Here is a 288,358-nt window from a genome sequence, read left to right as displayed (position 1 = left end):
TGCTGGACGAGAGAGTTCCAGATTGGAGAGGAGCAGGAACGTACAGGTTGAACTTCTCTAATCAGCACAAGAGGACAAGCTTTGGCAAGAGGGCATCTTTCCAGGGATCATTAAGACCAACTCTGCTAGTGCCTGGCTAGCAAGTGTCCTGGACATTGTGGTTTGGTTACTTTTACTTTAGCTGCCCATGTGTCACAAGTGCTGTGACCAGCTTGCTTGCTGACTTCTATCAAAAGATTTGTCAACCTTCTTTCCACTGACCATCACATTGCCTGGCGTTTAAAACCCCCTTGAGGTGCGTGTTGTACACTACAGACTTCAGACTAGCAAGTCACAGCTTAAAACCAGTTACTTTACGAGTAAGGAACCAGTTCACTTTTATTTTTGGCTTCTTCCCACGGGAATTTGGAGTTTAAAATTGTTACTACACTGTCCACAGGGAAGGTTATTTTGCCATCCCCTTTCAATATGGAAATTATTTTTTTCTTTGGACTTTAAGGTGGTGTGGCAAGGTCACAGAATCACAGGGCTGGAAGGGACCTCAGGAGGTCATCTAGTCCAGCCCCCTGCTTCAAGCAGGATCAACCCCTACTAAGTCATCCCAGCCAGGACCTTGTCCAGCCGGGACTTAAAAACCTCAAGGGATGGAAAATCCACCACCTCTCTAGGCAACGCATTCCAATGCTTCACCACCCACCTGGTAAAGAAGTTTTTCCTAATATCTAATCTACACCTCTCCCTCTTCAACTTTTGACCATTACTCCTTGTTCTGCCATCAGACACCACTGAGAACAATTTCTCACCCTCCTCTTTAGAGCTCCCCTGTCAATCTCATTCCTGAGCCTCAGGTCCTCTGTTCAGTCCACTGGCCCCACCATGTGAACCCCATTGCCCTTGCTTGGGGCAGGGGACAGTCTGGGGGTTTAACCCAGTTCCCCCCCACTTGTTCCAGGTTCCAGGCCAGGGACCCTGGATGGCCGTTACCAGTGTGGACCGACTCCCTTCACCCTTGCCCCTGCAGCTCCTCTCCCTGGGCCACTTCCCTCCGACAATTCCCCCTGGTACCGCCTTCCGCTAGCGGTAGCCATGGCAGCAAGTCCCCTCGTTTGTTTGGTTCCTCCAGCTGACCAGTTCCTCACAGTCTCTGGTGGAGCTTCAGCCCCCACCCCCCGGATTTAGGCAGTCCAGCCCCCTGGGTTGCTGAGGCTCCTCTCCTCTTTTGTGGTCTCTGGAGTTCCTCTCAGTCTCCTTCCCTCTCCTCACTCACCTCCCAACTCGCCTTAACCATCCTCCCCTTGCCCTGTGTGGAGAAGGGTTTATAAAGGTAGCCCTGAGTGGGGGGGATCAGTGGCCCTAATTGGTTTAGGGCAGCCAGCTCCTCAACTGCTCCCACTTTCATTGTCAATTCACCTTCTGCTCTGTTTTTACTCCGGCCTCTCCCCTCCTGGCCCCACCCTGCCACAGTGGGCAGGAGCATCATGAATGTGGCTGGTGAGTCTGGGCACTGATTGGGTCTATCTCAGGGTGGGGCAATCATTTTGGATGGGTGGGGCACTCCAAGATTTTGTTAAGTGGTCTGAGAAGGCATCTGGATGGAGGAGGGAAACCCACCAATAGGAGCTGAGAGAGTTCTCTGGTAGCAGATGCAACATGAGAACAGCTCAGTGGTTTGAGCATTGGCCTGTTAAACCCAGAAATAGGACCTCAGCCCTTGAGGGGGCCATTTAGGGATCTGCTACAGCCAAAAAAAAAAAAGGTGGGGATGGTGCTTGGTCCTGCCAAGAGAGCAGGGGACTGGACTCCATGGCCTTCTGAGGTCCCCTCCAGTTCTATGAGATGTGTACCTCCATTTATTATTATTAACCTCTCCCCACTCCACAGCTGTAGAGGTGGGCTGGGTAAAAAGGTTGGGTGGGCCAAACACAGCCAATGGGCTGTATCTTGCTCACCCCAGTCTATGTGGTCCCACCTCCATTTTCTCAAGCAGAACATTACTCAGGCCTATTACTTTGCTGTCCCTGACCCAGATGTCCCCTGCTCTGCTTTCATCTGGGCTGTCAGGGTTCAGGTCCCCTTCCGTCTCTTAGTCCTCCCACAGGAAAACACTTTTCACTTCAAGAATCAGTGTGTTCTGGGACGAGGGCTGTCCCTTATTAAGATCAGAGCAAAGCCCTGACCTAGTCAGCTTCTAGGCACTTGTATGAACTTGGGATGTTGGCCCAGAGGTTGTAGAGAGGATGAGGTCAGACAGGAGAAGGCTGAAGGACACCTTGTGAAGCAGGTGGCTGAACTTTGCAGAATGTATGATGTTAAATGTGCAGAAAGAACAAAGCACAAACATCCTTTTGAAAGCATTTCTTAGACAGCCCTGGTTTTATCGCTATCACACACCTCCGGAAAATGGAATCAGCTTGACTGCAGAACCAGTGGTCATGGAGGTGGAGAGGAAGAAGAAAATATAGGGTTAGAAAATGGATTTCTTTGCATTTATGCTGTCATCTTGAATCCTGTCACACAAATCCTGAAAGCTTGTCGAGCATGTAAATGAACTAGATGGGGTTTTACTTATGGAAGCTCATGACCTAATAAATTTGTTAGGCTTTGCTACAGGACTGCTTGTTAGTTAGGGTATGTCTACACAGCAGCCCTATCCCAAAATTAACTCTTCTGGAATAGCTATTCCAAAGTAGCTTATTTTGAAATAACACTGCTACATACAAAAATGCATTTGAAAATAGTACTGAGCCGTTTTGAAATACAGTGTCTACACACACAGAGCCTAATACAAAATAAAGCCCTTGGATGCACTGTGGCTGATTTCAGAATAGGCTCTGTTCTGTGTCTTAACAGCTCCTACTTCAAAATAGCTATTTTGAAATGGACGTTATTTCTCATGAAATGAGATGTGTCTACACATGCCCCCTCCTTCTTCCTAAAACCAAATAGGAAGAAGGGGCTTTTGAAGTCAGGGGGGTCCTTTCAAAAGGCACCTATCTACATGGGTGGCATGTGTTCTAAAAGCAGCGCTTTCAAATTGCACATGGCCAGTATTATGCTAATAAGGTGCCGCATATTCATGTCGGTGCCTCATTAGCATTCACCAAACTGCCTCATTAACATGCCCTCTCCGAAATGTGGGGGCAAGTGTAGACACAGCCATTACGTTTATCTGTTTCAAAATAAGTCAACCGCTCTTTCAAATTTATTTTGAAATAGTGGGTGTGTCGTGTAGACGCTCGTAGAGTTATTTCAAAATAGACCCTGTAGGGTGGATGACAGTTCAAGGAAAGTAATGCTTTGAGTGCTTTAAACACATTATTAGCGGCTAATGATTTCTACTTTAGGTTGATGTGGCAATTAAATGATTGGCTCTTTCAAATATCATATCAAGAGTTTTGCTTCTCTTCTCCATACGCTCAACATAAATTTGGTTCAGAGCTTGAGTATTGCAGTGAGGGCATTAATGATGTGCAAAATGGCTCATGGTAGAATTGTAAATTACTGAAGAATTGTATTGATTACATGAAAATAATTGTTGTTGTTGAAAATGAGCAATGGTAGCTTTCTCCATGACCTATCCCAAGGTAGGTCATTTAATCTGCTGAAGTTAATTGCTATTTGAAGTCTTATTGATTTGAGAATCTAAACTTCAAATGGCAAAGAAATCATCTATTTGAAAAGGACCTTCAAATGCTGTGAATGGCCCTTAGTCTAATTTATTTGTAAAACACTTTAACACAAGAGTGGAAAATGTAAAATATGTAACAGCAAGGATAATTAATTAGTAGAACATTTTAGCAACAAGTGTGCTAAATTCATTGTTGTCTGGAACCTCTAAATCAAGATGGGGTGTGTTTTCAAACAGATGCTGTAGATCAACTGGAAATTACCATGTTTGATGGAGGAATCAGGAAGTAAAGTCTACAGTGTGTATTGTGCAGTAGGACTGACCAGCTGAACACAATGGTCTCAGCTATACTTTACTGTGAACCTGACTATAACAAAGGGGGGACTCTAACATGAAGCTGATGAGGGCCAAATACCTCTCTGCTTATACAGCACAACGTACCTGATACCATCCCACAGAGCAGGGCTGGAGCAGCTCAGTAAACAGATGCGGGGGAACTATGGTATTAATCTCAATGGAATAGGTGAGACAAGAGAGATGGCAACATTAAATAGTATTAAACAAGGTTCACAGTTTTCCATACAGAGGACTCAGTGCGCTTATTGCCATGGCAAGCATTATGAACAATGCAAGGGGGAAAAAGATAAAGCATTTAAAGAATAAAGCATGAATTCATTTAAAAACATCCCTTTCCCCCTTCCCCTCTAGCTGGACAAAGGTTATCAGAGAATCCTAGGGCTAGAAGACATATCAAGAGGTCAGCAAGTCCAGCCCCTTGCCCAAAGCAGAATCAGCCCAGGACTTTGTTAAGCTAGGACTTAAAAACCTCTAGTAGTAGTAGGCATCCTTCAGTCTACATAGACTATGGATCGCACCCTTCGTAGTTCCATTTGGGATCATCATTTGCAGTATCGACTGTGACTGTGAAAGCCCACACGAGAGTGACAGTCCTTGCTGTGTCTGTAGTGGGTGTCTGGCAGGTCCTTACTGTGTTTTCTGTGGACTCGCTTCTCCTCTGCTAGCTGTCTGATCCTCCTCTCACCCTTCTGAAGGCCCTTGTGTAGTTCCTGCCTCCATCTGCTGAGATCGTCTGCCAGCTCCTCTCAGCTGTCCGGGTCGATGTGTACCTCCCTGAGGTCCGTCTTGCAAACATCTTTGTAGCGCAACTGGGGGTGTCCGGGAGGTCTTTTGCCAGAGGCTAGCTCGCCATACAGGATGTCTTTTGGGATCCTTCCATCATTCATCCTGTGGACGTGGCCAAGCCAGCAGAGCCACCACTGCCTGAGGAGGGTGTGCATGGTTGGGATTCCAGCTTGCTCAAGGACAGCAGTGTTGGGCACTCTGTCCTTCCATGATAGTCCAATGATGTGCCTCAGGCAGCGCAAGTGGAAGACGTTCGAGCCTCTTTTCCTGGCAGGTGTGCAGGGTCCAAGACTCGCTGCTGTAAAGGAGGGTGCTGAGGATGTAGGCTCTGTAGACTTGCATTTTGGTGTGGGTGTGCAACTTGATGTTATTCCACACTCTCTTTCTGAGTCTGGACAGAGTTGTGGCTGCTTTTCCGATCCTCCTATTTAGCTCAGTCTCCAATGACAGGGTGTCAGGGATGGTGGACCCGAGGTAAACGAACTCGTGGACAACGTCGAACGTATAGTTGTCAGTACTGATTGATGGAGGTTCAGCAACATCCTGAGCAAGTACATTTGTCTTCTTTAGGCTGATGGAAAGCCCGAAGTCCTTGTATGGTTTGGAGAACTGATCCAGCAGTTTCTGAAGCTGGTCTTCTGTGTGTGACACTACAGCAGTGTCATCTGCGAACAGCGTATCTCTGATGAGGACTTCCAGTACCTTAGATTTAGCTTTTAGCCTTGCAAGATTAAACAGTTTCCCATCAGATCTTGTGTGCAAAAAGATTCTCTCTGTTCAAGATCCAAAGGTGTCCTTCAGGAGGAGCGCGAAGAAGATCCCGAACAATGTCGGCCCAAGGACGCATCCTTGTTTGACGCCGCTCCTGATGCTGAAAGCATCCGATAATGTGCTGTCATATTGGATGGTTCCTCTCATGTCTTTGTGGAAAGACTGGATCATCTTGGGTAACCGTGGCGGACAGCCTATCTTGTGGAGCAGTTTGAACAGTCCATCCCTGCTGACCAAGTCGAAGGCCTTGGTTAGGTCGATGAAGGCTATGTAGAGTGGCTTCCTCTGCTCCCTGCATTTCACCTGCAGCTGCCTCAGAGAGAATCATAGAATCATAGAAGAGTAGGACTGGAAGGGACCTTGAGAGGCCATCGAGTCCAGCCCCCTGCCTTCATGGCAGGACCAAGCACTTTCTAGACCATCCCTGAAAGCCATCTATCTAACCTCTTCTTAAATATCTCCAGTGATGGAGATTCTACCACCTCCCTTGGCAATTCGTTCCAGTGTTTGATCACCCTGACAGTTAGGAATTCTTTCCTAATGTCCAACCTGAACCTCCCCTGCTGCAATTTAAGTCCATTGCCTCTGGTTCTATCCTCAGAGGCAAGGAAGAACAAGTTCCCTTCCTCTGCCTTATGACACCCTTTTAGATACCTGAAGACTGCTATCATGTCCCCCCTCAATCTTCTCTTTTCCAAACTAAACAAGCCCAATTCTTTCAGCCTTTCTTCATAGATCATGTTCTCTAGACCTTTGATCATTCTCGTTGCTCTCCTCTGGACTCTCTCCAATTTCTCCACATCCTTCCTGAACTGCGGTGCCCAGAACTGGACACAATACTCCAGCTGAGGCCTAACCAGCGCAGAGTAGAGCAGAAGAATGACTTCTCGTGTCTTGTTCACAACACACCTGTTAATGCATCCTAGAATCATGTTTGCTTTTTTTGCAACAGCATCACACTGTTGACTCATATTTAGCTTGTGGTCCACTATAACCCCTAGATCTCTTTCTGCTGTACTCATTCCTAGGCAGTCCTTTCCCATTCTGTATGTGTGACACTGATTGTTCCTTCCTAAGTGGAGCACTTTCCATTTGTCCTTATTAAACTTCATCCTGTTTGCCTCAGCCCATTTCTCCAGTTTATCCAGATCCTTTTGAATTATGACCCTATCCTCCAAAGAAGTTGCAACCCCTCCCAGCTTGGTATCATCTACAAACTTAAAAAGTATACTTTCTATGTCAATATCTAAATCATTAATGAAGATATTGAACAGAACCGGTCCTAAAACAGACCCCTGTGGAACCCCACTAGTTGTACTTTTCCAGCAGGATTGAAAACCATTAATAACTACTCTCGGGGTACAGTTAGCCAGCCAGTTGTTCACCCACCTTATAGTAGCCCCATCTAAGTTGTATTTGCTTAGTTTATTGATAAGTATATTATGTGAGACCGTGTCAAATGCTTTACTGAAGTCTAGGTATACTACATCCACCGCTTCTCCCTTATCCACAAGGCTCGTTATTCTATCAAAGAAAGCTATTAGATTGGTTTGACATGATCTGCTTTTAACAAAACCATGCTGGCTGTTCCCTAGCACCTTACCACCTTCCAAATGCTTGCAGATAATTTCTTTAATTACCTGCTCCATTATCTTTCCTGGCACAGAAGTTAAGCTGACTGGCCTGTAGTTTCCTGGGTTATTCTTGTTCCCCTTTTTATAAATGGGTACTATATTTGCCCTTTTCCAGTCTTCTGGAATCTCTCCCTTCTCCCACAATTTACCAAAAATGATTGCTAAAGGCTCAGATACCTCTTCTATCAGCTCCTTGAGGATTCTAGGATGCATTTCATCAGGCCCTGGTGATTTGCAGACATCTAAGTTTTCTCAGTAAATTTTAATTTGTTCTTTTCTTATTTCAACTTCTAAACCTACCCCTTTTTCACTAGCATTCTCTATGTCAGGCATTCCTTCAGATTTCTCAGTGAAGACCGAAACAAAGAAATCATTAAACATCTCTGCCATTTCCAAATTCCCTGTTCCTGTTTCTCCCTCCTCACTGACCAATGGCCCTACCCTCTCCTTGGTCTTCCTCTTGTTACCAATGTATTTGTAAAAAGACTTTTTGTTTCCCTTTATGCTTGTAGCTAGTTTAAGCTCATTTTGTGCCTTAGCCTTTCTAATCTTGCTCCTGCATGCTCGTGTTGTTTGCCTATATTCGTCCTTTGTAATTTGTTCCATTTCTTATATGATTCCTTTTTTTATTTTGAGATCATGAAAGATCCCTTGGTTAAGCCAAGGCAGTCTTTTGCCATGTTTCCTATCTTACCTACGCAGCGGGATAGCTTGCTTTTAGGCCCTTAATAATGTCCCTTTGAAAAACTGCCAACTCTCCTCAGCCGTTTTTCCCCTCAGTTTAGCTTCCCATGGGACCTTACCTACCAGCTGTCTGAGTTTACCAAAATCTGCCTTCCTGAAATCCATTATCTCTATTATACTGTTTTCCCTTCTACCCTTCCTTAGAATTGTGAACTCTATGATTTCATGATCACTTTCACCCAAGCATCCTTCCACTTTCAAATTCTCAATAATTTCCTCCCTATTTGTTAAAATTAAATCTACAACAACTTCCCCCCGGTACCTTTTTCAACCTTTTGGAAGAAAAAGTTGTCTGCAATGCAATCCAAGAATTTATTGGACAGTCTGTCCCCTGTTGTATTAGTTTCCCAACATATACCTGGATAGTTGAAGTCCCCCATCACCACCAAATTCTGGGCCCTGGATGATTTTGTTAGCTGTTTCAAGAAAGCCTCATCCACCTCTTCCACCTGGCTAGGGGGCCTGTAGTAGACTCCTAGTAGGACCTCATCTGTGTTTTTTACTCCTCTGAGTCTAACCCAGAGACTTTTAACCCGTCCATCTCCTACGTCCATCTCCACCTCTGTCCAAGTGTGTACATTTTTAATATACAAGGCAACACCTCCTCCCTTCTTTCCCTCTCTGTCCTTCCTAAGCAGGCTGTACCCTTCGATACCAACGTTCCAATCATGAGTATTATCCCACCAAGTTTCTGTGATGCCAACGATATCATAGTTGTATTCATTTATTAGTACTTCCAATTCTTCTTGTTTATTTCCCACACTTCTTGCATTTGTATATAGGCATCTCAGACATTGATTTGGTCTTGCCTCCCAGTTTTGCCCTGGCCCTCTTTTTACTCTCCCAGTGTAGCCCATACTCTCTCCCATTTCAAGTTCATCTCCCAGGTATCCATGCTCTCCACTTACCTGCAGGCTTTGCTCCCCTGCCCCCGTCGAACCTAGAAGACCATGTCAATCGTAGATCTCTCTATGCGGAATCCACACTGTGCTTCAGGATACACCCTCTCAACAATCTTCTGGGGTCTGCCGAGGATGACGCGAGCGAACAGTTTACCAGTTATGCTTAGGAGGGAGATTCCACGGTAGTTGTTGCAGTCGTTTCTGTCTCCTTTGTTCTTATACAAGGTTACAATGTTAGCATCGCGCATATCCTGTGGAACCTCTCCCTCTCTCCAGCACAGCCACAGTAGCTCATGCAGGGGTTCCAGGAGGGTGTCTGTGGCACACTTGATTACCTCTGGTGGTATACCATCCTCACCTGGGGCCTTTCCTACTGCAATGCTGTCAATGGCTTTCCTCAGTTCGTCCACAGTTGGTTCCTGATCCAGTTCGTCCTTTACTGGTAGGATCTCGATGGCATTGAGGGCAGTATCAACCACAACTTTCTCGCGTGAGTACAGCTCGGAGTAGTGCTCGACCCAGAGCTCCATCTGTTCGGCTTTGTCAGTGATAACTTCATGAGATGTGGATTTCAGAGGTGCCATCTTGTTCTGGGTGGGTCCTAATGCCTTCTTGATGCCCTCGTACATTCCCCTGAGATTACCAGAGTCAGCACTGGACTGGATGCTGCTGCATAGCTCGAGCTGGTAGTTGTTGGCACAGCGCCTGGCTGTCTGCTGTACTGTTTTCTGGCTGCTCTGAGTGCTTGCAGGGTATTCTGGCTTGGCGAGCATTTGTACTCCAGGAGTGCAGCGTGCTTCTTTTCAATGGCTGGAATCATCTCATCGGAGTTAGCTTCGAACCAGTCATTCGTGTTTCTAGCTCTTCTTCCAAACACCGACAAGGCCGTGCTGTAAATTGTATCCCTCAGATGCTGCCATTGGGATGTCACATCGGCACCCCCAGGGCTGCTGCGCAGATTCTCCTCCCGGGTCTCTCTGAACTTTTTGGCTCTCTCTGAGTTTGCTGTCTTTCTGGCATCAGTGTGGGGCCTTCCAGTTGGTTTAGAGTGGTACAGCTTCTTGGGTCTCACCTTGAGTTTGGAGCAAACTAGCAAGTGATCTGTATCGCAGTCGGCACTATGATAACTGTGTGTCAGAAGGACGTTTTTGAGGTTATCATGTCTAATGATGACCACGTCTTGTTGATGCCAGTGTTTCGAGCATGGGTATCTCCATGACACTCTGTGCTGTGGCTTGGTTTGGAAAAATGTGTTTGTGATGCACATATTGTGGTACGTGCAAAGTTCAAGAAGACGCTGTCCGTTTTCATTCATTTTTCCCACACCGAAGTGACCTAAGCAGGAAGGCCATGAGTCATGATCAGCTCCAACTCTTGCATTGAAGTCACCCAAAATGTACAGTTGTTCGCGAGCAGGTATTTGTGCTATGGCAGCACTAAGCATGTCATAGAACTCGTCTTTTACTTCTGGTGTGGCATACAGGGTTGGAGCATAAGCACTGATCAGGTGGACAGGACCGGCGCAAGTTTCAAGTATGACCTGAAGGAGTCTTCTGATCCACCCATGACTAATTCCACCATTCACAGAAGGGTGTTGGGCTCTCTGGGTTCTTCTTGGGCTTTACCCTACCAGAAAAAGGTGTAGTCCTTTTCCTTTAGAGATCCCAAATCTGCGAGTCATGTCTCTTGCAGTGCCTCAATGTCAACTTGGAGCTTCTTCAGTTCCTCATTGATTTTTTTTAAACCTCTAGATATGCACATTCCACCACCTTTCTAGATAATGTCTTCCAATGCTTCACCACCCTCTTAGTGAAAGAGTTTTCGCGTATATCGCACCTAGACTCACCCCACTGTAACTTGAGACCATTGCTCCTTGTTCAACCATCCATCACAACTGAAAACAGATTCTCTCCATGTGCTTTAGAGCCCCCTTTCAGGAAGTTGAAGGTTGCTATCAAATCACCGCTCAGTCTTCTCTTCTGTAAACTAAGTAAGCCCAAATCCCTCAGCTTCTCCTTGTAGCTCATGTGCTCCAGCCCCTTAATCCTTTGGTTGCCCTCTGCTTGGCCCTCTCTGATGCCTCCATACCCTTTCCATACTGAGGGGCCAAGAACTGGATGCAATACTACAGATGTGGCCTCACCAGTGCTGAGTAGAGGGGAGTAATAACTTCTCTAGAGCCGCGTCTACACGTGCCGGCTACTTCGAAGTAGCGGCGCCAACTTCAAAATAGCACCTGCCATGTCTACACGTGGCGAGCACTATTTCGAAGTTGACATCAGCGTAAGGTGGCGAGACATTGAAGTTGCTATCCTCATGAGGAGATGGGAATAGCGCCCTACTTCGAAGTTGAACGTCGAAGTAGAGCACGTGTAGCCGGTCCGCGTCCCGCAACATCGAAATAGCCGGGTCCGCCATGGTGGCCATCAGCTGAGGGGTTGAGAGATGCTCTCTCCAGCCCCTGAGCTCTATGGTCGCCGCGTGCAGTGGCCCCTTAAAGCTCCCCGCCCCCTCCCTTCCTGTTCAGGGAGCTGAGAGAGAGTACAGGCGGCAGCACAGCCACGCGGCCAGCCTGCACGCCTCCCTGCAGCCCAGAGACACCCCCCCCGCTGCGATGGCTGCCCGCCAGCCCCCCAAGCACCCCCACGGCACACCCCCCCCCCAAGAGGAGCCAGGGATCCCAGGCTGGCAGCCAGCTGGGGAAGAGGCAGTGGGGCCCCTCCTGGATGGAGGCCGAGATCTGGGACCTGCTGGGGCTCTGGAGCGAGGAGGAGGTACTCCAGGTAATGGGGAGCAAGAGGCGGAATGTGAATGCGTTCGCTCAGCTGGCCGAGGGCCTGGCCACCCGGGGTCACGTCAGGAGTAAGGTCAAGAAGCTGCGGCAGGGTTACGCCCAGGCCCGGGATGCGGCCAGCTGATCTGGGGCTGCCCCTGCCACTTGCCCCTTTTACAGGGAGCTCAGGGAAATCCTGGGCCCCTGGCACACCTCCTCCTCACCGGCCACTCTTGACACGTCAGCCGATGAGCCCCAGCAGGCCCCGGAGGTGGAGTCCGCCCCGGAGGCAAGCCCCGCACCCCAGGGCCCCCCCCAGGAGCCCACCCCTGGGATGCCAGGGGAGAAGGAGGAGGGGGAATCCTCCTCCAGTGATGGAGAGCTGCAGATCATTGTGGCTTCCCTGAGCTCCAGCAGGGCGTCCGCCCACAGGGTGTCCCCCGACCGTGGGAGCGGACCGTCAGGTATGTACCCCCCCAGTTCACACCCCCGGGGTTGAGGGGCGGGACAAGAGACATGACCAGGGCCCTCCACATTCCCAGATGACCATGGCCCCAAGGACAGCAGTGGCATGTCCCTTAGAAGAGTGCATCAGCCCCTGCTCCCCCAGCATGACAGTGCCATGCTCCATCCCTGGGGATGGGGTAGTGGAACCTAGGGTCCCCTGGGGGGAGGGGGTGGGGGACCCATCATCAGCAGCAGCATCTCCCGGGGATGGGGATGGGGATGGGGAACCACCAGCAGAGGGGTGGGGGGGACAAGGGCCACGGCTCGGGGCCCACACTATCAGCTGTCTCCACTCTTCTTCCCCCCCGTGTTCTGCAGCTGCACCATCGGAAGCCCCAGAGAGCGCCGGCGAGGTGTCAGTGGTCCCAGAGAGCCCACCAGGGCCATCACTGCAGGCCAGCCCCTCGGCAGAGCACCGACCAGCTCCAGGGTGGGGCCGACGGCGGACCCAGCACCACCACTGGATGGCGTCAAACCCCCAGCTGCTGCCAATCCTCCGGCAGCGGCTGGAGGTCTTTGAGCAGCACTTGCTTGTGGATGAGCGGTGCCTCCAACTGCAGGAGTGGGCGCTGGCCTGGTTCCAGGAGGCACGGGGGGCCTTTATGTGCACTTTTGAGCGCATCGTGGACTACCTGGCCCCCCATGCCGCGCTGGCCGCCACTCTGCCTGCCCTGCCTGCTCCACCCACTGCTCCACCCGCCATCCCAGCACCGTCCGCCACCGAGGGTCCTTCCGCTGAGGGGGACCTGGGGCCTGCTGACACCCGCCGGCCGTATCTGCCGGTTCGCCCGGCCCCCAGCCAGCCTCGGCCAGTGCTGAGGACGAGGCGAGGGTCGCACCTGAACCCCCAGCGCTGGACAATAGGGGGTGTGGGGCCCAGGACATGGCGCCCCCCTCCCCCTTTGTACATATCCCCTTTATGTTGTATATAGTTTGCATTAGACCCCTGTTATTTTATGACACCTGCCCCCCCATGTAAATAGTTCTCCCCTTCCTTGTGTTCCACTGTTTGTTTATCATATAATAATATATAATATATTTGTAATAATAATATAATAAGAGAATTCACCATTTTGTGGTTTCACGAACAACAGGTCTATTTTTATTTGCAAGAAAAGTGGGAGGGTGTGCTCTTGGGGGCTCTGTGGTGTGGGCGTAGGGGCAGGGAGTGTTGTGGAGGATGCGGGGGGTGCAGTGGGGGACCTGCCAGCGTTCACCCCACGGCCTGGTCAAAATGGGCCCTCAGGGCCTCCTGGACCCAGATCCCCTCGGGGTTCACCTGGCGACTGGGGGCAGCGGGTGGCTGCACGTCAGCCCTGCCAGCCTCCACAGCCCAGCCCTGAAAGAATGCCTCCCCCTTGCTCTTGACCAGGTTGTGGAGTGCGCTGCATGCGCCCACCATCTGGGGGATGTTGGTGGGGCCCACGTCAAGGCGGGTGAGGAGGCACCTCCAGCGCCCTTTGAGGTGGCCAAATGTGCACTCAGCCACCTGACGCGCGTGGTTCAGGTGCATGTTGAAGCGCTCCTGGCTGGCTGTGAGATGGCCTGTGTAAGGGTGCATGAGCCAGGGCCGGAGGGGGTACACCGCGTCTGCGACGATGCAGAGGGGCATGGTGGTGTCCCCCACAGGGATCTCTCACTGGGGGATGTAGGTCCCCGCCTCCAGCCGGCGGCACAGGCCTGAATTCCTGAATATCCGGGCGTCGTGGGTGCTGCCAGGCCAGCCAACATAAGTGTCCAGGAAGCTGCCCCAGCTGTCCACCAAGGCCTGGAGGACCACCGAATGGTAGCCCTTCCTGTTCAGGAAGCGTCCTCCGCTGTGCTCCGGAGCTCAGATGGGGATATGGGTCCCATCCAGAGCCCTGAAGCAATTTGGGAAGCCCAGGGTGGCAAACCCCACGATGGCGGTATCCGGGTCCCCAAGCCGCACGAGCCTGTGGAGGAGCAGGGCGTTGATGGCGTGGACGACCTGCAGGGGAAGGACATGGGAGAGCACCAATGAGGGGTGTGCAGGGTGTGTGTGGCCCTCCACCCCCCAGGCTCCCCTCCCCTCCCAGGGCTGCCCTCCACCCCCAGGGCTGCCTCCCCCTCCCCATGGGTCCTCTTACCTCCATGAGGACAGCCCTGACGGTGGCCTTGCCGATGCCAAACTGCTGCCCCATGGATCGGTAGCTGTCTGGAGTGGCCAGATTCCAGACAGCGATGCCGACCCATTTCTCCACGCTGAGGGCACGCCGCATGAAGGTGTCCTGGTGCCTGAGTGCGGGGGTGAGCCACTGGCACAGCTCCAGAAATGTCTGCCGGCTCATACGAAAGTTCTGGAGCCAGCGGTCATCATCCCACTCGCCAAGCACCAGCCGCTCCCACCAGTCAGTGCTGGTGGGGTAGCTCCACAGCCAGCAGCGTGTGTGGCTGGGGGGGTGGCGCGGAGGGCAGCAGGGTCTGGGGTTGCTTCCTCCTCCCCTGGGGGCAGCTCCTCTTCTGTGACTAAAAGGTGATCAGCTGCCTCCTGCATGGCATTGAGGAGGGTAAGCACTGCTCCTGCCGGGGCGGCTGGGTGGACCTCTGGCTGCTGCTGCTGCTGCTGCTGCTGCTGCTGCTGCTGGGGGTCCATAACTGCTTCACTGAGGTGTGCGTGCTTGTGGCTCTGCCGACCGCGTGCTGTCCAGGCTGAGTGTGTCTGGGAGGGGCCCTTTAAGGGAGCGGCTAGCTGTTGCCCCGGAAGTGCTTGTCCGCCCTGTGACCCTGTCTGCAGCTGTTCCTGGCACCCTTATTTCGATGTGGGCCGCTTTGACGTGTAGATGCTCCCCTGCAGCACCTACTTCGATGTGGTGCTGCCCAAAGTCGACGTTGAACATTGATGGCACCAGCCCTGGAGGACGTGTAGACGTTATTCATAAGCTATTTTGATGTAGCATACACGTGTAGATGAAGCTTAGATGTGCTGGAAATGCTCGTCCCAATGCACCCCAATATGCTATTAGCCTTCTTTGTTGCAAGAGCACAGATTTTAGAAGGAAACCCCTTCTTGGACAGTCTTAGCTAATAATAACGGACATTTTGGGGGACAAGGGTGCAAAAGAAAGCAGTAGCTAAGATGGGCTAGAATCCTAGTTATTGCTTTTGCTGCTAAATTAAGTCAGTTTCCTGGAAGGCAAAATGAAACATATGCAGAAGAGCAAAAGACAGAACATGCAGCTTTTATCTTTGGTGTTGACTTTCTTTCACTGCAACCTCATTGCTGCAGAAACACAGGCACAGCAGACGATCTGACCGGTAACTCGGCAACCTTGTCCCAGCATTGGGTTGGGATTCTCATTACTGTGATCAGAAATACAGCTAAGAAGCAGTGTTGCACAATATTCACTTATGGCTGGCTGAGCCAAACTCTTGTTAGATAGCAGAAAAAAAGGAGAGATTAGGTACGAGAAGAGAAGGACAGAAGAGGACATGTTGCAGGAGAGATGGGGAAAAGAAAGTCTCATGTTCTAGGTGGAGCTGGACTCAATGGAGGTGGTAACAGCATCATCATGTTCCCGCTCCCTGGGACAGTTTACTCAGGATGATGAAAGCACAATGGTGGTGTTATGGATCCCAGAAGATGGTCAATCAGCTGCATTTCCATCCATCCTCTGAGGGTCTCTTTTTAAAGATGCCCAATAGGAACAAGTCTCTCTTTTCCTGATTTAGTCCAATCCAGCCTAATTTCAAGCACACTAGTGTTGGTTTACTGATTTTAAGGGGTGTTTTAATAGCAGTCTTCAACTTTCTGAAGGGGAGCTCTAAAGAGGATGGAGAGAAATTGTTCTCAGTGGTGTCAGAACAAGAAGCAATGGTCTGAAGTTGAAGAGGGAGAGGTGTAGGTTGGATATTAGGAGGAGCTACTTCACCAGGAGAGTGATGAAGCACTGGAATGTGTTGCCTAGCGAGGTGGTGGATTCTCTATCCTTAGAGGTTTTTAAGTCCCGGCTTGACCAGGTCCTGGCTGGGATGACTTAGTGGGGGTTGATCCTGCTTGAAGCAGGGGGCTGGACTAGATGACTTCCTGAGGTCCCTTCCAGCCCTAGCGTTCTATGGTTCTGTGATTGCTACTCCACCCACGCATAGCTCTGTGAAGAAGGGATGCTGCACATAGTGCTGGTAACCAAATTGTGGCTGCTGCCAGCCTGGCTGCACTGGGGGAGGGGAACCATGTGTCCTCTGACCTCAGTCGCACTCAGACTGTGTCGAGAATTTAGCCTCAAGGGCTCAGACAAATCACAGGGCAGAGGTCAGTAGCGGGTGAGAGTCCATATGGTTTATTAAGGCAGTTCCCTCCCCTTTGGGCCGGAGTTACTCACAATGGTCTCAGGAGGCCCCACAAGCCACAGGCAGGTAGCATGGAAAGCTACAATAGTCCTCTGCAAGAAAGCAAAGAAACGGTCACATGGGAAAAACCAGAGAGCAGCCCTGTGCCAGGCTCACCTTTCCCCGGCCAGGTTTCGCACTCAGCAGTCTTGGGAGAGACTGTCCTGGCCTCTTCCACCAGGAGCAAAAGGCAGGATTGGCTTCCTGCCTGGGTAGCCCCCTCCCTTTTTATCCAACCCCACACCAAATGCAGCTGTAGTGGGGCAGCGCTGAGTTAACCACTGCCGGCCAATGTGCCAGTGATGTCTGGTTTGTACACTTCATCATGTAGCCTGTGGAATGTGTTCCCCACAGTACAAATGCTCAGACATGGTAAAAGGCTGAGCATGCCAGTTCTAAGTCACAACACAAACTACCCACTAGCGCATGGGGATTCGTGCAAAAATATGTGAACACTTTCCCTATTTAGTGGTTCATGTAAAGTGGGCTTCTCCCTCCTCACAGAGTCACAAGGAACCCTCCCAAACAAACACCCTGTAACGTGACACTCAGCCAGCTTCTCCTCCAAGGCCTGTGGACTGCAAGTTTCACACCTTTCAAGACTTTTTGGGAGACAGAGACCATTGTTTTGGTCTGTGTTTGGACAGGCCCTCACAAAATGGGGTTTTGGTCCCCACCTGGGCTTTCTGGGTGCTACCCGAGCACAAATACATACAGTGGGCACACACTGGCCCACATTCCTGTGAAACTCAGCTCAGGTTTTCATTCGCCTTTTCACAAGGGCCAAGGTTTGAGTTGGTCACAAGAGGTGTCACCTGCACTGGGATGGGGATTTTGTTGCAAACATTTGATAAAAGATTGCAGATAGGACAGGCTGCATATGAAACGCAATTTTCCCAATGTGCTTTATGACTACTGATGGATTAAGCAGGCAGGTCTTTCCTGAAGTCACAGGAATAAATTTATAACACAAGCATGTAATAGTGAAGAGCTTTCCTTAACTCTTCATTGCCCAAAATTGCTTTTAAGTATTCCTTTAAAAGGGAATTATTTGGGTTTTGCATGCACTACACAGAGATGGGCAGGGACTTACATATGTGGCCAGAATGGGCTTCTGAAAGTAGAACGAGCAAATCCACCAGTATAAATAAGTAAGCTAGTCTGTCTGCTTGGTTTATAATTTGGCACCTTTGGGCTGCGTCTACACGTGCACGCTACTTCGAAGTAGCGGCAGTAACTTCGAAATAGCGCCCGTCACGTCTACGCCTGTTGGGCGCTATTTCGAAGTTGAAATCGACGTTAGGCGGCGAGACGTCGAAGTCGCTAACCCCATGAGCGGATGGGAATAGCGCCCTACTTCGACGTTCAACATCGAAGTAGGGACGTGTAGACGATCCGCGTCCCGCAACATCGAAATAGCGGGGTCCTCCATGGCGGCCATCAGCTGGGGGGTTTCGAGATACTCTCTCTCCAGCCCTTGCGGGGCTCTGTGGTCACCGTGGGCAGCAGCCCTTAGCCCAGGGCTTCTGGCTGCTGCTGCTGCAGCTGGGGGTCCGTGCTGCATATACAGGGTCTGCAACTAGTTGTTGGCTCTGTGTATCTTGCACTGTTTAATGAAAGTGTGTCTGGGAGTGGCCCTTTAAGGGAGCGACTTGCTGTTGAGTCCGCCCCTTGACCCTGTCTGCAGCTGTGCCTGGCTCCCTTATTTCGATGTGTGCTACTTTGGCGTGTAGACGTTCCCTCGCTGTGCCTATTTCGATGTTGGGCTGAGCAACGTCGAAGTTGAACATCGACGTTGCCAGCCCTGGAGGACGTGTAGACGTTATTCATCGAAATAGACTATTTCGATGTCGCAACATCGAAATAAGCTATTTCGAAGTTGGGTGCACGTGTAGACGTAGCCTTGGAGTCCTGGTGTAGTGCCCCAGAATCATGAGCTGGAATTTCCCTTGCTCACTCACATCAGCTTTCATTAGGCTTGGCGGAGAATGGAAGAGTAGAAAGAACTACAGAGTCCCAGGAGACAAGATAACAGCAAAGAGGAAAGTGTTTTACTTACATGTGATATAAATGAATAAGAAGAAGAGGTCTGACCAAATGAGTCAAATAGGATAAACAGCTGTTGACATCAGGCAGCAGATAACCTGCTGGCCAGAATCGGGGGCAGGAGGAAGGAATTGTTGTCTTTTACAAAGAAAGTTTAAATAAGACAGTTACTTTGTGGAAGACAAGACTCAACATACACGTCAGCTAATGTTCATAGGAAACAATCTTCTCCATTCATTGGTGTTGGTGCCTGAGTACCAGCCACCTGTTTCACTGGCCCTGCCCCACTGCTAAGTCAGCACAGCCTTCTCCATAGCTGCCAAACCTTGTCTGAGCTCTAGTTATTTAGATAACACAGGCTGCACCGGTGGAAGTGGGAGTGGTGTACGTTGCTATGATCATGGGCCTGGAGCACCCACGCACTAAGACTGGTCCTGCCTCACTATATGGTCTTGGAGGCACAAGGGGCAGGGGGTAAAAGACTTGCCCATTTCACCCATCTGTAGGACACGGGATAACAAACACTGACTCTACCCATCTCCAGGACTAGCTAGGCAACACTTGAGATGAGCTCTGAAGCTATCAGGTACACAATACTATTACCAAGTTAGTCCACTTTGAACTACACTGCAATGGCTAGTAGCCTTGGCTTTGTGGGAATCCAGTTCATTTACTGAGGGTGGACACATCTTCAAACACCTTTGAGGAGCAATCGTCATTGGGCAGGATTCTCTACTCAGTGTCCTTTGATTTTGAATCTGTAACCCTCACTCCTGTCCTCATTTTCTCATTAGTTGTCCCACAGATTTGCTTGAGCCAGGGATCTCCTTCCCATAGGCTGGGGAAGGGCCTTCAGCTGTGGGCAGGCTTGCACATATTCATCTCCTGGACCTCAGCTGGGGTAGAGTACAAGCGTCAGGCTCTTGCCTCACTACGGCCTCTACGTTGGGGCCTGTGGGCAGGAAGGAGTTTGGCCAGAGGAGTGGAAAGGAGCAGGGAAGGGGACACTGCAAACAACTGGGAGCACCAGTAATACCACAGATTGGCACATGGTACAGTGTGCGGCTGTTCTAAGGGTGCAACACTTTTCATTTCCCCAGTGGCCTAGGGAACTGGAAGCAGCAGGTAAAGAACATGTCTCTGCCTATAACTCAGGTTGCACTGATGAAAACCCCTGTTGAGGACGGTCCCACGAGAATGGCTGTGGTCACACCATAAATTTTATAATGGAGTATTGAGACGACCATAGTGTCAAGACGTTGCATTACTCTAAGCGCTGTACAAACACTTGCAGACCCAAAGCGTTGCAATCCAAGGCCCAGGTTGAGATTGGACCCTACAAACCTGCACAAAGGAGGAGGAAGTAAGACATCTCCCAGCAAGCAGGGCCACTCCCAATAACCTGAAGAGGGCACGGACTGTTCCTGCTGTATAATGGGGGCAGGGAGGAGTAGGTAGGAAGTGGGGCCTGGCCCCTTTCCTTGTTTAGCTCCAGGCAGTAAAGTAGGGCTGGTAGACTGGGAGAGGAGCAGCAGCCCACCATCTTAAGGGTGGGAGCAGATTGCTCACCCTGGGCACGGAGTTGCCCTGAAGAGGTTGTGCCTGCTTGGGACATAGTGACTCTTCTGCTTCTCCTGGGACAGCTGGGCTTCACACAGCACTGGGTCTGAACCCCCAGGCTAGCTCCAGGTCCTTGCAGGGCAGATGCGCTGGAGCACTGCACGTAGATGAACCTGCAGCGGGACGGCTCAAGTAGCAGATTGAAAGGATTACGCAGGTAGCTCTCTGTCTGAACATAAATGGAGACTGCTTATTAATACATTGTCCTTGATCATCAGCTTCCGGCTCACACGTCGGTTGCAATAATGCAGTTAAATATACTGATGAAGCTTCTAATCAAGAGCGTAATCAGAATGCTCTCAAAATAGAGCAACTTCGGGTAAGAAGGTAACAGGAGAACTTTTTATAGTTTAATCAAACTATAGCAATCTTTAAATTTAATGAAAGCTAGTCTCTGTAAATGAGCTTAGCAGACAAAGTCACATTGCTTTCCTAGTAAACAGATGCTAAAAAAGAAGTTGCCAGTATACACCTTTTTGGATGTAGCAGTAAAAAGAGCCAACAGACTCAGGACACTTTTGCTGTCACAATAAACCAAAACAAATAAATACATTTAAAAAAAATAAAGAAAAAATTACCAGACTGCTGGTGTCAGTGCTGCCTCAGCTTCTGACTTAGCAGCACCACGTGCTTATTTCCCAGAGATGAGAACTTTTTACTTCTAACTTAGTATCCAAAGGAATTTGTAAAACACGAAGTGGTGTTAACGTCAAATAAGAATAACAGAAAAGCACCAATAACTGTTCCTTCCACGCACTGATCACTTATTCCACTGGATTGTTTGTTCCTGATCAACAGCGAACAAGTTTTACTCAGTGCAGCAAGAGATCTCTGAGTATTTTGTTGAGTAGTGACAGAGAGATAGCTGTGTTAGTCTGTATTCTATTGAAAAAAAAAGCAGTCGTGTGGCACTTTAACAAAATAATTTCTTAGGTGATGAGCTTTCGTGGGACAGATACAATTGCGTGTTCTCTGATCCTACTGACAGAGGCCAAAAACTACAAGGTCTCTACGAAACATTCATAAACCTGAATTACCCACCAGGAGAAGTAAAAACACAAATTGATAGGGCCAGACAAATACCCAGAACCAACTAGTCAAAAATAGGCCCAAAAAAAGTCAATAACAGAACTCCACTTGTTATTGCATAAAGCCCCCCAACTCAAACCACTTCAATGCATCATTAAAGACCTACAGCCTGTCCTAAATCATGATGCCACACTCCAGAAGGCCCTAGGTGGCAGGCCTGTTGTTTCCTATAGACAATCACTCAACCTTATGAGGATTTTCACTAGCAACCACAGGCTATACCAGAATAATACTAATACAGGAACTTTTCCTTGCAACAAACCCCACTGCCAACTTTGTCCACATATCTGTTCTGGAGATACCATCACTGGACCGAACCATGTTAACTACAGAATCATGGGCACATTCTCCTGTTCCTCAACTAACACCATAAAGCCATCATGAGCCAACAGGGCCCACACACCATGTATATAGGACGGACTGCAAACACTCTTCACCAAAGAATGAATGGCCATAGAACAGACATAAAAAAACTCAAAATACACAAACCGGTCAGCCAGCACTTTAATGGAGTGGACCACTCTGTTAAAAATCTGAGAGGCTGTGTTCTACTGAAAAGGGACTTTAACAACCATCTATGGAGGGAATACTCAGAACTCCCATTCATATTTGAATTGGACACATTAGCATGTGGTTTGAACAGGGACAGCAATTACCTGAGCCATTATAAAGACTCTTTCACATACTTTGATGTTTTATCTATCTCTTAACTTCTGCACCCTACACCCCCCACACAGCCGTCTCTCTGCTCTTCTGATTTGATAACAATTTGTCTAATTTGTCAACCTGGATAACAATTTTTAGACCTCTGTGCTTAATATATTGAATCTGTTCTGATAAGGCTATGATCTGAAGAAGTGGGTCTGTCCCATGAAAGCTCATCACCTAATAAATTATTTTGTTAGTCTTTAAAGTGCTAAATGTTTTGTTGTTATAAGCAAAAAAAAAGCCAAATTAAATAATAGCAATGAAGGGTCCTGTGGCACCTTATAGACTAACAGAAAAGTTTTGAGCATGAGCTTTCGTGAGCACAGACTCACTTCATCAGATGCTGGTCTTGGAAATCTGCAGGGCCAGGTAAAAATAAGCCAGAGCAAGGCTGGGGATAACAAGGTTAGCTCAGTCAGGAAGGGTGAGGCTTACTACCAGCATTAAATAATAAAAGTAATAAAAGTAATAAAATTAAATAATGACACATTTCAAGAGCTTGGAAGGAAGGAATTCCCAGAACAAAGGGCATCATTGGAAAGCCAGCATGTAGGACCTCTATTTATAGTGAGTGGCTGTTGGGGAAGGCCTGAAACAGGAAATCTCCACCCCAATGTCTCTATGAAGTGTTGTGTGCCATGTCTGTGAGAAGAAAGCAGGTGGATGAAGAGCAGTTGGTATAACCTTCATCTACAAAAGTCGGAGACATTATGTTAGGGAAAGGAAAGCACGTCAAGGAGCTTCCTAACACAGTCACGGTCATCAAGGGTGCATCAGGGCTTTATGCTGCTTCTGAACCAACAGATCTAATTTCAGCTGGACCAGAGATGGCAGCTGTCCCTCTCAAGTGAGACACTTCCCCTGGCAACCCAGGCTTTCAGCCCCTCCAGATTCAGGTACACTCATCCCTCGTTAAACGAGTACTTTATTTACAAGTACTTGCTTAAACGAGGGACACATATACATTCCCTAGTTCACTCAGCAAGTGAACTCCCCCCATTAATATGAGCCTAAGCCCCTCCCTGCAGCTCCAACCCCCAGTAGTCTGACCCCCTCTGCTGCCAGCCCCTCAGCCCCAACCCACTGCAACCAGACCCCCCCGCCCCACTGGCCCCACAGCCCCATACCGCGGCAGTGTAACTGGCCCATGGCCTCACAGACAGACCCCCACTGTCAGCCCCATGGCCCTGTACCAGGGCAGCATAACCGGCCCTGCAGACAGATCTCCCCTGCTGGCACCTTGGCCCCACAGCCTGACCCCACCCCCACTGGCCCCATGGTCCCAAACTGCAGCACCCAGACCCCTTTGCCGGCCACACAGCCAGACCCCACCCCCAACCACCTGTACCCCCCCTTTGGCCCCGCAGCCTGAACCCCCCACCAGAATTTAATCCTCCCTTCTGCTCATGGCCTCAAACTACCCCCAGCCTTTAACTCTCCCCAACCCAAGGTTAACTTACCCTTCAAAAGCAGTGCCACCTGCTGGCACTCCTTCCCGGAGTTAGGAGCCCCGAGGAACCAGTTAGAGACTTTTACATGTATTTTAATAGGATTTAGTGTCCCTCGTACGGGTTTTTGCCTATGAGCAGAAACCTGGGAACCAATGGTGCTCGTATAGCGAGGGTTGAGTGTATTGCATCCCCTCCTGCCCAGGCTAGAAGGCAAACATACTATAAGTCAGCAAAGAACAGCTTCCCTCTCAGCTTAGGAAGGTCACCATGAATTTGTCACACATTGCTCAATGCACATCTCTCTCTTCTCATTCCTCTCCAGAAGCAATTCAGAGCTCCAGCCCTAATCTAGCCAGGCAAGAACAGGCACATGCAGTGCCATGACAGGCACTATCTTAATCTCCGTGACCCACCAAGACAGCCACTCCTCAAAAGAACATGGAATACGGACACGGAGAATATGGTTGGGTTGCTGGACTCCCAGCTATGGAAGCTCAGGTTGAGCCCTTGCATGGACACATTCAGAATGAGTTGCAAAAGGCATCTTGTGCTACAAGCCTTTCCTCCAAGAACATCGTCCTTCCCACATTCAGTATGTGGGTGCAGGGATAGGAAGTCTGGTTTGGGAGACAGAAATCTCTCCCTCCTGATGGAGAATAGAGGGATGCCTGAAAGCATCCACTTAAATGAATGGAGGCATTTAGTAGAAATTGAGCATTCTTCTTGACATTTATCAAGGGTTCTGTCTGTTTATGTGCCCCTGACTGAACGCTGATTGATTTTACTGAGATGAGCATGGGAATAGGATCCAGAGCCTTTCGTCTCTCCAGCAACGGTACAATTGCAAGTCAGTAATTACCAGAAACTGTCTTCTGATGGCTGTTCAGCTGCCTGTGTGAAATAAGTGCCCACTGGACAGGGTCACCTCCTGCTGTACCTGCTCAGAGAATAAGCGAAAAAATCACAGCCTTTGGGACAGTCAGACTGGGACTGTTTCATCAGCACCAAAATTCATTATTGAGAGTTAAACTGAAATGACAAGTAACTGCAGAATACCCAACAGCGTGATAAGTTATAGGGCCTCCCATGAGTGCAGAGCTGGGGTCAGCAACCTTCTCGAGGCGGAGTGCCAAAATGTGACTTTTTGACCTCCATGTACAGTCCGAGAGCCAGTGATATTTTTTGAAAGTCACTAACAGTCCTACTTCCAACAGCTTCACTAATAAAGAAATTAGGATGCTGAGCTTTACCCTTTAGCTGGTGGTCAATAGCATTAGCTGGTCTTTTCTTCATCCATAGGTGGCCTGGCTTTGAACAAGCTCCCGGCTGCATGGAGGATGAGGGGTGGGGCTGAGCTCCTGCCTCATGTGCCACTCTTGGCCCCCCTGCCAGGGGTTGTTGTAAGGAAGAGTTTCAGAGGGGCATCCCAGGCATACCCCTTTCCCTCTCTTGACAGCCCTTTTTCCCCAGCAGAGGGGAGAATGGGGTAAACCTATCCTCAGCAGGCTCACCATTAACAGGAATCCTCCAGTGGTGTGGAGTTCAGGGCCCAACGACTCTGACCTTGTGGTTTGAGCGCATCTGCCACACTAGAGGATAGCAGCCTGGGTTGCTTAGTATGAGATTTCCCCATTAACTGCAATGAAGCCCTTCTCATCGACTCCTTATGACTAAGGTCACATTTCTGTGATGGGTTCCATGTCTTCTGGGGGCCTCCGTGACTGCTTCTGGGACAATGCCGGAGCAGTGGAGTGGAATCGGCTGAAACAGCAGCTGAGGAGGGGGTCAGTCAGTCAGAAGCTAGAGCAGCCTCAGGGCTGGAGAAGCTGCAAGCCTCAGCAACACTACTGGGCTGCTCCCGTCCTCTGCTTTGGAGCTGCCTGCAGGAGCCTCCTGACTGCCATGCTGGGTAGAGGAGGAAGAAGTGAGGGGCACTGACAGCAGAGTGTCCTATCCCCCCAACCTCTGTATCACCATCTCCACAGGGAACGGGGGCATAACAGGTCTTGGGATGGAGAGAACTTGCTGGTAGCTGCTCCTTTGTCTGAATGTGCTCAGTATACTTAAAGGGGTAATGCCAATCTCTGTCACTCACATGCTGTGTGTCTGACACTCACACAAATACATATTGTCTTTCACACTCATCTTCTGATCCCGCACCTAACTGTGTTGTTGCCACTACTTTTACTGTGTTATCTTAGCTTTTAGCTGGTCTCTGCATTTCATAATTTGTATTTCTCTCTTATGCTTAATTTTAATTCTTTAAGTAGTGAGTATTGAAATGCCAACCCTGGAGCAATTATCTCAAAGGTACTTTTCTAAAATAGATATAAAATCTTGTTTTTTTGGTTTCATAGAATCCTAGAATCCCAGGGCTGGAAGGGACCTCAGGAAGTCATAGAGTCCAGCTCCCTGCCTAAAGCAGGATCAGCCCCCAACTAAATCATCCCAGCCAGGAGTATGTCAAGCTGGGACTTAAAAACTCTAGGGATGGAGAATCCACCATCTCTAGGCAACGCGTTCCAGTGCTTCACCACCCTCCCGGTAAAACAGCTTTTCCTGATATCCAACCTACTTTTCTTGTGTAACTTCAGAGCATTGCTCCTTGTTCTGCTGTCTGTCACCACCGAGAAGAGTCTCTATCCTCTTTAGAGCTGCCCTTCAGGAAGCTGAAGACTGCTATCAAATTACCTGTCACTCTTCTCTTTTCCAAACTAAATAAGCCCAAATCCCTCAGCTTCTCCTCATAGGTCCTGTGCTCCAGCCCTTTAATCATTTTTGTTGCCCTCCGCTGGGCCCGCTCCAGTGCAGCCAAGTCCTTTTGATACTGGTGGGTGCACATCTGCACATTACCTCAATAATTGTGCATACCACAAAATTCCCTCTATTTTTTTTTCATCCCCAAGCAGAACCCTGGGCCGGGCTCTCCTGGAGGCTCCTGCATCAAAATCAGGAGCTCAACCTTCAACTGTCCAGCAGTGCAGCAGGGCTAGCGGGACATTACCTGGCTCTGAAAGCATCTGGCAAGTCCTTGTGGTCCCTGTGGGAGGGGGACATCCACACACTGCCCTTGCCTGCAAGCTCCTTTTTTCCGGAATGGGGAGCCATGGCCAATACTTCAAGTTTATCAAAGGAAAACGTAACAAACTAACATGTTCTGAGATGAGAGCCTGAAGTTATAAGCTTAAATCCAGATTTAGGGCCTTAACCAAACATCCTGATTTCCAGCAATGCTGAATGCTCAGAGCTGTCATTTAGTCATCTGGACTTGCAGAGGCTTGAAACCTCTGAAAAAGCGATGACTTTTGTTGCCCAACTTTCAGGACCTAAGTACAAAAATGGTTACTTGCATGCAATAGCTGTGTTGGTTTATTGGTGTTCCCAAACGAATGCATTGAAGAATTGGGTGAGACAGCTCTTGGCTGGATCATTGAGCTCAAACAGTCTGGCTGGGTGGCTCCTTCCTCTCCACACAGCCTCTGGCTGGCCTGGTACCCAGGGAAAGCTCAAGAGCCTACAGCCCAAAGCACTGCCCAGGAGGAGCTGAGTCCTGCATGCGCCAAAGCCCCACACCACACTAACATGGGGAAACGTCTCTGCCCGTCAGCTAAACTCTGCAGTGGTCAGGAGGAAGCTACTTCCAGCCTGTTTGTGTCCCAACCCTGCAGGCTCTGCAGCAACCCACCACACACAAGGACATAGGATCCTCTTCAGAGGATGACTGCCCTAAGCCCTGCCCCCTCTGCATGCAGGGCTGCTCTGTCCCCAGGCACCTTCCCTGATGAGCCATCTCTCCAGCCAGGCTTGCCGAAGTCCATGCATGCAGATTCTCTAAGCCCTTGAGCACAAGGCATCCTTAGGGCTTAACCCTTTCCCTCTTCTTCTTTAGCCAGGGGCAGGGGGTGAATAGGTTATGTCAGTAGCCAGCAGCATCCTGGAGTTGTTAGATGCCCTTCAACACCGTGCGGGCTGGAAGGGACAAGCTGCTTCCAGGTACAGGAGTGTGGACATTGGAGGCAGGAGGGAAGAGACGACCTCTCCAATACAGGGCCCAGGTCATCCCTGTCCTTCACCTCCACCCTGCAGTGAAAAAGAGCCAGCCAGCCAGCCAGCCACGCACCCCTCCTTCCTTTCTGCACAGTGTGGAAAGGCTGCTGATGGCCATGTTCTTGTGTGAACCCTGGCGGAAATCGGGGGAAGGGGCTCTGTGACCCTGTCTACCCCTCTCATGTTGTCTTTAGAAGATGCAGCACCAGGTGCCAGGAGAAGCAGGTCCATCCCTTGGCCCCAGGGGGCTGAAGAGCACTACCCCACCCCCATGTGAAGGAGGTGTATAGGAGTCATTTCTCCTCCCACCACACCTTAACGGTAAGAAGATAAATACAAATACCCCAGCTACCCAGTGTTTCTTTTTAAGAGGGGCTCAGTCAACTCAACGTTAATATAAACATTTGTACTGCATGCTTCTGGCTGACTGCTGGCGAACACGCTTGAATATGAATACCAGGCGTCCCCCGTATCCAGGACAGGGATATATGGTCACCCTAGTCCTGCTAGAAATACTACCTAGATGAGGCAAAAGAGGTCACCGATCTGAGAGAAAACCGAGAAAATTGACATAATGATTTGGAGATTCTGTCTTTTTTCTAAGCCACAATCCCATTCCGAGCACATCCCATTTTTCTGGCACAATCCAAACCCTTAAATTATGAGTTAAGTTAAGCTATAAGGTTAGGGTTGGTCCTGCTTTCAGCAAGGGGCTGGACTCGATGACCTCCTAAGGTCCATTCCAGCCCTAGAATTCTGTGGTTCTATGAAGCTGTATATTGAATTGGAGGTTCTAGTTCTTACCATTTAGAAGGCGTTTTTGATCAGACGAACTATCTAAAGTATACAGTACGTTTCTCTGATTGCTCAGTAGATATAACTGTATCAGCAGAGAAAAAGCTAATCTTTCATAGAGGAACACTGTATCTGGATACCCGTATTTTCATCTGGACACATCTTGTCTTTGTCTTTAAAGTTAGTCGTTATAGATTCACAGAAAAATGACAATAATCCAAAGCATGCACAAGCAGATGTAGGTTTCTGCAATGAATGTCTTAGGGTCAGTTCACTGTTAACTGGATAAAGATCTTCAGCATTATCATCAAGCCTTTCTTAGCATTTCTAGTTGGTTACAGTGTCAGTTGGTTAGAAGGTGTCCCAGTTTCAAGGGAAGTGAACCTTGGCGCATACCATAAAGGGCATTACCAAACTGCAACTAATTGTGCAGTGGTGCTCCTAAAGATGAAATGGCCTTCAGGGGGCCAGGGTTGTGATCCCTCCAGAACATGTAATTTATTTGGATGGTCTATTTTCCTTAAACAAATGCAGTTGTTCCTACTGGTCCAGACATCAGCTGGTGTAAACTGGCATAGCTGCTCTAGGGCCAATGGAGCAGCACAGCTTTACAGAAATGTGTTCTCTGTTTGTAGAGATGAGCCAACCTCCTCAAAGCATGTGTGACCAGCTGCACAGCTTTTCCAACTGGGTGTGTTAAAATACACAAGAAGTTACAGCCCCACCGCAAGTTTGGAGCCAGTTCTTGGCCTGAGTTCCACAGGCCTAGAACATCTGTGGAGCAAAGAAGCCAAAGGATGGTACCACTCACCTGAGTAGGGGTCCTCTTTGGTTAAGAAGGAGTCTCTGCTCATTAGAGGGAAGGGAGCCAGAGAAAAGGAGCATCTGTACTGGACTGAAGAGCCTCCAGTGATGGAATGACTCCTCGATTATGTGGATTTAGAGCGAGCTCCAGAGAGCCGACCAGACAAATCCACTGACACCATCTGCCAGGACAAGATGGCACACCCACCTCTGCCGCTGTTCCTGCCCACTCTCCTGCTGCCCCCCCACTCTGCCCAGTTTCCTCCCCACCCCCCACACAAGCAATACCCATACCCCCACCCCTGGCTCCCTGACCCCGCTCCAGGCCCTGCACCCCGAGTCAGCTGGCGATTCAGTCTACCACAAACAAGTACTAGAGCTGCTGAACTGTATGAAGTATTGAGGAGGTCAGGGATGACCTAACGCTTAATGTGATTTCTTTTAGCGGCGGAATGTGCACCTATGAGGTGAGCCTGAGGCTGATCTAGTGTGTGTCAGCCAGGGTGCCTGCACTAAGCACTGAACACTGAGGGCCAACAGTTGGGGCCAAACATTCACATTTAACCAGGCGTGTGAAGCTCTGTCTGCACTACAGACTTTTGCCTGGGAAACAGCCAGTTTCCTGGCAAAACTCAAGCCACGTCCACACTGCAAGCACACTCTTCTGCCACAGAATTGAAAGAGCAGAGTGTTTTCTGATGGCAGCACCCCGCTTGCTACGTGGGAGAAGGCCTCTTCCGAGAGAGACCTCTCAGAAAAAGGCATGTGTAGACGTGGGGGATATGCTGTCTTCTGTCTACAGAAGAGGCCTCCAGGAAAAAACACAGGTGCCGTAGTGGGCACTCTGTCCACACAAAGCACAGCTCTATGCTTCCTGTCTCCTGACCTCTCTTAAACTGCAGGAAACCTGGACAAGCCTCATGGCAGGGAGCCAGCCTGGGGAGGAGCACCTGGCCATGTGGCTCTCCCTGCTCCTGCAAGCCAGACCTATGGCTGAGCAACAGGCCTCTCCCAAGATCCCCCTGGCCCTCACAGGAAGCAGCCCCAGGGGTCCCAGGAACCAGCCATGGGGACCAAGAGATGGTCACTCTCCTGGTCCAGGGCTGAGATTCAGTCCCTCCTCGAGCTGTGGGGCAAGGCGGAGATGCTACAGGACCCCCACATCAAGAGCTGCAACACGGAGCTCTACGGGCACTTGGCTGATTCTCCGGAGGAGTGCGGACACTCACCCCGGACCGTGGAGCAAGTCTACAGCAAGGTCAAGGAGCTCGGCCAGACCTATGTCTGGGCATTAGAGCATGGTCCCCACTGAGGGGAAGGACACCTCACCTGCCCCTGTGACCAGGAGCTGCAGCAAATCCTGGGGGGGTGGGAGGAAACATCACCCCCACCCCGCATGGCAGACACTGGTCTTGAGACCCCCATGGTTGCCTGTCTGGGAGAGGAAGAGGGGGACCAGGACCAGGGGCAGCAGGAGGAGACATAGGCAGGGGAGGATGCAGGCACCATCACCCTGAACCTGGAGCCAGTCCAAGCCATGCAGGACTTCTTCCAGGCCTTGTCCAATGCAGAGGAGGGATCGTCAGGGGAGGATGCCATTTGGCACACACACACGGGAGTGGGGGAGGGGAAGGTAGGCATGGAGGGGGTGGGGTGTGAGCATCACTCAGCTGGCTCAGGTGTCACTTGGCTGGCTCGGGCTGTATGCCTAAGTTGCACTCACAATGGCTGTGCCATCTGCCAGTCTGGTATTGGCTCATTGTGAATGTAACCCTTCCACCAGGGGGAGTCAGCAGCATTGAGGGTCCTTTCTACTGATCCAACACAGGACTGGTTTGAGTTCCCAAACCAGTAACCTGGGAAATTCACACACCGCCTCTGGGCACCTCTGAGAACTGCCACACTCACCTGCACAAAAGCAGTGAATAAAAGGGAGAGGCGGAATGGCAGTGATTGGGGAAAACACCACAAACAGGATACCAGTATAAATATAAACTGGGAGTAAATTCACACCCCAAGGAGGCTGGGCAGCAACTTTTTCTCTCAGGTTCTCAAGTGCAGCAATCAAAGTGTTCTGTGAAACCCGGCTCTGCACCCCACTCCCAGCTGCTGCCCTTGGTGAGGGCAGACCCAGGGCTTAGAGGTGCATCTGAAGAGTTCACCTCCCACCCTGGGTGGGAAGAGGTAAGAAGGTATCTCTCGCACCCTGCCGGCCACTTCTCTTCACTATTGCTCTGCTGGCCACTCACTAGATGCCCCCACCCCTCAGTCTTTTAGGCCGTGGCTACACTGTAGCCATAACTCAAAATATCTTACACAATTTGTGCAATGCAAACTGTGTAAGTTACCTAAGCAGGGGAGACAGTTCAGTGGTTTCAGCATTGACCTGCTGACCCCAGAGCAATGAGCTCAATCATTGAGGGGGCCATTTAGGGGCCTGGGGCAAATAAATTAAACAGGAAAAACTTTAGGGATGGTGCTTGGCCCTGACAAGAGGAAGAGCACTGGACTTGATGACCTCATGAGGTCCCTTCCAGCTCTATGAGATGTGTATCTCCATGCATTTATAGATGTCAGGGATGGTGCTTGGCCTTACCAAGAGTGCAGGGGACTGGATTAGACGACCTCCCAAGGTCCCTTCCAGTTTTAGATGTTTACCTCAAATTACATTTTCAGGGGGAGGGTTGGCTCAGCGCTTTGAGCATTAGCCTGCCAAACCCAGCATTGTGAGCTCAGTCCTTAAGGAGGCCATTTAGGGATTGGGGCAAATATTATTTTTTTTATTTAACTTATTTCAAACTTGGCACCATCTACACAGCACCAAAGTTCAAAATAAGTGGCTATTTTGAAGTTTCTGCTACCCCTCATACAGTGAGGGGCACCAGAATATAACAACCACAGTATAGCCTTAGCGGTTTTAGTTCAGCAGCACAATCCTGCCAAAAATGAGGTCAGCTCCAGTGAAGCGAAAATAAAGTCCACTCCTAATAAAGCCTATTTAGCTCTATTCGTAGATGAGAGGGGAGAAGCAGGTTGAACCAGACTGGCAGCAGACCCTTGAGGGCAGGCAGCTAGCCAGAGAAAGTCCTGCCCTCATTCTGAGGGATTCTGACCTCCCCACGTGAGGGCTGCACAACAGAACCCTACCAGTCAGGACAGTCGCTCAGAAAGAAGTACAGCTCCTCTGGCTGAAGAACACCCAGCAGCAGTGGAAGTGTGTGTTTGAACTCTGCAGACCTTGGGGGAGTAGCCCTCCCGCATTCTTGTTTGCCCTATCAAAAGGGCCCTGAGGCTGTTGCAGAACACGGCACAAGATCCACAAGGAGGGACTGCGCCTTGAGTTGAGCTGCAGCAGACTGTTTGGGCCACAGGGACCAGGCACCAACGCAGAGAATCAGCAGTAGGAAGCAGGCAAGGGAGCCATAGGGTTGCCAGATTTCTAATTTAAGAAAACTGAACGCTTTTGCCCAGCTACCAGTCAACCTGCAGAACTCCTTGCCAGAGGAGGCTGTGAAGGCTAGGACTGTAAGAGAGTTCAAAGAAGAGCTGGATAAATTCATAGAGGTTAGGTCCATAAAAAGCTATTAGCCGGGGGAGGAACGGTGTCTCTGACCTCTGGCTGTCAGAGGCTGGAGATGGATGACAGGAGACAAGTCACTTGATCATTGTCTTCAGTCCACCCCCTCTGGGGCACCTGGCACTGGCCACTGTCAGCAGAGGGGATGCTGAGCTAGATGGACCTTTGGTCTGACTCAGTAATGGTCATTCTTACTTTCTTGTGTACCACCCTGCCCCTTCTATGGATCTCCACTGCCCCTGCACTCCATCCCCCACTCCCTCCATTGCTTACTCTCCCCCATCCTCTTTCCCATGCTCATTTTCACTGCCAGGCCCAAACTGGCCTATTTATCGTTTCGACAGATGTATTCTGCTCAGTTCAGGTTTATTTATTACAGGACACTGAAGCAGGCAGCAAAATTGTCCAAACAGGTGATTTAAAAATGCAATTTCGGAAAGGTTTTCACGGTTCTTTTCCTCCCCTCTTCCCATTTTTGTAACCAACTCCCAGGTTTTATTCACTGAAGTCATTGTAATTTTATGTGCAGAATTAGGACCGCATAAGAGCCACAGCTGTGATGAGTCTACTAACAACCTACTCCTGAGGCCCCAGTTCAAATCCATAGCACACAGCCTCACAAATGCACACCTGTCCAGATGCCATCATGAATACAGCTGTAGAAACAAACTCCGTCACCTACATGCAAATACACCTGGGTAAGTACATGTGTACGCACCTCGCATGCACTAACATCATATTTATATTTTTATTATTAATATTTATATTGTAGTACATTATTTATATCTATATTATTATTTCTAATACACTAACACCTATTTAATATCTGTCGCCTGGTACCCAACATTCTGGTGTATCCCTGGGGTGGTGTGGGATAAAATGGAACATTGGATAAGTGGGTGTTGGACTATCACTCCCCGACTCTGGCAGCAGCCCCCCTGCCAGCCCGCCCTGGGGAGCCAGCTCCACAGCAGCCAGCAGCACGTCCTGGGCAGCCAGCCCAGGGAGCTATGCCCAGGCAGTGGGCAGCCAGCAGCCAGCCCTGGGGTGCTGGTAGCTTTTCCCCTGGCCCGCTCCCCCACCCCAGATTATGCGACATTTTGGGTTATCGGGCCCACTTGTGTCGGATAATTGGGGTTTACTGCATTGCAATAGCTGGTTAGTGCATAGAGAACCCAACTAAGAAAAAGGGCCCCGGGTGAAAGGTGCTGGCCGAAAAAAAAGAGCTTATAATGTAGCTAGACAAAGATGGGGAGAAAAGGAGGCTACACTGGGTTTCCTCTGGTCAGTAGCCAACAACATTCACTTCAAGAAATCCATTGCTTTTCGTGGTCCATGCGCCTTTAAAACCTTGTCATGAAACAAACAGCCGTTTAGTGTACACCAATTCCTTGCGCAAGCCAGCAGAACGAAGAACAATCAGAGCGAGGCAGCCAATTTAATTCACACAGATACCTGCACCTGCAGCATTCAGCGCCCCTCTCTGCAGAAAGAATATATGAGACATATCTTAAATGCATTAGAGGCAAGTGTGTGCATGCACTTTTGCACACTTTTACACGCTTTCCCAGGGGCTGCTGAAATCACCCAGCTGTAAAGGGAGGTGGGTGGGCTGGGGAGGGAAAGATGGGGGGCAAGGAGGAGCAGGGAGGATGGGGAGGGAAGGAAGTTAAAGACCAGTGCAGCCTGGGGAGTGTGCAGGGGTCAGGAAGGCGAGAGGAGGGAGTTGGCAATGTTAGGTGGGGTGACTGAGGGTGCAGGCGGGGGGGGGCAGAAAGGAGGATGAGGATGTGGGAGGCACAGGGCTATGTGGAAACAGTGAAAGTGCAGCTGCTGTGGGGTGGCAGCTCTGAGAGGTGGAATGGCGGAACACTACAAGTAGTACAAGGCTGGGATGGTTTGGTGCAGGGGGGCAGGACAGAATGAGACAGGGAGTGAGGCAGTGGGGGCAAGGATGGGATGCAGCAAGGGGGCTGGAGACAGATTTATCCCCATGCCCAGCCCTTGGAGGGGGAGGTGCTCACACCTCAGACTCCTGAGGGCTGCTGCTGAGACATCAGAATGATTGTGGTTCTTCAACAGCTCACACCACAGCTCAAACCCAGCTGCTTGAGAAGAGCCAAGAAGCGGCAAGAGAGATGTGTGCCATGTAACTCCTCAACAGCTACCTGCTGAACAGTCGTGATGTAGCCTATAAGGCTATGTTAGCCTATCTTATGTATCTTATTCCTATAGCCTAAGCCTGTATTATATATTATCTGCTGCTTCCTTCCTCCTTTCACTCTTTTATTCCATTTTAGCAGTAATTCAAGAGGCCTACAGGGGTCATCTCTCTCTTGGAAGTCACTCAATAACAAGTAGGACTTCTTCATGTCACCCTCCTATTAAGGGGTCATAGTCTGTAAGACGTTAACTTGAGCTAGGTAGGTGTGGGCATCTTGGCCAGTTCCCAACAGAGTTCATCTGCATTCCCAGACTTTAGTATAGCTAAGTAACAGCATTTTAAATCTTATGTGGTGCTGAGATGTTATGGCCCTGTCAGATCAACCATGTTATTTATTGGAAAGTGAAGGCCAAGGTCTCCAAGGGCTGCTACATGGTATCTTTCCCATTTGTGTCCATTTTTGGAGATATACCTATGTCATAGAACTGGAAGGGACCTTCAGAAGTCATTGAGTCCCATCCCCTGTCTTTACAGCTGGACCTAGCACAATCCCTTGCAAAATTTTTTGTGACCTATTTGCCCCAGATCCCTAAATGGCCACCTCAAGGATTGTGCTCATAACCCTAGGTTTGGCAGGGCAACACTCAAATGACTGAGCTATCTTAAAGATTGCAGATTATTAATGAGGCTGCAGTGTGATAGCTCATGTACATTCAAGGCGGGCTGTTAGTTTCATTCCCCAATTAAGCATGTGTACCTTCAAAATCTTAGGGTGCAGAAGTCTAGTGTTGACTTTGAAAGTTGGGCTGAAGTGACATTGGGAAACTTATAACGTTCCATGGCCAATGGTTCTGTTCACTTCTGGAAGCCTAGCTTAGTCCTTTTTTCAGTTCTCATAGAATCATAGAATCATAGAACAATAGAGCTGGAAGAGACCTAAAAAAAGCCATTGAGTCCAGCCCCCTGCTCTAAGCAGGACCAAACCCATCAGATCAGCCCCTCCAGGGCTTTGTCAAGGTGAGACTTAAACACCTCCAGGGATGGAGACTCTGCTACTTCCATGGGTAGACCATTCCAATGCTTCACCACCCTCCTGGTGAAAAAGTTGTTCCTAATGTTCAACCTGGACCTTTCCAACCACAACGTGAGACCATTGTTCCGTGTTCTGCCATCCGTGAACACTGTCAACAGCCTCTCTCTAGCCTCTATGCAGCCTCCCTTCAGTAAGTTGAAGGCTGTTATCAAGTTCCCCCTCAGTCTTCTCTTCTGCAGACTAAACAGTCCCAATTCCCTCAACCTTTCTTCATAAATCACATGCTCCAGCCCCCTAATTATTTTGGTCACCCTCCGCTGGACCCTCTCCAGTGTATCCACATCCTTCCTATAATTGGGGGCCCAGGATTGGACACAATTCCTCTGCTCTAATACTGTCTCATGTCTCGCTGCCTTAAGAGTGAGGCTGGTCCTTCAACTCCTCCAGTCCATCAGGAGGGAGTGTGAGTACAGTGGTAGCCTAGGTATATTTATATTTATGGAATTAATCAAAGTGAATAAATCCACATGTTACCACTCCAGATATTTAATTATAAACTCCATTATTAAATGTAATAAATTCTGTGCTACTATTACGTTGTGTGCCGTGCTCATGCAATTACTGCAGGCTCTGAGAACTCCCCTCCCCGCAGATAAGAGCTCATAGCTGTTGTCCGGGGTGGAGGGTGAACCTAGAGACTCTTAGGTCAGATTGGCAAACAGTTACCCGAAGTAATAGTCCGACCCAAATTCTAGTGCCCCAGTTCACAGTGAATTGCACTGCTTCTTTCCTTGCCTTATCCCACCAATGGGAGATGTGGCTGTGGGCGTGATAGCACATGGACCTGGCTGGCTGCCCCTAAAGCTTAATGGGTTGACCTGCTGGCTGCAGCACTACCAGCCAGACATTCAACAGCCCAGTCAGTGGTTTTGACCAGAGCTGCCAAGATCCCTTTCTGACCAGGTGTTCTGGTACAGAATGGGACACTTGGTCACCCTAGCACAGCAAAGTGAGATACTACCCCAGCTGACCCTTGCAGTGGTTGCTTCATGCAAAGCCCCGGACTGGGACCCAGTGGAGAAGGAAGGTCTGTATCCTTCTACCAGGATTCCTTAAGGCCTGAAGCTCCTCTGACAGGGAATCAAGGGCCTAGAAGTCAGGTGGGCCAGCCACTAGGCTGCCAGACCCAGCCCTCGAGCACCCGATTGCACAAGGTCACAGAGAGTTGGAGTTCGGTGTCTTAACCTCAAGGCTGGGGTGGGGATTTTTGCTATCTACAGCTCTAGTATTTTGCCACTAGCTTACAAAGGGAGACATCTGAATTGGAATTTGTTTGCATGTTTGACATATTTAACCTGGGGCTCAACAGAGATCTCAATTGTCTTACGCATGACAAGGACAATTTCCCCACCTTTTATATTCACAGGAATGGCACTCATCCCACTTAATTTACTTTTTTCAGAGCTTCTGTTAATGATAGGGGACTGTCTCCCCATTCTTTTCTTTTCTTTTCTTTTCTTTATTCTCCCCCCTCCCTGTTTTTATATACACACTGTTTTCTCACGTTTGCTCCAAAATCTGATGAAGTGGGTCTTACCCATGAAACTCATTACCTAATAAATAATATTGTTAACCTTTATGGTGCTACAGGGCCACTTGTTTGTTTTTTGTGATGCTCTGTTTATTTTAAAGTATTGGCTTGCATTATAATTTCATGTCAGAGATATATATGCATCCATACTTTCTTCAGGGCTCTCTTGTCTGTCTCCTGTAGCACATTCTTCTTATTGCACAGAATTATGTCCTGCCAGCATCAGGGATTATTTTTATATTCAACACTCTCTATATACCAGTGTCAGCTGACCCAATGTTCCATTTGCATAATTCATTTCCCTTACTTATGCATCTCGGAAAATGGATATGGAATGTCTTACCTTTGATGAATCACTAACATCTGCTTTGTCTCCTTTTGACCTTCTACAAGACCAGCTGATGACCTCTGGGACGTGGATTTCAAGTCTAAACATAACTACTGAAAAACAAGGCACAATTTGCTTTTAAGGGAAGAAACAGTTCTGCAATATTGTACGTATTCAAAAACACTGCCCACAGTCAGACACATCTAGTTTTCATAAAGTCCCAAAATAATCCATGTCAGACTCGGAACTTACATTTACGTAAAGAAGCTTAATGAACCAGGAAGACTGCAATGCCCATAAACAAATGCCACATATTGCTCTCAGCTCTTTCTTGGGCAAGTCAGCAACCGCTGTGGTAAAGGGGTTCAAAAATAAATAGCACCACATATTTACTGCAGTTGGAACATTCCAGAATGCCATCAACTTGTCAGTCTGCATGTTGAGTCAATGTGCAACATAGGCAAGAGAAACCCAGGATAGCATTGGAGCTTTTACAGTTGTTTTACAGTTGTTACAGTTTTTACAGTTGTTTATAAGTATTAATGAAAAGATGGCCTCTTTATGATTGCAAATCAGGCTCTTTATTCAGAGCAGCAGCATAATTACCATTTCATGTGAAACTTGTAAGGAATAATACATATTTATTTACATCTCACAAAGATAAAATATCTTAGTCAGTGGTGACAAAACAATTCAGATTAAAGATTTTCAGGGCCCTGTTCCAAGAGTGAATTTAAACATGATGAGATTGGGTGTGTGTTTGCGAGGAGGGGAGAGGGGTGGTTTCCATCAAAAATTGGTGAAGTTAAATGATGCAATGGATGGTTGACCCTTATGCTATTCTACAGTGCACTCTTTGGGCAATGCACTAATACAGAATATCCAGGGCAAATTCTGAGGGTCTTCCTCCATTGTTAATCATTATATAGTCAGAGAAATGACCTGAAATGTGGTTTATAAAATTAAGCAATGAAAGAGGACAGGTCCTCGGTTACCTGATTCAAGGCATGTTCCGGTGAGAGATGGCCAACAGGCTTTGAATTAAGCCCCAAATGCAGTAGTATAGCTTACGATACATTTCCTAGTGCATGTTGAATAGAAACAGAGAGTAAGCCATGCTAGTCTATACACTATCAAAACAAAAAGCAGTCAAGTAGCACTTTAAAGACTAGCAAAATAATTTATTAGGTGAGCTTTCGTGGGACAGACCATCTTCTTCAGACCATAGCCAGACCAGAACAGACTCAATATTTAAGGCACAGAGAACCAAAAACAATAATTAAGGAGGACAAATCAGAAAAAAAATCAAGGTGAGCAAATCAGAGAATAGAGGGGTGGGGGAGGAAGGTCAAGAATTAGATTAAGCCAAGTATGCAGACGAGCCCCTGTAGTGACTCAGAAAGTTCACATCCCGGTTCAAACAACGTGTTAATGTGCCAAATTTGAATATAAAAGCCAGCTCAGCTGCTTCTCTTTGAAGAGCAGTGCGAAAGTTTTTATCAGTAACACACATAGCTTTAGGTAGTTAACAGAATGCCCCATTCCATTAAAATGTTGACTAACTGGTTTGTGCATCTGGAGTGATTTGATGTCTGTTTTGTGTCCGTTGACCCTTTGTCTAAGGGAGTTAGAAGTCTGCCCAATATACAAAGCATCTGGGCATTGTTGGTACATGATGGCATATATGATGTTAGTAGAGGAGCATGAGAAAGTGCCCGTGATTCTGTGAGTAACCTGGTTAGGTCCAGTGATGGTATTTCCAGAGAAGATATGTGGACAAAGCTGGCAGCGGGCTTTGTTGCAGGAAAAGGTTCCAGGACTGGTATTCCTGGGGTATAGACTGTGGCTGTTTGTGAGGATCCTCCCAACCTGACCATCTAGACACTTTTCCATCCATCTTACAGTCCATGTATCCAGCCATACTTCCTTAACCTGAGAGCAAGAATACGGTGGGAGACTGTACCAAAAGCCTTGCTATATTGGTACCATATATGAGAAATTAGTCACTGCACTAAAAAGTTATTGCGCTGCATTTCAGTAGTGTTTTGTGCAGGGATTAAAGAAAAGGGGGATGGGATGGCAGAGCACTGCTACTCCTTCTCTCTAAGAAGAGCTCCCTTCTCTGTTGCTTGAGGCAGCATTCCCTGCAAGTAAGCTTCCTTCTTGGCTTGTGCGATGCAAGCTCAAATCTACTTTCCTACAAGCTATCTGCATATGGTCCTGCAGTGAAAGCCCACCTGCATGGAGTTCCACCAGTGTTCACAGGACTCAATATATGTGCAGGGTCCAGTAGCATGGCTCCAAGTTGGAGTCAGCACTTATAGGCCGCATCTACATGTGCTGGCTACTTCGAAGTAGCGGCGCCAACTTCGACATAGCGCCCATCATGGCTACACGTGTTGGGCACTATTTCGAAGTTAACATTGACGTAAGGCGGTGAGACGTCGAAGTCGCTATCCCCATCAGGAGATGGGAATAGCGCCCTACTTTGACGTTCAACGTCGAAGTAGGGAACGTGTAGTCGTTGCGCGTCCCGCAACATCGAAATAGCGGGGTCCGCCATGGCGGCCATCAGCTAAGGGGTTGAGAGACGCTCTGCCCAGCCCCTGAGCTCGATGGTCACCATGTGCAGCGGCCCCTTAAAGCTCCCCACCCCCTGGCTTCCTGTGCAGGAAGCTGAGAGAGCGTGCAGGCAGCAGCATTGCCACGCGGCCAGCCTGCATGCTCTTCTGCAGCCAGAAAAACCCTCCAGAGCTGCGATGGCCACCCCCCAGCCCCCTAAGCACCCCCAGGGCACCCCCCCTCAAAGGGGAGCCAGGGCTCACAGGCTGGCAGCCAGGCGGGGAAGCGGCAGCGGGACCACTCCTAGACGGAGGCCGAGCTGCAGGACCTGCTGGGGCTCTGGAGCGAGGAGGAGGTGCTCCAGGTAATGGGGAGCAAGAGGCGGAACGCGGATGCGTTTGCTCGGCTGGCCGAGGGCCTGGCTGCCCGGGGTCACCCTGCCCACACTCCGGATCATGTCCGCAGTAAAGTGAAGGAGCTGCGGCAGGGTTACACCCGGGCCCGGGATGCGGCCGGCCAATCTGGGGCCGCCCCCGTCACTTGCCCCTTTTACAGGGAGCTCAGGGCCATCCCGGGCCCCCGGCACATCTCCTCCCCTCCGGCCACTCTTGATACCTCGGCCAATGAGCCCCAGCAGGCCCCGGAGGCGGAGTCCGCCCCGGAGGCAAGCCCCGCATCCCAGGGGCCCCCCCAGGAGCCCACCCCCGGGGCACCGGCAGAGGGGGAGTCCTCCTCCAGCAACTCCAGCCTCCGGATCGCCATCCCATCTCGGAGCTCCAGCCTGGCGTCCACCCACCGGGTGTCCCCCAACTGTGGGAGTGGACCATCAGGTATGTACCCCTCCGGTGCAAACCCCCGGGGTTGAAGGGCGGGGGTAATAGATATGACCAGGGCCTTCCACATGCCCAGATGACCATGGCCCCAGGGACAGCAGTGGCATGTCCCTCAGAAAAGTGCATCAGACCCTGCCCCCCAGCATGACAGTGCCATGCCCCATCCCCAGGGCTGGGGGGAGCGGAACCTCTAGGGTCCCCCGGGAGGAGCGGGTGGGACACCCATCAGCAGCAGCAGCAGCATCTCCTGGGGATGGGGATGGGGAACCAGCAGCAGAGGGGTGGGGGGACAAGGGCCACGGCTCGGGGCCCACACTAGCGGCTGTCTCCACTCTTCTTCCCCCACCTTGTGTTCCGCAGCTGCACCATCGGAAGGACCGGAGAGTGCCAGCGAGGTGTCAGTGCTCCCGGACAGCCCACCGGGGCCATCACTCCAGGCCAGCCCCTCGGTGGAGGACCGACCAGCCCCACGGCGGGGACGACAGTGGACCCAGCACCACCAGCCGACAGCGACGGACTCCCAGCTGCTGGCCATCCATCGTCGGCAGCTAGAGATCGCCAAGCAGCTCCTGCGGGTGGAGGAGTGGCGCCTCCAACTTCAGAAGCAGGTGCTGGCCTGACGCCAGGAGGCATGGGGGGCCTTTATGCAGACATTCGACCATGTCGTGGACTACCTGGCCCCCCATGCCGCGCCGGCTGCCGCTCTGCCCACCCTGCCTGCTCCACCCACTGCTCCACCCACTGCACCACCCATTGCGCCATCCGCTGTTGCACCGCCACCCGCCACCGAGGGCCCTTCCGCTGAGGGGGATCTGGGGCCAGCTGACACTCGCCAGCCATATCTACCGATCTGCCCGGCCCCCAGCCAGCCCCAGCCAGGGCTGGGGCTGAGGCATGGGTCGCGACCGCCCACCCCCAGCACTGGACATTAGGGGGTGTGGGGCCCAGGACGTGGCCCCCTCCCTCCCCCTTTGTGTGTATTCCCCTCAGTTTAATGTTCTTTTGTAAATAGTTTTTATATAAGACCCCTGTTGTTATGGTGATCCCTGCCCCCCCATGTACATAGTTCTCCCCTTCCTTGTCTTCCCCTTTCATCTTATCTTATTTATCATACATATATATAATTTTGATTTTGCCTGTAAATAGTTAGTCATGATAATAATAATAGGAGTTCAACACATATTTGATTTGACGAACAACTGTCTGCTTTTATTTACAAGAAAAGTCGGGGGGTGTTCTTGGGTGCTCTGTGGTGTGGGCGTAGGGGCAGGGAGTGTTGTGGAGGATGGGGGGGTGCAGTGGGGGGCCTGCCAGCGTTCACCCCACGGCCTCATCGAACTGGGCCCGCAGGGCCTCCCGGACCCGGGTCCCTTTGGAGTCCACCTGGTGACTGGGGGCAGCGGGTGGCTGCACATCGGCCCTGCCGGCCTCCACAGCCCAGCCCTGAAAAAAGGCCTCCCCCTTCCTCTCAACGAGGTTGTGGAAGGCGCTGCACACGCCCACAATCTGGGGGATGTTGGTGGGGCCTGCATCAAGGCGGGTGAGGAGACACCTCCAGCGCCCTTTGAGGCAGCCAAATGTGCGCTCCACCACCTAGCGCGCGTGGTTCAGGCGCAGGTTGAAGTGCTCCTGGCTGGCTGACAGGTGGCCCGTGTACGGGTGCATGAGCCAGGGCCAGAGGGGGTATGCCGCATCTGTGATGATGCAGAGGGGCATGGTGGTGTAGGTCTCTGCCTCCAGCTGGCAGCACAGGCCCGAGTTCTAGAATACCCGGGCATCGTGGGTGCTGCCAAGCCAGCCAACATAAATGTCCAAGAAACAGCCCCAGATGTCCACCAAGGCCTGGAGGACCATCGAATGGTAGCCCTTCTTGTTTAAGTAGCATCCTCCACTGTGTTCCAGGGCGCGGATGGGGATGTGGGTCCCATCCAGAGCCCCGAAGCAACTGGGGAAGCCCAGGGTGGCAAAGCCCGCGATGGCGGCATCCGGGTCCCCAAGCCTCATGAGCCTGTGGAGGAGCAGGGCATTGATGGCGCGGATGACCTGCAGGGGAAGCACATGGGAGAGCACCAATGAGGGGTGTGCAGGGTGTGTGTGGCCCTCCCCTGCCAGGGCCCCCCTCCCCTCTGCTCCCCTGCCAGGGCTCCCCTCCCCTGCCAGGGCTGCCTCCCCCTCCCCCCGTGGGTCCTCTTACCTCCATGAGGACAGCCCCGACGGTGGCCTTGCCGACGCCAAACTGCTGGCCCACAGATCGGTAGCTGTCTGGAGTGGCCAGCTTCCAGACAGCGATGCTGACCCGTTTCTCCACACTGAGGGCACGCCGCATGAAGGTGTCCTGGTGCCTCAGTGCGGGGGTGAGCCACTGGCAGAGATCCAGAAATGTCTGCCGGCTCATGCAAAAGTTCTGGAGCCAGCGGTCGTCGTCCCACTCTCCGAGCACCAGCCGCTCCCACCAGTCGATGCTGGTGGGGTAGCTCCACAGCCGGCGGCATATGAGGCGGGGTGGGGGGGCTGGGTGCTGCAGGGTTGGGGGTTGCTTCCTCCTCCCCTGCAGGCAGCTCCTCCTCTGTGGCAAGGATGTGCTCAGCTGCCTCCTGCATGGCATCGAGCAGGGCGAGCACTGCTCCTACAGGGGCGGCTGGGTGGACCTCTGGCTGCTGCTGCTGCTGCTGCTGCTGCTGCTGGGGGTCCATGACTGCGTCGCTCGAGGTGTGCGTGCCTATGGCTCTGCAGACCGTGTGCTGTGCAGGCTGAGTGTGTCTGGGAGGGGCCCTTTAAGGGAGCGGCTAGCTGTTGCCCCGGAAGTGCTAGTCCGCCCTGTGACCCTGTCTGCAGCTGTTCCTGGCACCCTTATTTCGATGTGTGCTACTTTGGCATGTAGACGTTCCCTCGCAGCGCCTATTTTGATGTGGTGCTCCCAACGTCGATGTTGAACGTCGACGGCACCAGCCCTGGAGGACGTGTAGACGTTATTCATCAAAATAGCCTACGTCGATGTCGCTACATCGAAATAAGCTATTTCGATGTAGCATCCCCGTGTAGATGTAGCCATAAAGTGCTTAGGTATCATTTTGGGTAAAACCCTATAAATATGATGCATTTATTTTCTATTCCCTTTGAAATACCCGGTTTCTAGGCACCACAGTTAGTTATGTTGCTACATTTAGCCAGTATTCATTGAAACTGGTATCACCATTCTTGGTCCTAGACTACACAAGGGATGACATTTTTGGGATCTTTTTTTTTTTTCCCTTTTGATTCTGACTGTTGGTCAGCCTGGGTTTTAGAACAGGTAAGAAATGCTAGGCATCCCTCCAGCACAACAGCAAGCATTTCCTGGGCTGTGCTGATCATCTCACTATCCTGAGTAAAGAGGCATTTGTGAATATATTTAAGGCTCTCCCGTGCGATAATATGACAGTGGCCTCAAAATTAATGATGAGACCTAGTGGTCCATAACTAAGATGGGTATTAGCTACATTCTGATATAGGCCTTACTCACCGTCATAGACAGCAGGAAGAATTTAAGATCACAGGAGTGTTTCTGCTTTGGAAAAATATTGCATTTTATTCTCCCCTGTCCTTACCCAAGATCCTCTGCTTGGTGTTTTGTTTGCTTCTATCTTATGGAGAAAGTACCAGCGTTCCTTTCTGCAGAAATGCTCCTAAAATTCTTTGTTTGAAGGAAATGACAGTATCAGCTTGAAATGAAAAGTTGCAGAAGCAGTTCCTACCAAAGCTCAGCTGCTCTCAATGCCCGACAAGAACACACCTTTTGTGTGTTCATTCTTTAGCATTTTTACTGGGTTTTGTAACTTTACAAGAAAGGGTTTTTTTTTTTGTTTTTTGGGGTTTATTTATGAGCATGTCACACTGCTCATGCTGAAAATGTCTCTTTAGCAAGGCCATATCAAACTGATCTTGAGGCCCCAATGAGTTACTGGTGAACAATGATGGATTTCTTTACTCCACATGCTGTCAAAAAGCAAATCTGAAGGTACTGCATGCCTGCAGTTTGGAATACGAGAAAGCTTGATGGTCACCCCTCACCCACGAGTCATTTGTTCAGTGACAGAGCCAAGGATTTTCTGCTGGACTGTGCTGCCACCTACTGCCAAGGAAAACACGCCTTTGGACAATACGATCCATAATAATACACCGAGCTGCAGTCACACCTAGTAGGCTCCTAGGCATTGTCAGTGGCTGGGCATCTCCGGAGGCTCCAGTGCCTAGCTCCACCCCCATCCCCCACACACTCTAGGGTCCTGCCCCTCACACAGGTTGGAGCTCTGGGGGTCCCCGCAGCCCAGTGCCAGCCAAGAGCTATAGGGTATCCCTGTCACTCAACTCCAGCATCACAACTGTGCACTGCCCCATCTAGACCCTCCAATGCTGAGAGCTACTCCTGTGCCTCCTCCCCCAGCTGCACTCACTGGCCCTGCTGGGAGGTGACTGTATCTGCCAGACTGAGAGAGCCAGCAGCATGGCTGGGGCTGGTCAAGGGCCACTCTGGCCCTCCAAGAGTGGCATGATCAGACTGGAGAAAGAGTCTGGCCTGGTCAGGACCCAGACACCAGTTCCCCCCGGATTCCTTATACGTTGAACTCATGAGCTCTTCTGCTTCACCTTCCCTCCCGGCAAGAGACTCCAGCCGTGCGGTGTGGGGCCATTTCCCCCTCAGCCAGCCCCACCCTCTGCCAGGACCCGGGAGCAGCAGGCTGAATTTTTAGGCTCTGCTAGAACACCAGTGCCGCTAAATGGAGTAGGCCCACATCCAACTGGGACTCCACACACATTTGTCAGTCCCACAGACATGTGTTGAAGATCAGGAATACTTAGCGCTGGAGCTGACTTCAGAGTGACGTTTAAGTAGCAGTGGTGGAGAAAATGCAGCTGCCTGTGTCAGGCTTTCGGCTGGGTTCAACTAACCATGAGGTGCCCCTGTTGCTCCCCAGCAACAGTGCTGAAAGGATACCAGTCTGGAGAAGTGTCAGTGGCTGTGTCGCATGAGAACAGGTGACCACTGGTGCTGCCCATCCTACCCTGCCTGGCATGGAGAGACATTTCCCTTCTGCCAGGAGCTCTCTTAGTTTTTGTATGACACAAAATCCCCATGAGGTGAAGGGAGCAGAGTCGTCCTCTGCATAAAGCATGTGCCTGGATGTGGCAGGAAGAAAGGCCCAGGGAAGCAGCAAGCTCCCTCTTGGCTATGAGAGGTCCTACTGAGTTGACATCACTGCTGGCTGTCTCCCAGCTGACCTGGCTACAAAGTGGGTCTCTGTGTTGCTCATTCAGACTCCATGGCGGCCATAAGAACAACAAAGGTGTCTAGGCTCTTAATGGTGCTCTATAGCAGACTGAGCCATTGACCTCTCTGCTGGGCCTGAGAAAGCTTCCCAGCCAGCTCATGACTTCGAGACATCCTGTCCATTAGAACAGGCTGTTGCTGCAGCTAACGCCAGAAGTACTGGAACTCAGGGTACTGCGGCACCCTGGGCTGGAAATGTTTTCCATCATATCATGTACAGAGGTGACAGTTTGGGTCAGTGGCTCTCAGTGCCTACATTGTACATATTGTTCTAATTCCTTAGTTAGCCCTGGAGATGCCACCTACAGCAGAGAGGGGGCAGAGCATTCTGAAGGACCGAAAGCCCTCAGAGTTGTGCTGTGGGGGGCACGCCAGGGTTGTTAGAGAGGGTGCAGTTGCCTCGGTGGCAGCAGGTGAAATAGCCACTGGACGGCTGTTTCTTGGGTTGGGTCCCTTCAGACAGGGACTGAGATAGAGGAAACAGACACAGGTGAGCTGATAACCACTGCCAACAAAGTTCCTGCCATCCCAACCCCCATCTCACCAAACAAAACAAAACCTTTCCGGGCAGTGGTGGGCAACCTACAGCTCACAGGCTGCATGTGGCCCCGCAGAAGTCAATGTGTGGCCCACAAGGCATTGTTCACCATTACCTGCACAGAGAGTTGCCAGATTCTGCTGGTTTCCATACACATAGGCTTTCCCCCCCTCTACTAGTGTGACTAAAGGGACACACACGTAAATGCATGCAGTGAAATGCATGCTGATTGGATACAACATTGACTTTGAGAGACATGTGCTCTCTGTGCATCCAATCAAAGCACTGCTATGGCACATGCGGCACACCATGTAAATTCCAGGTACGAGAATGCAGTTAGCAGAAGGCTGTCTATTTTTACGACAATCTTGCGTCCCACTGAGACACAGGGAGGCCACTCGTGCAGCCCACTCACTAGCCCAGCTTGCCCGTCGCAGGTTCAGAGTGAGCCTCTCCACTTTACTGGTGGTGGAGAGATTGGTGTGGGCAGGGAGCTGATGGTCACTGACTTCCTAGAGAATGAATTCATTCTCCAGCTCCTCTGCGAAAATGCTAAGAGCTCAGTTCTTAAGCCCCAGGATCCTTGACCGATTTAACAGGCAGCATGATGAAAGCCCACTGGCCTCGTTTATTTCTCTATCTCAATAATGGCTTTTAAATGAGCTAATGGGAAGTGTTGCTAGAAACATTCATTGCAGTGTATAGGGAATTCCTGCTTTGATTGGTCAATTGTCTGCTAGACCTCACAGTAGGTAAAATCACCATTGTTCTAGTCTGGCTACCAGTTATGTGGTATTGCTTAATACATTTGCTACCAGCTAAGTTACAGTCTTGCTCGAACATCTGTTTTTCAAAACTGTTAATGCTCGGAAGTCTTTGCTGCCTAGGATCGATAATTCCCAATACAAATAGAACCTATTTTAGCACTTGGCTGCTGTACACCCAATCAGTTTGCCAAAAGTATTAACTCTCTAGGGCTGCAAAATCATTCCACTAATTGGACTAGTTTAACTTTTATACTACATTGTGTGAGAGACAAAATTATTACCCACTGCATTATGTGTGATCTCCATTTTCTTAAGTCACCAGTCACCACTCCCTTGTAAAGCAATTAAAGGAACATGCAACTTTAGCGCCCCCCCCAAAAAAAAACCAAAACAAATCACAACACACAAGAAAACCAAAAATCTAGTTTACAAAATACCTCCTAGATTGCATGCTGATCTGGTGATATTTCTATGCTAAATTGCAGGGGAAACTTCATAAGCAAACTTGCAGTCCACGAAAGCATTGACAAAGAGCTCTGGGTAAGCTGAAAACTTAGCTGGTATCCCAGTAGAAGATACTATTCACCCACCTTGTCTCTCTGCCGAAAGCACTGGCATTCTGGCCAATTCTAGGTTGCTCAACAGGCCTGCCTCCGTGAGAAGGCCCTTCAAACTGAAGTGGGCCAGTGTGACAAAAAGCTTATTCACATGCTTCACTTTAAACTTATGAGTACAGTCATACCCCGAGATACACCCATTTGGGCTACGAGAATTCAAGTTTATGAGCAGCTTGATTAAGGACCACTACTTCAGCTTACGAGGCATTTACTCGAGTTTATGAGTACCTCAGTGGGATGCGGACACCCTGCAGCTGCAGAAAGTCAGCCCATCCTGGCCCTGGCCCTGCTGCTCGCTCCTTGGGCAGCTTGGGTGCTGCCTCCGCCCACCCTGCACAGCTGTGCCTCGGACGCCACTTGCCGCCTGGTGGCGGTTTCCCAGAATCCCCAGCCCAGCCTTTACCTGGGGCTGGTCTGGTCTCCACCTTGGCGCTGCAGCAGCCAGTGGCCACTCCCAGGAGCTCCTGGGAGAAGTGGCTGCTGGGTGCACAGTCCATCCTGGTCCCACCCCTGCTGCTTGCTCCCCGGGTGGCCAGGGGGCCGCCACCACCTGCTCTGTGCAGCTGTGCCCTCTGCCAGGTAAGTGTAAGCGGGTGTAAATTTTGGGGCTCAGGAACACATAAAGTGTTTTCCTATTGAAATTAATGGTAATTACATTTTCGACTTACAAGAATTTGCCCTAAGAGGCGTTTTTCAGCAACGAATTACCCTTTTAAAGCAGGGGAAGACAGTAGTCTTACTGAGCCTAATGAAGCTACGCAATTGCTGGCCATTTATAAGTCTTTGCAGGATCGGGTCCCTTGCAGTGGAAAAGCTGTTCTTAGCTATTTGCCACCTCCCCCACTGCCCCACACACACACACGCACACACACACACGCACACGCGCGCACACGCACACATTGAACCAAGTCACCACTAACCCCTTGCATTCTCTACCCCATTTATGAAGATGTTCCATTGGTACCCTGGAACAGACGCATGGCAGGCCACATACGCAATGCAAAAATAGTGAAGGAACGTAATAGGGTAGGCACTGTTACCGAAAATTCGGTCCGCCTAGCTGAGAGCCAATAACAACTAGACAGGGATAAGGAAGTTTTCTTTATTTCTGCAGAAAGAAAGGAGAGCCAAGTACCTTGGTACAAAGACTCTGCCTGGATACAGAGCTGCAGGTCTCTTTATACAAACATTGAGATAAAGTACAGCCAAGCTACCATCTCATTGGCGTTTACTGCAAGTGCTCATAACAACATTTCTCTACACAAGCAAAAGCAAGCACAGGAAAAAACTGGTTAAGGGCTAGTTTCAGCTGCTTCTGTGAGTACTGGAGAGGGTGTAGTTCAGAAGTTTAAGGTGCTGTGTACATGACTTGCCCGCTCTTATACAACGGCTGCTATTTGGAGATAGCTGCAAGCTGCCCAGACCGACCTTTTCTGTGACAGCACCCACCTCTCATGAGGCACACCCTTCTGGTTGGGTGTGCCTGGGTTTTAAGTTCTGATGACCCCTTTCTTGGGCAGTTTTTCCAGCAACTCAGGCCTCTGGCTGAGTCACAGAAGTGATCCGCACACTGACCCTTGCTGTGGTAGACAGTCCATCAGGGCCCACCTCAGAACCAAGCTGGTGTTGTCCCTCTAGTTCTCCTGGACTCAGTCTGGCCCTGATATGGGGCCATATCCCCACAGCTTCCTTTCTAGAAACACTTCTCCCCAGCTGTCCCCGGAGCCAGTCAGTAGCTCCCTCAATCCTCCCCCGCCGCCCCAGTTCCTGCCAGCAAACTGTATTTGGTCCCGTTGCCTTTCCAGCTAGGCACACAGTCCTTTGTTCTCTAGCACCAAGCAACAACTAACTGGTACTTGCTTCTGCAGGTTCTTTTGCATGGTCTTCCTGACCCCTGATTGGCTGCTTCCTCACAACCAGTTTAGGTTACTTGGAAGATATCTCTACTTTCCTGTGGTGGGCATGATAGGCCCCTGAGGCTTCCAGCAAAGTGCCTTGGGCCTAATCTGCCCCATCCCAGGGAGGCACAGATTAAACCGAAGAATGGGAGAAAACATAGAATTCAGCCTTTGAGAGTATCTCTGGGTGGAGACACTCTCTTCCCCAGCAGGTCCTCACATCTCCATATGTTGTTTCCATGATGTGGAGGGAGAGGCCCAGGAGGACCATTTATTTCTCCAGCAATTTGTAGCAGGCCTGCTCTTCCACCAGCATTTTCACTTCTTTCCCTCCTTCCCCACTGCCTTCCCAAGGATCTCAGCCTCTTTCCAGTCTTATGCAGGATCTTCCCTTACCTTAGCCTCACCGCTGTTGGCATTCTGTCCCAATCACCATCTCTCCTCTTTCCTTCTCCAAACAGGCTGGTGGCTGCTGCTCAATAGATCTCGGCAGCTGGTGGCTGTCTCTGGATGCAGAGACAGGGATGCGGCTGTGAGCAGAATAAATTCCTGGAGGACTGGGGAGGAAGAAAGGTGGCAGCCACAAGAGCAGCTAGAAGCCAGGAAGCGATACAAGAAGAACCCTGCCTCAAAACAAGTTAGTATTTCCATGGGAGCCAGGCTAGAAACAATGGGATCAGACAGGGATGGTTGGGTTATTGTAATGGAAAGACTTTTTAAAACACCCAGTTCAACACCGGTCACTACTTGCTGTATTTCTCTCAGCTCAGACGACGACCACAGTCCAATCTTCTTCCTTTATCTTCACTGGTCTCTTTCCTCTTTCAGGTTTTCGTGCATTAGCCCAATGTTGAGATGTTTGCGAATTTTACAAGGGGATATTTAAAGTCACTCAACAAAACTGAACCTGCAGGAAAACAACTAAACTTACAAGAGAATTCATGGGCAGTTTTCAAATGTCCATTTCTTCAAACCTAATGTTTGGGCTGTCTTTAAGCAGACTGAGCCCCCATTGAAAAGAATGATGTCATTCCTAGAAGGCACACTAAAAAGACCGTACATGATCTTTGTGATGCTCTGCAGCGATGGACTGACAACAATTCCGGAAGACAGCCTTGATCACATTGGTTCGCAGATGGAGAGAAGTAAGCCCTGAAGCAACCATGTTGATTCCTGCCACATTCAAATAAGCAGCAGAAGACAGTATTTTCCAAATGGGCAAGACACTAGATCATGCAAGTAATATAAGGCCAATGATTTGCTCTGCTTTCGTCACTAATCAGTGTCACTGAGCACAGTGCCCACCGAGTCACGTGGCAGGACACATACAAATTCCAATCTAGATGTATGTGAGACAACAGAATGAAACATGGACACTGTCTTCCATTCTTCTCGGTCTGGCTTTGCACGTGTGCCTGTGTAGGACTCAGGGAATGCCCGAGTGATGCCTGGGTTCGTGATCACAGCAGGACTGTGTTCTGCACGAACGGCCTGAACCCAAGTGGGTACTGCCCCGGGGGTTTGTCTGTGTGAATACGTGTAGCTTGCTCTTTTGAGCGTGCCATGCCATGAGCTCTGCCTGCCTTGATGACTATTCACCCTTTGGGAAAGATGGGAAGGGCAAGTCATCCGTGAACAGTATCAAAGAACAGTGGGTGGTGTTATTAAAATAATGTTGGATTGACCAGGGCTTTTCACTGAACGACTGTGATTTACATACCACTTAGAAAAAGCTGCTAAATATGCTGCACAGGCAAGAGCTTGGAGGAGCTGAATAGAGCCATGAGATGGGGTTGATCCTGCTTGAAGCAGGGGGCTGGACTAGATGACCTCCTGAGCTCCCTTCCAGCCCTATGATTCTATGATTAACTACATTGACTTAATATAACTTAACATGACATATAAGGAGAAGCTGAAAGGTTTGGGTTTATTTAGTCTACTGAAGAGAAGAGCGAGGGGGAATTTGATAGAAGGCTTCAACTATCTGAAGGGGGATTGCAAAGAGGGTGGAGAGAGGCAGTTCTCAGTGGTGACAAGTGACAAAATGAGGAGCAATGGACTCAAGCTGCAATGGGAGAGGTCTCGGTTGGATATTAGGAAAAACTATTTCACTAGGAGGGTGGCGAAACACTGGAATGCGTTACCTAGGGAGGTGGTGAAATCTACATAAAAACATAGAATTCTAAGGCTGGAAGGGACCTCAGCAAGTCATCTTGTCCATCCCCCTGCCTAAAGCAGGATCAACCCTAACTAAATCATCCCAGCCAGGACTTTGTCAAGATAGGACTTAAAACCTTGAGGAATGGAGAGTCCACCACCTCTCTAGGTAATGTATTCCAGTGCTTCACCACACTTCTAAGTGAAATAGCTTTTTTTTCTAATATTCAGCTTACACATTCCCCTCTGTAACTTGAGACCATTGCTCCTTGTTCAGCCATCCATCACTACTGAGAACATCCTCTGTCCATCCTCTTTAGAGCCCCCCTTCAGGAAGCTGAAGGCTGCTATCAAATCACCCCTCACTCTGCTCTTCTGCAAATTAAATATGCCCAAATCCCTCAGCCTCTCTTCATAGGTCATATGCTCCAGCCCTCTAGTTGCCCTGCACTGGACCCTCTCCAATGCATCCACGTCCTTTCTATGCTGGGATGGGGTGTGGGTTGGGCAGAACTGTATGCAATACCCTAGATGTGGCCTCACTATTGCTGAATAGTAACTTCTCTAGGTCTGCTGGAAATGCTTCTCCTAATGCACCCCAATATGTGATCAACCTTCTTGGCTACAACGGAACACTGTTGACTCATATTCAGCTTCTTCTACACTGTAATCCCTAGGTCCTTTTGTGCCACACTGTTATTAGCCTGTTGGTCATCAGCCTGTACCAGTGCATGGGATTTACCCAGTTTGGACCTCATCAGATTTCTTTTGGCCCAATCCTCCAGTTTATCCAGGTCACTCTGGCCCTTATCCCTACCCTCCAACTTATCCACCTGTCCCCCTAGCTTAGCATCATCTGCACCTTTGCTGCGGGTGCAATCCATTTCCTTATCCAGGACATTAATAAAGATGTTGGACAACACCAGTCACAGAATCTATCCCTGGGCACTCCGCTTGAAAGTGACCACCAGCCAGACATTGAGCCATTGGTCACTACCTGTTGGGCCTGAGCATCTTGCCAGCTTTCTACCCACCTTACAGTTCATGTATGCAATCCAAACTTCCTGGCAAGACTTTTGTGATAGACTGTATCAAAAGCTTTGCTAAAGTCAAGGTATATCACATCCATTGACTCCCCCACCCCCCCCGACCCCGGCCCCATGGCCACAGAGCCTGTTACCTCACCACAGAAGCTAATCAGAGTGGTCAGGCATGACTTGCCCTTGGTGAATTCATGTTGACTATTCCTGAGCACTTTCTCCTTTTCCAAGTGCTTCAAAATGGATTCTTTGAGTCTCCCTTCCATGATTTTTCTGGGGACTGAGGGAACACTGATCGGTCTATAGTTTCCTGGAATGTCGTTCTTTTCCTTTTTAAAGACAAGCATTACATGTGCCTTTTTCCAGTCATCCAGGACCTCTTCCACTCTCCAGAAGTTTTCAAAGATAATGGCCAAAGGCTCCACAATCACATTTACCCACTCCCTCAGTACCCTTGGATAAATTAAATCCAGACCCATGGCTTTGTGTATGTTTAGTTTTTCTAAATAGTTCTTAACTTGTTCTTTCTTTGCTGAGGGTTGCCCACCTCCTTCCCATACTGCAGCATCTGTCACCAAGTTATCTTCCTCTTCTGCAAGAGCCCCATACTCTCCCTGATCATCCTCTTATTGGTAATATGCCTGCAGAAAGCTGTATTACTGTAACCCTTCTGCAGAAAGGAGTCAGCAGCAACCAGTACCAGGTTCAACAGCTAGGAGGTTCCTTTTCATCCATCTCACACAGAACCGGCTTGAGCCCCCACCCAGTAGCCTGGGAAATTCACACACCCCAGGGTGCCTCAGAAAGGCAATGCTTCCCCACTCGCAAGCACAGATTCTGAGTGCTCTGGGCCTAACCACAACATCTCGATATCCACCAAAGTGGGTTCTCACAGAATAGCTATACACCCATGTCTAGCTCTACCTGTGAACAATAGGTGTGAGTTTACCCTTGCATTCCTCCTTCAAAAAAGGAATGCAAGTGTTGTATAAATATGCATATTTGGCACCTCATCTGTATATTCTAATTTCAAAAGAGCTTTTTTCAAAAGAAGGAAGCCTGTCTAGATGCTGCTCTTTCAAAAGTAAACCCACTTTTGAAAGGATCCATCTTCCCTTTATTTAATGGGAAGAAGGATTCTTTCAAAGATGGGGTTTACTTTTGAAAGAGCAGCATCTACACGGGCTTTCTTCTTTTGAAATTAGAATATGCAAATGAGATGCTAAATATGTAAATTTGCACCTAATTTGCATGCCTCTTTCAAAAGAGGAGTGCAAGTGTAGAGGCACCCTAGGTGGAGAACTAGTCGAACCACTTTTACAGCTGTATTGTCCAAAGGCTTGCAGCCAACTCATTCAACCACTATACTTCCCCACTCTCACCTTCACAATGCTTGCGGGGGGACCCCTCTGCAATTCATATCTTACACAGTAATGATGACTGCCCTGTACCCCCACAAAACTTCAAGCATTGCTGAGATTCCACAATTCTTATACTGGGTGTTAGCATAAATTGTCATTTTACAACAATGTAAAATTCCCTTGTTTCCTTGCTACCCATCAGGCTTTGTTTGCAAGGTATTACATATGCACACCTTTGCAGTTTCATGCAAATGATCTCTAACAGACACGTTCCTCCCAGCCTTCAGCAGCATTGCGCTTCTGCCGGCACATTCCTTACATTACCTTGCACATTCCTAGCTAGCTGCAGTTCCAATTGTGCTTTCACCTTCCTGATTATTCCCCTGCGCTCATGAGCAAATTCCTCCTTCATTATCCTTCCAAGCTTCCACTTCTTACGTGCATCCTTTTTGAGTTAAAGTTCACCAACTATTTCCCTGTTAAGAGAAGTTGGTTGCCTACCATGTTTGCTTTTCTTACTGCACTTTGGGATGGTTTGTTCCTGTGCTTTCAACAAATCTGCTTGAAAATACTGTCAGTTCTCCTGAATGTCTTTCCCCTTCGATATTAACTTCCCAAGGAATCCTGCCCATCAGTTCTCTGAGGGAGTCAAAGTCTGTTCTTCTGAAGTACAGGGTGTGTATTTTAACGCTCACTCACCTTCCTTTTGTCAGGATCCTGAAACCTGTCATTTCACTGCAGCCCAGGTCCATCCCTAGATGTTTTTAAGTTTCAGCTTGACCAACCCCTGGCAGGGATGGGGTTGGTCCTGCTTTGAGCAAGGGGTTGGATCTGATGCCCCCTGAGGTCTCTTCCAGCTCTATGATCCTGTGATGTCCATTGGCACCTCGTCGAGGAAGGCAGACCTTGCGATACTGTGACAAACCCATGAACTCGTACAATCTTCTGTTGCCACTAGGGGATCCCACCAGGAATCATCCCAGTCAAAAAGCACAGGCCCCATCCCTTGAGTAGAAGCAGACTTCCCATCAGCTGTAACAAGTACAGGTCCTCCCACAGGCAATTATTCCAGTTAGGTTTTTTTAGCAGAAGACACACACAGCCTGTGCATTATGCATGATAATATCATGATGCACAAATCTCCTGTGTGAAAATGTACGAGATTTTTGGCTTCTGCTAATAGTCGAGGGCAAACAAGGTTAAGTCCTCTCTTTCACAGATTGGACAAACCTCATGACAATAGTGGTGTCAACTCAGCAAACAGGGCAGAGACGGAGCATGGAAAGAACACAATAACAGTACTGACACAGTATTATTGCCTGCCAAGGAAGTGGCAATGGGAGGCCACACAGTGGATGGGTGATTTTGTCATAGGAGTTTAAAGTGAGGTCAAAAGATGGCCACAGTCCGTAGGCAGTATGGGCTCTAACTTTTCCTGTCCCAAGTGGAATGAATTTTATTATGTGCATCTACAGGGAAGTGATGTGCACATAAACATTCATGTGTAGAGAGTGGCGCCAAATGGTTCTGAGTGTGGGAGAGGGTTCAGGCCTGGTGCAGAGGGCTGGGCTGTAGGGGTGTGAGGGGTTCTGGCTGGGGCTGAGGGGCTCAGGCCTGGAGCAGTGGGTTGGGGTGCAACAGCTCTAGGGTGAGGTGTTTGGGTGCAGGAGGGAGCTGGGGCCAAAGGATTTGGAATATTGGAGTGGGCTGCAAGTTGGGGCAGAGGGTTGGGGTGCAGGAAGGGTGAGGGCTCTGGGGTGAGTCTAGGGATGTGGGGGTAGGGATGCAAGGGGGATGGTGCCAGGTTTGGAGAGTGGCTCAGTTGGGGAACAGGAGAGGATACAGCCTCTGGGCTGGGGGTTGGGGTGCAAGAGGTGGTATATAGGCTCTAGATTTAGTGTGTGGGTTTTGGGGCACTGTGTTATACCCCAGACACGGCCAATAGGTCCGGAAGCACGTAGAGCCTTGTGATTCCCCTCACCTGGGGGTCAGACCAGCTACGCTGGCCACTCTCCACTGGCCCCAGCACAGAGCTGCCCTGGCTGGAGAAGGACCCACTCTACTGGCTGGGGCCACCACAGCAGCTTTGGGGTTGGGAAGAGGCGTCTCTCCCCCCTGCAGCCCTGAGCTCCTGAACAAGGGAATCTGCACGGCCAGGCAGCATAGCAGTAAGAAGGCCATAGAGTAATAAGTTAAAACAACTGGGCAAACTGAAACAAAATCCTGAGGAAGGAAATCATTAGGCATCAGCCTCTTTCTTTACATGTGGAGTCCAGCTGGTGGTCCTTTTACCTGGAGTCCCTAGTTTATAATGGTTTATGTTCTCGACCTCATGAGGAAAGAGGCTACAAGGGGCTGACTGCTTTGGGAACAAAAGCCTTTCCAGGGCTAACTCCCACACAACAGCACAGGCCACAGGCTTAGGAAGGCCAAAGAACTGGCTTAGCATCCATTCCTCACAATGATCCCCAGACAAACCCTTTCAGGGTTAACGGAACTGTAGCCAACATTGTTTCATCTTTATGTTCATGCCTTTTTACGCTTCCATTCTCCAGCCAGGCCTAGGAGCATATGTGTCCACAAGCCACCAGAATGGGTGTTCCCACTGATGCAGCAGGACCTGGAGGGCTCTGCTGAACACAACCAGAAAGTCCACATAGGTCTTTACCCAAACCAACCCAACCTTCTCACTCTCACCAGTGGCAGAGTGTATGTGCACAAAGTATATCCACCGCTGAGAAAGCAGAACTTTTAATCAGCATGACATGCAAAATTTTCAGCTTGTGCTAAGTTACCATCTCCATAGGAATGTGGGACAGTGACACAGGAAATGTTCTTGGGCTACAGGTAGTGTTATTTGGAGCGGAAAGGACACTCAAATGGATAAGGCACAGAACTCAGGAGACCTGCACTAAACCACAGGTTTTCTGATTGAGCTTGGGCAGGTCACTCAACCCAAACAGGGATGCCTCACCGACATGTTGTGAGCCTAAAACTGCAGCAGTGACTATGATTCTGAGAGCCACATAAATACTTTGTGTGAGACATCGATATAAATCAAGGACACCAGATACAGTTTTCCCCTTTTCTTTTAATTAAAAATAAATGAGTGAGGAGACAAAACTTCGTGCCATTTGAATACCAAGTTTTTTGTGTGTGTGTGTGTGTGTGTGTGTGTAACAGTACATAAACCTTGGTGGTTGTTCAGTTCCTGGGTTTTATTTTTTTTTCCATAATACTGCAAATACCTCAAAAAAGAGCAATAATATTTCTACTGCATATCAAAAAAGTCATCGTGGTGACATAATTGCTTTTTTTTTTACCTTCATCTTTTGTTTTTTTCAAAACAGTCACGTGTACTAGTAGGAAATTTGCCCCCCCCCCAAAAAAAACACAAAACAAAAACAGAACCCAACCCCTGCCCCCAAATCTTTAAAAAAACAACATCAGTAAAGTGTTAAATGGATCAGGTATTACAGGCACACATTTACAAAGACTTCATATTAGTAATGCTGCATAATGCTTGAGACCATGCCGAAACGTATGTATGTGTATAAAGCCATTGGTGGAAAGGTTCATAGCAGCAGAGCAGGAAGCATGTTCCATAGTACCTGTAAAGATATTTGGATGCATGTGATTGTTCAAAGTGGGTAAACGAGCTAGACTTCACGACTCTCTTTGTCCCCAGAAGTGAAATGGGCTTTCATTTAAATGGTTGGTGTGGTGGCTATCCTACGCATTGGCACATTTCAACTGTCCATGAGCAGCCTGACTCCCGTGAAAAGTTCCATTGAAGTGAAGGCTTCTCGTGACATGTGTATGGACTCATCACACAAGTAAGGGCTTGCAGAGTCCATGTACTTGGGTTTCCAGCCTTTTACCACTAGGGTAGAGAGTAAACAGGCTCATCTGGGGAGACTAGACAAAAAAAAGCCTTTCTCAGCAAGGTGAACCAAGGTAGTGGTGTTTGGAATATTGACAATGGGAAAGAGAGGAAACTAGTGGTCTGATCTTGGAACTGTTAATGGGAAACCTCTATGGCACAATCATTCCACCAGTAACTGAAATCCGCTGAAGCCAGTCAGAGGTGGTTCAAGCAACTGACAGAACAGTCAGGCTCTTGAATTCAAAACTCAGTTCCTACACCTTTTGTAGCTTTAGGCAAGTCCTATCACCCTGTCTCAACTTCTCCATATGCAAAATATGTCCTTTATAACTTGTCTTGCAGAGCTGGAGTGCGGGTACGGAATCAGCTGCTCCAGTCCTTTTCTAATGTCTATACTAGACATGAAAGTCGACTGCAGATACGCAATTTTAGCTATGCCAATTGCATAACTAAAATCGACAAATCTACGCTCAGCTAACTTGTCTGTCTTAACAGGGGAAGGTCGATGGGAGAAACTCCCATCGACCTTCCTTATTCCTCACCTCCCACAAGGAACACAGGGGTCAACTTTGACCACTGAGAGCTTGATTTTGTATATGCACAAAATCAAACCCCAGAAGATCAACCCTGAGCAGTAGTGTAGATTAAGCCTATAAAAATTCCCATTTTAACTTCGTTGGGTGTTTGCCTCCTTTACTGGTGGCAGAATGCCTGCTTGGCTCAGTAATGTTTCAAAAATTCTTTGAAATTTAAACAAGCAATCTAAGTGCTATCTATTGTCATTATTTCATTCTGGATTTCATTTGAGAGAAGATATCTATAAAATAAATTCCATCTCTCCTTAGAACCCCTCCAGATCAGAAAGCCTCCTAGAGACTGCTTTTCTGATTTACAAGCAAAGACAAACACATTTCAACTCAGGGAAAGGGAAAGCACAACAGTATGCAGGGCATTGTAGATAACAAGGAATAGCTACAGATGCCCCAGGAAGTAGCATAAGCGAAATCAGACACCACTCACTTCAAAACAACAGAATTCAGAGGTCTTAAAAAATAGTTTCCGGAGATCTCCATAAGAACAAGCATTCTCAGGTGGGCTCTTGCCATCACATTTCTATCTCTGGATTTTACAAGAAGCACAGGCGAGACACCGAGGAGATGCTACTTCCTTTAGGCTCCAGGAAGAGTTCTCACCCTGCAAGTTGCACTTTACCAAGTACAAAGCCTCAGCCTGGAGCCTGGACTCAGACAGAAGGCCTGAAAGGTTCAGGCTCAGAGTTTGATTCAAGACACAAGTCTCTTAGAGGTAATGGGAAACACTCCAATTGAGTTCAGCCCGCATTCAGAGAGGCTGAGATGGAGCTGTGTTACTAGTCCCCCCAAACTCCCGCCAATATAAACAAAAGGACATTGTGACCCTCTTTATATACATACATTAGTAGCTGAAATGGTCCAAAATACTTCCAGATTAGGACAAATATATTTATACAACACCATGCCTTCCAAAAAATCCAAATAGAAAAGATTTACAGCACATTGGACAGGTCCTTCTAAAATCTATAAAACATTTACTGAAATCACCATATTACAAGTAATCACTAACATACAACACTAAACTAGTGCTTTTTTCTTGTATAGATTCATTACTTACAATAATAATTAAAAATCATTTAAAACAAGTATACAATGTTCATTTTAAAATTAACAGGTTAATAAATTTTGTGCAAAACAAGCAGCCTCTATAATTAGGTGAAGTATTCATTCATTTATTTATTTATTCATTTACGTATTTATACAAAAAATAAAACAAGAAGATAGGTCTCTCAGAAATGCGTCTCTTTTTCCGTGATGGCAGCAATGTTGCCATCCCCTTTCAGTTTGGTATCACAATCATTTACTGTCGCAGTGTATGCCCCTGCTCCCAGCTTCCCTCTCATTTTCAGATCTGGGCACGGGGTGACCAGCTTTCGGAATTTCTGAAACATTGGAGAAAATGGGAAACATTATCTTTCTGTCGTTCACAAGCACACACTCACAGCCAGAATCATCCTCACTTCCTCAGTGCAGTCTCAGAGGGGGGTCGTGTTAGTCCATATCTTCTAAAAAGCAAGCAGTCCTGTAGCACACTGAAGACTAACAGTTTCATTTATTAAATAATGAGCTTTTGTGGGTAAGACCCAATTCATCATATTCACCAGGGAGCAGGGAACCAGCACCAGGGATTATCCCCAGGCTGGGCTCTGTGTGAGTGAGCAGGGAACCCACACCAGGGAACATCAGGGGATGGGGCATAATCCTCCAACCAGTGACAGCCACGCCTGATTTTGCCCCCAGACTGCAAACAAGTGAACATACCATTGTGATGAATCTGTGGACCACTGCACCAGGGAGAATACTCCTTTCTTGTCTGAACTGTACTTAGTTACCGGGAGAGAACTGACACCCACCTCTGCCCACATGAACCTCATTCCAAAAACATGTCTCACCTCTAGAACGTTCCCCTCTGTCTTCCACAGCTTAATGCAGATCCACAAAGGAATACAGAGCATGGATGAAAGGGCCATCATCCAGCCTATCGCATAGCCCCAGTCTGGGTACGTATACACGTTGTTGTATTTCAAAGGCTTATATTTCACCAGGAAAAAGATGAAGATTCCCTGAAATAATGTGAGAGACACATTTGAAGATTCACTGTCTGTGGAACAGACAAAAAATAAAATCACTGCACAGGCAGGTCACTTTCCCCCGGGAATCTGAAATCGGGTAAAGCTTTGAAGTCAGAGAGAGAGCAAAAGAGAGAGACCAAAATTCTTTTTATGTTCATCTCAAATAATTTACATCTCAATTCCCTCCACAGAAGTGAGCCACGTTTCAAATTTAAATCCTATTTAACTTTCACTTAAGCATAACACTTGTACTTGGACGGCACAGAGCAACTGCACAGCAGTGATTAAGTTTTGGGTCTGGCAAGCGAGAAATGAGAAATGTACAAAATGGTTTCAGGTCTGTCAAAAAAAGAGGACAACATTACTGGTCTTGGGACAATCTCTACCTTTGAACCCCCAGTTTTGCATGTGAGCTCATCTGCTCAGATTTGTGTGCACAAATCTCAAATGTCCCACTGAGGAATTTGCACTGAGAAATCATATTAAAGAATGAAACCCAGCAAAAACGAGCACTTAGAGCTTTTCAGATACAGATCCCTTTGGAAAGGCTCTGTCTAAATGGGCGCTTTTCATTGCTAACACTTCTGTTGCTCAGGGTGAGAAAAAAAAGCCCTCTCCCAGAACAACAAAAGTTTTACCCACAAAAGCAACAGTGTGGACAGTGCTTCGGCAACGAGAGCCAAGTGGAAAAAGGCAACTGCTGGAGAGAAAGGAAGTCCTTGTCATGAGTAGAAGTATCAAAGAGTACAGATAGTAAATAGGTAAACAGCTAAAGTTTTGGGTGCTCTGAAATTTTGGAGTGCTATCCAGAAGAAATTCAAATAGGTTGACATGTGCTGGGCAGACCTGAGGTACAGTAATGGACCAGTGGATGGAAGGTGGTGAACCTCAGCTCTCCAGCGCAGGTTGAAGCTCTCTAATCCAGAACTTTCTCATCTGGCAACATCTGTAATCCAGCATGATTTTAGTTAGCTGGATGACCACTTCTCATGGGTCTGATCAAGTTTCCCATGGGCCCATCAAGTTTGTTTACAGCCACCAGTCCTGGCTCTCGGTGTTCTGGGCTATTATTTAACTGTAATTTACCACTAAATGTTTTCTAAGAGCCCTGCAAGCAGTGGAAGCATTGGTAATGTGCTAGAAAATATTGACCTCCTGTGGCCTAGCAAATTCTCTGGTCTGGCAATGGTCAGGTCCCAAGGATATCAGATGAGAGAGGTTCAACCTTTGCTTTTTTAACTGTAAGGGAAGCATGAAAACTATGCACACAGGGCAAATGAAGGTGACATTAATTCTTACCAACTTTACTGTAAGTTTCTTCAACTTCAATATATGGCCAATACCATGGTGATTATTTCTCTGTTTCTGTAATTCATTAGCCTCAAACATCTGTAAAAAAAAAATCTGTGGAAAACCTCTGTATTCCAGAGCAAGTTTTCAGATAAATACTTACAGCACAAATGCCAGGAGTCAGGACCGTCCAACACCATTTAATTAATGACAGTGGTCTGTACCCGATCATATCTTCAATGTTATCGTAAAAGCGATTGCTGCCTGTGCAAGGAAAAAAAAACCAGCCACAAGTGAATACAGAATGTATTTGTGAGTGGTTGTAAAGACTAGGATTGCTTAACCTGGAAATGAAGAGTTAGAAGGGATGTGTCTGTGATGAGGCCTTTGCCAGGGTGGATATGTACTTCCTGAATACCAGCACACCAAAGCAAGAAAGGAGCTGAAGTGCCAGGGATATGCATCTGCCCACTGGGAAGTAGGGACCAAATGCTAATGGTTTCTGGTCAGTATCAGTCTGAACAGGGGTCAGTTAAGGCATAGATGCTGCAGACTCATGCCTAAGACCCCTGATCCTGGAGTCATGTGACATTAGCATCTTTGCTTTAATTTTCCAAGAGTAAGTTTTTAGCTCATCACCATAAAGAAAAGCTTTAAAAGGTGGTTTGGGAATAACCAAGGCAGCTGGGCCTGCCTGAGTCTGCAGGCGGCAAAACCCATGAACTGACACTCCTACTGACACTTTTCCTCCTCTGACCAGGGAGAAAAGGGAACCTGTGCAACCACACCTGGAACCCTGGAGGGAAAGAAAACCCTGCCCCTCTTCCTGCCTCGGAGGGGAGCCATTCCCTTCTGGCACCGGGAGACAGAGCCATCATATGTCATGGTGTGACAAAAGCCCCATATCACTTTGAATCAGGTTCCCAAACTAAGGCTAGGAATAAGTGCATGACCTCCAGAAACGCACAATAACGGAGCAGTCTCCAGTAACTCACCATAAACCCAGCCTATGCAGATGCATTCAAATATAGCCACAAAAAGAAGGCACATGCCACTGGCCGCATAGGAGTCGAAGAGCTGGAAAACGTACATGCCGCCCTGAGGGCAAAAGACAGAAAAGGGAAACCAATCTAGATGGCAGAGGTCCAATGGAAATATTGCACAGCACAAATACCATTTTAATTGCACGGTCATTCTTGTTCAGTAACAAGGGATGATCATTTGTCAGTGATTTGTTATTTTGAAAGCTCTTTTCCCTTACTCCCTTTGCCTGTTAAATATTGCACATATGCTATAAGAAAGTAAATGTCTTGTTGGTGGGGGGAGAGGGGAACGGAAGCCGGAATAAGGCCCATGAGAAAAGCATGTGGTGTTCTAGCTGCTCAGAGGAAAAAGGAACACATTTGATCCTTTTCTGAAATGTTCTTCCAATTCCACCTTCCTTTCAACTTTGCCATTACTGCAGAAAGGGATCTAGGGGTCATAGTGGACCACAAGTTGAGTATGAGTCAACAGTGCAATGCTGTTGAAAAAAAAGCAAACAGGATTCTCGGATGCATTAACAGGAGTGTTGTGAGCAAGACACGAGAAGTCATTCTTCTGCTCTACTCAACTGGAGTATTGTGTCCAGTTCTGGGCCCTGCATTTTAGGAAAGATGTGGAGAAATTGGGAAGGGTCCAGAGAAGAGAATCTAAAATGATTAAAGGTCTACAAGATATGACCTAGAAGAGAAAATTACAAGAATTGGGTTTGTTTAGCCTGGAAAAGGGAAGGCTGAGGAGGGACATGATAGCAGCTTTCAAGTACCTAAAAGGGTGTTACAAGGAGGAGGGAGAAAAAATATTTTCCTTAACCTTAGATGACAGGACAAGAAACAATGGTCTTAAATTGCAGCAAGGAGGGTTTAGATTGGTCATCAGAAAAAATCTTAATTACTGGTTAATTACTGGAATAAATTGCCTAGGGTGGTTGTAGAATCTCCATCATTGGGGGTACTTAAGAACAGGTTAGATAAATGTCTCACGGGGTGATACAGATGGTGCTTGGTCCTGCCGTCACGGCAGGGACCTGGACTTGATGACCTCTTGAGGTTCCTTCCAGTTCTAGCATTCTATGATTTTATGATTACAGTACCAAGATTTAAATGACTGAAAATGCTTCTGACATTGGAAGCCCTGCACGTAAATATGAAGATGTGTTCAAATGCCTGTTACACTAGTATGAAAAAAGCAGTAGCCAAATGCTGAGAAAACTCGCAGAATAAAAAGTTATGACTAGAATCACTCTGACGGAACATGGTCTCAGAAAGTCAGGTGCACCATGTACACAGTGTTTGCATTTAGCTCAAAGGCTTTGAGATGCTTTGCTGACTTACGTCTTTCATTGTGTAGCAAAGACAAATTAATTATCGATGGCTTCCTGGGATGCTTTTCTTTAAGTTCTTTCCCTGTCATATGAAAATCTGCTTTTCTAATAGTTTTAAAACAGAACTCACCTAAATCATGTGGACGTTCCAGAAATAGAGCATGATCATGGGCAAACAGGATCTGAGTCTATGAAGCACAAGCCAACAGAAGTCAGGGGTTTTTTTCGGCTTTATGGCAGGTTAGCCAGATTTAATTTGCACCAGGACTTGCCAGGCCTGAGCCTCAGCAATTCATAGCCCCAACACATCAGTTGCCACATCGGTTATGAAAGTAAAAAATTGCTTGAGCACTGGCACCTCTTTCATTACAAATTAAACATTGCATGCAAGCCATGCAAAACACTTTACATGCTCCTCTCTGATTAGCTAAAGGATGTGATATAACTGGCACAAAGCAGCAAAAGTCAGTAGCCTGCCTGTAATCTCTGAAATGCTCACTTTGTGGCCTGTGATCTCTGAGCTATTCTTCCTCGTCCCCTCAGAATGAAGGCTCTTTTGGTTTTTTGTAACTCCCTCTCCTCTAGCACTTCTGGGAGAATATTCTTGGGGACCAATATTTTTGCTGAAAAATAAATTTTCGAGTCTCTGGAACTGTTTGTGAATTTGGGCTGAATTCAACTAAGTGGGGATATTTCATTTTGACCACTCTCAAATGCTTTGCTGTTACTTTTGGTTTTGAAAGAGCATTTTACTTTGAAATATTCCAATTCAATATACGCACCTAGGAAAGACACCCAAACATGACTAACCCGAAACAAAACACTCAAAAAGAAAATTGCTTTTTACCTATCACAGAGATTCCATCCCTTAAAAATGACATTTGGGTCACTTCCACAAAAAAGTGAATCTATTTGCATTTGAAACAGTTTGTTTTCTGGTTTGATTCCTTTGGTTAAACTGGAGTGTTGGCCTTTTAAACCCAGCATTGAGAGTTTGGTCCCTGGCAGGGCCTTTCAAGGGTCTGGGGCACATTAGATTAAAAAAATCTGTCAGGAATGGTGATAGGTCCTGCTGTGAGCGCCAGGGACTGGACCTGATGACTTCTCAAGGTCTCTTCCAGTTCTGTGAGATATGTATAATGTATTAACTTTTTCATTCAGCGCTACTTGCCATCTTACAAGGCATTGTCAGCCGCCAAAGTTGTTCAGAGAGTGGACTATCTCTCTAATTCCCCGGCCTACTGCACAAGAGGAGAAGGCAAACTATCCATTCTAATTAATAAGCATTACAAAAGATGTCATATCCATGTAAACCAGGATAAGTAAGCAGAACTTCACTCATAAGTTTATTTAGTTGTTATGCAGGAAGGAGAAATGAAGACTTACAGAAAAGCAAGATGCCAGTATGAGAGAATCCTGGAATCTCTCCTTCTCTGTTTAAGTTTTGAATAGTATTTCAGTGCCTCAAAAAAAAATGTGCATCTTATTCTCGTAGTTGTCGTAGGCCTTAGAACACATGAAAATCACATAAATAAACTGGTGCAAGTGAAAACCCTGGCGTTGAGAAGACAGAAAATTCTAGTGCAAGCCCAAGAATCACTTCCTCTAGGAAACAAATTGCACCTAAGGATTCCAGATGTAAAAAATCTTCCAAAACTTACAAAGTTTCTTGGCCACTTTAACTGTCCAGTTGCCTGCAGTAGCTCAGAAGCCCATCAGTTAAGAAGCAGCCCACAAACCCAAATGGGTTGTGAGTTTTACACTTAGATTTCACCAGTTGAATAGTACATGTGAACTCCTAAAGCTCTGTAACAGCCTTATCAAGGAGTCACAGATAATTCCCTTGGTCTATCTTGCCACTAAGGCAGCCCTGCTTCTGTGACAGCTGGTCCTTTACACCGAATACTACAATAACATCCACATTACTCCTAGTCCCAAAGTTCTGGTTACTTATCCAGGTCAACTTAACCACCAATTTACACCAAAGTCAATGCCTGTAGCCAGTCCTTGTGCCAGGGCAGGCCGGGGGCTAGCCTAGAAGGGGAAAGAAGCAACACTAAACGAGCAGAGATGTCCTGGCTAATCAGCATAGGGTTTCTTCAGGGCAGTGATGAGCAGCTGACCTGTGGAAGCAGAAGAGAAGGAGCTGCTATAAACTGACTAGGGTCAGCTGAGCTCGCTTGAGGCTGCCACAGGACTGTCTAAAAAGCCTCCCCTGCTGGGAGAAGGGGAGGAGAGAGGAAGAGGAAGTTGAAGGGAGGTGAGGTGAGAATAGAAGATGACAATGGATAAGGTGAGAGTTAGAAAGCTGAGGAAAAGAATGCCAGCATTGCTAGAGAGAGCAGAGGAGGTGAAGAGCTCCCAGAAGGAGAGCTTGAGCTCCCTTCCCCACTGCCTCCCCCCACCTCCTGCCCTGTGACCATACTTATGTTGCTTAAGTGTGTGAAAAATCCACCTCTCAGTGATGGTGGTACAGCAACTTAACCCCCAGTGTGGACACTGCTATGTTACGGGAAGGCTTTTCCCATTTTGATATAGCTACTGCCTCTCACAGAGGTGGATTTATTATGCTAATGAGAGAAGCTGCAAAGACCTATATGTTGAAAGAACAGTTAATAAAATCTTCCTGGAATAACTCAGGCAAAACCCATTTGATTACCGTGGGAGTGTGAAGTAACAGGTGGTGGCAGGGTTCCCACGGTGAGTTTTTCCTTTCCTGTGACTTGCCACCTTCTTGGAAACCCTCCTGGATGACATATTTCACCCCAGCCAGAGAAAAATGGACAAAATGCTCCATGGAACTTAGCACCCAGGGCCAGCTGGGCCAGGAGACTTTGCAAGGCCAGCTTCTGCTGATGATTTTCTCCCCCAAGCAGCTTAGGTTTCTCTGCCACATAGCTATGAAGTGGGAGCAGTGCATTATGTCGCAGTGGGACCATGTGCAGAAGCCACCTTCTTGGCTGGGCCTGATACTCTGCTGGGTCTTCTCCTCAAAGACAGGTTTTCCTGTAAAATCCCTACTATCAGGGCACCAAGGGGAGAGAGAAAAACGTAACGAACCACTGTGGAAAAGGCTCCTGCCTGGAGCTAGAGAAAGGGCTGAGAGAAACATCCTGTTTCTTCAAGTAGAGGTTTGAAACAGCAGAGTTAGAGAGGCAGTTAATTCTCCGACCGGATGCGCCTGCTGGCACTTCACTGTGAAACTCAACAGAGAACTTTCCAGAAAAAGTGAGGAGCCTCCATACTTGGAAGATGATTGAAAATAATCCAGTTTTAATTGATCACAGAACATCTGCTGCCCATATGAGAAAGAGTGTAATGAAAGGGTGTCATTCAAGCATCTGCAAGCGGTTTTTGTTTTTTTTAAGTGTCTTAGGTTGTTAAGCATTTAATTTCAAGGGGAGTTGAATGCCTGATTGTCCTTCATGCCTTTGAAAATGTTTGGTTGCACCTCCTATCTTAGAATCATGGAAATCATAGAATCACCTCACACCACAGAATGGAAAAAGCACCCCGCAACACCAAATGCCACATTAGCAGAGACAGGTAGGCAACGGGATCCTTGGAAACACTGATGGTAGATTATACAAACAGGTCCACAGATGCAGGAAATCCATGGACCTGGAAAAAGGACAGCTTTCCTGCCTCTCGCCAGAAGCTCACATCTCACCTAATGAACTATATTTCACTTTTCTGGCTAATTAACTAGTGTAAGTAACCCCAGAGGCACTGAGACCACTGACAAGGCGGAGTGAAGTCTCTGGTCTACAGCCTTGGCTTTAGCCCCTATGGTCATGGGTTCATTCTCTCCTGCCAATGACCTGGGTGTGTTGGCCTTACACTAGTACCACTGAAACTAAGTCTATGCTAGAGAGTTTTGTCTATAAAACCTCAGTTTTTAGCGTTAACGCTAAAAATGTGTTCTGTCATGTTACTGTTGACAGAACTCAACACTTCTGCTGACAGCCTTTGGCCTCTCCCCCATGAGGCAGAATGCCTATCTCAGCAGAATCTGTCAATGAAAAGGCTGTGTGGATGCTTGCGGGGGGTGGGGTGGGACATCTGTCAACAGACACAGCTTCTGGGTCACCATGCACCCCATCCTCTATGCTCCCAGTTGGCCATTCTGCAAGAGAGCAGCTGGGCAGTCCAGCCACACTCTGTTGACAGAGCGATCGGTTTTTGTGCATGGCCCCGATCTATTGACAGAAGTTTTGTCGGCACATATCTTCAACAGTAACTTTGGTCAAGAGATTGCTGTAGTGTAGAAATAGTCTGATGCAATTCTGCCTTCTGTGTCCGTAGCCAGCAAGACTGAAACCATAGCATTAGGGAAGTTAATGTCCTCATTCATCTTTGGCTTTGGAGCCTTATAATGATGTCTCAGATGCCTACACTATTAACACATTTACTGGAACTTTATGCACAGAAACATTCATTAATGTGCTTGTTCGGTCACATGGACCTAGTTGTCATATTTGATGTTCTGTTCAGGGAAATGGACAGCCGATAGGATATAAACCCTGCAAGACAACATTCTGATATTCTGCTAAACTAAGGCATTGTTAGATCATATAATCAAGGCACTCACTACTTTTCTTACAATTCAAGTAGCATCGGTACAGACCTGTGTGGACACAAAATGTTTATGCTGCAGGGCTCTAGTGAAAATGAACAAGACCAGCAGGGCTATAGCCAATGACAGGCCAGGAACTTGCAGAAGCCAGAGCCCAGCCCAGTTCCTTCAAGAAGACTGTACCATCTCCAACCCTGCTCACGGGGGTGCGCACCAGGCTCGCCAGCGGCTGTCCCAGGTCACACTAGAGTGTGGAAATGGCTCGTGTGCTCTCAGACTGGAGTTGCACCCTGCTGTGTGGAAGGGATGCAGACAGCCCCCAACAAATCCACAAATACAAATTTTGTGTCCATGCGGGGCTCTAAACACTGATCTGAGCAATATCATTCGATAAAAGACATGGGCTCCAGTATACTGGATTTGTGGGACTGCCATAGTGTATGGCATGGTTTTGTGGCATAAAGATCTTCCAAAACAGAAGAAACGCAGCAAAAATTGTTACTTGCCAGTGATGTGCTAATTCATAGGTCCAAAGCACCGTGAAGACATTCATCAATCAGCTCATACAGATTTTCAAATAAATCTGTTTTTAATCTTTAAAAATATCTGTTGTTAACAGATTTCCTGGGCCATATAAAATAGGCAGCAGAAAACCAAGGGAAAATATTCCTTCCACATTCCACTGTCATTTCTCTTTTTGCCCTGTGCAGTTTATCTCCGATTTCTGTCTGCCCGTGTATCCAATTCCTCATCTATCATTGCTGTAGTTTGGCTTGGCGAGCACATGCGAGGAGGGGTGGGAAGGAATATTTTGAAATTCCTTGGTCAGAAGCAACAAAGAAAATCTCCATCAATGAATTCAGGCCACTGCAACGGCCCCTGTAAATTGGACAGTTGCTTGGCAGGTTAGCTCCCGAGGCTGTGAGGAGGGCTGGTCTGCTCCAAGTCTCAGCATACGCAAAATGAGAGTGAAATTCATGCTTGGGCAGTGAAATTAACATTAATGCCCAAACCTCCCATTTCAAGGGGGCTTAGGCTTTGTGCTTGCTCCCTGCCCAGAGGTGAAAGGATTAGCTGGAGGGGACGCTCAGAGAGGCTGCTGTTCTGCCTGAGAATGCAGCACAACAGCACCACATGCTGCTTCCTACCCCACACTACAGCAAAACTTCCCAAGAGCTGTAAGAGGCTTGCAGCTACCTGTCTGCTCCTTCTGCTGCTCGGTGACTGATGGCCTCTCTCCTGGGGTTTGCAAAATTCCAAATCGTATAATACATTAACCAACCCCCTACTGAGTATGCATGATGACTCCTGGGGAGCTACGGATTTAATGTTCTTGGCTGCCTTGCATGGTGATAGTGTACTAGGAATTTTCATTGCATTTGTAGTCAATTACAAATACAGATAAGAGAGGCCACATTGTAAGAGATGTGATCACATAATGGTTTTACAGCTGAGCTTTATGATTAATGCTGACTGACGTTCAAGTTCATTGGTTGAAAGTTTGCCAGAGGAGCCAGATTCAGAGAGTCATTTCTAGTCTGAGTGGGGGTAAATGTTATATTTTCCTTGGTGTGTTGAGCATCATGAACTTCCCAGAGGTAGGATGAGTGCTTATGAATATACCCACTTTGGGCACCCCAGAGGGCAACCACAGCAACAGAGCTACTAACTGGGGACAGGGAAGGGCACGTCTACCCTTTCGTTGTGGAAGGCCGATGCACCCAGGTCACAGCAGGAGGGATTGAACCTGTCACTTTAGGAGCTAAAGCCCTGAGCTCTATCACATGAGCTAAAGGCCAGCTGGCTGGTAGCCAAGGCTGTAGAGCAGAGACTTCACTCTCCCTTCTCAGTGGTCCCAGTGCCTCTGGGGTTACAGTTGGAAGAGTGATTGCAGCTCACAGAGGCTCACCCACTCTAGCTATAAGCTAGCTAGCAGACCCAAAAATAGCTGGGGAAACCTGGAGACACAGACTGTGGTGTGGGTCAGCAATGCAAATACGTACCCAGGGCTGCATGTTGAAGCTGGTACCATTGTGTCCTTACTGCTGTCAGTTGCCATGCTGGCTAGAGCACAGCTCACATTTATATACCTATATGAGCTACCATCACCCCTTAGATTGCAATGTAGACCCACCCTGAAAGCAAATTAAACTTTCCTCCAGTTCAAACATAACTTTCCTTCCTAGAACACCTCTGTTCTGTGTTTGCCACATCAGTGGATGCCTACATAGCCGGATTAAACACACTAGACAAATAGAAACAAATATACACAGAAAGGGAGGTACCAGTCAACATCCTTTAGAGATGGCTAAGAACACTGGACCCGAAGCCTACTGAACTCAGTGGGAAAGCTCCCATTGAATTCATTAGGCTTTGGAGCAGGCACAGTCTGAAGAACACATGACTATTGTTCCTGTGTGTGGTTATTATTTCTGTGCTTTGGTTGGGCCATAAGCATGCCAAAATAATACACTGAAAGGACCAATGGACACACACAATGCTCACCTATATGCCGAACTAGAGGCTCCCAAATGTACAAAAGCTGCAGCTTACCCTCCCAGTCACCACACCAGTCTCCTCTTCATCTTTGTTGGAGAGTGAAGAGCAAGAAATGGGCACTCCCCCTAGCCACAGCCGTGCATTGCATCTCACCCTTCGGCCTGGGCATTGCTTGGTACTATTTCTGCAAGTGGTCTACAACAGCACTGAAGACCTAGTGGCATAGATCCTGAAATGGGTCAGCAATGCCAATGTGCTCAGATGGGGCCTCCTTCTTGGGCAGGAAGATGATTAGGGAGGACACGAATGCTCAGCCTGATGACGTACGGGTTAAAAGACAGTGAGACTTTCCTTGGAGAAGAAACGGCTGTCAGAGACTGTGAATCAAAGTAGGTTTCTTCAGAAAAACAAGCATTTGTTTCCCCCAATACTTATTTATTGCTGTTATCTTGACCAGCCAGAGCGAAGATCTGTATCACTGATATTGTGACACCTAAGAAAACAATGTGCTTTAGTTCTTTGTTGGATTGGACCTTCATTCCCTTGACACCAATTCATCAACTGAGGTGAAAATGAAAGCTGCCACCTATTTCCTTTCTAGTTTTTCTTAAGTTTTTCATTGTTATATTCATCACTGCTCTTACTCCCAAACAGGTGACAAGATTTTCTTGGCTGCTAGTATCAAAGACACTCATATGAAATTGGGTCAGCCCACAGTCATCAGGGAGAAATCACAGTCACTGCGGATGGATGAGAAGTGTTGAATAGATGGCTTTCCAATGACTACGCATCACTGATTAAACTAGTCATTGAGTTCAGGGTGCAGGTACAGAACTGAACAAAAGTTAAGAATAGTCTCAAATGGTTTGAACTCAATTGAGCAACATTATTGTGAAGCAATTTTTGTTCATGCCAAGCACTCATTCCTGGAATCTCTTACTGTTAAAAATAGCTAATTTGTTTCCTTGACTGTACCTTTGAAATGAAACAAAGGGCATCTTACCTCTGTTAACATTATTAGGCCAATGAAGTAGGACACAACAGAAAGAGCAAGAATCAAGAGTTCCCTTCTGTATCCTCTTCTGAAAATCTTTGGGTACATATCCACCACTGCTGTCACAAGGCTTTCAACACACACAAACTGGAACAAATGACAATAAGTCCAAATAAGACACGTCTCTTCTACCTTAGGAAAGTGGATTTGCTTTTTGGGGAAAAAAAAAAAAAAAGAAAAAAAACCCTTCAAGTTCCCTTCTCTAGTCTCATCAGAGACTGAAAAATCCAAATTGAGACGATCAAAATTTCATAGTCAGAAAGTCCAAATCTACGGATTTCTACTCCAAAGCAAAATTTCAGAACGCAACAAGCACTATGGTCATCTCCAAGGAAATTCATTTTGGAGTAGAGTGCCAGCACCATATTTGTCTTTAAAAAGGGCTTACGTGGGACTTCAAATGATGCCCCGAATCTGAGATAAGTGGACAAGAAGAACTGCATGCTCAGTGCTCTGTGGCATTGACACTTTAAAGAATAATAAGCAGCCCTGTCATCGTGTGTTATCTATTGTCAGTAACCTGCTGAAGTAGGTAAGTATGTTTCCTTCCATTTTACACATAAAATAAACCAGTGTGGTTAGGTGTCGTAGTACACACCACAAATGTGTCACTGAAAGAGCTGACAGCAGAACACAAGAGTTCCAAATTTTTAGTCCCTTTTGCATTCTGCATTCTCTTGGAAAAGTGTAGATCTTATAAAACATTAAGGTTAATAATCTGAAGTGCAGTACAAAACAAAATACCACACAGCTTTTCTGTACAGTGTACACATACTTATTTCCTGAAATGGTTCACGCATACAGATTACTTAGTTCCTCTGAGACACTCGTTACCATACCCTATCTCTGGATAAGCAACTCTTGTGTACTTTTTCTGCTATTATACAGACTTCAGCAATGGCATGTTCTGTAACTTTGCTGCTTGTCTAAATGCACTTTTCTTGTTGTGTCTGGAAACATGGAGGTGTGTCATGAGCACTTCCACTGTCAATATTTTCTTCTCAGTCAGTTACCAAAATTGCTTACATGTTGTTTTTTTAAAAAATGGGGAAGTGGACACAGACCATTGGGCTGCCATTGTTTTACAAGAAGTGGACTTGAACAGGATTCTAAATTTTAACTGAATTATTGTTGTTGACAATTAACTTTAACATTAACATTGCTGACAATTATCTGCAATATTGTATAGACTTACAATTTTTATCAAATAGGAAACTTGAAAGAGATGCTTTAAACAGGGCCAAATCCTTATGAGGCACAAAGTGGCACAGCTCCAGTTGTCTTAAAACAAGTTGTGTCGTTGTGCAAATGCTGAGAATTTGGTCCTGTATTTCTTTTAAGTATGTCTGGCTGATACCTACACAAAAAGCAGTCAAGCAGCACTTTAAAGACTAGCAAAATGGTTTATTAGGTGAGCTTTCGTGGGACAGACCCACTTCTTCAGACCATAGCCAGACCAGAACAGACTCAATATTTCTTAAATATTGAGTCTGTTCTGGTCTGGCTATGGTCTGAAGAAGTGGGTCTGTCCCACGAAAGCTCACCTAATAAACCATTTTGCTAGTCTTTAAAGTGCTGCTTGACTGCTTTTTGTTTTGATAGTGTATAGACTAGCATGGCTTCCTCTTTGTTACGATGGCTCATACCTGACTATCTAGTCCAAGGAATATGAGCATCATGAAAAACAAGGCTGCCCATAGTGGAGAAAGAGGCATCATGGTGACAGCTTTTGGGTAGGCAATGAAGGCAAGTCCTGGTCCTGCAAGGGAAGCAAAGAAATGAAATTGCTTATACTTAGACATTCCTTGAGCAATAAGTCAGATGTGAAGAGCTAAATAAAAGAGACAGTATGCTAGAGCTCACTGAAAACGGTGCTGCTGTAACTGCTGTATGTTAGGGGAAGTGATCTGCCTTACACCAGGTACACTTTAATTCCCTTGGCATGCCAGCTCAGCTGTACCCGATGACTCATTACCAGGACAAAACCTAGGCTCCCCTATTCTCTGCCAACATATGCAGGACACAGTTCTATGGAGATAGGCCTGCTGCTTATGACAGCCCAGGTCACAGTTTGGTTGGGTGACCAAAAGCAATTCTGTGAAAACCGTGTTGAGCATTAAAGGAACAATTTGTCTGAAATGGCACAGTGCGGTACTGCTGCAAGTGTTAAGAACAGCGCGTTGGAAGTAACTGACAGCACACAGCATGCACACCTTCTATTGGTCACACAAAACCTATGAACGGTGCTAGGTAGTCTTGAGTGCCACCTGGTGGTACTTTATGTATTAAGTTAACTATGTTCCTCATAAGCCGTGTCTACACGTGCACGCTACTTCGAAGTAGCGGCACTAACTTCGAAATAGCGCCTGTCACGGCTACACGTGTTGGGCGCTATTTCGATGTTAACATCGACGTTAGGCAGCGAGACGTCGAAGTCGCTAACCCCATGAGGGGATGGGAATAGCGCCCTACTTCGAAGTTGAACATCGAAGTAGGGCACGTGTAGCCAATCCGCGTCCCGCAACATCGAAATAGCGGGGTCCGCCATGGCGGCCAACAGCTGAGGGGTTGAGAGACGCTCTCTCTCCAGCCCCTGCAGGGCTCTATGGTCACCGTGGGCAGCAGCCCTTAGCCCAGGGCTTCTGGCTGCTGCTGCTGCAGCTGGGGATCCATGCTGCATGCACAGGGTCTGCAACCAGTTGTCGGCTCTGTGGATCTTGTGTTGTTTAGTGCAAGTGTGTCTGGGAGGGGCCCTTTAAGGGAGCAGCTTGCTGTTGAGTCCGCCCTGTGACCCTGTCTGCAGCTGTGCCTGGCACCCTTATTTCGATGTGTGCTACTTTGGCGTGTAGACGTTCCCTTGCAGCACCTATTTCGATGTGGTGCTGCGCAACATCAATGTTGAACATCGACGTTGCCAGCCCTGGAGGACGTGTAGACATTATTCATCGAAATAGCCTATTTCGATGTCGCTACATCGAAATAAGCTCCTTCGATGTAGGCTTCACGTGTAGGCGTAGCCATACAGACATCTCTTTTGTAGAATACGTTGGAGTAGTGATGGCCCCTTCTCCACCCTAACTGAAAGTCCACCTGCCCTCTCCTTCAGGCTCTTTTTTCACCAAATCTGGACATTTGCCTCCTGCTCAGTCTCTCTTTTGTCCTCATCCTTCTGCTAGTGCAGTCTCTTGCCTCCTTAAACTCTTCACCCATTCACTCACGCCCCATTAAAGCACAGACACAAAGCTAGCAGAGCATTCACTGCATTCCTGCACTGAGAGAAGAAATAGTGTGGCATTTTACAAGCCCCTGTGATTTCCTGTGGCACCTTTATGAAGCTAGCCTTTCATTATACAGTTTAGTCATTCTAAACTCGCCATCCTTGGTGGAAAATAACATACATTTGCCATAGCAGTATTCGTGAATTTTACTAGCTTTATAAATTTCATGTTATGCTTAACCCAGTTCCTTAAACTGATTTTCAGTCCCTTTCTCCTTTTGAACAACCCAGCATTAGACCACTCCTTCTCCTTGGGAGACCCAACATACATATATAGGTGCTAAGATATGATTAGAGAGTGTATGACTTTCCAGACTTAAAACAAGAACTGCTACCTGCCATTCTGAGTTGGGATTCCTCCTACAAGTGAAGTCCAAGCCAAAGTCACCAACTTTCTACTCTCACAAAACCACTGATTCACAGAATCATAGGGCTGGAAGGGAGCTCAGGAGGTCATCTAGTCCAGCCCCCTGCTTCAAGCAGGATCAACCCCCACTAAGTCATCCCAGCCAGGACCTTGTCCAGCCGGGACTTAAAAACTTCGAGGGATGGAGAATCCACCACCCCTCTAGGCAACGCATTCCAGTGCTTCACCACCTGCCTGGTGAAGTAGTTTTTCCTAACATCTAACCTACACCTCCCTGTCTTCAACTTCAGACCATTACTCCTTGTTCTGCCATCTGACACCACTGAGAACAGTTTCTCACCCTCCTCTTTAGAGCTCCCCTTCAGGAAGTTGAAGGCTGCTATTAAATCACCTCTAAGTCTTCTCTTCAGTAAACTAAACAAGCCCAAATCCCTCAGCCTATCCTCATAGGTCTTGTGCTCCAGACCCTTAATCATTTTTGTTGCTCTCCGCTGAACCTGCTCCAGCAAATCCACATCCTTTTCATACTGGGGGGCCCAAAACTGTACACAATATTCAAGATGTGGCCTCACCAGTGGTGAATAGAAGGGAAACACCAATCATACACCATTGCCCTGCCCTTGCCCTTCCTTGCCCCTCCTCTGAGATTCCTCCCTTTCCCCCTCCCTTCTCCAACTCTGCTCGTTCCCACCCCATCCCCCATCGCTCTTGTTCCCCACCTTCACTCACTTGCTCATTTCAACCAGGCTGGCTTGGGCAGTCGGGGTGAGGCCTGTGGCTGGGGGTGCAGGCTGTGGAGTGCAGCCAGAAAGGAAGAATCATGGGTTTGGGAAGGGGCTCGGGGATGAGGCCAGGGGTTAGAATCTGAGGGGGGGGTGAGAGCTCTGTATGGGGATGCAAGTTGTGGGGCAAGGACAGCGATGAGGGGTGGGAGGGGCCTTGTGCTGGGAGGTGGGGCCAAGGGATTTGCAGTATGGGGGGGCGGGGTTGGTCTGAGGCATGGGGTTGGGGTTTGACAAGCAGCATCGGCTCTGGGTTGAGAGTGCAGGTTCTGGGGTGGGGCCAGAAACGAGTGGCTCAGGGTGCAGCAGCAGGCTTTGGGTTGGGGCTGGAGCTAGGGATGTGGGGTTTGTAGAGCAGGAAGGGGCTGGGGTCAAGGGATTCAGAGGGAAGGAGGGAGATCATGGCTGGTGGGGAGAGAGGGAAGCTCAGGGTTCAAGCTTCATGTGGCATTTACCTCAAGCAGCTCCCAAAGCAGTGCTATGTCCCTGCTCTAGCTCCCATGCACAGGAGCAGCCAGGCAGCTCTGTGTACAGCAGTCTGGCCCACTGGCACAGCCCCTGCAGCTCCCTTTGGCTGTGGTTCCCAACAAGTGACAGCCACAGAGCAGGCCTCAGGTCAGTATGAGGAGCCCCCTGGCTGCCCCTAGGCATTGAAGCTGGCAGGGTGACAGGCCCTGGCTTCTCAGAGCCACACAAAGCCACAGCAGGTAGGAAACCTGCTTTAGGCTTCCTGCGTTACTGACCAGACTTTTTATGGCTCGTTTGGCAGTACTGACCAGACCCACCAGGGTCCCATTCAAGTTGAAAAGCTGCCCACTCTAGGCCAGGCAATGACTCCTTGTGAAGTGTAGAGAGAGAATCATTCAGTAATCTCAATGATCTCATGGACTCAGAATGGTAAACAAAGACACTCTTCTCTGGCATAGGAGTCTACCATATCCCCCAACTGCATATTGCTGGGTGGATGATCATGGCAGCATTAAGAGATACTATCAGGTGTAGGAAATATGGAGCCAGATCCTCAGCAAGTCTACAGCACAAAATCTCAGAGGGCGGGAATGGACTTCAAGTGATCATCTTATCCATCCCTTCATGGTGAGGCAGGACCAAGGAAACGAGATCATCCCTGACAGACGTTTATCTCAGCTGTTCTTGAAAAGCTCCAAAGACACAAGCTGCCTTAGAAGGCTCTTCCAACCCTTCACTATCCTTGTAGTTAGAAATTGGTTCTTAATATCTAATGTAAAATTCCTGCACTGCAGATTAAGCCCATTACCTCTTGTCCTACCTTCAGTGGACTTGGAGAACAATTGATCCCTGTTCTCTTTGTAATACCCCTCAGTACATTTGAAGACAGTTACAGGGTCCCAAATCAGTCATCTTTACTCAAGACTAAGCACGTCCCATTTTTAAATCTCTCCTCAGAGGTCAGGTTTCCTACATTTTTATCCTTTTTTAACTCTCTTCTGGACTCTCTCCAATTTGTCATCTTCCCAGAAGCCCTGACTGAACACAGTGAACCAGCTGAGGCTTCACCTTTGTGGAACTACATCTGACTTACATCACTCCTGCTAATGCACTCCAAAATTATTTTAATCTGTTTAGCAGCTTCATTACATTGTCGTTTCAATGCAATGCAATTGCTAATAGGTAATACTGCGCAGCCAGTTAATCCCCATCTTGCTGCAGTGAATTTTATATTTTCTTCCTAAGACTAGTACTTTCCACTTTATTGAATTTAAACTTATTGATTTCAGGCCACTTCTCCAGTTTTTCAAGGGTGGTTTTGAATTCTAATCCTGCCCTTCAAAGGGGTTGCAATCCCTTCAAATTTTTAAAGCATATGCTCAATTGCATTATGTGATGGGGTTCAGGGGTCCCCCTGCACTGCACCCCGTCCGCTGGCAGGAGAGACTCTCACTCAGCAGGTACAACAGCAGGTTTATTAGGCAACAGATGTCCAGTTTCTCACAGAAGCAACAGCATAGCAGCCAGAGACAGTCCTTCCAACCTGTCCTGGGGAGAAGACCCCGAGGGGTGCCCCTCTGGGGTGTAGCTTTCCCCCTCCTCAGGCTGGCTGCCTTCCAGCTCTCCCTTTTCCTAGCCTCTAACTGCCGCCCCTGATTCAAAACCCCAGCTCAGCTCCTCCCTGCTCTTTGTTCAGGCAGAGGTGTCACCTGCCAGTTGTAGCCCCAGGGTCATCCTTAGCCACTGGGAGCTGCTGCTTGCCTCAGACATCCAGCCTGACTCACACAGGCACTCCCCGAACTCCATCACACATTAGCCCTGTCATCCATGAAGATGTTGAACACTACCCAGACCCAGGACAGACCCACGTGGGACTGCAATAGATATGTGCCCCCAATGATAACTTCTCTTTGAATATGGTCTATCAAAAAGTGGTGTAGCCACTGTATAGTAATTTTCTCTATGGCACATTTCTCTACTTTGCTTCTGAGAACTTCATGGTATCAATGAATTGGCTCAGCAGGACTTCAGTGATCCTGCAAAGATTTGCATCAGTTGAAGATCTGGCTTGTTGCTTTTTTGATAATGAAAAACACTGGCCTTTTTATCAAAAGAAGCAAACCAGTTCAGTGTGTTTTGGTTAAGAAATCTGAATGAGGCTTTCAAGGAAAGTTTGTGGAGAATGACCTTATCTACATAGCTCAGGCTGGGTGAGACACAAGTAGATAAGATGTTTGGCTAGAGTGGCTTGTAGAGATAATGCACTAGGGAGTCCCCATGCAAAGGAAGCCTTGGCTGCCCAGCTATAGCAGCTTTGCGGCAGGAGGATCTGGCCTCTTCCTGTAGTTTGCTGCTTTCATTTAATTTTTATTCACAAAGAGATACGGGACCCCCAAAGTATTAAACTGATACTAGGGCATGTTTTCTAGCAGTCATTCGAATCAGCACCATAGCTGTTACATGGCAGCATCCTTCTAAACCGTATACAAGACAGCTTGGATAAATGTCAACCTACCTAATGACCAGAGAGGGAGAGAGTTCCCAAACTTTATAAACGCTGATAATCATGTACATTTATAGTCACAACAAATCTTCTTAGGAAACTTACCTGATTCTGCAACTTCTGCTATGGGCACTCCTTGTTCATAAGCCATGAAACCAAGGACTGAAAAGATGGCAAACCCAGCAACAAAGCTTGTGCCACTGTTCAAACAGCAGAGCATAATGCAGTCCCTGGAAAACAAGCCCCAAAATGCTTCATTTTATGTTCATCAGCTGGGTTTCTTGAACAGACTTTACAAAACAAACCTAACTCAAAACTCCAGAGACACACATCACTGAGCATTAACCGTGCAAACAGGTGTGCTTGTAAATAATCTTATATCCAAGAATAGTCACACCAATACATTTTCACATGTTTATATCTCTCAGCAGAATCATGGCTTCCAATTCTTACTGGAATTGGAGCCGGTCAAATATGAAGCCTGTTTTTGCTACCTCTTTATTTTCTGTTTCCTTGATTTTCAGTAGAACTTAGAAAGGTGTGGAAGAAATGAACAACTTAAACGGTTTAGATGACAATTCACTTTATAAGCTGTGATATTTATATGATGCCAGAGGATCCCATGGCACTTTATAAATTATATATGCATAGCAGTCATTCACCACCAAAATGAAGATGTACTGAGGAGAAAATAACAGTCATAATAAACATAAAACATAGCAAAAGTCTCTGGAGCAAAGCTGTAGTGTTACAACATGTGCTGTGAGATTTCAGTACTGTAGACATGACATTACGAAATATTTCTTCATATACGGCAAGAAGTTATCTGTTCCTGTCAAATGACTGTTTGGTTTGGACTTTCTCAAAATGATGCTTGTGGCCAGGTCCCCAGTAGGTCAGCAGTAGCTCTATGCCAGTTTGCACCCACTGAGGATCTGCCCTCCAGTCTGTTTCAGAATCAAATCTATTTCTTAGATGTCCTCATCAAATGAATCACCACTGAGGCTCTTCATGGCAGCCTCTGAGAAGTCTAAAGATGGAATGAGCCTTGAGACTGAGCTCTTCTTCTAGACCCTCCATGTCAAAGTTGAGGTCAGTTAATGAGTTAGTGTCAAAAAGTGTTGCAACAGTAAACTGGGTTTAACACAGAAAAAAATCCTTTAGAAAGTATGTTTTATTTGCAGAGGCCACATCTACACTAGACATTAGAGTTGAATGTAGATACACAATTTGGGCTCCAGAAACTGCATGACTAGAATTGACTTTTCTACAATTGACTTACTTGGCCATCCTCTGGAGACCTTCCCACCGAATTCCCTTAGTTCTTGCGATAACGAGGAGCACCAGGTCAACTGCTGACCCCAGATAGTTCAATTTTTTGTGTCCCTAGTAGGTGTGCAAAATCAACCCCTTGAAGATCAATTCTGACCAGATTGATCTTCCACATATAGAAGACACATCCTGAGAGCGAGCACAGAATATAGTTTTTAGAACTGCTTCCAGTGCTACTCTCCTGTCAGGTTCATTCATACACTGTAATTTACGATTTAAATCCTTCACGGTTCTGTTGTTGTTGATAATTATGTTCATTTTCACCATATCATCATCCATTGTCTATTAGTATTAGAAAGGCCCTGATGTTCTCATGCCAGATCTCTTCAACAATTGCACATTAGGAGGCACCAGTGAGATTCCATTTTAGATGCTGCTATATGGAGGTAAGATACTGTTACATTATCTCTCTTTAATACTGTGGTCTGAGAAAACTATTGCATTAACTGGTTAATTAACAAGAATATTTCATGACTGGGGGACTAGTGTAAGGCACTCAGATCAGAAATGAGACATGTCCCGACTGGTGTTTGAAAAGTGACTGTTTCATCAGAATATTGGAACAGGTTATATAATACAGGCACCGAGAGACACTGAACAAAGCTGGGGCACAAAGTGCCTCCAACCTGGGGCTTCAGCAGGAGAATTAGTTCCTCCAGCTCTGGGCGCATGTGTGGCAGGAGCACGGAATGTGCCCACTGCCAATTGTCCAGTTTTCATTCCTGCACATGCCCCAAATGGTGTGCGTGGGAGAGGAAGACAGGAGAGAGCTGTCTGAACAGCACCACCTACATAATGACTTCAAAGAATTTCACAATAATTTTCAAATCAAGTGTTTGTATTTTTTGTTTTTTTTCATTTTCTACTCATCTACAGGCTAATTTATACAGACTCCGGAATATATTTTCACTTTGGGCTCCTTTTTATGTTATTTTTTTTTTATTTACACCAGTTTGTGTGTAACAAACCTTAATGTTAAACTCAGGCAAGTGTCCTTGCTCAAGACAGCATGAACATAAGTTCCATGTAAGTTCTTTTCCTTTCTTTCTTTCTTTCTTTCTTTCTTTCAACACCATATACTGGGCATAGTCACCTTAAGGCTACATTACACAGCAAAGTTATTTTGGAATAACAGCCATTATTTGAAACAACTTTGTGAGCATCTACACTATGTACGTGCTATTTTGAAATAAATTCAAAATAATGGGCATGTTATTTCAAATTTGGCAAATTTAATTGCAGGTGGAATAATACCTATTTTGAAATCAACTACTTTAAAATAGGTGCTGTTAAGATATGGAATAGTGCTATTTTGAAATAAGCCATAATGGCGTCCAATGACACTGTTTGAAAATAGCAACGAAGGGTCCTGTGGCACCTTATAGACTAACAGAAAAGTTTTGAGCATGAGCTTTCGTGAGCACAGACTCACTTCATCAGATGCTGGTCCTTGGAAAGGACCCTTCGTTGCTGCTACAGATCCAGACTAACACAGCTATCCCTCCGATGTTTGAAAATAGGCACTACATGTCCAGACATGTTATTTTGAAATAGCTCAGTGCTGTTTCGAAATGCATTCTTGTGGGCTATGCCTAAACCACGGCAATCTTTTGAAATAAGTTCTTCCTGGACTTCTCTTCCAGAAACAACTTCTTTCAAAAGAATGCAGCCACACACTGATCCACTTTTCAATAGAGAGTGTCCACATAGCCTCCACTCTTTCAAAAGAACGAGACAGGGATCAAAAACTCCGGCACCATGAGGACCGCTCTTTTAAAAAAGGGCCCCCCAGGGTGTCTACACATTTTTTTGACTGAAAGAATCTTTTGGAACAAGACACTCTTCCTTATTTGGGAAACGATGAGGGCTGCTAGAAAAAGTGCTGCATTCTTTTGATTTCAGATTGAAAGAGCTCATTTTGTGTAGATGCTTCGCAGATTCTTTCAGAAAAGGCCCATTTTTTGGAAAGAACTTGCTAGTGTAGATGCAGCCATTTGTAGCTGTGTTATTTTGAAATAAGGAATTTCCAAATAGCTATTCTGGAATGGCTTATTTTGAAGTAACACTGCTGTGTAGATGTAGCCTAAGAGGAATGAATGTATCACAAATCCATAAAACTTTATTACTTACTGGTCCCCTTTTTTTGGTTACACCATATACTGAGCTTAGCACATAAAAAAAATGAATATACCACAAATACATAGTATGTCATTTCTTCTTACTACTATCTGGAGTAAAAGGGCAGGATCTGGGCTCCTCGCATTCACCCACATCCTACACCCCAGTCAAACCAATGGAATTTTGCACAAGACGAAACCCTTGGGCACTGATTCAGGAAAGCACTCAATCATGTGCTTAGGACCCACTCAAGTCAACAGCAAAACTTCCACTGATTTCTATAGTGAATACAGGTGATCTATTAAGCCATTTTTTTGTGCTTTACAACACAACTATCCAGTACAACAGCACCCAAAGAGTAAAGCAAGCCTTGTTTTTACAGGACATTTTTTAAAAAAGCAGATAAACATATAATATATTTCAGTATGACTTTTACCAGTACTTTACAACAGAATTACACCAGTGATACTGCATGTTCCAATACCTTGGTGAGGTGACTGAGACTGTGCATGAGAGTCACACAATTCTGATCTCCATGCACATGACTTGGAAAACAGACCCTGCCATAGACTAAGGCCTGGATTCTACAAACAGGTATGCATTTGCCTAGTTATATCCATGAGAGTATTTCCACTGATGCTGACTACATGTATGAATGAAGCTAAGCACATAGGTGCCTTCAGGGTTGAGGCCTACATTAAAAGCAAATGTGAGAAGAAGTACGTGTTACCTGTAGCAGTTGTTATTGTAGTTGTTGTAACTCCCCAGGGCTGTCAAGCATCCCAGGCAGATAGCATAAGAGAAAAATATCTGCGTGCCAGCATCCACCCAGACCTGAAGGCACAAACCAGAGGTGTTATTTGAGAGAGAGAGGGAATCATCATTGTTCATGCTTGCAATGAATTTATTTGTTCACAGGCAACTACAAGAGACAGCTATAATGCTCTTACAAACTTTGTTCAATTAGAAAAAAGCGTGCACGTGATTCTGCTTTTATACCAACTGGTGCAAATCAGGAATAACTGAAATCAAATGGGCTTCACAAGTGTTCTACCATATAAGTGAAAGGATACTCTGATTTTGTGGGGCAGACCCTCAGCAAGTATAAATCAGCATTGCTTCATTAAAGTCAAAGGAGGTGACACCTTACCCCAGCTGTCCCCTGTCCTCCTTTCAGTGGGACAGTTAGGGACTTTTTTTAGAAATGTTGGAAATTAATTAATTACATAGCCAAAAGATTAGTCACAGATTCATGCAAATTGAACAATGAATCGGGGGGAAAAGCCAGCAACTATTATTATATATATTTGGATTGAAGTTGCACCTGGAAACCCATCATGCATCAGGACCCCACTTTGCTGGGTGTGTTACAATTACACAACAGAGAGACAGCCCCAGAGGGCTCTCAGTCTAAGGAGCTTGAAATGGCTTGCTTGGCAATTTAGAAATTAGCAGACACATAGGGCAATGGGCTAAGGGTCTGGAGAGCTGTGTTTATCCCTGAGGCTATGTCTACACAACAGAGCCATTTTGAAACAGCTATTTCAAAATATCTGATTTTGAAATAACACGGCTATATACAAAATGTACTTGGAAACAGCATTTCTGGACACATAGCACTGTTTCAAAATAGTTCCATTATATGCTGTTATGGCTTATTTTGAAATAGCGCTATGGTATGTCTTAACAGCATCTATTTCGAATAGCATGTGCGTAGTGTAGATGATAACAATGCTATTTCAAAATAACAGCTGTTATTTCTAAATAACTCTATATTGTAGACATAGCCTGAATCTGCTACTGGCTTGTTATGTTACTTTGGCAAATCACGTGACCTGGGCAGTTGTATGCTTCAATTTCTCCATTTGTGCTTGAGATCTCTGAATGAATAAAGAGTGCTATATTAAGAGGCAAGTATTATTAATATATTTCAAAAATCCTTTCTATAAATGAGTGTGGCATATACAAAATATCTTAGAGTTATGATATCAAGCTGCCAGCTGCACTGGTTAGAGATAACTCATTTGCAACTTAGCCTTTCATGATTAATGTTACATCCCAAATACATGCAAGTCATTGCCAATGACTCACAAGACAACCTTAACTCTGACCCCAAGAGATAACCATTTCTTTCAAACAATCTCAACATACAAACAACACATTTTTAAAAAAATTATTAATACATACAGCCTTTCATGGTTTATAAACTTATTTGATTGTATATATACCCATTACTTAATACCTGATTATAATAATTTATTTATTACTTGGGCATTTTAAGATTTATCATGTTATCCATTCCTTGCTTCTCAGTGCTTGGGTTTTTTAAGTGATGTAAACGGGTGGAAATATTTAGCCTTAATGGATTCTTGAAATTATTTTTACTTTTTGCATATGGAACTTCCTTTTGTTTGTTTTTCCATTTCTTCACGTAACTAACTCCCTAACGACAGCCACCCAGCTCATGGGACAGAATGCTCAGGTCAAACACATGCAACAACAGACCTGTCAGCATTGCGGATTGTGGATGTGGGGTTTTCCCTTAATCTTTCTCTAGAAGAATGAAGTAAAAAGACAATTCAGTTTAAACTTATGTACAGATCTTGCTGGGCACAATCTTTTCACCTTCGAGACAGCAAATGGTTCAGGTATTAATTATATGCATAAATCATTCATCTTCAAGGCCAGCAATCATGCCAAAGGAATAATTAAGACTTGCAAACCAGCAAACAAAATCAGCACCAGTGGATGGTATTCCAGCCTTAGAGAAGAAGTTACATATCGAGGGTCGAAACTGCAGCCCTACCACAAGCCCCACATCTGGGGCAGTGGCATTTAATCTCTACCAATATGAGCAGGACTTGCTCTGGTGACCTACAAATAAAAGCCTCCCTATAATGGGACAGTTCCTTAACACAGCACACATCTAGATGGAGTTACAAGGTAACTTTAATGATTGGAATATTGGTATAGGAAGGCACAGCTTACTCTGGAAGGATGGGCAGGGTCAACAGGGAGGAGGCATTGCCTTATATATTAAAAATGTGCACACCTGGACTGAGATGGAGACAGATGCAGGAGACAGATGCATTGAGAGTCTCTGGGTTATGTTAAAAGTGGTAAAAAAAAAAAGGGTGATGTCGTGCTAGGGGTCTACTACAAACCACTTACCCAGATAGAAGAGGTGAATGAGGCTTTTTCTAAGCAACAAACAAAATCATCCAAAGTGCAGGATTTGGTGGTGGTAGGGAACTTCAACTATCCTGACATATGTTGGGAAACTAACACAACAAGGGACAGACCATCCAGAAAGTTCCTGGACTGCATTGATGACATTTTTTTTTATTCAAGGACGTAGAAAAAGCTACTGGGGTGAAGCAGTTCTGGATTTGATTTTAACAAATAAGGAAGAACTGGCTGAGAATTTGAAAGTGGAAGGCAGCTTGGGAGAAAGTGACCATGAAATCACAGAGTTCATGATTCTAAGAAATGGTGAAAGGGAGAACAGCAAAACAGAGACTATAGATCGCAGGAAAGCAGATTCTGGTAAACTCACAGAGCTGGTAGGTAAGGTCTCATGGGAAGCAAGAGTGTGAGCAAAAACAATTGAAAAGAGTTTGCAGTTTTTCAAAGGGACATTATTAAGGGCCCAAAAGCAAGCCATACTATGCATAGCAAAGATGGAAAGTATGGTAAAAGACTGTCATGGCTTAGCCAGGAAATATTGCATGATCTCAAAATCAAAAAGGAGTTATGCAAAAAGCGGAAATTAGGAGAAATTACAAAGGATGAATATAAGTAAACAATACATGTATGCAGGGGCAAGATTAGGATGAAAAAGGCACAAAATGAGCTCAAACTAGCTAGAAACATAAAGGGTAGCAAGACATTCTATAAATATATTAGAAGCAAGCAGAAGACCAAGGGCAGGGTAGGTGCACTACTCAGTGAGGAGGGAGAAACAACATCGGGAATCTTGGAAACGGCAGAGGTGCTTAATGACTTCTTTGTTTTGGTCTTCACCAAGAAGTCTGACGCAGAAATGCCTGATATGATGAATGCTAACGAAAAGGGGATAGGTTTAGAAGAAAAATAAAAAAAGAACAAGTTACAAATTATTTTAAAAAATTAGATGTCTTCAAGTTACCAGGGCCTGATGAAATGCATCCTAGAATACTCAAGAAGCTGATACAGGAGGTATCGGAAACTTTAGCTATCATCTTTGGAAAGTCCTGGGAGTCACGAGAGATTCCAGAAGACTGGAAAAGGGCAAATATCATGCCCACTTATAATAAGGGAAAAAAGAACAACCCAGGAAACTACAAACCAGCAGGTTTAACTTCTGTGCCATGAAAGATAATGAAGCAAGTAATTAAGGAATTCATCTGCAAACATCTGGAAGAAAATAAGGTAATAGGTAAAAGCCAGCATGAATTTGTGAAGAACAAATCATGCCAGCCCAATCTGAAATCTTTCTTTGACAGGATAACAAGTCTTGTGGATAAGGGAGAAGCAGTGGATGTAGTATACCTAGACTTTACTAAGGCATTTGATACAGTATTGCATGATCTTCTTATCAATAAATTAGGCAAATAAAATTTAGATGGGGTTACTATAAGGTGGGTGCATAACTGGCTGAATAACCATTCTTACAGAGTAATTATTGATGTTTTGCATTCGTGCTGGAAGGGCATAACAAATGGGGTTCTGCAGGGGTGTGTTCTGGGAGTGGTTCTGTTCAATATCTTCATCAACAATTTAGATATTGGCATAGAGAGTATACTTATTGAGTTTGCAGATGATATCACACTGGGGCTACGTCTACACGTGAAGCCAACATCGAAATAGCTTATTTCGATGTAGCAACATCAAAATAGGCTATTTCGATGAGCAACGTCTACACGTCCTCCAGGGCTGGCAACGTCGACGTTCAACTTCGACGTTGCGCGGCACCACATCGAAATAGGCGCTGCGAGGGAACGTCTACACGCCAAAGTAGCACACATCGAAATAAGGGTGCCAGGCACAGCTGCAGACAGGGTCACAGGGAGGACTCAACAGCAAGCCGCTTCCTTAAAGGGCCCCTCCCAGACACAGTTGCACTAAACAACACAAGATCCACAGAGCCGACAACTGGTTGCAGACCCTGTGCCTGCGGCATGGATCCCCAGCTGCCACAGCAGCAGCCAGAAGCCCTGGGCTAAGGGCTGCTGCCCACGGTGACCATAGAGCCCCGCAGGGGCTGGAGAGAGAGCATCTCTCAACCCCTCAGCTGATGGCCGCCATGGCGGACCCCGCTATTTCGAAGTTGCGGGACGCGCAACGACTACACGGTCCCTACTTCGACGTTGAATGTCGAAGTAGGGTGCTATTCCTATCCCCTCATGGGGTTAGCGACTTCGACGTCTCGCCGCCTAACGTCGAAGTTAACTTCGAAATAGCGCCCGGCACGTGTAGCCGTGACGGGCGCTATTTCGAAGTTAGTGCTGCTACTTCGAAGTAGCGTGCACATGTAGACACGGCCCAGGAGGGGTAGTAACTGCTTTGGAGGTTAGGGTCAGAATTCAAAGTGATCTGGACAAACTAGAGAAGTGGTCTGAGGTAAACAGAATGAGGTTTAATAAGGACAAATGCAAAACACTCCACTTAGAGAGGAATAATCAGCTTCACACATACAAAATGAGAAGCAACTGTCTAGGAAGGAGTACTGGTGTGGAAAAAAATTTAGGGGTCATAGTTGACCACAAGCTAAATATGAGTCAACAGTGTAGTGCTGTTGCCAAAAAAAAAAAAAAAAAAAAAAGCAAATATGATTCTGGTATGCATTAAGAGGAGTGTTGAGAGCAAGACATGAGAAGTCATTCTTCCACTCTACTCAGAGCTCATTAGGCCTCAACTGGAGTACTGTGTCCAGATGTAGGCATCACATTCCAAGAAAGATGTGGAGAAATTGGAGAAGGTCCAGAGAAGAGCAACAAGAATGTTTAAAGAATATGAGCTATGAGGGAAGTCTGAAAGAACTGGGCTTGTTTAGTTTAGAAAAGAGAAGACTTAGAGGGGGCATGATGGCTGGTTTCAATTACCTAAAAGACGGTTATGAGGAGGAGGGAGAAAAATTGTTCTCCTTGGCCAAACATAAACCACAGCAAGGGAGTTTTATTTCAGACAATTATAAAAATTTCCTAACTGTCAGGGTGGTTAAACGTTGGGATAAATTACCTAGGGAGATTGTGGAATCTCCATCACTGGATCTATTTAAGAGCAGGTTAGATAGACATCTATCAGAGATGGTCTAGATAGTGCTTTGTCCTGCCGTGAGGGCAAGGGACTGGACTCAATGACCTCTCGAGGTCCCTTCCAGTCCAATGTTCTATGGTGCTATGATTAACGTGTTACCTATTCTGGGCTGTGCATATATACTGGGCCGGCTCCCGTAAATTTTTAACCCTTCCAGGTGGCAAAATGGCATCCTGAGATCAGGGCACATGGGAAGTCCTGGTGATTTATTGGTTGCGGTGGAACATTCTAAGCCTTGTTATTTTGATTCTACATCAGCAGGGGATCTGTCTGGGGCAGTCCTATGTCTAGAATTTGTCAGCAGAGCTAGGCAAAGGAGCCACACCTTCAGACTTGGGCTCCTGTTTCCAACTCACTGAGTTCTCCTGCACCCTTGGGAGTAAGTCCTCTAGATGACTTCTGTGAAGGCTCTTAAACATAAAATTTAAGGGATTTGCACAGAAGCAAATTGACTAAAAATACAAGAATGAAAATGTTGGCTGTGTTGTTTCAAGGCCAAGAAAGGATTTAAATTATGGTCAAAGTTTTCATTTATGGACCAAGACAATCACAGTAACGGAGCTAGCACTAGTATAAGCAGACTAAAGCATTTCCTTAGGACTCTGAGCAACTCAAGGGAGCCCTGAGCAATTTTTTCGTTTGTCATGTGGGGGAGGAGGCCAAAAATATTCCTGTTCAGAGACCCCAATGGGCTAGCACTGCCTTTGATATATATATATATATATATATATATATATATATATATATATATATATATATATACACACACACACATACACACACACTGGACATGTTTATATATATAAACACTGGACATGTTTATTTGGCATGTGAGTGAGGAAGGTTTGGGTTTCTGCAGTTGTTGGAAGAGTTTCTGCTTAGGAACTGCATTAGAGTCACATTTGATTTGCATCAGGAATTTAAATGGCTTCATTGCTGTCATACTGTATAAGATACAGCTGATTACACCTCAACATTTCACCCCTTGATATGGAAAAAAATGCACAGGGAAAGTCTTGTGACAGACAGCGATTTAATGAGAGTGGAAGATCCCAGAAAGCTGAAAGTAACATAGGTCAACTGAAAAAGAATGATTTTCCCAAGTCTAAACCAAACCCAGGAAGCTGGATCAGTACAAAGGGAATCTGACCATCTTCAGTTCCCCGGTTTTAGCAGCTGCACAATATTGCTTAGTAAGGGGAAAATATAGCAAAGGGCCAACTTTTGCTGAGGGCTAATGCCAACACCACAATGGCCTAACTGCTCCTGAGGACCTCTAGCCCTGATGGGGAAGAGGGACAAATATAGGGTGCCCATATTTCCAGATGCTGAATGTGGGACACCTGGTTAAATTACTTGCATTCAAACAAGTTCCAAGGCAATCAACCAGAACTACGCAATGTAAACATTCAAATTAATATAAAGTTCACTAATTTCCCATTAAAAAGAAACACGGCATAGCTGGAGTCATATTTACCTCATCTTCAAGGTTTTAGGGTTCAAACAGGGAGGTATGAAACATATCCCCCTTCCTCCCCACCCAACCACCCACCCAACACATTAGAAATGACACGTACACCACAAGGGGAGAGGTGAGGTGACACACATGCTCCCCTACACTGGGGGGTCGACAGACTTGCGGGACAAAGTAGGAGGGGCCTGGCTGTGTGCTCCTGCCCTCCTGCAGGGGGCCTGACCTTGGGCAGAGGAGTAGGGCTGGCGGCAGCCAGCCCTCAGCATGATCTGGAGCATGCCATGGCAGCCCCCACATTCCCACCCCTCAAAGCTGCCCAGAGCACATTGCTCAGTGCTCCAAGGTCTGGGTCACCTGCTGCTGCCACCACCACTGTCAGCTAGGGGATCTTGGCCCTTCAATGTGCCAGGCCCCAGAGCAACTGCCCCCCATTTGGCCCCCCCATCGGTGTGCCTACCCGTACGCTGCTCGCGCACAGAGGTAGAAGAGGATTGACCAACACAACCCTCCCTGTCTGGTGCTCTCCACTCTCCAGGCCTGTCTGGGCCACCAGGATGGACCCACCTCTCCAGGTACCGGGCACCACATCTTCCTGAGGGAACATGTTGGGGGGGCACACATGTCACATGACCCCTTTCCCCAATTTCTGCCAGTGTTCACACCAGAATGTCGCCAGCTGCTACCTTTCACGTGTTGTGTCGAGGAAAGGAATGGGGGCACCACTCAGGAGAGATTCAAATGTCACCCAGTCGATTAGCAGAGTGCCCGCCCTGAGGTGCTGCCTTGGTGCATATAAAAAAATTCTGCACATGGATGGAAAAGATTAGAAGTGACACTGGAGGGGGGGAGTGATCAGGAGGAGGGGATGACCTGGCCCAAAGCCCCACAGAACTCATCTCATCTCCCTTTCCCCACCACGTGTCCAGATACCGCTTGTCCCATCCTACCTGCATTGTCTTGAAAGGCACCTAACACCTCCAGGCTGCTGCTGGCCACTGACACAACCTAGTCACCTTCTGTCCATCAGCTACAAATGAGCAGGAAAGGATTAAGACCAAAGAAAGCCTTGTGCACCAGAACCTAGTGAGTGTCTGCAGGAGCTCAGAAAACTGGGCAGTGAGGTGGCTCACCGGGGAGGGTGCCTAGGGGATAGCACAGCCCCACACTCTCTGGGACGAGACCCATAGCGAGGAGCAGGAGCATGGGAAGAGGATGCTAAGCCTCTGCTAATGAGGTGGAGGTGTAGCCTGTGTGTCTGGGGATGTGAACAGGCTGAAATTGCTTCTTCCTTCACACCCCAGAGCTTAGCTGAAGGGCAGAGAGGCTTCCACGTGACAGTGGTGTGTGAGGCTTTGGCACATGCAGAGCTCGGCTTCTGGCCAGAGCACTGGGACAGCCAGCCTCGGGCCTTCTGGGGTGCCAACCAGAGGGAGGAGCCTGCCAAGCAGGCTGTTGGTTAGCTGGGTGCTCCCACCAGGGATGGGTTCTCTGCACAGCACAGGCAGTGGGACAGGCCCTGCAGAGTGGGTACGTGGAGGAGCAGAGGGGCTGGAGGCCACAGGAGCAACACAGAGAGAGGACAGTCAGACGGGATCACATCAAGGGCTAATAGGTGGTCAGTAGACCTGACTCATAACTGCCTGGCACATGCCCACATTCACTAATCACAGAGTCTCACAGGATGTGGCAGGCAGCCAGTGCTGGACAGAAGTGAAGGTGGGGACGAGGCCATGCTGACAGAAAGTAAGGCGCAGTTTGCCCATTTTTAACAATAAGTAAGGATACCTGCAGGAGGGCTTAAATGCAGGACTGTCCCTTTAAAAAATGGACACCTGGTCATCCCTTGGCCTCAGAATATGAAGTTAGGACCACAGAGCTGCTTGGGAGGTGGGTTAGGGAAAACATCCCTCTTGAAGTCAAGTAAGGGCTCCAGGCCTGGTTAGAATACACAGCGCTGGGAGACGACATGCCCAGGTCATGACCTGGTCCTGGCTGGTTACAGTCCTGTGCAGTGACTTCAGACTTGTTTTCTAAAACAGCACAATATAGACAGAGACAGCTGACACTACATCACAATACTGGGGAACACTTTAAATGGAGTATCTGTGTACTCGGTCAAAAGCTTGACCTAAATTCTACTGCCTGGCACCTTGGCTTTTGCAATCCTTCAGTGTAACAGACTGCAAATCCTGTAACAGCTGCAGGTTTGTTTGTTTGTTTGTTTTTAATAGCTTTCATTGACTTAAATCTTAAATTGAATAACCTAATCAATGCAGTTTTCGTTCACTTACACAATTTGGTATTACATTCAATTTGGTTTATGCTGGGCGTAAGTGTATTCCATATGCAGCAGAATAGGGCATTGAAAATGCATAACTGATTTACAGAAGTTGCCAGTTTTCCTACACTACCTTAGCTCTAACCCTATACACCGGCATGTGATGCATTCTGCAGATGAGACAAGAAGAGCCCATGTGTTAACTGTAGAAAGCTTAACTATGGAGCCATTAACAATGATTTTGTAATAAGGTACTTAGTCTTAGCATATGCACAAACTCAAACCCATTTCTAGTTAAACACATAACTGACATGATATGATACAATAGTCCAGATACTGGAAGTCATTGATTATCCATCTTATTGGAGAACGAGTAATTTTATACTTGTAATTTTATATAAACTAGACATTATTCTTTTCATTTTAAAGTACACTCACCCTTTCACTAAAAATGATGAATCATAAAAAAAAAGTATAAGAAAGAAAAGTTCAGGGTGAAGAAACAAGCAGGCCCAGATTACTGGAATAGTAAAGGTGAGTGATACCGCATATTATGAAGGGGGTGTAAAGATTCTGCTGGAGTACAGCTGGCTCAGTCCCACGCACCTTGAAAGTTTTAGCTTTCATATTTAGCTCACTCATACAACAGGGGGAGGGATTGGAAAGACGTGAAAAATCCCCTTCCATTTTAGAATTGTGTGTGATTGCAAGCTCTAGAATTATTAAGTCATCTTCTAAAAGCTGAGTGCTTTGCGGTAATAAGCATGGAGTTTGCAGTCGAGTTCCTGGGCTTTCTCAGGACCTACTGTAACCCTGCCAATCCACACTGGTATCAAAAGTATAGTATGTGATATAAACAAAGGGGAGATAGATTATGTCTACACTGCAGCATACCGTCAATTTAAGGCAGTTAGCTTGATTTTACAATGTCACCATCTTCACTGCAAATACCATTAGGTTGATTTTAAGGAGTGCTAAGGTCGACATTACATCAACCATCCAAGTTTGTGTAATGCTAAGTTTGAATTTAAAAGGTCAAAATAATACCAGTGTGGAAACAACTTTTCTTTAAATCAATTTTATTGGCCTCTAGAGGTGTCCCACATGTATCTCCCAATGTCCCACATTTGTCCGTTCTGGACACTTTCATCTCTGCCGCTCTCCAGTTGGGTAGGAAGTAGGTAACAGGAAGTCCAGGAATTTGAATTCATTTTCTTTCTGACTGTCGTGGATAGCACACCTCAGGAGTGCACTTCAGGAGCCATCCGTCACATGTAGGCATCACTTCCATTGCACCTCTAGCCATGTAATCTAGCCATCTGGCCATCATAACTACTTTGAGATTTTCTGATGTAAGTTCTCAATGTTGCAAGAGAGCTCCAGCAGTGACACATAATGAAATCGTGGATTTCATTTCTGTTTAGGGAAAGCAGTCAGTGCTGGGTGGACTTTGAGTTTGCAAGCAAAATGCAGCCATTTATGAAAGATATTGGCTATGTCTACACTAGCCCAAAACTTCGAAATGGCCATGCAAATGGCCATTTTGTAGTTTACTAATTAAGCACTGAAATACATATTCAGGGCCTCATTAGAATGCCAGCAACCGCGGCACTTTGAAATTGATGTGGCTCGCAGACGCACGGCTCATCCAGACAGGGCTCCCTTTCGAAAAGACCCTGGCAACTTCGAAATCTCTTTATTCTTAACAGCAGATAGGAATAAGAGAATTTTGAAGTTACCAGGTTTCTTTTAAAACGGAGCCCCATCTGAACAAGCTGCATGGCTGCGAGCCGCATCAATTTCGAAGTGCTGCGGCTGCCGGCATTCTAATGAGGTGCTGAATATGTATTTCAATGCTTCATCAGTAAACTTCAAAATGGCCATTTGCATGGCCATTTCGAAGTTTTGGGCTACTGTAGACATGACCATTGTGGGGCATGATTGCAAAAGGCTACTCCTGGGACACTCAGCAATGCCAAATGAAAATGAAGGAGCTCCAGCAGAGCTATCAGAAAGTCCAAGAAGCCAATGGGAGACCTGGATCATCTCCCAAGATGTGCCAGTACTAGGAAGAGTGGACGCCATTCTTGGGTGGACCCAACCACAGCCCCAGTCTTAACTTGGATTCTTCAGGAAGCCGAACTGAGGACTCCAGTTGGAGCCAAAAGGAACTGAGCAGAGAGGAGGAGCAGGAGGTGGAGGCCAATGAAGAGGAGGACAGTGACAGTCATCACTAGTGGCTCAATGAAGGTGATCATGCCAGCCCAGAGATCTTCACCCTTGACCTCAAGCCAGTCCCCTCATCATTGACACCTGAACCTCCAGGGTCCAGCTTTTCTGGTGAGTGTTTTCTTAGAATGCTACAAGTGGGTTATGGCTGGGTTTAGGTATAGGTTTGCTTCTGTGGAGCACATTTTTAAACTGCTACAAGAAGGTTGTGGGTCAGGTGTAGTGGATCTATGCCCCTGAGGAACTTCTCCTTAATATTTCTGGGGATGGAGTGCTTATCTTTTTTGGAGATCTCTATGAAGGTCTCAGCCAGGTAGTCTTTTATTTTTCACATGAGGTTTTTGGGGAGGCCTGACTTATTGTGGCTTCCACAACAGCACACCTTGCCATGTCACCCAACCATTAAGTAATCTGGTATCATGGTGCCCCATAGCATTTTGGCAAATCTTCCAGACCTGTGCTCACACAGTATGAGCATATTTTCTTTTTCACTCTCTAGTATTCTAGGGAGGCTGATGTGTCTTTTGGCATCCTGAAGAAACATGGGAATTTTGATTAGATTTTTTCACATTGCTCCCTGGCCATAGATATTTCCCATGACTGGCCTGCTGCATCACATGGCTGGCAGGCTCTCTGTCTCCCTGCTGTGCACAGCTAGCAGGCTCTCCTGGCATTATCCCCTCCCACCACATTGCCAGCTTGATGAGGTCTTACCAAGAAAGACTTCTTCCACACTCTGCAGTTTAGCAGGAGCACCCCCATCCAGCCTGCCACGAAGCTAGTGGAATCAAATCCTCCCACCACCACCATGCAGCTGCTGGACTCTTCTAGCCCTGCCCCTGGACACTGGCATGTCCAGAATGGGCTTTTCTTGCTTTAACTGGCTTTTCCTCTGCACAGAATTCATAAGGAACCACCCTCACACAGCCTGCCATGTGTCCAAGAGAACTGAACCCTTCCCCCAGGCACCAAGTGATTTACAAGGCTTTAGTTCCAACCTTCCCCCTCCCTTGCCACCCTTAAGCCAGCAAGTTCTTACTATGTCCATAATGAAATGATCTGAATAAGTAATACCTTCTGTTCTGAACACATTGATTCATTGCCATCCTTAAGAAGCCAGAAGTGGCATTGGAAAACAAAAGTTGCAGTGATTGTCAAATGGAGACCAATTCATTCTATGGGTAAGTCCTTTGTATCTAAATTTTGAGCTTCACTTTTTTCAGCAGGCAGCTTCAATTCAGGAGACAAGGTTCCCATGATGAGGAGAAGGAAAAGATCAAAACAGGACCTCATCCCGCAGCAGCTGGAGAAGGGCTGACAGCAGAGCCACTGTTAACCAAAAATTGACAGAGCAGTGGTGGCAGAGCATCCTGCAGTCTTGTGAAAGCATGATCCAGTACAGGAAAGAAGACTCAGAAGAGCTCTTGAAGGCTGTGAGAGAGCAAACTGAGATCCTGCATTCTATACCCTAGATGCAGAAGGATGCCCAATGCAAGACTCATTATGCAGACTACACACTCTGCTGCCTGGGCTCCCCTGGATATAGCGTGACCCCACCACCTGCCGTTGTGGTCCCTGAACACAGAGGCAGGGCAAGGACAGTCTCCCGCTCCACCCACTTGACTTCTGTTCACTGCAAAATGCTCTTCCATCATTCTTGACACCTCTTCTTTTTCCTTCACCTTAATCCTCCTGCCCCCAAATAAAAATATTCTTTTTGTGAAAACCACAATCTCACATGGGGTGGGGTGCACACATCATTGTGGAGGTGGGTTAACCCTAACTATCAAAATAGTTTAATGCAGCAGAATCATGTGGCTGACTGCTCATTCATACAGCTATTTTTCAAAACCTCCCTGATTGCCATTGCCGCTGCATATGTTTTGGTGAATGCCCTTGTATCAAGCTTTGCATAAGCCTTGCTCATGGCTTCTGTCTCTGCAACCCAGGCTGGCATGAAATTCTGCCCTCTTGATTCACAAATATTATGGAGAATACAGCATGATGCAACCACAGTGGAGACAATGGTTTCGGAAAGGTCCAAATGGGTCAAAAGGCACCTAAATCTGGCTTTTAAACAGCCAAAGAAACATTCCACCCCCATTCTGCACTTCCTCAGTCTGTAGCTGAAGCATTCCCAGCTGCGGTTGAGGGAGCCTTCATGAGGCAAGGGAGCTGAGGATAAGCAGGGCTGCCCAATTTAACTATGGGCATCTGCATGCTGTCAATCTTGATTTTACGGTCTGGGAAGAAAGACTCATCCAAGAGCTTTTTGTACAGACCTGAACTTCTAAATATGTGTGCGTCATGCATCTTTCCTGACCTCCCATCTTCATGTTGGTGAAATGACCTTTGTGATCCACCAACACCTGCAACACAATGGAGAAGTACTCCTTTCAGTGTATGCATTCTGATGCCAGGCCATGATGGGGATGTGCTTTCTATCTAGTGCCCCACCAGAGTTAGGAAACCCCACGGCAGCAAAGCCATCCAATATGAGCAGGACATTTCCCATGTTCATGGTCTTCTGCATGAGACAGTGACAGATTGCATTGACTACCTGCATCACCTTGGAGATATGGAAATATATATACACACACACATATCCCATAGAGCTGGAAGGGACCTCGAGAGGTCATCCAGTCCAGTTCCCTGCCCTCTCAGCAAGACCAAGCAACCTCCCTTACAGATTTTTTTAAAATCTATTTGCTTCAGACACCTACATGGCCTTCTCAAAGACTGAAATCACAACCCTGGGTTTACAAGGCCAATGCGCAAACCATTGAGCTGTCCCTCCCACTCCCACTGTAGATCTGCTTACTCTAAACTGATCTGCCACTGTCCAGTAGCTGTTGGGTGTTGCAAACTTCCACTGAGCAATTGCCACTCACTTGTGAACTGTCAAAGCAGGTCTCATTCTGGTATTGCTGCACTTCAGGGCAAGGGACAGCAAATCATAAAGTTCCATGAAAGTGGTGTTGCACATGAAGAAGTTCTGCACCCAATGCTGGTCATCCCAGACCACCAAAATAATGTGATCCCACCAGTATGGGCTGGTTTCATGTCTCCAGAAATGGTGCTCCACTGTAAGCAATGCATCTGGGGTAGCCAGCAGCTCTAAATTCCTGGTCTCCAGTTCTTCAGGGTAATTAATGAATGCATCCTCTTCCTCCTGATCCCCCTCATCCTCCCACTGTTTTTGTCTAAATAAATACTCCACAACACTTCTTGAAGTGGCTATAATGCACTGTGCAACAGCTAGAAGCAACTAAGGATTCATGTTAGTGCCATGCAGCAGTGTGAGCCAGGGGGTGGCTTTGGAAAATGCTGGAAAAAGTGGCACAAATTCTCTTGAGGCAGCCATTTATATTCCAGCAGGGGTGGGGGTGGGTGCTTTGCCTTCTGGGATTATATTATCAGACACCCACAAGCACTTACAGCACATTTTTTCCCATAAGCTACTGGCACAAAAACCCAGAGTGCAACCGGGGAAAAAGCACTGTGGGATAGGCACCCACAATGCATTTCTCATGCAGTTAACATAGGTAAGGCAATGGAGAAACAGTAAGTTGACTTTCTGAACATTCGTGGACACTCATCTTTGACTTTATAAAATCTAGCATTAAGAATAGACTTTATTAAATTATACTTTATTTCATAGTGTAGACATAGCTGTAGAGTGAGTAAGCAGCAAGCATGGGAGGCAGTAATAATCTGATCTGAACAAGTGGATTAGTGGTTGTCAAGCCTTTCAGTAACACAGAACACTTCAACAAGACAAACAATTCCAAGGCACACACCCTTTTTTCAGCTGAATCGATTGCTCATAAGCATCATGTTCACTTACATTTACTATGGTTATAGACTTTGCAACACAGCAGTGCATACAAGCTAAACAAGGATCAAATGCATTAATGTTTCACATCCACCACAGAACACACCGCCTTAGACAGCTAGTGCAGGTGCATTTTCAAAATATTCTCAATGCCATGCACAGGATGTTGGGTAAATGAGTAACCACTGAAAGCAGCTCCCTTCCCCATCAGCCCGTTGGAGCTAGGACACGGCTTTTAAACCACGTCCCAGCAGGCTCCTGCCCTCACTCCCACAGCAAGGAGTGGGGGAAAGCTCCTCGCCAGCTCCTTTGAGCCAGGAAGCAGCATTTCAGCTCCCTCTCAGAATGAATGGAGTCCTGCAGGGTCGGCATTTGTCCTCACGGTGGCTCTGCAAAGAGCCACTGCAGGGGGGCGACTGATGAACCCTGCAACAGATTGGGCTCAGGCAGCCTTTCAGAGGAGCATCTGACAGAGACGGAGAAGATACTGTGGTATTTTGGGCTACTTTTCAAGGTGTATTTTAACACACATTTATACATGCATAAACATACACGCACTGTAGGCAGGTCGGCTCTACGCTCAGTGGATGGAAACCCTGAGTACTTCCTTGGGAAGTGAGCTTTTGTTGAAGCCTGTGCTTCTGTGGCTTCACTGTTCTGGGTGCCCAACATAGCCAGATTAACATGTCTACATACCAACTTTTTGTGGTCAGAAACTGCCTTCTGTCGACAAAACACTGAGTGAGGTCACACTTCAGGGTGACTTTTATTGGGAGAAACGCCCATGTTTGGTGACAAAAACTTACACTCTTACAAGAAACTTTTTTCATTTCCCCTCCTTTTATTGTCAACAAAGAGCCAGTGTGAACAACTGCTGTTCATTTTGTCAACAGAACTGGCCTCCTCCAGTTTCCCACAATGCCTGCCCTAATGACTTTGCTCAGTGTTTTGTTCTCTGCTGCCCTGCAGACATGCACCTGTCTCCTTTCAAAGCTCTGTAAAATATCTGAGAGCTGAGTGATTTGCTCCCTTTGGGTTTGTGTGTATATATATATACATATACATACATATGTATATATATATATAAAGAAAAAAAAAACCTTTTTTCTGGGAAAAAAAACCCCAAAGCTTTCGTACAGACAAGCAGGATAATTTGAGCTACAAGGGCCTTTCCCTTTAAATAATTACTCTAGCTCTGTGAACAACTTTTGCTGCCCCCTCCCCGCCGCACTTCAAGGTTGAAAATTACTGTTTGTGAATGAAGCACAGGTATTGTCGACTTTATTGGCTACCAGGAAGGCTTCCCATCATGCTCAGGTAGGTAGTCACTCTAGTCAGTGCCAACAGCGCTTCTGTCTTTTTTCCCAGTGACCCAAAATTGTCCAGCACTTCCTGCAACCCCTGGGGATTTTAAAAGGCATTTCCCCAAGTAGTCAGTGCTGTAAGCTTTGCTGCTTTTTTTCCCAGGAGAGCAAAACCGTCCTCCTTCCCCCACCCCCAGATGCTCTGCAAACTTCAAAAGCCATTCACAGCCGTGTGGCTCCCTTGCACCACATCTGCCGGCTTTTTCTGCCCTCATGTCTTCTGCAGCTGTCTTCCAAGAGTGGCTATTGCTCCAAAAGGGCTCCTGGTTGAAGTCATGCCGACCTGTTTGATATCCTGAGGTGAGGAATCAGGGTTTTCTTCCCCAGCTACATGGGAAATGGAGGAACAGGGACACCTATGAACTGATTTCATGTTCCCTGTGAGAAAAAGGTTATGGCAGAGATACAGACCAGTGTAGGGCTAAGATAAAGGAACTTCACCAGCCATACCACAGGGATTAGGAAGCAAATAAGTGCTCTGGGGCTGTCACCCATACATGCCAGTATCATGAGCAGCTAGATTCAATACTGGGGGCGCAGTCCACAGGAGAAGCAAAGAGGCCTGTGGATACCTGTACTGGGGAGTCACAGCACAGCTCAGATCAGGAGAGGCAGCAGGCTTTGGATGAGCAGCGTGAATGGACTCCGGGCTCCCAGCCTGAAGTGGGTAGTCAGGGACTCTTCAGCAACCAAGATGAAAGCCACACATGGCCAAGCCTTGAAGTGCAGCAGGAGATCAAACCACAGAGCAGAGAGGCAGCACACACTTCAGGTACAATCCCCTTTGTGCAAGTGTTGCTGGAGGAGGGGGATGGCTGGTGATGGTGGGGTGCTGTTGACAGGGGCTTCTGGTAGCTGGCTAAAAAAGATGGTAGTGGAGGCAGGCAGTGTCCCAGAAGTGCATTAACGCTGTCTCATATTCTGTATGATGAATGGGAACTGCAAAGGAAAGCCTGAACTTACCTGGAGAGCTAGGAAAGAGTTAAGCTAACCTGCTTCTGAAAGAGGGAGTTGCGGGGTGGAGTGTGGAAGTGGCAAAGAGCCAATAGGAGGTAGGGAAAAATTCAAACCTGAAACTGAATCAGCAGCATCCTTCCTTTGATAAAGAAAAGAAGGGGAAGAAATGAGCTCTCCCAGAACAGATCCCCTGGGCTCCTCAGAAAGCGTGAGTAGGGAAAAGTTTATGTAGTCATGTAAAGTTTATCATTTTCATTGCTTGGGGGGTTGGAAATTATGTCTGAGCCACTTATTTGTTCTTGTTGTTTTCTCCTGTAATCAAGAATCTGCCCCAGGGAAAACACCTGTGATTTGCTTTAATTCGTGGGGGTTTTTATAGTCATTTACAATGCTTGCAAAGACAGTCACGTTTTAATGGTAAAAGTGCTTTTTCTTTGTTAAGAAGTACTGATTGATCCTTTGTGTCCTATGGGGACTCAAAGCTATGTGCCCAGCTGTAGACATATTATCAGAGAGCTTGTGGCTCCCTGCATGGTTTTGTTGGGTGCTCCTCTTTTGTTTTGTTTTTCTATTATTATTATTTCCAACTCTGGGAAAAAGAGTTTGGGGATTTGTCCTCAGGAAAGCGATTCTAAGTGATTTCTTGCTTGGAAAGGGGATTTTGTATACTTGGTGGTGGCAGCAACTGATTGATTTCAGGAAAAAAAAACTGAAATCAAGAAGACTTTCTGTTTCTGGGAATTGCAGAAGCAGGGTCTGGCAGATTTTAGTTGGCTCGCCGGCCTCCATTAACTGCACTCAAAGTGCCAGGCCGGGGAATCAGCTGTGACACCATGTAACCATGCTCTGAGATATTTTCCAAAGATCTTCTGAGGTACTTTTCAATTTTCTCCCTAAGAATATAGGTTGGATACTAGGAAAATCTATTTCACTAGGAAGTGGTGAAGCCCTGGAATGGGTTGCCTAGAGCAGTGGTGAAATATCCATCCTGAAAGGTTTTTAAGTCCCAGCTTGACAAAGCCCTGGCTGGGATGATTTAGTTAGGGTTGATCATTGTTTGGGCAGGGGGCTGGACGCGATGACCTCCTGAGGTCGCATCCAGCCCTAGGTGTCTATGAGTCTATGATATAGCTTCATGAGCCATAGCAGCAAGGGGTAGACTGGGCCTCTGATGATAGCTATTGGCATTTCAATGTCCCTGTCACTGCATAGGTGCACCCCATCTCATGAGGACAAGGGCACATGGGTGGGTGTGGATGCTACTTGCATTGCTATTGCTCCATAGGTAACTTGAATCAGTCCATCATTCTGAGACAAAATGACCTAAAGGCCACCATCAGTAGCACAGCCCTTGGGTTCAGGGCAGCACAGCCTAATGGCTAAAGTTCAAGGGATTGGGGGCAGCAGCCCTGAAAGGGGGAACCAGGACCACCCTACTCCACCAGACTCTGTCAATAGGGAAACTGATCCACCACTTATTCAGCAGGAAATCCAACTGCAACACACTGAGCTCACTTGGGTGAAAGATACCACTCGCACACCCCTCCCTGAGCACTTCCTACCATTTGAGTCACTGAGGTGATTCGCACCGGTTCAGGGTTCTCAGGTTCTGCTGCACCAGGCTCCCCATGTAGCTCCACTACCTCTGGAAGCTTGATGCAATCTCCCCATTTCTGACTCCTGCTGTCTGGGTCTCTGGAACGCCTGGAGCAGGTCCCTCTCCTCCAACATCTAGCCCAGGCTGAGCGGAGCTGCCTCCCTTTATACTGCCCCAGCAGATAGAGGGTGCCCCATCTGGCTGGAGAAGCCAGACTTCCTCTTCCCACAGGGTTTTAACCCTTTCTGTCCCAGTGCAGAGTATGCACACTCTGTCACAGTCCCCAGTGGTAATTTTATGATCTGAGAAGAACGTTCCATCTTGCCTCTTTCCGGAGACACACGAGTTCCTAAAGAGGCACTTCTCACGCACCTTTCCTGATTATCCCACATCACTGTGGGTAAAACAGCTCCTGTGGACCACCCGTGCCTGCAACACAGTGGAGAAGTAATCCTTGTGGTTTATGTACTCTTTGGAAAGGTGCTCGGGTGCCAAGATAGGGATATGCATCCTATCTATCACCTCCACACAGTTAGGGAACCCCATTGAAGTAAAGTCATCCACTATCTCCTGCACGTTTCCCAGAGTCGCTATTCTTCCTAGCAGAAGGGTATTGATTGACCTGGCTACTTGGATCACAGCAGCCTGCAGGGTAGATGTATCCACTCCAAACTGATCCCCAGCTGAACAGTAGAAGCCTGGCATTGCAAGCTTCCACAGGGCTATCACCATTCACTTCTCAACTGTCAGAGCAGGTCTCATTCTGGCATTGCTGTGCCTCAGGGTGGGGGGAAATAATTCAGAGTTCCATGAAAGAAAAGTTTTGTAGCCACTGGTCTTTGTTTCATAGCTGCATAACTGTCTGGTCCCACTAAACTGTGCTTCTCTCATGGAACCAGAATCGGCATTCCACGGCATCAACAGGCTCCACTACTGCCAATGGCTCTGCTTAATGTGCTCCTACATGTCTGTGTTTGTGGTCTCCTTACATCCTTCCTTGCCCTAGTGGCTCCTGGCTAGCCTCTGTAGAAACTTCTCCATGTAGGAACCAATGACACAGCAAAGAACGACCTTGAACAGATCACTGCCGATTTGGTAACTCTGGGAAAGGAGAGCAAAGAATATGGAGCACAAACAATGTTCTAGTCCATCCTCCCTGTTGAAGGAAGGAGTTCAGGTAGGGATCATCAAATCATGGAAGTAAATGCGTGGTTGTACAGGTGGTGTCAGAGAGAGGGATTTCGTTTCTTCAACCACAGAATTCTGTTTTGAGAACAAGGATTGCTAGGAAGTGACAGGATCTACCTAACAAAGAGAGGAAAGAGCATCTTTGCAGGTAGGCTTGCAAACCTAGTAATGAGGGTTTGAAACTAGGTTTGTCGAGGGATGGTGACACAAACCCTGAGGTAAGGGGGGAATGAAAAAGGTACAACAAAGGAGGACCACCCGTTTGAAAGGAAAAAGTAGGCCAAGCAGCTTATTATTTAAGGTGCTTGTATACAAATACAAGAAGCATGGGGGAAAAAAAAACCCAGGAAGAATTAGAGGCCCTGGCACAGTCAAAAAAGTATGTGGTGACTTTGGTATCGGAGACTTGGTGGGATGACTCATACAAATAGAGCACTGTCATGAAAGGGTATCAACAGTTCAGGAAGGACAGGAAGGGGAAAGAAAGAGGAGGAGTTGCCATTTATGTGAGAGACCAGTATGGTTGCTCAGAGCTCCAGTATATGGAGGGAGAAAAGCCTGTTGAGTGTCTTTGGGTTAAACTTAGAAGCAGAAGTAACAGAGGCGATGTTGTGTTTGATGTCTGCTACAGGCCACCAGACCAGGTAGATGAAGTAGACAAGGATTTCTTCAGACATCTACGAGAAGCTTCCAAATTATAGGCCTTGGTTCTCGTGGGAGGCTTTAATAACCCAGACATTTGTTGAGAGACCAATACAGCAGCACACAGACAATCCAGGAAGTTTTTGGAGAATCCTGGGGATAATGTCCTGGTACAAGTGATGAAAGAATTGACCAAGGGCCATGTGCAGCTTAACCTGCTGCTCACAAACAGGGAAGAAATAGTAGGAGAAATAAAAGTGGGTGGCCGCCTGGGCTGAAGCAACCAAGAATTGGTAGATGTCAGGATGCTGAAAAAAGGAAGAAGGTGAGCAGTAAAATAGAGACCCTTGATTTCAGAAGAGCAGACTTCGACTCCCTGAGAGAACTGAAGGGCAGGATCCCCTGGGAAACTAATATGAAGGGGAAAGGAGTTCAGGAGTACTGGCAGTACTTTAAAGAGGTCTTATTAAAGGCACAGGAACAAACCATCCTGATGTGAAGTAAGAAAAGCAAATATGGTAGGCAACCAGCTTGGCTTACAAGGGAAATCCTTGGTCAGCATACACTCAGAAACTTTAAGAGGAAACTTGGACAGATGACTCAGAAGAAATATTAATATAAGATTGGAGAATGCCAGGGGGTAATGAGGAAACTGAAAGCACAATTGGAATTGCAGTAAGCAAGGAATCTGAAGGACAAGAAGAAGGGTTTCTACAGGCATGTTAACAATAAGAGGGTGTGGGGCTGTTAATGGCCGAGGGAGGCAACTTGGTGACAGATGATGTGGGGAAAGCTGAAGTACTCAATGCATTTTTGCCTCAGTCTTCACAAACAAAGTCAGCTCCCCAAGTATGGCACTCGGCAATGTACTATGGGAAGGAGTTGGGCAGCCCTCAGTGAGGAAAGAAGAGCTTAAGAGCTATTTAGAAAAGCTAGACATACTCACATCCACGCGTCTGGATTTAAGGCATCCAAGCATACTGAAGGAACTGGCAGATGTCATTGCAGAGCCTTTGGATATTGTATTTGAAAACTCATGGAGACTGGAAGAAGTCCTGGATGATTGGAAAAAGGCAAATGTAGTGCCCATCTTTAACAAAGGAAAGGAGAATCCAGGGAACTATAGACTGGTCAGCCTTACCTCAATACCTGGAAAAATCACTTGAATCATAGAAGAGTAGGACTGGAAGGGACCTCGAGAGGCCATCGAGTCTAGCCCCCTGCCCTCATGGCAGGACCAAGCACTTCCTAGACCATCCCTGAAAGCCATCTATCTAACCTCTTCTTAAATATCTCCAGTGATGGAGATTCTACCACCTCCCTTGGCAATTCGTTCCAGTGTTTGATCACCCTGACAGTTAGGAACTTTTTCCTAATGTCCAACCTGAACCTCCCCTGCTGCAATTTAAGTCCATTGCCTCTGGTTCTATCCTCAGAGGCAAGGAAGAACAAGTTCCCTCCCTCTGCCTTATGACACCCTTTTAGATACCTGAAAACTGCTATCATGTCGCTCCTCAATCTTCTCTTTTCCAAACTAAACAAGCCCAATTCTTTCAGCCTTTCTTCATAGGTCATGTTCTCTAGACCTTTGATCATTCTCGTTGCTCTCCTCTGGACTCTCTCCAATTTCTCCACATCCTTCCTGAACTGCGGTGCCCAGAACTGGACACAATACTCCAGCTGAGGCCTAACCAGCGCAGAGTAGAGCAGAAGAATGACTTCTCGTGTCTTGTTCACAACACACCTGTTAATGCATCCTAGAATCATGTTTGCTTTTTTTGCAACAGCATCACACTGTTGACTCATATTTAGCTTGTGGTCCACTATAACCCCTAGATCCCTTTCTGCTGTACTCATTCCTAGGCAGTCCTTTCCCATTCTGTATGTGTGACACTGATTGTTCCTTCCTAAGTGGAGCACTTTCCATTTGTCCTTATTAAACTTCATCCTGTTTACCTCAGCCCATTTCTCCAGTTTATCCAGATCCGTTTGAATTATGACCCTATCCTCCAAAGAAGTTGCAACCCCTCCCAGCTTGGTACCATTTGCAAACTTAAAAAGTGTACTTTCTATGTCAATATCTGAATCAGTAGTGAAGATATTGAACAGAACCGGTCCTAAGACAGACCCCTGCGGAACCCCACTAGTTATACTTTTCCAGCAGGATTGAAAACCATTAATAACTACTCTCTGGGTACGGTTATCCAGCCAGTTGTTCACCCACCTTATAGTAGCCCCATCTGTGATGGGGTTTTGGGGTTTCCCAAGCTCTGCACTCTGTCCGCAGGCAGGAGAGTCTCTTACTTAGCAGGAAAACAGCAGGTTTATTAGCCGACAGGACACAGCATTGTACAGAGGAGTTAGTACAGCAGGCAGAGACAGCCAGTCCGATTCATGTTGGGGAGAGGAGGCCCCGAGGGGCCCCCAGAGCGGGGCCTTGCCCCCTTCTTTGTCTTTCTCTCTTTCCCAGCCCAGACTAACTGCTTCCAACTCCCAGTTCCAATTCAAAACCCTCAGGCTCCACCTCCTCCTCTGTTTGCAGTACAAAGGTGTTACCTGGTCGTCAGGGTTACCCTCAGCAGGAGCCCCACACCCTCTGTGAGCCACACACACACACACACAGGTATCCCCCACTCCATCACACCATCTAAGTTGTATTTGCATAGTTTATTGATAAGTATATTATGTGAGACCGTGTCATGTGCTTTACTGAAGTCTAGGTATACCACATCCACTGCTTCTCCCTTATCCACAAGACTCGTTATTCTATCAAAGAAAGCTATTAGATTGGTTTGACATGATCTGTTTTTAACAAAGCCATGCTGGCTGTTCCCTATCACCTTACCACCTTCCAAATGCTTGCAGATGATTTCTTTAATTACCTGCTCCATTATCTTTCCTGGCACAGAAGTTAAGCTGACTGGCCTGTAGTTTCCCAGGTTATTCTTGTTCCCCTTTTTATAAATGGGTACTATATTTGCCCTTTTCCAGTCTTCTGGAATCTCTCCCTTCTCCCATGATTTTCCAAAAATGATTACTAAAGGCTCAGATACCTCTTCTATCAGCTCCTTGAGGATTCTAGGATGCATTTCATGAGGCCCTGGTGATTTGCAGACATCTAATTTTTCTAAGTAAATTTTAATTTGTTCTTTTCTTATTTCAACTTCTAAACCTACCCCTTTTTCACTAGCATTCTCTATGTCAGGCATTCATTCAGCTTTCTCAGTGGAGACCGAAACAAAGAAATCATTAAACATCTCTGCCATTTCCAAATTCCCTGTTACTGTTTCTCCCTCCTCACTGACCAATGGCCCTACCCTCTCCTTGGTCCTCCTCTTGTTACCAATGTATTTGTAAAAAGCCTTCTTGTTTCCCTTTATGCTTGTAGCTAGTTTGAGCTCATTTTGTGCCTTAGCCTTTCGAATCTTGCTCCTGCATGCTCGTGTTGTTTGCCTATATTCATCCTTTGTAATTTGTCCTAGTTTCCATTTCTTATACGATTCCTTTTTTATTTTGAGATCATGCAAGATTGATCAAGAATAGTCAACATGAATTCATCAGGAGCACGTCGTGCCTGACGAATCTAATTAGCTTCTACGATGGCTCTGTGGACACAGGGAATTCAATGGATGTGATATATCTTGACTTTAGCAAAGCTATTGATACAGTCTCCCACAACATTCTTGCTCATTAGTTAAGGAAGTATGGACTCGATACATGGACTATAAGATGCACAGAAAGCTTGTTTGATAGATAGGCCCAATGGGTAGTGGTCAATGGCACAATGTCTGGTTGGCGGTCAGTTTCAAGTGGAGTGCCCCAAGGATCAGTTCTAGGGCCAGTATTGTTCAACATCTTTATTAATGACCTGGATGAGGGCATGGATTGCACCCTCAACAAATTGCAGATTACACTAATATAGTGGGTCAGGCAGATACATTAGAGGGTAGGGATAGGATCCAGAGTGACCGAGAGAAATTGGAGGATTGGGCCAAAAGAAATTTGATGAGGTTCAACAAGGGCAAGTGCAGAGTCCTGTACTAGGGATGGAAGAATCCCAAGCACTGTTACAGGCTGGGGACTGACTGGTTAATTAGCAATGGACCAGAAAGAACCTGGGGATTACTGTGGATGAGAGGCTGGATATGAGTCAACAGTGTGCCCTTGTAGCCAAGAAGGCTAATGTCATATTGGGATGCATTAGGAGAAGCATTTCCGGAAGATCTAGAGAAGTTATTATTCCCCTCCACTCAACACTGGTGATGCCACATCTGGAGTACTGCATACAGTTCTGGGCCCCCCAGTATAGAAAGGATGTGCATGCATTGGAGTGGGTTCAGCAGAGGGCAATTTAGGGGCAGGAGTACATGACCTAAAAGGAGAGGCTGAGAGACTTGGGCTTATTTAGTTTGCAGAAGAGAAGAGTGAGGGGTGATTTGATAGCAGCCTTCAACTTCATGAAGGGGGCTCTAAAGAGGATGGAGAGAAACTGTTCTCAGTGGTAACAGATGGCAGAACAAGGAGCAGTGATCTGAAGTTACAGTGGGAGAGGTGGTGGAATCTCCATCCCTAAAGGTTTATAAGTCCCAGATTGACATAGTCATGGCTGGGATGATTTAGTTGGGGTTGAGCCTGCTTTATACAGGGGGCTGGACTAGATGACCTCCTGAGGTCCCTTCCATCCCTAGGATTCTATGATTCAAAATGGGAGAGGTGTTTACAATGATTGTCATAGCAATTTACAGCAGAGCAGGGTTCATGTTTGCCATGTTCTGGCATCTGCTTGGATAACCAGGGGGAAAAGTGCACCAGAAGCTTGTTTGCCATTGTTTTCAGCAGGCAGGGAGGAAATAAGCGCATTATGGGGAGCTGACTCCACACACCCAGAACCACACACTCCAATATTCTGGCCCCATCAAGTAATAGGTGCATAATCCAGGGCCTGAAGGGGTGGGAAGAATTAAGGGATGGCTACCCATAGTGCATCATTATTCATGTAAAGGCAGCCACACTATTGGGGATGTACGCCCTCCACCTCATGTCCCCAGTAAGAACAGGAAAGTTTGTTTTTGTAATTTCATGAACTACAAGGCTGAATTCACGAGAAGTCCTGTGGCACCTCATAGAGTAACTGATCATTTGGAGCATAAACTTTCATTGTCAAAGACCCACTTCGTCAGATGCAGGATGCTCAAAGTTTGTCTTTGCCCATGAAAACTTATGCTCCAAATGATCGGTTAGTCTATAAGGTGCCACATGACTTCTCATTGATTTTATGGCTACAGACTGAGACAGCTACCCCTCTGATAAAGGTTAAATTTAGTAAATTTAGTTTCTGCCTACATTGCCGAAGTAATGAAATGATCAGCTTCAAACACCCTTCCACCCGCCATGTTTCCAAATATATATCAACTCTTTTAATCCCCACGCCAAAACAATGAATAGCTTTTAAAAACAAACATGCTGTCTTGTTACCTTTTTAACTTGCCAGGTGGAATCATTACATTGGAAAATAAAGTGAGACAAAATATGAACTGTGTATTGTGGAAAAACGACAGGACAAGTGCTGAGTTTTGGATACAAGACTGAGTTTACTTCCTAAGTTTACTACCCAGAAGATTTTAACAACACAGCTTCTGTAAGCAGAACCTTCATTAGAGAGCAAAACAGAACGTAAATGGCCAGGCATAAAATGGCTGAATTAAGCTCTTTCTTTTTCCCCCTTTTAACGGGAGTGATTCTCAAAAGATTAAAAGTAGGTTAGGAGAATAATAAAACAGCTATGTTTCTAGTGTCTACCTGACAACAGCTTTTGTAGAAGTGAATAATTACATGAAAATTACTTCCTTTCCACCTCTCTTTGGGATTTCTCTGGGTTGCTAGGCAGTCACTCTCCTAACTTCTGCTAATGTTACTTGCAGACGCTGATGAATACAGTATATTCATTCTGAGAAAGCGGAGCTGAGTGGGAGAAAGACCCAAATATGCAAGGTTTTGTTTATTCATTGCTGCCTTCAGAGGCCAATGCTATAGTTCAGATTACTTTACACATATTTAAATGCTAATTTGCCCAGGCATGATTGGTGGCAAAGTACCTCCCCTTAAATGAGCAGACTCTTTTTTGGTATAGAAGTCTTAGTGATAGTATGTTTTTATGGTGCCAACTAGTGTTGAAAGTCAGCTGCTGAAGCTCAGAACACCAACATTCTTGCTAGAATTAACAGAAAAGACTCTTTTATTTACTCTGATTGCCTCTCATGACCATAGCCCTAATGCACCTGGAGACATTACCACACGTCATGAACTATATCAGGACACAAAGTCTCAGTCGGCCCTGGCATAATTCCAAAGCTGCCCCCATCAAAATGATGTCCTATTAGGCTGCCTGTAAACACAGGGCGAACGTGGGTTCATGGAGCAACTTCATTTGAAAATATAACCTCAAATCACCTTCCTTATTGTGATACTCATTGGGATCAACAAAGTGAGAGAAATTTCAATTTGAACAGACAATGTGGCTTTTTCAAGGGGTTGTAAACCAAGTGTGAATTCGCTGATTTGATGAGTGCTGGCGCTGCAGACTTTGAAATCTAGGTCTTTGGCCTCCAAGCTCTGCTTGCTGGTTTCAGTGATGGAAGTTCATTTTCTTAGATTATGGACCTGCTAATTGACATCTGCCAATTATAGTGATCTCATAAGGGCACAAGAGGAGCGGACAGAAAACCTCTCGGCTCTGAATTCTATATGCAAATCAAGCAAACCCTGAGCACAAGATTCAAAGTCAGCAGACCTGGCATCCCCAGGTAAATGATCCACCAATGAGCTGAAGGTTTAGGGCATCCTCCACTTGTAGCCCGTGATTTTAGTTTATTGTTTCTATATGGTGTGGTTATGATTTACTAAAATATTATGATATAGAAAATCATTATGTGCTAAATAGAGTTAAATTGTAGGATTACAGAAGTATAAGACTGATCATTGTATAGAAGGAATAATCTTGTATAAGGTATCTAAGGCTACATCTATACTACCTCAGAAGATCAATCTGCTTAGGGACCATCTTCTGGGGTTCAATTTCGTGTGTCTAGTATGGATGTGTGAAATCGACCTCTCAGGGATCACAGTCAAACCCTGTACTCCTTGCGAGATGCAAGAAGCAAGGGAGGTCAATGGGAGAAACTCCCCCATCAACCTTGCCCAGTAATGATGACCAAGTTAGCCGAGTGCAGATATATCAATTTTAGCTACGCAAATGCCGTAGAGAGAACTGCATAACTGTGGTAGACCTGCTTTGCCTAGTGTAGACACAGCCTAAGTAAGAAGGATTGAAATACAAAGCCTGAAGGGTCAGCTCTGAATGATTTTAGCTTGGCTATTTTAGGCCTTGGAACTACAAAATGAGGTAAAACTGTAAAAAAAAAACTAGCTGCAAGATTAATTTTAAATCAAAAAAATGCTGTGAAGTTTCATCTGTTTCCAACATGCACTTAACCCCTGGCTGCAGGTTGTGCAACAATGTTAATGAGAACAAAGACAGCCTACACAACCTACAAAATTGGGGTTCCTTAAATTTCTAGGGCTACGACTACATGAGCGAGTTCTGCTGACAAAACCCTGGTTTTGTCAACAAAACTGGTGGAACACACAGTATGTTGGCAAAAGTCAGCACTTCCACGGACAAAGTTCCAAATTTCCCGGAGAGGAAGACTACCTTTTGTTGACAGGTTGTGTCAACAAAAAAGCTGTGTGGATGCCCTGGTGGCCTTCTCTCGACAGACAGGGTGTCCAGGACAATGGACAGCTCTGTCTACTGTGCTTGCAGGTGCCATTTTGTCAAGAGAGCAGACGGGCAGGCTGCTCACTCTGGCTACGTCTACACGTGAAGCCAACATCGAAATAGCTTATTTCGACGTAGCAACATCGAAATAGGCTATTTCGATGAATAACGTCTACACGTCCTCCAGCGCTGGCAACGTCGATGTTCAACTTTGACGTTGCGCGGCACCACATCGAAATAGGCGCTGCGAGGGTACGTCTACACGCCAAAGTAGCACACATCGAAATAAGGGTGCCAGGCACAGCTGCAGACAGGGTCACAGGGCGGACTCAACAGCAAGCCGCTCCCTTAAAGGGCCCCTCCCAGACACAGTTGCACTAAACAACACAAGATACACAGAGCCGACAACTGGTTGCAGACCCTGTGCCTGCAGCATGGATCCCCAGCTGCCGCAGAAGCAGCCAGAAGCCCTGGGCTAAGGGCTGCTGCACACGGTGACCATAGAGCCCCGCAGTGGCTGGAGAGAGAGCATCTCTCAACCCCCCAGCTGATGGCCGCCATGGAGGACCCGGCAATTTCGACGTTGCGGGACGCGGATCGTCTACACAGTCCCTACTTCGACGTTGAACGTCGAAGTAGGGCGCTATTCCGATCCCCTCATGAGGTTAGCGACTTCGACGTCTCGCCGCCTAACGTCGAAGTTAACTTCGAAATAGCGCCCGACGCGTGTAGCCGCGACGGGCGCTATTTCGAAGTTAGTGCCGCTACTTCGAAGTAGCGTGCACGTGTAGACACAGCTTCTGTCAACAGAACGGAGGACTCTTCCAATTGGTTTTTATGTTGACACTCTGTTCACAGAAGTTATGTCAGGAAATCTCTTCTGATAGTGACTTCTGTCGACAAATTGCCGTAGTGTAAACATAGCCACAGGAAACAAGAATGAAAAGAAGAAGGTTGACCCTTTTATGAGCATGGACAGAATGTAGGCATAGACAGAAACACAATATAAAAGACAGTGCCCAGAGAAGGAAAAGTGAGCTGCCTGTGGGAAATTCCAGCAGTAATCATCCCTATACTGATGATCAGTCCAAGAGAGACCCCTTTGACCATAACACTGGTGTTAAGGGTGTGAGCATAATTAACTGTATTTGCAGTTTGGGTGTAGGTCTGTACAGAATTTCTCTAGGCTTCAGTAATCATAACTTCAATTGTACCTTTATAAAACAGACCAGACCTTCTACCTGTGAATGTCTGTGTCATCACTACCCTTGGCCTTTTTGGCTGCGTCTACACGTGCACGCTACTTCGAAGTAGCAGCACCAACTTCGAAATAGCGCCCGTCATGTCTACACGCGTCGGGCGCTATTTCGAAGTTAACTTCGACGTTAGGCGGCGAGACGTCGAAGTCGCTAACCTCATGAGGAGATAGGAATAGCGCCCTACTTCGACGTTCAACGTCGAAGTAGGGACCGTGTAGACGATCTGCGTCCCGCAACGTCGAAATTGCTGGGTCCTCCATGGCGGCCATCAGCTGGGGGGTTGAGAGATGCTCTCTCTCCAGCCCCTGCGGGGCTCTATGGTCACCGTGGGCAGCAGCCCTTAGCCCAGGGCTTCTGGCTGCTTCTGCGGCAGCTGGGGATCTATGCTGCAGGCACAGGGTCTGCAACCAGTTGTCAGCTCTGTGGATCTTGTGTTGTTTAGTGCAACTGTGTCTGGGAGGGGCCCTTTAAGGCTGCGTCTACACGTGCACGCTACTTCGAAGTAGCGGCACCAACTTCGAAATAGCGCCCGTCATGTCTACACGCGTCGGGCGCTATTTCGAAGTTAACTTCGACGTTAGGCGGCGAGACGTCGAAGTCGCTAACCTCATGAGGAGATAGGAATAGCGCCCTACTTCGACGTAGGGACCGTGTAGACGATCCGCGTCCCGCAACGTCGAAATTGCTGGGTCCTCCATGGCGGCCATCAGCTGGGGGGTTGAGAGATGCTCTCTCTCCAGCCCCTGCGGGGCTCTATGGTCACCGTGGGCAGCAGCCCTTAGCCCAGGGCTTCTGGCTGCTTCTGCGGCAGCTGGGGATCTATGCTGCAGGCACAGGGTCGGCAACCAGTTGTCAGCTCTGTGGATCTTGTGTTGTTTAGTGCAACTGTGTCTGGGAGGGGCCCTTTAAAGCTGCGTCTACACGTGCACGCTACTTCGAAGTAGCGGCACTAACTTCGAAATAGCGCCCGTCACGTCTACACGCGTCGGGCGCTATTTCGAAGTTGAAATCGACGTTAGGCGGCGAGACGTCGAAGTCGCTAACCCCATGAGGGGATGGGAATAGCGCCCTACTTCGACGTTCAACATCGAAGTAGGGGACGCGTAGACGATCCGCGTCCCGCAACATCGAAATAGCGGGGTCCTCCATGGCGGCCATCAGCTGGGGGGTTGAGAGATACTCTCTCTCCAGCCCTTGCGGGGCTCTGTGGTCACCGTGGGCAGCAGCCCTTAGCCCAGGGCTTCTGGCTGCTGCTGCTGCAGCTGGGGGTCCGTGCTGCGTATACAGGGTCTGCAACTAGTTGTTGGCTCTGTGTATCTTGCACTGTTTAATGAAAGTGTGTCTGGGAGGGGCCCTTTAAGGGAGCGACTTGCTGTTGAGTCCGCCCCGTGACCCTGTCTGCAGCTGTGCCTGGCTCCCTTATTTCGATGTGTGCTACTTTGGCGTGTAGACGTTCCCTCACTGTGCCTATTTCGATGTTGGGCTGAGCAACGTCGAAGTTGAACATCGACGTTGCCAGCCCTGGAGGACGTGTAGACGTTATTCATCGAAATAGACTATTTCGATGTCGCAACATCGAAATAAGCTATTTCGAAGTTGGGTGCACGTGTAGACGTAGCCTAAGGGAGCAGCTGGCTGTTGAGTCCGCCCTGTGACCCTGTCTGCAGCTGTGCCTGGCATCCCTATTTCGATGTGTGCTACTTTGACGTGTAGACGTTCCCTCGCTGCGCCTATTTCGATGTTGGGCTGAGCAACGTCGAAGTTGAACATCGACGTTGCCGGCCCTGGAGGACGTGTAGACGTTATTCATCGAAATAGACTATTTCGATGTCGCAACATCGAAATAAGCTATTTCGAAGTTGGGTGCACGTGTAGACGTAGCCTAAGGGAGCAGCTGGCTGTTGAGTCCGCCCTGTGACCCTGTCTGCAGCTGTGCCTGGCATCCCTATTTCGATGTGTGCTACTTTGACGTGTAGACGTTCCCTCGCTGCGCCTATTTCGATGTTGGGCTGAGCAACGTCGAAGTTGAACATCGACGTTGCCGGCCCTGGAGGACGTGCAGACGTTATTCATCGAAATAGACTATTTCGATGTCGCAACATCGAAATAAGCTATTTCGATGTTGGCTGCACGTGTAGACGTAGCCTTTGTGTCCTGAGAGGCTGTAAACCTAAAGCAAGTAGCAGAGATGACCCGCAGTCTGTTATTCTTGAAACTGTAGCAGCCAAACCTGTTCCCATGGTGCTGTTATGCCACATAACAAAATTCACTTTAAATCAAAGACTATCTGGTCCTGCAGGTAACAGAACTATTAAAGTATTTTGCAACAGATCGTGCTGCTGCCAGTTTCATAATTTCTGTGTTATCATCTTGTGCTGCTGTCTCTAGACAGGACAACTCCAATCTCTCTTCATCTTCCTAATTTCTTAAACTGGTGATGGGCAAGCTGGTTGTTTAAGAAACTTTCTCCTGAAAACACTTTCACCTATGCTTTGAAGCATTTAACATTCAAACATTTGTACAAATGCAGGGAAGTTTGTGTATCTATTCCCAATCTCCCTCCCACAGCAGGAAAGCTGAAAAGACCACAGAGTGGGGGATCCATCTGAAGGTCCATTCACTCACTCCTACTATGGAATCTAGCACCTCTGGAAGCCTAGCTGTTGGGGTGCAATTGCTGCCCAATCCTAACAACATAAGACACAGTGCACCATGTGATGACAGATCCATCTCTGTAGGCAATAATAATTCAGTACCAGAAGGTTTAATACAGAAGCAATTACATGTACTGGGCCCTTTTGTTGCAAGTTGAGCCCCCCACTCCACCAACAATAAGTAGTACATGCTCTTATGAACCAAGCCTAAGTAGGTTATTGCATAGCTTGGGGATTCCTGCATCCTCCTGGGAAACAAATGGGTCTGACCAGCGTCATTGGTCTGGTCCAGTATAGCAGACCTTTTATTCCTTTAGCAACTTCTTGGGGTTCCACAGTAGTGTGCTGTAGTGTGTTCTTGTAGAATCCCCATGGAGGGAGCCACTAGAAAGTGGAAGGGTATCATAAACTGCTGGGTGCTTATCTAGACCTTTGGCTGCCCTTCCATCAAAATGTAACATATCCAAGAACTTGATTCCATGACTCTGCCTATGCTTGGAACTAGGGCTGCAATTTCATAGAATTCTAGGGCTGGAAGAGACTTCATGAGGTCATCAAGTCCAACTCCCTGTTCAAAGCAGGACCAATCCCAACTAAATCATCCCCATCGGGGCACTGCCAAGCCAGGTCTTAAAAACCTCTAAGGATGGAAATTCCACCACCTCCATAAGTAATCCATTCCAGTGCTTCAGCGCTCTCCTAGTGAAATAGTTTTTCCTCATATCCAACCTAGACCCACCCATTGCAGCCTGAGACCATTGCTCCTTGTTCTGGCATCTGTCACCACTGAAAGCAGCCTCTCTCCATCCTCTTTGTAATCCCTGTCCCTCTTCCTCCTCCCCCCATAGCTGAGGGCTGCTATCAATTTCAGCTTGCACCAACACACTCACTCTTGCTCCATCCAGCTAATGCCCTAAACAGTAGTGTAGCTGGACAGCATGAGTAGCAGTGAGTGGTAGCATGGACCAGCCATGCCAGGTACAAGCCCCCCTGAACTCTTCAGATACACAATATGAAAGGGTACCCCAGCTACCCTACTCTAACCTCCTACCTCACAGAGTCAGCACACATATGTCCACACCAAGTAGGAATTACACCCCCAGCTTCAAGTCACTACACCAGCTTTTCAACTTCCTTGCCATTGTATGATTTCAAACATCTCCCAGGGAAAACACCCTTCTCAGCAATGGTAAACAGAGCTCCACGCAAGGCTTCATAGTCACACATGTTATTTCTAGCCAATGGTCATATAATTGGCTAGCATGCATGTGCAGGTAAGTTGTCTCATATACAATGTGGATGCAGATTTTCCCAGAAAATACATGTTTTAAAATCAGTGTGGGACCTCACCCTGCATTGTTTGATTTTACTTTTTCTGGGCATGAGCTCACTAGATGGGAGCCATGGCTGACCACGTGGTCTCTGGGGGAACTTCTAAATCACATTATTTACTTTCACAGAAATATTTAAGCCCTTAAATTAAATGGACTGAAAATGCAAGATTCATTACATGGATGTTACAGAACTTAAAAATGTGCATCACGATGGAGTGAAACAAATACATATTTCTTATATTTGGAAAGAAACATTCTAGAATTTCAGTAAATGAGAATCATTGTTAGAAGAGAGAGTGCTGTTAAAGGGGACATGTATCATTCATTCCAAACCTCTGTGCAGTATCTGGCCTTTACTGCACATCAGTTCTTCTCACTGTATCCTCCGAAGCTTGGTAGCTTTATTCAGTTCAGAGCACTAGATTGCTTCCTCTGAGTAAAGATGAGACTAGTTTAGCTCCACATTTGTTTGCAGCAAGGATCCAACCAATTTGCTATGACAAGAAAATGACCTTCATGGGATGGCTTCTAACTGCCTGAAGATACCTTAAAGAAATGCTCCAAGAAAGACAAAGCCTTAACTCATTCAGTTGTGGCTTTCTATGATTTATGTGTTTCTTGATGTCACCAAATGCACTTTTTGGGCTGACAAAGGTTAAGTGGACTGAAGGATACATGGCATTGAAACCCAGCTGTGTCCTAGGCTTTTCCACTTTCCATCTTCAAAGCAGAGCTACTGGACAGATAGCAATGGTGCCTGCAGCCAGCCCTCCTTTGCCTCCCTCTGCCCGAGTGCTTTCAGCTGATTAACAATTGTCCAGCTTACTCCCATTTTGAGAACAGCCAAGCTTCTGGATCCATCTCTTAGCACACCCACCTGGCCTGAGATGTTGATGCACTTCAGTGCCACAATATACTGGAGTTTTTTCCTTGTACAATCAAAGAACTTAACACCTCTGACACGCCTGGTTAGCAGATATTGAACCCTTTAGGATCCGAACGTGTTGTGAAGGCACAACAAAGATTGCAGCTGACATTTTTCCTCCTCCTCTCCATTTCAAGTGTGTCTTCAGTGTCCTTCAGTTGTTGTTTTTATGTCAGTCTTTAACTTTTAGATTATAGGCTTTTGTGCAAAGAGCGGATAACATGATTTCTTGTAAGCAACGGGCATTCATTTTAGAGAGCCATCCTTAACATGGATTTGTTGGGTGGTATTGTTCCTCCGTGGAAACAAGCCCATAGCCCCAGTGTTCTTTTAGCAGAGGAGACAGTTATCAGGAAGTATGCTGGAAAGCTGGTCTTTAATGGGAGTTAGGCCTGGCCTCACTGATTAGCTACCTCCAGCCTGAGATGGATTTCTGTGATTACACTCAGTGGGAAGGAAGACTGGCTCCTGTGCTTGGCTCTGGAGCAAGGAGACAAACACAAGAGGAAAGTTCTCTAGCTCCTGAAGACCATCACTAGGTTTCCATGTGGAACTTAAGTTGAACTGTTTTGTGTTTGAAGAATACACTGCACTTGAAAACCATTCTTGGTGTGGCACGAGTCCTCCCAGGCCTGAGGATACAGGGCTGGCAGGCCAACAAACACTATTTAAATTAAAATACTACAGAGTCTGCAACCTCAGACAGCTGTGACACAAGGTTTAGTTTGCAGAATGGTAATTTCTTATCTTTGGGTCTAAACTGGACAACTTCAGGATTTGTACTTATTGATCTGGAAATGTACATTTAATATGAAACTACTTCTCCATTCCTGTGTATACTGTGAGGCCTTTGACTTACACTCAGTGTCTCTGATTTACCACCCAGGCTAAATATTATAGTTCTTTGGCCATGGGTAAACTACCCCATTCTGTCAAAAGGGGCATGTAAATGCAGCCATTCAAAAATGCAAATGAGGTACTGATATGACTAAATAAAATGTGAAATGGAAGTAGGCAGACATAGGAAAACAGATTATACTTATTCAAGTTACTAGATTATTACAAAAGTACTTGCACTGGAAACCTATTTCTACGAATCACACGAACTGAATCAGATAACTAACAATGTCATATGCAATAGGTTTTCAGAAAAAGTTACTTTTTGGCAAATAATTTTCAAAAACAAATTATTTGCTCTTTCTGAAAATTATACTAATTATATAATATTTGTTCCTTGTTACACCCAACAAGGAAAAACCAAAGTATTGTGCAATTGATCAGGAAAAGGATGTCTGCACTAGACTACAAAACCTGAGAACGTGGATGGGAGGGGGGTCTCATGACTGAATGTAATTTTATACCCCTGAAACCCAAACCCAGTGAGGCCAAGTCAGCAAACCCAGAGCAGATGTGGCTGAGCTGTGGGTCTTTTATCCTGGACAAGACAATATTCAAGCTAAACTATTTTCATGTAGTCAGACACGAATTATCAGGGCAGCATTATGACGGTCACTAAACAGGCCCTACCCCATTTGTAATGCTTAAATAATACACACTTAGGTTGACTAGAAATGCTGCACACTATTTTAACTTTTTGTTTCATAGTTAGGATCACTTAGGTTCCTAAATCCCTATGACTTTCAATATGTCCTGAAGATCAGATTTGCAGATGTCTTTAGATGTTGCTCCACTCAGGATCACATCACCTAGCTGACATAGGAGGCAAACCTAACTCTCATTGTTAAGTGACTTAGGCCCTTAGAAACTTAAGATACACTGATAGTGGATTCCTATGTGCCTAAGTCACTTTTGAAAATGGATGTTAGGTGTGACACAGTTACATATCTTTAAACACCTGGGACGGAGTGCCTAAATCACTTTTGAAAAGGGGACTGTAGTTCCTAAATCCACGCAGACTCTTGAAAATTCTACCCAAGTCACCTCCAAAATCCTTCATGTACTATATCAGTTACAATGTGAAAGCTCTTCTGCGTGTCTCCTGTTCTAATTGAAGGCAGAACCATGAAGCCTTCACAAGAATAAAACCTAACTCACGTGACTTGTTCCACAAAAGTAACTAGTGTTAGTTGGGAGCCCTTGTGCAAGAAAGGCTTACTGGGAGTAAAGAATTGCAGGATAAGGCCTAAAGATGTAACACCTATTTTAAAGAAATCTTAGCCAAAAGATTATCATGGACGAAGTAAGCAATTAAGGACCCAATCCGAAGTCAATGGACAGTCTCTCATTGATTTCAACAGGCTTTGGACCACGCTGGCTGAAAGGCAAGCTTTTAAAATATCATTTTAAATTTTATTGTAAGTAATGCAGCATTTTTCAGGAGTGGTCAAAAACAGGACCATCCAGTTCCACCAAGTTTGGGGCTATTATCTGATGAACTACAATCAAAATGAAATTCAAGCCCATTGGATGAATGGAAGTTTTGTCTCCGTCTTTAGTAGGGCTTGATCACACCTGAGCAGTTTTTATAGGGTTAGAATGTTTGAAAGGAGAATGCAATTAAGAACCTTTGCTCACATCCCACCCTCCTGCCACCAAACCAATATCTGTTTGTGAACCCAAGAGGTATTTAATGATAACCTCAACATTTTTTCATCCTTGTAGTACAAGGATGCAAAATCAGCACTAGAATTCTTTTGGGGCTAGTTTCTCAGTTGCAACATGACTCAGCACTGAGGACAACTGGACTTTGGGCAATCCAGGGCTCAGATTGGTGTGCAGAAATTTTTTGAAAGGGGAAATACATACACTAATGTGGTACTTGGTAAATTCTGTGGTGGACTATAACATAATGCAAATAAATTCATCAGAGAAGCAATCATTTTTGAATCAGAGCTCGTCCGATGAATCTTTGCATCCCATCCAAACAGTAGTATCAGTCTGTCCTTGATAGGTTTATTTTCCAAATTCCAGTTCCAAACAGTGAGCAAAAATCAGAACAGGCCATACTGATGCTCACCCAGTTTTACTGCATCCTGTCTCATTTCTGAATCCAGTACACAATCTTTTTTTCTAATCTAAAATCTTCTGAATAGATCACTTCTTCGGACAGACTTCTTCGGATCACGCTTCAAACTTGCGCCGGTCCTGTCCACCTGATCAGCGCTTATGCCCCAACCCTGTACGCCACACCAGAAGCAAAAGACAAGTTCTACGACGTGCTTAGTGCTGCTGTAGCGCAAATACCTGCTCGTGAACAACAGTACATCTTGAGTGACTTCAATGCAAGAGTTGGAGCTGATTGGGCCTCATGGCCTTCCTGCTTAGGACACTTCGGTGTGGGAAAAATGAATGACAATGGACAGCGTCTCCTTGAACTGTGCACGTACCACAATCTGTGCATCACAAACACATTCTTCCGAACAAAGCCACAGCACAGAGTGTCGTGGAGACACCCACGCTCGAAGCACTGGCATCAACTAGATGTGGTCATCACTAGGCGTAATAACCTCAAAAACATCCTTCTGACACGCAGCTATCATAGTGCTGACTGTGATACAGATCACTCGCTAGTTTGCTCCAAGCTCAAGCTGAGACCCAAGAAGCTGTACCGCTCTAAACCTGCTGGAAGGCCCCGCATTGACGCCAGAAAGACCGCAAACTCGGAGAAAGCTGAAAAGTTCAGAAGAGACCCTCCAGGAAAATCTGCGCAGCAGCCCTTGGGATGTCGATGCGACATCCAAATGGCAACATCTGAGGGATACAGTTTACAATACGGCCTTGTCGGTGTTTGGAAGAAGAGCTAGAAACACGAACGACTGGTTCGAAGCTAACTCTGATGAGATGATTCCAGTCACTGAAAAGAAGCGTGCTGCACTCCTGGAGTACAAACGCTCACCGAGCCAGAGTACCCAGCAAGCACTTAGAGAGGCCAGAAGAACAGTACAGCAGACAGCCAGGCGCTGTGCCAACAACCACTGGCTCCAGCTATGCAGCAGCATTCAGACCTGTGCCGACTTTGGTAATCTCAGAGGAATGTACGAGGGTATGAAGAAGGTATTAGGACCCACCCAGAACAAGATGCACCTCTGAAATCCAAATCTGGTGAAATCATCGCTGACAAAGCCAAACAGATGGAGCACTGGGTTGAGCACTACTCCAAGTTGTACTCACGCGAGAATGTTGTGGTTGACGCAGCCCTCAATGCCGTCGAGCTCCTACCAGTAATGGACGAACTGGACCAAGAGCCGACTGTGGATGAACTGAAGACAGCCATCAACAGCATTGCAGCTGGAAAGGCCCCTGGTCAGGATGGTATACCACCAGAGGTAATCAAATGTGCCACGGACACACTCCTGGAACCCCTGCATGAGCTACTGTGCCTGTGCTGGAAAGAGGGTGAGGTTCCACAGGATGTGCGTGACGCTAACATTGTAACGTTGTATAAGAACAAAGGAGACAGAAGCGACTGCAACAACTACCGTGGAATCTCCCTCCTAAGCATCACTGGTAAACTGTTCACTCGCGTCATCCTTGGCAGACTCCAGAAGATTGCTGAGAGGGTGTACCCCGAATCGGAGTGCGGATTCCGCGCAGAGAGGTCTACTGTTGATATGGTCTTCTCTCTAAGGCAGCTGCAGGAGAAGTGCAGGGAGCAGAGAAAGCCACTCTACATAGCCTTCATTGACTTGACCAAGGCTCTTGACTTGGTCAGCAGGGATGGTCTGTTCAAACTGCTCCACAAGATAGGCTGTCCTCCACAGTTACTGAAGATGATCCAGTCGTTCCACGAAAACATGACAGGAACCATCCAATATGACGGCGCATTATTGGATGCTTTCAGAATCAGGAGCGGTGTCAAACAAGGATGCGTGCTTGCTCCGACATTGTTCGGGATCTTCTTCGCACTCCTCCTGAAGCATGCCTTTGGATCTTCAACAGAGGGCATCTTGCTGCACACAAGATCTGATGGGAAACTGTTTAACCTTGCAAGGCTGAAAGCTAAGTCTAAGGTGCGAGAAGTCCTTACCAGAGACATGCTGTTCGCAGGCGATGCTGCTGTAGTGTCTCACACAGAAGACCAGCTTCAAAAACTGCTGGATTGTTTCTCCAAAGCGTGCAAGGACTTTGGGCTTACCATCAGCCTAAAGAAGACAAATGTACTCGGTCAGGATGTTGCTGAATCCCCATCAATCAGCATTGACAACTATATGTTAGAGGTTGTCCATGAGTTTGTTTACCTCGGGTCCACCATCACTGACACCCTGTCGTTGGACACTGAGCTAAATAGGAGGATCGGAAAAGCGGCCACAGCTCTGTCCAGACTCAGCAAGAGAGTGTGGAATAACAACAAGCTGTACACTCACACCAAAATGCAAGTCTACAGAGCCTGCATCCTCAGCACCCTCCTTTATGGCAGCGAGACTTGGACCCTGTATGCCCACCAGGAAAAGAGTCTGAACGTCTTCCACTTGCGCTGCCTCAGGCGCATCCTTGGAATATCATGGAAGGACAGAGTGACCAACACTGCCGTCCTCGAGCAAGCTGGAATCCCAACCATGCACACCCTCCTCAGGCAGCGTCGACTCCGCTGGCTTGGCCACGTCCACAGGATGAACGATGGAAGGATTCCAAAAGACATCCTGTATGGTGAGCTAGCCTCTGGCAAAAGACCTCCCGGACGCTCCCAGTTGTGTTACAAAGATGTCTGCAAGAGAGACCTCAGAGAGGTAGACATCGAGCTGGACAACTGGGAAGATCTAGCAGATGACTGCAGCAGATGGAGGCAGGGGTTACACAAGGGCCTTCAGAAGGGCGAGTTGAAGATCAGACAGCTAGCAGAGGAGAAGCGAGCGCACAGAAAGCACAATAAGGACTTGCCAGACACCCACTACATCTGCAAGAGATGCAGCAAGGACTGTCACTCTCGTGTGGGTCTTTATAGTCACAATAGACGCTGTAAATGAAGTCCTCAATTGAAACTTTAAAGGGCGCGATCCATAGTTTATGCAGACTGAAGGATGCCTACTAGTAATCACCTGGCAGGAGGTGTTCCACACTCAAAAGTAGCACATGAGCTGGGATAATCCTAACAAATGTAACACCCTGTAACGGAAAAAGACAGAAGCTCAGATTCTGATCTCATCGACTGTGTGAATCTGGAGAAACTCTGCTGAAGCCAGAGTTAACTGCACCTTCTCATACAATAATCTGTCCAGTAATCAGAAGTGGCTCTGACCCACAAAAACTCATTACCTACGAAAGTGTTAGTCTTCAAGGGCTGCGTCTACACGTGCACGCTACTTCGAAGTAGCGGCACCAACTTCGAAATAGCGCCCGTCATGTCTACACGCGTCGGGCGCTATTTCGAAGTTAACTTCGACGTTAGGCGGCGAGACGTCGAAGTCGCTAACCTCATGAGGAGATAGGAATAGCGCCCTACTTCGACGTTCAACGTCGAAGTAGGGACCGTGTAGACGATCCGCGTCCCGCAACGTCGAAATTGCTGGGTCCTCCATGGCGGCCATCAGCTGGGGGGTTGAGAGATGCTCTCTCTCCAGCCCCTGCGGGGCTCTATGGTCACCGTGGGCAGCAGCCCTTAGCCCAGGGCTTCTGGCTGCTTCTGCGGCAGCTGGGGATCTATGCTGCAGGCACAGGGTCTGCAACCAGTTGTCAGCTCTGTGGATCTTGTGTTGTTTAGTGCAACTGTGTCTGGGAGGGGCCCTTTAAGGGAGCGGCTGGCTGTTGAGTCCGCCCTGTGACCCTGTCTGCAGCTGTGCCTGGCATCCCTATTTCGATGTGTGCTACTTTGACGTGTAGACGTTCCCTCGCTGCGCCTATTTCGATGTTGGGCTGAGCAACGTCGAAGTTGAACATCGACGTTGCCGGCCCTGGAGGACGTGTAGACGTTATTCATCGAAATAGACTATTTCGATGTTGGCTGCACGTGTAGACGTAGCCAAGGTGTTACAGGACTTCTTGTTACTTCTCATCATTGTAACTGACACTAGAATCTGGCCTAGACAGTCTGATCGTAATTCGTAGAATCATAGAATAATAGAATCCTAGGGCTGGAAGAGACCTCGAAAGGTTATCGAGTCTTACCCTCTGCCCAAAGCAGGATCAACCCTAACTAAATCATCCCAGCCAGGACTTTGTCAAGACAGGGCTTAAAAATTTCTAGGGATGGAGATGCCACCTCCACCCTTGGTAACTGATTCCAGTGCTTCATCACCCGCCTAGTGAAATAGCTTCTACAAATATAAAACTTAGACCTCCAGCACTGTAACTTGAGACCATTGCTCCTTGTTCTGCCATTCGTCACTAATAAGAACAGCCTCTCTCCATTGTCTTTCAAACTACACCCGCTTTCAGGAAGCTGAAGGCTGCTATCAAATCACCCCTCACTCTTCTCTTCTGCAAACCAAATAAGACCAAGCCCTTCAGCCTGTCTTCTTAGGTCATGTGCTTCAGTCCCCTAATAATTTTGATTGCCCTCCACTGGACCTGCTCCAAAGCATCTGCATCCTTTCTATACTGGGGGGCCCAAAACTGGATGCAATACTCCAGATGTGGCCTCACCAGTGCTGAATAAAGGGGAACAATAACAAGGATCAGAAGGCTGCTCTTGGCTGCTTATGGAGAAATCCTATGGTTTTTGATGGAAGAATATTTCCCTTAAGAGGACTATGAATGCCAATGAAGACATGGAAGCACTCCCCTTCCCTCTACATGTGCAAATAGTTTGGTTTTCCTAAGACATAAAGTTCAGCTGATAGGAATAAGGGGATTTCGATGTTTGCAGGGTCCATTCGAAAAGGACCCCCGTGTAGAAGAGGTGCACATGAACGAAACATGGCACTTTCGAAGTGCCGCAGCCAGAGGCATGCTAATGAGGCACTGAATATGCATTTCAGTGCCTCATTGGTATTCTTCAATTTGGCCATTGGTATGGCCATTTCGAAGTTTTTCGTAAGTGTAGACGTAGCCAGTGTTCTATAAGCAATGGGTGGGGATACTATGTAATCTTTTTAGATTATTGGCTTATTGCGCTTATCTCATCTTGCTGCTAGGACCTATCCAGGCTTGGGTGACACCCATGCCAGATTTTCCCCCAACCCATCAATAATCTACTTAATCAATAGTAACCTATTGTCTGACGGTGATCACGAAGCCTAATATGTGAAGTGACACCCACCAGCACTGTGTGTAATAAACTCTCCTGTTTGCTTCATATACGGTGTCCAGACTTTGTTCCAACACCCATGGCTGCAGTTTGTAGTCACATGGCCTTCCTTTCCAAGAGGTCCGCTGATCAGGTGGGGAGTGAGGGCAAAGGGGGCAGAGCCACATACAGTGAGTGGTATAATAACCTCTCTACTCCTACATGAGAGACCCCTCTTCATGTTTTCCAGGTCTTTCAGCCCCAGCATCACCCTGGGAGCTCAGAGGAGCCATTACTACCCTCAAATCTTTTTGAGTCTGTTCTGGTCTGGCTATGGTCTGAAGAAGCGGGTCTGTCCCATGAAAGCTCATCACCTAATAAATTATCTTGTTAGTCTTTAAAGTGCTACCTGACTGCTTTTTCGTTTCAAATCTTTTTCAGTGTCGCTGCTTCCCAGGACAGAGGCCACCACCCTGTTTGTTCCTAGATAAGTACATTTACATTTAGCCATTGTCATGCAGTGCTCCTTCCTCTATTCACTGTGCCGCATTGCCTATCACATTTCAGTGTTCTCGCACTCACAGTATCCAGATAGCTTCTTTCCACCAGGTGTAGCTTCAATCTTTAATCCCCAGCAATATAGCCCATCCTACAAACATGTCAGAGGAGCCTCCCACGGAACTTTCTCTACCACACCAGCTCACTCTGAGCTCCCTGCTCACTTTCCTATTCCTGTCAATTACATATCTTCCCTCATTGAGCTGATTATTATTATTTCCTTACCTCACTACCCCAATCATTTCCCCCCAGTGTCCAGAATACAACTGTAAGAGGATAATTGCCTCCAATTAAGCTTGTAATTTTCTGTTACGTAAGTAGCTAAGTGACCAGGGTGCTGCTGCTACTACTGTGTCACAGTCATATTAAATTGCAGGCTCTTCACTTACAACTGCTTCACCAAGTAGTCTAGATCACACTGATTCAGTGACCTATACACTTCATTATTTATCCCATAGTTTTTCGGTCATCTGCAAATGATCAGGGATGAGCTTAGGTTTTCTTGCAGATCAGTGTTAAAGATAGTAAATAGCTGATTGCCTAGAAGTGATCCCTATAGGACCCCACTGGAAACAGTCCTATTTGATGACAATTCCCCATTTACAGTTACATTTTGAGACCTATCAGTTAGCCAGATTTTAATCCATTGAATGTGGGCTATGTTCATTATATATCATTCTAGTTCTTTAATTAAAATACCATGGTATACCAAGTCAAATGCCTTACAGAAATCTAAATAGTCTATCTATGTCAATACTTTTACCCTCATTACCAACCTTGTACAGGTTGAACCTCCTGGGTCCTGCACCCTCAGGACCTGACCAGTCCTGAGTGAGGGAATCTGCCAGACATGGGGAGGTCAATTCCTGACCCTCTGCTGATGGACTCTGGCTCTCTTGCATCCATCAGTAGACTGGGCTTGGTTTCCCTCTGGGATCTGTGCCCTGGCCTAGCTCCACTGTGGGATGTGGCCTCTGGTCTGGCTCTGCTGCCAGCCCAGCTAGGTTCTCTGGCACCTGAGGTTTCTGCCCCAGGATTCTGGCTCCAACCAGGCTCCACTGCTCGTCCGATTCTGGCCACTGGGCTCCATGCTCTGGGATCCTGCCCCCAGCTGTGCTCTGATGCCAGTACTGGCCCCAGCAACCAGGCTCTGCACTTGCAGCTTGGCTCCACTACCCCAGCTGGATTCTGCTGCTGGCCCAAGGCACCAGGCTCTGTGCCCCGGCTGGGCTATGCTTCTGGATCCAGCCCTGGGCACTGGGCTCTGCGACACTAGCCAGACTCTGATGCCAGCCTCAGCTGCCAGGTTCTGAGCCTCTGTGTTGAATCTCCAGTCAGGATTGTCTATTGTCCTTGGATGGTTGGAGAACTCTATGCCACTAAGCTCAGTGTTCCCATAGCTTAGGTCAAGCTGCCATCCACACACCCCAATGTCTCCATTCCCTTGGACCTGGTGAATCTTGAGAGGCATCTTATACCATTTGCAGGCTGAGGACCTAGTATCCATTTGAAACCACCAAATGTATGGAACTCCTCGTTTCTCTTCTTTCTGGTGACTACAGTCTTTCTATTCTCATCTGTCCCCAGTTTTGTAGAATGCCATCATAACCTCTGGCAAGGGAGGGTGCAGGAGAAGGCTGGGGATTCACAGTCCAAGGCTTGGTGGGCAGGGAGTGCAGGAGCCAATCAGGGTTGGGAGAACTGGGAGCGGGGGGGTCCAAGAATGGACTGTCTCTGGAAGACCATGTCTACATTAGCTCCAAACTTTGACATGGCCATGCAAATGGCCATTTCAAAGTTTATTAATGAAGCTCTGAAATACATATTCAGTGCCTCATTAGCATGCGGGCAGCCGCGGCGCTTCGAAATTGACGCGGCTCGCCACCACACGGCTCGTCCCGATGGGGCTCCTTTTCAAAAGGACCCTGCCTACTTCAAAGTCCCCTTATTCTCATCTGCTCATAGGAATAAGGGGACTTTGAAGTAGCCAGGGTCCTTTCGAAAAGGAGCCCCGTCTGGACAAGCCGCGCGGTGGCGAGCCGTGTCAATTTTGAAGCGCCGCGGCCGCCTGCATGCTAATGAGGCACTGAATATGTATTTCAGTGCTTCATTAGTAAACTTCGAAATGGCCATTTGCATGGCTATTTCGAAGTTTGGGGCTAGTGTAGACATGGCCGAAGAGCTGAGTGGGAGGGAGGTCCAGAAGAGCACAAGGGCTGGGATGGCGGGGGTGGAGCAGGGAAGCGTGATGGGTGTGGGGGCTGGCCATGATAGGAGCCGGGCAGCTGCTTACTTAATACTGTGCTCCCCACCGCTCCTAGGTACCACTCTCCACTGAGCCCATTGGCTGAAATCTGGACAATGGAAGCAGCAGGGAAAACCACTCTAGCAGCCTCTGATGTGTTCTGTCAGGTGGACGGAGAGGAATCCGGGGCACATGGTGCTCTGCTTCTTCCCCCTGCATGCCAGAACCAGCTCATGGGGCTTGATGCTGCCACCTCCCGCCCTCAGTGGGAAGCTAGTGCTGGGCAAGAACCTCGAGCCCCAAGCCTTGCAGGCCACCTGCAAAGCAGCCACAGACCACTAGTGGTCTGCAGACTGCAGTTGGAGGAGAAGAGAGCTACGCTTTCTTCTTGGAGTGCCAAAACCACAAGGAGAGATTTTCCTTTTACAAAGGGGGTTGGCAGGGCCATTTGACAGCCTACATTTATGGCTCTGATAACACTTCCTACATTGCTTTTTACAATCAGCCCTCTCCCTGACTCTTGAATAATTTGCTTGGTTTGTCTTCTTAATTACTCGTACTTGGAAAAGAGCAGAAACATTCTGTACTTCTTTGATTAGCTTGACTATTTTGTAACCTAACTAGCTAAATGTATGCATTGTTGTATTTCCAAGCATCCTGTCACATACGTATAACAGAAAGTAATAATAATTGTATGAATACAATTTTCATCGATATTGAGTTGTCTCCCAAATGGCCACTGAGGGTGGGTCTACACAGCAAAGTTATTTTGAAATAACCATACAAGCATCTACACAACACAACTGCTATTTCAAAATATTTCTGACTAGTGGTTGGCTTACTTCAAAATCAGTAAATTTCATTCTACAGTCATGGTTATGCTAGCCCTCCCTTTCGGAAGGGGCATGTAAATTACAGCAGTTTGAAAATACAAATGAGGTGCTCATATGAATATGGGAAGAAAGGTATTTTCAAAATGGGGGCACCCTTTTGAAGGAACCCCAGCTACCTGGCTATTTTTCGTTCGAAATCAGCACTTCCAATGGGACAGGTGGCTGCCATTATGCAAACAAGGCACTAAATATTCATATAATGAATCACCATATCATGCATTTCTGAACGGCCGTAATTTATAAGCCCCTTCCCAAAAGGAGGGGTATTGTATCCACGGACTTATCTTGAAATAGGTGCTGTTAAGACAGGGAATAGAACCTATTTTGAAATAAGCCATGTGTATAAATGCTGTATTTTGAAATGGCTAAGTGCTATTTCGAAATGTATTTTTTGTGTGTAGCTGTGTTATTTCAAAATGAGCTATTCTGGAATAGCTCGACTGAAATAGCTTATTTTGAAATAAGGCTGATGTGGAGACATATACTGAGTGAGCAAGAAAGACTCTGTCACCTGGTAGTTAGAGCATTCAGAGATTGTCTGTATACAGCTGTGTTACTCTTCCAGCAGACGTCAGGGTGGTTGAAGTCCTCCATGAAAACCAGGTCCTGTGATGTGCAAACTTCTGTTAGTTGTCCAAACAAAGCCTCATCTAGCTCATCCTCACGGTCTGGTGGTCTATAACCGATGCCTATCACAGCATTTCTCTTGCTGCTCTCAACTCTGAAGTTAACCCAAAGATCCTCATCAAACTCTTTTCCCATTTCACACCGGAGGTCTGAGCAATCATACTGATCTCTTACATAAAGTGCAGCTCCTCCTTCTTTTCTCCCCTGCCTGTCTTTCCTGAACAGTGTATATACACCCATGACAGTGCTCTAATCATGGGAGTTATTCCACCAACTCTCTGTTATTTCTAGTCACAGTATAGTTCCTTGACTGTGCCAGGACTTCCTATTCTCTCTGAGCTCAGGACAGGTTGCTTGGAATGGTTCATGAACCTTTATGTGATCCGCTGCCAAGTCTTCAGTTTGTAACAAGACTTAAAGTCTGGCAAATTTCACTTTATCCAGATAAACAGCCCACTACTAAAAGTAAGTGTTCAAGGTAACTAGTGTCAAAACATGCTCAATTGCACATATACAAAAGGTCTCTTAGAATCATAGATTCACCGAACTAGAAGGAACTTCAAGAGCTCATGAAGTCCAGTCCCCTGCACTCATAGAAGGCCCAAGCACCATCTTGCTCTTAAAAAGCTCCAATGATGGAGATTCTATAACCTCCTTAAGCAATTTATTTCAGTGTTTAACCACCCTAACAGGAAGTTTTTCCTACGTCCAATATAAACCTAACTTGCTGCAATTTAAGCCCATGGCTTCTTATCCTATTGTCAGAGGTTACGGACAATAGTTTTTCTCCCTCCTCCTTGTAACAAACCTGGAGGTACATGAAAGATGTTATCATGTCCCCTCTCAATCTTCTATTTTATAGACGAAACAAACCCAGTTCTTTCAATCTTCCCTTATAGGTCATATTTTCTAGAGTTTAATCTTTTTCGTTGCTCTCCTTTGGACCTTCTCCAATTTCTCCACATCTTTTTTCGAAATGCGGTACCCAGAAGTGGACACAATACTCCAGTTTAGGCTTAGAAAGGGTACATCAACACTAAGGTAGAAAGTTGATTTCTGATACACAATTCTACGTATGCCATTAATGTAGCGATAATTGATATATCAAACTTGACTTTCTTATCCTGTGTAGGCAGGGGTTCTTCAGGCTTGCACCGACATCCCTTTCTCCATGCAAAACGTGGAGTACCAGGATCGACAGCCAAGCCCAGAGAGATCAATTTTGCCTGGTCTTACCACATGCGGCAAAATCAAACTCCAGAAGAGTGACCACAGTGCAGTTGATCGGCCAGTAAGTACAGAGAGACCCTCAGTGTAGAGCAGAGTGGAATTACTTCCCATGTCTTGGTTACAACACTACTATTAATGTATCCCCGAATCACACCTGTTTTTGTTCGTTTGTTTGTTTTGTTTTGTTTTGCAATAGCATCACACTGTTGACTCATGTATAGCTTGTTGTCCACTATAACCTCTAAATCCTTTTCTACAGTATTCCTTCCTAGATAGTCATTTCCCATTTAGTATGTGGGAAACTGATTGCTCATTCCTAAGTGGAGTACTTTGTATTTGTCCGTACTGAATTTCATCCTATTTACCTCAGACAGTTTCCCCAGTTTGTACAAATCTTTTTGAATTATCATCCTAGCCTCCAAAGCACTTGCAACCCCTCCCAGCTTGGTATCATCTGCAAACTTTGTGTTCACTTTCTATGCCATCATCTAAATCATTATAAGATTCTGAACAGATATAGTCCAAAAACCTAATCTCTGTGGAATCCCACTCATTATGCCTTACAAGGATGACTTTGAACCATTGATAACTACTCTTGGCAATGATTATCCAACCAGTTATGCACTCACCTCACTGTAACCTAATCTAGGCTATATTTCCCTAGTTCATTCATTAGAAGGTCATGTGAGATTGTATCAAATTCTGTAGTAAAGTTTGGGTATACCACATCTACTTTATTCCATATATGCGCCACACCCCTTATCTCCAACGTTTGTTATCCTATCAAAGAAAGCTATCAGATTGATTCATCTTAATTTGTTCTTGACATACATATCACCTTATCTTCTAGATGTTTGCAAATAGTTTCCCTAATTATTTGATCCTTTATCTTTCCCAGTATAGAAATTGACCTGACCAGTCTGTAATTCCCTGGGTTGTCCTTATTTCCTTTTTCACAGTTGAGCATCATATTTGCCTTTTCCCAGTCTTTTGAAACCTCCTGTCTTCCTTGACTTTTCAAAGATAATGGCTCATCTATCTCTTCAATCACTTGCTTGAGTATTCTGAAATGCATTTCGTCAGGCCCTGGTGACTTGTCCACATCTAACTTGTCGAATTTTTAACTTGATCTTTTACAATTTTAATTTCTGAACTACCTCATTTTCACTGACATGCACTGTCTGATGTGGTTGCATACACCTGAACGACTGAGTTGTTGAACGGTTTTGCTTCAAATCTCGCTACCATCATTCTTGCACTCACCGGCTTGTATCCTAATCATGCTCTTCTAGTTGTTTTCCTAAGAAGGAATCCAACTCCTGCTTCGTGCTTCATTTCATTTCCTGAACAAATGACTTCACAACCGCACATCTTTCCCAACGCCGTCCAACACATTTCTGCCAGTCCAAGTATATTGCATTGGTATCTCTCCATCTCCTTCCAAAACAGCTCTAATCTGCCAGTTGCCCACAGTGTTCAGACATTCCATGTTCCACTTGATAGCATGTGTTAGTTGTAATATTCTTTCAGTTGCCAACTTATCAAACCAACCCTGATCACTCAATTGGTGTCACGGACCTTGTTTATCCAGGCTATATCCGAGCTGGCATCTTTCGTCATTTAGTTGTATTGGCATCAGATTTCATTCATATTGTTGTCTCAAAGTCAGCACATCGACACTAATCTGATCAATCCTCCTCCTTCATCCAGGCTTGGGACTGGCATGGAGCTCATAGAGACTTCATGGCGGAGCTTCTGTTGTTATGGGAGCAAGTAAATAACTTATCCTTATGTACTTTTCCCTCACCAGTCATGATTTTATATACCTCCTTCATATCCTTCATTAGTTTCCTTTTTTCTAAATTGAAAAGTCCCAGTCTTCTTAATCTTTCTTCAAATGCTACCCGTTCCAAACACCTAATAATTTTTGTTGCCCTTTTCTGAACTTTATCCAATGCCAATATATATTTTTGAGACAATGTGACCACAGCTGTATGCAATATTCAATATGTGGGCATACCATGGATTTATCTTGAGGCAATAAGATATTCTCTGTCTTATTCGCTATCCCATTTTAATGATTCCTAGCATTCTGTTTAACTTTTTGACTGGTGCTGCACATTGAGTGGATGTTTTCAGAGAACTATCCACAGTGACTCCAAGATCTCTTTCTTTAGTGGTTATAGCTAAATTAGTCCCCATCATTTTGTATGTATTTTGAGTTCTTCCTATTTATTCCCCATACTTCTCACATTAGTATACAGACAATTAAGACACAGATCTGATTTAAACTTCCAGTTCTGTCTCGCCCCTCCTTTATTCTGACTATTGCAGCCCATGCTGGCCCCAGTTTCTGAGTCATCTCCAGCCACCATGTTTTTGACTTACTTGTGGGCTTTGGTCACCTGCCTGTTGAACTTAGTTTAACGCCCTCCACACTAGGTTAGCTTGTCTGTATCAAAATGCTCACTTCGCCATCCTCAATAGGTGGACCCAACCTCTAGTTAGCAATCGTTTTTCCTGGAACATCATCCTGTGGACAAGGAAGCCAAAGTCCTCCTGGTGGTACCATCTCTGCAGCCAAACATTCACCTCTTGTCACTTCCAATTTGCCACACAACTCCCTTTCCTTCTCTTTTGCAGCTTTCCTTTACAATCAAAACAAATGTACATGCACAAATATTGCATATTATACTGGGTACGAACAGGATGGGGTGAGGAATTAACAGCACTCTTCATTCACCCCTGCTTTTATCTTCCCATTAGTAAAGAGAACGGCAGTAAAATATGCAATTTTAGGCTGCATCTACACTACAGTGATCTGCCAAGCAATGGTCTTTGGGAATATCTTCTTTCAAAAGAGCACATCCACACACACATACACACAAAGGCTACGTCTACACTAGCACACTATGTCGAAGTAGCCTATTTCAACTTTCAACTATTTCAAATAGGCTACTTTGACACATATCATCTGCACGTCCTCCAGGGCTGGTGCCATCGATGTTCAACGTCAAAAGGAGCTGCCCCGGAAGGAAATGCAGAGCGTCCACACACACAATTGCTTCCCTTCAAAATAAGGGGCCAGCAAAGCCCCAAGCCACTCCCTTAAAGGGCCCCTCCCAGAAACACTCGGCCTGCACAGCACAAGGTCCACAGAGCTGACAACTGGTTGCAGCAGCAGCAGCAACAGCAGCCAGAAGCTCTGGGCTAAGGGCTGCTGCATGTGGAGACCATAGAGCCCCGCAGGGGCTAGACAGAGCATCTTGCAACCCCTCAGATGATGGCCACCATGGAGGATCCCGCTATTTTGATATAGTGGGATGCAGATCGTCTACATACGCCCTACTTCAACGTTGAACATTGAACATCGAAGTTGGATGCTATTCCCATCTTCGGATAGGAATAGCGATTTTGACATCTCACCGCCTAACGTCGATTTCAACGTCGAAATAGCACACAGTGTGTTAGATGTGACACGTGCTATTTCAACATTGTGCCAGCTACTTCGAAGTAGCTGGCTAGTGTAGATGCACCCAAAAAGGATCAAAAGATTGATCCACTCTTTCAATAGAGAGCGTCCACACAGCCCCCACTCTTTCAAAAGAACAGGCCAGGGATCAAAAAAACCGCGCACTATGAGGACTGCTCTTTCAAAAAAAGGGCCTGCAGAGCATCTACACGTGCTTTTTTTTTTAAAGCTTTCGAAAGAGGGTGCCGTTCCTGATTGAGGAGCAGAAGAGGGCTTCCAGAAGAAGAGCTGCATTCTTTCACTTTCAGATCAATGGAGAACATTTTGCATGTGGACGCACCATGTATTCTTTCAAAAAAGGACCTCATTTTCTGAAAAACCTTCCTAGTGTAGACACAGCCTTTAGAGAGGTTGTTCTACCAATGGAGCCCAGTGACAACAGCATCTATATTTAAATACTTGTTTTGCACTTTGACATTTGAGCATGCTAAGTAGAGGTTAGATCTGGTCAGGAATCTTGATAGACTATGTTTTTGTCAGAATATGCATGCAGTAAATCCCCAAAATGCATGAGTTTGAGTTGCGCTTAACTTGCATTAACACAAGTTAAGTGCAACTCAAAGCTGCCCTGAAGCTGTCTGCCTGCCTGGCTCCCCCAGCTCAGCTCCTGTGGCTGTCTGTCTGCCAGCCTACCACAGCTAGAGGAACCTGGGTGGGCAGCTGTGGAGGCATGGCTTCTCCCTGTCTTCCCCCAGCCGGGAGAAGCCACACTGCAGCAGCTGTCTACCTGGTGTGTCTTCCCCCAGCTGAGGGAAGCTGAGCAGGCAGTCACAGCAGTGTGGCCTCTCCCCAGCTTCCCCCAGATGGGAGAAGCTACGCTGCAGCAATTGTCTGACAGGCATGGCTTCTCCCAGCTGGGGGAAGCAAGGCGGGCAGCTGTGCCTGGCTCCCAGAGGGGCAGGGAGCTGGGAACAAGAAGGCAGCCTGGTTTCCAGCTCCCTGCTGCTGGCGGGAGCCAGGAGCCAGTTTCCCACCTGGTTCACAGCTCCCCTCCACTCACTGGAGCCAGAAAACTGACAAGAACTGGTGCCCTCATCAGTTTCCTGGCTCCCCTGAGCTGATGGGAAATTTGACTTATGCAGGGGTTGCAAAAATGCAACCCCTGCATAAATCAGGAGTCTACTTCATTTCTTAAACCCAAAGTTGTTTGTGGAAAGGGGGCAGATTTTTGAAAAAAAGTTCTGATATAAAAAATATAGTTTTGAAATTGTCCAAGAGTCCCTTTTTGATATTTTCAAAAAGGCTTTATGCTTTCCAGTGGGATATTAATTTTGATTTTTAAATGTTAATGTATACAATTAAAAGTATAATTTTTAATTTATGCTATAAAAAGGTTTAAGATTTTAAAGGCTTGAAATCAAAACAAAATGTTCCTAAATTCTTCAAATGAAATATTTTTATTATTGTTGATTCAAGGAATATTTTGGAATTCTAACTTTTCAACCAAATTTCAGACAGAAAAAAGTTGAAATGATTTCCCACCCAGCTCTAGAGAGGTGAATAAGATAGACTTGTGTCCTTTACACATAATTTTTTTCTGCATCCTGTCGGTCATTCAGCTAGCACAGTAATCTTTTCATTCCTTTCTGAGGCATTTCTTGAAGCATTAACAAAAAATTCTGTTATCGAATTCATAAATATCTATTCATCACCTGTGTTTTTCTTTTGTTCTTGAACATCTACGTGTCCACTCCAGCCAAGACTGACAGGCTGTGTTCAGTGTTCTTACTCCTCTTATTCTCAGGCTATGTCTACAGGCCCAAGTTATCTTGAAATAACAGCTGATATTTCAAAATAACTTTGTCATTGTCTATATGATACACACTCCATTTCAAAATTAATTCAGAACAACACGTGTGTTATTTCAAGTGCAGTAAACTTCATTCCCTGAGGAATAATGCCACTTTCAAAATAGGCAAAGGTACTACTTCAAAATAGCTAAGTGCTATTTCAAAATGCATTTTGGCTGTGGCCACGCTAGCCCCTCCTTTTGGGGGGGCTATGGTAATGTGGCACTTTGGAATATGCTAATGAGGCACTGCCATGAATATGCAGCACATCATTAGCATAATGGAAGCCATGCTCACTTCGAAATGGCTGGATTTGAAATGTCCACCACCTAGTAGATGGGGGCCTTTCAAAACGACACCCCTGATTTCGAAAGCCCCTTATTCCCAAAACCAGATGGGAATAAGGGGCTTTTGAAATCAGGAGTTAATTTCAAAAAGCCCCCAGCTACACGGGTGGTGTGCATTTTGAAACCAGCAGTTTTGAAGCATGTGTGGCTGCCATTGTGCAAATGAGGTGCTGCATATTCATGGCCGCACCTCATTAGCATATTCTGAAGTGCCACATTACCATAACTTTTCCAAAAGGAGGGGCTAGTGTGGCCACAGCCGTTGGCTATGTCTGCACTAGCCCCAAACTTCAAAATGGACATGCAAATGGCCATTTCGAAGTTTACTAATGAAGCTCTGAAATACATATTCAGCGCCTCATTAGCATGCGGACAGCTGCGGCACTTCGAAATTGATGTGGCTCACCGCCACATGGCTCATCCAGACGGGGCTCCTTTTCGAAAGGACCCCGGCTACTTCGAAGTCCCCTTATTCCCATCTGCTCATAGGAATAAGGGGACTTCAAAGTAGGCGGGGTCCTTTTGAAAAGGAGCCTTGTCTGAATGAGCCGCGCGGCAGCGAGCAGCGTCAATTTCAAAGTGCCACGGCCGCCCGCACGCTAATGAGGCGCTGAATATGTATTTCAGCGCTTCATTAGTAAACTTTGAAATGTCCATTTGCATGGTCATTTCGAAGTTTGGGGCTAGTGTAGACACGGCCTTTGTGTTTGGTTGTGTTATTTTGAAATAATCTTATTTCAAAATAGGGCTGTCGTGCAGATGTTGCAACAATGAGCTCGAGATTTTCCAATTTTTTTAACCTCCATGTCTTGCCATGTCAGCATGAGCCAGTTCTTTCAGAAATCAGGCTTTTTTTGAAAGAACACATGTAGTGTGCACACACAAAATGCACTCTTTCAATCAGAAAGCAAAAGAATGTGGCTCTTCTTCCAGAAGCTCTCTTCTGCTCCTGGATCAGGAAAAGCACCTCCTTTAAAAAGCTTCTTTTGTAAAAAAGCATGCGTAGACACTCTGTGGGCCCTGTTTTTGAAAGAGCAGTCCTCATGGCACCAGATTTTTCAGTCGCTGGCCTGTTCTTTCAAAAGAGTAAGGGCTTTGTGGGCAGTCTCTCTATCAAAAGAGCAGATCGATCTTTCAATCTGCTTTTTTGTGTGTAGATGTGCTTCTTCGAAAAAAGATCTTCTGGAAGAGATCTTCTGGAAGAGATCTTCTGGATGATCATCTTTCAAAAGGTCGCTGTCACGTACACACGGACAGAATGTTTTTGGAAGTAAGTTTCACTCTACAGCTTTTCCCTTGGTAAATTCAAGTCCAAGGGAGTTTCTACTTTCACAGTAACTGAGAAGCTGGATTCTGATGACAGTAACAGCATTTCTGTATATCTCCCTGACAGTACTTATTTGTCTATACACAAAAAAGCAGGTTTGCCTTAGCTCTTTTTTTTTTTTCAGTTGCAACCGTTTTGATAATCTGTTGCAGCTACTGCAATATATTGACCTAATGCAAGTGTCATAAAATCATAGAATACTAGCAGTAGAAGGAACATTGAGAGGTCATCGAGTCCAGTCGCCTGCCCTCATAGGAGGACCAAGAGCCATCTAGACCATCCCTATCTGACCTGCTCTTAAAAATCTCCAATGATGTCTCCTAGTGGCTGGACCCATTTACTACACAGCTTATTAACACCTCCAACTGCTAAAGCTTCTCATTAGCGCACATAGTATAAGTTTGTTCTGTAATTTCAGAGTTCCGCCCCCACTTTCAGTTGTGGAATCTACACTTTGTGTGAATGAAGCCAGGGATCATTACATTATGGCTGTGGCCACACTTGGCCAAAATTTCGAAATGGCCTTGCAAATGGCCATTTCGATTATTACTAATGAGGTGCTGAAGGGAATATTCAGTGTCTCATTAGCATTCTCATGCTTCCAGCCGCAGTGCTTCAAAAGCTCCGCTTTCAAATGCGCACTCAGCTGAGGGGAAAAAGGGGATTTCAAAATGCGCGGGGTCCTTTCGAAAAGCACCCCTGTGCAGCCACACCGAGCCGTGTGCATTCAAAAGCAGCGCTTTCAAAATGCTGCAGCCAGAACCATCCTAATACTAATAAGGTGCTGAACATGCAGTTCAGTGTCTCATTAGTTACCTTCAAAATGGCCATTTGCATGGCCATTTCAAAGTTTTGGCCAAGCACGGCCACAGCCTGTGTGTTGCATGAGGAAGAATCGGATTAGTCATTCATGCAAATGCATGTGAGAGAAATAATGAGTTAACTTTACAGAGTGTCTTCATATCGTAAACTCAAAAATATTTAACAAATCTTTACAACTGGATGGTCCATATAGAAATATAAAACAGTAATAAATGTGTACATTAACACCAGGATATTTAATTTGTGCAAGAATTCTCCTTTAGCATAAACTGGATATTTCAGGGACCATAGATCTGCTCACAGGCTTCCTTAGGGCTACTGGGAACAATTTGTCTCATGTTTATTTGTTCTATGGCTCATCATTTGTGCATAAAAGTTCTGCACTTCTCACATTACAGTTTGTTCTGTAGTTTAAAGCACAATTAATTTGTAATACCAAGGATAAAACCCAGAGAGGATCCATTACCCAGATTATGCACAACTGTAGCATAAGACAAACTGCATAGTAAACTTCATAATGCATTGTTCAGTTCTTATCCCATAGTAAATGTCTGACTTTGGGGGAAGGGTGGCATGTATAACTGAGTGCAGAATTAGGTTCAAAAGTGTCAATTCTTTTGTAATTTGGATTTTTAAAAGACCAGTTACATGTTGAGTCATGGCAAATACATTTGGATCAGAACAAATCAGGGGAAGTGGAAGTCTTAGCTTCCAGGTTAACAAGAAACATTACTGTTTTGCAGTGGTCCCAGGCTGTTGGAGAGTTACAGGGCAGGTAAGGTAAGCTATTTTACTGGAAGCTTGAAAACGTGTCTCTTTCATCAACAGAAGTGAGTCCACTAAAAGATATTAACTCCCCAACATTGTCTATCACAAACAAGTGTTGTTTGTTTGGACAAAGAGAAGTGTTTGCACGGCCAAAGCTGGAAGTAGATATTTAGGAATCTAGCTGAGGTCCCTTTGAAACTCGTACTGCTTGTGTCCTTGCACAGGTTTCCAACATTTCTACCTTTCCCCATCATCTCCTACAATTTGCCAGCTCTCAATACTTGCTGCTCGGAAAGCCCTGTGTATGATGCCCTCCTGAGCCAGGGTGCATCACAACTACCGACCTGCCTCATCCCCTTTCGGTTTGTCCACAAAAGACGTGCTAGACACAAAAGCTGCCTATGGGCAATTTGTTCATCTACACCAGGGCAGTAGTTCCCCCCAGCTGTCAGAACAAAACCATTCTTGATTAAGCCGCAATAGGCATATAAGTGTACAACAGGTTTTTTCCCATTCCTGCCTCAAGGAACATCACCCGCACCTCACCCAACCTGGAGTCAACAGTGGCACTGTGTGATAGGTTCCTTGCGCCACTGATCCACATCATACTCCCAAAGACTCCCTGCCTGTCAGTGTTTAGTGTTTCCACAGCCCTTCACTGAGCCTTTTGCCTGAGGACTCCTCTCCTGCAGGTTTCTTTTCTCCAGATCCTTACCCTGGCAGAGAAAGGCTACAACAACCATCTTACTTCCAGGCTCAGCTTCCTCTTCCCAAGCCAGACTGTACCCTATCAGACAGCTTTTATCTTCCTATCTCCTGAGTCTCACAGGCTTTGACCCACCCCATCACCTCCTCTTTGTGGCCCAGGTGCCCTCTCTTAAATTCAAGTAAGAGTCAATTGACCAATCATAGGTGTCGTGGCCGTTTCCTTCTTAAAGAGCCAGTGTCACCCTGTGACCATCCCAGTGAGGTAAAGTATAAACAAAATGGGAAGAAATTGGTCCAAATACAGCAGAACCTCAGTTACAAATAGGAAAATTAAGAATTGACTGGTCAACCACACGCCTCATTTGGAACCATAAGTACACATGCTGTGACAAAGACACTCCCTCCCCTCCCCCAGAAAAGGTGCAAATACTATACAATACTCTGTTAAACATAAACTATTAAAAATAAAAGGGAGGAGTTTTAAAAAGACCTAAGAAAGTAAGAGATTTGTTTCCGTGATTGATTCATTTAAATTAAGATGGTGAAAAGCAGCATTTTTCTTTGCATAGTAAGTTTCATAGCTGTGTTAAGTCAATGTACACTTGCAAACTTTCGAAAGACCAGCCATAAGACTGGCTCAGTTATGAACATGTCGAAGTTCCAAACAACCTCCATGCCAGAGGTGTTCATAACTCTGAGATTCTACTTCAGCAAAACACACCCATTCAGTGGGAACCTGATTTAATATGGCTGCAGGAGAATAACTGAGAGCACAATATTGTCCTCTTCTCTTCACTATTAAATGCTTTCCAGGTAAGTCTTTGAAAAATCGGCCATCTCAGTGTAGGCAGTCAGGATCAATGCAGTAAATGAGCAAAGCTGTGACTAACTCTGGCAGCATTAGAAGGTTCATAAATGTTCAGGTGAGTGGCCTCTTTTCAAACCATACTTCCAAAGAGTTATGCCCACCTTCTTCCTGAGGACTAAGGCTCTTTTCTCACCAATTCAAAGGATGTGTTCAGTAAAAGGCTGTTCAATTTCTTTTTTATTGGACAAGTTTGTCTCTTTTAACATCCCAGGTAATTAGGCACCACAGGGGGATCTCTTCTTTCAAATCTTCACTTGAAAGCACAGAGGATTTTGAGTCCTTCCCATCAGTATGTTTTCTTTGTAGAAGAGAGAATTGAGAATATATTACAAGCAATTGCCCTTCGCTTGTCAAGTTAGAATCCACTAATGTCTCTTTGCTACCCCACCTGCATGTGTGGACAACTCAGAAACAGGAAGATTTGGGGCATCATCCATCATCAACCAGAGCACCAGCACTGGTAAATAAACGTATACATGAAGTTTTACAATCTGCTGCTGATGAATCCAAGCAGTTGCCATATGAAGGCAGACTCTTTTTTTCTTTCTGGGAAACATTATAAAAAGGATGTATTACCTTTCTGACACTGTTTCCTGCCAAAATCAAACAGAGCCCTTCCTGTAGTCATCTGGAAATACATATTCAAATGTAACATTATTATTTTATTCTCTCCCTTAAAGCTAAAAGAGAATTCTGCTATTTGCCTCTGCCATTTAACACATATCTCACATTCAGCCTCAAGATGGCAATGCAATTGTAATAGTTGCTTGCGCACCCCCACCCCGAATGCTAGAGACAGGTATAAAAAATGATGTTACTGCTATTGATACTGTAGCTTAAAACACATGGAAGCATTTACAAACCTGGATCTTAAAAGAAGATAGACAAATACTAAACTATTCTTCCATTTTGTACAATACATGATTTATTCCAAGAGAATAACAGCTCTGTACATCTACACAAGATCCTAAACCTGTCCGTAACCATCACTATAACCAGTGTAATTAGATAACAATCCTTAACAATTTTGCTGCATCATCATATGTTTGACTATTGCTTGGGCAGTTTTCAATTCTATGGATGGTTAAAGAAGTGATAATGCACTATTTTTGACAGAAGAGAAGGACAAAGTTTCTTATTAGGATAATAATTTGAAACTCAAAAACTATTGGACAGATTTCCTAATGAAGCACTGAAGTTTTAAAGCAAAAACTTCATGCTTAACATACATGTATATGTGTGTCAAATTTGCTTCCACTTGGCCGTTTGCTTTGCCTGAAGTGTACAGTATTATACTTATTTATGACTCTTCACTGAGCATCAAAGCACATAGCTAAATAAAAACTCAATCCTGTCTCTGAATAGTGGGGACATAGGCAACAGATAAGACAAACATGAGACCACAAGTTATATTTGTAATACATCATACATCTAGTTGCAACTTCTGTTAAGGATGTGCGTGCACTCACATGTTACATTATCTGGTGTTAATTAATTGCTGTGAACTGATGTCTCAGTGGTTACATCTTATAGGCTACGTCTACACTAGCCAAAAACTTCGAAATGGCCATTTCGAAGTTTACTAATGAAGCTCTGAAATACATATTCAGCGCCTCATTAGCATGTGGGCGGCCGCGGCACTTCAAAACTTGCCGCGGCTTGCCGCCGCGCGGCTCGTCCAGATGGGGCTCCTTTTCAAAAGGACCCCGGCTACTTCAAAGTCCCCTTATTCCCATCTGCTCATAGGAATAAGGGGACTTCGAAGTAGCCGGGGTCCTTTCAAAAAGGAGCCCCATCTGGATGAGCCATGCGGTGGCGAGCCGTGTCAATTTTGAAGTGCCGCAGCCGCCCGCATTCTAATGAGGCGCTGAATATGTATTTCAGTGCTTCATTAGTAAACTTCGAAATGGCCATTTGCATGGCCATTTCAACGTTTTTGGCTAGTGTAGACACGGCCATATGCAGTTTGAACCTCTCTTTTCCTGCACCCTCAGGACCAGACGGGTGACATACAAGAGAATTTGGCAGACCACAGGAGGTCAATAATGTCTAGTAGCATTACCAACACTTCCACTGGTTACTGGGCTCTTAGAAGACATTTGGGATAAATTACAGCCAAATAACAGCACAGAAAACTGAGAGCCAGGACTGGTGGCTGCCAATAAAGTTTATGGGACCGTGGAAAACTTGGCCACACCTATGATACATGGTTGTCTGGCTAACTAAAATCATGTCAGATTATGGATGTTGCTGGATAAGAGTTTCTAATTAAAGAGGTTCAACCTTTACCATGTCTGTGTGCGCTCACGTGGATATACACATTCACATATACATTTATGTAGTAGAATCTCAGAATTTTGAACAAAAGACTAACCAGTGAATCCCACACCTGATCTGGATCTGTAAGTACTGTCAGGTCCCCACATTCGCGAATTTAATGTTCGCTATTCGCAAAAGGCTGTGGGAATAAAGGAATGTCAAAATGGGGAGCTTATTTTGAAGCTGCCTCCATCTACACTGTCAATCTGCAATTCGAAGTCTGCATTTTGAAATTCGTGTGGCTGCCATTATGCTAACGAGGCACTGAATATTCACGTTAACACCTCAGATGAATTTCAAAACTCCTTCTAGATGCACTGAAACAGTCCAGGTGCTATAGATTTATCTAAGCTGACACCTGTCCTCTTCCTAAATGCTTCACTCTGCTATTCATTTATATTCATATGCATGACATTTACATGGATTTCAACCTGAGGCAGATTACAAACTAAATTCCCTCCTCACTGACAAGTATTGTAATCCACTATCACTCCCAAATTAAGGGTTAATTAAATTTGTTCAGCATTGGAGAATGAACGTATCAGTCTGAGACAGTTACATGACTCTAGATATGCTGATGTACTCCTCCCTAAAGATAATTTCTATAATGAATATTTTCTTTAAAATAATAATAGCAATTAGACTGAAAAAAACAGAAGGTGGACAGCCAGTAATTAGCAGGCAAGCGTACAGTAAACAAGTGGCGTTGGTTTTTCTCTTCTCTTATTTTAAGAGTCATCAGCTTTGGTGCTAGTGTACGATGTAAATATAAGATAGGTGTCCTAAGATAAAGCTCCAAATAGCACAAGATAGTCATGAGTTCTAATCCCAGCACTGACCCCATGGCTTAATTTTTCAAAGAAGGCTAGTGACTTTCAGAGGCCAAACTGGGAGGATTTAAAGTGCCCTCATTCTCAGAGGCTGCGTGCTGAGCTTCAGACATCAAGGGTGCTACTCATATGCTTAAGGTTAAGTGTATCAGGGCCAGAGTGCTCAATGTTATGTTGGCCGGTGCCCTCTTCTAGTTCAGCTAGAACTCTTTTTTGAAGTTCTTGTCCATAAAGATATCAAAGTCTAGGGTTATCATATTTGAACGCTGTACTATATAAACTCTAACACATTAATAGCATGTGAGTTGGTCAATATTGATACAGATACACTCCCTCGTCAGGGGCATCCTCTTTTCTGAAGTTCAAATATGGTAACCCAGATCAAGTCAGAGCACATGTGGATGGTCACCAATACACTGTTTGTTAATGATGCCTTTAAATGTAAGAGATACAGAGGGTTTTTTTTTTATTATTATTATTATTAGACTCTGATCTACTGCTTCTCAGACAATGGCTTCACTAAGCTAAATGAGCACCAATTCTTGCTCAGTATCACAGGGTCTACATTTTTACTCACAGCTCATTGTACCACTTAGAAGACAAATGAATGGGGAGAGTATCATTAAGGCACTCAGTCTATTATTAGGCAGAATATAACAGAGCACGGTTGGTGACTTTATGGGTCTTGAGCTCAGTAATGGATTCCAAATATTTTTCTGGGTTGCCAGCCACTACAAGAAGCTTTGTTCAAAGGTGTCTGACAGCAGTCGAATGAGCTTGTAGTCTCAGTCCAGTTCCCTGTGTCTATCGCTTCTCCTCAAGGGTGGCAGGTGACCCCATGGCTTGGGAAGGCAAGTTCCCCCAGTCCTACCCCTCTCAAGCCCACCAGAGCCCAGAACGCTCCCCACTCTATGGCTGCTTCTGAACCCTGCCCACCTCCTCCCCCTCCATTTGGCCAATAGCCGTTCACCTTGTCATGCCTCGGGGTACTGCCCCTGCCTCTCCCAGCCCCAGAGCTCCAGAGAACTGGCAGCTTCTGCAGCCCCAGCCTCCCCCAGCCTCTGAGCTCTGGAGAGCTGCCTTGAAATTTTAAGCACGCTCAGGTTCATTGGCCAGGAAACACAATTACATTAGCCTAATTGTCTTTCACTGTCCATGAGTCTAGCTGATTAATACACGTTTTGAGTTTGTCTTCATGGAGTTTCATCTTTTAGGCCAATTCTCTAATTTACCAAGATCATTCTGAACTCCAATAATCCTGGCCTCCCAAATGCTTGCAACTCCCACTGGTTTCACATCCACTGCAGGTTCTACAAACACACTCTCCACTCTTTCAGGCAAGTCATTAATGAGGTCAATGTGAACTGACTAAGATTAATTAGGGACAATCAGACACAGCGTTTGAGCCATAGGGTGCACTCATAGAAAAAAAAATGTAAAAGATGTTTGTTTGTTTTTTCCCCCAGGGATGGTATCCTTCCTAGGGCCTTCTTTCTCAAATATTTCGGCAGCACCTGTATCCAACACCCTGCACCTTGATCAGACACAGGAGATCTGAAGACAATTCAAGTAAGTGTGTGCATTTCAAGAGCACTTAAAGTCATCTTTAACAGAAAGTGAGTCTCAACCTTGACTAAAGCAGAGCTAGCGCTCTGCCAGGACAATGTAAAAGGGATTGGAATAAACTTTGCAGTTACAAGGAACAAAAGCTGGCATTTTCAGACTACAGGGACCCAGCCATACTGAAAAGACAGAATACAAAAATGAGGTAGAGCACTCAGTACTTGAAAGCTCAGAGGAACTGAAAAGACAGATGAATGGCTGTTTAGAAAGTGATAACAAACCATGGAATGCAAATTACACCAAAACAAAAGGTGCAAGAACTTCAAACTAAACTGTGTCTTGAAGAGAAACTTAACTTATTTAATCCACAGTAAACATACTTGGCACTGTGGTTCAAATACTGCTCTCTGAACACATACACACAGTGGTCTCCCTGAAATGGTATTTAAACAGACCTCCAGCTGAAGACGAAAACAAGGTTTAGGAGCACACATGCCGTATACTTGGAAATTGTGCAGTAAATCCAAATAAAAAAGGCGTAAAGACAAAAAATGGAAGCAAGAATGTAAACTTTAGTTCCGTGCTTTTTCTCTTGCTCCTTTGAAAAAAAATTCCACAATTATCAAGTTTAAAGCACACTGTTTCACAATGCAAGACTGTCAGAGGTTGCAGACATTCATTAATTATACATCTCGCCTATTTCTGACTACTAAAAAGGCTTCAACAAAACAGTATGTTCAGACTGGATGACATTCCAAAACCCACTTCAAACACTCCATCCTAGAACGGACAACTCCATCCTACCACTATTTTTGTGGTGTCTATGCCTGTCTTTGTTGAATATTAGGAAGGAATCAAAACCTTTCAAATGCTTTTGTGAAAGGGAATTATGCCAAAATGTTCCCTTTGGGATGGAAAGTTGGGCTTTCAGCTTGACACTCCCCTCCCGCTCCCAGGGAGAGGCCAGAGACATTAACGAGAATGCCAGAATCCTTCCCTTTCTGAAATATTCTTCTGAGAACTGATCTGGATGTGACAAAACAGCATGTTTCACCGCAAAAAATAGGTTGTCGGAAACTTCCGGCCAGCTTGCCATATTTCTCACTACATCTCAGACTCACATTTGCCCTTTACTGCAGATCTTTGGGTTGGGGTCGGGGTGGCACAGAAGTGGATCGATTGTGATCATTCTGCAATGGGGGAATGTTCACCTACGTAATACTGAACACACCTCCCGAGGCATTCTAAAATTAGCCGAAACAGACCCAGTGGCGGCAAAGGCAAGCTAGGAGTATACACGTGCCTTTGAAGGTGCTTTGTGTTTCAAAGGCTGCCTCAGAACCATAACACCCTGTGTGCCCAGCAATCGCCATGGCAGCAATGGGCTTCTTTACAAATGGAAACAGAACAGCAAATAAGCATGCAAAAACCCCTTGTAAACTAAAAAACAAGCTACTGCTGCCCTGGTTTGAAAGAACATTTGCACCCTCTTTCTATTAATTTTCCCATGCATAAACACAGTGTGGGGGATGTGTGTTCACAGTGGCATGTGAGAAATCCACATAAAGTCACAAAATCCTGTTAACAGTCCTCCCATGCACCACTTGGAAAACAGAAGCCGTAACGTTTAATCAGCTTGCCTGCCTCCTCTCCTCATTAGATTTATGCAGCACTAGCATCCGGAGGTTGGTAACTTTGGCTCACTGTGGAATTCGACAGTGAGGAAAAGTCATTATCATGTATTGCAGCAAGTGCTTTCATTATTAAGACTCTTTGAATAATACCAGTTGTCAAAAAAAATGCAGGAAGGCAGAACAATGCTAACCAAAGTCGGACAAAGCAAACTTTTGAAGTCCTCAGATAAACATTGGACCATCAGATTTGTGACTTAACTTTCCCTTGGATGAGAGTACTGAGGTCAGTTCAGTATAGGGGTCTGTTATACATGGTGAAGAACAAATCAAAGAACAAGAAGACCAGAATATCATGGAATCCTAACAGTCATCTCAGTTAGACTGCCCTACTTCAGCAGACAAATAAAGGGCTTCAGACTTAATTCCCATTGCTCTCCCTTCTCCTCCAATCAAGTCGACTCAGAACAGTGGCACATATCAACACTTCAGCAACAAGTTCAAAATCAGTACAGGTTGAACCTCTCTAGTCTGGCACGGTTGGTACCTGACTGGTGCCAAATGAGAGAATTTGCTGGACCACAGGAGATCAATATTTTCTAACACATTACCAACATTTCTACTGCTTACTGGGCTCTTAGAAGACATTTAAGAGTAAATTACAGCTAGGTAATAGCACAGAACACTGAGAACCAGGACTGTTCGGTCTGACAAGATATTTTTTCAGTGAAACATGCTGTTTTGTCAAATCCAGATCATTTCTCAGAAGAATATTTCAAACAGGGAAAGATTTTGGGATTCTCACTGAGGTCTCTGGCCACTTCCTGGGAGAAGGGGAGAGAAAGAGAGAGAGAGAGAGAGAGAGAGACTCAAGCTTAAAGCCCATACTTTATGGGACCACAGGAAACTTGGCCACACCCATGACAAAAGTAACGAGGGGTCCTGTGGCACCTTATAGACTAGCAGAAATGTATGAGCATAAGCTTCCTTGGGCAAAAACCCACTTCATTACATGCAGGTGACAAGTGATGTTCCTGCTAACTAAAATCATGACAAATTGCGGATGTTGCCAAACAAGAGCATTCTGGATTAGAGAGGTTTAACTTGTTGTATTGTTTTACCTAGCCATACTATTTCATTAGGATGATCTCTACATGAGTCAGTAGCTTCAGAAGCTACAGGCACATAACCTAAAGGCTCACTATATTGTCATGTCAAAATATACTTTTGCTGAAAATGTTTTACAGTTCATTGGAGAGAGGGGAATACATCAAAAAAATGAATGTTGACAAATATTCCCAAACCTTTTTCAACTCCATTGCATCTTTGGGTCCATCTAATGTCACAACTCCCTCTAGGAGTAAGATAGTCTAGTGTTTATTATGCTGTCAACCTGTATAAGTGAAGCTCTGTCTGCAATCTGTCAGCTGCGTAGAGAGAGTGTCATTTTCTCTCTTCAATGCTAGGGAAATTACTTTCATAATTGTTATACGCTGCCAATCTGTGGTCAAGGTCTCAATTTAATCCAGCATTTCTACAATGATCTCTGCTTCAAAATGTTTACAGATTTTTTTCGTTTGTCTATGCTGTGTTGTTTGCAAAGATTGCAAATATGTCAACACATTTTTATTCTTTTTTTTTAAAATCAGATTATCTGATCCGTTATACTTGGAATACAAACTAACAATGTGCAATGTTAAACATGCTCAGTCTGTGTCAAATTCTGCTCCCCTCAAAACAATGGTAAACAGCTAGTGCTAAATACTTTCGGGAATCCAACTGTGAAATAAATGCTAAGGCATCTGAAAATGAAAATAAACAATCAAGCCCTCCCAATAAATAATAAAGACTGAAACTATTATGAATGATTATTTTTAATGACACTGGTGAATTGCAAGTTGAAACACACACACACACACAAAGTCAGCTATATTTTTGTATATTCCAAATTTGCGTGCAATGAAAAATGAAAGCCTCAAAGATTTTCCGCCTCAGAAATGAAATGAACACAGAGGAAGTTCCGAACATTAGGTATTTTGTCCTACCTGTGGGTCAGACAATCGGGACAGGTCAGGATACAAATAGAATTTTACTCCTTCCGAAGCCCCTGGTAATGTTACTCCTCGAATCAGAAGAATCAGTAACATGATATATGGGAATGTAGCTGTTACATATACCACCTAGTAAGAAGAAGTAAAACATCAGAAATGTTTTTCCCACAAAACAACAGTAACAAAATATACGTTTCCAAGGTTTCACAATCATGTTCACCACCTGAGTCCTACTGTGAGATGGGCCTACTAATACACAGGTTGGTCTATTCTAGAGGGAGGATTTTCATTACTTAACACTATTCCTTCTTTAAAAAATATTAGGTCTGCAGGAAAAAGGACAAACACTCCATCACAAATCAAGCTGGCTAGATAATGGATTTTTAGGTTCACTGAGCAGTTCAGGAGGGGAATCGTTTTGGGTCAAACTTAATATAGATATAGGCATAGATACAGATACAGATAAACTTTTGGGAAAATCAGAGTACAGAAAAAAATATTTCAGGTCAAACCAAAATGTTTTATTTCAATTTTATGCATTTTAAAATCTTACTCATTTTTAACTGCAATTAAAGGACATTTGGAAACAAAATGTGGGGTTTTTGCATTAACATGGTTGAAATGAAACATTTCAGGGTTTTTAGACATTTTACTGTGTGTGCATGTTTGCTCATTTGTCTGTTACAGTGAAACGTTCTTGTGAAATTTAAAACTGTTGCAGAATCTGCCTTTTTCAAAAAAATAAAATGGTCAAAAAATGTCAAGTAACTCTAACATAGAAAGACTGGGACAGTCTCTCCAATGGCCACTAGTCTGAAATAACTTTGCGACCATTGTTTCAAAATATTTTCAAAATAGCAGATGGTTTATTTTGAATTTGGCAAACCTCGCGGGCTGTGTCTAAACATGCCCCCTCCAAAAGGAGGGGACATGTCAATGAGATAGTTCAGAAGATGCTAATGAGGCACTGACATGAATATGCAGCACCTTATTAGCGTAAGAGCATCTGTGTGCAATTTGAAAGTGTCGCTTTCGGAATGCGTGCCACAGGGGGGCCTTTTGAAAGGACCCCCCTGACTTGGAAAGCCCCTTCTTCCTGCTTGGTATATTGAAATAAGCTAGTCCAGAAAATCTCTTCCAGAATAGCTTATTTCAAAATAATACTGCTGTGTAGACATAGCCCAAGTAAGCTACTATGGCTCACTGCGTAACAGTTAAACCCTATACGGTACAGTGAAGAAATTAATTGCCTTGCCACAAATAATGTGCAGTAATGTACTGCATTACATGTTCACTATGCAGCAACCTCTGTTGAACACAATGGTACTCTTATTTCAGATTGAACCTCGCAGATGTTGCTGGACCACACAGCCCGGTTGCCAGGAGCGCAGGTCAGTTGGGAATCTGGCAGCTGGGAGCCAGGGCCATGTCAACGGGGGCTGGGAGGCTGCTGGCAGCCAGGGAACAGAAGCATGGCCAGGGCCTGGAAGCCAACAGCAGCTGGGAAGCCAGAGCCAGGGCCAGGAAGTTGGTAGTGGCTGGGAAGCACAAGCCACAGACAGGGCCGGGAAGCCAGCAGCAGCCAGAGCTGGCGGGGGCGGTGGGGGGCATATGCTAGGCCTGGTGGCTGGGAGAACACCAAACAACCCTGAAGGGATCCTGGGAGCAGCCAGCAAGGGAGCACTGACCTCCCCAGCCCAGCAAAATCCCTTTTTCGGGACCCCTCAGGCCATGAGGGTTATGGACCAGAGAAGTCCAACCTGGGCTGGCACTGAATGTGCTTTGGAAAAGTCAGAACACTAGAAAAACTAGCCAAGGGAAGAAAATGCAGGTTCCCCAGCCCACCACCACCTTTGTCTTTAAGAGTCTCATGCAGATTTTGTATTTTTGCTTTTTTTTTCAGTCAGTTACTGAACACAGAGCATTAGAAATTACACACCATACAAATTGTTTAGTAATAGGTAAAACAGGCAAACATTTTTTTCTGTTTATGATCAAGACTCTAAAACCCACTTCTTCAGAGGAACCCTCTGTGGTAAGAATGTACCTGCCCCATAGCAATCTCCTCACCCTACCCCTGTTTGCCAAATGGGGCTCTTCAGGAACCTCTGTCTCAGTTTCCTTCCCCAAAGTGTGTCTCTTCAGCCCGCCACTCACTGGTCTGTGTTAGAGACTTTGCTGGCCAAGCGGCAAACAAAACTTGACACTCTCTCTCTGTTAACCTGCCATGCTGGGCAGTATTTGATTTTGTGTTTGTTAATTACATTTCAGTTAAATAGAATGTTTGGGGCACGGAAAGCATCTTGTGCCTGAAAGCACCATGTAAATTTGCGCTGCCGCACAGGGTTTATAACATGAGATCACACCAGGCTTTTGCTCTGAGATTAGAAAAGCTGTGGAACCCTCCTGCACAAGGTAAAGTTAAGAATGAGTTTATAAACAGAGCTGTCCGGGCATCTCCAGTTCTGAGCTGTAAGCGGACAGGAACTCAGCATCACACCCTACCACGTAAGCAGGGGCAGCACCAGCACAAGGATAGAAATACAGGGCTGCAAGGGATCTTGAGAAGTCATCAAGTCTGCACTGAGGCAAGACCAAGGAAATTTAGACCATGTCTGGCAGGTGTCTGTCTGACCTATTCTTTAGAGCTTCCAGTGATTGGAGATTCCACAGCCTCCCTTGGGAGCCTGTCCAGAGCTTAACTATTGGAAAGTTTTTCATAACATGTAACCTAAATCGCCTTTCCTGCAGATTAAGCCCATTCCTTCTTATCTGGATTGGAAGAACAAGTGATTGTTGTCCTCTTTGCAACAGACTTTAATGTCACCCCTTTTCTCTCCTCCCTGGGTTACTCTAGAGCAGGCAACACTCAGTTGAGTGTCAGGATGCCTGATAGGTTCAATAATTAAGGAGATCCTGAGTGTCCCAATGGTGATATTGGATAGCTGGGAATCCCCTTTCCACCCCTGAGTTCTAAAGCTCTGTAAAATGATGGTGCCTCCACCTGGCTGGCCCCTGTACACACTTAATGGTGTGACTTGGGAACTGCCAGGAAACTTATTTCAGTTATAATCTGGATTTAACTCCCAAACAGTATAAATAGTTTACGTCTAATAGACCACATAAGAATCAACTGACACCTTTACTTAACAACTTAAGGAGACAGGGTTACAGACTAAACATGAGTGAACTGAATTATCAATGTACACAGAAATGAATGAAGCATAACTGGCATGTACACTGCCTCCAGTTCTCCCACCCCAGAGTATACACTCTTTAATTACCAAAGTTCCGGTTACTGGCTTGCTTTGGAGTGTGGCTGTTGTTCACTGGGTTGCAGACACCTTGGTGAGGGTCCTGTGTGTCAGTCCAGGAAAAGCAACAAGCAGACCAGCCCCTCTGACCTGGAGCTGGCCTCTACAGCACTTTCACAGAGGCAGATAAAGTTCCCTCCCTGCAGTGTCTCTCATTAACAGGCTGCAGATCCCCAGAGCAGTTCTTGACTGGGAGAAAGCTTCACAGTTGCCTTGACGCCGTCTGTTCCATTAGCCTTAAGTCTCCAGTAAAAGGAGACCACCATCTTTTTCAGCCTAGCCAAAAAACACCACCCCCATTCTCAAAGCCTCATGGGAGTTACAGTCTCTAGAGCCAGATTGCCACACACAGCAACAGCCAGAGCAGTGGTTCCCAAACTTTCTGGCATCATGCTCCCTTTTGATTATTGAGAGACCCTCACACCCCCACCTCTTTACCATCATCCAACCCTCCTGTCTACAAAAAATTCAATTCATAATTTAAAATAAACATAAAAACTTGATATAAACATGTTATTGTTGGCAGGGGAAACGTTGTTATATTTTGTTCTCATAGAAACATTGTTTTGTATATGAATGCGCACTGATGTTCCCATGAGGTTCAATATTGTATTTAGCACTGTTAGTGAATCCTCCTTAATTTTCTCATGAAATTCAGTATTGTTTTGCTAATGAAATCCTGTTCATGTTCTATACAACTGAATAACTCTACCTCCCTGTAACTTACATTCTGTTAATAATCTGTTGGTACTTTACCTCCTGATTAATAGGGAATTACCAGAGCGGAATGTCATATGAGCAGTAGAAATTCAGTTTGAGCTGGAGGAATGGATAAAGGGAGTATGAGAAACTCTCCCCTGGTTTGTTGGGGGGGTGGTGAACAAAGGAGGAGAGAGGTATAAGTATTGCTCACTTCTTGTTGCAAGGTGTGCAGGCTTTGAGGAGAGATCCCCTTGCACCTTACTTGGCATGCCAAATAAAGATTCTTCTTCCACTCTCGGTGTGTTATTGGGCCAGCGTTGCACACCGGGCATGAACTGCCACTGTGCCACCTTAAGAAGGAGGCAACAGTTTTGGCGTCCCTGGGTGGGCACTCTAAATTAAAGCCTTGCCCGGCTCACCTCTTGGCGGGGGTGGCGGGAGACGGCGTCCGACTTCCAGCGCGCGCACTGGTAACTTTACCAGGGGAACTCGGCGTCCGGATTCCACAGCCCCTGCCAGGGACGACACAACGGTGCAACGCAGCAACGTGGAAGAGAGAGAGGAAACAGAGGGTGGAGCGGCGAGAGCCGGACCTCTGGACAGGTAAGACCCAGTCCCTTTTTGTGAAAGGGACTTCCGGGACGCCGGACGGCCAATACAGGGTTGGGGCGATAGGCTGTAATAAGGATGGCACTAGGTCAAAGTAGCCCCAAGGATAATACTCACTTGGGTTGTGTTTTGAAACACTGGAAAATTATAGGGGGGGACCTATGACGAAATCTAGATTAATGAGACTGTGCACAGTAGAGTGGCCACAATATATCTTAGAGGGACAAGAGCGGTGGCCACCAGAGGGATCCCTAAATTATATCACCATATTGCAGCTGCTTTTGTTTTTACAACGTACCGGTAAATGGGAAGAACATATGTATGGCCAATGTTTTGAATATCTTAGAAATAGACAAGACCTGCAGGAAATGTGTGGATTATCATGTGCAGTACAACCAGCTGTAAATAAGCCTAATATAAACTGTCACCAGGACCCCACTTCGGCTTCTACACCAACACCCCCTCCATACAGGGAAAGGGTTTCCCATGATTTGGGGATAGCCCCCTCAGTTGAACTGTATCTATTAGTGACTGAAACAGTGGTTGACAGATTGGGAGCTGCGGATCGACAGGCTACTACTATGCAGGTGTATTCCCATGTGCCCTTTAATCTGATCGATTTGGCAACTTTTAAAGCCCAAGCCGGGGAGTTTTCCACGGATCCTAGCCGCTTTATTTCAATTTTCAAAGGGTGTTTAGCCAGTCACAAGCCTGATTGGAATGACTGTCAGGTCCTAATGAGAACTCTGTTGTCTGAAGTGGAGCATAACCAAGTTGTAACAAAAGCCAGGGAGGAAGCAAGAAAAAGGCATGAACTTGGCAGGAGCAAAAAAAAGTGATTTGTCAAATCCCCGAGCCCAGCAATAGGAAACAACTGCGTGCCTTTTTGGGAACAGCAGGATTTTGCAGATTATGGATACCTGATTTTGGGGTACTGGTTAAGCCTCTGTACGAGTGTGTTAAAGAAAGTAACAGAGACTTGTTCTGTTTTGAAAAAAAGAGGCTCAACATGCATTTACAGCTTTAAAATTGCGTTTAATGGAAGCTCCAGCCCTAGGTCTACCAGATATTACTAAACCATTTCAGCTGTATGTGCATGAAAGGAAGGGAGTGGCTCTTGGAATATTAGCTCACCAAAGGGGGGATGGGGAAGTAACTAGAGGTAATGCCCGGGCAGACCGAGAGGCCAAACGGGTAGCGAACACAGAGGGTATTGCTCTTTGGCCTCTGACCCCCCCCCTCCTAGATCCCCATGAAAAGCCAGAATACTCCGCCCAAGAACACCAGTTGGCTGAGCAGTTACAGCTGAACCTGCGAGAAGGATGGTATGTAAGTGAAAAAGGACAAGTGTTGCTTCCTGGACCCTTGATAAGGCCAACGGTTATGAGTTTTCATCAAGGAATGCATGCAGGTCAGGAGGCCCTGGTCCAATTATTAGAAAAGTACTTATAGGAGATGGAATAAGAAATGAAGCCAGATGGGTGGTTAGAGACTGTATGGTATGTCAGAAAAATAATCCCTGAGCAGGAAGACCCGTGGTACCCTCCCCACTACCATCAGCCCCGGGACCGGGACTCGTGTGGCAAATTGACTTTACTGAACTACATCGCACCAGTGAGTTTTGGTACCTCCTGGTACTTGTGGACCGCTTCACAGGATGGATAGAGGCATTTCCGTGTAGAAATTGTACGGCCAGCACAGTTACTGCTAAAATCTTAAAGGAGATAGTCCCCCGGTTCAGAGTACCAGAATGGATTGAATCAGACCGAGGAACCCATTTCGTGGCTCGATGTGTGGAGAAAGTAGCAGATGGACTCAATATCCCATGGAAATACCACACTCCATATAGACCGCAGGCCAGCGGAGTGGTGGAAAGAGGGAATCAGACTTTGAAAAGACATTTGTCAAAATTGTGCCAGGAAGCTCAGCTTAAGTGGCCAGAGGCCCTCCCCTTAGCCCTCTTAAGGACCCGAATATTACCCAAAGGGAGGTTAGGATTAAGCCCATTCGAAATCTTGTTTGGGTGACCATGGCCAATGAATGGGGTGCCTGGTACAGGTATAGAATGGGGGATGGGGGAGGGGTTTTTAAAGAAATATTTGCTGTCGCTGTCGTCTGTTATGTCTTCAATTCACAGGTTTGTTCGTGACAACGAGCCCATTCCGTTGGACCAACCCCTTCACGATATTCAGCCAGGAGACAACATGTTGCTTCGGACGTGGAAAGAGGAGCCCCTTCAAGAGAAGTGGAAAGGACCCCATCTCGTTTTATTGACCACTAAAACTGCTGCTAAACTAGAAGGAGTCAAACCGTGGGTCCATTTCACTCAATTAAAGAAGGCTGAACCGGCTGAGGAAAAGGAGTGGACTGTGAGCCGTGTCACCCCAGAAGCTAAAGAGGATTTAGGACTGAAATTGTTGTTTAAGCGAAAGTAATTCTGTATGCTGTAGCAAAATGCGTTATTTACTAATATGTAACTGTTTGTTAGGATTTATAGATATAGGGGACCCACAAGAGGCCCCCGCCTCTCTTCACCCAGTAGAGGATAACTGGTGGGTTCTCTTAGCTACCACCACTACTAATAGTTCACACTTTTGTGTTGGGGGAAGTTATACTATGGGTTCAATAATGACTACTTGTTTTATAGGAGTACCTACTCCTTTGCAACATATACAGAATGATACACTTTTCCAATATTTTAATATTAATCTCACAGCCAACCACCTGTATAATTTTGGCCCCAGTCCAGAACCTGATGCTTACTCTAATCAGCATCGCCTGGAGGTAAGGTTAGCAAATGTTAGTGGGGCCCCCAACTGTTTTATATTTGAAAATGCCACTAAAGTGGCAGCTAATCATAATAATACGGATCTGAGTTGTAATTCTACTAGCATGGTGTCATATGCTAGAACCCACATGTTCCTGCCAAAGGGATGGTTTTTAATATGTGGGTTGATAGCTTATACATATGTGCCAGCCAATAGTTCAGGAGGTCCATGTGTGATAGGAAGATTAACAACAGGGGTACTCCCAGCGAATGTTTTCTCGAACCCAGGCACCCATTTCGCACCAGATAGAGTTAAACGTGGTTTGGAAATCACGAAGGAGTCCTGTGACGCCTCTGTTAGTTTGTTATCAAAGACAGAGGCAGCAGCACTTGCTGCCTCTCTGGTAGGGGTCCCTGGTCTGGCCACATATAATGCAGTTCAGTTAACCAAAATAGCCTGTGCTCTAGCTAAATCAATTAATCTTACTTCTACTTTAATTGAGGCTTTAGCAGAAGAGTTGGCTGAGGTTCGTCAGGGAGTATTACAGAATCAGATGGCTATTGATTATCTTCTCTTACGCCATAATCATGGTTGTGCTGAGTTTGAGGGGCTTTGCTGTTTTAATTTGACTGATAAAAGCCAAACTATTGAAAGCCGCCTTTCTAAGCTTCGGGAATTGGCTACTCACATTAAACAGGACCCCGAGGGTATTCAGTGGTGGAACTGGGGCCTAGGAGATTGGCTGAATTGGATAAAAAGCATGTTATCTTCCTTGGTGGTAATAATAGTAATTTTTCTTTTAGCCTGCTGCTGTATTCAAGTAGGTTTGCCATCATTTAAAGGGTGTGTTGGCCTTTTCCACCAATCAGTAGGAATGCATGTATTAAGAGATAACGAAATGGGAATGCTACCCATGAATCAGGTTTTAAGTAAGGAATATGAGAAGACTCAATATGGGACATCTTGAGTGTTCTCAAAGGGGGGAGATGTTGGCAGGGGAAATGTTGTTATATTTTGTTCTCATAGAAACATTGTTTTGTATATGAATGCGCACTGATGTTCCCATGAGGTTCAATATCGTATTTAGCACTGTTAGTGAATCCTCCTTAATTTTCTCATGAAATTCAGCATTGTTTTGCTAATGAAATCCTGTTCATGTTCTATACAACTGAATAACTCTACCTCCCTGTAACTTACATTCTGTTAATAATCTGTTGGTACTTTACCTCCTGATTAATAGGGAATTACCAGAGCGGAATGTCATATGAGCAGTAGAAATTCAGTTTGAGCTGGAGGAATGGATAAAGGGAGTATGAGAAACTCTCCCCTGGTTTGTTGGGGGGGTGGTGAACAAAGGAGGAGAGAGGTATAAGTATTGCTCACTTCTTGTTGCAAGGTGTGCAGGCTTTGAGGAGAGATCCCCCTGCACCTTACTTGGCATGCCAAATAAAGATTCTTCTTCCACTCTCGGTGTGTTATTGGGCCAGCGTTGCACACCGGGCACAAACTGTCACTGTGCCACCTTAAGAAGGAGGCAACATTATTTAAAATTAAAAATAAGCACAAATAGTTTCTCTTGCCCCAAAAATTTAATAAAAATGTAATTTAACAGCAGAAACAGCAGAAACAATGAATTTATTGTGAAGGATGATGCTGCATTTTCTTCAGAAGTTGGGAAATCCTAGGTCTGAAAGATGAAAGTGCACAACACAAATTGCTTTTGACATCCAGTCGATTTCTTTGTTTTGTTTTTAATGTGACTAAACTTGAAAAGCTTTTTTCACAGAGGCACGTTGACAAAAATGAAAGAATAATACATCGCGCTTTTTTCAACTTTCAGGTGCATTGGGAAATATTTTATCCAAAATTCCTCCAGGCTTGAGTTTTCAAAATTCTTCTGCACTTGAATCATATTTTATTTTGAGTGCCCTATTCCTACAATACTTCGGGCAATGTATTGATATCAACATTGAATGGATTGTGTACTAGTTATTGAATGGGGTTGCCAGAAAAACTGTCAGGAAAATAGCGGACAGCAGAATCAATGGAGCCGTGCCACCCCACCCTGAGCCATGCGCCAACCTCCGGACCCTTAATTCCCACACACACACCCTGGGGTCCCCTTACCTCCTGCCAGAGCTTGACCCCTGCTGGGCCAACACCAGCCCAGCTGGCTCCATGAGTGCCATCTCCGCCCCGAGTGGGCTGCTGGCATCACCAAGAACTACAGGTGCAGCCCGGGCCCTGCAGAGACCAGCTGCAGTGCTTGCAAGGGTACCAGACACTGTGCCAGCCCCATCCCAGCCTGGAGGCCAGCTGTGGACTGGCCAGGCTAATAGCACACTCCACCTTGCGGGTGTCTGGTGCAACCCCAGCCGGCCAGCTTCCTGAGCGCCATGCCAGCCACCAGAGCTGCCCACACCAGCCGCCCACCTGCCTGAGCCCTTCACTGCCAGACACCAGGGCTAGCTGCCCACCCACCAGCCTAAGCAACCTGAGCTGGGGCCAGCCTCCCAAGCCCTGAGCTGCCAGGGCCAGCTGCCTGAGCCCCACGAACCACCTGCCTGAGCCCCTACCTTCTCCCAAAGCCAGGCACCACCAGCCCCCCGCTTTTACCCCCTCCCCCTCCCTTTCCTCTGAGCCAGGCTCCCCCAGCCTCTCATCTAACCCCATCCTCCTCCTCTCCCTCCCTCGCCCCACAACCCACACTGCTTTGCAGGAAGCAGATAGCTCCACTTAAGTCTTCACCAGCTGCCTGCTTTTTATAGTGGCTGTGCTGGGTCACCCACATAGAATGGCCAGGGCTGAGAGCTCATAGCAAAAGCTGGCTTTTTCTTGGAGAGGGGGTAACTATGGGGCAGCTGGGTCACCTCGCGCCACCCCTGGAATTTCTTCACACACACCCAGTTTGGGAAACCATGAGCTAGAGGCTCTCACATACAGATGGTCCTACACTAGCATATTTGAAGACTGTTCTCAGGCCCTTCCTAATTTTTCTTTTCTCAGGACAGGACTAAACATGACCGTTTTTTAAACTTCTCCTCAGAGATCCAGCTAGCTAAACCTCTTCTCATTTTTGTCGCTCTCTTCTGGACTCTGTCCAATTTATCCACTTCCTTCCTCAACGGACATAATTCCATCCCTCTAGCTTTTCTTAATGGGCCTACCAAATAAAAACACCAACTGAAAAGAAATAAGGATAAAATACAGTGAATGAGCCTGACCCTGCAGCTCTCCCCCGGCTTCAGAGACCGCTCAGGGCATGGAGAGGCTATCAAAGGGCCAAAAAGGTTTCTGTGCTATTTTTATTTGTTCATTTCTGCACTTTCAGTACTGTCCCCCCTCCCCTGCCCTACAATTAATTACAATTAAAGATAGTACCGAGCATGTCTTAATCAGGTGGAATGTCTGACACGGGGGTCACCGTATCTGAATAAAGAGAGACTTCTAACTTTTAGCTCTCACCCACCCCCACAAGACAAGTGCCTATTGTGTCTAATTGGAAGTCCAGCCCTGCCTGCGTAGACTCTGCTGGTAGAAACTAAAATGTACCTAATTCATGTTAAACAGACCTCTGCACAATCAGCCAGCAGTAGCCACCCGGGGCAGAGGCTACAATTCACACCCTCACAGTCTATGCTGGAGGGCTATGTAGGTGAGTCCTTAGGCTCTTAAACGCCTAAATCTCCTTTGAAAATGGGTCTTAGATTCCCAAATCTCACAGAGTTAGAATGTTAACAGTGTTTAGGCACCTACAGATTTTAATGGTAGTTAGATATGCTTTGCCACACTGAAAGGCTTGTAGGCCTCTACTGGGATTTTCAAAAACCCAACACCCATTGAACTCAGTGTTTTAAGGTATAAACAAGCTTTTGAAAATCCCACAAGGCACCTTTAGGTGCCTGACTTCCAGTTGTGCTGACAGCCACCATGGGGCTGGGGCCAAGGTGAGAGGAGGGCCCAACTCCCCTGCCTCCAGAAGCGGTAGGGCAAGGGTGGAAGGGGTGGGACTTAAGGTAGTCAGCTCTGGACCGCCCCCCACACAACCCCAGAGCCGCATATGGAGTAGTGGAACAGTACTCTGCAGAGTTTCAAAGGGGCTTTGAGCTCTGGGCCCCTTTGAAATGCTGGGCCCAGGAGCAACTGCCCCCTTTGCCCTCCCTCCCACCAGCGGGCCTGCTGACTGTCTTTGAGAATCTGGACCTCAGCTACTCTGAACTTTACATCCTAAGTGAAAAGCTACCATTTGGGCTGACCAGACCAACCAGCATACAGATTGTTATGCGGAAGGCTGCGGATGTGAGAGACAGTAAGAGTAGAACCTACCCCACGAGGAAACATAGAGCACACCATTAACCTGTTGAGAGAGTGGAAGAAGCACTTAGCACAAGACATTTAACCACCTGACCAGAGAAGTTAAAAATAGGTTGCTCAGGTCACAGCTGCAGGAGAACACGTCAGCTTGATATTCACGTGCTACATCACAGCAACTTCTACCAGGGTGAATCCTAAATGGGGAACTGGCTGCGATGAACGTGAATACTTCACCCAGCTCTTGCTGTGACCACAGCCAAAGAGCCCTTTGGAATTTTCACACATTGGTGTGTTGCAATACCCCCTTGTGATGTTACGTTTCATATTCTTCATGGACAAATGCTTATGAATATGCTCAATTGGATGAGGCTTTAAGCAAAATAGTCCTTGTAAGGGATTGTTTGAAAAATTTTAATCTGCTGAATCTGCATATTATAGCTGTGGGTGTGCGCGTGTGTGCGCGCGTGTGTGCGTGCGTGTGTGTGTGCGCGCGCGCGCGCATCAGGTCTGTGTTTGAAGTCAGAATAATGAAGCACTAGAGGATTTACCCAGCAGAGACATTTACTGTAGGTGAATTTGGTTCCTTGTGGGGGCTCAGGGGAGCTGAATGGGTGTGTGGGAGGGCTCAGAGCATGGAGGGTGCCGTAGTCTGGGAAGGGAGTGGGGATTCAGGTCAAGGGGCTGGGAGGTCGGGGGGTGGGGGATTTATGAGGGCCACCTGTGGCAGTGAGAGCTGCACCACTTTGGTGATGGCAGCTCTCTGTGGTGCTTGGAGCCATCCTGCCTGGCTGGTTGGCAACTCCTTCCACAGGTGGGGTTGGGGCTGTGCTACCCAGCCCCAGCCTGTGCCTCTTTCATGGGGCTTGCTGCTGCTCCCAAGGCAGAGGCAGGGCAATGAATCTGCTGGCTGGTGGAGCTCCTGGCCAGCAGGGCTCTCTGGGCTGGCCACACAGCACTGCAGCCAAGGGCCAGGGGGAAGGTTTTGAGGTGGGGGAGCTATTTACCTGGGCTGATGGCTGGCAATACAGAGAGTCCCAGCCCCAGCTGGGCACTCTCTTCCTGGTGCATCTGCCCCACTGTGGTCACTCTGCAAGATAACTGTCCCCCACAGCCACTGCCCCCAGTGGTCACTGCAGTGCCCTCTGGTGTCTGCACTGCACGTCTGTCAACAGCACTCTGTCAAGAGAGTGTTACATCTCAAATTTTTGAGGAATAATACTGGCAACAAATGCAGAGTTCTATCCCATTACAAACTCCTGCATAATCCTGCCCCCCTACCTATTTATTTGAGAAATTCAAGCTCCCTCAGAAACTACTTACTATTGCAGATAACACCCCTAACTGTGATACTGGACAAGATTTTCCTTTTAAAATATCAACATGCGCAACAAAACTTCCAGTTTTGCATCTGACAACATTTGAAAAGAGTTTTGCTCAATGGGAAATGGCACACAAAATAGAGGGGAACCAGCCAAACATCTAACTTCACTATTTTCACTCTGCGTGTTGCAGTTTTATTTGCCATCATCTGCTTTTTCCTGGTATGTTTATCCACAGAGAGCAATCTGCTCCGGAATTGTGTTGCGAACCATTCTTAACCAGACTGCTTCCAAATGTCTTTTTTTTTTTCCCTTTCTAAACTCTGATGAGTCATATATGATTGCAATCCATTCTTTTTGGAATAGAAAGCAGTCCAAATACCCAACAGTAATGGATTCTAAGGGCAAGTCTACACTAGACCTGAAAATCAATCTTAGATACACAATTCCAGCTTCAACAATTGTGTATCTGGAATCGACATATTTAAGATCAACTTACCTGGCCATCCACACAGAGGGAGGTCAAAAGGACAAAACTCTCCCACTGACCTCCCTTACTCCTCATGAGAATGAAGAGTACCAAGGTCAACCGTCGAGCCACGATGGTTCCATTTAGTGCATCCCCACTAAGCCTGGTAGGGACACGCTAAATTGAACCCCAGAAGATCAACCCTGACTGTGCTCTCAGAAATGGTGTATACTCTTGATGCAACATCTGTAGTGCAAAATTACCACTGGGGTGTAACATTTCCAGTGTCGAAGTGGGGAGTTGTACGTGGCCTTTAGCAAGAGGTGGCATCATGACTCGGCAGGCAGGTATAGCTCTATCACTGTACATAAAAAATAAATCACACCACCGTAGGCTCATGAGTAGCCTTAGCACCTATGGAGTTTTGTCCAGAAAGGGCTGCTTGATTAAATTAAAAATTATTGTCCTCATCAGTGAGAGTCTGGAAGTTGAGAGCCAAATGAAACGCTATTCATAGGAGTCTTACAGCTGCATTAGGCTCTGAAAGATAAATGCCTATTTATTGTGTTTCCTACAATCTACTTGTAGAAAGGGGCAGGAACTGCTTGCATTTCCTCAACCGGCACAAAACTGTCCTCCTCTCCCTCTGCCCCTGCACACAGCATGGGGATGTTTGGTGAGCTATCACTGCCACAGCTGCTGTGCTCCAGCTTTCCTCAATAGGTGGAGGGTATCTTGGGTGTCAGTGCCGATTGGCATAGGTTAATTTAGGGGCTTTACCTAAATTATTTATTTATGAATGAGAGTGGTATTTGATTCACCCAAAACAGAAATGTGGTTTTGTGCCAGCATATCATTTGAATATTTTCAGTTTAACTACAAATATGAAAAGCCTGAAACACCAACACTCCAAGGAATTTTCTCTGTAATTCTGTGTAAACCTTAATCTCATGCTCCCTCTTCTTGGCTGGAGGCTCAAGGGACCAGAAGCAAACTAAATAATAATGCTCTACAGAAATGAATGTCCACTACTTCAGACAACAGTGCATGTACTGCCACTCCTAGAAAATATGGGCATTCTGTCCCAACTTCAACAAGTATTAAAAGATGGTTCACTTAGTACTATTCATTGCAATCGTTTTACGACAGGTTGAACATCTCTAGCTTGGCACCCTCAGGACCTGGCTAGTGCCAAATGAGAGCATTTGCCAGACCATGGGAGGTCTATGTTGTCTGGCACATTACCAACGCTTCCATTGCTTACTGGGCTCTTAGAAGACATTTAGGGGTAGATTACAGCTAAATAACAGCACAGAACACGGAGAGGCAGGACTGGTGGTTGGAAACAAACTTTATGGGACCACGGGAAACTTGACCACACCCATGACAAGTAGTGGTCTGACTAACTAAAATCAAGCCAGATTATGGATGTTGCTGGATGAGAGTTCCAGATTAGAGAGGTTCAACCTGTACTTAGGTATTTTCCAAGTGCCTAGCAGCAGAAGTGAGTAGCAGGTGTTCTGTGGATATCACATTGCTGCCAAGTATTTAGGGTAACCACTGTAGCAACAGAAACTCCAGAACTGAAGCTGTTTTTGTCGTTCAGGTGGAAGTGTATGTCATTAAGATTTCCCAGCTCTATACATTGAATTGCACCCATTTTAGCAGACTTTGGTGAGACAGATAGAACTGAAGTTTGTAAATCTCAGAAGAGCATCCCTGTAGACAAAATGACTAAAACAAAGAATCCAGTGTTCTGTGGAAAAGCTGAAGAATTGGCCTTTGTGACTAAAGGAACAGAGGAACTTGGACACACAGTAGGGTGCTGTCTACCCTTGCATTCCTCTTTCGAAAGAGGCATGCAAATGAGGGAAATTGAAAATACAAATGAGGCACTGATTTACATATCTGGTGCCTCATTTGCATATTCTTTCGAAAGAGCTTTTTTCAAAAAAGAAAAGCAGTGTAGGCACGGCTTTTTCAAAAGTAAACCCCATCTTCGAAAGAACCCTTAAAAACAAGAAACCCTTCTTTCGAAGATGGGGTTTACTTTTGAAAGAGTCTCATCTTTACCGCTTTTCTTCTTTCTTTTCTTCTTTTGAAAGAATATGCAAATGGAGCACCAGATATGTAAATCTGCACCTCATTTGTGTTTTTGATTTCCCTCATTTGCCTGCCTCTTTCAAAAGAGGAATGCAAGTGTAGACACAGCCTAGATGTTTAATTATCTGGGACCCCTGGGAACAGTGATTGCTGGATAATCAAATATTGCAGTTATTGGAGTGTGGGTGGCTCTATTCCACCAGCTCGTCCTAGATGGACAGTCAGCCCCACAGAAGCCACCACAGGCCCCACTGCTGCCGCTGTTGGGTTGGCTGCCAGCTCAGCAAATACCAGTTAATAGAGAGTGCTGGCTATCTGAATGCTGGATAACACACTTTTACTGTATTTCTAAATGATTTGCAGAGTGCTCAGGTGTTTTATGCATGAAAATCACAGAAGTCCCTGTAATAATGCAAGAGGAATTTTGCCAATTTACTTGGCGATGAGCTGATCACTCTATGGCTACATCTACAATAGACCTTTCCTTTCAGAAGGGGCATGGTAATGAGCGAGTTGGGAAGATGCAAATGAGGCACTGCCATGAATATGCAGCATCCCATTAGCATAATAGCAGCCGCGCACAATTCAAAAGTGCCACTATTTGGTTTTAGGAAGAAGGGGCTTTCAAAGTCCGGGGGGGTCCTTTCAAAAGGCCCCCATCTACACAGGCAGCCTGCAATTCAAAAGTGGCACTTTTGAATTGTGCGCAGCTACCATTATGCTAATGAGGCACTGTATATTGATGGCAGTGCCTCATTAGCATATTCCCAACTCGCTCATTACCATGCCCCTTCCAAAAGGAAGGGGCTAATGTACATGTAGCGTGTATGTTCGCAGGCTCAAGCCAAGTAATTTACTTCACCTGGTCAAAAGATAATGAAACTGGAAGTATCTTCAGGAGAACCCAACTAACAAATGGCATGCTGATGCAAGTATTCCTGAGTTCTATCTTCCAAAATATTATGATAATTACAAAGACATAATAGGAGGAATATGAGAAATAATAGTAAGAAGAAATGGACTAATGTAATTCAAATACTAAAGTCTTGTTTACTGGCTTGATTTTTATTTTTAAACAAAGGTTAAATGTGCCTGAAAGCTTTATAGGGAGTCCAGGCACAAGCCTGTTTACTGTAACTTTACCACTAAAATACGATTTTTTTCTTGAGACGACTGTCTGATTTTAATTCATTACCTTTGTCTATATGTTAATATTTTCAGCAAATACTCGTCACAATGTTTTAACAGTTGTTTCCATGTCACGCCCAGGCTTGGTACATTGAACTATACCTTTCCACCAGCTTTCTTACACGGTCCTGGACCCCAAGCTATCTTCCTGTCCATTCTAGGGCATGGACCATTAGACAAATGCCTACTCCAAGTTCATTGAAATCAGTGAGAATACAACTTATGCTGACTTAAGAGACCGTGTGAACAGCACTATTGACATACGTACTGCTACTCACGGGGGTCTGGATTGATTTGGCCAACAGTAGAGCCCTTTCCTGTTGGCTTAGAGCGATTTCAATGGCAAACTTACAGCAGTGCAGCTATGGCGCTATAAGCTCTCTATTGTAGCTCTAACCTTAGGATTTCCTCAAGGTCTGTTGAAATGCCTTCTGAATTTTGACAGCATCAACAACACAGCAGCAATTTCTATGACATTTGTTTAAAGACTATGGATACAGGCTTCAGTATACTGAGCATATCCTCTACACTCCCCTTTAATCCAATGTTAGATACTTTGGATGAGGAACTTGCACCTATCTAACCATGGTTTTCTTCACACAGTTTTATGAGAATAGTCCATTTCTTAATACCTTGCTCAAAACAATCAACCACAGAATTTCATCAAAAATCTTCAGGGAAAATTAGTGTGCACCCTCTTGTTCTCTTCAGTGAAGCTGAGGAAAAATGGTTGTTACGGAAGTATTTTGTGACTTCGACAACATTTTCTTTTATTCCTAGAGAAGACATACTTAAGTCTTTGGCTAAAAGATGCATTAAAAGGGCATTACAGCCATCTGTTATTATTCCATTTCTTCTTCTAAGTATCTTCTCACCATTGCCATGTTTGCAGCATTGTATGTGACAAAACTGCACACCTGACAGCTGAATTTTTGTTCACAGCTTATTACAGCTTTCACCACCACTGCTTTTAAACGTTCTGTTGTGTGGGCACTTCCTGATGTATCTATTGTTTCTGAAAGAGATGCAACCCCATCTTCTATTGTCACACAGGCACTTATTAGTGGACCGTTGTATATGCTGCTCCACCTATCAGGGTTTAAACTGGCACATTTAACTTCGGTATCATTCAAGTTCCTTCTCATATGCTGCATCTGTCAGGTTTCCACCAATGTTAGCTCTACCAACCAAATGGAATGTAGCCTGGTCGTAAGTACTTAGCCATGTAAATGAAGGTGTTCATTGTTAACAATGCACAAAGAATTTGAGGGATAAATGAACCAAGAAATCTTTTCATTTATGGTGTCCTGTCCCATGGTGGTGGTTTTACTAGATGACTGAAATCTTTTAATTGCTATTGATATGCTGTTGTCTAAAATATATTTAGTTCCAGCACTACTGCTAAAAGAATCAATAGATGACTCTAAAGTTGTGGCAGATGGACAGCCAGAGTATCTTCTGCTTAAATAAACAAAATTTAAGCAAAATTTAAAAATGATTTTGAATGGTCGTTCTTCTCACTCTGTTATTCCGTTAACCATTTATATTTTTCAGCAATTTTTCATATCTGATTCCAAAGTGCCAAAAATCTAGGACTGTACTTAGAGTGCATTTAATTTTGTAGTAAGCCCCATTGAGCTTACTGGCACTTCTGATTTTTGAAAAAATTAGTACAGGATGGGGTTCCCTTGGGAAAGCTGAGTTATGCTGAAGTAAAACAGGAACTAGACTTATGGAATCACCATTAGGGTTCGTGGCCAGGATGTTCCAAAATAAGGGGCATATATCATGTAACATAACATAACAAAATGACATTCACTGCAACTGGCAACTCTAGATTCTTCTTTACTGCAGCTCTTTGTACCATAGGCTTGAGTGATCAATTCTGAACCTAGTTAACTAATTAAACAAGCCATTAGGTAAACCATAAGCTAAACTTTTTATCTTTTTTCCCCCCTAGCAACATCCAACATAAGAAACAGCTTGGAAATGTAGGTATATTAAAAGGCACAGAGAAGCTGTGTCTACACGTGCACGCTACTTTGAAGTAGCGGCACTAACTTCGAAATAGCGCCCGTCGCGGCTACACGCGTCAGGCGCTATTTCGAAGTTAACTTCGACGTTAGGTGGCGAGACATCGAAGTCGCTAACCTCATGAGGGGATCGGAATAGCGCCCTACTTCGACTTTCAACGTCGAAGTAGGGGCCGTGTAGACGATCCACGTCCCGCAACGTCGAAATTGTCAGGTTCTCCATGGCGGCCATCAGCTGGGGGGTTGAGAGATGCTCTCTCTCCAGCCCCTGCGGGGCTCTATGGCCACCATGGGCAGCAGCCCTTAGCCCAGGGCTTCTGGCTGCTGCTGCGGCAGCTGGGGATCCATGCTGCAGGCACAGGGTCTGCAACCAGTTGTCGGCTCTGTGGATCTTGTGTTGTTTAGTGCAACTGTGTCTGGGAGGGGCCCTTTAAGGGAGCGGCTTGCTGTTGAGTCCGCCCTGTGACCTTGTCTGCAGCTGTGCCTGGCACCCTTATTTCGATGTGCACTACTTTGGTATGTAGACGTTCCCTCGCAACGCCTATTTCGATGTGGTGCTGTGCAACGTCGATGTTGAACGTCGACGTTGCCAGCCCTGGAGGACGTGTAGACGTTATTCATCGAAATAGCCTATTTCGATGTTGCTACATCGAAATAAGCTATTTCGATGTAGGCTTCACGTGTAGACGTAGCCAGAGAGAGTCTTGGACAATGATGCATTGCCAAGTGAATGATTTAAGTTATTAACTTGTTGGTCCACATTGTTCTTCAGATATATCTACATCTTTGGGGACATCATTTTCTCCCAATAATCAGTTTTTCTTATGCTTCATTCTTACAGCTGCAGTGCAACACAGACGACGATGCACATTGTTGATGGATATCAGCTGACTAGGTTCTGAGGTGGTCTGGAAGAACTGCATCACACCCCCGAAGAAGCCATTGCTTGGCCAGATGATTGTACACATGCTAAGTAAATAATTTTTGCAGCTAAACCTTTCATTGCCTTGCACTACTGAACTTATCTCCCTTTTCTACCCAAGAAAAGAAGCTCTTCAAAATATTCCCAGATAAGGTTTCTCTTCTACCCAGAAGCCATGACCATTTTTCTATGGCAAAATCATGGGAGAATACAGAAAGCTGAGTGTATACTGAATAATGTCTTCCCCATTTCTTTCCAGTCTATTCCACTGTTCCTTTCTGCTCTGCCTCTGTCCTTTCCTCTATATTGTTTCCCTTTCTTTAAGACAATGTCTTAAGTAACTTGTTGGCTGTGCTTGGCCCAGTTCCACCACCACATAAGCACAGAACACAAATGATCCTATCCAGCGTGTGTCTTTCTTTGCACAGGTTACTTTTTAGTCTGCTGAGAAATAGAAACTGAAAGGCCAGAAATTTCAAGAAGCAGGAGCTGATAGTTGAGTTGGAAAGGTTAGAGGCACAAATTTATTTTTAAGAGACAGTAGGAGCTTGTCTACACTTGCCCCCAAACTTCGAAGGGGGCATGTTAATCAGGGGGATGGGAGAGCACTAATGAAGTGCTGTGGTGAATACGCAGCACTTCATTAGGCTAGTTCTCCCCCACAGCAACTTCAAAGTGTCAAACTTTGAAGTGCCAGCATGCGTGCAGTCGTGGGCACTTCGAAATCCCTGTGCTACTTCAAAGTGCCCTTACTCCTCAAAATTTTAGGGAGTAAAGGCACTTTGAAGCAGCACGGGGATTTCGAAGTGTCCACAGCCACACGCATGCCGGCACTTTGAAGTTTGAAACTTTGAAGTTGCCGCAGGGGAGAATTAGCCTAATGAAGTGCTGCTGCATGTTCACCGCAGCACTTCATTAGTGATCTCCCATCCCCCGATTAACATGCTCCCTTCGAAGTTGGGGGCAAGTGTAGATCCAGCCTAGGTGCAGTTTTGCCATGTCTCTCATGACATTGAATTGTAACTATTATTTTTAAGCAAGACATTTAGTATTTTATTGATCATTTTTTTAGAAAATCAAAAAGATGGGATTTAAATGGACAATCTTATTTAAATAAAAATAGCTGATTTTTACTTTTTTTAATTCATTGATTTTTTTTTAATCCACCCTAGGCTTGGTCCACACTCAAAGTTAGGTCAACTCAGCTTCCTTGGGTCACGGCAGTGAAAAAAAAAACCTCATTGCTGACTGGCACAGCTATGCTGCTTCCAGCAACAGAGCTACCATGCCCCTACACCAGGCGTGGGTAATAATTTTTGATGAGGAATCTGGAAAGTGGTCAGAGGCTGTACCTGTCCATGATATTAATGGAGGAGGTGCAGAATGCGGAATGGAGATTGGGTGCAGAAGGGAGCCTGGGGTAAGGGACTGGAGAGCAGGATGGGGTCTGGGACAGAGTTTCAGTGAAGGAGGCAGCTGTGCCCTGGGGCAAAGATCTGGGCTGCAGGAAGAGGTGCAGGGGGTTGGGTTGTGACCTAGGACAGGAGGAGTTTGTTACAGGACACTGCAGGGCAGTTGGGGATGCAGGGGTTTGGGTTATAACTTAAGGTGGGAGGGGGGTTGTGACCTGGGGCAGGGGCCTGGGGTGCAGGGTCCGGGAGGGGGTTTAGGTGCAGGACAGGGGCAGAGGGCCAGGGTTAAGGGTTGGGGAGAGTGCATTGGGAGGAGCTGGGATGCCAGAGGCAGACTCTGGCGGGGAGATTGCCAGCGGGAGGGAGGAGGCTTTGTGTGTTACTCTCACCCCCCAGCAAAATCTGTGCTCGTATTGACCATAAACTGGGCAAAGGGAGCTGAGATATTTTATAAGGTGGCAGGAGCAGTGTGCAAAGCTTCCCCCACTCCATGCTCTGCAGAGAGCACCAGGCAGCAGGAGGCTACTTAAAGCAGCAGCTGGCTGCTCTGGGCCTGAGGTAGTCTGGAGGTAGTTTTAGCAGCTTGGCAGGCTGAATCCAGCCCATGCGCCACATCTTGCCCAGCCTCTCCTACACCAATGACAAACACCCTTCCATTTGCGCAGGCGGCATCTACACTAGGCCAAGATGGCACAGCTACAGAGAAGCGGCTACACTGGTACAGTGTCTGAAGTGTTGACATACTCTTAAGTCAGAGGTCCTCACGACAGGTGGTCGTGTGCTACTGAAAGCCAATGGCAGAGAATGAAACCAATGTTGCACTCTTTTGATTTAATATTACAATTTAAAGCTACCACCAAGCACAGCTGGTGAAATGCCTTCCACCATGGCATACAGACTCCCTAGCTAACAGCTTAGTGATGTCCTTAAATGCTCAGGGGAGGGGTAACAAATCTCAGTAGCTATTTCAAAACTTTACCCAGAGGAGGCTGGAAAGCAGAAACTCTGCATGCATCTCATGAACGTTCTACTTTCGTCCTTTGAATACAGAGATCAGTCTTGGACTGAGTGCTAAAGCCTCACCATGAAGGGCTATTATTCGCTACTACTTCAGGCTGAAACAAAATACACTTCAGGAGATATAATCATTGCTGCCTAGTTCCTTTTCCTGGGTGCGTACAATGGGCCTCAGTTCTTTTTTTTTTCCCTCATGTCTTTCTCTTTTATTTTCTTCTTCTGTCCCATTACTCTTTCTTTCTGCCTCATTGAATCTATTAGTGTCTTTATGTAGTCCGCTATTGAAAAATACATTTTGTGTGTTGGTCTACTCACAAAGTCTTAAGTGCTGGCAAGCAGAGCTTAACTCCTTCTCATGGGAAGGCCAAAAGGTACGGAGAGCTATTTCTGAACTTCATGTTTTGGCACACACAAGGTAAGTGCCAGGAGTCATCAGGGAAAGCCGAGTTCATATTAGACTCAGTGGAAGGCAGTGCACAGAGTTTATTTAATTAAATATTTTGCACCAGTGCCCAGAAACTTTCTATCATCCTTTCAATTTTTTTCCTGTTTTCTTTGTATCTGGGGATCTCTTACAAATTATAAATCAGCATCTCTGTGCCCCCTTCTCCCTTTAAGGGCTGTCAACCCACTGCCTAACGTCACTGGAGTCAGACCAGTGTAAAACTGATGTGAGCTCAAAAGCGAATCACTGTATTCTCAAAATGAAGGCCTTTCTGCACATCAGGATATCATGGTCAACAATTTCAAAGACCATTAAAACATTGGGCAGAGTAAAGTCACTGAGGTCTGCTTCTAACGTTTCTAATGAGACCGATATAACCTGACACCCAGCTTAACAAGATTAATTCCTGTACAGCTAATTAGGGGCCATGTTACCAACTTATACAGGTATACATTCAGCTGGGGAGAAGATAAAAGGCAACTTCCTCTTCTTGAATGCCCACTCACAGCACAGCAAGCTAGGCAAGGTGCTGATGTGAGGTAGCAATGGCCCTCAAAGGCACACAGACTGAGATAATCTTGCAAAGAGGGAATATGCTGGGATTGGATAGTGAGCATTCTCCCATGTGAGCTGGGAAAGCTGCATGAGGTTTTGTGCCTTTAGAACAGGGTTTCCCAACCTATGGGTCAGGACCCAAACATGATTATGGGTCATGATTACATTTTAAAAGCGTGGCTGGGCTGGGCTGGGCTGGGCTGTTCCACAGTGGCTATTAAGAAGCCATTCACACTCCTGAAGTCATTCTCAACCTCTTAATTGGATTAACAGCCAACGGGCAGTTAAGCCACTCAATTAAATTGTGAACTATTTCAGCTGCAGGGTAGAGAACTGCATACCTGAGGAGCAATGCCAGCTCAGGTGAGGTGGGGGCCTGAGGCCAAGGTTGGGAGGGAAGGAGAGCTGATCAGTTTCCTGGCTTCCAGCCTCTGCAGGAGGTAGAGTCCCCTCAGCCAGCTTCCAGTCACGGGGGTCAGGGAGTCCCCCCTCCCCACAGCCCCAGCCAGCTTCCAGTCACAGGGGGTCTGGGTCTCCCCCCCACCCAAACTCCAGCCAGGGTTCCCATGGCTGGCTCTGCCAGGCTGGGCTCTGCCCCAGCCAGCTTCCAGCTGCAGGGATGGAGGGTCCCCCACATGCTGGCTGGGTTCCTGCAGCTGGTGCTGCTGGCTGGGGCTCTGTGCCCCAGCTGGCTTCCAGCCATGGGGGTCCCTGTGCCTCCCCTAGCTCCCTCCAACCTTGAGTGACTCTTACCCTTAGCCCCCTGCAGCCCCTGAGTGAGACAGCCTTAGTCCCCTTCAGCCTGAATGACTCCTAGCTCCTGAGTGTGACTCCGCTAGTCCCCTCCAGCCTGAGTGTGACTCCCCTAATCCCTGAGTGTGGGGTTTAAGCTGGGGGGAGCAGTTTGGGGATGAGTGTCTTTCCACCTCCACAACTGACTAACTTTGGTAGATGTAGTGTTATTATTTTATTAATATATTTCCCCTTTTCTATGAAATAACTACTATGAATATATGAACATGAGGGGGCACAATTTTACATTCTTGCTTCACGCACAAAATTAGCTAGTTATGGCATGCCCCACCCTCCACCACACCAGTGTTTTTGAATTGCCTTGGGTCACCAACTCTTCCTGAATTGTCAAAATGGGTCCCCATCTGGAAAAGTTTGGGGCACCGCAGCAAGAACATTAGCTTGGAGCTAGATTCTGCCTGTGGAAACCCATTCCAAGTGCTGGGCCTGAGTGAATGATGCTGAGCTCTCAGATCCTCCAGTTCTGAAATTTAAAATGTCACATTTGCCTCTGAAAACAATGTCACACCTTAGAAAAACAAAAGCAAAAAAGAGGGAAAGAAAAGAGCACGAAAAACCACTTTGTAGCACTGTGACTTTTTTTCTGCTTACCCAACCTGGACAAGGAAATCATTTGACAGGAGAACAGAAAGAGGCCCATAAATCACCTCAGATTGCCCAGCTGTGCTTGTCAGTGAGGGCAGAGCAAGGCTGTGGAGAGGACTGGAAGGAATTTGTTGCCTTCTGTAGCTAGAGAAGGCTTGAAACTCAGCCAGTGCTGAGCATCACTGCTTAAGTACAGCAAACCCTCCAGTTATGTGACGGTTGCATTCCCAGGCACTCTCATGTAACTCAAATTTTGTGTACGTTGGGGAGGTGGGGGGGGGGTTTCCCCAGCAGAACACAAGTTCTGCAGCTGGGGAAGCAGCAGGAGCACCTGGAGCTCCTTTTGAAAGGTAAGTCTGGGGAGCAGGGGCAGTTGGGGAGGGTTAAGCCTGGTCATGGTTGGAGCCATGGGACGGGGACAGAGGGTTAAGCCTGGGGTCGATTAGGGCTGCAGAGTGGTAGAGTTGAGCCGGAGCCACATGCAGGGGGTTTGAAGCGAGGCGGGGGAGATTAAGCTGAAGCTGCACACAGGGGTAGTGAGCCAGAGCCACATGTGGGAGTGTTGAACAGGGGCACAGGGGTTGAGCCGGAGCCGCATGCGAGGGGTGGAGAGCTGGGCTGTGGGGTGGTTTGAACCAGGGCTGGAGGAGGGTTGAACCAGGGCCGTATGTGGCCAGGGGGGTGTTGAGCCAAGGCCATGAGGGAACAGGATTTTGAGTTTCACTTAACTTGCCTTAATGAGAATTAAGTGCAACTTGAAATTGTAATCTCCAGGGTTTAATGTATTACCTTTGAAAGGTGACAGGCATTGATAAACTACTCTTCCAAATCATGGATTCCCCTTGACAAGAAACAAAACCTTTAACCAGATCTAGTGGAGTTGAAACTTCATTTCTGCAGTGATCTGGGAGTCTTTAAAGATTTGGCATTAAATTTATTGGGGAGAGCGCTTGAAAGCTCAGATGCTCATTAAGCATGGGACATCACAAGCTAGGCCTCTTGGAGCTGCCATTGTGGACTAAAACATCTATCTAGGACCAGATCTTGCTAATCAGTGGGACTTTGAGGAATAAAGTATCATTCAGCCTGAATAAAATTGCCACGATCTGGCTGCTAGAAAGCGTGAATTTCATCAAGACTGACCTGAAACCAGTAAGTCAAACAAGTCCACTTGAAGAACTGTGAAAGTTCTGAGACATTTGTCTCAGCTTCATGTTGTGACAAACCCCCCTAATGAGGTGCAATTGGTGAGTTTTATTGATTCAGACCAGGGTGGCAAACTATTTTGTTAGCCAAGCCGGATCCTTTTTAGAACAGCAATGCAAAATGGGAAGATAATTAGGGAAAAGTGTCCTAAATGTTTATCTATTCCATTATTCCACATTTTGACTCATCGGACTTTCTTGTCAATTCATTCACATATTCCATGATAATGTGAAAATCTTATCTATCCAGGTGTTATCTGGCTTCCATCACTAGGTATCTGAGTGTATAAAGTAACACCAGAAAAGCTCACCGGAAGCATGATGTTTCATGAGTGTGGGTGCTGAAGGCTTTTCTCAGAGACTTTTTTGCTGCCTGAGGAAGAGCTGGTATGCCCTGCTCTTTCTTGGGTTACCATAGCCATTTCTGGTTTTATTTAGCTTCGATCCTCAGAGTCAGCTCCAGTTTTTCTAATCTACCACTGCTTTCACCAATTTGTTATGGTGTATGATTGCGCCACAGCAGGGATTAATGTACAGTAACCAGTATTCAATCAACCAGAATTCCCAAATAACCCGCACCAGGCACTATCCTGATGCCTAGCTTCCTTCTTCAAGGGGGCAGTGCTACTCACAGCCTCTTCCCCTTCTTACTCTTGTCCTACCACTGGTCACAAAGGCTACGTCTACACATGCAGCCAACATCGAAATAGCTTATTTCGATGTTGCGACATCGAAATAGTCTATTTCGATGAATAACGTCTACACGTCCTCCAGGGCCAGCAACGTCGATGTTCAACTTCGACGTCGCTCAGCCCAACATCGAAATAGGCGCAGCGAGGGAACGTCTACACGTCAAAGTAGCACACATCGAAATAGGGATGCCAGGCACAGCTGCAGACAGGGTCACAGGGCGGACTCAACAGCAAGCCGCTCCCTTAAAGGGCCCCTCCCAGACACAGTTGCACTAAAGAACACAAGATACACAGAGCTGACAACTGGTTGCAGACCCTGTGCCTTCAGCATAGATCCCCAGCTGCCGCAGAAGCTGCCCACGGTGACCATAGAGCCCCGCAGGGGCTGGAGAGAGAGCATCTCTCAACCCCCCAGCTGATGGCCGCCATGGAGGACCCAGCAATTTCGACGTTGCGGGACGTGGATCGTCTACACGGTCCCTACTTCGACGTTGAACGTCGAAGTAGGGCGCTATTCCTATCTCCTCATGAGGTTAGTGACTTCAACGTCTCGCCGCCTAACGTCGAAGTTAACTTCGAAATAGCGCCCGACACGTGTAGATGTGACGGGCGCTATTTCGAAGTTGGTGCCGCTACTTCGAAGTAGCGTGCACGTGTAGACGCAGCTAAAGGGAGCAGAGGATTTACTCCAAATCCAGCCACTGCCCTGGCAGCGGTGTGTGCCCAGCTGCCCCTGAGTCAGCAAGCTGAGAAAAGCCAAAGGAAGGCACTGCGTTAGCTGGGTGGGACGAGCTGCTCTGACTGGGGCAGGGCCCCGGAGGCCCCCATGAGTGCCCCCAAGCAGCATGATGGCCTCAGGGATGGGCAAGAGCCTTATCATTCAGGGCAGGCACTGGTGAAGGAGAAGGGAAGCCCGATGGTGCAGCTGGCGGCAGGAGGAGCTGCCGCATCAGCTGAGCCGTGAGCAGGAGGAGGAGCTAAGTGAGGATATCACTGTGCTGCAGCAGCTGGGGGAAGAGAGCCTCCTGCAGGTAGGCAGGCACTCACGCCAGGGACCGGGGAAGATTCCGCTCTATTATCTGGAATATTTGAACATCTAGCAATCTCCCAGTCCCGGGGCTGCTGGATATTAAAGAGTTTATTGTAATATTTAACATCCAGAAATTCAAGAGAAGCAGTCTGAGAACCTCAAAACCTCAGGTTAAGTTCTGTCCGGATATTCAGATGTATATTCAAGCCACTCCAAAATAGGGCTGATGAACTGACAGACGCATGCTTTTTTGTGAGATACCTGTACCTTCCAGATAGTCCTTGAAATTCCATAAGAGGTTTTCATAAAGTACTTTACTTTGCTGGTTCCAATCGTGGTTGGAACCTAGAAGTGCAGGGGAATTGCAAACCAAGGAAGGAATACTTCCCGTTTGGTTTGACTCAAATTATGGAACAGGAAGAAAGGGAATTGGAGACGTGATATCTTACTCAATTTGAATGCTTTCGTCTATTCAAATGTAAGGGCCATAATTCCAGGTGCATGTAAGTATAGTGGTACTCAGAGTGTTAACTCACCCTCAAACCTCAGTGTGACACAATAATACATTTTTAATTTAACAGTTAGCATTGCAAAACGCTGACTCTTTTCTAAATCATACATGGCAAAAGTACAATCCATAATTGTCATGAACAAATGCATGGAAAGAGTTAACCCTTGCAGAGGGCTCTCTGCCAGGGTGGTCAGGTAAGCCAATGGGAGGAAGAGAACATTCTTTTGAATTGAAGACAACTGCAGTCTGAGGGGTCTTTGTGTGGCTGATGCAGAGGGGACAGAGAAAAATGATTGCTCCTAAACAGCTGGAATGAATCCAGTAAATCTCCTGGCCACCTCATAATCAGCCATAGCTATGTAAGCAGAAGGGAAATGTTTAGTTAGACTCCATGAGGTTATGGTTATTTTTGAAATGGGTGTGGAATTGCTCTGGTTAATGATTTGATTCTTTGCCCTGTACTCTGTAACTTTTACATTGAGTCCCAGGGAAGTAATCCTCTGTGCTGCCACTGGAATATTTTTGAGGTGTTTTGTCTCCTTTTGTGAATAAACTACTTTTTTTTTAAGCAAAGATCTAATTCCTGCATCCCGTGTCAGGTCTGCGTATAGTCATGCCTTAGATTGAAAGGTCAGTGATCAGATTACAGCTCATTGTTTCTAAACTCTTAAGAGCTTGGGGTTTACCCCACAGGGAGACATCCCAAGTGTGTCTTCCTGGGCTAAAGAGTTTTTTTGTTTTTCGTTTGTTTGTTTGTCTTTTCAGTTGGGAGGGGGGCAATCTACCAATCCCAGGATCAGGGAATCTGTGACCTTGGCGACCTTTTTAAGCAGAGCTTTTACAGGCAAGGTATTTTTATGTTTTTTACAGAACCCTACTTTCTCCACTCAGAGTGGGGAGGCAGCCCTGACAATAATTTTGCAGATAAATATTGTAGCAGGGTCAGGCCGGGGGGGCTCCTTTTGAGTGGGAGAAAGGCAGCTCAAAAAGGAGGAAAGATCTGCTAAATAGAAGCAAAGGGCAGCGGGCAATTAGAAGCAGCTAGGAGGGAGACAGCACAAGCAAATTAGGACTCTGCTGCTGGCTTGCTGAAAGCCTTTAAAAAGTGTCTCCAGTTGGAAGGTGGGGGAGAGAGTGGGAAGGTGGGAGGAGAGGCGTAGGAAACACAGAGCAAGAGAGCAAAAGTTGGAGAGTGAGGTATACCAGCTTCAGCATGGCAACAGCGGGTGTGGGGGAGTCTCTGTGTGGCTGGGCTCCCTACCACAAAGACCTATTACAAGCCCCTGGGGGAAAGGTGGCCTCGCTAAGAGGGGCCCTTGCCACACTATCATATTGTTTGGTTCTTTCAAAGCTCATTTAAAAGAGTTTATCTGTCCAAAACCAGTTTTCTACACACCATCAACATTTCTCCAGACAAGTACCAGCAAGACACTATGACAGATTTACCACTGGGCCAATTGTTCCATGACACCAAGCTCAGCAGAGTCCCATGTTTCTCTCTTCCTCCCTTCTGTGCTGTGCAGGGGGATCCTGCAATGCTTATGTGATGGGAGCTAGGGGACCAGGTTACCCTGGAACAGGGAAGGGACAGTATGTTCCCTTGTCTGGAAGGGAAGGGAGTGAGGGAAGCTATGAAAGCTTTGCCCTACACTTCCAGTGAATAGAAAGCCACCTGCTAGAAACAGGTGATAATGTGAGTGGAGAACCTGTGTGCGCCAGGGATCATAGAATCATAGACTTGTAGAATCCTAGGGCTGGAAAGGACCTCAGGAGGTCATCTAGTCCAGCCCCCTGCTACAAGCAGGATCAACCCCAACTAAATCATCCCATCCTTGTCAAGCCAGGACTTAAAAACTTCAAGGGATGGAGATTTCGCCACCTCTCTTGGTAACACATTCCAGTGCTTCACTGCTCTCCTGGTGAAATAGTTTTTCCTAATATCCAGCCTACTCCTCTCCTTATGTAATGGCAGATCATTGCTCCTTGTTGTCCCATCTGACACCACTGAAAACAGGCTCTCTCCATCCTCTTTAGAGCTCCCCTTCAGGAAGTTGAAGGTTGCTGTGAAATCACCCCTCAGACTTCTCTTCTGTAAACTACATATGCCCAAATCCTTCAGCTTCTCCTCATAGGTCATATTCTCCAGACCCTTAATCATTTCCACTGCCCTCTGCTGAACCTGCTCCAGCACATCCACATCCTTTTTATACTGCGGGGGGAGGAAGGCAAAACTGGACACAATATTCAACATATGGCCTCACCAGTGCTGAATAGAGAGGAACAACAACTTCCCTAGATCTGCTTAAACTGCTCCTCTTAATGCTCCCCATGTAGCTTCTTGGTTACAAGGGCACACTGTTTACTCATATCCAGCCTTTCATCCACCATAAACCATAGGTCCCTTTTCGCTATACTACTGCTTAGCCTGTCAGTTCCCTGCCTATAAAAATCCTTGGGATTCTTCCGTCCCAAGTGCAGGACTCTACACTTCTCCTTTTTGAACCTCATCAGATTTCTTTTGGCCCAGTCCTCCAATGTATCCAGGTCACTCTGGATCCTATCTGTATCCTCCAATGTACCTACCTGTCTGCCTAGCTTAGTGTCATCCACAAACTTGCTGAGGGTGCAATCCTGTCCCTTATCCAGGTCATTAATAAAGATGTTGGACAACACCAGCCCCAGAACCAAGGCTTGGGGCACTCTATCTGTAACCAACCACCATCCACTACCCGCTGGGCCCAACCATCAAGCCAGCTTTCCATCCTTCTTATAGTCCATGGATCCAATCCATACTTCCTCAACATATGGGCAAGAATGTTGCAGGAAACTGTATCAAAAGCTTTGCTGAAGTCAAGGTATATCACATCCACTGACTTCCACATGTCCATAGAGCATGTTACCTCATCACAGAAGCTAATCAGATTGGTCAGCCACGACTTGTCCTTGGTGAATCCATGTTGACTACTTGTGACCACGTTCCCCTCTTCCAAGTGCTCCAAAATGGGTTCCTTGAGGACCCCCTGCATTATTTTCCCAGGGACTGAGGGAAGGCTGACCACTCTCTAGTTCCCTGGATTGTCCTTCTTTCCTTTTTTAAAGATGGACACTACATTTGCTTTTTTCCAGTCATCCAGGATCTCTTCCAATGTCCAAGAGTCTTCAGAGATAATGGCCAATTCCCCCAGTACCCCTGGGTGCATTAAATCCAGGCCCATGGATTTGTGTACCTCTAGTTTTTCTAGGTAGTTCTTAACTTCTTTGTTCCCCACCAAGGGCTGCCCTCCACCTTCCCACACTGCATTGTCTAGCACCATAATATGGGAGTTGCACTTGTCCATGAAGACCGAGGCAAAAAAATTATTGAGTACTTCAGCTTTTCTTACATCATCTGTCACTAAGTTACCTGTCTCATCCGGTAATGGTCCAACACCTTCCCTGATAATCCTCTTATTGTTAACATGCCTGTAGAAACCCTTCTTGTTACCCTTCACATCCTTTGCCGGCTACAGTTCCAATTGTAGTTTTGCTTTCCTGATCACTCCCCGTTATTCTCCAGCCATATATCTATACTCCTCCTTAGTCAACTGTCCATGTTTCCAGTTCTTATACACATCCTTTCTGAGTTTAAGCTGACTAAGGATTTCCCTGTTAAGCCAAGCTGGTTGCCTACCACATTTGCATTTCTTACTATGCAGCAGGATGGTTTGTTTCTGTGCCTTCAGTAAGACTTTTTTTTCTAAATATTGCCAGTTCTCCTCAACTCTTTTCCCCTCACGTTTGATTCCCAAGGGATCCTGCCCATCAGTTCTCTCAGGGAGTCGAAGTCTGCTCTTTTGAAATGAAAGATCTGTATTTTACTGCTCACCTTTCTTCCTTTTGTCAGGATCCTGAAATCTACCATCTCATGGTTGCTGCAGCCCAGGTTGCCACCTACTTCTATTTCTCCTACTAGTTCTTTCCTGTTTGTGAGCAGCAGGTCAAGTTGTGCATGGCCCCTGGTCAGTTTCATCAGCACTTGTGCCAAGAAGTTATCCCCAGCATTCTCCAAAAACTTCCTGGATTGTCTGTGTGCTGCTGCATTGGCCTCCCAACAAATGTCTGGGTGATTTAAGTCTCCCCTGAGAATCAGGGCCTGTGATTTGGAATCTTCTCTTAGATGTCTGAAGAAATCCTCATCTAACTCATTTCCCTGATCCAGCCATCTATAGCAGACACCACCTACAACATCACCTCTGTTGCTTCCGCCTCTAAGCTTAACCCAAAGACATCCAACTGTCTTTTCTCCCTCCTTATACTGGAGCGCCGAGCAATCATACTGCTCCCTCACACAGAGCGCAACTCCTCCTCCTTTTCTCCCTTGTCTGTCCTTCCTAAACAGTTTATACTCCTCCATGACCGTGCTCCAGTTATGCAACTCATCCCACCAAGTCTCCGTTATTACAACCACCTCATACTACTTGGACTGTGCCAGGGCCTCTAATTCTTCCTGTTTGTTTCCCAGGCTTCTTGCACTTCTGTACAAACACTTCAGAGAAGCGGCTGATTGGCCCAATTTCTCCTCTTCATCCCGGAATCCTACTTTGTTTTTTCCTACCTCAGGCCTTGTGCGAACATCCCCTAATGAACCTAGTTTAAAGCCCTCCGCACTAGGTTTGCAAGCCTGACTGCAAAGATGCTTTTTCCTCACTTGGTGAGATAGAGCCCATCTCTTCCCAGCAATCCTTGCCCAGGAAACAGAATCTCCTGGTCGAAGAAACGAAAAGATAGAAGGCTTTGGCCCAGATCTCGCTCTCAGGACCCTTCTCTTTTATTAGCAATGCTGGTCTAAAAAGGAATTGGGCAGACTGAGTGGACAATGCACCTATGTCTGGAGCCTAGCCCGGGAGGCATAGGAACCCCACCAACAGAAGCTAATGTCATAAGTAAGGGAAGGAAGGTGCTGTTAGAAGGCCTGGGCAATTTTACATATTATACCAGACACAAAGGAGGGTTTGACAATGTCCACAGCCATGGAAGCACAAATGGACTTTTCCTTTCCATGTTTATCTAACACCCAGAAAGAGAATCTAGCACCTGCCTTCCAGATTCAAACTGGAGTGCTCTGGTTTAAGCTGGGCGGCTGATCCACCATAATTTGTTGCAGTAAAAGGAGAATAAAACTGAGCAACAAATGCTGGAATCTTCCCAGTACTAACTGGGACCAGAGCTGCTATTTTCAACTGCCATTACAATTTGTGGGGGAGGGCGTTGTTTTCTAATTATGTGGGACAGTCTGCAATATGGATCCAGATAACCTCCAATCACACACATTGAAAACTGTTCCACTTTCCTGCAGTACTGTAACCAGGCAGGAACCAGGCCTATGTGCTGTGCACTTCCAACATTTCCTACTGAATTCAGAACTGCCTTCCTGTTGTAGCCATAGCACCTGAGATTTTCAGTCCTTGTAAGCTAAGCAGGTTTCCATTTAGGAACTGGGTGAGAGGTCTCTCAGAAAAAGGCAAATGCTGCAGGAGGTGTTGATTCAGCACTAGGGGGATGTGAGACCTCCCTCTTACAATAATAAACCAGTGCAGCATAAAGTGCACTTTGCTCCTAAAGTCTAGAAAGTGCCCTTTGCTTCTCTTAAAAGACTATCACTGCAGCAGACTTTGGACACAAGTCGCAGTACATGAGGTAACAGCACTATTTTCAAAGGGTTCCTGACCCACAGCGGAGGGCAGCATTGTGAACTTGGTGCAGAGCTGCTGCTCAGGGATGGGAACCTCCTGGTGCCCCAGCCTCCAAAATCATTCATGCTGCACTTTCTGCATGACTGTGTGCTGGCGGAGGTGGGTGTGGGAACTGAGGGCCCCAGCTGCAGTCATGGGCATCTCAGGTACTTAAAGCCATGCCCTAGAGGGAAGCACTGAACTGCAGAGTCTGCAGCTGTTGAGGGTCAGGGCTGAGGGTTTAGAGTCCCAAGTGCTGCCATTGCAAGGTTCAGGCATGCTCAGCCTTGGGACTGCCACCTATAATGTGGGCAGTAGCTGTGGCTGTCTAAGGCTGGCCTCTGCTGAGGTCATGGCTGTAGCCAGAGAAGCTGCACGTGGCTCTGTGACTACTGGGTCCATTAAGCTCGGAGCAGATAAAGAAACTGGAGTTAACCTTAAGGAACAGTGGTCAACAGTAGGAAAGGAATGTCCATGGGAGTGAGGAAAGAGGAAGCAGGTTAGGCTGAAAGGAGAGTGAAAAACCCCAGCTGGCTGGGGACCACATTCAAGGTAGAAGGGAAACAAGCCTGGGGAGAGGTGGTGGTGAACAGGTACTAGACTAGCATGTAGATGGGAACTGAAGGAGAAAAGTAGGTGACTTCAGGTTTCCAGGGGGCTATTTGCTCACTCTGGGGAGATGGTGTTTGTGAGTGGCTGGTTCAAAGGGCAGGATGGGTTCTGGAGCATGGATTTGTCAGAAGTGATTGAGCAGCTGCCAGCTGTGGAACTTTTACTGAGCTTGGGCCAGGACCACAGACTGTGACTGGGGAAATAAGGTGGTTCTGAAGACATAGCTATAGAATGTCTGGGTGCAGAAGGCGATAAATCTGTGGGGAGTTTCCCCAGATCACTATGAAAGTTCTGCTCACTCTGGACACTGGTAAACCCACAGAGATGTACAGCTGAATGAGAAAAACTGGGAGCCATTAAGCTGTACATAGTTGGATATACAATCTTGCATAGATATGAGATCTGAAACTCAGTAGCGGGTGGACTATAGCACAACCACACCACGCCCACACTCGGAAGGAAACAATAACAACCACATTGGAGCCCACAAATATGTTTGGCAGTTCACTGGACCCACAAAATGTTAGCCAGGCCCTGTTAAGACATATCATAATGGACTAGGTCATTCACACCCCAGTTTGCTCTATGAAGCCCGCCAAGAGAGCAAATTGAAATGAATACTAGACTTTAATGCATTTATTACTCCTTGTGGAGGGCAAGGATGCATTGGTCCTTTGTTTTTAACAATTTATTATTTAGCTGATCACATGGTTTATTGCCTTTTAATTGGTGTGCCCAGTAATTAAAATATCAATTAAACAAAAGCAAAAAATGAAACATTAGCAAGCCCCAAAACAAGCAAATTGATATGCTCTTAGTATCCATTGTCAAAGCCCTTTCTTCTCGGATAACAAGATGCAGTACTGACTTATGAACCTGATCTGAAGGCTACTGACAACATTGGGAGCCTTCAATGGACTTTGGAACAGGCTATGTATTTCCTTAGGTTTCCTCAGAAGCATTCCAAGGACTAGTTATTAGAGAGGAAATGGTTCATCTATCTTGGCTTCTTGCAGCAAGCAGGAACATCCTACAAGATTCCATAAACTGATCTTGCATGTGACTGAGGGATAATGATTGCATTAATTATTTGAAGAGCTGAACTATTTCTCATCCTTACCATCTAACTTTGATCCTTTTACCCAAGCCTACTGCTCCTTTTGATACTAGGTTCACTTTTAAATAGTCTCTTTCCTTCCCTTCTGCTATTGCTTTTCGACACTAGAGCCGTGTCTACACGTGCCGGCTATTTCGAAGTAGCCGTGCCAACTTCGAAATAGCGCCCGTCACGGCTACACGTGGCGGGCGCTATTTCGAAGTTGACATCGACGTAAGGCAGCGAGACGTCGAAGTCGCTATCCCCATCAGGAGATGGGAATAGAGCCCTACTTCGACGTTCAACATCCAAGTAGGGAACGTGTAGTCGTTGCGCGACCCCCAACATCGAAATAGCGGGGTCCGCCATGGCGGCCATCAGCTGAGGGGTTGAGAGACGCTCTCTGCCGTGTGCAGCAGCCCCTTAAAGCTCCCCACCCCCTGCCTTCATGTGCAGGAAGCTGAGAGAGCATGCAGGCAGCAGCACAGCCACGCAGCCAGCCTGCATGCCTCTGAGCAGCCACACCAACCCCCCACCACTGCAATGGCCGCCCCCCAGTCCCCTAAGCACCCCCAGGGCACCCACCCCGCAAGGCTAGCCAGGGCTCCCAGACCGGCAGCCAGTCTGGGAAGCGGCAGCGGGGCCCCTCCTGGATGGAGGCCGAGCTTCAGGACCTGCTGGGGCTCTGGAGTGAGGAGGAGGTGCTCCAGGTAATGGGGAGCAAGAGGCGGAATGCGGATGCATTCGCTTGGCTGGCGGAGGGCCTGGCTGCCCAGGGTCACCCTGCCCGCACTCCGGATCATGTCCGCAGGAAAGTGAAGGAGCTGCGGCAGGGTTACGCCCAGGCCCGGGATGCGGCCAGCCGATCTGGGGCCGCCCCCGTCACTTGCCCCCTTTTACAGGGACCTCAGGGCCATCCTGGGCCCCAGGCGTACCTCCTCCCCTCTGGTCACTCTTGATACCTCGGCCGACGAGCCACAGCAGGCCCTGGAGGCACAGTCCGCCCCGGAGGTAAGCCCCGCACCCCAGGAGCCCACCCGTGGTGCACCGGAGGAGGAGGAGTCCTCCTCTAGTGACGCGGGGCTCCGGATCCACATCCTGTCCCGGAGCTCCAGCAGGGCGTCCGCCCACCGGGTGTCCCCCGACCGTGGGAGTGGACCATCCGGTATGTACCCCCCCAGCACACACCCCTGGGGTTGGGTGGCGGGGGTAACAGATATGACCAGGGCCCTCCACATGCCCAGATGACCATGGCCCCAAGGACAGCAGTGGCATGTCCCTCACAACAGTGCATCAGCCCCTGCCCCCGCCCCAGCACAACAGTGCCATGCCCCATCCCTGGGGATGGGGAGAGTGGAACCTAGGGTCCCCCAGGGGGAGGGGGTGGGATACCCATCAGCAGCATCTCCCAGGGACAGGGATGGGGAACCAGCAGCAGAGGGGCGGGGGGACAAGGGCCATGGCTCGGGGCCCACACTAACGGCTGTCTCCACTCTTCTTCCCCCCCGTGTTCCACAGCTGCACCATCGGAAGGACCGGAGAGCGCCGGCGAGGTGTCAGTGGTCCTGGAGAGACCACCAGGGCCATCGCTCCAGGCAAGCCCCTCGGCGGAGCACTGACCAGCCCCACGGCAGAGACAACGGCGGAGCCAGCACCATCCGAGGACGGCAACGGACCCCCAGCTGCTGGCTATCCTTCATCGGCAGCTGGAGGTTTCGGAGCAGCACCTGCGGGTGGAGGAGTGGCGCCTCCAACTCCAAGAGTGGGCGCTGGTCTGGCGCCAGGAGGCATGGGGGGCCTTCATGCACACATTTGAGTGCATCGCAGACTACCTGGCCCCCCATGCTGCGCCGGCCGCCGCTCTGCCCACCCTGCCTGCTCCACCCGCTGCTTCATCCGCCGTCGCACCGCCACCTGCCACCGAGGGCCCTTCCGCCGAGGGGGACCTGGGGCCAGCTGACACCTGCCAGCCTTATCTCCCGGTCCACCCAGCCCCCAGCCAGCCCCGGCGTGGGCTGCGGCCGAGGCACGGGTCGCGGCCGCCCACCCCCAGCACTGGACATTAGGGGGTGTGGGGCCCAGGACGTGACCCCTCCCCCTTTGTATATATCCCCTTCACCTATCTTTTGTAAATAGTTTGTATTAGACCCCTGTTTGTTATGTTACGATGATACCTGCCCCCCTATGTAAATAGTTCTCCCCTCCCTTGTCTTCCCCTTTTTTTTTCTTTCATCTTATAATACATATATATATATATAATATTTATTTTGGCTGTACATAGTTATGACATAATAGGAGTTCAACATATATATTCTGGTTTCACAAAAATCATGTTTGTTTTTATTGACAAGAAAAGTGGGGGTGTGTGCTCTTGGGTGCTCTGTGGTGTGGGCGTAGGGGCAGGGAGTGTTGTGGAGGATGGGGGGGTGCAGTGGGGGGCCTGCCAGCGTTCACCCCACAGCCTCGTTGAACTGGGCCCTCACTGCCTCCCGGACCCGGGTCCCTTCGGGGTCCACCTGGCGACTGGGGGCAGCGGGTGTCTGCACGTCGGCCCTGCTGGCCTCCACAGCCCAGCCCTGAAAGAAGGCCTCCCCCTTCCTCTCGACGAGGTTGTGGAGGGTGCTGCACGTGCCCATTGCTCCTACAGGGGCGGCTGGGTGGACCTCTGGCTGCTGCTGCTGCTGCTGCTGCTGCTGGGGGTCCAATGCTGCGTCGCTGCTGGGGGTCCATGACTGCGTCGTGCCTATGGCTCTGCTGACCGCGTGCTGTGCAGGCTGTGTGTGTCTGGGAGGGGCCCTTTAAGGGAGCAGTTAGCAGTTGCCCCGGAAGCGCTAGTCAGCCCTGTGACCCTGTCTGCAGCTGTTCCTGGCACCCTTATTTCGATGTGTGCTACTTTGGCATGTAGACGTTCCCTCACAGTGCCTACTTCGATGTGGTGCTGTCCAACGTCGACGTTTTGCTTTCCTGATCACTCCCCGTTGAACGTCGATGGCACCAGCCCTGGAGGATGTGTAGACATTATTCATCGAAATAGGTTATTTCGATGTAGCATTCACGTGTAGATGTAGCCTAGCAGAGGTATTATAGATAAGAATGCAAAGCTGGACGGGTGTCTCAGTGTGCTAAGGTTCAGGCTTGAAACACCAGGACACCCTGGAACCACTGATTTATTTTTGCAGCCCTTTCTCATTGCAAGCTGACACAGGCCACGTCTACATGACCCCGGTCTTCAGCTGCACTGCCAGCAGAGCTATGCTAAGCAAGTTTCTGGCAACTGCAAATGGCTTCCCATTTGTATATTCCTGCAGCTAATTAGCATAGTCGTGTGTGATTTCGTTCTCAGCAGAGGGGTCTGCTAGCAGTAAAGAGGCCGTGTGGACATGCCTCTGTCAGCTAAAACCCCCTCTGTTGACAGTCCCTTATCTCTGAAAAAAAATTGTGGATTAGAAACTAGAGAAAAAGGGGTGTTTAGCCAGCAGAGGCATGTCTACAAGGCACATTTACTGCCAGCAGAACCCTCTGCCAAGAGCGAAATCTCACGCCGCTATGCTAATTATCCATGTGAGTATGCAAATGGGAAGCCATTTGCAATTTCCAGAAACCTGCTTAGCATAGCTCTGCTGGAAGCGGAGCTGAAGACCGGGGCCGTGTAGACAGGGCCCTACAGTGTACGGAAGAGGAGCTCTTCATAGGGCATTATAAACAGTGGCATATTGTAGAAAGAAGATGAGTGCCATCTGTAAATGTCTTCTCTCAAATCTTATCACTTCCCACATGGTTATGCAGCACACTGCACACCAGCCTTCCCCACCGACCAAAAAAAAAACCAAAAAATAGTGGGCATATCTCAGTGCTGATGTACGATGAATAAGCACACTAGCCACACAATATATTATTAATGTGGTTCCTTGAAGTTTCTCAGGCAGTATTCCCAGAATCCTAGACAATAGTATTAGGGAGCAGTATTCTTATCGTCAATTCCTTGCGTCAAGCAAGAATCATAGAGCACAGAACACTAGGACCGGAAAGGGCCTTGAGAGGCCATCGAGTCCAGTCCCCTGCCCCGACAGCAGGATCGACCACTATCTACACCATCCCTGATAGACATCTATCTAATCTGTTCTTAAATATCTCCAGCGAGGGAAATTCCACAACCTCCCTTGGCAACTTATTCCAGTACTTGACCACCCTGACAGTTAGGAACTTTTTCCTAATGTCCAACCTAAACTTCCCTTGCTGCAGCTTAAGTCCATTGCCTCTTGTTCTCTCCTCAGAGGCCAAGAAGAACAAGTTTTCTCCCTCCTCCTTATGACACCCTTTAAGATATCTGAAAACCGCTATCACGTCCTCCCTCAATCTTCTCTTTTTCAAGCTAAACAAGCCCAATTCTTTCAGCCTTTCTTCATAAGTCATGTTCTCCAGACCTTTTATCGTTCTAGTTGCTCTTCTCTGGACCTTCTCTAATTTCTCCACATCTTTCTTGAATTGGGGTGCCCAGAACTGGACACAATATTCCAGCTGAGGCCTAACCAGTACAGAGAAGAGCGGAAGAATGATTTCTCGTGTCTCGTTCACAACACACCTGCTAATGCATCCCAGAATCATGTTTGCTTTTTTTGCAACAGCATCACACTGTTGACTCATATTTAACTTGTGATCTACTAGAACTCCTAGATCCCGTTCTGCTGTACTCCTTCCTAGACAGTCTTTTCCCATTTTGTATGTGTGAAACAGATTATTCCTTCCTAAGTGCAGCACCTTACATTTATCTTTATTAAACTTCATCCTGTTTACTTCAGACCATTTCTCCAATTTATCTAGATCGTTCTGAATTATGACCCTATCCTCCAAGGTAGTTGCAACCCCTCCCAGCTTGGTATCATCTGCAAACTTAATAAGCGTACTTTCTATGCCAATATGCAAATCATTAATGAAGATATTGAACAGAACTGGTCCCAAAACAGACCTCTGCGGAACCCCACTTGTTATGCTTTTCCAGCAGGATTGAGCGCCATTAACAACTACTCTCTGGGTACGATTAGCCAGCCAGTTATGCACCCACCTTATTGCAGCCCCATTTAAGTTGGACTTGCCTAGTTTGTCGATAAGAATATTATGCGAGACCGTATCAAATGCTTTACTAAAGTCTAGGTATACCACATCCACTGCTTCTCCCTTATCTACGAGTCTCGTTATCGTGTCAAAAAAAGCTATCAGGTTGGTTTGACATGATTTGTTCCCTATCACCTTACCACCTTCCAAATGCTTGCAGATGATTTCTTTAATTACCTGCTCCATTATCTTTCCTGGCACAGAAGTTAAGCTGACTGGCCTGTAGTTTCCCGGGTTATTCTTGTTCCCCTTTTTATAAATGGGTACTATATTTGCCCTTTTCCAGTCTTCTTCAGCAGCAGGCTCACTTGCTCTCCTCCCTCTTAAAACTCCCCTGTCTGTAGCTCCCTGTCCGCTTCGCTCCACTGGTCGCTCCTGCCTCTGGCTTTTAAGCCTGCTGGCCTCTCTCAGGCCCTCCCCCTATGAGTCACACAGGGGAAGGCTGATCAAGGAAGCAAAAGGTCAGACAGGCAGGAAGGAAGGCTGATCAAGGAAGCAAAAGGTCAGGCAGGCAGTCCCAACTGAAACTGAAACTCCCTCTACCTGGAATCAAAATGGCAGTTCAATTACCAGCAGTTAAAGCACACGCTCACTCACCCAGAGATCAGCACTCTCACCTGGTAGCTTCTTCAGCGGCAGGCTCACTTGCTCTCCTCCCTCTTAAAACTCCCCTGTCTGCAGCTCCCTGTCTGCTTCGCTGACACTGCCTTGTTCTAACAAACAGTATGTTCATACTTGAAATGCTACAGCAGAAAACCTGTAGCATTTCAGTGTAGACAATACCTGTGTGAAGGGGAGGGACTCTCTGGTCTTGATAGGAAATCCATCTCCCTGTGATAGCAACTGCCTGCAATGTCTCCAGCATCAGCTGTGTGACAGATACAATTCCCTGGGCCACTTATTCACAGGCTCCTTCTCCTGGTACCTGCTCAAACTTGTCTTTCCCAGACCTTCCTCAGCACCATCTCTCCCCAGCTCCTCATACACAGTGAGCGAACAGAAGGGGAGCCCTTTTAAACCAGTCTCAACTGGTTCTTCATTGGCACCTGATGTCCTGATTAGTCTGAATCACTTGATTCTGCAAACCTCATAATTGGCTCTAGATGTTTTAATTGTCCTGATTGTCCCAATTGATTATGGCAAGTTTCTGTTGGTTCTGGTGTGTCAAGATCCCCCACATGCTTTATGGAAATTGGGCTATGAATATACACATAACTTGCAGATGCTTTGGACAAAATACCCCTTGTAACCTATCATTTTAATGTTATGACCTGCTAAATCTGTGCATCCTATTTTTGTGCACGTATCATATTTGTATATGAAGTTAGATATGGTGTGTATATCTGTTTTTATTTTTAAATATGCTAATGAGGGCCATCACTGCTGCCACAATCCTAATGACTGGGTGATCAACTTAACAACTTGTAAATAGCCTTGTCTTGTAATTCTAAAAGGTGATTGGTGCCAGACAAACATATGATCCCACTACTGGATCCTGAAATGTATTTTGATCCAGTCTTTGTCCATGAATGGGAAGTAACAGAACAAAGGTTTCTCGAACTACAGGAAGTCTATTTAAGGAATGTGAAGTTACCAGGTTTTGTCTTCAGCCTACTTTTGAATCAGCCTAAGAAGAAACAACCTAAGAAGAAACAAAGAACTGTGCCCCAAATCAGAGGAGAAAACAGTTCGGACTTGAAGACTTTACCTAACATAAGAACAGCTCTTTAGAATAAGAATCTGTATGCCATAAGTCTCTTGTGGGAGTTAGAACTAGCTATGAGTTTTCTTTTCATTTCATTTTAATAGTTATTTAATCTGTGTTTTCACTTATAACCATTTAAATCCTACTGTTTTTGCTTAGTAAAAAAGCTTTGCATTATAATCAAGCCCAGTGTAAATAATTATTACCTTGGGTGCCACCACTGTGCGTATCTCCCTTTCATTGATAAAGAGGATGTATACATATCTCATGTAGCTGGAAAGGACCTCAAGAGGTCATTGAGTTCAGTCCCCTGCCCTCTCAGCAGGACCAAGCACCATCCCTGACAGATTTTTTTAATCTATTTGCCCAAGCTGCCTAAACAACCCCTCCTCAAGAATGGAGCTCAGGTTGCTGGGTTTGCAGGGCCAATACTCAAAGCACTGAGCTAGCCCTCCCCACGAGGAGGTCATCAAATCCAGTCTCCTGGCCTCACAAGCAGGACCTATCACCCTCCCTGGCAGATTTTTTCAAACCTAACCTGCCCCAGACCCTTCAAGGACTGGCTCAGAACCCCGCATTTACAAAGCCAATGCTCTAACCACAGAGTTATTCCTTCCTGGTGAAGGCAGCTCTGCAAGCTTTTGCACAGTGAGATTTGGAGTTGGTTTCCTGGGTTCTGTGCCCTAGGACTGCATCTTCCCAGAGCTGAAGTAAATCATTGTCTTCATTGCTCTCCAAAGGGGTGGTAACCCCAACTCTGTGCCTTGGCTGGGGGAGACCAGAGGATCTGGCACAGCAAGACAGGGTGGTGGAGAGCCCAAGAGAACAAGAAGGCAGTTGTCACTGGCTTGATCAGCATGATGTGGAAAATTCCCAAGCAGTCTTTTGTCATATATGTATTAGCCCTTGTTACATTACCCTGTTAAGAGGGACCTATTTAATCTAGGGCTAATATACTGTCCTTTTTCTACTCTCTCATAGTCCTCTGGCCTGACCCTGTCACAAAAATGAGGAAATTAGTTATAGTGAGTATGGGGAACAGGTAGATACGTAGGATGATAATGACAGGGTCCAAATTGGAGGATTGGGCCAAAAGAAATCTGCTGAGATTCAACAAGGACAAGTGCAGAGCCCTGCACTTACGCCAGTGGAATCCCAAGCACTGCTAAAGGCTGGGGACTGACTCGCTAAGTAGCAGTGCAGTAGAAAAGCACTTGGGGACTAGAGTGGATGAGAGGCTGGGTATGAGTCAACCCTGTGCCCTTGCAGCCAGGTAGATGCAGCCTAAATAGAATTATGGAATCCTAGGGCAGGAAGGGACCTCAGGAGGTCATCTAGTCCAGCCCCCTGCCTAAAGCAGGATCAACCCCAACTAAATCATCCCAGCCAAGACTTTGTCAAGCTGGCACATAAAAACCTCTAGGGATGGAGAATCCACCACCTCTCTTGGCAATGCATTCCTGTGCTTCGCCACCCTCCTGGTGAAGAAGTTTTTCCTAATATCCAACCTACCCCTCTCCTTACGTAACTTCAGACTTGTGCTCCTTGTTCTGCCTCTCCTCATAGGTCTTGTGCTCGAGCCCCTTAATCATTTTTGTTGCCCTCTGCTGAACCTGCTCCAGCACATCCCATACTTTCTGTACGGGGAGGAGTGGTGGCAAAACTGGACACAGTATTCCACATTTGACCTCACCAGTGCTGAATAGTGGGGAATGACCACTTATCTAGATCTGCTTAAAATGCTCCTCCTAATGCACCCTAATATGCCATTAGCCTTCTTGGCTACAAGGGCACACTCTTTACTCATATCCAGCCTTTCATTCACCATAATCCATAGGTCCCTTTCCACTGTACTGCTATTTATCCAGTCAGTCCTCAGCCTATAAAAATGCTTGGGATTCTTCCGTCCCAAGTGCAGGACTCTACACTTCTCTTTGTTGAAGCGCATCAGATTTCTTTTGGCTCAATCCTCCAATGTGTCCACATCACTCTGGATCCTATCTCTACTCTCCAACATATCTGCCTCTCCCTAGCTTAGTGTTATCTGCAAACTTGCTGAGGGTACAGTACAGTCCCTCATCCAGGTCACTAATGAAGATGTTGAACCACACCGGCCCCAGAACAGAGCCGTGTGGACTCCACTTGAAACAGACCGCCATCCAGATATTGAGCCACTGACCACTACCTGTTGGGCCCGACCGTCAAGCCAGCTTTCTATCCATCTTATAGTCCATGGATCCAATCCAGACTCCCTAAAACTCAGTCCACTGTTATCATAAGGGGCCAACAAAGAACTTTGTTTTACCATAAGGTGTGAGCAGGACTTTGAATAGTATTCATTAATTTTTCATCTATATGTGTATGCATAGCTGTTTTTAACTATTGGAGAACCAATAAATAAATAAATAAATAAATACACACTGTAGATGAGTGTTGTGAGTCTATAATGAGTGTTTCCCCTCACATTGCTAGAAAATTCTATCTTCAAATCTTTTGGTTTGGTTTGGTTTCATTGTTTTGTTTCAGGCTGAGATTTCTAAAGCCATACAGGGATATGGACACTCTATTCCCATCACCCCCCCAATATCTTTGTAATGGCTGATTGCTCAGTTAACAGGTTACCTCAAATCGTTTCAGCTGAAAGGAAAAGGCCTGACTGTCCACAGGGCTGTCATCAGCCCTCCAGCAGCCATCCTCACCTGAAGATGCTTATCAAAATGTCACCTAAATAAAACAATTCCTTCATTCTACATAATAGGGTCACTTATTCCTTTGTAACGGTGCTCTGGAACATGCCATGACATGAAAGCCTTCCAGTTTTCTTCTCTCTCAGTTAGCCTAATCAATCTGAGTTTGAGATCCATCCACCGCTGGAGAAGTAGAGGAAGCTAAAGGAACATGCCCTGGTATGTATAGGAAGACGAATAGAAAGGCGAGTTGTAAAAGATTTGCTGTCTGAGGTCACCTAAGCCTTCTCCCTGCTAGTTCATGCCATCCCTTATCAGGACCTTCCTCACCAATTATGGGGCTCTATGCATCTGAATCCCCCTTCCACTCACCTTCTGCTGAGTTCCAGGTGCTCCCCTCCCACCCCATGCAACTTCTGCTAGGGGCTTGCAGCTCTGGGCTTCCCTCCTTCCCCATCCCCACCCCCACCCAGTGCAGCTTACCAGGACTTGAGGGCTTCCCCATGCCTGGAGCAGTGCTGCAGAGGCAAGGGGCTCCTCTCTATCCCCAGAGTGGCAGCCCGGAGTCCTCACTAACCAGCTGATAATGGCTGAGAGGAGTACGTGAGAGAGGAGGCACAGAGAAGCCCTGCAACAGCCATGAGGAGAAGATGGAGAGGGACAAGCAGAGGAACCTCCTCAGGCTTATGAACATATACAGCTGTGCAGGAGCACCTTAAAACTGGATGCCCCACCTATTTCATGTATGCCTAAGGACAATCTTGAGTATAACCTAAAGTGTTTTGTACAGTAACATAAAATGACATCTTCTTAATAGGCCGTTTGCCCCCTCCCTGTGTGGTTGGTGTTTACTCAGCAATCCAATCGGTCTGATTTTCAGTTCATTTTTCCTAACGCTCAACTTAAACTTACATTTGCTCAATTTCATCCCATCGCTGCTATTGGTGACCCCTACACCATTCCTGGACCTCTCGGAGTACATGATGCATGAGTACAATTTGTGGCAATTTATTGCTTCATTCCGCACACCCCACCCAAACATTTCCTCAAGAAACTGGAGGACTGGGCCAAAAGAAATCTGATGAGGTTCAACAAGGACCAATGCAGAGTCCTGCACTTAGGACAAAGGAATCCCAAGCACTGCTACAGGCTGGGGACCGACTGGCTATGCAGTTCTGCATTAAAAGACCTGGTTATGAGAAGCTGGATGTGAGCCAACAGTGCACCCTTGTAGCCAAGACGGCTAATGGTATATTGGGGTGCATTAGGAAGAGCATTGCCAGCAGCTCTACGGAAGTGTGAGTGAGCCTGAGTAGCCTAGAGAAGAGGCTGGAAACGAATATTTATCCACCCTCCCTCCCCTCCCAGTTACAGAAAGGATGTGGATGTACTGGAAAAGTCCAACAGAGGGTGACAAACATGATTAGGAGCTGGAACACAAGACAGGCTGAAGGATTTGGCTGTATTTAGTCTCCAGAAGAGAAGAGCTGGGGGTGGGGGGAATTTGATAGCAGCCTTCAACTACCTGAAGGCAAGTTCCCGACAGGGTGGAGAGAGGCTTTTCTCAGTGGTAACAGATGACAGAACAAGGAGCAATGGTCTCAAGTTGCTGTGGGGAAGGTCTAGGTTGAATATCATGAAAAACTCTTTCACTGGAGAATGGTGAAGCTCTGGAATGGGTTACCTAGGGAGGTGGTAGGCTCTCTTTCCCTAGAGGTCTTTAAGTCCTGACTTGATAATGCCCTGGCTGTGATGATTTAGTTGGGCTTGGTCCGGCTTTCAGCAGGGGGTTGGACTGAGTGACTTCCTGAAGTCTCTTCCAATTCTATAATTCACAATCTTTTACTTCATTTCCTTTCATAGGCTCTAGAAAGTCTGGTCTTCCAGCCCCTTAATGGTTTCAACTTCTTTGTAGAAATTCTCTCCCGTTCCTCCATATCTTTCTGTTACTGAAGTACTCCATGCATTTCTCCACGTGCAATCTCACCAGTGCCAGATGGTTTCACTAGTTTGTGAAGTGATGCTTCTGCTGCATATATAGTGGAGACTTATTCTGGCTTTTAAGCACAATATATTGTTACAAATTCTCACCTAACTGATTATCCATCATCACCCTTGAGTCTTTTCCAATAAGACTACTTTCCACATTTCTTCCCCCCATGTGAAATCTGTCTTGGGGATTATTATTTCCAGAGGTGTTAGTTTCCACTTTTCTGTATGAATTCGATTTTGCTACATGCCATGTGTGTGTCAAAGATGCTTACACAATTTTATTGTTCTGTTACCACAGATGCCTGGAACGCCTTCCAATTTAAGACCACATTCAGAACTCGAATGGTCTTTGCCATTTCCCTATTAAAATCTAGCTCGGCCTTGCACCTGAGATTCAGAGTGGCATTGTTGTCATCTTTGAATTTAATGCAGCAAAGGTCTGACCTGGAATACAGGGTTCAGGCGAGAACATAGCTTGCACTTTCTGACACAAAATGGAACTGGCAAGAAGCCTGATGGTCCAATGCCTGCACCTTGTGCAGACATTGGCTACGTCTACACGTGAAGCCAACATCGAAATAGCTTATTTCGATGTAGCAACATCGAAATAGGCTATTTCGATGAATAATGTCTACACGTCCTCCAGGGCTGGCAACGTCGATGTTCAACTTCGACGTTGCACGGCACCACATCGAAATAGGCGCTGTGAGGGTACGTCTACATGCCAAAGTAGCACACATCGAAATAAGGGTGCCAGGCACAGCTGCAGACAGGGTCACAGGGTGGACTCAACAGCAAGCCGCTCCCTTAAAGGGCCCCTCCCACACACAGTTGCACTAAACAATACAAGATCCACAGAGCCAACAACTGGTTGCAGACCCTGTGCATACAGCATGGATCCCCAGCTGCAGCAGCAGCAGCCAGAAGCCCTGGGCTAAGGGCTGCTGCACACGGTGACCATAGAGCCCCGCACGGGCTGGAGAGAGAGCATCTCTCAACCCCCCAGCTGATGGCCACCATGGAGGACCCGGCAATTTCGACGTTGCGGGACGCGGATCGTCTACACGGTCCCTACTTCGACGTTGGACGTCGAAGTAGGGCGCTATTCCGATCCCCTCATGAGGTTAGCGACTTCGACGTCTCGCCGCCTAACATCGAAGTTCACTTCGAAATAGCGCCCGACGCGTGTAGCCGTGACGGGCGCTATTTCGAAGGTAGTGCCGCTACTTCGAAGTAGCGTGCATGTATAGACACAGCTATTTACCCCAGGGCAAGGTGGGTGTAAAATGACACATGCAACAGGGTTGGACATCTCCTGAGTGCCGCCTCATGGCCTGGGAAAGCGCTGTGGTACCCTGCCTTGGTTACTCTGAAATCTGGTCTTCTTTGCCTTATCCCCAAGCCTTCTCCCCTGCTGGTGTATTACTCTCTGCAATGTTTACAGGCATCTGCAGCACAGGCCTCTTCCTTACCTACTGCAGGCCCAGAGATGAAAATAAGTCAGTGCACCCTAGTGCGCCACTCTGGCAAGAAGGAGCTGGCCAGCTGGGGTGCTTGGCTGCAGAAGGAAGCAGTGGGCTCGTTTGCCCCCTGCAGCATTAAGTAGCAGGCAGCAAGGCAGGTTAAAGGGGCTGGCGGGGGGCGAGCCCCCCAACCGGTCTGGAACAGTCCCCTGTCCTGAGGCCTTCCCAGGGCATCGTTTACTGAGTGGGGTTTGAGGGAGGGCTGAAAATGCACCATTTGCTGCATTCCTCCCACCCTGGCGAGGGAAGGACAGGGGCAGACAAGCTGTGCTCTTTCCTCTCATGCCGTGACAGCGACAGGGTGAGGAAGAGCAAGCAGCATTCCGGTACAAGTCTCGGGGCAGGGGGGCTGCTCCTTCCCTCTACACACAAACGTGCCACTCCCACCCTGAGCCCCCCACATGCCCCCAACCCTCAGCCCACTCCTGCACCCCTCCACATCTCAACTTCCTGCCCCGAGGCCCTCCACACACACACATACACACACACACCCCTGGGAGAGGGGAGCAATTTCACAGAACCAGTAAGAAATTTAACTTTCATTCATCCCTCTGCAGGCCTGATTCGGTCACCTGACCCACAGGTCACACAGCCTTCATTCGCCTCAACTGAGAAGATGAGCTATATTTGTCACTTCTCTCCTTGTGACACTGCTGCTCTTTTTTAGTAACATTTCACAACCCCTTTGCACAGGTGTAAAGCACATCGCAGGGCAGGACAAGTGAGAACTGAGCCCCTCACATTTACAGGTTTTCTTTTTGGAACAGGAGAGTAATTCGCCATTCCTCCTCTCCAAGCAAATCCCCCTAGTTCACACATGCATTCTGATACTGCGAGTCCTCCGGAATTTTCAGTCTTACCTTTCCGGTTGACTTTGTTCCTTTCCAAATGCAAAAGTAGCAGATAGTCCAAGCAGCAAGGAGACACAATGCCAGCTCCCAGCGGAGATTTCCAATATGTTCAATTCCATCAGATATGGCTAACACCCTGCGTCTACAAAAAACGTGACAGTGAAATGCTGGAATACGAGCAAACCTAGGAACAAAATAATTGTACAGAGTTTGGCAGTGGGGTTGGGGGAGCGGGGAGGTGGCTACACGAATTCGACACAGAACTGGCAACTGCCTGTTGAGAATGCCCCGTGCTGAGAAAGGCAGGCTGACAAGCAGTAAGGGCAATGTCCTTCCTACCTCTCATGGCTGCGGTTAATGTTGTATGTGTCAAAGTAGCACCAGGAGGCCTCAACTCAGACCAAAGCCCCACTGCCTACGGCGCTGTACGAAGACAGTAACAGGGAGCTTCTGCCTGGAAAAGCTTCCCATGCACACAGCCAAGCCAGACAAAGGCAGTATTTAGGGGGACCAACTGTCCCGTTTACAGCTCCATATTTAAGCCCTCCTGCAGGTGTCCTGACTTTTCTTTTTTTCTAAATGGGTCTATTGTCCCACACTTTTCATCTCTCCCTGGAGCGTACGGCAGGTTCCATCACTGGCTGGATCCTGGCTCACCAGTTGCCCACCCGCCAGCAGCTAGTGGGTGGGAGAGAAGCCGATGATGAGGGTGGGAATGCAAAGCTGTTGCGCTCGGGGCTGGCTGCTCCACCTGCTGGTGGGTGAGTGCGTTCCCTGCTGTGTGCTGGCTTTTGGCCCTCCCCCCTCTGCGTCCAGCCAGCACGGGCTGCTTGCTGTGGGGGCTGCTGAGTGGGGGCTGGTGGGGGCTGGTTGCAGGTCACCTCTGCTGTCCACCCATCAACCATTTCCATGCGTCCCCTCTCCCTGCCCTCTCCCTGCTATGTCCGTCTAACACCCGCACAGCCCTGCTGCTCCTCCATCCCCTCCTCCTGCAGGGGGCTGTGCCCTGCATGGGTGGCAGGTATAAGAGGAAGGGAAGGCAACGGCTTCCCAAGCTGCCTGGCCGGCCCTGCCCACACTCTGCCCCCAGCCCATCCCCCCATTCAGTGTGCTTCCCTCCATGTCCGGGGGCTGCCAGGCTGGGGCCGTGGCCTGCCAGCTCTCCCAGTGCGCTGGGGGCAGGGAGGCAGGGGCTGGAGGGCCACCCACTCGCCCAGCATCCCTGTGCTCTGGGAGGGCCGGGAGACTGATGGGGCTACCCATGTTGTTGGGGGCAGGGCTCGCTGGCTGTACATGCTATGAGGGGCGTGGGGGGTGGAGTCAAAGCTGGTGCAGGGGCTGCAGGCTGCAAGCGCTCCAGGACATGCACCAAGCTCTGCACAGCCCTGACTTGGAGAAGCTTCCCCAGCCCACAGCTAAACTAGGCAGTGGCAAGGAGGAAGCTGTTTCCAGCCTGTTTGCACCCCAAACCTGCAGGGTTTGTAGCAGTCCCCAGAGAAGGGCATATCATCCTCTTCACACACCGTTCCTACCCTAGAACCTGCCCCAAGGCAGTGTGGGGCTGCTCTGTCCCCTAGGCACCCTTCCCTGCTGAGCCACCTCTCTGGCCAGGTGCAAGGAAGCCCCAGCAAGCAGAATCTCTGAGCTCTGAAGCACTAGGCAACGTTAGGACTTAACCCCTTCCTGCCAGGGGTCAGAAGGCGGCTGGGTTATTTGGGTGGCCAGCAGCAGCCTGGAGGCATTAGCTGCCTTTTGACACTGGGCAGGCAGGAAAGGGAAAGGCTCTCCAGCCACAGGGGACTGGGAGGTGGAGGACGAAGAGAGGAGATGACCTCTCCAAAACACAGGCCAGGTCTTCCCACCCCCAACTCCCACCCTGTGGCTGGCTACAGCTCCCATCGCTTCCCTCTCACACAGTGCCAAAAGACTGCTGCTGGTACCACTCTGCTGTGAGCCCTGACAGAAATCACACACCCCCCTCCCCACACACACACTGCTTAGAGAAGACACAGCACGAGGTACCCAGAAAGGAAGGTCATTCCCAGGATGGAGGGTGGAGAACACTGGGCAGGGAAGCTTGGGTCAGGAAGGTCAATTACCCCATCCCTGTGTGAGAGAGCTGTGCGGGCATGTTGGGTGTCACTTCTCATGCAAACCTTAAAGATAAGAAGGTACAAAAAGTTTCCAGCTATACAGTAGTTCTCTTCTAACAGGGGCTCAGTCAACTACATGTTAATTTGAACATTTGTGCTGCACAGTTCTGACTGATTGCCATTGAACTCAGTTGAATACGAGTGATTTTACTAGGTGTCTGATATTCAGCCTCAGAAAATACAGTCACCCTAAACTGGAAAGTGAAAGAAAGCAAAAACGAGAACTCCGGTGGCACCTTATAAACGAACCGATCTTTTGGGGCACAAGCTTTCATGCCCATGGAAGCTCATGCTCCAAAAAATCTGTAAGTCTATCAGATGCCACAGGACTTTCTGTTCTTTTTGCAGATACAGACTAACAGGGCTACTGCTCTGATACCTGAGAGAAAGCAAGTGGCTTTCCCAAATTCAGACAGGAAATCTGCAAGAGCCACTAACTGAATCCAAATGTACTCAATCTCAGTGCAGTACCTGGACCTCAAGACCACACTCTGCTTTAAAATTATTCCTTATCTTGGGCATGCAGCTGCTTTTTCTATGTCCTTTGATTTTTTAGTAGGAAATGTTTAATGAATTCACAAATGTCAATTCTCTCTTTGCCAGCCCCTCTTCTCCCCACCATCCCCTGTCAATAAAACATAAGACACTGTGGAGTACAGAATAAGGAGGCTACAAAACAGAACAAGAATTGCTTTCTGCACAACTGATCCATGCCATGCATCCCTTTTGGGGATTTAATTTCCCTTTAAAATTAAGAGAGTGTCTATGGAGAAATCAAAGACATTTCTAAAGGAAGTGAATTTGCCCAAGTAATGGAGGCTGATTCTTGAAGTACCTGAATTAAGCAGTTGAGGTTGATTTAAAATGGCATTTTGTATTAATTACATATCCATAGATACCACAGTCCTCGTGAATGCTAAACTGCTTCTAGCAAGGAATTAGCCCTATGCCCAGCTGCACACTGCAGAGTAATTACTTTCACCATTTAGGTCCTTTTTCAGCCCTTTATTAAGTTTCCATCGGTTCTGGTCCCAGAAACAATGTGGGTTCCTGCAGCTTGGCATATTGATATAACACTGGAGAGATACAAGAGTAACAAGCCCTGGGAGAGCACTCCTTATTCAGCCTACATCTGCCACATGGGAAAGAGTGAATCAGTCAGCATTGTGGGTTTTTCATTTTTCCTTCTATGGATATATACCTCCTCTCTCCTGCTTTAAAATTTCTGCGCCTTGTACTGAATCAAGTTTCCTTTGAGATTAATAGTCAATGCTATCTGTAACTTCAGAGATACAGGGCATGCCCACGCCTACTTTTCAGTGGCACTGTGAAGATTAATTAGTTAAAGTTCACAAGTACTTTCTTTGCCTGTGATTAAAAACACTCGAGACAATACATCATTATTTATTTTTAATTACTGTTAGTCTATGTGTAAGGCCAACAGGCCCCAGTCATCAATGGGCGGGCCTGACGCTAAATGTATGAGCCTCTACCACATGAACTCAAGTCACACAGCTCTTGTCTGAAGGTATGTCTACACTTACCCGTAGATTGACTTGTTCAGGGGCAATCTTCCAAGCTATGACTTAGTGTGTCTAGTGTGTGCTCAATTGGAACATCAGGGGGTCTACAGTCGGCCCTGGTACTCCTCATTGTCATTAGCAGTAAGGAAGGTCAACAGGAGAAACTCTCCAGATGAAAATCCCAGTGTGGGGATGGCCAGAAAAATCGATTGAGGACACACGGATTCCAGCTACGCAATTGTCGTAGCTGGAATTGTGTATCTTAGATAAACTTTTCAGCCTAGTATAGACGTATATTAAAACCCATCATTCTGCTCCCTGGTACATCTAACTCAGTACCACTTACTCCATTCCTGGGCACGAGAGCTCTGCGGAGGACGGATGGGGGAGAGGGACAGCCTGTGATTATGTAATTAAGGACTGTATCATAACAATGCATATCAATAAGTAGGATGCATTGAAACTGCATAGGCATAAATAATGTTTAACAGTTTTATTTTATACATCATTTCCAATTTTTAAAGGGAAACAGTGAAAAAAGAAAGACTTTTTGCATGACTAGTAACCTTGGCATCCTGCTTCATCAACAGAGTTTGAACTCTGACCATTAAGAACCATTGCACAGGTTGCTACAACTTTTCCTGAAGGACCAATGTTAAGGGACAACTGTTATCCCAGATAGATGGACCACTCATGCCATTCGCAGCAGCCAGGTAATGGCCAGGGGGAACCTAACTCGGCTCTTTCTCTTTTTTCCCCAAGAATATATGGCAGGCTCCTGCCTCATGTGGTACTTCTGCTTCTCCCTGCCCACTCACACATGCTCTCCTGTCCTCAGAGATGGAAGTCAAAAAGTTGGAACCATGCACTGGCTCAGATGCTGTAGTATAAGGTGGAAGAGGCTCAGCCACCCATGCTCCAGAGCAGGGTTTCCCAAATTTTATATAGTTGGGACCCATTTTTTTCAGTACTTTTTTCTGTGGCCCAAAAATATAAATGCATATTAAAAAAATGACTGAAAGATGAATAAATTCTCACTGTTCATTATTTATTTGCAATAATAATAATACAAAATAACATAAATATTGATATAAAATACTTAAGTGCCTAACTTATTGTTATATCTTTAATTATTCAGGAAAATACAAAATGTACCAAATTAATAGGATGATGTGCAATAATCTGTATATTTTCAAAGGACTGGTATTTCTTTTCCAAGGATGAGTACTGGGCTGCGCACCACACTTTGGGAAACACTGCTCCAGAGGACCTAGGCCATGGGTTTCCTGTTCTCAGTGGTGGGAGGGGGTTGAGCCATGAACCACCCATGATCATGGGTGGGGAGAAGTAATCATAGAATCAAAGGACTGGAAGAGACCTCAGGAGGTCAACAAGTCCAACCTCCTGTTGAAAGAAGGCCCAATCTGAAAAAAATCATTCCATCCAAGGCTTTAAGGAAGGAGATTCTACCACTACCCTAGGTAAACCATTCCAGAGCTTCACCACCCTCCCAGTGAGACAGTTTTGCCTAATAGACAACCTAGACAACCCCCACTGAAACTTGAAACCACTGTTTCTTGTTCAGTCATCTGTCACTGCTGACCACAGCCTCTCTCCAGCCTCTTTGGAACCCCACTTCAGGTAGTTGAAGGCTGCTATCAAATCCCACCTCACTTCTCTCTTCTCAAGGCAAAATAAGCCCAAATCCCGCAGCCTTTCCTCATAAATCATGAGCTCTAGCCCCTAATCATTTTTGTCACCCTCCTCTGGACTCCTTCCAGTGTGTCCACATCCTTTCTCTAACGGGGGACCCAGAAGTGGATGCAACACTCCAGTTGTGACCTCATCAGTGCTGAATAAAGGGGAACAATCACTTCCCTAGATCTGCTGGCAATGTTCTTACTAATGAACCCCAGTTTACCACTAGCCTTCTTGGCTACAGGGGTATAGTGTTGCCTCAAATTCAGTTTCTCATCCATTGTAATCCCCAGGTCCTTTTCTCCCAAACTGCTGCTTAACAAGTTGGATTCCAGCCTGTAGTGATGCTTAGGATTCCTCTGTCCTAAGTGCAGGACTCTGCACTTATCCTTGTTGAAGCTCATCAGATTTCTTCTGGCCCAGTTCTACAGTTTGCCTAGGTCTCCCTGGACCATGTCCAGACGCCCCCAGCATATCAACTTCTCCCTTAATGCTTAATGTCATGTGCAAAAATGCTGAGGGTGCAATCCATCCCCCATCCAGGTCATTAATAAAGATGCTGAACTAAACTGGCCCCAGAACTGGCTTTGCTGAACCAAAACCAAAATGTTGAGGAAGGCTACCTGCATGCCCCACACAGGCTGTCTAGAGAAGATGCAGCAACAAGAACTAAGACAGGCAGGTCCATTCTGGGGGCCCAGGCAGCCATTGAGGGTGGAGAGCACTGGGTAGGAAGGGTTAGGTCAGGTCAGTCACTCCCCCCATCACTGTGTGAGAGAGGTGCACAGGAGTGTTTGAGTGACACTTCTACCCCAACTAACCTTAAAGATACGAAGGCAAACAAAAGACTTCAGCTAGGCAATATTTCTTTTTAACGGTGGCTCAATCAACTTGTATTAATTTGAACATGCGTACAGCAAAGTTCTGATTCATAGCCACTTGAAGACGGGTGATTTTACCAGGTGTCCTATATTCAGCAGAGGGAAGTAAGATCATCTTCCTTTTTTTGGAAAAGGGCTGGACCATAGTGATACTAAGTGTTCTTAACTTTGCTCATTGCCTTCATCCAAAGTCCCCTCATGCCAACAACCTCTATCCCCAGCTACTCTGCTGCTTTCTCAGGGTGAGGCGGAAGTAGCTCTGACACATCTGGCACCAGTATCAAGGAAACCTTCCTTCAGAATTGAAGGGCGGGGGTTGTGGGGGAGAAAAGGTCCACCGAATTTGCAGTTCCCCAGGGCAAGACCTACACAGCACAGTGGTGCTCCCCTAATATGTTTAAAAATGATCTAGCCAAGGAGTCTCCTCTGCACTATACACTGAATCATAGTATCGCAGGGCTGGAAGGGACCTCAGGAGGTCATCTAGTCCAGCCCCCTGCTTCAAGCAGGATCAACCCCAACTAAGTCATCCCAGCCAGGACCTTGTCAAGCCAGGACTTAAAAACCTCAAGGGATGGAGAATCCACCACCTCTCTAGGCAACGCATTCCAGTGCTTCACCACCCGCCTGGTGAAGTAGTTTTTCCTAATATCCGACCTACTCCTCTCCCTCTATAACTTCAGACCATTGCTCCTTGTTTTGCCGTCTGACACTACTGAGAACAGTTTCTCACCATCATCTTTAAACCTCCCTTCAGGAAGTTGAAGGCTGCTCTTAAATCACCCCTCAGTCTTCTCTTCTCTAAACTAAACAACCCCAAATACCTCAGCCTCTACTTATAGGTCACGTGCTCCAGCCCCTTAATCATTTTTGTTGCCCTCTGATAACATAGGCGAGACGGCTTGTTATGACATATAAGCTGTGTCTACACATGCACGCTACTTCGAAGTAGCGGCACTAACTTCGAAATAGCGCCCGTCGCGGCTACACGCGTCGGGCGCTATTTCGAAGTTAACTTCGACGTTAGGCGGCGAGACGTTGAAGTCGCTAACCTCATGAGGGGATCGGAATAGCGCCCTACTTCGACGTTCAACGTCGAAGTAGGGACCGTGTAGACGATCCGCGTCCCGCAACGTCGAAATTGCTGGGTCTTCCATGGCGGCCATCAGCTGGGGGGTTGAGAGATGCTCTCTCTCCAGCCCCTGCGGGGCTCTATGGTCACCGTGGGCAGCAGCCCTTAGCCCAGGGCTTCTGGCTGCTTCTGCGGCAGCTGGGGATCCATGCTGCAGGCACAGGGTCTGCAACCAGTTGTCAGCTCTGTGTATCTTGTGTTGTTTAGTGCAACTGTGTCTGGGAGGGGCCCTTTAAGGGAGCGGCTTGCTGTTGAGTCCACCCTGTGACCCTGTCTGCAGGTGTGCCTGGCACCCTTATTTCGATGTGTGCTACTTTGGCGTGTAGACGTACCCTCGCAGCACCTATTTCGATGTGGTGCCGCGCAACGTCGAAGTTGAACATCGATGTTGCCAGCCCTGGAGGACGTGTAGACGTTGCTACATCGAAATAAGCTATTTCGATGTTGGCTTCACGTGTAGACGTAGCCATCATGTGCCTACACTCCTAGTCCAGTGGAGCCCTGTGGATCAATTTCAGACTTGATATGAAAAAAAGCATCAGAGGGAACTAATGCGGGGATTACAGGGGGGCTGGCACTAGCCATGTGCCCCTGCCCTTCCTTCACCCCTTCCTGCCCATGCCCCTCCCTCACCTCACCCCACTCTTCCCAGGCACCTCCTCTTCCTGCCCCTATTCTGCCCATGTTCTACCATCTCTCCACTCCCTGCTCTACCCCTTCTTGCCTCTTCCTGCAGAAGTGCCACACAGTCCCACCCCCTCCCTCAGAGTAGCGTGGCCCAAGAGCAGCACACACTAGGAAGCTCACACTGCCCTCGGGCTGCACCACTCGAGAGAGTGGGCAGGACAGCCCTTGCACTCATTGGAAGCAGCACGGCGCTGACAATGTGTGTGGGGGTTGGGGAAGCCAAGTGTATTCATCGGAGCAATGAATTATAGCAATTTATCAAAATTAAATTGTTCATTAGCTCCGAAGATTTGTTCGGCATCTTTAAGAACAAAAAACGTATACACTTGCTTCATCAATTTTCAAAAGGCATTTGACAGTATAGATCAGAAAGTGACTTGGGCGGTATTGGAGTCATACAGAGAGGATAGCAGACTGTTGAAAGATATCAACAGGTTGTTGAAAGATATAAATGATAATGCAGAGGCAGTGGTGAGAACATGTGGGGAGTTGGGAAGTTGGTTTAAAACAAGTAGAGGTACGAGACAAGGAGATCCAATATCGCCAAGTATCTTCATCGCACATCTGGAGAGAGCAATGGACAAGATCAAGGAATAGGTAGAAGGGATAACCGTGCATGTGAAAAGAATTAACTTGAGGTTCGCGGATGATATAGTTATCATTGAGGAAGATGAGGAGAAGCTAGCGAAAACAGTGCGGGTGTTAAATGAAGAAGGGAAGCGGTATGGACTGATTATGAACATCGATAAAACAAAAACAATGGTATTTGGAGATAAGGAAATAGGAAGGAAGATCAGTGTGGATGGCATTGAACTAGAATATGTAGAGAAGTTCACATATCTGGGGAGCAACATAACGTATGATCTAGACTATAAGAAAGAAATAGCGACTAGAATAGCGAAAGCAAGAGTGAGTTTGAAGGTGATGGATAAGATCTGGAAAAGCAAAGCAATTAGGTTAAGAACGAAGGTGGGCATCTTGAAAACGTGTGTATTCAGCAGCATGTTGCACGGATGTGAGACATGGGTGATAACGAAGATTCAAAAAGAAGAATATTGGCGTTCGAAAGGAGTTGTTACAGAAAGATTCTGAGAATAGGATGGATGCAGAAGGTCACCAATGAGGAATTATCTAAGAAGATACAGACGAAAGGAAACCTGCTGCAGAAGGTTATAAAACAGAAGCTACAACTATTTGGACAGATTTGCAGAATGAAAGACAAACGAAAAATCAACACCCTAGTATTCGGCATAATGGATGGTTCGAATAGGGGAGGCAGACCCCACAGAGAATGGATAGATGATGTAGTAGATTGGTGCAGAGCTAGTCTACAGAAACTGAGCCACTCTGCACTGGATAGGGAAAGATGGAAGGCATCAGACACCAACTGGCGCTGAGGCCACGGTTATTGATGATGATGATGATGATGATGATGATGAAGATGATGAAAGGATCTTAAGTAAAGTAAGCTGTCATGTGATAAAAGGAAAGTTCTCCCATGGATCAGTGAAGAAAAAAAAGGGGAGGTTTTCACAGTGGAGACAGGTAAACAGTGATATTCCCCAGAGGTTAGTACTGGGACCAATCCTAGTCAACATATTCATAAATAATCAAGAGCAAAGAATAATCTGTGAGGTGGCAAAATTTGCAGATGATACAAAACTGATCAAGATAGTTAAGTCCGAAGCAGACTGTGAAGGGCTTCAAAAGGATCTCACAAATTTAGAGGTCTAGGCAACAAAACAGCAGATGAAATTCAGTGTTGATAAATGTAAAGGAATGGATATTGGAAGCATAATCCAAGCCATACATATAAAACGATGAGGAGTAAATTAACTGTTACCACTCAAGAGAGAACGATTAGAGGCACTGTGATTACTTCTCTGAAAACAGCCACTCAAAGTGCAGCACCAACCCAAAAAGTGATCAGAATGTTGGAAGTCATTAAGAAAGGGATAGAGAGAGAATACGGCAGAGAATATCTTATTGCTTCTATATCAATTCATGGTAAGACAATACATTGAATATTGCATCCAGATATTATCACCCAACCTCAAAAATATATTTATTGGAATTGGAAAAAAAATCAGAAAAGCACAACAGATATAATTGGGGTATGGGACGGTTTGGGTGCGCCTACACTTACATTCCTCTTTCAAAAGAGGTATGCAAATGAGGTAAATCGAAAATGCAAATGAGGCATAAATGTACACGTTTGGTACCTCATTTGCATATTATAATTTCGAAAGAAGCTCTTTCAAAATTATAATATGCAAATGAAGTGCTAAATATGCAAATGTATGCCTCACTTGCATTTTTGATTTACCTCATTTGCATATCTCTTTCGAAAGAGGAATGCGAGTGTGGCTCATCCAGACAGCGCTCCTTTTGAAAAGGACCCCGGCTACTTCGAAGTCCCCTTATTCCGATCCCAGCTACTTCGAAGTCCCCTATTTCTATGAACAGATAGGAATAAGGGGACTTTGAAGTAGCTGGGGTCCTTTCCAAAACGAGCCCGTCTGGACGAGCTGCACAGCGGAGAGCCGCTTCAATTGCGAAGTGCCACAGCCGCCCACATTCTAATGAGGTGCTGAATATGTATTTCAGCGCTTCATTAGTAAACTTTGAAATGTCCATTTGCATGGCTATTTCGAAGTTTTTGGCTAGTGCAGACATGGACTTTATGTGTTAATATAATGGACTTTTCAGCTTGGAAAAGAGACAGCTAAGGGGGGATATGATTGAGATCTATAAAAACATGACTGCAGCAGCGAAAGTAGATAAGGAAGAATTATTTACTCAGTCCCACAACACAAGAAGTAGGGGCTCATGAAATGAAATTAAATTGGCATCAAATTTAAAATAAATAAAGGAAGGATTTCCTCACACAGCATACAGTTAGACTGGGGAACTCTTTGTCAGAGGATGTTGTGAAGGCCAAGACTACAAAAGTGTTCAAAAAAGAGCCAGATATCAGCACACACTAGGAAGTTCATGGAGATTAGGTCCATTGATAGCTATTAGCCAGGATGGGCAGGGATAGGGTCCCTAGGCTCTGTTTGTCAGAAGCTGGGAAAGGGAGAGATGATGGGACACTTGATGATTACCTCCCATCAACCTCCCTTACTCCTCGCAATAATGAGGAGTACAGGGGCCAACTGTCAAGCCCTGATATTTTGATTTCATGCATCTCCACTAGGCACATGAAATCAAACCCTGGAAGACTGACCCTGACTAGGTCTATCTCCCCGTAAGTGTAGCTGTACCCTTAGTTTTTATAAGACGGGTCATCGTGTTACTCTGTATCCTCAGAGACAATGAGAAGTCCTGTGGTACCTTATAGACTAACAGATTTATTGGAATATAAGCTTTCATGGGGAAAGAACCATTTCATTATACACATGCACCTGTCAAAGCGGGTCTTTGCCCGCGAAAGCTTATGGTCCAATAAATCTGTTAGACTATAAGACACCACAGGCCTTCCCTTAGTTTGTAGGAATCAATCACTGGTGAAGCAGCAAAATAGGATTCTGTGCTGTTGATATTCATTGTTGGCTGCATAGTTCAACACCAGCTGAAGTTTAACCTTCCTTTTCATTATTTGGTGTAACAATGTTGTATCTTTACACCAGTCTTCCTTTTCATTATGCCAGGAAACGTAACGTGCCCTGAATGACAATTTAACTATGCACACATCTTCAAATAGAGCTTCTGAGAAAACGCTCTATTCACTTACTTGTCAATTTATCCTGACACAACCAGTGTTTGCCTTCCTCTGTGCACAAGCAGTCCTGTAGCAACATGAAGGCCGTTAGGCTCCCATCAGCTCATGGGAATAAGGGGACTTCGAAGTAGGCAGGGTCCTTTCGAAAAGGAGCCCCGTCGGGATGAGATGCGCGGCGGCAAGTCACATCAATTTCAAAGTGCCACGGCCGCCCGCATGCTAATGAAGCGCTGAATATGCATTTCAGCGCTTCATTAGTAAACTTCAAAATGGCCATTTGCGTGGCCATTTCGAAGTTTGGGGCTAGTGTAGACATGGCCGAAGACTAACAAATTTATTTGACCCACTTATTCACATTCTTACCCAGGAAAGCTCATCACCTCATAAATACTTTTTTATCTCTGAAGTGTTACAGGCCTGCTTGTTTTTTTCTGAAGCTACAGACTAAAATGATTGCCCCTCTGAGACTATTGCCCAAAGGAAACATCTTAAATCTATGCTCCACAACACTCTCCAGAGTGTCCAGGTGCAATTTCCTTGACCACCTTAAGCACTGAATGGTTTCAATCCCAGTAATTTCAAAGAACATTTCTCCTTCTACACACCACTTTAGCTACCATCTGTCACATTTAAAAGGAAACTGTATGGTGACAGAGGTTTCCAGCAAGAGCCCTGAACCCTGACCCCTGGAATTCATGTCCTTCACTGGTCTGACAGACCCACTTGTGTTGATCTCAACATAACGTTGCAATGCCAATACACTCATCCCTTGCTACATGAGCACAGTTGGTTCCCAACTTTCTGCTTGTAGGCAAAAACTCGTAAGAGGGACACTAAATTCCCATTAAATGCATGTTAAAGTATCTGATTCATTCTAAGTCCTCATAACTTGGCAAAGGAGTGGCAGCATGTGGCGCTGCTTTTGAAAGGTAAGTGAACCTTGACTTCGGGGCGGGATTGGGAAGGGTTAAAGTCTGGGAGCAGTTTGGGACCATGAGTGGGAGGGAGGGTTAAAACCTGGTGGCGGGTTGGGTCCGTGGGGTAGACAGCGAGGGGTTCAGGCTGCTGCAGGTTGAGTGTGCGGGTCAGTGGGGTGGGAGTCAGGCTGCAGCGAATTGGGCCTGCAGGGCCGGCGGGGTGTCAGGCTGCAGCAGGTTAGGTCTACGCAGCTAGCAGAGATCAGGCTGTGGCAGGTTAGGTCTACGCAGCTAGCAGGGGTCAGGCTTGTGGAAGGTCGGGGCTGCAGGCTGGCAGGCAGTCAGGCTGTGGCGGTTGCAGCCGCAGGGAGTGGGGTAAGGCTGGTATTAGCAGGCAGGAGGTCACTCGTCTAGTGAACAAAGGTAGGTATATCTGACCTTCGTTTTAGTGAGTACTCACCTTTTTGTGGAGGGGAGGCATGGGGGAATGCTGGGATCAGACAGGTTAATTAATATTCTGTTCAAGAAACTAATATTCAACCATAAATAAAAATATAGGAGAGAGAAGCCCCAAATCACTGGGAACCAAAGCACTATGACAGTAACAAGCCATTTCTAAGGACAGAACCCTTGAAATATTCTGAGTATTCTGCCACCAGAGTTTAATGCCTTATGTAAAATGGATGTGGCTTACAATAACTGAAGCAAAGGCAAAATCAGTAACGCTATTTTGTGCAATAGTTCTGCCCATCTAAAATAGACTTTGATTAGGATTTGGAAACGACTTTCATATATAGGACATCTTGATAGCTCAAACCTTCAGTGGGCCGTGAGAGAACCCAGGGAATTTGGGACATGTGACACATTAAAGGAAATAGCAGATGAACTGAAGACATGCCCAAGAAGGTTTATTTAAATTTAAGTTAGGATTAGACTAGATTTCTGACTTGCAGATTGAACTCAAATCAGAGATAGGTGTGGGTTTGGACTTAAACTGGGGTAGAGGGTTCGGAGTGCTACTCAGGAGATTTTGGCTGGAACGAGGTACAAACCCCAAGCAAGAAGAGGAACTGTCCAGGCATGTGACTAAGAGCAGTGGGATTAAATGAAGACAGGGTCAATTTTGTATGAGTATTAGAATAATTGGTGACATCTCCCATGCTGCAGATGAACGTCCCAAGAGGAATGCTGGCTAACTTGGCACAGGGATATTTAAAACTGAGTCAAGCAAAGCATCATCATTTTCCTTAAAGCAGCATGAAAAGGCTCCCTCTAGGTTCATGTTTCAGGCCCAAAAAAATGTCTAAGAGGGACCACTCTTGTGTTGGGAAGCGAATGTAGCTAGCCCAGCATCTCTCTCCCTTCTCGATATCCTATGAATTGCCTGTGACTACCACTGATCTGGTTTTCCACCTTTACAGTTACCATGCTGTCACACCTATGCAATAGCAAAGCTTGGGAAAAACAAAATGCCTGATTGGGAGAGACAGATACACAACTACTGAAAATGTCTCTAGTTCAAGTGGGAAAGTGGAGAGCTCATGTACCTTTGCGTTTAGTAATTAAGCAAAGAAAACCACAAAGGGGACAAAACAAAGTTTGTACCAGTGCTGGAACTGGGGGTAGGGTATAGGTAATTGTGAGCTAACCTCCACTCCTCTCAACTGAAAAATAACCTCTTCATCCCAACTTGAAGATGGTGTTTTTGAAAGATGGACAATGATCTTAGTTCAGCTTCCAGGAGTGCACCTTTTCACGGCACTATATTTCCCAGGGACTTGAAGAACACTGTATTGTCCTGGAAAAGGGCTTCTTCAGAAAAGCTTTCCAGTGTTCAGGGCTTCAGCGCACTCTTGAATAGCAGGAGATGTAACTGCAGCCAACACATTGTTGAAACGAATGTTCCAGGCCACTCACTTCATTAGTTCATGGTTTGGGTAACTGATAAAAAAAATCAGTTTATATGGGAAAATCCCTTGACATCTACTTGCTGCTTTAGAGCAGTTTACAAGATGTTTCTCGTTTACAAGTAATTGGGCAGGAAGCTTCTTCCTTATCTGTATCTCTTCAGCCAGACACAGAGCAAGAATTTTATAATCACGCACAGCCTACTTTTCCAGAGCCTAGCCACCACGCTATTATGGGAGTTAAGATTAAAGCAAATCTACCTACCAAACCTGTCAAACCTGCACTGCCTTGCAATGCTAGGTGGCCCTGCTTGGTTTCCTCCCATGGTCTTCTCCTCATGGCCCCACTGGCGATGGGGGTTGGCTCTTGAACCATGTCACTAAGAAAATTCCCACCAAAAAAAAGATTCTTCTGACCCTCTGGCATTACTACACGGTCCCTCTGTCTCTCAGTTCTTGGCCCCTTCTGGGCTATCTTTAACTCCTGCCCTGCTCTGTTATCAAGCACTCATTCCCACAGTCCTTCCACTCACTAAAGTCCCCTGCTCATGGCCCTGAGCCCCAGCATCTTCAGAGATCTCCTTCGCTCTGTTAGCTAAGCATTGCTTCACAGAGCTTTCCCCCCGAGGCCCTGTTTCCTAGGAGATTCCCACTTCCTCCCCTACTAAGGGATTTTAGCAGCTTCTCCAGAAACCTTCCCAGCCTATCTCAGGGACATCCATGTAAATCCAAGCAGTTTCCTCTAGCTCCTCTCCCTCACTGATTTCTTGTTGCCCTTTTTCAGGGCCTCCAATTGTTAATCAGGTTAAAACATGACCCTATTAAGTCCCCCTCTCTGCAGGCCATCAGGAAGGGAGCTAAGTGGGGCTGGTCCCTTTTCCTCTTCATGGGCCATTCACCCTGTGACAAGGCCAGGGAGCAAGAAAAGTCTCAGCCATTGCCTGCTTCACCCCTTACCTTTACTGAGAAGCAGCAAAACAGAGAGGCACAGTGGAGATGGGTGTTACTTAAGGTCATCTGTCCCCTATTGGGCAGGACAGTCCCAAATCTGGGACGCCAAAATGGCATCCCAAATCTTTTTTTAAAAGGGACAAATGGTCCCGTATTTGCCCCCACTCCGCCAGCCAGCCTTGGGGAAGCAGGGGGAGCGTGGGCAGCTGCCACTTGTCCAGGGCCCCCAAGAAGGTTTGCAGCTGCAGCTTCCCTGGGGGATCACCAGCATCTGCAGATTCCCCAGGCTCCGGGGAACACCCGGGACAGGTATTTGGGACCCATATTTGGGACAGGGAGATATGATCACCCTAAGCAGTGTTACTCTCCAAGGACTGTGTATCCTGCTCCACCCATTCAGCAAAGCAGTACAAGTCCCTGTGTGCCTGGCCTGGATTTCTCCCTTTCTTAATTCCATCTCTGCCTCTCTCTCTCTCTCTCTCTCTCCCTCTCTCTCCCCCTCCCTCCCTCTCTCTCTCTCTCCAGAGCCTAGGTATTTTGCTGTTGTTTATTTACAGCACATCTAATATAACTGAGTATACCACATAAAAAGGTACTTCTGGTCCAGGTGGGCATTCACACGTATGTTTCTCCCTGTCATCTACAAGATTTTAATTAGTTAAATCCCTAATTTCAGTTGTCACATAAAAGGCTTTAATTTCTCATTCAGCTTTCTAATTAGTCAGCACAACTCCTCCTTAACGGGAAGGCCCAGTGGTAAACCAGGCAGACAGAGAACTGGATGGGTCCAGGAACTCCAAACATTGGAGCTGTGTCTACACTTGCATTTCTCTTTTGAAAGAGGCATGCAAATGAAGGGAATCAAAAATGCAAATGATTCACTTATTTACATATCTTGTGCCTAATTTGCATATTCTCCTTTCAAAAGAGCTTCTTTCGAAAGAAAAAAGCAGTGTAGATGGGGCTCTTCTTAAAATAAGCACCATCTTCAAAAGAACCCTTTTCCATAAACAAAATAGGAAGAAGGGTTCTTCTGAAGATGGGGTTTACTTTCGAAAGAGCCCTGTGTACACTGCTTTTTTCTTTCAAAAGAAACTCTTTCAAAAGAATATGCAAATGAGGGATGAGATATGTAAATCAGTGCCTCATTTGCATTTTGATGTCCTTCATTTGCATGCCTCTTTCGAAAGAGTAATGCAAGTGTAGGCATTCCTTTGGAAAGTCCAACAAAAACATCTGTCCCAAGCAGACACCTCTCACAGGGTTATTGACAGGCAAGAACTCAGCTTAGTCCACAAGGACAGACCAGGTTTGTATAAAATATATTTTTAGAATATTGTCTCCTCATTGGCACCTTCCCCCCTTCTCACAAAATCATCCTAACATTCAAAGAGAGGTCCATTTGGTTCTGCCCTTCCTCCACTCCCAGTCACACCATCAGTGTGAACAATCTCTACTTGAACTTTGTTACCTTTTGGGGTCCACTGTTTTTATGAGTGAAAGCAACATCAGAGAATCTCTCAGGCTCTGTTAGTTCTATCCGAAAAACATGTTGTACTAACAAGCATTGGAGCTTCTCTGCTCTGGAGCAGCCAATAACATCAGCCTCTCTTCCAAGCCAATGGGAAATTAACAGTGAAGTGTAACTCTCTGAGCATCTGAAGAATGGAAACTGCAGGAAGCAATGGTAATAGTCTGTGTAGAATGACCCAAAAGTTTATTGCTACAAGTAAATTGATGAAAATGATTGAAGGGAACTGAAGGACTTGTACCCAAAATTATCTTTCTAACGATCAGGTCTGTTCCCTGAGAGAGGCCCCACGGGAAACTACGGAAGTTCCATTGCTTGAGTCAGTAAGACAGCTGGAATAAGATGTTCAGAATAGCTGGTAAGGAACACAGGCAGGCAGCAGGTTAATTTCACTGCCCCTGAATTGTCAGATTCCAAGGTTTGTGTCTCTTCACACTGAAAATGGCACACATGTTCAAGGTATTAATCAAAATGTTAAAACACTGCTTACAGCTCTAATCTCTAGACCAGCGCTCTCCAATAAGAATTCAAAAATTACTACACTTATGGTTGTTATCCATCAATATTTGCCACAGCACCTGCCCCTGCTGTAAATGAATGCCCTCCCCCTCGCCAGGATCCCCCCAGCCCCCTCCATATAAAGGTCCCCCTTCCCCCAGAGCCAGACACCCCCAGCTCCCCCCATTCTAAATCAATGTCAGCGACTCAGCGGAGTAGCCAGAACCTCTATGGCTGCCAGACTGTCCGGGGCTGCCAAGGCCACCACCACTTGGGCCACTGGAGCTGCTGGGGCTGCCAGAGTGGCCAAAGCCACTAGGTCCACTGGAGCCACCAGGGATGTGGAGCCTCCAGGGCAGCCAGGGCCCCTGGAGCCTCTGGGCCTCTGGAGCACCTCCTGGGGCTGCTGCCTCTGCTGCCACCACATGCTTCTCCCCCCAAACAGTGGGGCTCATGTGCAGAGCAGGTGGCCGGCACTCCCCTGCGCGGCTCTTGGAGGAGCCACATTTAAAGGCTCCAAGACCCACACGTGGCTCCAGAGACGGAATCGCCACTCCTCAGGGTCCTGTTCGCTACGTGTGGTGAGTGGTGAATGTGTTGGCCACTGCAGCTCTAGACTGTATGTTACATTATTCTATAACAACCTTAACTTAAAATAATACAAATATATAACGAAAATGGGTATCTCTCAAATCTCAACAATTCAAATATCTTATGCATTCCCTTCTTCTTTGCCCATGCATAGTATAAATTTATAACCTGATTCTTCAGGGACATGTCTACATGGAGCTCCCCTTCCTGATTTGCCCTCTCCTTCCTTTGCAGAAACAGTGTGAACTCTTTGCCACAGGGATCTTTTCTGGATGTATCTTTCAGGAAAACTCCATGCACAAAAGCAGTGGCATGTGAGAATAAAACAGTTGCTGAATAAGCATAGTGATAATATTATCTGCCAGAAGATGGGAATTTATTTTGTATGCTTGACAATAAGGATGACCAAAAAGGTTCTGGGAACAGACAAAGAACAGGGGACTGCAGGAGGCATCTGAATTTTTGAGATTTGACAGACATAGGCTGCGTCTACACGTGCACGCTACTTCGAAGTAGCGGCACCAACTTCGAAATAGCGCCCGTCGCGTCTACACGCGTCGGGCGCTATTTCGAAGTTAACTTCGACGTTAGGCGGCGAGACGTCGAAGTCGCTAACCTCATGAGGAGATAGGAATAGCGCCCTACTTCGACGTTCAACGTCGAAGTAGGGACCGTGTAGACGATCCGCGTCCCGCAACGTCGAAATTGCTGGGTCCTCCATGGCGGCCATCAGCTGGGGGGTTGAGAGATGCTCTCTCTCCAGCCCCTGCGGGGCTCTATGGTCACCGTGGGCAGCAGCCCTTAGCCCAGGGCTTCTGGCTGCTTCTGCGGCAGCTGGGGATCTATGCTGCAGGCACAGGGTCTGCAACCAGTTGTCAGCTCTGTGGATCTTGTGTTGTTTAGTGCAACTGTGTCTGGGAGGGGCCCTTTAAGGGAGCGGCTTGCTGTTGAGTCCGCCCTGTGACCCTGTCTGCAGCTGTGCCTGGCATCCCTATTTCGATGTGTGCTATTTTGACGTGTAGACGTTCCCTCGCTGCGCCTATTTCGATGTTGGGCTGAGCAACGTCGAAGTTGAACATCGACGTTGCCGGCCCTGGAGGACGTGTAGACGTTATTCATCGAAATAGACTATTTCGATGTCGCAACATCGAAATAAGCTATTTCGATGTTGGCTGCACGTGTAGACGTAGCCATACTGTTTCATTATATACTTGTTTGCATTAACTTTAGATTTCTATAAAATAATGTAACACACAGGCTAGACTTGTAATTTTATTCTCTAATCATGTAACGCTAATTTTCTAGTAAATTATTAGTAGTACTAATATGTTAACCATCATCACATAAAATGGAATAAAGTAAAATGGAAATTAAATGCAAACTTTATTGAACATCACTGGGCAGTAGGGAATGGGTCCAGGGAGACCTAGATATATTGGAGGATTGGGCCAAAAGAAATCTGATTAGAATGGAGGAATTCCAAGCATTGTTACAGGCTGGAAACAGACTGGCTAAGCAGCAGTGCTGCAGAAAAGGACCTGGGCATTACTGTGGATGAGAAGCGGGATATGAGCCAACACTGTGGCATGGTAGCCAAGAAGGCTAATGGCAGATTGGGTTGCATTAATAGGAGCATTACCAGCAGATCTAAGGAAGCGTTATTCCCCTCTACTCAGCACTGGTGAGGCCACATCTAGAGTATTGCATCGAATTCTGGGCCCCTTGCTACAGAAGGGATGTGGACACACTGGACACAGTCCAGCAGAGGGTGACAAAAATTATTTGAGTGCTGAAGCACATGACCTATGAGGAGAAGCTGAGGGATTCTGTCTATAGAGGAGAAGACTGAGGTGGGATTTGATAGCAGCCTTCAACTACCTGAAGTGGGGTTCCAAGGAGGTTGGAGAAAAGCTGTTCTCATTGGTAACAGATGACAGAATGAGGTGCAGTGGTCCCCAGTAGTGGTGGGGGAGGTCTAGAATGGATATTAGGAACAACTATTTCACTAAGAAAGTGATGAAGCTCTAGAATGAGTTACCTATGGAAGTGGTAGTATCACCTTCCCTAGAGGTCTTCAAGTCCCAGCCGGACAAAGCCCTGGGTGCGATGATTTAGTTGGAGTTGGACTCGATGACCCCCTATGGTCTTTTCCAACCCTATGATTCTATGATTCTAAGTTGCAATGAGGAATCAGCCAGCACTGAAATAGCCAACACCAACAGTCCACTCATCTGCTGTGGAAAGTCCAGGGCTAAGCTTCCCGTGAATTCAAAGGTACCAGAATCAGGTGTCAAATATGTATGCTTGGTATGTTCAAACATGTGCCAAACTCTCACTGATAATCATTAGAATTTGTGCACTTTGGTTCTCTTGAAAATGGGCAGGTAAAGGATCTGAAATCCAAGCAATGTACATGCCTCTTCTAGAACACTGACTCCTAAATGACCTATGCCATTTACCAGTAGTGCCCCACCCCCAAATGACAGTACTCCATGTCTACTAAGTGGGCCAAGGTATGGCACTAATTAGCAATGGATAGGGAGCTGCAGATAAAATACTAGTCAAAAGGTATGACTTTTCCTTCGCAAAGCCACTCCGTGGTACATTTCTTTCTAGACAGAGCATGAGCCATACAATCCTCCTGGGTGGTGTTAATGGGCAGCAGTCGCATGGCTACCACTGCACGTAGAGCTCTGAAAAATTTACTTCCCCGCATCCCTCTCGGACTTGCACTTCAGTTGACTATAACGAAATACTGCAAAGCAGACTGCCCTTGCTGCCAGTCAGTACATTGTTCTTTCTCTTGCAGCATTGCTAGGATGAACTTGAGATGTTGCTAGTTTTATTTGTCATTTTACAGCATTTAAAACCTTAAAGATGAGATTAACCTTTGCTTCAGTGCATCTTATCAAAGATTCATGGCACTTGCCAAAATGCCAGTTGTTCCTGTGCAAGTCTATAAACGTGTCTACACGTGCATGCTACTTCGAAGTAGCAGCACTAACTTCGAAATAGCGCCCGTCACGGCTACACGTGGTGGGCGCTATTTCGATGTTAACATCAACGTTAAGCGGCGAGACGTCGAAGCCGCTAACCCCATGAGGGGATAGGAATAGCGCCCTACTTCGACGTTCAACGTCGAAGTAGGGACCGTGTAGTCGTTGCGCGTCCCGCAACATCGAAATTGCGGGGTCTTCCATGGTGGCCATCAGCTGAGGGGTTGAGAGACGCTCTCTCTCCAGCCCCTGCGGGGCTCTATGGTCACCGTGTGCAGCAGCCCTTAGCCCAGGGCTTCTGGCTGCTGCTGCTGCAGCTGGGGATCCATGCTGCATGCACAGGGTCTGCAACCAGTTGTCGGCTCTGTGGATCTTGTGTTGTTTAGTGCAACTGTGTGTGGGAGGGGCCTTTTAAGGGAGCGGCTTGCTGTTGAGTCCGCCCTGTGACCCTGTCTGCAGCTGTGCCTGGCACCCTTATTTCGATGTGTGCTACTGTGGCGTGTAGACGTTCCCTCGCAGCGCCTATTTCGATGTGGTGCTGTGCAACGTCGATGTTGAACGTCGACGTTGCCAGCCCTGGAGGACGTGTAGATGTTATTCATCAAAATAGCCTATTTCGATGTAGCGTTCACGTGTAGACGTAGCCTATGTCTCATTAAAATCAGCCCTTCATTTACTTGGAAGCCATTCTACATGAATTCATTAGACTTTCTTTGCTGGTGGGTTTTAGAATCAAGCTACAGCTACTCTATGTTCCCAAACCCTCACTGGGCTTGGGAGAAGGATCTGAAAAACAGAACCCAACTCTGTCCAGAGGCATCTGAACCCTTAGGCAGACATATGGATTATAAAGTCACACCAGCAGTCCAGACAAAATGGGGAGGAGCAGCCACAGGTGTGCAGATCAGTGCTTAAAGTTACTCAGAGAAATGTACCTGGTGAAGGCTTTGTAAAAGAAGCAGGAAGATGCTTGGGTACAGCATTTCAAGAGCTGCTTCAAGGGGAGGGCTTGCATGAAGGAGGCAATGGACCAGCCAAGAGAAAAGACAGGGAGTGAGACAGACAGACAAAGGGAAAGCCGGTGAAAATTAATGCAGAAATATATTGAGCATGTATTTATATGATTGAAGCATTAGCAGCCACTATTTTGCTCCTCATGCAGCCAGTCTGGCTGCCATATTCTTATACTGTTCTCATCAAGGTCACAGTGACACCTTCCTGAGCTGACATGTCTCCAAGCCTCGTCCTCCTTCCTTTCTCTGCAGCATGAAACTCTGCACCCTCACTGCTCGTTCACATCCTGTGGACTACTGGTTCTCTCCCACTGCTCCCATGGGTCTCTCAGCATTTTTGTTAGCAGTTTCTCTTCCTCCTCCGTCCCTCTCTGAGGCAGTCCCTCAATACTTGATTCCCCTCTGCTTCACCTTTTCTCTGGGGTGTGTCTACGCAGCAGTTATTTTGGAACGACAGCCGTCATTCTGAAATAACTTTGTGAGTGTCTATAAAGCAAAACCGCTATTTTAAAATAATTTCAAAATTGCGGACGGTTTATTTTGAATTCTGTAATAAACCACATTCTACGACGAATAGTGCCTTTTCCAAAATAGATATGATGGAATAGAGGCAGTATAAAAAGGGAATAAGGGCTACTTCAAAATAAACTACAGTGCTTCCAGGGGCTCTAATCCAAAATAGCCTCTATTGTGAGTGGACACTCTATTTTGAAATACCAGTGAGCTATTTCAATACGCATTGCCTGTGTAGACATGCTATTTCAAAATAAGCTATTCCAAACACATTTCTTCTCAAATAGCTTATGCTGAAATAATGCTGCTGTGTAGACCTAGCCTGGGTCAGCTGTGGCCTTGTCTACATTTACCTTTACCATCAGTCTCCTTCCGCTAAGCACACTGCAGAGCTAAAGGCAACATACCTACTGCACACTCTTCCACATAGTAAGTGTTACCTTATTTCCACTAAAGAGCACCCAAGATTTACATTCGTGTATTTTATTAAATGCCACTGTTGGATTAAAGGAAAAGGGGAACAACCTTTCAAGCACACACCCACATACACTCATATCCTCCTGCACTCGGACACTGACACAAGTGACGAGTTGCATAGAGACAGCGGAGCAAGCCAAGGCATTGCAGGTCCAGTGTGTCTGGCTGCTGTCACGAATCTGGGGGCAGTGAGTTGATTGTATGACCCCCTTGTCAGCTTGTTCCCTTGTCAGTGTAGTACTCCGGAGCAGTCAGTATTATCCACCCTGGGGAGAGAGGGAGGGACCCAGGCCAGAGCCTATTCCTGCCTCCCCAACCAGTTGAAACTAACTCCTGAAGAGGCAAGAAGGACTCCTCTATATCTTTGCACCCATCTTTTTGTCAGTCCAATAGCTTTTGTCCTGTCCCACTGCCTCAGGACACTGCATGACCATGAATCATCAGCTAACAGCAGACCAGACTTTGATCTTCTCTTGATGGGGCCTCTTTCTCTTTCTTGGGTGGATTCTTTCCCTGGGCTCAGCTCCTATCTCTGGCCATCATAGTGCTGCTGGCAGCTGGTTGTCCAGACAGGCTGGCTTCAGGGACTGATCCATTGCACACACAGCCACATTCACAATTTCTTCACTCACACAAAGGAAATCTGACTTCAGAGAAAGCAATTTCTTTTACAAAAGAACAGCCAAGATTTCTTGCAGACTTACGGTATCTATAAACAATTTCTTACTACCTTATAATACTTAATGTAGACCTAGCAGCTACTACAAAGCGAAGTTTACAAAAAGTCACGGGACTTAAAAGAAGTGATGGCCGAAAGTTTCAGAACCTCCATCTGCATTGTACTGGACTGAGCCGAGACTTTATAACAACACTAAGGTCGAATGGGGGCTGCTCTCCCATTGACGCCAGCTACACTCCTCATTTTGCCGAAGTATCGGTGTCAATGGGAGTGAGCTAGGAGATCAGTTTATTGTGTCTGCAATGACACAATAAATTGGCAGTCAGTGGATGGGTTGACCCCTGCGTAATATAGTGATACCAGTTACCCCAGGGCCCACTGAATTGGGAGAGCACAGAGGTGACCTGAAGCAACCTGGTCCCTCTCTCTGCAAGGCTGCACATTCTGTGCTGTGCCTCTTAGGGAATCTACAGAACCTCACCCCAAGAGTTCCCCTACTGAGGAATAATGGGGAACTTAGGCCACAGAATAAACCTCTGAAGCAAGCCCTTGAAAGCCTGTAACTTTCTAAAACAACACCTTCCAGAGACCCACCATGCAGCATGCTGCAACCTCCTGCAATAACCACACATTAACAACAGCTCTTTATCTTTCACCAGCATAGTCCACCAATGTGGACATGTGCCACGATTGGCCAAGGAAGTTTCTCTCTTCACGTCCATTGTACCACAAGGTCCTGCATGCACTAAATGAGTTTTAACAACAAAGCGTCAAACAAATAAATTACAAAAGGACGGGAATGGGTCAACCTTTAGCTCAAGGGCACAAGCATATTTTAATCCCTGGACTCTGAAAGGAGGGGCCCGTGACCTACAAACTAAGCAGCAATAAGGAGGAGGATGCCTTGACATGAAGGGAACAGTGTGGAACATCAATTTTTGTTTATTGCAAACGCTGTTTTATGTACCGCATGTAAATAGCCTGGAATTTATTATCAGGAAACAAGCCAAGGATGCTGTGTACTAAATCATACTCTGTGTAGAAAGCCTCTGTTTACAGCAAAATAAGAAGTCCATTTACTGTCATGCTCACTGTCAGAGACCCCATCTCCACACCCCAACCGAACATTCTTGCCCTCTCCCTTGGTGCCTGCCCAAACTAACCACCACTGCAGCCTGGCCTACTCCACAGCAGCTTTGTGCACTCTCTCAGCTGCACATTGCCCAGGAAGGAAGGAGGTGGAGACACTGCTACATACAGCAGGAGAGACGGTATCCACTACTGCAGCCAAGAGTGATTGTGCCCAGGTCCCAAAAACAATGAAATGAGAGAACTTTGGATACTCTGGAGCCCTGATGTGGGATGTCCCATGTCATGCAGGGCTCTTGAGCAGTATTGCCAAAGGCAGGGATGGAAAACTGACAGGCAAGAAGAGAAAAAAGAAAACCAGAAATTTTATCCTTATATCAGCAGATCAATCATAGAGTGGGGAGCCAGGAGGTCCTAAAATCGAGCCCCACTTCTGCCACTGACTGGCTTTAAGGAAAGACTGTATTTCTGTAGGACTTTGCTCATCTTTTACACCACCACTGTGCAGTAGACAGACATCACTCAACCCTTCTGCCTTGGTATTTCCATTTGTAACTTGGTTCAATATTGAAGTAGGGTAAATCGAAAGAGATACAGCTCACATGAGCCGCGTCTACACGTGCACGCTACTTCAAAGTAGCGGCAACAACTTCGAAATAGCGCCCGTCACAGCTACACGTGTTGGGCGCTATTTCAAAGTTAACATCGATGTTAGGCGGCGAGACGTCGAAGTCGCTAACCCCATGAGGGGATGGGAATAGCGCCCTACTTCGATGTTCAATGTAGAAGTAGGGAACGTGTAGTCGTTGGGTGTCCCGCAACATCGCAATTGCGGGGTCCTCCATGGCGGCCATCAGCTGAGGGGTTGAGAGACGCTCTCTCCAGCCCCTGAGCTCAATGGTGGCCGCGTGGAGTGGCCCCTTAAAGGTCCCTGCCCCCTGCCTTCCTGTGCAGGAAGCTGAGGGAGCGTGCAGGCAGCCGCAGTAACATGCGGCTAGCCTGCACACTGCTCCGCAGCCACACACACCCCCATCCGCCATGATGGCCGCCCGCCAGCCCCCCCAATGCCCCCAGGGGACCCCCCCCAAGGGGAGCCAGGGCTCACAGCCCAGCAGCCAGGCGGGGAAGCGGCAGCGGGGCCCCTCCTGGATGGAGGCCGAGCTTTGGGACCTGCTGGGGCTCTGGAGCAAGGAGGAGGTGCTCCAGGTAATGGGGAGCAAAAGGCGGAACGCGGATGTGTTCGCTCGGCTGGCCGAGGGCCTGGCCGCCCGGGGTCACCCTGCCCACGCTCCGGATCATGTCCGCAGGAAAGTGAAGGAGCTGCGGCAGGGTTACGCCCGGGCCTGGGATGCGGCCAGCCAATCTGGGGCCGCCCCCGTCACTTGCCCCTTTTACAGGGAGCTCAGGGCCATCCTGGGCCCTCGGCACACCTCCTCCCCTCCGGCCACTCTTGATACCTCGGCCGAGGAGCCCCAGCAGGCCCCGGAGGCGGAGTCCACCCCGGAGGCAAGCCCCGCACCCCGGGGGCCCCCCCAGGAGCCCACCCCCGGGGCACCGGAGGAGGAGGAGGAGGAGGAGAGGGACTCCTCCTCCAGTGACGCCGGCCTCCACATCATCCTCCCATCCAGGAGCTCCAGCCGGGCGTCCACCCACCGGGTGTCCCCTGACCGTGGGAGTGGACCGTCAGGTATGTACCCCCCCGGTGCACACCCCCAGGGTTGAGGGGCGGGGATAATAGATATGGCCAGGGCCCTCCACATGCCCAGATGACCATGGCCCCAAGGACAGCAGTGACATGTCCCTCAGAAGAGCGCATCAGCCCCTGCCCCCACCAGCACGACAGTGCCATGCCCTATCCCCGGGTCTGGGGGGAGCCGAACCTCTAGGGTCCCCCGGGGGGAGGAGGTGGGACACCCAGCAGCAGCAGCAGCAGCATGTGATGGAGTGGGGGGAATGCAAATGCGAGACTCAGGCTAGATATGAGAAACAAGCTCAATAGCTCCCAGTGGCTAAGGATGATCCTGGGGCTACAACTGGCAGGTTACACCTCTGCCCTGAACAAAGAGGAGGGAGGAGCCAAGCTGGGTTTGAATTGGGTGTGGCAGTTAGAGGCTAGGGGAAGGAAGAGCTAGAAGGCAGCCAGCCTGAGCAGGGGGAAAGCTACACCCCAGAGGGGTACCCCTCGGGGTCTTCTCCCCAGGATGGGTTGGAAGGACCATCTCTGACTGCTGTACTGTTGCTTCTGTGAGAAACTGGGCATCTGTTGCCTAATAAACCTCCTGTTGTACCTGCTGAGTGAGAGTCACTCCTGCCAGCGGACAGGGTGCAGTACAGGGGGACCCCAGAACCCCATCACAGCAGCATCTCCGAGGGACGGGGATGGGGAATCTGCAGCAGAGGGGTGGGGGGACAAGGGCCACGGCTCGGGGCCCACACTAATGGCTGTCTCCACTCTTCTTCCCCCACTCCTGTGTTCCGCAGCTGCACCATTGGAAGGACCGGAGAGCGTCGGCAAGGTGTCAGTGGTCACGGAAAGCCCTCCGGGGCCATCACTCCAGGCCAGCCCCTCGGCGGAGCACCGACCAGCCCCACAGCGGGGAAGATGGCAGACGCAGCACCACCAGCCGATGGCGACGGACCCCCAGCTGCTGGCCCTCCACCGTCGGCAGCTGGAGGTCGCCGAGCAGCGGCTGCGGGTGGAGGAACGCCGCCTCCAGCTGCAGGAGCGGGCGCTGGCCTGGCACCAGGAGGCATGGGGGGCCTACATGCGGACCCTCAACCGCATTGTGGACTCCCTGGCCCCCCAGGCGGCACCGGCCGCCGCAACGCCTGCCCTGCCTGATCCACCTGCTGCTCCACCCGCTGCTCCAGCCGCTGCACCGTCCGCCGTCGCACCGCCACCCACCACCGAGGGCCATTCCGCCGAGGGAGACCTGGGGCCAGCTGACACTCGCCGGCCGTATCTCCCGGTCCGCCCGGCCCCCAGCCAGCCCCGGCCAGGGCTGCGTCCAAGGCGGGGATCCCGGCTGCCCACCCCTAGCGCTGGACTGTAAGGGCGTGGGGCCCAGGACATGGCCCCCCCTCCCCCTTTGTATATATTCTCCCCAGTTTATTGTTATTTTGTTGTAAATAGTTTGTATTTGTGACCCATTACTATGCTGATCCTTACCCCCCCATGTAAATAGTTCTCCCCTTCCTTGTCTTCCCCTTTCATGTTATCTCAACTTTTATAATGTATATATATTTATCAGTTAGATTTCCCCTGTACATAGTTTGTCTTGTTCATAATATTAATAATAATAATAATAATAATAAGAGTTCCAGTAAAGATGTTTGAGTTGACAAACAACTGTCTGCTTTTATTTTTACAAGAAAAGTGGTGGGGTGTGCTCTTGGGTGCTCTGTGGTGTGGGCGTAGGGGCAGGGAGTGTTGTGGAGGATGTGGGGGGGTGCAGTGGGGGGCCTGCCAGCATTCACCCCACGGCCTCATCAAACTGGGCCCACAGGGCCTCCCAGAACCGGGTCCCTTCGGGGTCCACCTGGCGACTGGGGGCAGCGGGTGGCTGCACATCGGCCCTGCCGGCCTCCACAGCCCAGCCCTGAAAGAAGGCCTCCCCCTTGCTCTCCACCAGGTTGTGTAGGGCGCTGCATGCACCCACAATCTGGGGGATGTTGGTGGGGCCTGCATCAAGGCGGGTGAGGAGACACCTCCAGCGCCCTTTGAGGTGGCCAAATGTGCGCTCCACCACCTGGCGTGCATGGTTCAGGCGCTGGTTGAAGCGCTCCTGGCTGGCTGACAGGTGGCCTGTGTAAGGGTGCATGAGCCAGGGCCGGAGGGGGTATGCCACATCTGCGATGACGCAGAGGGGCATGGTGGTGTCCCCCACAGGGATCTCCCGCTGGGGGATGTAGGTCCCCGCCTCCAGCCGGCGGCACAGGACCGAGTTCCGGAATACCCGGGCGTCGTGGGTGCTGCCAGGCCAGCCCACATAAATGTCCAGGAAACGGCCCCGGCTGTCCACCAAGGCCTGGAGGACCACTGAGTCGTAGCCTTTCCGGTTTCTGTAGCATCCTCCACTGTGTTCCGGGGCGTGGATGGGGATGTGAGTCCCATCCAGAGCCCCGAAGCAATTGGGGAAGCCCAGGGTGGCAGAGCCCACAATGGCGGCATCCGGGTCCCCAAGCCTCACGAGCCTGTGGAGGAGCAAGGCGTTGATGGCGCGGACGACCTGCAGGAGAAGCACATGGGAGAGCACCAATGAGGGGTGTGCAGGGTGTGTGTGGCCCTCCCCTGCCAGGGCTCCCCTCCCCTCCCCTCCCCTCCCCTCCCCTGCCAGGGCTGCCTCCCCCTCCCCCCGTGGGTCCTCTTACCTCCATGAGGACAGCCCCGACGGCGGCCTTGCTGACGCCAAACTGCCGGCCCACGGATCGGTAGCTGTCTGGAGTGGCCAGCTTCCAGACAGTGATGCCGACCCATTTCTCAACGCTGAGGGCACGCTGCATGGCGGTGTCCTGGTGCCTCACTGCGGGGGTGAGCCACTGGCAGAGATACAGAAATGTCTGCCGGCTCATCCGAAAGTTCTGGAGCCAGCGGTCATCGTCCCACTCTCCGAGCACCAGACGCTCCCACCAGTCGGTGCTGGTGGGGTAGCTCCACAGCCGGCAGCATGTGTGGCGGGGGGGGCAGCGGGGTGCTGCAGGGTTGGGGGTTGAGTCCTCCTCCCCTGCGGGCAGCTGCTCCTCTGTGGCAAGGAGGTGCTCAGCTGCCTCCTGCATGGCATCGAGAAGGGTGAGCACTGCTTCTGCAGGGGCGGCTGTGTGGACCTCTGGCTGCTGCTCCTGCTGCTGCTGCTGGGAGTCCATGACTGCATCGCTCGAGGTGTGTGTGCCTATGGCTCTGCAGACCGCGTGCTGTGCAGGCTGCGTGTGTCTGGGAGGGGCCCTTTAAGGGAGCGGCTAGCTGTTGCCCCGGAAGCGCTAGTCTGCCCTGTGACCCTGTCTGCAGCTGTTCCTGGCACCCTTATTTCGATGTGTGCTACTTTGGCGTGTAGATGTTCCCTCACAGCCCCTATTTCGATGTGGTGCTGCGCAACGTCAACGTTGAACGTCGACATTGCCAGCCCTGGAAGACGTGTAGACGTTATTTATCGAAATAGCCTATTTCGATGTCGCTACATCGAAATAAGCTACTTCGATGTGGCGTTCACATGTAGACGTAGCTATGATGTCCACAGGTACATAGGCTGGTATCATTAGCCTTATATTAGCCTAGGTTCAAAACTAATAAAAGGAAATTTTTCTTCACACAGCGCACAGTCAACCTGTGGAACTCCTTGCCGGAGGAGGCTGTGAAGGCCAGGACTCTATTAGGGTTTAAAAAAGAGCTCGATACATTTTTGCAGGTTAGGGCCATAAATGGCTATTAGCCAGGGGTAAAGTATGGTGCCCTAGCCTTCAGTACAAGGGCAGGAGATGGATGGCAGGAGATAAATCACTTGATCATTGTCTTCTGTTCTCCTTCTCTGGGGCACCTGCCATTGGCCACTGTCGGCAGACGGGATACTGGGCTGGATGGACCTTTGGTCTGACCCAGTAAGGCCATTCTTATTTTCTTATGTTCTTATTTTGCTACAGTGGAATCTGAGTCTCAGAAAGGGCCCATCTACCTGGTCCCTTTGCAGTCTGGCAGCTCATGGAGGGTTTGTCATTAAGGCTGCATCGACACTATGAGATAAATTCGAATTTAAATCAGTTATCTTGATTTTACCATGTGATTGTCTTCACTGTAAAGACCATTAGCTCGATTTTGGATGCACTAATTTTGAGATGACAAAATCGCAGTTACCTGGCGGGTATAGCGTCAAGCTCCAATTCAGAAGTTCAATTAAAGGCAAGTGTGGAAACACCACATCTTAATCAAATTTATTAGCCTCCAAAGGTGCCCCATCTGTAACCCACAATGCCCCTCTCAGTGCTACACTCTGGCCGCTGCTCTCCAGTAACAGGAAGAGCCTGATTTTCCAAGCAGGAGCAGCGAGCCTTTACCTGTGGGCTCATGTAAGTATGACAGCCTGAGAAATGGCTTCTTCCTTTCTATGCTGTTAGCAGCGTGAGTGCATCTGCCCTTTCAAATAGCCCCTGCAGGGTGTTCGTGGCTCTGTCTGTACACTTGCTATTTTCTTGTGCGCTGCCTGGTGCCAGCCCCTGCCCAGCTGTACCACATGTCCACAAGGCTCTGCTGGGGGTTGTGCTTGCATAACATGCAGAAAACTTTTTCTCAGTAGTTTATATTTGTGTGTGACCCCCCTTCCCTCCCCTACAGGCACTACACAGGCTGGGTCTTTCCTGTGCTCAGTCACATCATGTGTGTAGCCCCCAACCCAACCCCATAAAAGGATGTGCCTACCATTCGGTGCTGGCAATGCTGCCAGTCTCGTGGGAAAAATCGGGCTTTGCTGGGGGCTTTGCTGCTGCCATAGGGAAGGAACAGCTCATCTGGTCATCCAGCAACACCCCTCCCCAACTTGGTCCATACCTGGGCTTGCTGATGCCGCTGGTGAAAAGTCTCCCCCGGTAGCTAAGGGGCTGGCTGCCGACATGGGAGAATACTTCAACTGGTCATCTAGGGACACCTCCCCCCAGCCCTTGGCCCATACTTGGGCTTGCTGCCACCGGGAGAAAACCAACAATTCTTTTTTCTGCCATGATGGGAGGTTGAATAGACGGCCAACTGAGAATATGGTCACTGCACCCATGTCAGCAATATAAAGTAGTGGGAAACCAAAAATTCGTCCTTTCCTCTTACATTTTTCTCAAACTAAAGAAATATTCTGGGCCCCCCCATTCTTTTCAGGGATCACATTTTGGCAATGATGGGAGGTGGGATGGATGGCCGGCCAGTTGAGAATACAGTTGCTGCACCTGTGCTGGCAATATAAGGAAGTGGGAAACCAAAAATTCTTTCTTTCCGCCTACTTTCTTCTCAGTCTAAGATTCGAGACCAGTGCATTATTTTTAGGGATCACATTTTGGCAATGACGGGAGGTGGGATGGATGGCCAGTTGAGAATATAGTCACTGTGCCCGTGTTGGCAATGTAATGTACGGGGAAACCAAAAATTCTTTCTTGTAATTTTGTGTGTCTTTTGTATTACTTCCAATGGATTGACGTATTTTCAGGGATCGGGAGGGGAATGATGAAAATGCAATGGGGGAAGATGACATAAAGACCAGAGAGCATCCCCAGAATGTTACAGGGATGAAGGAACTGTGGGATAGCTTCCCACAATGCACAACTGCAACAGTCAATGTTAGACAACATGTATGTGGTAGCAATGACTTGACTTTGTGGGGAGCAAGGTGTGAAGTGAGGATGGTCAAAATCAAACTTATAAATTCCAAAATTAGAAAATCGATATAAATAAGTTTGAATTTATCTCATAGTGTGGATGCAGCCTAAAACTCCATCCAACTCTCAGACTGTGCTACCCATCTAGTGCATTTCTTTCTCTCTGCTGGAGAAGAGAGTGTTTTCAGCTATGATGGAGAACAACAGCACATACTCCCATGACCAGAAGTATTATCCCCTTTGTTTCCATGAACTTCAATGAAGTCACTCCCCTGAACTTGTACGAACTGGGTAAGCACCCAGAAATAGCCCAGCTTATTAGAAGGAGGTGTGACTTGCTACTTACTGAGGGAAATAGCTATCAGGAGACAAGGGGAAGAGAAATGGGTTTGAGTTTGTTCACATTTGCACTGCTGTAAGTCACTGAAGTCAAAAGAGGTACAATAGAATAGGTGTAATCAAGAGAGTAACCAAAATGCTTGTGATGCTTTGTTGTTTGTTGGTGCATTAGGCATCTCTAAGGGAGAGTGTCTCTCCACATATTAATCTGTGTTTGAAACTCAGAAGATGTCGGGCTGAGACCTAAGTGTGGGTGCTGTAAATTAATATTGCAACCCTGTTTCCAAATCAATTGGCGCTTGTTCTCAGGTCACTAAAACATTTAAGACAGCTTATTAAAAGTTTTGAAAAAATTGTTTTTATTTTATTCTGTATTGATGGGCACAGGCAATATTTCCCCGATGCGGCAGAACTTCAGAGACTACAGTGGCACAATGCAAAAAGCCTTCCATGAATGTGGGGGTAGAAGGCGCGTCTGCTTCCTTGCAATATACCTACAGAAAGCTGGTTGTGCCAAATGTCTCGTCAATGCAACACATATATGAAGTTGGATCAAGCCTTTCATGTGTTACAAAACTGTTGCCAAGAAAGAGGGGACTGATCAGCTTTTATTGTTTATATCTTCACAGCAGGAACCCCATGCTGAGCTGCTCAAACTGACTGAGGACAATATCCTGGTAATTAATTTCCTGGATCAACCAACACAGAATCTATACTTGAGAAAAGAAAATATCAGCCTCATCACCACAATTCAGCAACTCTGACTCTCATCGTTGTCTGCAGTTTTTCAAGAATCCCAGAGCAGGTGTCAAGATTATTTAATGACACAGGAATGTTTGTTATGCAGTTGAATAACTTATGCTAAGGACAGGTATGTTCTAAATGTGACTATGGTACCTAAATGTTGATTGCTAAGTTAGTCAGGTCACCTTTGAGTCACCAAAATTGTTAGTCCCTAAGTTGATACAGGACTGCTTGTTATTTGTGAAGCTACAGACTAACGTAGCCACCCCCGAGACTATCTGCTTGTGTCATTCCAGAGTCTGTTAATTTCAAAAGGCTGAGCAACATTGTAGTTGATACAATTGCACAGAATTGTATTGAGTCAACTATGAAAATTTTATGACTTACCAACAGATTTATCAGGCGTTCCTGGGCTCCTTAACTCCACTAAGGTTGGTCTTGGGGTCTGTAGGTGCTTTATTTAAATGATAGTATTTTTCAAGTATTCAGTGGTATGTTTATGAAGTTAATTCTTATTTTGCATTTCTTCAAAAAACAATAGTTAATTTTTTTTCCATTTAATTTTGTTAGTATTTTATAAATGAGAATTCCATTACGTATATTTTTAATTCATCCCTGTGGTCTATTTGGTTTCCAATAACATTTTCTTCTCATTTGCAAACCTCAAGCATTGATTGAGCAGTGTCAAAATGGAGCACTACTCTGAATTTCTCTGTTTTATCTCTTTTCTATAAGATTCATTGAGAAGCAATCCTATTCCAGGTTCATCCTATTTTTTTCAGGCTCTTTCAACATTCACCCAGCTATGTAGATTTTGAGGACTGTGCTTGATTTGGTGATTGTCTCTTCTTTGTTTGCTTTTGTGAGAAGCAATCCCACTCTAGGCACATCCCATATTCCTGGTACAAACAAACACATACGTTGTTTTAAGTAATGATAAGGAGAAGCTGGACACCAAATGTGGTGGCACTAACCCCTAGTATTTAAGAGGAGTTTTTGATCAAACAAACAGACAAATAAACAAACTTTCTACAATATATAATAGACAATGCTACCCACAAGTTTAAGTCGTTCCAAAGAGCTTTAAAATCCATTGTTTTCCTTGAAATAAATCCCATTGCCAAATTTGTCCACATATTTATTCTGAAGACACCATCACTGGGCCTAACCACATTAATTACTGGATTAGGGGCTCATGCTCTTGTACCTCAACCAATGTTATAGGTGCCATCATACTCCAGCAATGCCCCTCTACTATGTATATTGAACACACTGGGCAATCACATCACCTCAGAATGAATGGACATGAAGCAGACATTAGGAATCTGAATACACATAAACCTTTCAGTGAGCATTTCAGCGGAGTGGGCCATACTGTTAAGACCTGAGAATATGCGTCTTACAACAAAGGGACTTTAACAGCAGATTACAAAGGGAAACATATGAACTGCAATTTATGTTCAAATTTGAAACTTTGAGACTTGGCCTTAATAGAGATAGCAATTACCTCACACATTACAAAGACAGCTTCCCCATCTTTGATATTTGTAGTGATCTCAGGCAGGACATTTACAGGTAGTAATTTTCACCCTTTCTCCCCATCCTTCACCCCTCCCCCTTCTGTCCTATGTCTCTGATTTGCCAGTTTTTCTTTTTTTAGATCTCTGTGTTATAAAACTGTATAGCACTATCTCCAGATCTGATGAAGTGGGTCTGCCCCATGAAAGCTCATCACCTAATAAATTATTTTGCTAGTCTTTAAAATGCTCCAGGACTGCTTTTTTTGTTTTGTGAGGATGCAGACTAACAAGCTACAATTCTGTTACTATTCTACAAATAATTCATGTTACTTGTACAACACTACTACTCGCTTACATGGGACACCAACAGGGACAAATATTTACAGGGGGAGAAAGCCTAGAACAAACTGTTGACAGTTATTTTTCAGAGGGTGTGTCTACACTAGGAATTAACTTCAAAGTTAACTTCGAAGTTAGGCATTACTTCGAAGTAGCCAGCAGAGACTCTACACACACTTTCCCTTACTGCAAAGTTAACTTTGAAGTAGGGAGCCCAAATTTGAAGTCCTTACGCCACTCCCGGGAATGGAGCAGTGCCCTACTTCAAAGTTTTGACTTCCAAGTAGGGTGTGTGCAGACTCTCATCTTCAAAGTTGCTTATTTTGAAGTTGTACTTCAAAGTAAGCAACTTTGAAGTCATTTTTGTAGTGTAGACACAGCCAAATAGTCCTATGCAAAAGGCAATGGCCTATTATTTTCTTAAAGACAGCCTCAGTGCGATCTACTAGAAGAAGACTCCACCGACTGAGCTATTTATCTGCCAAATCTTGTTGTGGCAAGAGTTAAGTTTTGGGATTCCCAAATATTTCAATGACTGCTTTACAATTTCCTGTGTGCACGCAAACTACTGCTGAAGAACATTCCTTCGGTCAGCATGTCTCAAGGTCTGTTTAGAGAAGACAGAAGATATATAGGGCCTTAATATGTTCAGTATCCAAATATAATTGGCACTCAAGAATGCTGCTGAGAAAGAGGTGGAAATCCCTATAATTTAGGTATGTTCATCACACTTCATCAAAAACAAAACCTGTTAGCCAGTTGTTTCTAAAATTGTCAGTTTTACTGGTATTTTGTTGTTCTGCTCTCTCTCTCTGCCCATGTGGTTGAATTATTACTGAGTAATTATATAGTCACAAGCACTTTACCATGCTTGCAAAGGAAAGTAAAACATTTCTATTAAAATAGGGAATTGTGTGACTTTTTTTGTCCAAAACTTGCACTTTTTGCCACGATCGAAGGCATAACTTCACCCCTACTTCCTCATGGCAACCATCCAGCTAGTATGAATTACAGTCAGATATTACAAAAAATTAAGGCTACAAGTCAGTCATGGATTCTCTGATTTTATGTGATTCCCCCCTCCTCCTCCCTGTGCTGTTCCTCCCCCTCCTCCCCGGCAACTTCAGTGCCAGGTGACAGGCTCCCGCTTTTGTTATTTTCCCACACCCTGTCCATGACTTTTCCTAAATATAACCTTGAAAAAATCTTAGCCTTAGAAATAATGAATAGTCAAAGTGAGTATTCTATGAAGTACATCTGGGATAAAATATTCTTGCTTGATACTTTTGTGACATAGTTTTGAATAAATAAGAAAGGAGTACAACTCAGCCATTCACTCAGATCATTCACAATGACTACATCTACATTAGAAGCTACTGTCAGAAGAGATCTTCTGACAAAACTTCTGTCAACAGATCATGTCCACACACAAAAGGGGATCAATCGATCAATCACTCTGTTGATCCGCTCTGTCAACAGAGAGTAGCCAGACTGCCTGGCCACTCTCTCGACAGAATGGTCAACCAAAAGCAGAGCAAACAGGATTGACTGGGGACCCAGAGGCCCTGTCTGTCAACAGAGGGCCCCCGGACCATTCACATGGCTTTTGTGTTGACAGAAATCGTCAACAAAGGTGTTATTCTGCATCACGGAGAGGAGAGGTTGCCAGCGGAAGTGCTGAGTTTTGTTATCATACTGTCAACAAAACGCATTTTGTTTGTAGATGGTCCACGGGTTTTGGCAACAAAACTCTCTAGTATAGACATAGCCTATCAGAAAAAGGAGATAAATTTGCTTATGTATTAACTATCAGTAGATTGCTCAACTCTTGCTAAGAGTTCAAGGTGCTAAAAGTACTGGGAAATGGCATTTCTACGTATTATAGGCAGGTCAGGTAGCACCACCTATTAAACTAAGCTGTATAAAACTTCCCATTTTAAGACCCTATTTTCAGTTACTTGTACCTTTGCAAACTTTAACTGTTTGGATTGAAATTTTCCATGCTCACTGTCTGACTCAGGCTAAGACATTCTGTAATATTTCAATGAAAATAGAGCAGCAGTTCCCAATCTTTTCCAGGCAGGGACCCACTCCAACAATTCAGGAAGACTTGGTGACCCACAGCAATTAGAAACCATGGAGGGGATCAGCACCATAACTAACTAATTTTGCACCCGAGGCAAGAATATAAAATTGTGTTCCCTCATGTTTATATATTCATAGTAGTTATTTCATAGAAAAAGGGAAAATACATAAATAATAATAAAATAATAAAACCGCATTTATTATAGTTTACTATATTATTATTATAACTGATCTGGGTTGTGGTGAGGGAAAGACACTCATCCCCAAGCTACTCACCTGCCCCCCTACTCCCCTAGCTTAAACCCACACTCAGAGGCTGGGGGGAGTTACTCTTAGGGGTTGGAGAGAAACACCCAAGGGGCTGAGGGAGCTGGGGGTCACACTCATAGGCTAGGGGAGTCACACTCAGGGGCTGGGAGAGTCATAGTCAGAGGCTGGAAGGGCTGGGGGGAGATAAAAACAAAAAAATGAAGATTGACAGATCAGCTACATGGAACAGAGGGGGCAAAATGGGGGAAGGGAGGTGGGGGCAAAATTATTGGCTGCAAGAATCTATTAAGTGGTTTGCTTGGGATGGCTACAAATATCAAAGGTGGAAAAGCTGACTTTGTAATGCATAATTGCTTCTCTATTGAAAGAGAGAGCTGCTGGATGTGGCAGTGTGAAGGAGCTGCAAATGGCTCCTTTAAGACCACCAGCAGCTGGCAACCCTTACGAAATCTAACTGTGACCCACATTTGGGTCCCAACCCATAGGTTGGGAATCTCTGGTTTAGACATTTCTCAGAGGGAAGCTGTGAAAATATGGTTCTTATGCAGTGTTTTAAAAAAAAACCTGGGGACCTTTTCTTTGAGAAGAATCCATGATTTGAAACTCTTCTTGGAGAAGACTCCATCATTTCAAGCAGGGAGTTAAAATTTGGCAAGGTATGAAGCTTTTGTGTCAGCCAAGTTCCTTTCGCCATTTTTGGTGCCCTTTGCCACTCCAGTGTAGGCAAATTGTAAGATGCTGAAAAACTGAAGTTCACATAAGCTTAGCAGAGATGTCTTAGCATTCAGCAGCTAAAACTGAAGATTCTATCTGCACTGAGCATTCTCCATTCCATTACAGCTCCTGCATGTTACCAGGAAAGGCAAGGAAGAGACTGGGACAGGGAGCCTGGTAAGACTGGGACCAGAGGGGAGGGAGAGAGAGGGACTGGGAGTTGGGGGCTTAGGAATCAGGGTAGCAGAGGCTATGACTCTGGCTGAGCAAGCAGATGGACAGATGGCGGAGGTAGTGAAGAGGCGGTTGAGACTAACTAGACCAAATGACCAGGACTAGGACACAGTGGCTACATCTACACTACAGAGCTATTTCGAAATAGCAGCTGAAATAAGTTTGCGACTGTTTACACTATGCACACACGATCTCAAAACAAATTCAAAAAAGGGGACGCATTATTTTGTAATCGGTAAATCTCACTGCAGGAGGAATAACACATATTCTGAAATAGGTGCTGTTAAGACACAGAATCATTCTATTTCAAAATGAGCCATAATGGCATCCAATGGCGCTATTTCAAAATAGGTACTACGTGTCCGGAAATGCTGTTTCCAAATAGCTGGATGCTATTTCAAAATGCATTCTTGTGTGTAGCTGTGTTCTTTAGAAATAAGGTATTTCAAAATAGCTGTTTCAAAGTAGCTTATTTCAAAACAACTCTGTAATGTAGGTGTAGCCTGCATGAGGGTAGGAAACAGTGATTGGAAGATGAGGGGAGAGAGAGAGACCTCATGAGGAACCAAAATATATGTGGGAGAACTGGAACTGGCTGGGCAAAAAGGAACTAGGAAAAGAGGATCCTGAGACAAGGAGCAGAAGAGAGGAAAGGAAGGAGACTCAGACTGAAGAGGAGCCTGGTACTCTAGGATCATTAAGTCTTCTTCTACAATACAGAGATATTTCGAACGCAGCTCTTCCAGAAGATCTCTTCAGAAAGAACTCCTTTGGAAAGAGGGTGTACACACACAAAAGAGCAGACCAAAAGAGCAATGTGCTCTTTCAAATGAGAGCACGCACACAGCCCCCGCTCGTTTGAAAGAACAGGCCTGGGGTCGAAAAAGCAGGTGCCATGAAGACTGCTCTTCCAAAAAAAGGGCCTGCAGAGTATCTACACATTTTCTTTCAAAATAAGCTTTTGAAAGGGGGCACTCTTCCTGAAACGGGAGTGGAAGAGTGCTTTCAAAAGGAGCGCTGCATTCTTTTGATTTACTTTCAAAAGAACGCTTTTTGTGTGTTGACGCTTTGCGGGATCTTTAGAAAGAGCCCCCTTCTCTCAAGAAGACTTTCAAAAGAACTTGCTAGGGTAGATGCAGCCTAAGTGTGGGAAACGAAAGGAGTAGAAGGACTGACCTGAGCGAAAAACCAAAGAGGAAGGGAGAGACCAACCTGATGAGAAGCAAAAAGCAAAGCACTGAGACCAGCTAGACAAGGGAGACTAAGCATGGTGGTAGAAAAGAGTGTAATTTGAACTCTGAAGAGGAAGTTAGGACTTCCTGGGCAAAGAGACTAGGATAAGAAACCTGAGGAGTGGGGACTGGAACAGGACATGCAAGTAGAATGAGACTAGCACGAGGAGCCAGGGATGGGAAAGAGACAAGACTGGGCCAAGGTGGATGGGGAGGAGCAAAAGGCATGAAGCTTGAGGATAATGGGCAGAAGACGCTGTGCACACTACACCACACTCCCTACCAGAGCATGAAATGGAATCCAAAATTCCTGAATCTCTCTGCTGTCAACACCTCTCTGTGAAACCCACTGGCCAAATGTCCCATCTCTGTCCTGTGCCAGTTCACATATGGAAGTCAATCCACTATCAGTTACTCACAAAAGGTCTTGTGAACCATGCTGAAATAATATAATTCTACAGGACGGAATTTCTACTTTTGGGGGTTTGATTGTTTAAAAAACCCAGGAAATTACATATAAAAACATTCTATGAAGAGAACATGGAGGTTGCAAAATCAAATACAGGTGGAACCATTTTTGTCCAGCACCCTCAGGACATGACCAGTGCTGAATGAGAGAATTTGCTGAACCATGGGAGGTAAATATTTTCTAACACATTACCAATGGTTCCACAGCTTACTGGGCTCTTAGAAGGCATTTAGGAGTATATTGCACCTAAATAACAGCACAGAACACTGAGAGCCAGGCCTGGTGGCTGGAAACAATATTTATGGAACAATGGGAAATTTGGCCACACTCATGATAAGTGGTCATCCAGCTAACTAATATCATGCCTGAGGAGACAGTTCTGGATGAGAGAGTTTCAAGCTCTACCCCAAAGTTAGAAGAAGTCAGAATTAAGATTACCTCTGCAACCTTAATTCAATCTTCTTGTGCATATGTTTTACGTTACTTTGTACTTTACATGATCCTATATTCGTGTTTCGATGGAACCCTGCCTTTTTCAGTGCACAGGATTGTCCTTCCCTGGGGATGAACCCATCCTATGTAGTGTTGGACAGCCTGCTCCATTTGTGGCAGGAGTTGGAAGGTGTGACATGCCTTAGGTAAGGGACTGCAGCAAGACACATGATGGCCTTATGATCAAGACAATTGTATGGTGCTCTGGGAAGCTGAAATCTACACCCGCCTTTCCCTGCATGTTCCTACGTGATGCTAGGAAGTCACATAAACCCCACTTTTCCCAGGTGATCTCGAACTGTGGTTCTTAATTTCCGAATGCTCGAGTACTAAGCATTCATGGCTGAAACTGGCATGAATGGGAGCTGTGCTCTGAACACTTAAGTCACGCTGAGGGACCCCAAAGAATGAGATCCTAGACACCGTAAGTCCGGCACCCAAAATTAGTGTATATTTCTGACCTTGAGCTCTTGGTGCTTCCGTCAATCCTGCAACCCCACCACCTGCCCTAAGCACCCCCCATACACAGATAAACACCTGCCAACCCCCAGCCCTGAGCCCTCCAACCCCTGCTCTGACTCCTGAGCCTGAGCTTCCCCTCCCCACCTCAGGCTGGTCCCAGGGAGAAGCCAGCAAGCAGCCTGCAGAGCCCCCACTGCCCCAGGCCTGACTTGGACCCAGGTGATACCAGGTAATTCTTCTAGTTTGTTACTGTTTGCCAAGGACTGAGATACCATAAGAAATGTGCACTACAGAAAAGCCCAGGAAAAAAGAAATATTTCTGTCTTCAGAGCAGGGTTTGAATGCAGTAAATAAAGCAAGGGCCACACATTAAACTATGACAGTAGAATAAAATATTGACTAGTTGTTTATTATACCGTGTAGTGGGTCAGTATGGCCTCCTGCGGACCCAGAGGCCGGGGAAGCTATGCCAAGGCCCTGGTGGGCAGGGCCGGAGTCAGGAGACCAGAGGCCCGCCCCTCAGAGGGCGGGGCCAAGGGCTAGAAGAGCCAAAGGCGGGACTCGGGCACCATTCAGTGCTGGGCCTCCGGTCAAGGAGGACGTGCCTGCACGAGCTCCCCGGGGCCAAAGGGAGAGGGCCTGCAGCCGCCCAGCCAGGCGGGAGGAGCAGGCCCCCAGAGGCTCCACGCAACTCCGCATCCGTATGCCCCAAGGAGACTACTCGGACTTCCCGGACCTACCAGGACCTTCCCGCCGGTGGAGACCCCCTGCCGTGGAAGAGGCCTCGGGAGCAGGCTGCCTCAGAGCCCCGGCGGATCCCTATAACATTCGGACCCAGGACCGCCCTGCATCTCCTGTATTGCCACCGCCTGACTACCCTAACGACGTGGTCATGGACGATTGGCCAGGGCCCCCACAGGTGGATGACCCAGAGGAGACCGACCTAGGAGGACCCCTCGACCAGATGGACTGGGACCTGCCGCCAACAGAGGGTGAGGTAGGAAGTGGCCCGGGGAACGTCGCTCACGAACCAATGGCAGTGTGTTGCGGCCTGGATCCCCACTGCCGGGGTTGCATGTGAGCGACCCCCAGGGCCCCGGGCCGGGTCGCAGTGGAGTGGGAGGGCCTGCGACCCCCTACCCCCCTCCCTGACAGGGCCAGCCCCCACTGAGCCTGTCTATAGTCCCTTGTGTTGCTGCCCTGCCCCAAACTGAGGGTTGGGCCGGTGCGTATCCTTGTGTTGCTGCCCCGCCCCAAACTGAGGGTTGGGCCGGTGCGTATCCTTGTGTTGCTGCCCCGCCCCAAACTGAGGGCTGGGCTGGTGTTTTTCCTTTGTGTTGCTGCCCCGCCCCAAACTGAGGGTTGGGCCGGTGCTTATCCTTGTGTTGCTGCCCCGCCCCAAACTGAGGGCTGGGCTGGTGCATAACTCTTGTGAACTGCTGCCCCGCCCTGGACTGAGGGCTGGGCCCAAAACTATATAACTCTTGTGAACTGCTGCCCCGCCCTGGACTGAGGGCTGGGCCCAGAACTATATAACTCGGGTGAACTGCCGCCCGCCCTAGACCAAGGGGCTGGGCGTCACGGGACGTGTTACATACCGGCATAACTTCTCTCATCTGGCACCCTTGGGACCTGACCAGTGCCAGACGAGAGAATTTGCCAGCAACAGGAGGTCAATATTGCCTAGCACATTACCAACACTTCTACTGTTTACTGGGCTCTTAGAAGACATTTAAGGGTAAATTACAGCTAAACAGAAGCACAGAACTCTGAGAGCCAGGACTGGTGGCTAGAAACAAACTTCATGAGACCACAGGAAGCTTGGCCACACCTATGATAAGTGGTTGTCCAGCTAACTAAAATCATGCTGGACTGTAGATGCTGCTGGACGAGAGAGTTCCAGTTTAGAGAGGTTCAACCTGTATAAGCACTGTCCATCCTATGCATTGAATGAGGCAGAAGTCTCAAGGAAAATACAGTACATGAGCATGGCAAAAACTGTATACACACACAAAGGAACACAGTTAAGGTTGAATGGGCAGCCTTAATTCTGCCATTTCCGAACTTCTGAGTGCTCTATTTTGCAACCCTAACAATGCCTGTTAAAAGTGTGTTTTGAATGTTATAATAAATACAGCTATACAAAATACTCTTCATAAACTCTAACACCACGGACAATTCATCTGTCTGATGTAAGGTCTCATTACAATTCAAAATGCCACTTAGCCACCCTGAGAAGCTGGCTTAGTCCTTTAGGGAAATCTGCCCCTTGGTTACTGTTCTCAAGCAAAACCAGGCAGAGCTTGTGGTTTCAAGGCAAAACCAGATGAAGAGCTCATGGAAATCAAAATAAAAGACCATTTTCTCATGACCTCCTGTGAACTGGACAGAAACCAGGGGGTCTTGCCCAACATAATGTTCTTCTCCAAGACTTGAACAAAGTCCTAGTCCTGAGAGGCACTGAATGCTCCTGGGTAGTGAGCACCTCAGGATCGGGCCCAATTTTGCTGATGACTTTTCACAGAATTGTCAGGATGAGTAACAATGCAACACCTGCTGCTATCTGCACCCTGAAAGAACAGGAAAACCCTTGACTTTGTGAGGGCTTTTTTGGCTTTTTCCCTTTTGCAGAGAGCGACTGCTTCCCTTTTCCCTCCACAAAAAAGGGTTTTGGTTGTTTTTTTGTTTTTTGCTTTTCTCACTAGGCCTGACTTGGAAAGGCTGAAGATGTGCCACCTCCTCCCAAGAATGACAAGCTAACAAAAAGACTATCTTTGGCTCAGGTCTGCATTATTAGTCAACCAAGAAAGGAAACTATTGAGGTGGAATCAACCTTAGTGCCATGGGCCTTGGTGTACTGCTCTCTTCCCAGGACCTGTGAAATTCAAGTTCAGAACACAGGAACAGACTGGACCAGTGGAGATGACACCCACTTGCACCCTTGTCTCTCCCCTGTATGTGCCAGAAGATATTCTTGCCTGCTGGGATTGAGCAAGAAAACTGAATCCCTCCTCCATTTCTGAATCAGTTTGATCCAGGGTGTCCTATGGATCTTTCCTGAAATGCCTGAGATGATCACACTCCTCTATCAACAGATGAACCTTTACCAGCATGAGTATCCAAGGTGAAGAGCAGACACCAGAAATCAGGCACACCAGTACCTCAGAGCTGTAAGAAAGCAACTTCTCTCTGCATCTCCTAAAACTTTGAAAGAAACACCTAAGCTTCCAAATAAACTGGGCATGTTTCTCAACACTGTCTATCAACACTGCCCACCATCTTTCACAATGCAGTGCTGGAGTTTTCTGGGGATTGGGCCAGAGGAGGCAGGTTTGAAGAAATGTTCCTTGTGCCTAGAAGACTCAGAGCCTGAACCCCTCCCCAATTCAAATTATCCCTCCTCCTCCACCTGTCTAAGGCTCTGGGAAGGAGTTTGGGTGCGGGGAAGGGGCCTGGGGTGCAGGCTCTGGTTGAGGAGTGCTCTATCCCAGCTGCACTGCTGGTGGTGGCTGCAGGGCCTCCTGGGCCATTTTAAATCACCCTGTGGAGACTGACGTGGCTGGGGGCCAGACCCAGCCCAGAACTTTGCAGGGAATTTTTCTGGTTCCCAGTCACCACAGGTCCATAGAACTCGACACCCCTGGATTAGGCCTCTGAATTTGGACGGAACTGACTACCCAGTATGGAGGATTACCCATTCTAATGATGTCTGCAACAAAAGGCCAAGGTTTACAAAGTACTGCAGAAGGGCAAGACTCAAGCTCCTAGATTTTCCCAGTGTTGTGGCTCTGACCTCCTTGGACAAAGGTACAGGTAGAAGGCTACAAATACAGATGAAAACATCAACTTAGTGCCAGGTTATGGGCACAGCTCCCTCTAACATGCACAGCTGGGTGGCCATGCTTGAGAGGGATGAAGTAGAGTCATGGCTGGAGAAAAAAAAACAAGGTTGCTGGAGTTAGAGGTTTTTTGTTTTAAAGAATCCAAATAAATCATCTCTTCTCCTCAAAATTGTCATTAAAATCATATTTCACAGGCTGAACCTTTCTCGTCTGGCACCCTCAGGATCTGGCTGGTGCCAGATAAAAGAATTTGCCAGACCATGGGAAGAGAGAAAAAAACTATGAGGATGGAATAAAATATTGACTAGCTGTTTATTATATAGCTGTAACCTCTCTTATCTGGCACCCCTGGGGCCTGACCAGTGCCAGACAAGAGCATTTGCCAGACAACAGGTCAATATTCTCTAGCACATTGCCAACTCTTCCACTGCTTACTGGGCTCTGAGAAGACATTTAGCGGTAGATTACAGCTAAATAACAGCACAGAACACTGAGAGACGGGCGGCCGGAAACAAACTTATGGGACCACGGGAAACTTGGCCCCACCCAGGATAAATGGTCATCCAGCTAATTAAAATCATGACAGATTAAGGATGTTGTCGGATGAGAGAGTTCCGGATGAGAAAGTTTCAACCTGTATAACCTTTTTATATTCACAAACATGACAATGTATTATTTATGCCTAACTTCTACACTGGATGGCAATTCAGAATCACTTAACTGGCACATAGCTTCATGATGGTTTCCTCCATCAGCTATGTAAAATTTATGGCTTTAGTGAAGTCTGGGGACATGTTTCACAGCTTTGAAGTTTGATTCACAGCCTCACTCCTTCATTTTCTATCTTGCCAGGTCCCAGCCTTCGCTCCCAGGATGCAGCGGGCAGGAGAGATGCTCTTGTAATGGAAATCACTTGGATTCCAGAGATGTGACTTTAATTCAGTTCCCAAATTTGTTTGGGGGCGTGTATTGGAAACCATTCAGGCCAACTCTTTACTATGGCCGCATCTACACATGCCGGCTACTTCGAAGTAGCGGTGCCAACTTCGAAATAGCGCCTGTCACGGCTACACGTGGCGGGCGCTATTTCGAAGTTGACATCGACGTAAGGCGGCAAGACGTCGAAGTCACTATCCCCATCAGGAGATGGGAATAGCGCCCTACTTCGCCGTTCAACATCGAAGTAGGGAACGTGTAGTCATTGCGCGCCCCCCAACATCGAAATAGCGGGGTCCGCCATGGCAGCCATCAGCTGAGGGGTTGAGAGATGCTCTCTCCAGCCCCTGAGCTCGATGGTCACCGCGTGCAGCGGCCCCTTAAAGCTCCCTGCCCCCTGCCTTCCTGTGCAGGAAGCTGAGGGAGCGTGCAGGTGGCAGCACAGCCACGCGGCCAGCCTGCATGTCTCTGAGCAGCCAGAACAACCCCCCAGCGCTGTGACGGCCGCCCGCCAGCCACCTAAGCGCCCCCAGGGCACCCCCCCCAAGGGGAGCCAGGGCTCCCAGACCGGCAGCCAGGCTGGGAAGTGGCAGTGGGGCCCCTCCTGGATGGAGGCCGAGCTTCGGGACCTGCTGGGGCTCTGGAGTGAGGAGGAGGTGCTCCAGGTAATGGGGAGCAAGAGGCGGAATGCGGATGCGTTCGCTCGGCTCGCCGAGGGCCTGGCCACCTGGGGTCACCCTGCCCATACTCCGGATCATGTCTGCAGTAAAGTGAAGGAGCTGCGGCAGGGTTATGCCCGGGCCTGGGATGCAGCCGGCCGATCTGGGGCCGCTCCCGTCACTTGCCCCTTTTACAGGGACGTCAGGGCCATCCTGGGCCCCCAGCATACCTCCTCCCCTCCAGCCACTCTTGATACCTCGGCTGACGAGCCCCAGAAGGCCCCGGAGGCGGAGTCCGCCCCGGAGGTAAGCCCCGCACTCGAGGGACCCCCCCCAGGAGCCCACCCCGGGGCACTGGAGGAGGAGGAGGAGGGGGAGTCCTCCTCCAGCGACGGGGGGCTGCACATCATCCTGCCATCAGGGAGCTCCAGCAGGGCGTCCGCCCACTGGGTGTCCCCCAACCGTGGGAGCGGACCATCAGGTATGTACCCCCCCGGTGCACACCCCTGGGGTTGAGGGGTGGGGGTAACAGACATGACCAGGGCCCTCCACATGCCCAAATGACCATGGCCCCAAGGACAGCAGTGGCATATCCCTCACAGGAGTGCATCAGCCCCTGCCCCCCCAGCACGACAGTGCCATGTCCCATCCCTGGGGATGCGGGGAGTGGAACCTCTAGGGTCCCCCGGGGGATGGGGTGGGACACCCATCATCATCAGCAGCAGCATCTCCCGGGGATGGGGATGGGGAACCTGCAGCAGAGGGGTGGGGGGACAAGGGCCACGGCTCGGGGCCCACACTGACGGTTGTCTCCACTCTTCTTCCCGCCCCCGTGTTCCGCAGCTGCACCATCGGAAGGACCGGAGAGTGCCGGCGAGGTGTCAGTGGTCCCAGAGAGCCCAGCGGGGCCATCACTCCAGGCCAGCCCCTCGGCGGAGCACCGACCAGCCCCAGGCGGGGACAACGGCGGAGCCAGCCCCACTCCTGGACGGCGACGGACCCCCAGCGGCTGGTGATCCACCGTCAGCAGCTGGAGGTCTCCGAGCAGCGCCTGCGGGTGGAGGAGCGGCGCCTTCAACTTCAGGAGCGGGCGCTGGCCTGGCGCCAGGAGGCATGGGGGGCCTTTATGTGGACATTCAAGCATATCGCAGACTACCTGGCCCCCCATGCTGCGCCGGCTGCCACTCTGCCCGCCCTGCCTGCTCCACCCGCCGCTCCACCCGCTGCTCCACCTGCTGGTCCATCCGCCATTGCACCGCCACCTGCCACCGAGGGCCCTTCTGCCGAGGGGGACCTGGGGCCAGCTGACACCCGCCAGCCTTATCTCCCGGTCCACCCAGCCCCCAGCCAGCCCCAGCCAGGGCTGAGGCTGAGGCGTGGGTCATGGCCGCCCACCCCCAGTGCTGGACATTAGGGGGTGTGGGACCCAGGACGTGCCCCCCCCCTTTGTATATATCCCCTTCAGTTTTATATTCTTTTGTAAATAGTTTCTATTAGGCGCCTGTTGTTATGTTGTTATGCTGATACCTGCCCCCCCATGTACACAGTTCTCCCCTTCCTTGTCTTCCCCTTTTTTTCTTTCATCTTATCTGACTTATAATATATATATATGTAAGATTTATTTGTCCTGTAAATAGTTAGTTAAGATAATAATAATGAGTTCGACATATATCTGGTTTGACAAACAAATATCTGCTTTTATTTACAAGAAAAGTGCGGGGGGGGGTGCTCTTGGGTGCTCTGTGGTGTGGGCGTAGGGGCAGGGAGTGTTGTGGAGGATTGGGGGGGGTGCAGTGAGGGGCCTGCCAGCTTTCACCCTGCGGCCTCATTGAAATGGGCCTGCAGGTCTTCACGGAACCGGGTCCCTTCGGGGTCCACCTGGCAACTGGGGGCAGCGGGTGGCTGCACATCGGCCCTGCCAGCCTCCACAGCCCAGCCCTGAAAGAAGGCCTCCCGCTTCCTCTCGACGAGGTTGTGGAGGGCGCTGCACACGCCCACAATCTGGGGGATGTTGGTGGGGCCTGCATCAAGGCAGGTGAGGAGACACCTCCAGCGCCCTTTGAGGCAGCCAAATGTGCGCTCCACCACCTGGCGTGCATGGTTCAGGCGCTGGTTGAAGCGCTCCTGGCTGGCTGACAGGTGGCCCGTGTAAGGGTGCATGAGCCAGGGCCGGAGGGGGTATGCCGCATCTGCGATGACGCAGAGGGGCATGGTGGTGTCCCCCACAGGGATCTCCCGCTGGGGGATGTAGGTCCCCGCCTCCAGCCGGCGGCACAGGACCAAGTTCCGGAATACCCGGGCGTCGTAGGTGCTGCCAGGCCAGCCCACATAAATGTCCAGGAAACGGCCCCGGCTGTCCACCAAGGCCTGGAGGACAACAGAATGGTAGCCCTTCCTGTTTAGGTACCGTCCTCCACTGTGCTCCGGGGCACGGATGGGGATGTGGGTCCCATCCAGAGCCCCGAAGCAATTGGGGAAGCCCAGGGTGGCAAAGCCCACAATGGCGGCATCCGGGTCCCCAAGCCTCACGAGCCTGTGGAGGAGCAGGGCGTTGATGGCGCAGACAACCTGCAGGGGAAGCACATGGGAGAGCACCAATGAGGGGTGTGCAGGGTGTGTGTGGCCCTCCCCTGCCAGGGCTCCCCTCCCCGGCCAGGGCCCCCCTCCCCTGCCAGGGCTGCCTCCCCCTCCCGCTGTGGGTCCTCTTACCTCCATGAGGACAGCCCCGACGGTGGCCTTGCCGATGCCAAACTGCAGGACCATGGATCGGTAGCTGTCTGGAGTGGCCACCTTCCAGACAGCGATGCCGACCCATTTCTCCACACTGAGGGCACGCCGCATGAAGGTGTCCTGGTGCCTCAGTGTGGGGATGAGCCTCTGGCAGAGCTCCAGAAATGTCTGCCGGCTCATGTGAAAGTTCTGGAGCCAGCGGTCGTCGTCCCACTCTCCGAGCACCAGCCGCTCCCACCAGTCGATGCTGGTGGGGTAGCTCCACAGCCAGTGGCGTATGAGGCGGTGGGGGACGGGGTGCTGCAGGGTTGGGGGTTGCGTCCTCCTCCCCTGCGGGCAGCTCCTCCTCTGTGGCAAGGATGTGCTCAGCTGCCTCCTGCACGTCATGGAGCAGGGCGAGCACTGCTCCTACAGGGGTGGCTGGGTGGACCTCTGGCTGCTGCTGCTGCTGCTGCTGCTGCTGCTGCTGCTACTGGGGGTCCATGAGCGCTCGAGGTATGCGTGCCTATGGCTCTGCAGACCACATGCTGTGCAGGCTGAGTGTGTCTGGGAGGGGCCCTTTAAGGGAGCGGCTAGCTGTTGCCCCAGAGGCGCTTGTCCGCCCTGTGACCCTGCCTGCAGCTGTTCCTGGCACCCTTATTTCGATGTGTGCTACTTTGGCGGGTAGACGTTCCCTCGCAGCGCCTATTTCAATGCGGTGCTGCCCAACGTCAACGTTGAACGTCGACAGCACCAGCCCTGGAGCACGTGTAGATGCTATTCCTTATTTGGAATAAGCTATTTCGATGTAACGTTCACGTGTAGACATAGCCTATCTGGCATCCTTCTGGTTCCTCCCTCTGCACTGGAGTGGGGAACCCCTGGCCTGTAGTCTGGATTGGGGCCGCGGAGCTCCCCTCCAGAACATCAAACCTGTGGCGAGTGGAGGGTTTGAAGCCCCGAGCCTCACAGGCCGGATCAGGCAAGCCGTGGTTCGAATCCAGACTGGGACGGGGGCCAGAGAGCAGGAAGCAGCTTGAGGCTCTACTGCTGCTCTCTACTTTCCCCCCAGCTGGGAGAAGGAGGAGGAGCAGCGGCAGCCTGTGCTGCCTGCCCAGAGGCTTCTTACTGCTGTTCTGATTGGCTCGAATTCTGGCCAGTCAGAGCAGTGGAGGGTGGTGCCTGGGAGCAGGCAGGAGGGGGCGCAGAGCCATGTGCATCTGGGAGTGCTGCAAAAGCAAGTGCACCACTGTCACCCAGACCCCACATCCCCAGAGCCCTCCTCTGCCCCCTGCCATCCAGACCCCCACTCCCAACCCCTTCGTGCCCCCTCCCTCCCTCCCTCCCAGACCCCTCACCTCCACCCTGACTCCTCCCGCCCAGGCCCTGCACCCCAAACCCTCCCTCCCAGACCCACACCTCTCATGCCCATACCCCCCACCTGTGCTCTGCTTCTGACCCCTCCCTCCCACCTGTATCCCTTCCTTCCAGACCCCAGACTCTCCTACACCCTTCCTCTCACCTAGACTGACGTCCCCAGCTAGCTCCTGCACCCCCTCCCTCCCAGATCCCCACCCCTCTCCTCAGACACCCCTCTGGCCCAGATCACCCACCCCCAGCCTCAGCGTGCTCCTGCACCCTCCCTCCTGCCCAGACCCCATAGACCTGGCCTTCATACAGCACCACATCAGTTGTTTTTTTTTTTTGTTTGTTTTTTGGCTTCTCACTTCTGTACTTCTGTGGCTCTCAACTGATTTGTCTACAGCTCTTTGGCCCCTGGCCACAAACAGGTTCCCCACCCTGGCTATACACCCATTCACTCATAAGTAGCAATCACTAGTGGTTTGGTGCTAGGTGATATGTAAGATAAAGACCTTACTTGCAAACTTTTTGAACCAAGATCTGTCTGCATACTCCAAAGCCACGTGTTGAAGCCTAAAGTGATTTGTAGAATAGGCCCACTGAGCTTTTGAATTGGTGACACACACAGCGTGAAGCCAGGAGGACTTCGCCTGTTATTTACTTTTACTGTTCTGTGTGTGTGAAATCTTTAAACTCATAGCTGACATCCCAAAGAAATCATATAAGCCTAAGTGAATGCCTTTTCCTTTTCTTTTCAGCAGCACTATGCCATCCAGACAGGGCTGCCAACCCACAGAAAATTTCATGTACGGACAAAATGAGAAAAATTTCCTTACAGATAAATTTTTTTACAGACATAATTTTTATACTATTTTAAGGCGACATAAATAGCCAAAAGTGAAAAGTCATTGTTGTCATTCATTGATCACAAGAACAATATGCTATTTAACTCACTTTCATTTAGTTAGTCATGTTGCCAGTGTGCTGACACTAACTCGGCAGGATAATGTCGATGATAACATCATGTGTATCACTTTACATCACCTCAAACACTTAGCGAAATAAACAACTAAAATATCCAAATTCTGCTGCTCCGCAGTAAAATGGCTGAAGCAGCACAGAAGAAATGTTATTGCTATAGAATAATTGTGGTTTTTTGAAATTTTATTGCATTTATACAAAATTTACAACACCCAATTTTTTAAGGACTTTACAGACACATCCGATTTCGGCTAATTTTTTATGGACTGTCTGTAAATTTACTGATGGTTGGCAATCCTGCATCCAGAGGGCAAACTGGGACGTCCACCCCAGACCCCACACTTTTGAGGGTCACACAGAGTCTGGGGGCTTACGTGGGGCCGGGCACAGGGACAGCACGGGTTCCCCATCCCCACAGCACTCACCGTGGCTACGTCTACACGTGAAGCCAACATCGAAATAGCTTATTTCGATGTAGCAACGTCTACACGTCCTCCAGGGCTGGCAACGTCGACGTTCAACTTCGACGTTGCGCAGCCCAACATCGAAATAGGTGCTGCGAGGGTACGTCTACACGCCAAAGTAGCACACATCGAAATAAGGGTGCCAGGCACAGCTGCAGACAGGGTCACAGGGTGGACTCAACAGCAAGCCGCTCCCTTAAAGGGCCCCTCCCACACACAGTTGCACTAAACAACACAAGATACACAGAGCCGACAACTGGTTGCAGACCCTGTGCCTGCAGCATGGATCCCCAGCTGCCGCAGCAGCAGCCAGAAGCCCTGGGCTAAGGGCTGCTGCCCACGGTGACCATAGAGCCCCGCAGGGGCTGGAGAGAGAGCATCTCTCAACCCCGCAGCTGATGGCCGCCATGGAGGACCCAGCAATTTTGACGTTGCGGGACGCAGATCGTCTACACGGTCCCTACTTCGACGTTGAACGTCGAAGTAGGGCGCTATTCCGATCCCCTCATGAGGATAGCGACTTCGACGTCTCGCCGCCTAACGTCGAAGTTAACTTCGAAATAGCGCCCGACACGTGTAGCCGTGACGGGCGTTATTTCGAAGTTAGTGCCGCTACTTCGAAGTAGCGTGCACGTGTAGACACAGCTCATGTGTGCAGCAGGAGCCAGAGGCTCAGCAGAGGCTTGGCAGAGTCTCCACATCACTCTGCCATGCTGCGCGCTCCTGACCCACTGCACATGGCTTCTCAGCAGCAGCAGGAAGCAGAGAGCTCTGGCCCAGGTGCACTGCTTCCTTCTGCCTCAGAGAAGCAGAGTGTAGGGGGCCAGGAGGGTGGGGCAGACAGAGTAGGCTGCTGGGCCCTGCTCCTGCTGCCTGCATGATGAGTGCAGGGCAGGAGGTTGACCCTTGCTGCGAGCACGCCAGGTCCCCTGTGATCCCCTGGACCGGGTTGCACAGGAGAGGGAGAAAGGGGACAGGGTGGGGGTGGAGCAGGGGTAGGGCTTGGGGAAAGAATGACAGATGGCAAAAGGAAGAGCAATGGTCTCAAGTTACGGAGTGGGGGGAGGTTGGATATTAGGAAAAACTATTTCTCTAGGAAGGTGGTGGAGCTCCAGGATAGGTTACCTAGGGAGGTGGCAGAATCTCCATCCGTAGAGATTTTTAAGTCCTGTCTCGACAATGCCCTCGCTGGGGTGATTTAGTTGGGATTCCTCCTGCTCTTCCACCTCTGGGACTCTAAGACGTTATGAAGGAATATAGTGGAGAGAGGGGGCATGGCCTGTGTCAGAGTGGGGGGGCTGCCCCACACCTGAGGAACTGTGGGAATGTTGCCCCACACCCCGCACACACCTCGTAACAGCCTTGCTTCTCAGTATCTGAAACTATATTAACATAGGCGATGAGAGCATGGCTATTCCTGGTTGATTCATGGATTTGTTTAGCGTCTTGAAGTTACATTGTATGTCCAGATAATATGCATGGAAGAGGGGCAGTTTTGCGAACTGGAAAAGTCCACAACTCAGTAGTATTTTGGCAGTTCTTTATTTCAGTGGTTTAAAGTGGGTCTCCAGTGATTTTTTTTTTATGCTTTCCATAATGGCATGTTGTCAGTAGGCCACATTTTGGTATATGTACTAGCTTGAATTGTGAAAAGGATGATAAAATACATGCACCCCAAGGGCAGTGGTTACTTGTCTTTATTTGATTTCATATTAAATAAACATCTTAAGCAGTACACCTTGTTAACTGGCCCTTGTTTTATTATGCTATGTCCATATCTATAAACTTTTTAAATATGTCTAGAGGCAGAGTTTTATTTGTGTTGCTGGCACATTTGTGTTGGTGGCACATAGCCTCGATATTAGTGCACAATCCAAAATTCAATTCACAGGTGGATGGAAAAAATGAGAGGGAACATTGATGGGCATGCTTGGCCTAGCAGAAAAAGGGACAGAAGGTCCAAGCCCCCAGATTCAATGAGTCATTTCTACATTTCCTGGCCTGCTGCATCTCCAGCAGGATTATGCCCTGTTAGCTATGTGGGCATAGGTGAGATGCAGGCTTACAAGCTAAGATTTAAACCTTCACAGTCCTTTCAAGTCTGTTACAACTGTGTAACCGCCCACAGGCAGACTTGAATCTGGGACCTCTGGACCTCAGTGAAGGGGCTGCTACAGTTTGAGCTCAAAGCCAGCTGGCTCTCAGCTACAGCCTTAGAGAAGAAGCCTCATTCCTTGTCTATGTGAGCAGTCTGGGTGCCACTACATAGGCTGTGAGCCACAGCTGTAAGTGTGTAGCTTACATTCTTTCCCTAGCTGAGGAAGTGCATCTGGACCTTCTGAGACCCAGTTGAAACCTGTGAGCCCCCACCTTTAACTGCACACAGGCAGACTGACCCTGCAACTTCTGGAGCTTAGTGCGGGAGCCTCTACGGTTTGAGCTAAAAGCCAGGTGCTGCTCAGCTAAGGCTGTCAAGGAAATTCACTCTTTCTCTCTGTAAGTGGTCTAGGTGCCACTATATGGGACAGTGAATCACAACTAGGTGTGTGGGTTACACAAGCATGGATCATCAACAGCAGAGACTGAACTGGAGGCCTCTGGTTCTCAAAGCAAAAGCCTCTCTTGATTGAGCAAAGAGATCACCTCTACCACCCAGGCCTGACGGAGGCTTGTTAATCGCTCTGTGGCTGCGTCTACACGTGCACGCTACTTCGAAGTAGCGGCAGTAACTTCGAAATAGCGCCCGTCACGTCTACACGTGTTGGGCGCTATTTCGAAGTTGAAATCGACGTTAGGCGGCGAGACGTCGAAGTTGCTAACCCCATGAGCGGATGGGAATAGCGCCCTACTTCGACGTTCAACATCGAAGTAGGGACGTGTAGACGATCCGCGTCCCGCAACATCGAAATAGCGGGGTCCTCCATGGCGGCCATCAGCTGGGGGGTTGAGAGATACTCTCTCTCCAGCCCTTGCGGGGCTCTGTGGTCACCGTGTGCAGCAGCCCTTAGCCCAGGGCTTCTGGCTGCTGCTGCTGCAGCTGGGGGTCCGTGCTGCATATACAGGGTCTGCAACTAGTTGTTGGCTCTGTGTATCTTGCACTGTTTAATGAAAGTGTGTCTGGGAGGGGCCCTTTAAGGGAGCGACTTGCTGTTGAGTCCGCCCCGTGACCCTGTCTGCAGCTGTGCCTGGCTCCCTTATTTCGATGTGTGCTACTTTGCCGTGTAGACGTTCCCTCGCTGTGCCTATTTCGATGTTGGGCTGAGCAACGTCGAAGTTGAACATCGACGTTGCCAGCCCTGGAGGACGTGTAGACGTTATTCATCGAAATAGCCTATTTCGATGTCGCAACATCGAAATAAGCTATTTCGAAGTTGGGTGCACGTGTAGACGTAGCCTGTGTGTCCCACCTGTGGCCAGAGGGAAGAGGTTAGCCATTGTCACCATGCCTGTACGCAAGAAGGGTACAAACAGACACCCCCCACGCCGGCAGCATGGGTGGCAAGATAAGAGAAAATGGGAGGCAATGCTTCTGGGCCTTAGCACTCAACCTCTGCTGTCTTCCTGTCCTTACTCTGACTCAAGGCTCACACAACACGCTATTGCAGCTTGCAGACTCATGACTCCTCCCCTGAAACTGGCTCTGTTCATTTCAAAGTGAAAATCTGTAGTTACTCTGCAGTTTGGAAATTAAGTCCCAGACTGCTGTTTTCTGAACAGACCAGTGTTTCTGAAGATGCACATCATGCACTGTGTCCCAAGCATTCCACGCTGATGTTGGTGAAGTGCCACCACTGAAAAATGTCCTTTCTGGTTGATGTATTATTTGGCAAGGTGCTCTGGGGCTAAAATAAGGATATTCCATATTAGGAAAAACTATTTCACCAGGGGAATGGTGAAGCACTGGAACGTGCTACCAAGACAGGTGATGGAATCTCCATCCCTAGAGGTTTTTAAGTCCCAGCTTGACATACTCCTGGCTGGGATGATTTAGTTAGGGTTGATCCTGCTTTAGGCAGGGGGCTGAACTAGATGACCTCCTGAGGTCCCTTCCAGCCCTAGGATTCTATGATTCTATGAAAAGCCTTCCAGTTTGTCAGACCTATCAGCATAACACAAAACATGTGAAAGAGACATTAAGTGGAAATTCAAACAAACAGGCAAATAAACAAAAAATAAGAAAAAGAAAAATAAAGTCCTATAGCATTTTAAAGACCAACAAGATAATTTATTAGGTGATGAGTTTTCATGGGACAGACCCACTTCTTTAGATCTGGAAAATTCTGAGCATCAGACATGAAGAAGTGGGTGTCTCACAAAAGCTCATCCCTTAATACAGGACTGTTCCTTTGTTTGGTGGATACAGACTAACAGGGCTACCTCTGTGTGATAATTAAACGCATTTAATAGGCATGTGCCAACCGTGAATTTTCTGACAAGAACAGTTGTGTATTAGAGCTAGAGGACCTTAGTTTAAAATTTGCTCTAAATATTTCATTAGTTTGTGTCTGAGGCTTGTCAAATCACATCTCTAGAAATCCTTTCCTACATATTTAGGTGCACAATCCGAGCATTCAGCCATAGTCTTAAATGCTTGGACCTTCAGACAGTTTTTGCTTTTACATAAATTCTTCACAAGACCACTCTGATCTAAAATCAGCGGACAAGTAAAATAGCCTGGCCCCAGGGTCGCCCCCCTCTCCCCACACACACTGTACCCTAATCCCTACACCCAGCCCCCTGCCCTGCCCCCTGTACCCGCCACACGGATGCCCTGCCCTGAGCCCCTCATGAACCCTGGTGCCCTGCTCTGGGCCCCTCACATGCCCCAACCCTTTCTCCTGAACACCTGACATCCCTAGCCCCCTCCCCTAATTTCTGCATTTCCATATATTGCAACCGCCTGCCCTGAGCCCTCATGCACCCCAACCCTGACTCCTGTACCCCCACATCCCCAGCCCACTGCCCTGAGCCTCCCACACTCCAGCCCACCATTTTTAATTGACGCATAGATCTGTTTAGCATCTTAAAGCTGAGCGGCGTGTGGGTAATACGCCTTTTGACGTGTTTGCTAACTTGAATTGTTAGAAAGGATGATTATCCAGGAACTCCAGGGTGGTGTTTATTTAATATGAAATCAAATAAAAAGAAAATGACCATCATAAGCATTGCTCCTTGTTAATTATCCCTTACTTTATTTTCTTCCACCCCTATGGCCTGTTTATAATGTATATTTCTATACAGGTGTTTTGTTCGTACTGGTGGTGCCCATCTACGCACTACCACAGCACTGGTGCTGCACAGAAGAAATTCTACCCTCCCAAAAGTGTTCTTAGAGGGAACACTGCTCCCCTGTCCTGTTCTGCACTCTCAGCAGAGCCCCAGTGCATGTGTGGTTCTGGGGGGTTACTAAAAGACCCCTGGGTACCTAGCAGCCAGGACCCCAGAATGCAGGGCAGGTGGGTGGGGGAGAGAGCAGGGGCTCCAGTGTGCATGGCAGAGGGAGAGCTGAGGCAGAGGGGCAGGGCTGGGGTCAGGCTGGCTAGAGTAGGAGGGGTGGGCACAGAGGGAAAGGGAATGCAGGGCCATCTGGAGAGCTGGGGGTGGGGGAAAGAAGGGCAGGGCCCACGCTGTGTGGTGTGGAGGAGGTACATATTTACAAAAAAAGCACGCGCAACCCAGAAATTCCCGTGTCCAGGCCTGGTGTGTACCCAACAGAGCGGTGGGCAAGCTGTACTCAGCTCTGGGAAGGGTGACTTCACGGCTGTGCGAATGGAATGTTTCCTTCCCATTCCACTGCAAGGCGTTCTCCCTGTCCCCAGTGCAGGTGGAAGGAATTATTCCTGGGCTCTGAAGCTGGGGATCTGGGAATGGCCAAAGGTCATATTTGTCATTCTCAATCCACTGAAGATTCCCCTCCATTTCCGGCCTCAAAGCTCTATACTAGCTAATGAAGGTCCAGGCTCCTCAGATGGATGACATCAAAAAACTTAAACAACTCAACAATGACAGAAGCAAAGCCTTCCCCAGCACTCCCACAGATGCAAAGCACAAATGCTCCCTAGAATTCTTGTGCACCTAGTATATTCGTTGCACTTATTGAAAGACAAGTCCAACCTGTGCCCCTCTTAGTAACATCTGCTAATATTTGATGCAGCCATGATCTTCAGTATATAACAACCTGTGCACCCTTATAAATATTACCTTAAATATTTTAGCTCAATAATCTTAGGCTCAAACCAGCAACTGATGAAATACACAGCATAAGGCAAGTATCCCTCAAACTTTTGTAAGAAAAAAAGTACCTAGCAAGAAAAAATCCTTGTAAGTACAGAAAATAACTAAAACATTGTGGTCAGGTAATCTCCTTTGCAAAGAACAGCTTTCTTTAAGGGTGACCATTGGAAAATCTGCCTGCCAGTAGTACACTGTACAGATTGAACCTCTCTAATCTGGCAACATCCATAATCTAGCATGATTTAAGTTAGCTAGACAATTCTTACCACAGGTGTGGCCAAGCTTCCCGTGGTTCCATAAAGATTGTTTACAGCCACCAGTCCTGGCTTTCAGTGTTCTGTGCTGTTATTTAGCTGTAATTTACCCCTAAAGCTGGGTCTACACATGCAAGCACATTCAAAATATCCGGCTCTCTTTTGAAAGGATGTGAGAAGTGTCTACACACAAAATGTGTTATTTCAAAATGAAATCGAAGGAAAGCAGTGCAGATTTCGAAACCCCTACCCTGATCCTGTGTTAGAAAGAGTGTCCTCTTTTGAAAGACTCTTTCAAAAGAAGACATGTAGATGCTCCTCGGCCTGCTTTTTGAAAAGGAGAGTCCTCCATGGCGTCAGCCAGCTGAAGCGTGGAGATGCCCTGGCCCACAGCAGCAGGACTCTATGATCTTTGAGTGCAGCCACCTTTCAAGCTGTATGAACCCAGAAACCCTGTGGCAGGAAGCTGACAGGGTGCTAGCAGCACAACCTCGAGCTGAGAGAAGCACACCCTCGCACCCACCCCCCCAAATCAAAAACACCACAATGGCCAGCAGCCGCCCACTTCAGGAGCCCCAAGGCCCCTCCTCAGAGCCCTTGCAGGACTCGCAGGAGCCTGGGCCTGAAAAGAATAAGGGGCTCCCTCTTGGGACTGCAGAAGGAGGAGGAGGTGCTCTGGAAAATGGAGGTGAAGTGGAGCAATGCCACAGCCTTCAGCCGTCTGGCGCACAGCCTCTCCACCTGGGGACACCCCAAGCAGACTCTGGACCAAGTCCAAAGTAAGGTTAAGGAGCTCCAGCAGGGCTATGCCAGAGCCCGGGGTGAGGCCAGCCACTCAGTATCAGGTCCCACAACCTGCCCCTACTACAGGGAGCTCTGAGCCATCCTTGGTCCTCAGGACAGCTCCTTGCCACATATCACCCTCAACACCTCTGTGGACCAGCCAGCGGCAGAGGCTCAGGAGGAGCCAGGACCAGGGAGCCAGGGCCAGGAGCCATACCCCTCCACAGAGTGGTCCCGGGACGAGGGGGACCTCATCATCAACTTGCCATCCTGGTCATCCAGTTGGGCGACTGGGAGCCAGGCAACACCAGACCTTGGCGAGGGACCATTTGATAAGTACCCAGTAGGCATGCACCCTGGCTTGTGGAACAGAGGAGACACAGCTGCTAGCAGGCCATGCACATGCCCAGTGGTCCCAACCCGGACACATCCCGGCCAGCCCTGGCCCCAGCATGCCATGACAGCCACTAGGGACACTCAGCACCCGCTCCCGTGGACAGCGCCATGAGCGGCATGCACAAGAGATAGGTGGAGCTGGAACACACCAGAGAACTTCCCCCTGGGCAAGGAACCGCTCTGTGCACACAGTACCCCATGGCTGCTGGGCCTTTGGATCAGGGATGTGGCCTCAAGGGGGGAGATGTGGCCCCAAGGGGTACAGCCCTCAGGGCCACGATAAGGGACTGATACACATTTTGTCTCTCCATACAGCTGTGCCATCCGAGGGCAGGGACGGTCCCATACCCTCCATCTTCCAAGACATCCCCCTGGAGGTGACAGAGAGGGCCCAGGCACCACCACCCCCCAGCAGCACCATGGGAGGCCCGTGGCTACAGACCTCGGAGGTGGTCAGGGGACCACACCACCAGCTGCCAATAGGCCGAGGAGGCTGAGCGATGCCTTCGGCTGGAAGAGGCTGATGTGGTCTGGCGGCAGCCTGGGACAGGCTCCTCAACAGCCTAGAGGGCATAACAGTCATCCTCTGGGACCATGTGGCAAATATGGCCCACCTTCTCGCCCCCTCTTCCACCCTCCCTGCTGAGACCCCTGCCACCCCCCCGCCAAAGCACTCCCATCGCCCTACCTGCCTGTGCGGCCTGCCCCATATCAGCCCCACTGTGGACCCCGAACCCGGGAAGGGAGGGGATGCTCAGGTCAATGGGGCTCACGGCCTTCCACCCCTTCCCTTCACTGATCCCCCACGTCCATCCACGTTCCCATCTCTCCTGTTCCCCATCCAGGTTCAGGTCCCTCCCAGCACCCCCAATATACAGAGTTTGCCCACCTCCCCCAGTACATATTTTTGTGTTTGATAACAATTGTTTAGTCATAGTTTATAGTAAATGTTTTGTTTTCCAAAGATCCCCGTCTTCCATGCTCTTTGTGAAGGGATGGTGGGAGTTGATGTGGGGATAGGGACGGTGAGGGGTGGCAGTGTGAGGGGGATGGTGAAGGATGGCTGTGGGTGGGGTCAGTGGGACTCATGAGCAAAGAAGGCCTCCTTGATGCAGACCCCATCCCGGTGGGCCTGGCGACTGGGGGCTGCAGCTGGCTTCTCATACCCAGGGACAGACTTGGCTGCCCACCTCTACACATAGACATCACTTTTTCCTCCAGGATGTTGTGGAGGGTGCAGCAGGCACCCACCAACTGTGGGATGTTCTGCACCCTGACCTCCAGGCGCAAGAGGAGGAATCGCCACTGCCCCTTCAGCGCCTAAAGGCTCACTCCACCACAGTGCAGGCCTGGTTCAGCCAGGTGCTATACAGATCCTGGGTGGGGTCGAGGTGGCTTCTTTAGGGCCACATTAGCCATAACTGCAGGGGGTAGGCGGCATCTGCCACCATGCAGAGTGGCATAGTGACATCCCCAACTGGGAGCTTCCGCTAGGGGGTGAAGGTCCTGGCCTCCATGTGCTGGCAAAGACCCAAATTCCAGAACACATTTGCATCATGTGTCTGGCCCACCCAGCCCACACAGATCTATATGAACCAGCCTTTGGGAATCACCAGGGCCTGGAGCACTACTGAGTGGTAGCCTTTTCCATTAATGTAGTGGCTGGCACTGTGAGCCAGGGTGTGGATGGTGATATGTGCCCATCCAGGGTGCCGAAGCAGTGTGGGAAGCAGAGTGCAGTGAATCTCATGATGACTGCATCCAGATCCCCCATATGGACAACCCTGTAGAGCAGCATCACAGTGATGGCCCAGATGACCTGTGTGAGATGGAGGACATGTGCTTTCGTGAGGGTGTGGTGGGGAGTTCCCAGCTCCCCATACCCCCTTGTCACCTCTCAGTCCCCTGCTTCCAGGGGTCCCCTTTGCCCAGGAGACCCCACCCTGTGGTGGGCATGTGACCCGAGAATGCCTTACCTCCATGAGGACAGCCCCAGCGGTGGCCTTGCCCATCCTGAACTGGTGCCCCACCAAGCTCCAGAGGCGCTGGGGCACCCAGTGGAGTGATGAAAGGATCCAGGGTGGGAGGACTCCACAGGGCAGCTCAGCCACCGGAGGAGGTGCAGGGTAGCTGCGACAACTCTGTACAGCATGGCTAGCACAGTATCCAGAAGACCAGTGTCCAATGCCAGGAGCAGCTGCTGCAGCTCCATTAAGCTGCACGCTCGCCCTCTGGTTCCTGCATAGGCTCAGCTTGGCTTGTGGCAGCTTGGCGGGCCTCAGTGCAGGGTGCGGGTGTTGGGAAGGAAACGGCTGGCTGCAGCTGCCAGAAAGACTTGTCTGCCATGCAACCCTGTCCATGGCATGTCCTGCTCCGTTCTTTCAAAAGAGTGCCTGGGGCTGTGCGGACGCTCCGTTTCGAAAGAACGGAGTGGTCTTTTGAAAGAGTGGATTGAGGATTCGATCCACTTTTTCTGTGCAGCTGTGCTCTTTCAAAAGGGGAAACTTCGAATGTCATCATTCCATGTTTACTCTTTCGAAAGAGCGCTGTCACATAGACCCAGCTTAAATGTCTTCTAAGAGCCCAGTAAGCAGCCGAAGTGCTGATAATGCTGCTAGACAATATTGGCCTCCCATGGCCCACCAAATTCTCTGGTTTGGCTCCCAAGAATGCCAGACTAGAGAGGTTCAACTTGTCTGTTTTCTTTCCCCCCCACATCTGTATATTTTTCGCGTTGCTCTGTGAATAAGTAACAGCATAACTCTGCTTCTTGGAAAATCACATGGGAGGAACACAGTGGCTACATCTACAATAGCCCCTTCCTTTCAGAAGGGGAATGGTAATGAGCCACATTGACAGATGCTAACGAGGTGCTGCCATGAATATTCAGCGCCTCATAAGCATAATGCTGGCTGCACACGGTTCGAAAGCGCTGCTTTTGAATAGTGCACAGCCCATGTAGACAGGGGCCTTTCGAAAGGACTCCCCCACTCCCCGGGTGTCAAAAGCCCCTTCTTCTTATTTGGTTTTAGGAAGAAGGGGCTTTCGAAGTCTGGTGGGTCCTTTCAAAAAACTCCCTGTCTACACCGGTAGCGTGTGATTTGAAAGCAGCACTTTTAAAGTGTGTGCAGCTGGTATTATGCTAATCAGGCACTGCATATTCATGGAAGCACCTCATTAGCATCTGCTGATGTGGCTCATTACCATACCTCTTCCAAAAGGATGGGGCTAGGGTAGACGCGGCCAGTGTGACGTAAAGCCTGATCGTGCACCTTTAAAGTTAATGCAAGTTTTCCCATTCACTTGAATGGGCAAAGTTCAAACTACATGGGAGGCAGACACAGAAAACCTGCTGATTACTGTCTTACTGAAAAAGGTCCTGCAGCTTACAATTATTTAAAGACAGGGCTGGATTGTTTAGGAGACAGTATCTGGATAAGGATTTTCTATCTTTTAAAAGCTCTGCTTTCAATCCAGCCTGAGCCAGCACGCACTTCAGTTCCCAGAGGACAACTACTCTATGATCGTGTCTACACGAGCAAGTTCTTCCAGAAAATCCACCCCTTTCTCGAAAGAACGCACGGAATGTCCACACATGGGCTACGTCTACACGTGCAGCCAACATCGAAATAGCTTATTTCGATGTTGCGACATCGAAATAGTCTATTTCGATGAATAACGTCTACACGTCCTCCAGGGCCGGCAACGTCGATGTTCAACTTTGACGTTGCTCAGCCCAACATCGAAATAGGCGCAGCGAGGGAACGTCTACACATCAAAGTAGCACACATTGAAATAGGGATGCCAGGCACAGCTGCAGACAGGGTCACAGGGCAGACTCAACAGCCAGCCGCTCCCTTAAAGGGCCCCTCCCACACACAGTTGCACTAAACAACACAAGATACACAGAGCTGACATCTGGTTGCAGACCCTGTGCCTGCAGCATAGATCCCCAGCTGCCGCAGAAGCAGCCAGAAGCCCTGGGCTAAGGGCTGCTGCCCACGGTGACCATAGAGCCCCGCAGGGGCTGGAGAGAGAGCATCTCTCAACCCCCCAGCTGATGGCCGCCACGGAGGACCCAGCAATTTCGACGTTGCGGGACGCGGATCGTCTACACGGTCCCTACTTCGACGTTGAACGTCGAAGTAGGGCGCTATTCCTATCTCCTCATGAGGTTAGCGACTTCGACGTCTCGCCGCCTAACGTCGAAGTTAACTTCGAAATAGTGCCCGACGCGTGTAGACGCGACGGGCGTTATTTCGAAGTTGGTGCCGCTACTTCGAAGTAGCATGCACGTGTAGACGCAGCTATGATGTGCTCTTTCAATCCGAAATCAAAAGAACGCAGCTGTTCTTCCAGAAGCCCTCTTCTGTTCAAGCAGGAAGAGCACCTCCATTCAAAAGCATCTTTCAGATAAAAAACACGCATAGATGCTCTGCAGGCCCTTTTTTTCAAAACAGCAGTCCTCGTGGCACTGGATTTTTTCAATACCTGTTATGTTCTTTGGACAGAGCAGAGGCTGTATGGATTCCCTCTAACGAGAGACCAGATCAATGTTTTGTTTCGCTTTTTTGTGTGTGGCCACACTCTTTTGAAATAAGTTTTTTGGAAAGAGATCTTCTGGAAAAACTTCTTTTGAAAGATCGCTGTAGTATAGGCATAGCCTACATGAGCTGGAAATGCACACCAGAAGAAAGCATCATCATTGTGAATATCTGACAGTCTCCATCAGTGCTGGAGGATTATAGACTGAATGACCCTCTTTCCAAGAGGTGGCTTCAGCATACAGAATTTACCCCCGCTGTAGCTTTTCAGAGCAGGACTACAGCTGCCTATGTAATCCATACAACTCCTTTCACAAGAACTAGATAACAACCACAATTTTCCTAGAGCTTCTTAAACAAATACATTCCTAAATTTGTCAGTTGGTTTATTCATTTACAGTCTTCCCCCGCCTTACGAGGGTACTTTGCTCCTGAAAAACTCCTCTTAGGGCAAATTCTTGTAAATCAAAAATGTAATTACCATTAATTTCAATGGCGAAAAATTTTATGCGTTCCTGAGCCCCAAAATTTACACCCATTTACGCTAAAACAACACCAAATCCCATTAAAATGAACACAATTACTTCAATAGTTAACATTAGTTATCATAACACAACCTAACAAGGCATTTTCCCTACATTAATTACTCTACAATATGTCTGTTTACCTGCAGAGACAGGGGAATGGAAATGGAAGAGCACCTGAGAGGGAGGCGCAAAGTCGGGTAGCTGCCTGCAGCTGCAGAAGCAGGGCCGATGCAAGGGGGCAGGCAGGGCAGAGCAGGGCACGGGGAGGCAGCCCAGCCTGAGCACAGCTTAGGTTAAGTGGGGAGGGGCAGTGTCAGGGGCTGGCTGCACGGGGAGCTAGGCAGGCACAGGAGGCCCCCAGTTGGCAAGGGGCGATGCCTCGATCGTGCGGGGCTGCACAGTGGAGAGGCCCCACCAGCAGTGTCCAAGGTGCTAAATGTATAGGAACGCCACAGGCGGCAAGCGGCGCTCAAGGCACAGCTGTGCAGGGCGGGCAGAGGTAGCCCCCTAGCTGCCCAGGGAGTGAGCGGCAGGGGAAGGGCCAGGATGGGCTGCACGCCCAGCAGCCACGTCTCGCGGGAGCACCTGGGAGCACCTGGGAGCTGCAGAGCCAAGGCAGAGACCCAGACCAGCCACAGGTAAAGGCTGGGCTGTGGGCTCCAGGAAACCACTACTGGGCGCTGCGGAGAGATGTGCCAGGCAGGAAGCAGCTGCGGGCAGCCATTGCCTGGAGCCACAGCCTTTCTCCCGCTGGAGGGCGTCCACGTCCTGCTGAGGTGCACGAAATTGAAATTGGTCCTCATAAATTCGAGGAAATGCCTTGTAAGACGAGGTAAGGGTTTTAAATCAAACTCCACATAAACTTGAATTCTCATAACCCAAATGAGTGTATCTTGGGGTATGACTGTATTTACTTATTTTGCCCAGTTTCTGATCATGTCTTTGCTAAATTGTGAAAACATGAAAAGCTTCACCTACTTAAATTTTCACTAGACAAACACATTTCTCAGCAGGATGACAGCCTATTCAGACTCCAAAGAGAAAGCTACACCACATCAGTTTTACTTGACCTGGGAAAACAAATAACAGTTTAATTTTATTAAGATCTTTTGGCTAGCAAACTGTTAGCCTTATCAGCAGCTTGTCCCCATGCAACAACAGAGGAAAACCCACCCCAGAGAAGTACCAAAAGGTCACTGCACTGTAGACTATTAACAGATGGGGTATGCTCCCAGAAAGCACAGATGTTACTTTGTCACAATTTATCTGATGTCACAAATAAAGTTTGAGTTTATTACCCTAGAGACACCATCTCATCAGGAGCCTTCTTCTATAATAATGTTTTAATTATGCTACCATGTTTTCTTTGCTGCTTTAAGCATTTTTGGTTGTGTATTTTAAATTAATGTGCACCCCTTGAAGCCAACTTCATACTGGCCTCTAATGCTCATGTAAAGCCACAGACACATATCTCTCCAAGTTTCAGAATATCCAAAATCCTTTGTGACTCAGATCTGTGTCAAACTGTCTTACCTCATACGTCTTAGGGCATGTATTTTGAAATAACTTTGCAAGTATCTACACAATGCAACTGCTATTTTAAAATAATTTAAAAATCGTAGGTGCCTTATTTCAAATTTGGTAAACCTCACTGTCCCAGGAAAAGTGCCTATTTTGAAATAGATATTTCAAAATAGGCACTATTCCTGGGACAGTGGGGATAGATATTTCAAAATAGGGGCTATGTAGACAGGGAATAGGGGTTATTTCGAAATAAGCTATTCTGGAAGAGCTTATTTAGAAATAAAGCTGCCATGTAGACATAGTATTTGGGATTAGAGACCCTCAAAGCAGTTTTGCTTATTTTGGGACTTTCCTGTAGTGTAGATGCATTATTTCTGAATAGCTTATTTTGGAATAATAACTCCAAAATAAGCTATTCCGGAACAACTGTAGAGTAGACATGTCCTTAATGTTTATGAGGCACAGAAAACAATAACGCTACATCTAAACTGCAGGCTTCTATCTGGACCCACGTGATCGCCTGACAGAAGTCTGCCACTTTAGGAGCATTTTGCTGACATCCCGGTCATTCTCGTTCCATGAGGAAGAAGGGATGTCTTGGCAGCTGGGGATTTTTCCCTGAACACCCAGGCCAGGACTACACTGTAGCCCTTGCTCAAAATAAGCCACACAACTTGAGTTCTGCAAATTGTGTAAGCTATTTCGAGGCATCTCATTTCGAACCCTGTGAAGGCCCTGCTATTTCGAGTGTGGTATTTGGCCTTGAGGTTTCTATTTCGGGATACAAAATAGAAACAATAGTGTAGCCTTAGCCCCACTGACTAGCCCCCTTTAAGTACCACCCTCCTCTATGTACTCTCCATACCTCATATCTCTCAGTGAGCAATATTTCTCAGTGCCACACTCCACCGGACTGGACTGTAAGTTGAGGGCAGGTGTCTCAATACTGACATCACTGTGGTACCTCAAGTGCAACAGCTGTGTACAGACATTTAAAAGCACTTTACAACATACTTAGATAATAGCACCTGCCCTGGAAAGCTCACATTTCCCAACCGTGTGGCTTATTGAACACAAGATCTAGACAACAGGCAGGGATTACAGTGGATGAGAAGCTGGATATAAATGAGCCAACACTAGGCCGTTGTAGCCAAAGGCTAACACCATATTGGGGTGCATTAGTAAAAGCACTGTTAGCAGATATAGGGAAATAATTTTTCCCCTTTGTTTGGCACTGGGGAGGCAGCATCTGGAGTATTGCATCCAATTCTGGGCCCCTCCATTACTGAAAGGATGTGAACGCACTGGAGAGAGTGCAGAAGAAGGTGACCATAATGATTAAGGGGCTGAGGCACATGACCTATGAGGAGAGGCTGAGAGATTTAGGCTTATTTACTTTACAGAAGAGAAGAGTGAGGGGGGATTTGATAGCAGCCTTCTACTACCAGAAGGGGAGTTCCAAAGAGGATGGAGAGATATTGTTCTCAATGGTAACAGATGACAGAACAAGGAGCAATGGTCTCAAGTTGCAGTTGGGAGGTCCAGGTTGGATATTAGGAAAAAACTATTTCATTGTTGAGAGTGGTAAAGCTCTAGAATGCGTGACCTAGGGAGGTAGTAGAATCTCAATGGGAACAGATGACAGAACAAGGAGCAATGGTCTCAAGTTGCAGTTGGGAGGTCCAGGTTGGATATTAGGAAAAAACTATTTCATTGTTGAGAGTGGTAAAGCTCTAGAATGCGTGACCTAGGGAGGTAGTACAATCTCCTTCCCTAGAGGTCTGTAAGACCTGTCTTGACAAATTTCTGGCTGAGACGATTTATGTGGGATTGGTCCTGCTTCCAGTAGGGGGCTGGACTTGGTGACCTTCTGAGGTCTCTTCCAACCCTATGATTCTATGTCAATGGAGGGCTCTCCCATGGGAGATGGTCCCACTACATGGCCTAATAGGAATTTTCAATGTCTAAGTGCTGTGATTAAAACTCCATATGTTGGACAGCTTCCAAACAGGGTCCTATCTGCCAATTGCTATTAGAACATGACGTTAAAATGCTTACTAATGTTAAACAATAGCTGTGTTTTAAAAACAACTCTCTCCATCTTTGTGTGTCCTAAAGGGCATTGTATCTTCCCCAGAACTCATGTCCAGCTACATACACCTTGTTAAATAAACCACTAGTGAAGAACGTAAATTTCATACAATTCAAAGTAAAAAAAAAGCACTCGAAGTAATCTTCAGTTTGGCAATAGACAATTACTATTATTAAATTACCCAGTAGATCAGAATCCTGGAGACACAAGGTGATCAAATCACTCCTGTTATTACCGGGGAGGAGTAAACAGCAGTGTAAGTGGGTCGGTAAGGGCATGTTGTTTTTAACTAGTGTGGCATACCGGAAAGACTCCCTAGCAGTCATCGCCAGCCCCTCTATTGGCTCTGTGTACAGGGCTGGGGCCTGGGAGTCAGGGCTAAGGGCTACATTAGCAGTATTCTGTTTCCTTCCCTGCCGACCCTACCAGGTGGGAAAGGGGCAGAACTGTCAGCCCTGTACACAGACAGAACAGATCTGTGGAGGGGCAGGGGATGGGGCTGGGGACTGAAGTCACCTGGGAAGACGTTGGGAGATCAGCCGGCCTCCCCTCAGCTGGCGTACCTCCCCCATATGTACCAGGAGGAACTTTTTGCTTACTTGCACCACCGTGAATAAATAAATCTCAAGACTCTTCATCACAAAGCCAATAGTTAAAATAGCAATTGTCATGCCAGCTTTCGCAAGCTGCCCTGACCCACTTACTTAGTGCTCCAGGAAAGGATCTGCATTTTAAACAGAGCAATACATTAAATGATTCTTATTTTTATCAGGTAGACAGATTCTATACTGCCCGTTACTGGAAACATGAGGATTCTTCCTGTAAAATTGCAGTATAGGGAAACAGGAAGTGCCTTGGCAATGGAAAAGCTTGAACAGTAAGTACCTACACAAGGAAAATATCAAAAAAAAAGGATAGATATGTAGAAATTCAATCCTCCTCCCTAGTATGTTCAAAGGAGGACTCCCTTACCCCAAGCTGGGAAGCCAGGTTCTTAGCACAATTAACTGGATACAGAACAAGTAATGTATGATGTAGTATGTCAGCTGATTATTAGAACTTTGCTTTTATGAGGAGCTTGCAGATTTTGTATCAAGCAATGTACACTGGGCATCTCTTCCAAGCAACAGAAGATCTGGATAGCAAATATTTTAAATCACCCACTCTCCCACCTCTTCTGGCAAATGTGGGTTTGATACTACGCTCTCTAAAGTACAGATAAAACTCCAAGGCACTATAGGGGTGCAGAATTGGCCCCATATCCAAAAAACATCTCCCCAGGAAAAATGTTATTTGCTATTTGTTTTGTGTCATTTAAATGTCTCCTTTCTGTTATCCTGTAACGTTTTAAACTCTTACTCTGTCCTTCTTGCTATATGTGAAAAGAGCTTCCAGTTGAGCTTTTCATGTCACTGTTGCCTAGCAGGCAGGCAGGTTGGGACAGTTTGTATTGGGAGAGGGAGGGGTAATGAGAGTCATTGAAACAAACTATAAACTGCTTCAAGCCAGGAGTGCTGCCACACCTGCTAGCGCCACCACCTCCTGCACCTATGGAAGGTAAATCAATGCTTGAATTGAAAGGAAAGTTTGTGTAGACTTACTCCCAGAATTCCATGACTGGAGACGTGGCATTTTGCAAAGAGAGATGACTGCAGTTGCTCAGATTAAGTTTTTGAAATTCCACACAGTTTTCTGTAAAAGAAAAAAAAGTTTGTTGTGAAGTTTGCAATACACCTCTCTTAGGGCAAGCTCATTGTTTAATGCCACCAGCCTAACTGAACTGCCCCTTAGCAAAGAAAGGCTTTCCAGGCATTTGAAAATAGCATGGCACTGTCACTTCTGTTATGGAGATACACATCTTATAGAGCTAGAAGGGACCTCAGGAGGTCATCAAGTCCTGTCCCCTGCCCTCTTGGCAGGAACAAGCACCACCACCACCCCCTTTTTTTTTTAAATCTATTTGCCCCAGATCCCTAAATGGCCCCCTCAAGGACTGAGCTCACAATGCTGGGTTTAGCAAGCCAATGCTCAAGCCACTGAGGTGTAGTTTGATCATCACCTCACTCAAAGTCATCCCAGAAGATATTCCTGCATGTTACCTTCTTCTACAGGCCTTTTTGACTGAAAAGCTGTAGTTTCAAGAGCCAGTGCAAAGTCCGAGGTGGTGAAAGAAGCTTTGAACTGTGGTGATTGCTAGAGCATTAAAGCACACATCCTGCTCCATCTGGCTAACTAAGGTTCAGTTCCCAAAGCCAACAGTTGGCTCAAGAATCACTTTGTGCCAGCAAGACATGTCCACTGACTTCAGTGAGGCAAGTGAGAAAGTTACTCCCTGGTGTGCTGTTATCTCTGGTATAGGAAGGAGGGTCAGGGTGAAGGGAAGGATGATGAGATCAAAGCAGCTCAGCATTACTGAGCTGATGTGAACAGAGATCAGGCATCACCGCATGGAGGTGAAAAAGGACACCACCAGGGGGCCTGATCCTTGATTCTTAACACATCAGAAAGTGCTGTGGGGCTGCACAGTCTGCAGGACTGGGCCCAATGGGAATGAGTCAAAGCCACAAAGCTGCAGAATGCTTAAAGCTGCAGTATGCTGAAAGGGGTGAGGGCAGACAGTATTTTAAGGTGGGGCAGGAAGGGGCAGAAATCAATGGTATGAAAACTACAACCTATTCATGACACTAGAGGATGAAAGTATTAGTGGGCACTGAGTTCCACAAACCATTAAGCTCGTCCTTTGGAGTGAAACGCAGTACACATTGAAACTCTCTAATCCGGCACTCTCTCATCCGGCAACATCTGCAATCCAGCATTATTTTAGTTAGCCGGATACCTATTTATCATGGGTGTAGCCAAGTTTCCCAAGGTCCTGTGAAGTTTGTTTCCAGCCACCAGCCCTGGCTCTCAGAGTTCTGTGCTGTTATTTACCTGTAATTTACCCCTAAATGTCTTCTAAGAGCCCAGTAGGCAGTGATAGTGTTTGTAATATGCTAGACAATGTTGACCTCCTGTAGTCTGGCAAATTTTCTCATCTGCCCCTGGTCAGATCCCAAGGGTGATGGATGAAAGAAGTTCAATCTGTGCTTAAAACATTCACAGGCTGTGCCTATACGTGCTGCTTCTTCTGGAAGTGGCACACTAATGTGCTACCGGAAGATGCTAATGAGGCATGGATGCAAATTTTCCACACCTCATTAGCATGTCAGCACATGGTTCGGAGTCCTGAAGAAGCTCTTCAGGACTCCGAAGTACACGTGCAGATGAGATGTGATGGAGTGGGGGATACCTGTGTGTGTGTGTGTGTGTGTGTGGCTCACAGAGGGTGTGAGGCTCCTGCTGAGGGTAACCCTGACGACCAGGTAACACCTTTGTACTGCAAACAAAGGAGGAGGTGGAGCCTGAGGGGTTTGAACTGGAACTGGGAGCTGGAAAGCAGTGAGTCTGGGCTGAGGGAGAGAGAGACAAAGAAGGCGGCAAGGCCCCAGCTCTGGGGGCCCCTTGGGGCCTCCTCTCCTCAACATGGATTGAACTGGCTGTCTCTGCCTGCTGTACTGACTCCTCTGTACAATACTGTGTCCTGTCGGCTAATAAACCCGCTGTTTTCCTGCTAAGTGAGAGACTCTCCTGCCTGCGGACAGGGTGCAAAGCTTGGGGAACCCCAAAACCCCATCACAAGCAGCCTGCGGGGATCTTCCAGAAGGAAACCCTTACCAAAATTTTGGGGAAGAAGGGGCTTCCAGAAGGAGGGTTTCCATCCGGAAGATCCCCCCAGGCCACGCATCTGCACATGTACTTCGAAGTCCAGAAGAGCTTCTTCTGGACTCCAAAGCACATGCCAATATGCTAATGAGGTACAGAAAATTTGCATCCATGCCTCATTAGCATGTTCCGGCTAGCTCATTAGCATGATGCTTCCAGAAGAAGCAGCACATGTAGACACCCCCACAGTGATAAATGGAATATGCATTTTTAAGACAAACCTTCAAATATAGGGCCCTATCCTACAAACCCTCCTGCACCCAAGGAGTAAACCACATAAACAGGACTATTGGTGCGGCAAGGAGTTTGCAGAAGTGGGCCCAGATGCCACCAAAAAATACAATACACCAAAGTTACAGATTTCTGAATAGAAAGTTCAGATACAAAACTCCTGATTTAATTTAAGCAGGCAAGACACCCACCAGTTTCAGTGGGTGTTTGTCTCCGTAAGGGAGGGATGAAAATCAGACAGCCACACTGCACCTGTCGTTTTTAAGCTGAACTCACTGAATATGAAAAAGCGAAAGTATGACACAGTCCTGAGCAGTGATCCCAGGATGTAGCCCTGTCTTTCAAAATTAAGACAGGCCTAGGGCTTCTGATCAGTGTTAATATTTTTGACAAGAACAAATGGTTATATAATGCTGAGAACAAATGAACACACCCCAAAAGCATGAACCTCACAAAACTCTTCTATAAACACTGATAGATACTGCAGGCCAAATTCCGTGCACATGTGATTTTTGCATTCCTACTGACTTCGGTGGTAATGGGCAAATTTCCACCAGCAAAAAAATGTGGTCCCTGCAATTAATTTAGCAACCCATTGCTTTTAAGTAATTCCTCTAGCTGTTAAGATTTTTGGGGCCATACCTGTATTCCATTCATGTCCACACGTGGCCCATGGGAGCTCTGTGGTAAAGCAGTTAAATAGATAGAAGATAGCCCATGCTAAAATGATGATGTAATAAACATTTAAATGTGCTTCAATAACTTGAGTAGCATATCCAATTCCTGGAGGAAAAAAATACAGAAAAGAAACTAATTACAGAAACCATTTGCTTTTTCATACTTTTTTCTCCGTATCTTAACACTAATTTTGCTGAAACATATAATGCATTAAAAAAAAATAACTAGTAGTTACCTTCAAACAGCGGACAAACTTTTCTCCAACATGTAATGCCTCCTTCACTAGTGAATTGCCCTAGGGCAGTCTCCAGGAAAAACACTGGTATTCCACAGCAAATAAAGAAAACCACATATGGAATGAGGAAAGCACCTAGAAGCAAACATCAGTAGGGAACTGGTTAGAGAAGACAAAGATCCTTGCAAGAAAAGTAAGAAATTTTCTTTCCTTAGTAAAGGAAGGACCCTACAAAGCCTTACTGAAACCAACTGAGAAAGCACAACTCATGGGAGAAAGGATCAGGCGCTAAAAGCTAAAAGTTCATGTCTATGGGGTGGTCCATTCTCTTTACTCCCACAGTGTTTCTCGCAAACAAGACACCTGCCGTCAATCCCCAGCTCGGCCTCGCACTTCTTGTATAATTACGTGCAAGTCACTTATCTACCTTGTGCCTCATTTCTCCGTCTGTAAAATGGAAATAATAATATCCTTACGAAGATAAAATTTTACAGTAACCAAGTGCTTTGGATAAAATTGTGAGCCACTCGAGTTCTCTGGTTTTTGAGAATCATATGACTAGCCAGAGAACCAATGGGACTATTTACAGGACTTTAGCCTTTGATCAGAAGATATACACCAGATATTAAAATGTTTAACTTCACACAGCAGGAAACTAACAAAGCATCCAAGATCAAATACAACATATACAAGCACAGTTTAGGGCCAAAGATTTGCTCAGTAGCAACATTCTTTCCTTTATTAACTGAGGTACAACAGAATTATACTGTGTTATCTGTCATATAAACTTTGAAAACAAATATTGCTTTAAGGTTTTATCAGACTGTAAAACTATTTACATACAACACCTGGAAAAACTGGAGCAACAAATATGAAGGGATTGGCTTAGGCATTAACAAAATGGTGAGAAAGGGTAACTGTGTTAGATCAAATTATAATCTCAGTTGCATTTGTCCAATTTCCATTAAGACTGAAGTCCATGTAGCTGAGAACATGAGGAACCCTTTTCAGTGCAAAGAGAACATGAAAGAAAAGCTCCTTCCAGCATATGACTCTGCTATTGAGGCCAAGGGTGAGTTTTAGCACACAGCGATAGCCAGTTGAGACCCAAGCAAAGGAAGAAGGGCATACATCCGGAGGAGGAAGAGACCAAAGATGGCTAATAAATGCAGCGATGGATCAGACAATTCATACTCAGACCAGATGAACCAACAATTACAAAAGACCTTATTCTGCTACCGTTACTCACATTGTGCAGAGCTTTCTCTTGTCAGAAAGGTCCATTTATTTCAGGAGGCCTAGCGGCCGAAGAAGGCACTACTCATCATGCCTTAGAGTGGCAGAAGCCAGGCCCTAGAGATCTGCCTTCTGTTCCTGAGCATACCACGCTGGCATACCTTAATCAGAGCTTGATTTAAGACTTTCCACTCCAATTACATGGACACGAGGTCCATTTCAAAGTAACAAAGTTAAATTCGCAGTGTGTTTCCTGTCTTTTCTTCACAAGATATTTTAAACTCTAGCTACAATAATATGTTTACCATCTGAATCTTCACAGTCAACCAAAAGTTATGGGGCTTTGTTTCAGGGCAACTTTATAGCTGTATAAATAACCATCGATTCCGTGATTTTAACAATACAAAACCAGAGAACATTGCAATAAGAAAGTAAGAACAGCCATACTGCATCACACCAAAGGTTCATCTAGCACATTTAGTATCCTGTCTTCCAACAGAGGCCAATGCCAAATGCTCCAGAGGAAGTGAACTGAACAGGAAACCAACAAAGTGATCCCTTGCCTGACACCCATTTCCAGCATCTGACAAACAGAGGCTACAGACACCTTTTCTACCTATCCTGATTAATAGCCACGGATGGACATAACCTACATGAATTTATCTAGCTCTTTTCTGAACCTTGTTAAAGCCTTGGTCTTCACAACCTCCTCTGGCAAGGAGTTCCACAGGTCTAGTATGTGCTGTGTAAAGAAAAAACTCCCTTTTGTTAGTTAAACCTGCTACCCATTATGTTGAATATTGGATGATGTTTGCCACTCACATCTAGCACAGGAGATAAAGTATGCCTACTTTTCAGAAATCCAATGTGTCATCGTGTGGACCTCCAATTTTCAGTCTGCAGACCTATAGCTAAAGAGAGGTCTCTTCAAAGACCACTTCCTCGCCCAACCTCTCTGAAGCCTGGCTTCTCCTAATATTTCATTCTGCAGAGCCCGCCAGTGAAAACTTCCCAGACCACAGTTGGAGAATTGCTGGTCACATGCACAGGCTTGATGACTTTCCTGTAAGTACCCGTTTAAGTCGGGAGTGTGAGATGACTTGCTGGGGCTTGGTCTACACTAGGCAAGTTAAGCTGACTGCAGATACACAAGTCTAACCACCTCAATCACGCAGCTAGAAGCAACTGATTTGCAATCGAAGTACCTGGCCGTCCTCACTGAGGAAAGTTGACAGGACAGTTTCTGATAGGAATTGACCCTGATAGGTCAATTTATTTCACACAGCCTGGGACTGATTTCCTCTCACACCAGCTTTAGGCTGATCTGACTTCAGTGACTCCAATACATTTATACCTGTGTAACTGAGAGGAGAACCAGGCTTTCTATCCTCTAACAAACGAACAAACAAACGGGCATACAAACAATAGCAGGCCTAAATTAACAAGAAGTCCTGTGGCACCTTATAGACCAACAGATATTCTGGAGCATAAGCTTTTGTGAGCAAAGACCTGTGAAAGCTTATGTTCCAAAATATCTGTTAGTCTATAAGGTGCCACAAGACTTCTTGTTGTTTTTGAAGATACGGAATAACTTGGCTACCTCTCTGATACAGGCCTAAAATTATAAAAGGCCGTTTATCTGATTAGACAATCAACTATCACCAATAAGCGCTTTCCCATAAAAAACTAGGGCAGTGGTTCCCAGCCTGGGGTTTATGGGCCCCTGGGGTCCATGAGGGTATTGCAGGGGGTCCATAAAACAAAATAAATAAGCATGATCATAGAAAATAAGTTTTAAATAAATTGCAAAGTTATACTCATTATTTTTAAATTAAATAGCTTCTAATAATGTTACTAGTCGCTGTACAAAAATCTATGTTGTGGTTTCCTTTTTCATTTAATGAACTGTGCATAGCGTCTAGAATTGGCTTTGATGGCGGTCTGCGAATTGTTTGGAGGGATGATTCTGGGGGTCCACAAACAGTTTGGGGGGTGATTAGGGGTTTGCGGTAGTGAAAAGGTTGGGAACCATTGAATTAGGGTGGCCAGACGTTCAGATATTTGAGGTTTTTTCTTATATAGGCACATTTACTTCCCAATCCAATCCTAATTTTTCCCACTTTCTCCTATCTGGTCACCCTGAAACAAACAGAGACAATTTCACAAACCCTGACCTGTATTTCACATACAGAAGCAGAAAATCCATATATAAAATGAGCCCAATTCTGATTTCAGTTTCAGCATCGCCTCTAAGGTCAGTGTGGTTGCACAAAAAGCTGGGAGCAGACTGGGGGTGAGATCCTGGCCCCAGTGAAGGTAACACAATGTTGCCATTAACATTGGTGGTACGGGAATTCTATATTTTGTTTTTTCATGCCATTCTGTCTTCAGGAAGATGGAGTTTGTTATTTAACTAAAATGTTTACACTAATATAAAAACAGACATGTCTGAAATACTTTCTGTGTGAAGCTAACACTGGTGAAAATGGCAATTTCACATGGTGACCAGTTAGAATGTATAGATATACTATTCGCATAGCTAATGAGAAGATGAATGATACCACAGGAATAAGGGTGTGTATCTTCGTGTCTTTAAAATATTATTTCTGAAAGATTTTTCTGTCTTCCCAGAAAAAAAATGCTTGAGACAAGTCTTACACACTAGCATCAACCATATTCTGCATTTCATAACCAGCTTGTTATCTTTATATAATAAAAATAAAAGCACAACTAGTGATCAATAAGTGACCTCTTAAGAATAGCAGAGCTTTTTATCTCATTTTTGCCAAAGTGCAGGGGTAAAGGAACTAGAGCCAAGTTACAAGGCAAACACACCTACCGGGCAGCAGACTTTAGACTTGTAGCCAACACAGAAGGGTCAGGATTTTCCCTCCTGTTGCTAGGTGGAGTGACAATGGGGATAAATTTGACATTGTTGGCAGAGAAAACCTACTGATGAATGGGTCTTTTTATGTATGTGTGCATATCAGCTACCCAGCACATTGTCTTTCTCTGAAGCTATTTGCTTTAGGCCTGAATTGAAGGAGTGTCTATGTCCAGCTGACTATACATCTAAACTAATCTTTATTTTGATTAATCACTTTTCCACTGGTAGCTCTACCACAGATGTAGTGTTTATTCATAACTGTCAAATGCTACACTCTACGTGTTTGATACCAGCTATAAATAATACCTAAAATATCTTATGTTGTTGTATAGCATGAATTTGTGCTTTGTGTTCCATGACTTCATGTATCTAATGTTATTGATTATATTAAATAAAGTGACTAGCTTCCCTTCTACAACTAACAAATCCAGCCTCCCTTTCTACTCCTTTTGGAAAAATAAATCTGGGTGCAACTGATTTAAAGGGCTCTGATCTGACAGACAACAAACCAAAGAGGCAAATGTGCCCAGAAGACAATCCTCGTAAAAGTTCAGATGTTGACACAAATCCCTTAAATCATTATAAAAAATGTATTTTGCAAAGTATGCTGTTTTGGAGAGTACACAATTACTTTATATTGTAGCTGTTCCTCATGGGGTCACAGAGTTTTAGTTCTTGTTTTGTTTTTGAACGCATACATTTACATGCACAAAAACAGTTTAATAGTACATTAGTCTCTTTTGCACGAGATGGCCGTATTAAAAGGGAACCATTGGGGTGAAAATAGTTTTGAGCCAATTTATCCATTTCTGTATAATGTGCTTTCCACTTAATTTCACGAGTTTTTGCATTATAGTCTTCACCAAATATGATATTTCACAGATGCAAAAAAAAGTGAAAAGAAATTGCAAAACATTTTGCAGAAAAGCAAAATATTTCCTAATTTTGCACAGCTGCAAAATGCTTCACTGAAGTCCTTTAAAGTTCCAGTTCTTTACAACCAGTGCAAGATGTCACTGCAAAGCATCCGCTTACTGTTGATTTACCATGTGTTTCTGGTGAACTGTGACTCTACACGCGATGCCATCTTACCTCCTCCATTCTTGTAGCAGAGATATGGGAATCGCCAGACATTTCCCAGCCCAATAATTTCCCCGGCCACCGAAAGCACAAATTCAACCTTATTGTTCCAATGGCCTCTCTCATGCACTTTCTTGTCGTTGCTGTGGACCAGGTTGGTACTTGAGGCTTCAGGGTCCAAAGCATCTTCTGGCTTGCCATTAATGATGGGAATGGTCTTTTCAGCAGTCATGACTCCGTCCAGCTTGGGGCAGAGAGAAAGAAGTGTGGAGTTTTAAATCACTTTCTCACAACAACAAACCACCACTCACAAACCTTGCATCTGATCTTTGCATCTCTTGTAATATAAAGACTTGGACAGGTAGCCGTGTTGTCTGTAGCTTCACAAAAACAAACAAACAAACAAACAAACAAACAAAACCCAAGCAGTCCTGTAGCACCTTAAAGACTAATAATTTTATTTATTAGGTTGTGAGCTCGAGTCTTACCCACAAAAGCTCACGACACAATAAATAAAATCGTCTTTAAGGTGCTACAGAACCGTAACATACATGGACATGAAAAGACAAGCTGGGAGCTCCTGTTACAGGTATCTCCTGAACCATAGGTGGACACGCAAAGACCACCTGGGGCTCCTGTCACAGGTATCTCCTGTACCACACATGCACACGCAGAGACCAGCTGGGGGCTCCTGTCATAGGCATCTCCTGTACCACACATGGACACGCACAGGCCAGCTGGGGGCTCCTGTCACAGGCATCTCCTGTACCTCACATGGATACGCACAGACCAGCCAGGGGCTCCTGTCACAGGTATCTCCTGTACCACACATGGACACGCACAGACCAGCTGGGGTTCCTGTCACAGGTATCTCCTGTACCTCACATGGACACGCACAGACCAGCCAGGGTTCCTGTCACAGGTATCCCCTGTACCTCACATGGACACGCACAGACCAGCCAGGGTTGCTGTCACAGGTATCTCCTGTACCACACATGGACACGCACAGACCAGCCGGGGTTCCTGTCACAGGTATGTCCTGTACCACACATGGACACGCACAGACCAGCTGGGGGCTCCTGTCACAGGTATCTCCTGTACCGCACATGGACACGCACAGACCAGCCAGCGTTCCTGTCACAGGTATCTCTGTACCACACATGGACACATACAGACCAGCTGGGGGCTCCTGTTACAGGTATCTCCTGTACCTCACCTGGACACGCACAGACCAGCCAGGGTTCCTGTCACAGGTATCTCTGTACCACACATGGACACGCACAGACCAGCTGGGGGCTCCTGTCACAGGTATCTCCTGTACCTCACATGGACACGCACAGGCCAGCCAGAGGCTCCTGTCACAGGTATCTCCTGTACCTCACATGGACACGCACAGACCAGCCGGGGGCTCCTGTCACAGGTATCTCCTGTACCTCACATGGACACGCACAGGCCAGCCAGGGTTCCTGTCACAGGTATCTCTGTACCACACATGGACACGCACAGACCAGCCAGGGTTCCTGTCACAGGTATCTCCTGTACCACACATGGACACGCACAGACCAGCTGGGGGCTCTTGTCACAGGTATCTCCTGTACCACACATGGACACGCACAGACCAGCCAGGGTTCCTGTCACAGGTATCTCCTGTACCACACATGGACACGCACAGACCAGCTGGGGGTTCCTGTCACAGGTATCTCCTGTACCACACATGGACACACAGAGACCAGCCAGGGTTCCTGTCACAGGTATCTCCTGTACCACACATGGACACGCACAGACCAGCCAGGGTTCCTGTCACAGGTATCTCCTGTACCACACATGGACACGCACAGACCAGCCAGGGTTCCTGTCACAGGTATCTCCTGTACCTCACATGGACACGCACAGACCAGCCAGGGTTCCTGTCACAGGTATCTCCTGTACCTCACATGGACACGCACAGGCCAGCCAGAGGCTCCTGTCACAGGTATCTCCTGTACCTCACATGGACACGCACAGACCAGCCGGGGCTCCTGTCACAGGTATCTCCTGTACCACACATGGACACGCACAGACCAGCAGGGGTTCCTGTCACAGGTATCTCCTGTACCTCACATGGACACGCACAGACCAGCCAGGGTTCCTGTCACAGGTATCTCCTGTACCACACATGGACACGCACAGACCAGCCGGGGTTCCTGTCACAGGTATGTCCTGTACCACACATGGACACGCACAGACCAGCTGGGGGCTCCTGTCACAGGTATCTCCTGTACCGCACATGGACACGCACAGACCAGCCAGGGTTCCTGTCACAGGTATCTCCTGTACCACACATGGACACGCACAGACCAGCCAGGGTTCCTGTCACAGGTATCTCCTGTACCTCACATGGACACGCACAGACCAGCCGGGGCTCCTCTCATAGGTATCTCCTGTACCTCACATGGACACGCACAGACCAGCCGGGGCTCCTGTCACAGGTATCTCCTGTACCTCACATGGACACGCACAGACCAGCTGGGGGTTCCTGTCACAGGTATCTCCTGTACCTCACATGGACACGCACATACCAGCCGGGGGTTCCTGTCACAGGTATCTCCTGTACCTCACATGGACACGCACAGACCAGCCAGGGTTCCTGTCACAGGTATCTCCTGTACCTCACATGGACACGCACAGACCAGCTGGGGGTTCCTGTCACAGGTATCTCCTGTACCACACATGGACACGCACAGACCAGCCGGGGCTCCTGTCACAGGTATCTCCTGTACCTCACATGGACACGCACAGACCAGCCGGGGCTCCTGTCACAGGTATCTCCTGTACCTCACATGGACACGCACAGACCAGCTGGGGGCTCCTGTCACAGGTATCTCCTGTACCTCACATGGACACGCACAGACCAGCCGGGGCTCCTGTCACAGGTATCTCCTGTACCTCACATGGACACGCACAGACCAGCTGGGGGCTCCTGTCACAGGTATCTCCTGTACCTCACATGGACACGCACAGACCAGCCGGGGCTCCTGTCACAGGTATCTCCTGTACCTCACATGGACACGCACAGACCAGCCGGGGCTCCTGTCACAGGTATCTCCTGTACCTCACATCCTAGGAAGTGCAGAGCGCGAACGGGCTGTTGTTTTGGTGGCCCACACCCGCTCCCCTCGCCCCAAAGAACGGGGCAGTGAGGCGATAAGGAGAACTAACGCCTCGCTGGATCCCAGCCCCGCGCTCCCTCCCGCGCAGACACCCGCCCCAGGGGCCCGCGGGCCGGGGAAGCCGCTCCCGCTACTCACCCGGGGCTGTGCCGCTGCCTGGGCTGCTGGGCGCCGCGTCTCCGTCCGGCGCTGCGCGGATCCCGCGGCCGCTGCCGCTCTCCGCCCTGCAGCGCTGGAGCAGGCGGCGCACGGAGGCGGGCGGGCAGGGGGCGCCTTCTCCCGGCTCTCGGCTGCAGGGGCTGGGACGCGCCCCGCTCCCCACGCGGCGCAGGAAGATTCGCGACTGCTCAGCCGCTCCCGGCGCGCTGGACTAGCAGCCACCTCCCCCCGCGCCGCCCCCTCCCGCTGGCTCCCCGCCCCTGCCCTGGCCGACGGCCCCCTCCCCTTCCCCGCTGCGGATCCGGGCCCTGCCGGCCCCCGGCTGCGAGGGAGCGGTGGGCAGGCGGAGCAAGGGGCCCACGGCCCAGCTGCAGGTCTGCCGGGAGCAGGAGGGGGAGCCCTGCGCCAAGCGCAGGTCTGGAGGGGCTCCGATCCCTTCCGCTGCGGGTCGGTGGTGGTCAGGTCCCTGTTTGGCCCCGCTGGGGCCCCTCTGTCAGCCTCTGCTGGGAGAGTCTTTCTGCCCCTGGGCCACTGGGATCCCAGGCTGGCCTCACCTCTGTCCCATCAGCCACCATTCGGGCGACCCAGAGGCCTGGGCACAGCCTTGGGCACCTGCCTGGCTGCTGCTGGCCCCGGGCCTTCTCCGAGTTCTCCGCACAACTTGCTCCTGGGGGCATAGCTTCCAGCATTGCTGCTGTGTCTCTGGCGCAGCGGGACGGTCGCTCCCTGCCCCTGGGCCTTTCTAAGTGCCTCTTACTAATAGCCAGGCCCAAGGACGGATGGCAGCCCATGCCTCCCACTCACTTCCACTTTGGCCTGGGGGCTCCTTTCGGCCCAGCACACTCCAGCTGAATGCAATGCCCCTGGAAGAAACCACATTTGCACCATCAGCAACTAGTGCAGAAGGGGCCAACCTGGGTCCCTGGAGCTGCATGTGGTGCTTCAGATGTCAATAGGTGGCTCCTTGCAGAGGCATCAACTCTGGGGCAGGAGCTCCAGGTGCCAACTTTCCAAAGGGGTAAGGGGGCTTGCTGCTTAACCCCCTGCTGTGCCCCAGGCCCTGCCCACACCCTGCCCTTTACGGTCAGGTCCGTGGTGTCCAACACACTAACCCAGTGGCGTCCGATGGGAATTAAAAGATCGCCACACTTGTGGTTGTCATCTTTCTGCATTTGCCAAAGATGCCCCCCAGCCACGCTCCCTCCCCAATAAATGCCAGCAACTCATCAGAGCGGCCAGGATCACTGCCATGGCTCGGGCTGGAGAAGCAGCTGGGTCCCTTGGAAGAGCCACATTTAATGACTCCATGGGCCGCATGCAGCTCAAGACACGAATTGCCACACTGTGGTGTCCCATTCCCCATGTGTGGCAAGCGGCAGCCGTATTGGAAACCACAATACTAACCACTGGCCACATGTGCCTGTTTGAACATTTGAGTGTGGCTACTTGGCTTGAACAATAAATATATTTTCAGAATAATGTGGCTAGTTCTCTATAGAAATAGCCACTATACCTAGGAACTAGTTGGACACCACAAGTCTAAATGGTGGCTGGTCTTGTCATGAGTGCAGGGGATTGGACTCAATGACATCTTGAGTTTCCTTCCAGTTCTGTGATTCTGTAATTCCCTTCCCCTTCCCCTACCTCTGAGCCTGCCACAGCTTCCCTCCTCCCTCCTTCTCTAGAACATCCTGCCTGCTGCGAAACAGCTGATGGCAGTGGGGAGGAGGCACAGGGAGGGAGAGGGAAGCGGTGATCAGCTGGAGGTGGGAGCTGTTGGGGGCTGCTGACATATTGTGGCTCTTTGGCAGTGTACATTGGTAAATCCTGTCTCCTTCTCATGCTCAGCTTGGCCACCCTTGGAATAATGTCTGTCTCTCCATAGAACACACACCACGTACCACAAGCTGCTCCATTTCACCATGCCAATGGGCCTAACCTGGATGGAGCACCTTCATGGGTTTATAGGCAGCGCTGGCTATGTTTCATGTAGGTCAACTAGGAGGTGAGCACAAGACTGGTCAGTGTCAGGGAGGCTGAACCAGTGCCTGCGGAAGACAGCAAAAAGATTAAGCTGCTGTGAGGGTTTGCTCACAGCTGAAGTGGGTAAGATCTCAGCTGGTGCCTTTGCTGTACCCCATTTCAGAGCCCTCAGCCTGTCCAGGCCCTGCTGTTCTCAGTGTTCAAACAGGGGGTTACCAGCTTGCCCCAGTGAATAGTGTAGTACAAGCACGATTCTGTATTTGCAAGGTAATGCTTTCCACCTTTTAAATAAATTTTCTTAACTCTGCCCTTTTTTGAAAACTTTGGCTACGTCTACACGTGAAGCCTACATCGAAGTATTTTGATGAATAACGTCTACACGTCCTCCAGGGCTGGCAACGTCGATGTTCAACATCGACGTTGCGCAGCACCACATCGAAATAGGCGCAGCGAGGGAACGTCTACACGCCACAGTAGCACACATCGAAATAAGGGTGCCAGGCACAGCTGCAGACAGGGTCACAGGGCAGACTCAACAGCCAGCTGCTCCCTTAAAGGGCCCCTCCCAGACACACTTGCACTAAACACCACAAGATCCACAGAGCCGACAACGAGTTGCAGACCCTGTGCATGCAGCATGAATCCCCCGCTGCAGCAGCAGCAGCCAGAAGCCCTGGGCTAAGGGCTGCTGCACACGGTGACCATAGAGCCCCGCACAGGCTGGAGAGACAGCGTCTCTCAACCCCCCAGCTGATGGCTGCCATGGAGGACCCCACAATTTCGACGTTGCGGGACACGGATCGTCTACACGGTCCCTACTTCGACGTTGAACGTCGAAGTAGGGCGCTATTCCGATCCCCTCATGAGGTTAGCGACTTCGACGTCTCGCCGCCTAACGTCGAAGTTAACTTCGAAATAGCGCCCAACGCGTGTAGCCACGACGGGCGCTATTTCGAAGTTAGTGCCGCTACTTCGAAGTAGCATGCACGTGTAGACACAGCTTTTGTGAGTTCGGGGCAAGGGGGAACCCTGTCTTCCGACCCAAAGTTGTCTTCTCATTAATCCAGGCCCAAGTTTATCAGGCGCTTTGTATGTGGTGGGCAATCACGGCTGAACTCACAAAGTGGATGAAAGCAAATCTTGGAACAAAGTTGCACCATTAGACAAGAGAGTGGTGCTCAAGGTTTGATTTATCTTACAGCTCGGCTTGCTCCTAGCAAGATGATCAGCTTCACTAACGAGGTTAGTTAAAATTGCATTTCTCATGTCAGGCAGATCCTGGGCCTAACACGCTCCTGGAGCAGCCTAGCTGTGCCCCAGGGAAGGGATAAAGGAGGAGAGTTCCTCCTTCCCTCTCTCTGTGAGCTGATCATCAAGGTTGTAGAAGCTGATTACAGCTGTTGTTACTTCCAACCTCCTCTCCACAGGGAAAGGGGCCAGCGGATTCACCAAAACCACTGGTTAAAAATGAAGTACCAAAATTGGAGTTCAATTCCATCGTATGCCACCAAGGAAACCACACCACAAACAGCGATAGCAGGAGAGAACAGATGTTTCTGCTGCCCACACAAGGACAGTCTCACATGCTGTAGAATTTTACAACAATATATATGAGAGTATAAAATATCCCTCCTCTCCCCTGCATGCTGAGAAAGACACACAGAGAATCAAAGCGTTCACACTGAGCATTGTCAGAGAGTTAAAACATACAGCATTGTCCTGGAGCACATCACCCCCCACCCAGTATGTTCTCCCTGCACTGTGCACACTCCGTCCTCGTCAGGATTAATGAGGTGAAACAGTCGATACTTGTGGAAAGGAATATTCTCATCATGAATAATCCCGGGTGAGCAGCATTTGGTCTGTAACATGGGCAGTTCAGAGAGATTTTCATGAGTTGGCATTACTGGTCGTGTCATACAACTTCAGAACTGAAGGGACTTGGGCTAAGTGGAACAAATTCTGGTCTCTATTACGAGGGTGTGTGGTGCAACCCTTTTGCCTTCAATGACCAGAGAATATGGGATCCCATTCTCACAACTGAATATAAGACCCCACCTATTCTAAGATTCATTTTAGACTTGGTGTAAAGATACAGAGCAAAGACCTTCCAGGATCAGGCTTTCAGGGTGTAAGTAGCTATGGACTGGTAAGGAAAGCAGAAGAGGAATTTCAAATTATTTGGGATCAAAAGTCTGAGGCAATTTCAGAGCATGTGTTACAATATGATTGAGCTTCTTTGGCAAGACCATCACAGATTGTATTTAAGACAACCTGTCTGACTCTTATCCAAGCAGTTTTGCACAATGAAAAATAAGAGGATTTATTCACTGCAGTGGATAACAGCCATTTAAAATTAAGTATCAATTGATTGTCAAAACTCTATTTCCAGAGGCTTAACAGCTATTATTGTAGATAGGTATCTTTTCCATCTGTTACCCATTCATCACAATGGCAGACACTCGCACTAGGGTTCTAGAAAGCCAGGAAAATCTCTCTTTCATCTTTTGTTGTTTTCCTGTGGGCTCCTACAGCCTAAAAGATCCCCCCTTTCCTTCTACCTCACACTCTCCACCCCCAAGGCCCTGCCTTGCTTTCACCATCATAATATTTGAGCAGGACTAGATGTGACTCCATTATTAACTTGTCACCTTGACTGGGAAAAGGAGCCTCATCTGGTTCCTGTGTGTGGCAGTTCAGCACCATCCTGTGCTACAAACCTGGCACATTAATCCAATTTTAAAAATGCGAACATGTTGGGAGTGGTGTTTCTATTTTAATTCACTGAGAAAGTGTTAATGAACCATTACAAATAGCCCCACACAGGGGCCTTCATACTTACCTGGGCCTCCTGTCCAGTGTTCTTCATGGGACTTTTGCTCTGAACGTTGAAGAACAGTGGAGGGTGAGTTGCCAGAAGTCCCATATTACAGTCAACTCTTTCATATCCAGCAGCCCTGGGACCGGGAGGTTGCCAGATATTCAAATATTCTGCATAACAGGGAGGTGTACCTAGCAATGAATACCACTAAAGAAAAAACAAGAGTAGGTATTAAGAAACAAACAAAAGTGTATGCAGAGTACTAACCAACAACAGTAGTAGTGTACACTGGAAAATTACGTGGCATTCGCTGCATGTATTT

General features: G+C 47.3%; 1 protein-coding gene and 1 long non-coding RNA gene across 2 annotated transcripts; one reads left to right on the top strand and one right to left on the bottom strand.

Annotated features, from left to right (window-relative positions):
- Positions 1-57,907: 57,907 nt before the first annotated feature.
- Positions 57,908-280,156, bottom strand: SLC6A11 (solute carrier family 6 member 11). Its single transcript, XM_075005057.1, has 14 exons — positions 279,937-280,156; positions 274,722-274,856; positions 274,451-274,591; positions 271,417-271,507; positions 201,311-201,443; positions 152,001-152,135; positions 84,696-84,799; positions 80,621-80,745; positions 74,765-74,877; positions 73,068-73,205; positions 63,620-63,722; positions 62,788-62,888; positions 61,155-61,325; positions 57,908-60,644 (listed from the first exon to the last, which is right to left on the bottom strand). Exons 1-14 carry the CDS (start codon positions 280,154-280,156, stop codon positions 60,492-60,494), a joined length of 1,863 nt encoding a protein of 620 aa, XP_074861158.1. The 3' UTR covers positions 57,908-60,491.
- LOC142018867 (uncharacterized) lies at positions 155,911-161,180 on the top strand. The gene is made up of 2 exons (XR_012646952.1): positions 155,911-156,625; positions 157,878-161,180. It is a non-coding gene; the product is annotated as an uncharacterized LOC142018867 (long non-coding RNA).
- Positions 280,157-288,358: the final 8,202 nt, after the last annotated feature.

This window comes from Carettochelys insculpta, chromosome 11, assembly GCF_033958435.1.
Source record: "Carettochelys insculpta isolate YL-2023 chromosome 11, ASM3395843v1, whole genome shotgun sequence".
NCBI lineage: Eukaryota > Metazoa > Chordata > Testudines > Carettochelyidae > Carettochelys > Carettochelys insculpta.
The sequence above is the reverse complement of the archived record's forward strand: the minus strand, read 5'-3'. Positions and strand labels throughout refer to the sequence as shown.

Bases quoted from the DNA above. Each gene is read 5' to 3' on its own strand.
- SLC6A11 (XM_075005057.1), bottom strand. From the start codon at position 280,156: ATGACTGCTGAAAAGACCATTCCCATCATTAATGGCAAGCCAGAAGAT. The intron at 271,508-274,450 runs GTATGGCCCCAA...TTTCTTTTACAG, and splicing joins TGGACATGAATGGAATACAG to AAAACTGTGTGGAATTTCAA. The intron at 73,206-74,764 runs GTATGAGCCATC...CATTTGTTCCAG, and splicing joins TCCTTGGACTAGATAGTCAG to TTTGTGTGTGTTGAAAGCCT.